Source organism: Lissotriton helveticus, chromosome 8, assembly GCF_964261635.1.
Source record: "Lissotriton helveticus chromosome 8, aLisHel1.1, whole genome shotgun sequence".
Taxonomy (NCBI): Eukaryota; Metazoa; Chordata; class Amphibia; order Caudata; family Salamandridae; genus Lissotriton; species Lissotriton helveticus.
This window is the reverse complement of record NC_136069.1, coordinates 1301105829-1301394186: the sequence shown is the minus strand read 5'-3', so window position 1 is coordinate 1301394186 and position 288358 is coordinate 1301105829. Positions and strand designations below refer to the sequence as shown.

The following is a 288358-nucleotide window of genomic DNA, read 5'->3' as shown; positions in this document are numbered from 1 at the left end:
ACAGACCTCTGTTGAGGACAGACATTCATATTCGGCCTCAGTTACCAAAAGAGGGCTAGCAACTGGTGTGACCATTTTTAAACCAGTTTGAGGAGCACAAGGCATACCCTAAAAGTCACATTACAGAAAGGCATTCCAGTGCAAAAGTCAGAAGGGTCAGCGGACCTCTGCCCCAGCTTGCCCACGTGGAGGCCATTTTGAAGCATTATGGGCTGCACAGGTGTGAAAAACATTCCAACAAAAAACATGGCGCACAACAGGCTCAAAGCAGAAAGGGCGTTTGCTGATATAAGGGGGCTAACAGCATCACACATTAACTGACAGTTCAACAGTATTCGCAAAAACAGTTGCCTGACGACTAAAGCTGCTCTTACGGAGGACGGACTGGATGACAAATATACGTCAAGAGTAGTATGGACGTAAGCCCAACTTTAGTTGTTGTGGCAAATGCGTTTTTTGATTTGCTAATAACTTATGCGCCAGGTGACAAATTTATATATAAATTTAGGGGCAGATTTACAAGCCCCTTGCGCCACTTTTGTGTCAATTTTCCCATGTTAAAATTGACGCAAAAGTGGCGCAAGGGGCTTGTAAATCTGCCCTTTACTCTTTTACCCCAACAATGTAATCAATTTACGATCAATCCCTGAAAGTTTTGATCGATTTGATCATGAAGTTAAACAAGTAAATGACAGAGTTGTTTCACACGAGTTTAAGGAAGCCCACTTTATTAATTTAGAATATAAATGCAATTAGCTGCGCGCAATCTTGTGTTTTTTATTTTTTATTTTTAATGATCTGGTCAGTATTTTGGCCATAGCAAGCATTTTGGTTCTTAATAGCAGTTCACACAGAACCAAAGAACGAGGCTTTGGGTGAATGTAGATCACACTAGGCGCACATTACAGTTTTAGCAGAGATTTGGGGTCCTCTGGCTTCGAACCATGTGAGATCTGAATAGGGCATTCATTTCACAATCTCCTTGGTCATACCACATTTTACCCCACCAGGAGTCAATTGAACTGAAAGAGGCACATTCATTGTCCCCATAAGTTTCTGAATGTCTTCCAACAAGCCCTTACAATTACAACTGGCCCCCATACAACAATCCACGTTTGTGCATCAGATCTCCATATCTGACGACTGCCCCAAAGTTTACCCAAGGCGCTTTTGGCACCGCGAGACCCAGATTTCATAGTAATTTTCAAAACTTTGAGGAAGGGCTGTTACCCAGCAGTCTGGCTATCAAAATTCTACAATCACTTCGGATAGTTTTCGCCATGACAGCCTATAGCGCTTCCCACACCAAAGCCAAGAAGCCTTCATTTCTAGGGACCGGCCAGATGACACTGTACACTGCATCTCCTCCAGCATCCATCATTGTTTGCCTGTTCCCAGCTTTAAAAGTAACAGGTGTGTAATATACCCTGTGGAGGAGTTTAAATTACATTATCCAGAAACCAGAACTAATTGCAACATCCCTGGAATATTTCAGAGTCCACCATTTTATTCCTGTCGCCCTCCCATTTGTAGAGGAATTCTAGGTCTCCCAAGGACTTGCTCAACAGTGTCTATTATAGATACAGCTTTCATCTTCTCCTGGATGGAGAATGGTCTAAGCTCCACGAGGCACTCACTCCTTTAAGATATCATCCATGAGAGTCATACAACTCTGTATGGCAGGTCTGAAACCAAAGGTATCTATATCTCAGTCACAGACAATGCAGAGTCGGGCTGCAGTTGCTCAAAAGGACAGCAAGCAGTGCTTAATTTGAGCCGGTGGTTTACGGTGCTTGGCACGGCACTTAATTGTCATCATCACACTTATGTCAAAATATGCCCGATAGCTTGTATCACTCAGAAGTTATTAATAGTGTTATATTTGTCAGGTGAATAGTGTATAGTTGATTCTGGTAGGTAACTAACTGACAGTGTTTCACGTTCTTGAAAGGGTTTCTGCTTCTTTTGGGGGCTTCAAAAATGTTTTAAATTATACATGGCTTATGCATTTAGAATGAGTTTTCAATAAATGTATGTTTTTTTAAAGCTGCAGACTCCCCCATGTCTAAATATAATTGATAGAAGTCATGACTGTGTTGTTTATGCACTGGGTATTATTTAATTATCGTTCTGTTATTCTTTACTTAAGGCTTGGATTGTGCCCAGTAATGCTTATAACTTTGTTTAAGAAGGCTGTTTACAGCAATGCCTTTGTTTTTCCTCCTATGACCCAGTAGAATAATTTTAGTCCTTGCTTTTTCAATTGAAGCTATTAACCACGTGTTTTCTGTGCAGCATTGTTTTGTATGTCCTTGATCATAGGCTCCAACCCACAGTCCTTTGCAAAGGTAAAAGCTGCAAGGGTTGGGTCTGTCATCTTACCACTCACAAGGGACCAGGACAATTTCAGAGAGCTGCAAATTCACTGCAGTTAACCAGTGTACCGTTGACTGTCTGTGCAAACTCGCTTGTACTGATGACCCCCGGAGTGTGGAACCAATGGATCGGGCACCAGGTGCTGTAAGCATGAGAAGAGACATTCCACAACTCCTTTCAGATGGGCGAGTACCCCCTAGGAGCTCTCAGGCCATTGTCAGATGCACTTTACCCTCTTTATTTACACACACTAGCCACTGTTGGTTTAAAAACAGCCACAGTTTATTCACATATCAAGTATCATCAACAACAAATCCACGAGCAACACAAACTTTATGCACAGCTGATATTGTTAACACTAGGAGCCAGATGTATGACCCTTCCAATTTATGACTTGCAAATTGCTTCGTTTTGCGACTCGCAGTTTCCGACTCGCAAAATGGAACTTACAACAGTGTCTCAGACACTGTTTGCAATTCCGAATGGGGTCGCAAATTGCCTGGCTCATTAATATTCATGAGTCAGGTGCAATTTGCACCCCATTGGGAATGGCTAGCACTCCCAGGGGCGGTGGCCTGTTGGGGTCAGCAGACCATGATGTCTGTGACTGCTTTTTTAAATAAAGCAGTTTTTTCTAATGAAGCCCGTTTTCCTTAGAGGAAAACGGGATGCATTTCAAAAAGAAAAATTGAACATTTCTCCTTCATTTTTTAAGAGTAGGCAATGGTCCGTGGACCACTGCCTTCTCTCCCAAAAATATTTGTTCTACCAGTCACAAAGGGGACGAGGGCCCCTGGGACCCCTTCCCGTTTGGCTTACCACCTACTTGAAGTAGGTGGTAAACTGCAAGTGTTTTGCGATGGCAATTGCGGTCGCAAAACAATCGTACATTGAAGTGAGACTCGCTATTAGGAAGGGATGCCCTTGGCACGCCCCTTCCTAATAGTGGTTGCAAACCCTATTTTGCAAGTCTGTAATAGGTTGCAGACTCTCAAAATAGGGTTTGTACATAGGGCAGACCTATTTTGTGGTCGTAAACGGACTGATTTCCTGTTTGTGAGTGCATAAAACGGTCTACATCTGGCCCCTAGGTTTCATTTAATTCTTTGCCATGACAGCACCTGGAGTGATAGCCCCTTCTTCTTGTGGGCATCTAGCACCTATGCGGCCCCTAGGCTTCACTTTGCTGCTGAGATTTGTGGAGCGGCCCTTGTGCCTGGCCCAGGCTGCAAGGTCCTCATCCGCCCTGTGCTGACCGCCTTAACTGACCATTCACTTGCTACCTAGTGCCCCTGCTGTAAGGCATCCCAAGGACACGCACTTGAGCAGCTGCTCTTTATAGTCTATTATGCTCGTCCTAGTTCTTCTGTGCTGTCTCCACAACCCTGTCTGTGGTTTTCTGACCTCTGGCGGCTCCCATGTTCTTCCTGACTTTCTCTCCTAGCTGAAGCCCAGTTGTCTCCCACTATATCAAGCAGCAACCGGTCCATACCCACCCCAGTCGGGTGGACCCATCTGCCTCGAAGTGTCCTTGGATTTTTGGATTGATGAGCCCTAGTTGTACTAACCCCCATCCATCACCATTGTACGCCTTCGCCTGTGGCAACACTCATGAATGTATTCCTTTCCCTCCTGTTGTCCTTATCAGGAAGTGTTCGACTGCTATCCCATGCCACTTCACCTGCAGGTGGGTGAGGCCCCCACTGGGACGTGACCCTAGAGCCTCCGATTATGCCCGATGCTTTATCGATCCCACCAGTGTAGAGCCACACTCAGAGCAGCGGAGTGTAAGTAAACAAGGGATCTATTGCTTCCCCATCACCCAATCCGTTACATGGTAACAGGAGCCTTATAATGTGCAAACCCGCCCTTACCTTAACAATTGACGCGACTGCCCGAATCCTCTGCTACCACTCACAGTGATGTCGAAAGTACAATTTGCCGCTTTTTTAATATAGCACAAACTTAAAAGAAGGCACTAAGGGCTCCTGGGCACCTCTGCTTGTTGCTAGACCAGACAAAGCTAGCCAGCTTCACTAACGCCAGCCATCCCAGATCAACTTATCCTGCCCCTGGGTGTCGCTGCTCCCCATGAGCACTGCTGTGCTGGCTCCAGGTGCTTTTGGGAGGCCTGTCCTGCTGGTCATGCTGTCCTTGTTACCCCCCAAGCACCCGCCGCCTGCTTCTTGGCACCACTGTCCTGGCTGCAGGTGCCAATATGTCAGGACAGGTTTGCTCCTCCCATGATGAGACACTTTGTTTGTGGCTGCACCTGGGCACTGCCGTCCTGGCTGCAGGTGCCGGTTTGGTGGGGCAGGTGTGCTTCTCCTGTGATTCTTCATTCGTCGAGGTTCTTTGTCTTTTGCCACCCAATGCTCCTGGGACGTCCAAACTTCCAGCCCTGCAGCTGAAGGTCACCTCCTGCTCATCTGGCTCGCTGACCACAGTCAAGTCCTCTGCTGGTAGTTAACTTCCTTTGGGGGGAAACATTGTTCTCCTAGCAAGGCATCCAATCTTCTGGGGGCACACAGAACATTGCAAACTGTGCCGCCGTTTGCCCCATTAACTGTGTCCTGCACCAGGGGCGGCCTTAGGCATGTGCAAGCTGTGCACCTGCACAGGGCCACCAAACCCCAGGGGCCACCACGCCAATATATATCCTTAATATAATAATCCTCTGAGGATGGATACATATTTGCGTGGCGGCCCCTGGCAGGGATTTGGCAGGCTCCAGCTCTGTTCCACTTCCAAACACCCCAAACACCCCCCCCCCTCCCCTTAACTGGCCTCCGCGGACCGCCCCGCCCCGCCCGGACCCCCTCTTCCGGGGCCCCCTACCTACGCTCCCTGCACAGGGCCACCATGAGCCTAGAGCTGCCCCTGCCTGCACAAATTGCCCTCCTTGTGATTGGGCCATTTGAATGTTGGTAGCCAACTGCGGTGCCCGCTTCATGGGCTTGTTCTCCTTCCCGCCTCCTGGTTGCCCGCCCTCAGGAGGCGTTCAAAGCAGACACTTATCTGGTCCGGCTGCACCTCCAAGGCCCACGGCCGGCTCAAACTAGCCTGCTGTCTACAGGTTTTTTTCATTTCCTCAAAAAAGGAATATAAATGTTACGAATTAGTCAATATTGTTACTTTTCGAATATGCTTATCAAGGCATCATTTGGCAGCACATTTCAACCCAACTTTCACTTTCTGTGTCCGCCAGGTGCCTTACATTGCCCCATCCGAAGAGCAGGGCTCGAGTCGGGGTACCACGTGGGTGGACTGCATCCCCCCATTTATTTTACCGGGGGACGCCGTCCCACATGCCAAACAGCTGGACTTCACTCTTTGGCCTCTCTGGGACGAGGTGCGCGGCATCTTTCATGACGCCACGTCCTGTCGTGACGTCACTTCCGGTGACAGCGTCCCCCCACTTCTTTTTTTAGGACTTGTGCCCTGCAGAAGAGAATACTCTCTTCCAAAGGTGCTAATCTGCTTCTTCCACAGTTAAACAGCATTTTCAAGCTATGAAGAATTTATACCATATATATCATTCAAAACATTCATTCATGTGTGACTTGTAGGCATGAATCAATATCAAATCAACATGTTATTTCTCACTTGAAATTAACATAAATATGAGTTGGGCCTAGAGTAGCCAATATGACCAAACCTGCTTGCATAAGCTGAGCTTGCACAGATGCTTGCAAGAGAGAAGGCATAATGATATTTTAAATACTACTGAGAGGCTAAGGAAAAAAACAACGGCCTTATTATTCTCAAAGCAATTTGCCAATGGCCTCATTTACAAGTGCAAATTATTTACAAAAGGTGATCTGAACTCATAGCTACGTAGTAATAATATCCCAAATGGTGTAATATTGTGCTTATGTAACCCCTATCTTGGGTCAAGGGATGGACTTTCCAGGACTGGAATGTCCTGGAAAGTTTGTGAACAGCTGACACACTTACAATCTTTTTTTCTAGCCGTTTTCCACCCTGCAAATATTTGGAGACTTACTCCAGAAAAGTGCAGTTGTAAATTCCTGGCTGAGGTGGGCATAGGCTTGGTACACTCCCAACGGTACTTGCGTTGCAAAGGGTGAGATTTCTCCAGTAAGCAAAATATTTTCCAAGTGGAAATAAAAAAAGGAAAAAGTGCCATTTCACAAATGCAATTGCGTTCCACATGTGCAATTATACACTATGCACATTGCACATGCATAAATGTCTCTGCATAGTTGCAAGTGCGAATCCATGTTTTCAAAGAGCAGGTGCCCTCTGGCAAACCTCTATTAATTTCCAAGTTACTGAAATTTTTAAGCATGCGAGTCTTAAACCTGTAGATTTCCAAATAGCCCTGTGAATCAGGCATAAAGATTGAGGGGCAGATTTACAAGCCCTGTGCACCACTTCTGTGCCACCCTTGCATCACTTCTGTGACGTACCGGCGGCGTAAAGCTAGCGCCATGCTGCAGGGGATTTACAACGTAACGCATCTAGAGAGATGCGTCACGTTGTAAAGCCATGCGCCACATGAACCCTGTGTCAGGTTTCCTGTGGGCGTTCCGGCGCAAGGGGGGTGTTACGGCCCAGGAACGCCTCGGAAAAGTGCCTGAGTGAAATCTACAAGATTTCACTTAGTCACTTTTGCAACCCCTTTGCGTCAAAACCTTGCACCTGCTTGAAGCAGGCGTAAGGTGCGACGACTTTTGCAACCCCGCTGCGTCAAAACCTTGCAGGCGTAAGGTGTGACGAACCATGTGCAAGATAGGCTGGGTTGGCACAGTGCTGGAGTTGCATCCGCGACACAACTTCAGCACTGTGCCAATGTTACAACGGCAGATGCGGAGCATCTTTGGTGGCGCAAGGATTGTGATGCGTGTAGCAAGTTTACTGGCGCATCCCTGCTGATTTGCAGGGATGCGCCAGGAATTGTAAATCTGCCCCTTAGAATTTACACTCCAGCGGTTTCAGAAATATACTGTAGGCCAATGTGGCATTACCTCATACGCTGGGGCTTCTTAAAGGCTATTTAGACTGGAGCAGAGGAATTCACAAGCGTGACTGTGTTGTACACATATGGCCTTTCAGGGCCACCAGCCTTTGAGGAAACGGAAGCAAGTTGCAACTATAACTCCATGAATAGGGAGACCTGGCATCCTGGATTTGCCGGGACTGCGCCTGTTTTTCACAAGCTGCCCCGGCAAATTTCGGGAAATATAGCTCAAGTCCCGGGGGCAGATTTACAATAACTGGCGCATCCCTGCATATCAGCAGGGATGTGCCAGTTATTGTGCGTCACGGCTCCGCCACCATGGATGCGCTGCATTTACAATGTGGCGCACCATGGGGCAAAAACTGACAGATGCGTGACGCATCTGTGCCATAAAGGCGGAGCATTGCCGGAGTTGCGTCGCAAGCGCGAAGCAGCTCCAGCAAGGCTCTGTGGTGCCCTGTCTTTACAAGGCTGCGTCAATCCTTACACCTGCTTCAAGCAGGTGCAAGGTTTTGACTCAGTATGGGCTCAAAAGTGGCCGAGTGAAATCTTGTAGATTTCGCTCAGCCACTTTTAGGAGGCGCTCCTGCGCCGTAATGCCCCCCTTGCGCAGGAGCGCCTACTTCTGGCGCAGGGCTTTACAAAGTGACGCATCTCCCAGATGCGTCACGTTGTAATAACCCCGCAGCATGGCGCTGGGTTTGCGTTACTGCTGCGTCACAAAAGTGACGCAAAGGCGGCGTAAAAGAGGCGCAAGGGGCTTGTAAATCTGCCCCCGGTTTTTAGAAGAAGTCCACTAAAAACGGCGGGAAGTGCCTTTTTATGTTTTCCAAAGTAGGGATAGTTACCAGTGTTATACGAAACGCAATGTAATTAACAGGCATGCTACAGCTTTAAAAATGCATTTTATTTACGTTCTAACTGCTTCTTCTGTAGTTCTCTGCTGAGGAGGAATGTGCTCTCAGTTGAAGTAAAATTATAGTCCTTCTTTTAATTTTGTGAAATGTTCTAGTTTTTGTTTTTGAAATTCTGGTCAACCTATCCATGAATTATGTTTAAGAAACATTCTTTATCAGAATGTCATAGGAAAAATCTAAATAATCAGTGCACTTTCGAGGGAGGAGCTGCAATGATTCATAGGCGCGTTCCTGGCCCAGCCAAAGGCAAACAGAGCATCGCAGATGTACCTCCAAATGTTTTTTTTTATAACTTCTCAGCGTCGTTCAGTGAATGCAAGGCACAAAGGTGCGAACCGGTTTCAAACCAGTTTCAATTACCCGGCATTTTAGTCACGCACGCCTAAATTCATGAAAGAGGTCAACTAACCAAAGCGCGAGAGTATGAATCTATGATGGAAACATGCACTTTAATGAGCAAAAATACCATATATTTAAAAAACAACACAAGACCTCTCATTTGATAGCCTTTGGAAGCAGCACATTTATACAACACTTTGCAACTCATGAAAGGGGGCATAAAAGAGGCATCCTTGCCAACTGCAAGTCACAATGGTATGTATGAATGGTTTAGTAAGGCAATTACTTATTTATTTATTTATAAAGTTTTATATAGCGTGAACTTGATCCCGAAGGATATCAGAGCACTTTACATTTGAGGGAAATGAAGGTAACAGATCAGTACATGAGTCAAATAGGGAATATACATAGCCATTGAATCAAATAGTGCACACATAAAAGACCATTTATAAACCTGGGGTAAGCGAAGAATGGGCTAGTCGATGAAACATAATGACAAAAGGGGAGCAAATACAATAGTAAAATACAAGCTTGACAACCAATACTGTAGTATGTACGATGCGATTAGAGCTGACAGTCGCTCCTCTTGTTAAGGTAAGAACTTATTCATGAGGAATCTTTTTGCTTCCAATTTGAAAGCAACCTTAGAAGAGATTCTACGGATTTCCGGTGGAAGAGAATTCCAAATTTTTGGTGCAGAGCCCGAGAAGGCTTGTTGGCATGTTCTCTTTTTGCGGAAGATCTGGGGTTTCAAGAGGAGGGAATAAGCACATCTCGATGGTCTGCCCCCTCCGGATAGTTCCAGATTTTGCGCAAGATAGTTGGGGGTTTTGAAGTGGAGGGCTTTGTGCGATAAGCAGGCAATCTTTAGCTGAATTCTAGCTTCGTAGGGCAGCCAGTTTAGAGATTTTAGGACCGGGGAGATGTGGGCATTTCGCTTGGTGCCCGTTATCAATCTGGCCGCCCGTTCAATGATGCCTTTAGAGGAGCCAAAATGTATTTGAGGAGGCCACATATCGTAGCACTGCCATAGTCAAGCCTCGGCAAAACAAGCGCTTGGACCACTTGTTTGAAATCTGCTTGAGGTAGGAAAAGTTTGAGATTCCCGAGTGTTCTCAGAAGGTGGTTAGCTCCCTTGCACACATTGCTAATATGAGTCTTCATATTCAGATGTTTGTCCAGGGTGATTCCTAGAGATTTAGCTGAGTCAATAATGTGGGGGGAGCAGTTGAAGGCGGTGAGTTGGTTCATCCAGAGGTTAATTTTAGGAGTGTGTTTCGGGGGAGAAATTAGGGGAAATTCTGTTTTGGAGGCGTTTAGCAGGAGGTGGTTCTCAGTTAGCCAGTTTTGAGTAGTCAGTAGGGTGGAGTTGAGTGAAGTCATGTTATCCGGGGAGGAGATTTTCAGGTAGAGTTGGGTGTCGTCTGCACACATATGGAAACAAATGTCCATGGATATTAGTACATTAGCTAATAGTTCCAGGAACAAATTAAAGAGAATGGGAGATAAGGAGGACCCTTGGGGAATCAGCATTATGACTGGGGATTGCTAGGAGAGTGAGTAGAGCACCTTAACTCTTTGGGACCTGTGCTGGAGGAAGGACGAGAACCATTGCAGCACCTGACCAGAGAAGCCCATCCTTTGCTCCAGAATATCTAGGAGGTTGTCATGATTGACAGTGTCAAATGCGGAGGAAAGGTTGAGTAGGATAAGGAGGCAGGATTCATTCATTTGAATTAAGCATTATTAGGATGTCATCCATCACATGAGTGAGAGCCGATTCAGTGCTGTGCCCACTACGAAAGCCAGATTGGTGTTGGTCCACGAGATGGAAATTTTCGATGTGCGCACATAGTTGTGACTGGACGCATTTTTCCAGGAGTTTGGCTAGTGTAGGGATGCTGGAGATAGGGCTGAAGTTGTTAAGATCTGTACTGTCTGCTGTAGGCTTTTTTAATATAGGTGTTACCTGGGCCTCTTTTAGGCATTCTGGGATCATGCCTTGTGACAGAGATGCATTGATGATCTTTGTCCAGATGGGGGAGATTGTATCCTTAATTGCTTTGAAGATGGTCGGTAGTAACGGGTCACTGTAGTGATTAGGTGGGTAGATACTCCGAAGAACCTTTTTGATATCATTTTCATTTAGGGTGGTAAAGGTGTCCCAGGAAGCGTTATGCTTGATACCCAAGCTACATGGTGCAGCCTTGTCTGGTAAGGCCAGGGGGGGTGCCGGACCATTGGGTATTAATAGAGCCCTCCTGGTTTCTAGATCAATGTTAATAAGTCTAGTTTTCTTACTAAAAAAGACCACCAGGTCATCACATGAGGGAGGACTGACATCCGAAGATGACCAGTTAGGGGCTGCCACAGATTGTTGTTTAACCAGTTCAAACAGTTTCTTGGGTCGATTAGCCGCTTGGTTAAGTTGAGATCTAAAAATATTCTGCCTTGGCTGTCTTGATTTGTTTGTTATAAGAGCTTCTAGCTGATCTAAGGATTTTTAGATGGTCCTCGGATGGAGTGGATCTCCAGGAACGTTCGATGACCCCCAGATTGCGACGTTCTGAGTTTAGGTTGCCATTGAGCCAAAGTTTAGATATTTTTGTAGGTGCATTTGTTTGTTGGAGTGGAGCCATAGCGTCCATGATGCTAGAAATAGAAGAGTTATAGAAGTCTGTGAGTGCATGGACTTCGTGTATGTCCACTTGTGGAGAGGGCATGTTTATAGCGGGTTGCTAGGTCAACTGTATTGATTTCTCTGAGGTCTCTTCTCCAGATCTTTGGTTTAGTTGTTTGAGCCTTACTCTGAGATACCTCCGAGTTGATATGGAAGGAAATGATGTGATGGTCCGACCAATTGCAGGGTATGATGGAGTCCAATGTGATGGTGTGTCCTTTGGAGATGATGAGGTCAAGAGTTTCGCCTTTAATGTGGGTAGGCTGGTCACAATGTTGAACCAATTTGTGTTCCTTCAAGAAGGAATTGAGGCATGCTACTGCTTGATCATTAGGGTTTCACCAGTGAAGGTTAAAGTCCCTCAGGTAGATGTGGGACTGCACTGAATCCACATTGCCAGAGATGATTTCCATTAATTGTTCAATGATTCGGAGGTTGTCGCCTGGGGGCTGATAGAATGTATGTAGTTTGCAAACCAGATGATTGTTACTAGAGATGTTGAGGTAAAGGTATTCGCAGGTTAATGGCGAAGAGGACTCTGAGAGGGAGACCGCGAGCGTGCTTCGATGTATACAGGCTAGGCCACCTCCCAGCTTCTTTACTCTGTCCAGACAAATTATGTCATGGGTGGGGGTCACCAAGAGGTCTAGAATTGGAGTGGACGAGGGGTTGAGCCAAGTTTCTGTGAGGATAATGATATCTATCTCATTATGTTTGTTGGCAGACCTACAGTTGAGTAGTATGCATTTGAGTGAAGCCGGAGTATTGGCGGAGGAGTCTGAATGATGTTCACTCTCATGAGGTTGTCGTTGTTTATGACTCTGAGGTTGTGGTACGGTTCTCTGTTCGAGTTAGAGTGAATGGTTTGAATTATTACCTTTGGACTCATGTTGATGTCCGTTCTGGACGAATAGGACTTGAGGAGGTTGTCAATTTCATTGGGCGCAAGACAGGTCAGCGAACTTCTAGGGCAAGAAGCTGCTTATGAAGGGTAACGGTATTGGAGATAGTAGGGGAAGAGGGATGGTCACGGAGAGCTGTGTCAATGCCACTGGCGGGGGCTCTGAGCCGGTTTGGAAGAGAGAGGAGGGGGCTTAACAAGAGGAGATATTCAAGTGAGAGGGCTTTCAAACCGTGGAATTACGGTTGCAAACCATTGGTCTAAAGAGGTGGTAAGTCATTCGTAAAGAGGAAGGTGTCTCCTTGAGACACCTCCCCATTTGTGCATTGTGTTGGCAGCCTTGGGGAACATAGGCCGATCCCTCCCAGAAACAAACCTTTTTTTTTTTAAACAACCGGTTCCTTTAAGGAACATGTGCCGCTTAAAAATGAAAAATATTTCTGTTTGAGAATGCAAACACAGAGATGGTGGTCAGCTGCTCTTTGAAGGCCACCATCCCTGTGCTTGTAGTCAATCGCAGGGGATCACAAATAGAGACCTGCTTACTTCATATTATTATTAATTAGGCCAGTTGTGCTGCAGTCGTCTGCAACTGGACATTTTGAGATGCGACCTATTAGCACATAAGCCACCTTGCAACATTAAAGACTGGTCATAAAAAGTTGGTGCACAATTTGCAACCAATTTGTTGGACCATTCTTTTGATACATTTGACCATTCCCACCACCACAAGTCCACCATTTGTGTGTCTTTTTCTTTCTTGTCCTAAGTGCACCGGGTATCCCCAGACTTGGGTCCAGGGCTCACTGTGCCACTGAATTCAGTCTAGCTTGGCTGATGAGGGGTGATACCCCAAAACCGGTCCAAGCATGCTTGTTTCTGGTCCGGGGAGGACCTGGCCTGGCTATTCGGGCTAGACTGTTACCATGTGGAGCAGGGTCAAGTCTGATTTGTATATAGCTGGGTCTAAACTGGGGTGGCATGGTGAGCAAAAGAACAATGGCTTTAATCCATATCTCTTGATTGGAGGTGAATGTTTGATTTGCTCTGCATTCTGTCCATCATTTGTGTGTCTATTGCCACTCTTTTTCTTGGCACACAGGGCAACCCAATTGTCTGTGTACCCAATATAACTGCCACTTTCATGGGCTGCTTCCCATCCTATGAGGAGCGCTAAGACAGTCACCAACCTGTACCTTACCCTAAAGCTTCCTTGCAGCGTAGAGCAAATTGTTTTCCAAAAATCATGGGGATTGTCTAAGATTGAGTAACATCTTTCACGTGTGAGGTCAAAATAATAATTTACAACATATTTGCCATAGAAATTAAATGAAGTTTAGGAACATGTCTATATACAATATGGTACGTAACCCTGATAACAAGCAACCTGTTATACAGATACCCTAACCAACAATATGAAGGACCTCAACTAAAAATTATAATTTCCACCTTGGTGGTTTCTATTTCTGCCAGGGTGTAACTTATGGGTTTGAAGGGGCTACAGCAAGTAACCCCTCTCCATTCAGTTGGGTAGAAACAAGTGGTGTGCAGACCATTTCCTGTCTGCCCAGCTCTCCACTAGGACATCTGTTGGAAATGTCTTGCTTGGGCATTCAAAAACCATGAAGTATCAGCCCACAGGGAAAGGGCTTCTAAAAATGAAGAAAGATTGAGATCTATTTGTTCTTAAAGAAATGGTGAATGACCTTAGAGATGAGTGGCCCTCTTCACAGGTTTTATGGGAGTCTTCTCTGTGTTTTTGCAGGGGGACTTCTCCTCTTCAGTCAGGCACTTAGATCAATAATTTCATTTTTGACTGGTACGTTTCGGCTCAGCTAGTCCTTGACTGAGCCATAAGCTGGGGCAACGTACACAGTAGGTGCATAAAGATCATTCCCAGTTCTTCTGGACCCGCTGTTCCTCATAGTTAGTTTCTTTTACCACCCATGTACGGACAATGATTTTGGTTTCTGAGTGGAATGGTTAATAGATTTCTGCTACTGCTGTGGGTGGGACAGCATTTTAGATTTGAGGGGTATGTGTAAATAAACAAATGGCGCAACCAGATCTGAAGTTGCACCGATGAAAAGGCAGTACCAGAGTAGAAGAGAACACTCTAGCTAAGGAGTCAACAACTGCACCCAAGGGACACACTGTGGATGGAAGCTCAGAGCCTGCATGTTTTTTAAGAGGTCCCTCAGTGGTATCCTGTCTGGTCACCCTACCTCGAGGTTGAAACTGCCTATTAACAATCTTTTATTGATTAGGCTCTAGAAGGTGTAGGATCATCTCAAGGAATTCACCCATTAATACTGGGATGTTTTCTTGAGGGCAATAGACAACTGGTACGTTGATTGAGTTGTTAGTGTAAATAGTGAACCAAGGAACTCAGAATTCGAAAGGTACGATCAGTAAGATGTGTCAGGCTTTTGTGTGCAAGTCACTTCAACAATTAAGACCGCGCCTCTTTTAGACTCTCTTTTTTTCTAAAAATGACTTCTAAGAATAGCAAATGAGCTATCTTCAAAGTATGTCTCTATGACCTACTATGCAGCAATTAATTGCACTAAGTAGATAGTGTTGATAGCAGGCAGGGCAGATGATGACGAGACCTTCTTTTCTACGGAAAGGATTTCCCTTGTGAGGTGGACTTGAGCATGGTACTGGGAAGTAGTGGCAGTATTCTGGCAGTTTAGGTAAATGGCCAAAGGTATCTTGATGATGCGAGACCTGTATTTGGAAGAAGTCCAGATCCCCTGGCCTCTAGTGAGAGGCGGCATGGAGACTTTCTTTAAGTCACCATTTGTTTAGACCAAAACAGTTATGGCGAACCATGACTCTACCAAAAGACATTACCTACTTTGGCCTTATTCTTGCCATATGTCACTTGAATCATTTCTTGGGCCAGAGAAATGTGGGTTAAAGGGTCATGGTAGACCTATGAGCTAAAGGTATGTAAATCACTGTGAAACCAATAATACTCTACAAGTGCATGCCCACTCTACAGGAAAATGTGTCAGCATCAAGAAGAAGAATGTCCTCTCCAGGCATCAGTAAGTACTTTTCTAATTGAAAATGTTAAATACATTACAAAGTAAACACAACATTTACAATGCAGGAACGCGTTGCAACAGAAGAAAATTAAAAAGTGTATGGAAAATAATAATGAACGCCAAGGCACAGATGACTAATGGTGCTCTAAAGCGAGCAAATTATTTTAGGCGATTTGTTTGTAGGAAGGGGGGAGGTCATGGTCTAAATCGATACTTAATGAACGAAGTCCATGTTTACTTTAATAAAAGGGCAAATAACATGATCTGAATGAGTTATGTTAACCAATTCCATTTCACAAATAGTAGAAAAGAAAGATGGTAGCAATTTGTAATGCAATAACGTGGGAGGGTGAACTGGCACAATGTACATTTTATATTGTAAAACAGAAGGAAAAGTTTAGGCCAGTCACATGAAATAGTAAATTGTCAGGTACATTATGTGCCATATTTCACTGGCCACACCACATATATTCGCTTTAAGGTGGCCATCAACACAAACTGAACTAGTCCCAAAATACCTAAGAGGGCCCATGAAAATAGGCTTAATTTGTGGTGGCAAGGGGCATTTGTCAGTGGTCCATGAGCAGCAGAGCAGGCTGGCTTCTGCCCCCCCCCCTTTTCTTGGTCCTGATGCCCTTTTGCTACCTCATGGTTATTGTGTCTGTTATCACAGACAATGAAAGTGGGTGGCTTAACAGGCATAGGAAGTTTGGTGTTATAAAGTGTAGTCAATATAACACCAGATGGAGACAAGCACATTTTCTTTACTAGTTACTGTTAAGCTTCAAGAATAGTAGTAAAAACATCTATAGGGATGATCATCCTTCCCATTTTAGGTCTGGATTTAGCCAAAATCTTTTGATTTGACTATACATATATATATATATATATATATATATATATATATATATATATATATATATATATATATATATATATATTTATAGAATGAGAGAAGAATCTAAATACAATAATGCTAAAAACCTGAGTTGGTCCACGCCCGTGATTCCGCGTTCAGGTGGTGTTTTTTGCGAGTTGCAGTAGATATATATATATATATATATATATATATATATATATATATATTCGCATCCACCCTCCAGCGAAGTGAAAGGAAGGAGCTACAAACAGGGAATTTCAGGTGAGGCTGTTTAATGGCAACTGGACAGGCTTGGTATGATGCATTTCGGATTTACTCCTTCAGACACCTCTTGCTGCTGCGCCTCATGTCCGTATTGCCCAAATCAAATGTCCGTGACTTTTAAAGCGGTATGCTGCCAAAACGTCACCCCAACCATGTGATCATCTGCCATGTTGCAGATAATGTAGAACTCCAACACCCAGAATGCTATTTGTCTGGAATGGCGTGATGTGGGAAACCAAAGTAATTTCTTATAGTTTGTTGGCGTTATGGAGCTGGGCAAACTTACTGAGGTCGCTATATGATGTCCTGGCCCCTCGAGTCCCTGCATACCGTTCCAACCCACAGGTCGCCATACAGCTGGGTCAAGGGTCGGCGAGATTGCACCGACACTCCCGTGAAGTCATGGTCTGCACTTTGAGCAGTGTCCCTCGCATGCCGGCGTTCAGCTGGTGGGCTGCCTAATAGCCCATACCTGAGCAAACTCCATTACTCTGCTTGCGCAGAAACCAGAAACGCAAGCAGCCACTTAACAGAACGGGGCTCCTTAACGTGTCTTCTGGCCGACACGAAATATTCGCATCCGCCCTCCAGAGAAGTGAAAGGAAAGAGCTACAAACAGGGAATTTCAGGTGAGGCTGTTTAATGGCAACTGGACAGCGTAGGTATGATGCATTTCGGATTTACTCCTTCTTCAGACACCTCTTGCTGCCGCGCCTCATGTCCGTATTGCCCAAATCAAATGTCCGTGACTTTTAAAGCGGTATGCTGCCAAAACGTCATCCCAACCATGTGATCATCCGCCATGTTGCAGATAATGTACAACTCCAACACCCAGAATGCTGTTTGTCTGGAATGGCGTGATGTGGGAAACCAAAGTAATTTCTTATAGTTTATTGGCGTTATGGAGCTGGGCAAACTTACTGAGGTCGCTATATGATGTCCTGGGCCCTCGAGTCCCTGCATACCGCTCCAACCCGCAGGGCGCCGTACAGCTGGGTCAAGGGTCGGCGATATTGCACCGACACTCCCGTGAAGTCACGGTCTGCACTTTGAGCAGTGTCCCTCGCATGCCGGCGTTCAGCTGGTGGGCTGCCTGATAGCCCATACCTGAGCAAACTCCATTACTCTGCTTGCGCAGAAACCAGAAAGGCAGGCAGCCACTTAACAGAACGGGGCCCCTTAACGTGTCTTCTGGCCGACACGAAATATTCGCATCCGCCCTCCATATATATATATAAAATATATATATATATATATAAGCTCCGTAGTCCCTTTAGGCAATATTTCCAAAGGAGAGGCAATCGCGGGGTGAGTTCTTAGTTTTTTTTTATATTTGAACATGTGCAAAAACAAACGCGGTCTGGCTGTCGCCTTCCTCGGACACCGAGAGTACTTTCGCTTCCACAAAGCAAAGCAGATTGCTTTTGGACAAGGCGAGCTGCATGTCAGCAGCTCGCCTTGTCCAAAAGCAATGCCGGCTGCTGCAGGAGGCGGGGAGCAGGCAGGGACCACAAGGGCATTGGGGCTCCCCCCCACGTTCCTTAACATGAGGACCAGCCCCGGGGATGGGGTACCCGGGGCCAGAAGTGGCCCGGGATGGGGCCCTTGAACCCCTCCGTTTTAATTTATTATTTTGTACTTTTTCTAAACTGAAGGCCGGCCCCAGGGGATGGGGCCCCTAGGGCCATAATTGGCCTCAGGAGGGGGGCCACGTGGCCCCACATAAAATTAAAAACATAACTAAAGGCTGGCCAGGCCCCGGAGGATGGGGTCTCAGGCCAGAATTGGCCCAGGGAAGGGGGACCACGCGGCCGCCCTCCCGTAATTTAAAAAAAATAATTTAAAACGAGGCCAGGCCCAGGGGATGGGGTCCCCAGGGTCAAAAGTAGCCCAGGGAAGGGGGGACACGTGGACCCCCACTGGTATAACTAATAAAAAAATATTTTAGAAACAAGGCCATGCCCCAGGGGATGGGGTCCTGGGGCCGAAAATCAGCCTCTGGAGCGGGGCCGTGCGGCCCCATTCCCATTTAAATGTGTTGTTTTTTTTAGCAAAATGGGTCAGGCTGGGGACCCACAAAATATTAAGAGAAGGAGGCACACAGCCCCCTTCTAACAAAAATAAAAGAAAAGCCAGCATATCGCCAGAGGCCCCACCCCCTCCCTGCACCACACTGCAAACGCACCTCCTGGTGCTTTCAAAGTTGGGGGATTAAATCCCCTTGAATCCCGAGGGTCCCTGGGGGCCAACCAGCCCACCAGGTAACCCCAGTAAGCTCCACACAGTGAGATTGCTGAGAGGTGGTGCGAGGCCACGCCCCTTTTTACACCACTCTGCAAACAAGCCTCTTGGTGCATTGCAGGTGGGGTGAAGAGGTCCTTTTGTGTTGTGAAGACCTCAGGTCTAAAGTGGACTTCATCCTCCGGGCAGCAGTGCAGAAACTTGGAACCTTTGAGGTGCCTACTTTCAGTACTACGACCATTCTGCACAACAATGGATTCTCCTTCAAAGCATTGATATTTGGGACCATTTGGGGTTGTAACTGATCCTGCAGAACAGCGTCCGTTGTCGATGTCATCGTCCTCCAGATAGGCCACTAAGAAACAGAGAAAAAAGGCTGACATATCAAGAATACCTGTATTGCATAGACAAAGAAAACTGCCATATGATAATACAGTTCACAGAATCATACATATCAACAGCTTTTCAGTGCTATTTTATGTTATGAGTATGCGTAAAGCGCCCTCTGTTCTAGGAGGGGTAGCCTGGCGTTCACTCTTCCGAAGGTGTATGTACTAGCGTTCACTCTTCCGAAGGTGTATGTATGTAACATCCACTTTTAATATATATAAGTTTCGGTCCATCTATAAAGTGCTCTGATGCCTCCGGGCCAAGTCAGCGCTATATAAATTCACAAAAATAAATATACAAATGTAAACATTCTAATATTTAAAATATGTTAGAAGCACGTAGACGCTGAGTATACGACTGGAGGACACCAGACCAGCTCCAAGGTTACACAAAAACAATGCTTAAATCACTGCTCTAGAGAAAGACTGCCCTATAAAACCGAGTCACGCATAACAGACAACCCATATAGCCCAAATCACGCCTAGACGTACCAATGGCAGAACTGCACTTTACAAATGCAAACAGCGTAGCAACACAGCCTTTCCCCTCCTACGTACAGACGGGGTTAGTGTCACTTTTTATTTTTTGCTGCTTTATATAGCGCAACCTCGACCCGAAGGTATTGGAGCGCTTTAAATGAGGACCTGTTACATTATACGAGGACACATCAATTTTTTGTAGGCATGGGGAGAGTAAGTAATCCAAATCACAGGATGTTGAGCTGCCTGGTTCCCCAGAGCAGCTCTGGTTGTTTATGTCGCATCCTTTCCACAGTAAGACGATATGACCAGAACGCTTACTGTTAGTCTCACAAAAATGTGTTTTCAAGTTGCGGTGACCAGAGACATTTTAAGGTACGGGCAAAGTGGGATCTGGCCCAGGACCTCAGTCTTTATGAGGGCCCCTGATAGAGCCAGCTCTGTTCTACAGAGTGTCTTGCCCTGATGACCTTGAATCATTTTTAAAGAGATGTTTTTAAATACTGTTTTCCTTAAATCTATTTTTAATGTGTGTGAATTGTGAGAGTACATTACAGACATTTTGCAGAAAAAATTGTTTTGTGTCATGCAACAGCCATCAAAAAAGTTTCTTTACGATAAAACAGGACTTCACATATGAGAAATGGGAGGGTGTTACAGATATTATTTGCAGTAATATTAGCAGGCCCGGACTGGCCATAGCGGGCACCGGGCAATCCCCGGTGCGCCGCAAGGGTGGGGGCCGGTTTTGAGCCCCTGGGGGGCGATTTTGTTACAGGGCCGTTTTTGCAGCATAGCTGCAAAATCGGCCCTGCAACAAAATCGGCCGAAAACCGGCCCTAGCAAAGCGCTCGGCGGCACCTCCAGGCCCCCCGAGTGGGGAGGGGGGGCCGGCCGAGCACTTTGCCAGGGCCGGTTTTGATTCCCAGTACGGCCCTGAATATTAGTGAGCTGCTGCTGTGTTACAATATTGAAAAAATACACTGATGTAAACAGGTTTAGGCCCCTCAAGGCTGCAAACGCCTTTGATCGTAAATGACTACCCAACGTGTAAATGCCGAGCCATATATAAAGTACGGAATTGTAACCCCAACGGCATTATAACCTGACCAGTCTTGCCTACCCAACGTGTTAACGCCTAACCATATATAATGTACGCCAAATGTAACCCCAACGGCGTTATAACATGACCAGTATTGCCTTCTTTCTTTCTGTACTTACTATGCTAAAAAACTTTTCCTAATAAAATCATTTGAAAATAAAAAATAAAATATGTAAAAGAATTTGCACCATTGTGCCTGAGCTCGGTCAGTGACTGGCCAAAGAGGGCATGAAAGGGCTGAAATTGGATCATAAATTCAAAGCTGTTCTGAACAGGGGTCCCCAAAATACGATTGGCCCAGGGCCCCCAAAATCCTTAAGAAGTCCCTGGCGGTGACAGGAACAGTTCTTAAGAAGCTGCTTGCAGAACTGTTCTGTGTTTGAAAGGGGCCCTTGGTACAGGTTTTACCCAAGATATTTTTTTCTCCCCTGAATTTGAGAAACGCGCCTGTGTTTGTTCTGTTGCCTGTTAAACACATGGGGCCTCATTTATGAGAAATGACGCATCGCTGCGTGAAAGCAGCGATGCATCACTTCTCAGCGTGCCCTCCTTGCGACATGATTGATGCGTCATATTTACAGTATGACGCATCATGGCGCAAGGAGTTACAGATACGTCAGTCTTACGCCTGCTGTGAGGCAGGCGCAAGATTTTGACGCAACAGCGTCCTAAAAGTGACGCAGTGAAATCTCATAGATTTCACTGCGTCACTATTACGAGGCTTTTTGCGAGGGAACGCCCCCTCTGCATACATTATACCTGACGCAGGTATAATGTAGCGCAGGGGTTTACAAAGTGACGCATCTGCTTAGATGCGTCACTTTGTAAATAGTGCGCTACAGGAGGCATGTTTTACGCTGCCGATGCATCACAAAAAGTGACGCATCGGAAGCATAAAACTGACGCAAGGCCTCATAAATGAGGCCCATGGGTTGTTGGTAGGCTGGTCGGAAAAAGGCTCCGCAGTGCCGTTCGCATGTCTGTACTATCTCTGCATCTCCCTCGAGGCGGGTCTGCTCTGACCTAGCTGATGGCTCATTTTCGTGGGCAGCAGTACAGTATCAATCACTTTAATTAGATCAGTTATTATCTACGCGCCTCTCCCACGTCCCTCCCTCCACACTTGTGTTCTTCCTAATTACACCCACACTTTCCTGCTTCATTATCTCCCCACCTCGCTGTCCATTGGTTGTTGAAAACATGCCTCTCTGCCTTTGACAGCTAATCGCAGTTGTAATTAAAAGTTCTGATTTTAGAACGCCGAACAGATCTGACTATTGTATATTTTATACTGAAAACTCAGACTGAGCAGGATTCTCATTGGCAACGCTGCTATTTTGGAATGCCGTATACTATAAACTCACATGGTTAGGCCCTTAATCAATAAGGATAGGCCCTATTTTAAACTCGAAAAACCTCACAAGTGCCAATACTGATATCACTCCACACCTTCATTCAAATCCGTGATCATACAACTCAATTAACATGATCACCATTTATTTATTCATTTTTATCAAAAAGACCTTTTTTTAGGTATAACATTCTCATGTTTTGAAAAACACAGACGTTTGAATATGTTTCAATACACAGAGACACTAATAACACAATATGTCCAACAAGCACAAATCACAAAATATATACAAAAAAACCATGCGAAAAAACATGACACCATTAAACACAAGTATTTCTCAAGCCAGGTTCTGTTTTTTGAAAGTTGCCTCAGGAGCTTCCGTTATTGTCTAGTATTTTTTAGTTTCATATTATAAGGGCAATATGAAAACACTGTCCATACTGAGCTTAGGGAGGAATCTAATACACTTGAAGACTGTGTCAGTTCTGAGCTCCAGTAATACCACATTAAAAATGCACTTGTTTGGTAGATGAAAGCAGTCGACGTGTTTCGAACCCTACTTTTTATTTGTAGGGTTCTCCTCAGTACTCAGAACGCTAGAGCGCTCTTTTACCACTGTATCTGAATTTCAATTCAACCTTAATCTAAGTTCTGAAAGGCAACCAAAGATCCACTTCCATTGTGGGAATCCTTGCTCATTTCCAAAACCGAACCAAAAGCCAATCCAGTCTGTTTATGGAAGGACACCAGAGCCTGCGCTGGGCATTTCTTGTTGTAAGGCACTTGGCCAATCGCAAGGACATTTTGGTGTTCAACTTTCCCTTCTCCGGTGCCTCAAACATCCAGTAGTCAATCCCCGACCAGCATCTCCTGGATAGACACCTCATTCATAACGGGTGCATTCGTACCACTAAGTCCAACCCATCGCTACCCCCCTCCCTCCATCATGCACCTCACACTGCTTTTGGAGTAGTCTGGCCGCAGTTATTGCAACAAAGTCTGAACACAGATGTGAAGCATTCTTTGATGGTTATATCGGCACACATTAAAAATTTCCATCTCATTACTGTCCATACTCAATTAAAGATCCATATTTGGCAGTCCTCGCTTGCACTAGTGGTAGTTTTGTAGTGTCCGGGTGTTAATTAGTAGGGGGGTTTGTCTAATTCAGCAGATTCCTGGCTACAACTTGCTACTGACTGCTTTGCTTCAGTTGCCAGTCCTTAGGCCTTTGGGCTTTTGCCGAGTCTGCCCTGTCAGGTACCCCTACCCCTCAGCTCCCTTGCCTCGCTCCTTGGGCCCTGCCTTTTGGCAGCCCAGAGCTCCAGGGAGATCCTTCCCCATTTTGGGCCTCTTGAGGCCTGGGTTCCTCAGGTTAGCTGCCTGGACTGCCCACCTTTTCCCCACTGATACATTTGTTTCCTGCTTGCTTCTCTGGTATGAGTGTGTGGGTAAACTTCCACAGCAAGTTTCTTTTGGAGGGTCAAGCTCCCTGTAACCTTAACCTTTATATGTCCCGTGCCACTAAGTTGTTGGCTAATTCAAATGCCGCAACATACAAAATACAGTGATCTTCGACCTTATTTAGATATAGATCCAATTCATGAATCAATCCTGTCTGGTTTAGACAATTGTATGGGTGAACTTCAAGAGCAATTCAATTTCTAGTGGTTCACAATACTCAATACCCAAGTTGTACAGTCAATGAAAAAAGAGGGGTGCAAAACAAACCAAAGGACCGTGTTCACCATTCAATTTATTTATTTACAAGGTGAAACATATTATTTAATTATGATACTTCAAAAAAAATTCAAAATGTTTTTCAAAAATTTTATAGATGAGAAAGGTTGTCCCAGAGGGGGAGACATGCGTGAAATAGATAGTGCTCAGTGTGATTTGTGGATAGATAGATAAAAATAAGGAATGGTAGGGAAAATAATTATTTCAAATATTTATATACAGTGCGACACGTTGTAAGTCACCTGCCTAGCTAGCCTAGCCACAATCATGTATGGTGGTGTACAAACTAGTCAATGCAAGTACATATCAACGGGTTTGGCACGATATGAAGTACAAGGAGAAAGAAGGTCTAGGCTGTTCAGAGGGGTGGTGTGGGGTTGAAAACAGGGCCTACCCACTATCCTGTGAAGTTAGCCAACTACAGCAAATCTATTGCAACCCTCTCCCCACTCGCATGCACCTCATACTGCTTTTGGAGTAGTCTGCCTGCAGTTTATTTCAACAAAGTTCAGTCACTGCACACCGGCGGGAAGCATCCATTAACGGTTATACTGGCACACATTAAAACATTTCCATCTCATTATTTTCTATACTGAATTAAAGATCCACATTTGGCAGTCCTTGCACTGTCGGTCCTTTTGTAGTCGCAGCTCATGGGAGTCACAGTTCCTCTAAGAGAGAAGTAAATAGCAAGTTAAACCCTGGAGTCGTTCTCAAACTCTAGTGTCTGGGGACAGTCTGTCCTTGTCTTGGTGCCCTCACACACCCCGAAGGATGTCGTGCTTCATCATTGGGCGTCGCTCCTCGTTGGGACGGCGCTGCAATGCCCTACGGGTCCCCCGAAGTGTCACTTTACCTGAGATCTTTTAAGTGACAAAGACGTAAGAGTGTGTGTGGGTCAGAGTGGCAGTAGTGTCCTAGTGTGAGGTTAAAAAATGGCTGGACGGGTGGTTAGTGAATTTAATAGGGAAAAGCCCCATTGTCATCAGTAAAAAACCCAAAGGTTGTGCTGCTTGAGGGTGGTAGTGGCCCTCGGTAGCTAGACAAGTGCCATACCCATTGTGGGCATGTTGAAGGTCAACATGTTTTGCACAGTTGGTGGTCTCAGGAGAAGACCATTGCGCTTCTTCGGGACCAATATGAAAGTGCAGTGAGAACTTGTGTGGTGAAGAGGCCTCTCAAATGAACGTAGTGCCACTCATTATAGTAGAGTAATCTGGAACGACAAAGGAGACAAAGTAGAGAGAGTGAATATATTATAAGACCATTGCAGAAGGGTACAATAAAAGAGGAGCCAAGGTCCCTATTGGTCAACGATCTGCTCATAATATTGACAACTCCTGTAATTATACAGCAAGTTATTCATCTAGTGGGCTATCGATATATAGTGTAGGGCTAATGCTCAAAAGGACGAACAAAATAAGTATACATAAAGAAATCCCATTTAAAACATGGCAGGATGTCACGATATCGACATGGACAGAAAAACACTTTATGTTCAGGGACCAAACGTAGTGAAAATATCAGCCAGGGGTTAAAGGTTGATATTACGGTAGGGTGTGTTTTTCTGTACATGTCGATATCTTGACATCACGTCATTGTTTTAAATTAGATTTCTTTATGTATACTTATTTTGTTCGTCCTTTTGCTGCACCCCTCTATTGGTAACAGGGGATTATTACAGACCCCATTATCCTAGTGTTGCCTAGAGTCCTTAATGCCATGATGAGACCCTCCTTGATTGATGTAAGGCAGTCTCCTGCCCAGTGCTTTCAAGTGGTTTCCCCCAGGTGTATGAGGAGTGTGTCTGGTCTGTATATCCTTTCCCACAACGTGTCTAGGATCCCCTCTATCTGTTCCCATTTCATTCCTAGCATACCCACCCATGTCACCTTCATGTTATTCAGTTCTCACCATACCTGGCCTTTGGCTGCTAATCTCTGTGCCCTCCTCACGAAAAAGTGTCTAAATAAACACACCGTCTTTACACCTTCACGAGCCCGACCTGTTAAGAAAAAGGGTATTATTTGTTTTCCGCTAGCCACTTCCTTTCTATTTCCATTCTTATGTACGATTTGTATGCCCAAGATTTCCATCTACGAGTCTGTTTGATGGTTGCTTCGTCCAGGCCCAGGGCCGCTTCTGTTGTTGCTGGCGCTATTCTGAATGAATGGACCACAGAGTTTGGTGAAGGGACACCTTATTGCTTTTTGTATGACCTCTGTGAGATGGTACCTACTAAGGGATGACCCACCCTGGTACACTATTAGTGGTATGCCACCCGCCGGCCTTCTTTCCACATATTCCGTCATGATGCATACTGGACAACACTCAGGTGCTGTAAGACATTTCAGCTTGACCCCTCTGCCAGCGTGAACCATCTTTGATTCCCAGATTTTAAAGACCAAGTAATGTTGATCTAGGTGTATGTTCCCAAAGGTTAAGCAGTACTCGTCCACCACCGTCTTATTTGGTGGGACCATCCGCGATACCCTACGTGCCTAATAAAAGGCCATCGGAAAAGGCTGTCTGAAAAAATGATGTCTCATACCATCTCCAGTGCTGCCATCCGTGCAGTTAGCCATTTTTTTTATTTAATTTTTTTAATTTCCATAAGTTTTTTATTGGTTTTTTGCACTCATGTAAACATACACGTATAAACATATAACATACAGTTATCGTAGGTAACCCATTCCAGGGTTACAGCCCAGGCTTTTTGCGTTGTGTAGTCCTAGTTTACAGGTATATTCGTGCTAGGCTGATCCCCTTATCCAACTGTCCCCTTATAATGCGGGGAGGAGGTGTGAAGAAGAAAAGAAAGGGGAGGACCATGTTTGGATAATCGTTGAAGCAATACTAAGCAAAAACAGCGAGACAGTGATAAAAATAAGTAGGGAATGGGGCCAGGAGACTTCTATGTAAGTGAGTGATCGTAATCTTATCCAAAGTGTCTTTCAAGGAGAAGGGAGATCACGAGGAGGGCAGTAGGAAGGGAGTTCCAAAATAAAGTAAACAAAGTAGCTTGACCCAGACAGAGAAGGATTGATTCATGTGGTGGCATTCTTGAATGTGGGAGGCTCCAAACTAAGGATTTCTGAGTTTCTTGAGCCGTGTTAAGACTAGAGATCTTCAGTCTTCTAAATGGGAAGGTGGAAGAGGAGACATGGAAGACTCTATTGCCCAGATGCATCAACGTTTCAATTTGCGATTCCTTATTTGCGAAAAATAAGGAATCGCAAATAAGGAATCGCAAATGGCTATGCATCATTTTTTTCGCAAATTTATTGCGAATCGGTAAAAATCGCAATTTTTACCGAATCGCATTAAATTTGCGATTCTTTAATTGCAAAATCGAAATATGCGATATCGCAAATTGCGATTTTACACACATGATGCATCTCATTGACTCAACTGCCAGAAAGCCAGTTCAGCAATCAGGCGCAGCTGCTCCCTAGTTTGAATGTGTGGTCTGGCAGTTTGCTGTGTGAGCCTTGCCTGAAGGTTGCTGCTGCAGTCTGTGCCTTTCTTCAGTCTTTGAAAATGGAAAATGAGAATGCAGTTGAAGAGGGGCCATGTAGAAAGAGAAAAATTAAATTTTCTGATAAAGAATTGGAAATACTCATTGAGGAGGTGACTGCAAGACAGGAGCAGCTTTTTGGTAAGCTGTCTCTTAAGGTCCCTGAGGCTGTGAAAAGGAACCGATGGATTGCCATACAATCAAAAGTCAATGCAGTAGGAGTTGCACATCGCGATATTAATAATCTCCAGAAAAGGTGGTATGACCTGCGCAGCCGTGCAAAAGAGAAGCTTGCAAAGAGAATGAAATCTGCTAAGCTAACTGGAGGTGGAACACCCAGGGATACACCCAGCACTCCCCTGGAAGAAATGGTGGAAAGCACACTTTTGTCTGAGGCTGTAGTTGGAGTTACAAACATTGATACATCTGAGATTCCAACTCCTACTGAAGGTAAGTGAATTGTATGTGGTTCAAAAAGTGTGAATGGAGACCATTAATTCGAAAGTGTTGATGTGTGTTCCACATTTTTGAATAACTTTGATAACAAATGATGTGACAGAGTCACATTCATCCTCCTAGTACTGTTAATGAACTCAAAGCAGTGCATTGTGGTAGTTGTAGTTCTTTATACATAGTACACATAGGATAACATTTGCATTATACCAAAACAAATTGTTTCAAGCAAATAGGAAAAATGAGACTAGATAATTTCAAGTGAAATCATATTTAAACTTTAATACATATTGCAAGGGTAGTGCAAAACCAAAAGTAACAATATTTTTAATGTTTTTTTAAATCATAGAGCAACTCCAAGAGTTAATTGAGCAGGACTTAAGGGATTTGCACACCCAAGATGTATCTCAAAATCAAATGGAAAATGCTCCCAGTACTTCTACTGCCAATTCACAGCCATGTGAAAGACAAAGGGTGCGACAACTGCTCCAGACAGATTCAGAAACAGAGCAGAATGTCAATGTAACTCCAAGCCAGCCTCAAAGTACTCCTACAGTCACTAATTCAACGATGAGTAGGCGAAGAAGACTGCAGCAGTTTACTATGCGTAGAACTACTGTGCGTGAAAGTGGTCAGGATGGAGAGGGTACCTTCACTGGCAATCATGTAGAGGACAAAATTTTGAAGGTGCAGCGTCTGCAAGGGAAAGACATTAGGATTATAAAATGCAAAATGGGGCACATCAGCAAACAAATGGGTACTTTGGCAAGCAGTATGAATACAATGATCAATGTGATGAAAACTGGCCATGATTCAAATGCAATGAAGCTTGACCGTATTGCAAACTCGTTGGAGACAATGTGCACATTGATGCAGAAACATCAAAAGATCAGTGCTAAAAGGCAGGTTAAAGTCCAGAACAACATGCAGGCCCATAACAGGGAGATGACTTCCCTTACAAATTGTATCCGTGCCCTCTGCAAGCAAACCCTGCCAACACAGGTACTACTGATGAAAACTTTTAAACACATTCAAAAAGGTGTGGGGTCTACCTTAGACCCATCTGATAAATCACAGTCCATGGCATCCCCTGAAAAGCTAATGGCAATGGAGGAGCAATTCCATAACAGTGCTGAAAGTGGCACATCTGAGCATTGCTTGACTGGCACACGGAGAAGTATTAGGAAGCAGAATGATGCCACAAATGCCAACATGCACACTGGAAAAAGTCCTGGGAAGGCATTAGGAGTGCGTGGCCATAAAAAATGACATTTCAATGCATCTTGCAGGGTATTCATGATTATAATTTGTTTGTAATTCACTGCTTTTCATTTCTACATGCCTGATTTGAAAGGCCTCAATTAAGTTTTCAGTACTGTGTAATTTCCAAAACAATAGATATTTCTTTTCATATTCAATTAAATTTCACATTGCTTGCAAACAAATTACTTTCTCAGAGTTTTTCTTACCTTATTTAGAAGTAATGCTGTGTGATGTCTGCCCTTCTCCTTCTGCCCTCTGCTGCCTCTGGTCCTTGTGCTCTTGGTTGTGGTTGTGGAGGCTGAATTATATTTGGAGGTAACACATCGTCCTCATCAAGTTCTATTCCTCTTTCAGTTGCTAGATTATGTAGCATTGCACATGCTGCTACAATTTTACAACAAATGTCTGGTTGGTACTGCAATGCTCCTCCAGTTTTATGAAGAATCCTGAAGCGTGATTTCATCACTCCAAAGGTCCGCTCTATGACATTCCTTGTTGATATGTGCGCCTGGTTGTAGTGCTGCTCTTTCCTTGTACTTGGATTAAGGTATGGAGTTAAGATGTAAGACCTCACTGCATAGGCACTATCTCCTGCAATGGAAAGCAATGTAAATGTAATGTAAGCATACATGTGTGCAGTTCAATTATAAGTTTGTTGAGTGGAATGAAACATTTACCTAGTAGGTATCCATCTCCAAATTCACCAGCTAGCAGTCTACCATGAATGCCACTATGTCTAAAAATGTAGGAGTCATGGGCACTTCCAGGGTAACTAGCAACTAGGTCTGTAATTATGGTTTTAGCATTACAAACAGCTTGAATATTAAGAGAATGGAAGCATTTTCTATTGCGATAAATATATTCATTTTCTGAGGGAGGACAGATGGGGACATGGGTACCATCTACACAGCCAATAACATGAGGAAATTGTGCCATGTTGTAGAAATCCTGTTTGGTCTTCATTAAATCCTGTTGTGTGCTTGGAAATTGGATATGAAACCTTATTCTATGTAACATGGCATTTAAAAATGCATTAAAAAATCTGGAAAGGGAACTCTGGGACACACCACCAGCAATGGCCACTACACCCTGAAATGACTCAGATGCAAGGAGGTGCAATGAACACAATACCTGCACATGGGTAGGTATGGCTTGTGTCCTGCGTGTTTGCCTCTGCAGGATTGGGTCCAATTCCTGGATTAAATCTAATATTAAATTGGCATCCAGGCTATATTTCTTATATATCTCAGCCTCAGTCTGCCCCAATAAGGTTATGCGCACTCTGAAGATTCTCTCCTCTATGAGCCTTCTCCTCCAACCTGCAGCTACTCTCAGCCTCTGCCTGCGTGCCAAAAAGTAAAGTGCAGCCATCTTGAAAGACTGGGTCAAGGTCTGAGAGGTCCTTATATACTGTACAGGTGATTGACAGATCCAGTTATACCACTTACTGAAATTAGCACCAGGTTCAAGTTCTTCTTATTTTAGGAATTCCAAATAGCGAATTCTAATAAATTCGCTAATTGCTAATTTTGATGCATTGCATTTTTTCGCAATTTTTTAAGGAATCGCAATTTTTGCGACTTTTTTAGAGAATCGCAAAATAAATAGCGATTCCGAAATATGCGAAAACAGGAAAAAAATGATGCATTCCAAACACATGAATTGCATTCGCAAACGGCCGAATTTACCGATTCGCACCGTTTGCGAATGCAATTTTCTTTGATGCATCTGGGCATATATGTGTTTCAAGTAGGGTTGTTACCTGGCTGCTTTTTACTGGCTGGTTACTTTAAGTCCAGGGCAGTTAAAATAATAGTAAAAATAGACAAATACTGTATTTTTCCGTTCTGGAACAAAAACATAAAACAGGAAACAAATGAAAAAATCAATTTCAAAAGTATTTGAAGGCTGTCTAAATTGTTTTAGAATTATTATTTGAGCATGCAGCAGGATAATTGACATGTTACAAAAGAATTTTCACACTTTTAAACAAAATAATTGTCACCTACCAGCTCTTGACTGTTTCAGAATAGCAAAAGATAAACAAATGGTCAGTATTTCTTTCTAAGAAAGATAGCAACCCTAGCTTAAAGACGTTTAAATTGAGGTCTAGATTCAGTGGGTGCCACTGGAGGGTTAGCAGGTTGTGAGTGGCATTGTCCAAGAACTTGTGGTCTGTAAATAAGAGAGTTGGTCTATGTAGAACTACTCTGAGGGTGGGATAAATGAGCTTATCATAGTCTAGTCGGAGAGGATCAGTGGCTGGGCTACTGATTTGAAGTCTTGTTCTGAGATTAACTATCTGGTGCCCCAAAGAATATATATTTGGAGCCAAGCACACTTGGCCATAGCATAGATTTGCCTCTGAAGGTTAAGATAACTATCGGGAAAAAGCTCAAAGACTTGACATTCTCGACAATGGTTGGTTTGCAATCCAAAGGCAGAGAATGACTCTATAGGGCATTAGTTTTTTTTTAAATTCTTTGCAGAGATGGACATGAGTTCCGTTATAGCATGCTTAAGTTTGAGATAGTGGGTGCACATCCAATTTTAAATTCTTGATGGGTTTTAGAGAGAAGGAGGATATTGTTTGAAGATAAGATCTCCATACAGATCTGGGTGTGATCAGTGTTTGGGCGGTAAAGAATCCGTGAACTACTGAGGAACCCACAGCTTGGTTCTAGGTATAAGTTGAGCAGGGTTGGTGAGAGGATTTGCCCAACCCCTTGTAGACGTCGAGTTTCATGGAGTAAGAGCTCCTGTTTTTCACTACTTGTGATTAGTTGCTCAAATAGGAGGTAAACTAGTCAATGACTATCCTCTCTATAACATTTGTTCTTTTAGTGTGTTATTAGGATGAGGCGGTTGATTATATCAAAGTCAACAGAGAGATCAAGGAGTACAAGTAGACAGGTCTTGCCGGAATCAAGGATGCAGAGAGCGTGATCAACAACTCAGCCCTGAACCTAGGGGGGGCTACTCAACGTGAGTGGAATTTTAAATACCATTTTATGTTTCTGCTTCTCGCACTGCGAGAAAGCAGAAGGGTATGCCTGGTTGGGGGCGGGCGGGCGGGCGGGCGGGTGGGCGGTCCTGCAGGAGTCCAGGGGAGGAGTGGTTTGCCCACTCTGAGTGCGCTGACTGTTTGGGCGGCCCCACTCGGCTCCACTGAGCATGCCAATAGAAATATATAGCGCTTCCCAAATACAGTTTCATGTAAGCTGCAGCAGTTCTCTTTGCAACAAAGGAGAATTCCCTGCCACTTGCCTGTGGGAGGAAATAAATACTCACGAAGGAGCAAAAATGTGTGATAAAGGCATGCAGAGTATTTCACAGCGTTGTTCTGTCATACAACACTCCTTAGAATTGCTGAATTCAGTTTGTACATCCACTTAGAGATTATTTCCCTAGTTATAACAATCGTTCATAGCTTCCCACCCTTGGCAGATGTACCTCTCGGATCCTTGTGGCATTCATATATGACACCTAGCTGCTGGTTCTGGACTGTTTGCTTGTGGATGGGCTCCTTCACACTACCATGGACATACCCTGAGAGGCAACAAAAAGTCTCCTCTTCCCCATTCAGGGTTGGGGGAGAGAAAGCTGGGGGATGAGGCACTTATCTTCCAATTAATTTAATTTACTCTCTCCTCTTTCTAGGGACCATTTAAGGAGTTTGGTACTGGCCTTATCTGAGGTTGTGGAGAAGCCCCAGGGAGTCCACCATGGACACCACCTCTCACTCCGGCATGATCAGATTTACGTAACTTTGCTGTGTCTTCTCCCTCTTCTGTTGCATTATTATGGCTGTCGCATGAGTAATAGGATGAAACTGACGAGTCTCTGAAGGTGGATTCCAGCCCTTGTGGCAAAAATGTTCATAAGGATGATTTGTTGCAAGAGTCTATGGGTTACTTCTCTTCACATTTTTATTTACAATTGGATGAAGGCTGTGCAAGTTGGTTTTCACAGTTCGCCAGGCCTGCTCTTCCTAAGAAATTGCACAAAATTGCCTTGAAACTCTGACATGGTTACCAACCATGTTGATTCCTTTTCTGCCATTTTGTTTGCCCATGTTGTGTATAGCTTGTGCTGCTTTCTCGCATCTGACTTATTTAGCCTGAATCTTCTGCTTGGCGTCAATAAAGGAGGATTCACAAACAACTAGCTCAACATCTGGTTGTTTACATTTCTTGTTTCTTTTGCAACGTCTTTTTTCTGTTCTTCCCATGAGAGAGATGTGCATCTGCTCTCTGACTTTCAGTTTCAATTATAAGTACCTTTGTGTGAAGCCTGTATTAAGAAAATCTGTGTAAAGGCATGGAAATTGAGGAGGGGGTTAACATTTGGTGCTCACTGCTAATGGAGGGGAAATGCTGCCTCTTTGCATAGCGATATAGCACTTTGCTTCTTTTGCAGAATAAACTCATTTAGGTTTCATATAGGCATATGAATAGTTGGTTTTATCTTTGACAATCCTGTTAACCCTGTTGGGCAGCACCTTCTCCGTAGACAGGGGATGGACCTCAAGTGTAAGTCTCTTGCAAGGGTCAAGGGGCATCTCTATTCCTTGGCTAAGAGGAGTCTGGATCTTCTGTATTCCCTGTCTTCATCATCAGTAATTACTGGTCCTTCTCCACAGTCAATGCTGTTAATAAATAGTGAATGACACTGTATAGTTACATATATACTACATGTTTTGAAGTTTTTCCATTGTTACTGCACAGACAGCTGCAGCAACACCATCATTCCACGACTATCAAATAATTATTACAATGATTTGTGTAACTTATTTGTTGGGACTGAAATGGCCCCGCCATGTTAAACTGGCTTGTTCCACTGCCCTGACAGCCTGACTTTGTTTATCTGGTTTCCTGACTTTTGATTTTTGGCGCAGGAGTCATGCTTGCATGCAAGCAGAGCCCTAGGCCTTTCACTTACTCATAGTATGTCCTGGATTTGTCCTGTGACCTGGAGGGGCACTCCAAGCATGCCCTCATCTGATGACAGTGGACACTGCCCCTGTCATGGGTTTAGCTCATACGGGGCTGTTGGCAGCATAGCTTATTTTGAGAATGATTAGTGTTACCAGACCTTTATAATTGAGTCACTGGAGTGGAGGCCTAATGGCCCACTCATGTAAAGTTCCATTTCTATATGCTTACCCTGTCCTTTGTCCTAACATCCTGAGTATGCATTAAGCATATTGATGAGTGTAGCCTGTGTGGTACATGCATTGTATATGTGAGTGAACCAAAGTAAGGGAGGTCAGTAGGATCCATTTTGGGTACTCCTGGCATGGCTTTCACAGATGGAGATGAAGATATTGCTCCCAAACAGTAGAAGTGTATTGTTCACATTTATGTAGCCAAAGGGAGGAGGCCTAGAGACCGATGTGGAAGAAAAGGGAACACATGTTCTTTAGCTATTCTATGAGGGCTTTTATTAGCAAGGAGCAGCTGATTAGTCTGCCTGAACACTGCCATTTGGTGAATGATAAGGGGTGGGACTGCACACTCCGTGGTGAAATGTGGAAAACCTTTAGGTGAAGCTGTCCTTTCATCTTCCCCTGATTATTCCTTCATTTGGGTTGATGGCACATACGTGCAGATCCCATGCAGCTCTTTATGTCTCTGTTGTGGGTGCTCCACTATAGAGATGGCCTTGCTGTGAGGAGCATCACTCTACAAAAAGGCTTTCTGGAGAAAATCCTGGAAAATACTTGAAAGGAGAACCACTCTCAGTAAGTTATACAGTTTCTACTGTGGATCCACACATCCTATCTGACAGTTGTGTATAAAAGTGGGACCCAATACCAAACTTTGTTGTTGCAGTTTTAAGTCCACCTTGGCCAAGGAAGGGAGTGCCCTTCAGAGGACTCAGAGGGCTGTTGTGCAAGTAGGGGTGTTGTCTGCTTGACAGCCAATATCCCAAAGGTGTGGATCCCTTGCTAGATAAGCAGTGCACCTGTCCTGAAGTGCCTAGAAGTGTGCCAGACTGTTCAGAGTGGTAACCTGGCAGGAAGAGAGGCTGTTGAGGAAGGGGTGAGATGCTTAGCTGAGCTTCCCCGGTGGCTGTGGGGCACCCAGAATAGCAGACTGCTGGAGAGCCATCCAAGAGGACCCACTGACTCTCAGGCAGGCTCCATGACTCCCTGACTATGTGGTTTCTGAGGTCTGGTAGGGGATGCAATTGTGTGTGACCATCCTGCCTGTATGAGAACTGCATCTACCTAAACTTGTCCAGCCCATGCAGGGCTGCAACTGCAAAAGTTATAAGGAGGCCTTGCATGGCTGCAACTACCACAGTTGTAAATAGCCCATGAGGGGCTGCAAGTACCAAAGTTGTGACATGCCCCTACGGGGATGCAACTTCCAAAGTTGTGACCAGTCTATGCAGAGCTGCAACTGACAAATGCTGCAATGCCCCATCAGGGACTTCATGTGTGGTCCAGCCATCACTGGTGAGAGCCCCGCCTGCCAACTTTAGAAGCCCAAGGGATGACACTCACCACCTGGTCCAAGCGGAATAGCATTTGCTAACAGCGGCTGTTTTGAAGCAGTCGAAGAATCAGTGTGGAAGAATCAGTTCAGGTGTGGCGCTGAACGCAGCCCAGTGCCCAAGGTGAGAGGTACTTCTTAACTGCCTGCCAGTTCACTGCAACTCCTCTGAGTGAGTGGGTGTACGTCAGAGAACAGGTCAGTCCGGAAAGACTAATTCCCCATAAGGAGGTAAGGAGCTTTGCACACATATTTTTTTGGGGGTGACTGAACTGCTCCTGTCATAAACTGAGGCTTCTCCTAGTTTCCTCTAGAAATACAGCCCCCCTAGAACCAGGGAGAGATCCTGGGGAAGCAGATGTCAGTGAGGGAATGGGTTGAGTGCTGCACCCATCTAAGAAGCACCCATTGATACTAGTTTTTATTACTAGTAGTCTGCAGTATTGAGCACCATTGTGTACATAAAACACCTTCTTTCTTTTATTTGAAAATGATTTATTGAAAACACTATGTAAAAATAACCGGGAATATATTCTCTAGAAAAAAGTATTTATGAAGATAATATTTTAAAACAGTGGCATGTAACTAGACACTTAGTAGTATTTGATAGAATATTGTAACGCTCTGAAGAAGTATAAGAAAGCATATTAAATATGTCTATAGAAAGTAGCATTTTGTGGTTTTGAGAAATTTCAGGTGAAGGGAGAAGAGAAAGAAAAGGAAAAGACAGAAATGGGAAAAAGACAAGGAAAAAGAGATTGAAATACCTTGCCTGAGGAAAAGCAAACATTATATGAACAACGTAATTGCAAAATAGAAATCTCAGTTGATAATGTAATAATTACAGAGACTGATATTCATGGAGTCTGGAAAGGAATGGTTGCATCAGTTATTTGTACATGTGGACGAGACAAATATGATGACCATGGTAACCAAAATACGTCTTTCCTAAATAGTTGGAGAGTAGAAATTGAATTTGCTCTATCAAGTCTATGGTGATGACACAACAGATTTCATCATCTTGAGAAAGTGACCGCAGTGGTGTCCTTCAACCTGGACGCAAGATTGCAGATCAATAGCAATAAGTAAGTTAACAAACTTTCCAACCACATGTCTCCTATCCTATATCTGTGAAGAGCTACCTAAAATCATATGTATTATATCAAAGGGGCAAATGACTGAAACTTTTGCCCAGACTCACAACCAGAAGGTGTTAATAAATGAACAATAAAAAAAACATATGGATAAGATCTCCAGTCTCAGTTTTACAAGTAGAGTTATATTTATGAAGGGAGGAAGGTGTAATAAATAGTCTTTTATAGACGTAGTACAATGTTTGTGTGGTGCTAGCCGAACATGAGGTTAAATGTACATTAGACCAAATCGTGTCTCAGGTTGAAATTAAAAATGCACAATTTAAATCTAATTCCCATTGCAACTCCACTCTAGGCTTGGTTAATTTGTTAGAGTGATGATCAATATGTTTATATACATAAGAAGCTTTGACATCATTAGAAAAATTGAAAACGTCAAGAAGAATGATAAAAGGAGGAGCATCTGCATTTTGAAGGAGAGACAAATATTGAGAAATAATCTCTTGCAAAATATCATATTTGAGTGTAGGAAGGAAGGTAATGCTATAGTTCCACTGAAGCTCAGTAACGGAAAGAAAAACATTATCTGATAACTGTTTAACCTAAAAAATACCATTTGCCGGCCAACCACTCAAAAAGATTGAGCGATTTGACAAATATAGTATTATTATTGCACCATATGGGAGGTTCCAAAAACATCTGTAAGGGTGACTGTGACGAAGTGGGAATAGGATATGCTAGATGAATGGCGTTCCTAATAGTAGGAGAGAAGACATTTTTTGGAGGTTGTGAAAGATAAACCTCACTTTTAAAATCGAAAGGAGATATTATTGAATCATAAAATTTACACCATACATTCATTTGAACACCATCTTCCCTGGACAGTAGATGCCAAATTTGTTTCGACACAAAAGCTGTATAATATTTTTGGAAATCCTGAAAATTTACCCCACCCATATCTTTGGGTTTGCGTAATTCATGTAGTGAAATTTGTGCTTTTTTTCCTCCATAACAATGTACTCATCAAACTGTTTAGTGTTTTAAAAAACATTTGAGGGTGTTGTACAGTAAGGATTGATAAATAAAAATAAACCACTGGCAGCATCATTATTTTGATAGAGTCTAATCTACTTCACCACAATAACGACCATTTCTCTGACATGGTCATGATTGTATGATTTACATCAGTCAGATTGTGATGAATTGTGTGAAAAATAGAATTGGAATATTTAATACCCAAACTTTTGAATTCCATGAAAATCCAGAAGCTACAAAAATTTCCTTTAAGCCGTATTTATTTACGGGCACTACTTCTGACTTCACTGTCTTTAGTTTATATGCCATTATACTGGAGTAATTAAATAGCATATGAAAAAAAATCAGGATTGGAAACAATAAGTAATATATCATCAGCATAACCCGTGAATGTAATTTCTGTATCCCTTTGTTTAAAACCATGAAAGGAAGGAGATAGATGGTGGGTTTCCAAAAAAGGCTCCACGGATAAAATAAACAATAACGGTGACAGCGGGCAGCTCTGCTGTGTGTCCCTGTATAAGCTAAAATATGGAGATGAAGCATGTTAACATAGATAGAGGTTTTAGGTGCAGTATATAATAAGTTTATGTACTGTAAAATCCTAAGGCAAAAACCATGCCATTTTGAAGCTTGCATCATAAAATTCCTGTTGACATGGTCAAAGGCCTTTTCGTCATTTAATTTTATGGCTGCAATAGGAACATTACTTTTCTGATGCAAGTTGTATAATGTCAAAGAATGTCCTGGAGTTATGTGTCAATTATCTTCCTTTCACAAGACACGATTGATCCATTCCAATCAAATTTGGAAGAAAGTCATTCATTTGTGGGGCTAAAATGTTTATAAAAATCTCGCAATCTATATTAATAAGGGATATGGGCCTATGGTTGGCACAATTATCAAATCCTTATCTTTCTTAGGAATTAAACAAAGCATGGTTTCTAAGGGCCCGATTCACAGAACTAACTTAAGACAAAATCCTAAACTTACTACTTTTGGTATTCACAGAATGCACTTACTACTTTTGGTATTCACAGAATGCACTTACTACTTTTAGTATTCACAGAATGGATTTACGACTAAATACAGCTTTCGCCAACTTTCCACATACACTCAATGACACCCAATTCAGCTTAACTGGGACATACTGAAGGTCGTTTGTTTTTTCTGCAAGGAGCCTTTTTCTCAACTATATAATGGCAACTTTGTATATGCCGTTTAAGGTGCTGTATTCCTGAAATTCCGGCCAGGAGTAGGGGGCTTCCGGATTGGAGGTGGGGCTTGTGGCCCGGAGGTGGAGCTTCTGGCCCGGAGGCGGAGCTTCCAGCCCAGAGGTGGAGATTTCAGCCATGACTAAATCCCCACCTCCGAAGCCAGGAGCTCCGCCACCCCAAAAATGGTGGACAAGTGGTTGAAATTCTCTTAGTAAGGCTGGGAAAGCAGGAGCACTAGGTTCTGGTGGCCATCTTAGGGGTGTCCCAGTCATGCCCCCAAAATACTGTGGGGGAGATTCGCAAGAAAATCCTGGAGCAAGGTGTAACACCAAATTTGGCAGTGCTGTGCTCTGACATTTTCAAAACGCAGGGATGTGTATTTACAAACAATACAGCACACCCCAGCCTAGTGCCAGAACAGGCACCCTGTCACCATGTTGCAAGGGGGCCTGCGCTGCAGGGGCGACTGTTTATGGGCAGGAAGGTGTCCCTTTCTGGACATAACCAATCAATAATGTTGATTTGGGAAGAGCAAAAAGGGAGGAACAATGTATAATTTCTCCTCGTATTGCCATCCTAAGACCAGTTATTACCTGGTCTTAGTTTGTAGCACTGCCCCAGCCTTGTAAATTTGAGATAGAGTCTAAAAGCAATGGATGTTGCTGTGGAACGCCCACAGCAGCACCCATCGCCCTCCCCTTTGACGGGCATATTGACAAGGTGGTGTTAAACTGCGTTAGAGGCTTAGCGCCATCATGTTAATATGGGGAATGGTACAACGCCACCGGAGCGTCAGAAAAAGTGACCTTAACGGGTTGCTGGCTTGATTGTGAAACTCTGAGCATGAGAGCCCCCAAACTGCTTCCCTTAGAAGCTTAAAAATGTTTGTCCTTGCTACCCTGCAAATCAAGTGCAGAAATGATTGTACTTGGCCTAGTCTTCAGAGCCATAGTACGATGGGCCCCATGACATCAGAGGCAAACAACCTCAACAGCCCAGCAGCCCAGCAGCCCCTGCTTGCACATGGTCTCCCGGTCGGGGTTTGACAATGATATTATCCCATCAACCAATGCAAAACTTAAAATTTGACATGATATACCATAATATTCAGAATTTTGTAATACTCCTTTAAATACATCTTCCTGTTCAAAAAACATAAAATATATAACATTCTTAGCATGTAACATGTTGCAAAGTGCTGTTGCCATTTACAAATCTCTTAACTTGATGCTTGATTATGGTGTCATCAGTTTCCAACTGTGTTATATCACCAGAATACACAGATTCCTTTTCCACTATACACACAAATGCATGTATATTATAGTGGCACAATAATATATACCCCTGTATCGCGCACGGCTGACTTTCAGCCAGTTTGTTATATACCAGTATCACCAACATACATATGCCATATATTACCTCCAATTTGAGTGGAGGGGGGACAATGGGGCATATTATCAAGGACGGGCGATACATTATCGCCGCTTTTATCGGCAGGAAACTGCCGATAAAGCGGCGATAATGGGCTGGATAATATGCTCTATGAATTCCTATCGAAGCCCATGTGAGATGTGAAGACATCTAACATGGGCTTCGATAGGAATTCATAAAGCATAATATCAAGCCCATTATCGCCGCTTTATCGGCAGTTTCCTGCCGATAAAAGCGGCGATAATGTATCGCCCGTCCTTGATAATATGCCCCAATGTTCCTTACTAAAGTATTACATAACTATCAACAACTACAGAACAATCATTTCCTATATACAATAAAAAAAAAATAAAGAAAACTTAAAAAACAAGAGTACACTTTGTTAAGTACAAATGAGAGGAAAAATACTAATATCATACAAGAAAGATTACAGAAAGTGATTGCGATTAATATACACTCTAATTATAATCATATTTTCTTATTAGACGAAGCAGCCAATACATGTTTGGTGCAGTTGCTACTCTGCTTATAAAGGTACAAAAACAGATAGCAAAGGATGTAAACTTGGGCGCAAATGTTGTCAATTTCCTGGCATGGGTAGGGCCACAGACCATGATTGAAAAAGGATGAGGTTCTCTGGCTGATTTAGCATTGCCCTTGCAGATCTGGAGCATTATGAACCATGCGTTTTCTGTGGTCATATGTCAGAGGTTCTGGTGGAAAACACTGCTTGTCGAAGCTGCAGCAATGCACAGACACATGTATGCAGGTTGAAAAGGGTCACAACTGTGTGCAAGGGAGCAACCTGGGGCTCCTGGTTGCATGGCCTGAACTTTGGATCAGATTGGGAAGGAGCATACATACCTGGTAAGAGGATCACAAGGAGGGTACGATAAAGGTCTCCCTTTGACTAGATCAGTTTTACAGCAATATGGGTGGAAAGCAATTCGTGTGGAGGCTCCATTGCTGATGCTTCTTTTGAGGACGAGATGTATTTAATGTTCTCGTACCCTTGGGTCAATGAGCTGAGAAAGCACTTGCTTAAACCTATGCTTCTGGAATCTGGTTAAAGACGAGTAAGGATGACACTAGGGTGTGCAGTGTGCAATAAAGTTGCCCACTGCTGAGGGCTATACAGTTTGTTAAAAGTCCTGAGCCCGAGTTATAGGCCCAAGCCACAGGCAAAAGGAAACATACTTCAATTCAAATAAAGCTTAGCATTACATGTAAAACTCCATAGGACAGCTCTTTTCCCCAGCAGCTACTAGTTGAGGACCCATAACACCTGAATACCTTTCACAGTCCTTAAACTACCTTTCAAAGACTGCCTCATGCAGATGTATAGTGGAGTGTTAAACTTCAAATGGGTCCCTCTAATAGTCTTACACCACCTTTCTCTCCACACTGAAGAAACCCGGTTGACTAGTTCTAACCCTTTAAAACAGGCAAATATGTCTCCAGCAAAAAGGCATATGGTTCGGGAAAGTCCATACCCTCCCTTTTTGGTCCTCCTCAGCAATGTCTTGAAACCAGCTAGGTGCAGAGCCTACAACTGTGTTATGTGATTCTTTATGAGAGGGTCATGCATGCCAAAACAGGACATATTAAATTATATTAGTGTACCATGGGCCTTGTATCCAGTGGCCCAACAACAATGGCACCAGTGCAAGAATGTTTTTGGTGGTCTCGGGGCCTTCCGGGGGTTACAGGCCTCAATTGTAACAACTGAGGTTGTATACAACAGGCATATTGAGTCTCTGTAGTAGTATAATCCCAACTGAAAACCAAGCATACCTGTTAGACCTGTCAGCCTTAGGGTGGTCTTTCATTAAACCTTGTGCCTTACTCTTCCATTTTTGCTAATCTCATTTTTGTTGGCCTTAGGACTCTGTGCAATATTCCCTAAAACATGGTAACATTGGCCTACACACAATTGGTACATTCAATTTACTTGCAAGTCCCTCTTAAAGTGGTGCTACATGTACCCAGGGCCTGTAAATTAAATGCTGCAACTGTGTCTGCAGCACTGCTTGTGCCACCCATTTTAGTAGCCTTTTAAACATGCCTCAGCTAAACCATTGCAGCCTGTGTGTGCCTGTGTGTGCAGCTTAAAAGTACCATTTCAACCTGACAAAATAAACCTTTTGCCAGGCCTAAACCTTCCTTTTTAATATATATAAGTCATCCCTAGGATAGGCCCTCCACAGCCCATATGGCCGAGTGCAGTGTATTTATAAATATGGACATGTACTTTTAACTTTTACATGGCCTAGTTGTGAATAACTCAAATTCGATGTTCACCACTGTAAGGCCCACCTCTTCCATAGCATAACATTAACAAGTCATAACTTTAAATTGGGAGCAGGTAGAAATGTTGAGTTTGGTGTCTAAAGAATTGTAATTTAAAACACTCTTTAATGGTAAACTTGGATTTTACACCACAATTCTGAAATTGCCACTTTTAGAAAGTTTACATTTTCTTGTCCTAACCATTTAGTGTCTGAAGCCTGAAGCCTGTATAATGGATCATATGCCAGATGTAGTTGGCAGCTGGTCTTTATGTGTTTTGCTCTCAGACAGTGAAACAAAATGGACAAGATGTTGGGAGGATGGTCCATCTCTGACATGATGAGTGGAAGGAGCTGTCACCTGCCACACTTGCACATCACAAAGGCTCTGCTCCAGAACACTCACACAGGGTTTGGCACTAATCTTTTGTGCTCTCGGGCAACCTGGGTCCAGGGCAGGGAGGCAGGAAATTCCAAACACCTCTGGAGGTGGATACCTCCAGAACCTTCTTCTACTTCAAAGCTGGACCAAGGTATAAATATTGGCCCCTCAGATCTAGCTCTTCAGTACACCTCTGGACCTGTGGAAGACTCAGAAGGACTGCTTTGCTGCTCTGCCTTAGGAAGCACTGCTACTTTGTTGCTTTGCTACTCTACTGCACTGCTGCCCTAATGCCTGAATGAAAAGGACTGGATGAAGGACCTTGCATCGCAGCCATGCAACTCCTCGATACTGGGACTGTGTGACGCTTCTCAGAATTGCTGCAGCGCAATGCATCCTCGACCCACAACCTCGCATGCAGCTCACAGCCCGTCAGAACTGCCTCTGCATGAGGCATCCTCCATGCGGGATCTCGTAATGCTCTGCAACCCGGTTTAAAGGGACTTTGTTCAGTGGGCCTAACTTGGTCCTTGTACCAGCCCGCACTCTATTGTGGTTGGTCTGAACTTTTGATTTTGTCACGGTCTGGTGCAACCAGATAACCACTGTTGGGTTTTTGTGTTTTTAGGCACTATTTTCACTTAAATCTTAAAATTGCATGTCTGCAGTTATACTGATTGTTTTTTTATGGTTCACAATTCTTTACTCAAGATTACAAAGGGGAGAGGGAAATACAATCACAGGGTACAACAGGTGATGCAAGGCTCCAGGCTGGCTGCTCATAGCCAACAGAAAATACAATGGCTCACATGGTACAGAAACAGTGCGAGATACAACAGGCAGGTCCAGGCCTATAACAGTCTAGAAAAGGTGGGCATATTGGGGGGTAGGGAAGGAGCAGAGCCGAGGGATGGGGCCTAGGACACAGGGGAAGAGAAGGCAGGAGGCAGCAAGGAGGAAAGTTAGAAGGGAAAAAAAAAGAGAGAGGAAAAGAGAAAGGGAGGGACGAGGAGGCGGACGGGGCAATTGAGTGGGAAATGTAGAAAACTGGGTTTTTGTTGCAGTACCCCCCACTTTTTGCTTTGCTTTTGATGCAACTTTGATTGAAGTGTGCGTTGTCCGAGCTAACCAGGTTTCCAGTGCCAGTGTTCTTTCCCTTCAAGCTGTACAGTTGTTTCTCCAATTGGCAAAACCTTTGGCACCCTATGTAAGTCCCTAGTAAATGGTACCCTGGTACCTAGGGCCTGCGGTACTAAAGAGGGTCCCTGAGGGCTGCAGCATGAATTGTGCTGCCCTATGGGACCCCTTACCAAGCACATGCAAGACTGTCATTGCAGGCTGCATGTTTTGGTGCAGACAAAAGTGAAAACACAACACGGCACACATCCCTGTGTCACACTACCATAGATTGGGGGTCGAGAAGGGATGTTTATAGACCACTAGGTATGTTCCCTAATACGAATACATCAACACAATATATACCTATAGTCTGAGAAATGTGTCAAGAAGCACTATGAAGTGTGTCTCAAACTACCACAAGTGAAAAAATTAGAGGAAAAGGGAGGGACAAGACATCCCTTAAGGATAAGATCCCTCACTCACCCGAAGGTGACATGCTTCATCATTGGGGTCCTCCTTACCAATGTTGAAACCCTAGTCAACATTGGGAGCTACTTCTTCTGAAGGATTTAAGGAAGGAGCTCAGAGATGTTTTCAAAGATAAGGACTAGGATGGTAATCCCAAATGAGAGCTGTGGGGTGTAGTGAGGTGTGCAGCGCTGTGAGAAAAAATGGTAAGTGGTGATATTAAAACTGCCTAGGTCCAATCACAGATCAATACTTTAATAGTGTGTTGTGCCTGACAGGATTAAAAGAAAGGTAACAGCACAGTGGTATGGATTTACAACCACTGTCACTCGGTGGTCAACATGTTTCAGCCTCTAGATCACTGCCCGTGTATCAACGGCTTTCTTCAGGACCAGATTACATACGTGATAATGCTGCTGCACTGTTCAGTGTAAACCAGAATATGTTAATAAAGAAAATGTATACAGAACCGGTATTCCTGCTTGTCTTTTCAGTCAGGTCATACCCAGGTATCTGTAAACAAAAAACACATGATAGAAGAGAGAAGAGACACACTAAAAAGATACTGTGCTTCATGATCACTTTGACAACACTAGTCAGTAAATCACAAGTGTCATACTGTTTAAGAACTATTTACAGTATCAAGGACTTACCCTCATAAGTAGGATATTCCTGCCTCACCTCTACCTGGCGAACTGCTCTGGAGGGAGGCCCCGCTCTGCGTGGAGAATAATATGTGTAAGTGTATAGAAACCATACACTTATCTGTATTAACACATTAATACACTTAGTATCAAATGGGTGTCTCATATAGAGCACTCATGGTAAAGCACACCCACTAAATGAAGAGGCCTAAGACACCCACCCATACTAGTGACAGAGGCACCAACTCACTGGTTCCAAAGAGCTATAAAATAGCTAAAAGTTTCTTGGAGGTTATTAAAGATTTTTTTACTGGCTAGACGTATTATTCAGTCAAAATAAGTCTGAGCACATAAACAAACTAGTTCTAATAGTATGGTACAGTACTTCCACTCACAAAAAAAATATATATATAATAAGACCAAGTATTATGGGGGCCTTACCTATCCGTCGGTACCTCGTCACCTTCGAGAGCAAGTCCCGGGAGGTACCGACTGGTAGGCCGATTCTCTCTTAAATAGTGTGTTTCTAAATTACTTGCAGCCGGGGGAACAGGGAGGTCCTCATGAGCCTTAGCGGGCCAAGGATTGCCTGTGTTAGTCCGCGCAAGCGAGGAAATACCCGCTATTTCCCCGCACAAGCATGGATCCGAACGAGCTATTGCACACTGCTCCTACGCGCATGCGCCGTAGGCTGCCAATTCGGTGCCGTTTTCGCAAGACACAGCGCATGCGTCCAGGAGCGCCGTGTCATCCTTTCCATGCATCCCTGTATATAGTTTTATCGAGGTGTTATACACACCTCCCTAAAAATTCAGATGAAATCAGGGAATGAGGTGTACACCATTACTTTAGTATGTAAGCAATGATGTTAGTGTCATTTGGCTCGAGACCTCATATGTATACTCATACATACACTCAACAAGATGTGGTAGCCTGTGAGTCACTACAAAGCATGGCTGTTTAGTATGTAAGCAATGATGTTAGCGTCATTTGGCTCGGGCCTCATATATATACACATACATACACTCAACAAGATGTGGTAGCCTGTGAGTCACTATAAAGCATGGCTGTTTGATCACAAGAAATGTGTATAACCGAGACACTAAAAAACGGTACGTCTTATGATATGACCATGGGGCAAACATCGTGATCATTCTGCTATCCTCACCAGACCTATTAGTTGGGTCTAGAAACCGAGAATTAGGACATCCCAGGAGTGAACCATTAGTGTCTTATTACATAGACAACCAAGGAATGTCTTCATGTCATAGTTGGGTCTAGAAACCGAGAATTAAGGCACCCCAGGAGTGAACCATTAGTGTCTTATTAAATATACAACCAGGGAATGTCATCATGTCATAGTTGGGTCTAGAAACCGAGAATTGGGACACCCCAGGAGTGAACCATTAGTGTCTTATTAAATAGACAACCAGGGAATGTCATCATTCAGGCCCTGGGTTTCTGTCCCAAGTTTGTACACCCATTGTTGTTCCTTTCTGAACAGAAATTTAGTGGGGTCACTTAGCTGAGGTGGAATCCATGGTTTATCTAGTACCACCCAACGTAAATCTGTGTCTAAGTGTCCTTTGTCTAGAAAGTGATTGGTGAGTTTGGTGGAACGTTTGCCACATCTGATGGTACTTTTATGTTCTTGAATGCGTGTCTTAATTTTTCTTGTCGTCATGCCTACATAACGAAGTGGGCATGGACACCATATCAGGTATATGAGCCGTTCACTATTACAGTTAGTGTGTTTGTTGATTTTCCATGGCCGAGACGTGCCTATGTCGATCTCAAAAGTTCGTTCGGTTTGTGGACACACCGTGCAAGTGCCGCACGGGAAGTGGCCTATCACTTGCGGCATATTCCACAATGTGGTCTGGAGCCCAGAATTCTGCTGGCCATGTGGTCGTGTGTGGACTAACTTATCCCTTAAGTTAGCACTCCGTTTGTAGGCAAATAGGGGTCTTTCTAAGATGTTATTTGCTAAATTCAGGACTCCCCAGTGTTTGTTAATACTCTTCTTAACTGAGTTCGAGAAGCTTGAGAAGGTATTAACAAACGTAATTCTCTGATTGGTAATTTTGGTGGGTCTTTTTTCCAATAGAGCTTCTCTATTATTATTAGCCGCTCTTTTTTTGGAAGTACGAATAAGCTGTGTAGGATAGTTCTTCTCTTTGAGATCTCGTGTCAAGTTCTTGGCGTGTTGTTCATATTTCTCCAGTTCCGTACAGTTCCTCCTAATACGTAAAAACTGGCCGAAGGGCAGGTTTTCACGAAGAGCTCGTGGGTGGTAACTGTGAAACGGTAACAGAGAATTGCATGAAGTTGGTTTTTTATATAATTCTGTAGTAAGTCCTCCGTTTTTCGGTGTAATCAGTACATCCAGAAATGGTAGGTTCTCTCTTGAACATTCCATGGTAAACCGAAGAAATTCGTCCTGCTGGTTGAGCCAGACATGGAATAATTTTAGCGAGTCTTCATCGCCTCTCCAAATTGCAAAGATATCATCTATGTATCTTTTCCAGATACATAGATTGCTGAGGAATGGATTACTCTGGGCGAGTATGATCTCCTGTTCAACTTTATGGACATACAGGTTGGCCAGGCTCGGGGCACAAACGCTGCCCATACACGAACGCTCGGGGCACATCCCTGTGTGCCATGTCCTTAAAGCTGCATGTAATCTTTGTAAGTCACCCCTACAGCAGGACCTAACAGCCCTAACACAGGCTGCTGAATATTACATGTGAGGGTATACCTGCATGAGCAGAAATGCCCCTGTGCTGGTCAATCCTATTACTGCCAGTACAAGATTCCAGGGAAGCCATTTTAGAAGATGTGCTGGATACTGGTGAAAACAAGTTCCCCAACTACATGATAGCTTCACTGAAAATAGGGATGTTCGGTATCAAACATCTCATATTGGTAAACCCACACGGATGTCAGTGGGGTACTTGCTGACTGGTTTTTGCCAGTCTCCCACCCGAGATGCTGTTCTGACCTTCTAGGGTGGTATTGTTTGCTCTCAGGAGCTCAAGAACAAAAGCCTATCCGCGAAGAGGGCGTAACACCCCCTCCCACAGAATGACCTGATGATTAGCCTCCTTGGGCTGGCGAGTGTAGGAGGCTGGCTCAGTATATAGTGTCCACCTATGGTGAGGAACTGTGCACTGAGTCCGGGCAACCATTAGTGATAGTGTTTAGTTCCCTGAAAACCAAAGCTCTCAAGGAGTAGCAGTGGAGCTAAGGCTTATTCGGGAGGGTGTAAAGAAAGTTCATTCACTACTATAGTCAGTCAGTAAGCTTTTCACACAAGAAAGAACCACACCAGGTGAGTATAAAAATGCCTTGTATTTATTATCATACACTAGACACTAACTTGGAATATATCATGCCAGTAGATATCAACTACACACAAGAAATCATTTAGAAAGAGGTATGTAGCATAGAAAAACATACAGGACTCAAACAGGGGCCAAACCATATACTAAAATAGAGGAATGGGAGGTAAGTACCAACATTGGACTAGTACCCAAGGATGGAGAACTCCAGGGGAAACAAAGAACCAGCCAAGATGAGTAGCCAGGGACCCCAAGGAGACTTGGTGCAGAGTGGTTCTACTAGGTCAAACGTCCATAGGATAACACAGGGTAAGTCGCAGTTGGAATTTTACAATTCCAGGACCCTTCCCAAAGGACCCCAAAGGAACCACTTGGTCCAAGGAAGATTGGAGAGCCGCCCCACCCGTGGATACCCCAGGAACCAGGATACCTACACCAGGGAGCCCAGGTGAATAGAGTTGAAGTGGAGTCGAAACGCCCATAGACGCCAGTGGAGGTTTGTGGAAGATCAGCAGCTACAGCATTTCATGGACCAGGCTGGTGGAACGAGGACATGGAATCCATACAAGAAGAACCTGAAAGCAGAGGAGAGAGAGTTCAAGCCACCCGGAAGTGACCAGGGGGCACAGGAGCACAATACCAGCCCTGGTTGAAGGTTTTTGCTGTAGCAGGGTAAGGGTGAAGCAGCAGCTGTGGAGGGATTGTGAAAAACAAGGACCCCCTGGACACTAATATCAGTGAACTCCTAGGGCAGGGACAATAATGTGTGAACAAACACCCTAGGCAGTCAATAGCAGATGCAAAGCAAGTAGTATCAATTGACAGTAAGCACTATAGGTAAGAAAAAAAGGGTTTAAAATGGTCAAGGCTTTAATATAGACAATTAAAAATCATACACATACATAACATAATCATAACTATACAATGTAAACATAAAGCAACTCGACGCGCGTTTCGGCGTAAGGACGCCTTCTTCAGGAGCCACAAAAAGGTGATGATATCTGAAACACACATTGAAAATTATCAAGACAATTTATTATACCTCTTATTTTAAAAAAGTACGTCAAAACATCAGAAACAATTTCACATTGAATCATAAACCTAAGTAGTCATTGTCAAAAATAATGTAATATCATGCTGCCATGACAATTTAATATAATAATAGACAAAATTGTGACGCACTCATGTTATGAAGGGTAAAAGGAGTTTTTTACATTATATCCTTTCAAGCGTAAACAGACCTATTTACAAAACACTTAGAGGCATGTTCCCTCAATTCATGAAAACGAAAAACGGTAATAGAAGCTTTCTTATATGAGAGAGTACAATATACAGTAAACATACAATCATGATGGTAATAAGGACTATTCTCTTTATATTTATACATGTCTTCAATTCATACACTTTTAAAAAACATCCATACTCACTATTCTCTGTAAGATGGCCCAAACTGTATAAACTGGGGAAGCGATCAGTCTCTTGAGAAATCAATGGATACAATGTTCTTCAGACCGAATATGTTCCTAAAGCATACAGATCGTTGAACAATCAATTGGAGTGTAGCTTCTGGGTTGATCGAGCAAGCAATAGTTAAATACCATGTGGGCGTATTACGTGATGACACAGACATGTGGAACATAGAAGTCTAGCTACACTAACCAGATGGTAAATGATGACCATGGTATGTCAGTTTCACATGAAACAAGAGAATGCATTAATAATACCTCCAGTAATACTAGGTCTATGCCCATCTTTAATGTGATGAAGTTACATAAAAGGCAACCAAAGTCAGGTCAATGCCAATTGATAGATGACCGAATTGAGCTACATGAAAGTTTAGCAAATGTTGAAGATTCATAGTGTATGAAGGATACTACAACAACATATTTGTATTTCATATTTGTTAACATAACAGTAAGTTACACCCGATGGTTACTCGTTAGCAATTAACGTAACATGGCACACAACTGTGACCAATACACAAATGTGCCGACCAAAAAATATATAGCAGCTAATGAGATTAATTAACAAACTAAACTCTGTACACACCTTGTGAGTGTATCCTCAGGGCGCTGCAGGATGCTTAAAAGTTGCTAATGCCAAATAATGAGTACGATAAAATCTAAAAGATCGGGTATAGAAACGAGGGGGGAAAAAACACCAAAAGAATACACGTTATACCGGGTTCATTCAACAGGGGATAGGTAAATAATAGTAATAAATCCCTAACATCGCAATAATGCGATTCTTAGTAAGTGGAGTGAGCATAATAACTACCTTATTGTTGCTAGATCTTGCAGGAATATATGATATGCCACAGTAGATTAGGGATATCACTCCAAGGATACTGTATGGTGATCGGCAACTAAAGGTCAAAAAATATATATAATTTAACAAAAGGGGTCTATTCGTATAAAAAATAAATATTACAGCCAAAAATTATCTAAAGGTACAAAGGTATTTCAAGTGTGACGCTTTCCTTCGAGGATCGAATAAAAAGCAGGATAATGCCCATATGACAGTGACGTGGCAGCGTGAACGTCTGTCCCATAGTCGGTATGCCGGAGGAATGATCACCGTCCAACAGCAATGCGCCAGTATAAATACTGCACCGGAGGTGATTAAATGAAAACACCTGATGACATTCACGAAATAGCCGGAGGGCAATAGACTTCTAAATGACACAGGGGACGGCCTTCCCGAAGGGGCTACGGTAAACATAAAAAGTGGACTCATTTAACAGGTTTGACTGACTGGTTTAAATGGTCCACGTAGGGGCAATGATAGATATAGAAAGTGGACTAACCCGAGGGAAAGGTTGGGAATGAATGTCTAAATATAAACAAGCATTTACAATGCAACGGTTTCGCCTTTGCAAAAGTTAGAGCTATTGGCATTGCTCATGACATTATTTTTATTTGTTTTTTTTAAAAAAACATTAATAAATGGCATTGTCATTTACAATGCCAATAGCAGGGCAGGAGAGCAAGCACAAGCAACTTTTTGTGGACCTGTGAGATTGTCAGGTGGACAGGGTCATTGTCTCCCTTGGCCACTTTCATATGTCCCTCTCCCACACAGGCTTGTGTGCTTCGGGGGTGGAGTGTGCACATCTCTTAGTGTGGCACCTGGGCAAGGGGCTGAGCGCCGCAGCGCCGCTGGCAGAAACCCAGAGGCTCCTCTGGGACCCACCTGTGACCTAGTGGGGCTCTGGAACAATCCATTGTAAAAAGTCTTTTTCTCCTCCTTCCCACTTTCCTGCAGGTCTTGAGGCTGCTCTACTCATGTCACACTGCTCTATGGCTCCCGCACTTCAACCTCTCCCTGCACTCAACTCGCGGGGTGCCCGGTTATTTTTCTTGTTTTATTTCCATGTCAGTGATCGGACAGACGAGTAAACCGCACTGCTGGGGTCACATGCAACAAGGCAGGGGAGGAAGCTAACCGACCCCAGACTTCTTCTATCAGCCTCGGAAGAGTGAAAGGCCGCGTTGACCGTACTTCGACGTCACTAGCCGACCACAGCAAAGCATTAGCCCACGGGCCATGCATAAGGCTCAGTTAGTCTATTCTGGGACACGGAGGCGAACATGGGGGAGGTGGGCCCAGTCGTGACCCGACAGTGTGGGCAATGGACAGTAGGGCATTAGGACCCTGTGGGGCCTCAGGCAGAGTGACCAAGTCACCGGACACCAGATCCGGTGACGGGGACAGGAAGGGGAACACACAAGGACTAGGACGTGGACGGAGACGGACGTGCTGACCAGCAGCTGACCAGATGCTAACCCGCTGTAATGAGCGATGCAAATAAAGGAATATGAGACAAAACTGTGTCCCGTGTGTGATTTTAATTTTGAATTTTTAAAAACTTATTAAGCGCACGTATACAATACAGTTTCATGGCGCTAGAGGAGCTACCTGGGCGGAAAAAAGGAGGAGGCCTTATAGGCCAAAAGCCTGTTGGAATAAGAGGGTCTTGAGAGCTCGGCGGAACTCCATATAGGAGGGAGAGGTTCTAATATGGAGAGGGAGGGAGTTCCATAAAGTAGGCGCAAGGACCGAGAATTTCTGGCCTCCAGATCTTGATTTCTTGAAGCGAGGGGTGACTAGTAACGATTTTGTGGAAGAGCGAAGGTCTCTGGACGGGGAGTAGTTGGTGACGGCGGAATTAATAAATGCAGGGGCTGTGCCCATTCGAGCCTGAAAGGTGAGGCAACCAAGTTTGAATAGGGCCCTTTGTTTAATAGGGAGCCAGTGAAGGGAGAAGAGAAGGGGTGATGAGTGATGGAATTTGGGCAGACCATGGACCAGGCGAGCAGCCTGGTTCTGTACTAACTGAAGGCGTTGGAGTGCGTAGGCGGGGGCACAGTTATAAATGATGTTCCCATAATCAATTTTGGACAGAACCATGGCCATGACAATTAATTTAAGTGCAGAAAAAGAGAAAAACCGTGAGACTTTCCTAATAGTGCGGAGGGTAAAAAAACAGGAGGATACTACCGAGCTAATGTGAGAGTGCAAGGTCAACTGATGGTTAAGAATAATACCCAGAGTTTTAACGGATTGGGAGGGGGTGGGAGGAAGACCAAGGGATGGGGGCCAGAAAGAGGGTGACCATGGGTTGCCGCTGCCTCCGGTCAGAATCAGCTCGGTTTTATCCGGGTTGAGTTTCAGGTGGTTCGCATTCATCCAATCCCGGATAAAAAGCATTACCGACTGGAAGGCAGTGACGCCAGAAGAGGGAGAGGAGAAATTAAAAATAAGTTGGAGGTCATCAGCATAATTGTATACTGTGACCTCCATCTGCTGAAGTGCAAAGATGAGAGGAAAAATATAAAGATTAAATAAAAGGGGGGAGAGAGAAGATCCTTGGGGAACTCCACATTGCACCCTACGGGGAGGGGCAGTGAATTCGGCGAGGTGAACGGCCTGGGTGCGGTCAGCCAGGAAGGAGCCTATCCAGGCCAATGCTTGTCCTCCTATGCCCGCCGCCTCGACACGGGACTTAAGAATGGAATGGTCCACCGTGTCGAAAGCGGCGGACAAATCAAGGAGGACAAGGGCCTGGGGGATGTTAGAGTCAAGCCCCTCCCTGAGTTGGTCCATGACCGAAATAACCACCTTCTCGGTGGAATGGCGGGGACGAAAACCCACCTGGCAGGGAGCAAGATAGTTACTGTCCTCAATGAAGGTGCTGAGTGCCTGGGTGGCCTGGGACTCAGCTATCTTGCCCAAGTAGGGGAGAAGGGAGATAGGGCGATAGTTTGCCGGAGAAGAGGGATCGCACCCTGGTTTTTTTAGGATATGGAGGATAATGGCAGTCTTAAATAATTCAGGAACAGAGCTGTTAGCATAGCAATCATTAAGGGGAGTGAGGACAGGGGAAGGACATTTGAGGAATATCTCGCGGAGAATACGGGCCGGGCAGATGTCGGCTGGGGAGCCCGACTTGACGCGACTGAGTAGGGGGGGGCAAGGATTCACTGGTAAGGGCAGGAATAACAGTGAGGGACATTGTGTTGGGGGGAGGCTGGGGGTGGGAGAAAGAGGGCGGGGGAGAAGGAATATTGGCTTTAATGCGGGCTATTTTGTCAATGAAAAAATCGTTGAGTGAATCGTATAAAGCCTGGGAGGGGGGGATTTTGGAATGAGTTCTGTCAGAGGATGCCAGCTCGTGGATGGTAGCGAAGATCTCGCGCGGCTGACTTTCTGCGGCAAGGATGCGTTTCGAGAAATAATCTGTCTTGGCTGCCAATATGGCTTGTTTGTAATCATTAAGAATTGAGGAGTAGTGTTTTTTTTTAATAGGACAGTATGTTCTACGCCAAGCTCTTTCGGCCTGGCGGACCGCAAGTTTCTTGGCTTTAAGGGCTGGGTTGAACCATTTGTTGGCATTGTGAGTGCGGTTGAAGGTAATCCGCCTCAAGGGAGCCACTGGGTCGCAAGCAGTGGCGAGCCAGTGGTCAATGGCGACAGTCTGAGAGTGGGTAGTCTGCCCCGATAAAGCCGGACAAGTGGCAGCTAACGAGTTGCACAGGGATGGAATATCAACTCTGTTCCAATTTCTTGCTCGGGTGGTCTTAGGGCGAAAAGGGGGAGTTTTTTGGCTCCGGGTTAAGGAAAAGGCAAGAATATGATGATCTGACCAGGAGCAAGGTGAAACAATAGGGGGGAGATTGGGATGTTTAAAGTCCAGATCTGGTCCAGAGTGTGGCCTCGGTTGTGAGTGGGTCCTTGGACATGCTGGATGAAATTAAGGCTGCGCAGTAGCTCCGTGAAGTCCTTGGATTTCGTGTCCTCGGAGGGATCAGTGGGCCAGAAGTTAAAATCTCCCAGCACGAGAACAGAAGCACTGTTGACTACAAGAGTCGCAAGGAAGTCCTGAAGGGTGGAAAGAAAGCTTGCAGGTGATTGAGGGGGTCGATAAATCAGTACACAAGTGATGGGGATATTGAAGGAGGTAGAGCGGACTGCAAGACAATCGGCTATAGGTAGCGTTGGCGACGCAAGGGTCTGAAAATGGAGTCCCTTGCGAGCAATCAAGGCGACCCCGCCGCCTGCCCTTGTCTCGGGGCGGTCTACGTGAAATATAGAGTAGAGAGGAGGGAGGGCCGCCAGGATGCTGGGAAGGGAATCAGGTCTGTACCATGTTTCAGTTAGGAATAATAAATCCGGGGATTCTGAGTCTAAGAGGTCAAATATTTCGTATTGATGCTTAACAGCTGACCGCGTGTTCAGGAGAAAGGCGGTGGTGGTGGGCAGAGGGAGCGAAGGGTGAATTGGTGTAGGTAATTTGCCTGAGACTATGCCGAGTTCTTGAGCATAGGAGAGTGTGGCAGAGTCCAATGACCAGGAGTTGTTTAAGGCATGGAGTTGGGCCGAGGAATATGTGAGAGATTGAGCATAGTGGCCTGCCCCTGGCCCCGGTCGGTTGCGGACGGGCGCAGACGGGCTTGCCTTAGGCGCGCCCGCTGCGCCCGTCCGCTGCGCGTCCGGTGAATGCACATTATTAAAGTGTGAGGGGGTGTGGCCTGAGGATGGTGGGCGTGGCCTCAGCGTTCCTCGGCAATGGCGGCAATTTACAAGAGTTACCCACGTCAGCGCTAAAGTCCGCTGCGTGGGGAAAGGCCGGGGGAGTGGCAGGTAAGATAAAATGCACAGTGTCTCAATATCACACAAAGTTTTAAAAAACAAACATCAAACAGTCTCCCGGCTTCCGCCTCAGGAGATAACAATCCTCTGTGCGCGCTCGCAGTCAGCGCGCCTTTAATACTAGAGGCGGGGGGCGTGGCCTGAGGATGGTGGGCGTGGCCTCAGAGTTCCTCGGCAATGGCGGCAATTTACAAGAGTTACCCACGTCAGCGCTAAAGTCCGCTGCGTGGGGAAAGGCCGGGGGAGTGGCAGGTAAGATAAAATGCACAGTGTCTCAATATCACACAAAGTTTTAAAAAACAAACATCAAACAGTCTCCCGGCTTCCGCCTCAGGAGATAACAATGTGATGTACCTCCAGGCGCACGAGCCGAACATGACAACTGGCGACGAGGGTAAAGAAACGGATCGACGCGTGGATCAAAGTGTGTCCAGCAAGTACACCATCGTGAGGAAACAAGAATAAAGGTGCTCACCCTGGATGCGCCGCAAGCAACATGGAAGACGGGAAGAGCGACGCGGGAGCCCACCAGACAGCGACAGTGGAAAGATGCAACAGACAGCGGTAAGCGCTAAGACCAAGCGCGGGCCTTTGAAAACAAGGCGCGAGGTCCCGTGAGAGCTTAGGAGTCTCGGCGGCCATCACTAAGTCAGGCGGCTGAGCCAATTAAAAAAGGGAAAACGAATGAGGAGGCCATTATGAGGTCAGGAAAAGCGAGATTTCGATCGCGAAATCTCGCGAGATAACGGCGGCCATTTTAAATGGGACATTGGAGAAATAGGCCTTAAGAAAAAGCGGGGCTGCCATTTTAAGGCCAGGCGAAGTGAGACAACATTGAAAAAGAGACAATTAAAGAACACGAAGAGAAAGAAAGGCAAAGAGAGGCAGAAAGGGACTAAAGACCCCTACAACAAAAACAACATAGAAGAAAAACAAGGGGCAAAAGAAGACAAAAGAGAAGAAAATAAGTACACCCAGAAGCCAGAAACAGACAAATTAAAGGCAAAAAGCAAGGAGAATAAAGAGGCATAATAAGAAAAGGAAGAACAAAGACGACCAAAGCATTGTGAGAATGACGGCGGACATTTGAAGGGGACATTCAAGGAAAGGTCATAGGGAATAAAGAGGCATAATAAGAAAAGGAAGAACAAAGACGACCAAAGCATTGTGAGAATGACGGCGGACATTTGAAGGGGACATTCAAGGAAAGGTCATAGGAAAAAGGAGAGCAGCCATTTCAAAGCCAGGCAAAGGGCGAAGAAGAAGAAGAAGAAGAACATAAGACAAGGTGAATTAAGGAGAACGCGAGCAAGAAGAAAAGACAGGAAGAAAAAGAAGATAAAGAAGAAAAGGAAGATAAGCATGGAAAAGGTCTGAAAAGGGAGACAAAGGAAATGAATGTCTTGATTGAAGAATAAAGGATAAATAAAAGGCAAAAGAGCAATAAGGCAAAGGAAGATGATGGTGCAATAAGAAAAGAGATTACCAGAGAATAACAAAAGGACAAATAGAGAAAGAGAAAGAAGGAAAGAATATATACATATATAAGAAAGAAGAACAAGAGAGTGGAAGAAGCCAGAGAAGGCTAAATAAAAGACAGAAAAGAGACCCAACAAAGAAAAGAAAGAGAAACAAAAGGACAAAGATTACACAAGGACAAAGAAAGAGCAAAGGAGAAGGTACAAGGCAATAAAGAAAAGAAGAAAGAAGAAAGAGGAGTAAAATAACGAGGAAAGAAGGGACCAAAGAAACAGGAAAAAGAAAAGGACAAGGAGAGCCTAGAAAAGGCTAAAAGGACAAGGAGAGCCTAGAAAAGGCTAAAAGAAAAGGAGAATAACAGAAGAAGAAGAAAAAAAAAAGGACACAAAAGGGACACAAGAGAAAAGGACAAGGAGAGCCTAGAAAAGGCTAAAAGGACAAGGAGAGCCTAGAAAAGGCTAAAAGGACAAGGAGAGCATAGAAAAGGCTAAAAGGACAAGGAGAATAACAGAAGAAGAAGAAGAAAAAAGGACACAAAAGGGACACAAGAGAAAAGGACAAGGAGAGCCTAGAAAAGGCTAAAAGGACAAGGAGAGCCTTTAAAAAAAAAAAAAAAAGGGGTAAAAAGGAGCAACACGAAAAGACATACCGCAGGAGAAAGAGCAGCAAAAAAAAAAAAAAGAAAGGACAAAGACATGCAATGAGCAGAGCGGACAAGCGCCACCAAGGAAATAAAGGCAAGAGGCACCTCAGGGCCTGGACCAAAGGTGTTGAGACAGAAATAATATAAATGATAAGACAACAAGTTCTCCAAAGAGTCACTGGCGGTGACGAAAGTGAAAGGATAGATGATAACGGCTGCCTACGAACAACAACGAATAACAAGAAACAGATAGCATTTCAAGGACAAAGAAGGCGGAGGAAGAAGAAATGGCAGCGACAACGGCAGCCACATGGACGGTGGAAGATAGAGGACAAGGAAGCGATGGAGACACTAGATTCATGAAGAAATGTAGAATAACAAGTACTCTCTCTCTCTCTCTCTCTCTCTCTCTCTCTCTCTCTCTCGTTCGTTCACCCCCATCCATATAATTGTGAATGAGGACTATGGTAAATGTGTCACGAACTTTTGTTTGCAACAAGGGGGGAGGTGTCGTGACCCGACAGTGTGGGCAATGGACAGTAGGGCATTAGGACCCTGTGGGGCCTCAGGCAGAGTGACCAAGTCACCGGACACCAGATCCGGTGACGGGGACAGGAAGGGGAACACACAAGGACTAGGACGTGGACGGAGACGGACGTGCTGACCAGCAGCTGACCAGATGCTAACCCGCTGTAATGAGCGATGCAAATAAAGGAATATGAGACGAAACTGTGTCCTGTGTGTGATGTACCTCCCGGCACACGAGCCGAACATGACAGGCCCCACGGGCCGGCGTCCATCCGGTGCACAGCTGATTGCTCATCTGCCGCCTGTTGCGCTCTAACTGTGATACATCTCACCTGATGGGTAGGTGGAGTGTGGTGAAATCGCATTGTAGGGAGAGAGATTGTTGTGTAGATGAAGTGGGTGTGGCCTAGCTTCCAGTGTTAGTGTCCGTCCGTGGGAGCGATAGGGAGTTATGGGGATGGGAAAGAAACTCGAAAGTTTCAAACCAGCATCCCGGAGCGGCCACGTCCGCTGGTTCAAGACGGCACTGCGGCGCTTCACAAGTAAGCTACTGCCCGACGCCATCTTCGGAGGAATGACCAAAACAAACCCTTCTCTTTTTGAGATTCGGGAGCAGCAACATTGTCGTGGTGTCACCAGGGATTTAAGTGGAAACTTTTTCAATATTTTACACAAGCCATAATTGCTGCTTTATATCTTATGCAACCACAACCATTGACAAAGGCAATAGTCCTGACTTGTAGGTATGATGTTATTTGATGTATCATATATTTTGATGCAATCGCGGAAACGGCAAAATACAAGTCGGGCGGCACACTGCGCTAAGCGCAGATTTTTAGCATACTTGTTTTTAAGACGCCCTTAATTACATTGGCCACGCCCCTTTGAGAGACCCCTCAGTTTTTTCATCCCACTTAAAGCCCTGCATTTAATGCCTCTGGGTCAAGGCCGCGTTGTATAAAATAGCAAACAAATAAATGATGAATAGACGCCTGAGTAAAGCTGCCGCGAGGCCAGTATTCCTGTTGCAATCTATGCTGAGTGCCTCTGCTGGGAGCTGTACAGATGGCAGCACGGGCGGTTATTAGTGCCTCGTAATCCCTCCGCATCCTAGAAGATTAAGGATATCCTGGAGCGGCGAGATCAGCTGACATTTCTGTGTAATGACGGGGCGTGCTTTGTGCTGCTCTGCCGAGGACACGCTGCCCCGGCTGGGGAGCCAATCTGCATTTAGCGGCGGGGCCTCCGTCCTTTATGAAAGCCTGTTTGTCTCCACGGCGGTGCCACGAGACCGCACGGCCTGTCGATGGTTTACAAAAATTAACGCACTGTCTGTGGAGCTTGACTCTATCTGGAGGGGGCACTCGCGGGGAAGTTATTTATTAAGCGGGGGTTCGGAGTCATGGACTTTCGCAGGTCCTGGTAAAGCATGGCGCAGTTTGTGCAGGTGTTGGAGCGCCCCCTGTAGGATGAGGTGGCCAGGCTAGGCGCGCGCAGGGAGAGGCGGGGGCCCGAGCAGAGTGGATGCGGCACCAGGATGCCTTCGCGTTGACTGGGCCATGCATGCGGGGTTTTCCGCAATGGATTCCCGGGAGGTGGACCTGGAGGATTATCACTCGCCCTTTGACTTCGACGGTGGAGTCAATCGGAATTACCTTTTCCTGTCACCTGGTGAAAGCCTGACGCCGCCCGGGTCACCGGCTCTGCAGCGCTCTGGTAAAGGCTGTGTCTGTCTGTCGCTCATGTAAAGTCAGACGCAAGGGAAATAAAGCAGGCACCTGTTAAATGCTTTAAGACTCCATATGTGTATGCATAAAAAATATTTCATGTCAGATTCATTTTTAAAGCCGGTATTAATGGTTTTCTGTGGACTGGGTTGACTTAATTTCTGGGAATTGTGATGTTCAGTCAAGTTTCCCAGTCGCTGCAGAAACCAACATTTTCTGTATCTTGACTCTGTCTTTAACCGTACGTGAGGATTGCTTTATGCACAGTACAATCCTAGTTGCAAGTAGTAAGGATGTGCAATGTTCGATTCATATAGTACGAATTGTTTTTTTTTTCAGCAGTCTTCCTGTATCCAGTTAAAGCTTTAGAACGATCTTAGTTTCCAGTAACTTGTGTTGATTTTCAAGTACATCTTCAAGAACAAGTCAGGTCCCGGGCCGGCCAGCCAATCACAGCGCGGCCCGGGGAATGACGTCACGGGGGTGTCCCGGGCCGGCAGCCAATGACAGCGCGGCCCGGGACAAAGGGGCGGGGCTTAAAAAAGTACCAGAAACGCCCCCGAATCGCGTTTTCACGAGAAAGCGTGATTGACAGCCTCTGTCTCCCAATGGCTAGCCTCTATTTATGGAGCTAGCCAATGGGAGACAGAGGCGGAACCAAAGTCCATATGTAGGATCATGAGGTTTCTCCGTGGTCGGAGCAACTGCTACGCAGTTGCAACGCCCAGGGCGAAACCTAAAAAGGCTCGGGATAAATTCTATAAGGGCGGCCCTCGTGTCAAAAATTTGATACAAGGGGTGGTTCCTACTGCTAAGAACAAAGAAGGACTAGGTGGTAGCCGATCAATTGCAGTGGGCTACCACTCTCTACAACAAGCAAGGAAAGACTCACTCGCAGAATACAAGGAAAGACTTACTCGTGGCATACAGCAAAAGACCACTGATGTAACAAGGTAGTTAAAAAAGAATTCAATATGAAACAAAGATGGATAGTAGCTAGAGATCAAGGACTAAATTAAGAGTAAAAGGTTAATAAGCAAACTTGAATAAAATAATGAAGGGGGAAATAATCAAGGGAATGAAGCTGGATAATCAATATATACTCTGGTGACAATGGAAAGGGGAAACGAGGAAGCAAGCAAGGAATACATGAGACAAAGTACCTTGCAGAAAACGGGGGACATAACAGTGATGCTTAGGCTCATCCTTCTGCAATCAGTTATGGGGACAATACAATAAGGCTGAAGAGCCTCAGGTCAGATGATCGCGTTTTCCCAGGGAATTTCGCTGTTCAGCCCTTTTTTAAATGTTCCCAAACTAAAAATCCAAAAGACCTCTCTTTTCTTACGGACTTTACAACCACCTCTACTGTCAGGGAGTCTGATTTTCTCTATTATGCACCATCTGAAATCCTCTGGGGCATGATGCTCCTCCAAAAAGTGCTTGACTAGAGGGGCTATGGTTTTCTTAGTACGTATCGCCGAGCGATGCTCAGTTAGTCCTGTTTGAATTGGCCTAGATGTTTCGCCAACATAGCCCAGGTTACACGGGCACAAGATAAAGTAAATACAATTAGAAGTTTTGCAGTTCCACATGTCATGTGCCTCCATACGGTATCCATTATGCTCAAAGGTTTCACCTCCCAGAATCACACTGCAAGACTTACAGGATGAACATTTAACAGTGCCCTTGACCGGAAAATTGCCAACCAGGGATCTTTGCACAAATTCAGATTGAGCATTCTTGCAAGTAAAACGGGAGTGCACTATCAAATCTTTTAAATTCTTGTTTCTTTTGTGTGCAAATAATGGTTTGGCTAGCTTTTCATTAGATGTTGGGTTGGAATTCAGGATATGCCAATTGGCATTGATGATCTGTTTCACACTGTTATCGAGGGTAGAATGCTTGGTAATACAAACCAATTGATTACTCTCTTTAGGCATTTTAGCTCTCAAAAGATGGTCATGGTCGTAGAATCTGACTCTTTTGAAAGAGTCTCTTACTAATCTGTGCGGGTAGCCACGGTTTAAAAATGCTTCTCTCATTATCATGGCTTGTTGATCAAAGTCTGCCAGATTAGAACAATTCCTTCTAACTCTTAGGAATTGGGAGAAAGGGATACTCTGGCGCTGGCTCCGAGGATGAAAGCTGTTAAAGTGGAGTAATGTGTTGCGTGCAGAGGGTTTTACAAAGAGGTCAACAATGATTGTATTGTCCTGATGTTTAATTAGTTGATCCAGGAACTCAACACTGTTCTTATCAAAATGTGATGTGAACTTAAGATTGCTATCTGTAAGGTTTATCCATTTCAAGAACTCCTCCAAGGTATCAATCCCACTGGTCCAGATAAAAAAGATGTTGTCAATATATCTAGACCAGTGGGATATGGATTCAAAAAATGGCGCAATTTCATTATAAATGAATTTAGCCTCAAAGGCCGCCATATAGATGTTTGCAATGGGCGGTGCTACAGAAGCCCCCATGCTGACTCCCTTCACTTGTCGGAAGAGGGCATCCCCAAACTCAAAGATATTCTCCTTCAGGACTATATTCAAGAGCTCAAGGATAAAATTCTTAGGACATGGAATCGCATAAGTATCAATTAACCAACTTGTGGCATTTGCAGCTTCTAATTGTGGAATATTGCTGTAAAGCGCTTCAATGTCCATAGTTACTAGAGTATCCTTCCTGGGGTCAAATGGAAGATTCTCTATCTTTTGTATCATGGATCCTGTATCCTTAATGTAGGATGTAATCCTTGATATGTATGGACGTAAATAAAAATCAATGAATTTTGAAAGCGGTTCGGTGTTAGTGCCAATTGTAGATACAATTGGCCTGTAGGGGGGGTCTATCTGATCCTTATGGATTTTAGGCAATCCGTAGATACAGGCTATTTTTCCTTGGTTGGTATTCAGGTAATCGAATTCTTTCTGATTGATATCGCCATTTGAGAGGGCTTGTTCAGTAAGGAGTTTTATCTTTTTATTTACCTGATTACAAGGATTAGAATTAATCCTAGAGTAAGTGTTGTCATCGGTAAGCATGGTCATCATTTTTTGTTCGTATCTCTCTGAATCTATTAAGACAATTCCTCCTCCTTTATCACAGCTTTTGATGATTAAGTTGTCATTAGTTCTTAAGGTTTTTAAGGCTTCAGATTCCTCCTTATTCAGATTGTAAATGGGCTTTGGAATATAGCGTAGAGCTCTTTCTAATTTCTGTAAGACAACGAGCTCAAAAGCAGCCATTTCTGGGCCGAGTTGGTCCAGAGAGGGGCAAAAGGTGGAAGGTAGAGCTAGTTGTCTAGAATTAAATGAGACTTCACTCTGATCCATATTTGAGGAAAAACTTTTTTTAAGTCTAATCCTCCGGAAAAAGGAAATTATATCTTGCTGTAGTTCAAACACATTCGCTTGAGCGTGCGGAACATATGTCAGGCCTTTAGAAAGGAGGGTCTCACACACAGGGTCTAATTCTTTAGAAGAAAGATTAAATATAGGGATTACATCCCTTGTCTCCAGTATTGGCGACTGCGTGTTTCTCGCACTAACTGGGGTTCCTGTGGTTGTTGTTGATGCTGATGGTGCATTTGTGGAAAGTTCCCTCTGTTCTGAGTCTGGAAATGCACTCTCGGACGGCCCCGGCGTGGCCCTCTGTTGGCTAAAAAAGGCTGTTTAGGTCGGGCTCCATTATAGTGATTGTAATTGCCGTCCGGCTCATAATAAGCATTAGTACCTTCATTTTCGGAGTCTGGGGAGTCCGTAAAATTATTGACTCTTTGTGGTGCCCAGGTGCCATCCACAAGCTGTCACACGCCAGTCGACAAGTACAAGAAGGTCAGTGGCCAGCAGGACCACCAACAAGCCTTGGCAAATGCAAACAACGGTTTGAGGGAGAAAATGATGTGTTGCAGACCAGCAAGGTCTGTGGGACTATCTCAGGAAGGGTAAGTCAGGGCCAGCCCTCAGCACGCAGTAGAGCAATCAGGAATCAATGGAGCTCCCTCAAGGACCCTCTGGCAGCAGGCATTTGGAGTTTCAAAGAAGCCTCAACAGCACATAGGAGATGAAGGCTGTGATGCAGGGGATGCAGGCGGGATGTTGTTCTTTGAGCTGTGCAGTGCTGGAGGCTGGGACTTCTTAGAGCTTGAAGAACTTTTCTGAGGACAGCCACCAAGCCTTGGTAACAACAAACACACGTGTTGCACAGGGAGGTGGTTCACATTGGCTGAAGAGGTATTACAGTCGCCCAGGTTGCAGGGAAGACTGGTCAGACCTCTGGAGAACAAACCACCTCCTGTGTTGCAGAGCCAGGTGATGTATGTGGGACAACAGGATAAGCAGACTGTTCATCATCGTAGAGGTGCCTGTGGATGCAGGGAAGTGACTCCTTCACTCGAAGGGAGATTCTTTCTGGTTGGGAAGCAGGTTCAGTCCTTGGTGATTCGGATGATGCAAGGCCACAGATTTGCAAAACTTGGAAAATCACAGGGATGAAGATGCATAAGGAATCTTCCTACTGGTGCAGTCTTGTCAGTAGCCGTGACTTGAAGAACAGCAGAGTTCCACTGTACACCAGCAGACGGGACAGTTTTCAGATGTCAGACAGTCAGATCTAGATGTTTTTGTCTGCACAAATCTAAGGACTCACCCACAGGGGATCCCTTAAGTAACCCTATAAATAGGAAGGACCACTTCTCTGGTGATCCACCTATCTGATTTTCTGAATCGGAGCCTGATCAACCGCAAAATAGCTTAATTCATGAGGGCCATACTGTCTACGCTGGTAGACAATGAGATTGCACTGAAAGAAGATGTCAAAATGCTCTCTCAGGAACTATTGTGACTCCAGGAGCAGCAAGCTGACCTCTACGCCCACGTGGAAGATCTTAAAAACAGATCACCCCCTGGAACAGCATCGGGCTACGGGGTACCGACTGGAGCTGAGGGCACCAACATTGGGCGATACGTGCTGGCCTTGTCCCTGTATATCCTATATCACGAGAAGGGAGCCAACTACAACTTGACAGGGTCCACGGAGTCGGTCCCATAGGGGGCAACAATGCATGCCCATTGGACATTCTAGTGTGCGTGCATGACTTACAGATGAAGGAGGAAATCCTTAGGAAAGCTAGAGACTTACAAACCCTCCAAATCCGCAGGCACAAGATTCGCTTTTCCAAGACATTTTGACAGTCACTCACTCTACAGAGATGCAGGAACTTCAGGCCCATCATGAAATACCTACATACCAAAGAGATCACTTATGGGTGGAGTCCTTCTGTTCTGGATCGTCTTTCGCTGGAAGGGCAAACTGCATCAGCCCAGAACACTCACTAAGGGCAGCTTAATCCTGGGCCTGTGGTCAGAGGATAGTCAGCACTCCCTTGCAGGATCCACGGGGGGCACTGCCCACCAGGGCCTCATACTGGCACCGGCCTTCTAAAGTTTCCAAATGGTCATGCCTAGACCCAGGCCTGATAGCACAAGAACAAAGGCAGTCATGAACACACTTTCGCAGTATACAGGACGTGGTCCAACCCAGACATAAGACCGATTGCTGAGGTGACATAAGCCAAAATGCCATGCTGTGCAAAGCTTCCCTCCCCTCTGACCATCACTGGTCCAGGGTATGTGCAGAATGGACTTCCTCATTCACAGATAGATGATCTTCATGCTCCTGATTAGCACCGCTTAAAGGACTCAACTTGCAGACTTCCATATAACTTGGACTTCATTGTGGCAACTTACTTTTGGTTCTTATTGTGGAATAATTTTGTTTTCTACTCTTGGCACTATGGTCAATCACAGTGTTCAATTCAATTCCACTACGGTTCACATATGACAAGAGCGAGGGAAGGTGCATCTCAAGACCCAACACTGCTATCAATCCACTCCCCCCGGACCACCAGGATGTGGCACGAGCTGGAGAAGGCTCGCACACAGCTCAAACGACTAGACCTGCATAGGGTAAAATATGCCCTGATGCACCTTAAGCACAAATTTTACATGCAGCAGAATGCTAGCACACTGCCTACGCTCTGAATCGCACTAAGACAATATGCATATGTTAAAAATGAGGGGGGAGGAGGTTACGGGGCAGGCAAATAGCACCTGTCTTCTGGGATTTCTGCCTAAACAATGACAATATCCCTACATTCTTAGAAAATACCCAAATCACGAGATTCTCTATAATACAGGCAGAAAAACTAGATAAACTGATGAGAATTGAAGAGGTGATCTCTGCCATAGCGGTACAAAAGGGGGTGGTGATGGACGGAGCACCTGAACCAATCAAACACTCACATCCAGTCAAAAGATCTGGGTTTAATCCATCACCGTTCTTTAGCCCACTCTGCCACCCCAGTTCAGACATGGCTATATGCAAATCAGTCTGACCCTGTGCCTCATGGGAACATTCCAGCCCGAACTGCCAAGCCATGTCTTCCCTGGACCGGAAACAAGCTTCCGAGGACCGGTTTCTGGCATTACAGCCTACTTCAGCCCGGCTTGCTTGAATCCAGTGGCAAAGTGAGCAAGGGACTCACGTCTGAGCATACCCTGTCACACTTATGGCAGCCAAAGCGGTACAAAAGGGGGTGGTGATGGACGGAGCATCTGAACCAATCAAACACTCACACCCAGTCAAAAGATCTGGGTTTAATCCATCACTGTTCTTTAGCCCACTCTGCCACCCCAGTTCAAACATGGCTATATGCAAATAAGTCTGACCCTGTGCCTCATGGGAACAGTCCAGCCTGAACTGCAAAGCCATGTCTTCCCTGGACTGGAAACAAGCTTCCGAGGACCGGTTTCTGGCATTACAGCCTTCTTCAGCCCGGCTTGCTTGAATCCAGTGGCAAAGTGAGCAAGGGACTCATGTCTGAGCATACCCTGCCACACTTATGGCGGGCAAAGCGGTACAAAAGGGGGTGGTGATGGACGGAGCATCTGAACCAATCAAACACTCACACCCAGTCAAAAGATCTGGGTTTAATCCATCATAGTTCTTTAGCCCACTCTGCCACCCCAGTTCAGACATGGCTATATGCAAATCAGTCTGACCCTGTGCCTCCTGGGAACAGTCCAGCCCGAACTGCCAAGCCATGTCTTCCCTGGACCGGAAACAAGCTTCCGAGGACCGGTTTCTGGCATTACAGCCTACTCTGCCATAGCCTGATCTCTGCCATAGCCAGACTGAAGATGTTAAAATCCCCGAGACTGGATCTCTTCTACAAAACCTTTTGCTCTGTTCTGACCCTAGTACTCACAAAAATATTCAATATCTTTGCAGACACAGGGACACTCACTGAGCCTATGCTTGAGGTTTTGTAGCTCTTATAGAGGCATCTCAATCCTCAAAGTCAATGCAAAACTATTCACTAGTATCCTACCAACCAGACTGCTGACCAAGCAGTCTTCATCCCGAACAGACAAGCTGGGGACAACACCAAATATATACTACACATCATCGACAAAGTCCATCTCTCCAACAGGGAGGCCCTTCTACTAGCTATGCCATCAGAAAAAGCATTCAACAGAGTACACTGACCTTATTTAATAGTTACTTTGAAACATTTTAGCTTTGGAGACAAATTCTGCCACAGGATCCAGAGTATGTGTTGTTCTACCCATGCCAGGGGAAGTAAATGGGGTCTCTTCAGAACTATACCTTCCCATACCAAGAATGCAACAGGGGTGCCCTCTCTTCCTGCTTCTGTTTTCTCTTTACATAGAGCCAATAGCACAAAGGGTCCGGGCAGACCTTAATATCGCAGGGGTCCCTTTTGTGGCCACTACGAACACCATCAGCCTCTACAGTGATCTTGGCATTCACTAACATTATGTCCTTTTACCTGCTCTAGTGACACAACTGCACCACTTCGGAGCAATCTCAGATTTCAAAGTCAACTTCCAAAAATCCCAGATCCTCAATTTGCCAGTACCTCAGCCCCACAAAACACAGCTCAGTGCCCAGTATCCTGTAGCGTGGACAGACACACACATCCCCTACCTAAGGGTGCACCTATCTCCCTCTGCATCTCAGACTGCCGATATCAACTACCGCAATCCCTTCTCTTTAGTGCAATCCAAAATCACAAAAATAGCACCACCACTGCCTCTCTTGGCTGTGCAGAATGGCGGCAATTATGATTACTATTTATCCTAAGATCTTGTTCACTTTCCAAACCCTTCCACTGACAGCCAACCCCCACCCCAACTCTCTATGATCCCTACAGCTTGAAATCAACAAATATATTTGGGACTGGGAGAAACCTCTCATGCAGAAACAACTCACTTATAGGCCAGCAGGTGAAGAAGGGCCTGGAGATCTCTCATATTATATGCAACTTAGGTTCAGGGTAGAATGGGGTAGAGCCGCCTCGGAAAACCACTTGTGCTTTATGGCCAATGGAAATATCCAGAACACACGTGTAAAAAAGTCCCATGGCTACCTCAAAAGCACAGACCTTGTGATCTGTATTTCTCCCCCATTACTAAAGCAACTATGACGGTTTGGGACAGGGTTGCTGCAAACAGAGGCTTAATCGCATTTCCCTACTCACTGACCCTTATTCTTGCCAACCCGGACTTCACCCCGGTTCTTTATTTATTTATTCATTTATTTGTAGAGCGCAACATTTATCCCGCGGGATGTCACGGCGCTGAGGACTACGGTAGCAGGTGAGAACTGGGTTGACCAGATGTCAGGAATCATTATTTAGGGAAGAGGTGTGATTTGAGTTTTTTTCTAAAGATGTTATAATTATTGGTTAACCTGGGAGTTCATTCCAATGTCGTGCAGCCAGGTAGGAGAAGGTGCGTCCTCCTGCTTTGGTCTTTTTTATTTTCTTTGGTTTAGCAAGAGCAAGGTGTTGTGATCTTAGTGGTCTGGCGGGGGAGTAGAAGTGTAGTCTATTCCGAAGAATAGTGGGTCCTGTGTTATTGAGTGTCCTGTGGGCATGACCCATGAGCTTAAAGCAGGCTCTTTGGCGCATGGGCAGCCAGTGAAGTTGTTTTAGGCATTCTTTGGCAGAGCTGTATTTGCCTTTGCTGCATACTAGCTTAGCTGCAGCGTTCTGCACTACCTGTAGTCGTTGAAATAGGTAGTCTGGCATGCCTACAAAAAGGGCATTACCGTAGTCCATCCTACTGACCAGTAGGGCCTGTGTGAATGACTTCTTGCTTTCCAGGGGGATCCATGGATCCATCTGTAAGTAGAATGATTTTCCCGATGGCACGAGGGAACAAGGGAGGCTGCAATGGAATAGCTTGTACAATACCAATGAGATCATCCCATTTGAAAGCATGTAGAAAGACTATAACCTTCTGGAACCGGGCCTTATAGAATATTTACTAATCTGACACTGGGTGACACACCCCTCAGTCAAACACCACGCGCTAATGCCACTGCTGCCCTTCGAGAAGTAGATCCTCCTCAAACACAGTGACAGACACCTTATCGCTGAAATCTACTCCCTCCTACCACTACTCCTGCCACAAGAAAAGAACACAGGACAGAAGAGACGGGAGCAGGAATTAGGACGCACACACCCACAAGGACTGGGAGGGCATCTACCATCGAGCAAAACATGCAGTGCACAACTCACCTTGCACCGAGACTACCTTTAAAATTGCCTTTTACTGGTACCAGAAATGGAACCCGAAATGGAACCGTGAAGGCGGGAGAGGCCATGAGAGTATGGGCACTCTATTGCACCTACTATGGGACTGCCTGAAGCTAGTCTGGTTTTATGGGGAAAAAACAATAGACTGTACCCACAAAGCCTTTGACACGCAAATCCTGCTGTTCCCTGCGTACACATTGTTGGGCCTACCCAGGGCTTTAAGTGGGCCAGGTCTCAAGGGGTCTGAGCACCTGCAGTTTTTTTAAGGGGGGCTCGAAATGGGTCTCTATCGGGCTCTGTTTTGAACCCCTTTTGTACCGCTTTTGGCCACCATAAGTGTGGCAGTGTATGCTCAGACTTGAGTCCCTTGCTCACTTTGCCACTGGATTCAAGCAAGCCGGGCTGAAGACGGCTGGAATGCCAGAAACCGGTCCTCGGAAGCTTGTTTCCGGTCCAGGGAAGACATGGCTTGGCAGTTCGGGCTGGACTGTTCCCATGAGGCACAGGGTCAGACTGATTTGCATATAGCCATGTCTGAACTGGGGTGGCGGAGTGGGCTAAAGAACGGTGATGGATTAAACCCAGATCTTTTGACTGGGTGTGAGTGTTTGATTGATTCAGATGCTCCGTCCATCAACACCCCCTTTTGTACCGCTTTTGGCCACCATAAGTGTGGCAGGGTATGCTCAGACGTGAGTCCCTTGCTCACTTTGCCACTGGATTCAAGCAAGCCAGGCTGAAGACGGCTGGAATGCCAGAAACCGGTCCTCGGAAGCTTGTTTCCGGTCCAGGGAAGACATGGCTTGGCAGTTCGGGCTGGACTGTTCCCATGAGGCACAGGGTCAGACTGATTTGCATATAGCCATGTCTGAACTGGGGTGGCGAAGTGGGCTAAAGAACGGTGATGGATTAAACCCAGATCTTTTGAGTGGGTGTGAGTGTTTGATTGATTCAGATGCTCCGTCCATCACCACCCCCTTTTGTACCGCTTTTGGCCACCATAAGTGTGGCAGGGTATGCTCAGACGTGAGTCCCTTGCTCACTTTGCCACTGGATTCAAGCAAGCCGGGCTGAAGACGGCTGGAATGCCAGAAACCGGTCCTCGGAAGCTTGTTTCCGGTCCAGGGAAGACATGGCTTGGCAGTTCGGGCTGGACTGTTCCCATGAGGCACAGGGTCAGACTGATTTGCATATAGCCATGTCTGAACTGGGGTGGCGGAGTGGGCTAAAGAATGGTGATGGATTAAACCCAGATCTTTTGACTGGGTGTGAGTGTTTGATTGATTCAGATGCTCCGTCCATCACCACCCCCTTTTGTACCGCTTTTGGCCACCATAAGTGTGGCAGGGTATGCTCAGACGTGAGTCCCTTGCTCACTTTGCCACTGGATTCAAGCAAGCCGGGCTGAAGACGGCTGGAATGCCAGAAACCGGTCCTCGGAAGCTTGTTTCCGGTCCAGGGAAGACATGGCTTGGCAGTTCAGGCTGGACTGTTCCCATGAGGCACAGGGTCAGATTGATTTTCATATAGCCATGTCTGAACTGGGGTGGCGGAGTGGGCTAAAAAACGGTGATGGATTAAACCCAGATCTTTTGACTGGGTTTGAGTGTTTGATTGATTCAGATGCTCCGTCCATCACCACCCCCTTTTGTACCGCTTTTGGCCACCATAAGTGTGGCAGGGTATGCTCAGATGTGAGTCCCTTGCTCACTTTGCCACTGGATTCAAGCAAGCCGGGCTGAAGACGGCTGGAATGCCAGAAACCGGTCCTCGGAAGCTTGTTTCCGGTCCAGGGAAGACATGGCTTGGCAGTTCGGGCTGGACTGTTCCCATGAGGCACAGGGTCAGACTGATTTGCATATAGCCATGTCTGAACTGGGGTGGCGGAGTGGGCTACAGAACGGTGATGGATTAAACCCAGATCTTTTGACTGGGTGTGAGTGTTTGATTGATTCAGATGCTCCGTCCATCACCACCCCCTTTTGTACCGCTTTTGGCCACCATAAGTGTGGCAGGGTATGCTCAGACGTGAGTCCCTTGCTCACTTTGCCACTGGATTCAAGCAAGCCGGGCTGAAGACGGCTGGAATGCCAGAAACCGGTCCTCGGAAGCTTGTTTCCGGTCCAGGGAAGACATGGCTTGGCAGTTCGGGCTGGACTGTTCCCATGAGGCACAGGGTCAGACTGATTTTCATATAGCCATGTCTGAACTGGGGTGGCGGAGTGGGCTACCGAACGGTGATGGATTAAACCCAGATCTTTTGACTGGGTGTGAGTGTTTGATTGATTCAGATGCTGCGTCCATCACCACCCCCTTTTGTACCGCTTTTGGCCACCATAAGTGTGGCAGGGTTTGCTCAGACGTGAGTCCCTTGCTCACTTTGCCACTAGATTCAAGCAAGCCTGGCTGAAGACGGCTGGAATGCCAGAAACCGGTCCTCAGAAGCTTGTTTCCGGTCCAGGGAAGACATGGCTTGGCAGTTCGGGCTGGACTGTTCCCATGAGGCACAGGGTCAGACTGATTTGCATATAGCCATGTCTGAACTGGGGTGGCGGAGTGGGCTACCGAACGGTGATGGATTAAACCCAGATCTTTTGACTGGGTGTGAGTGTTTGATTGATTCAGATGCTCCGTCCATCACCACCCCCTTTTGTACCGCTTTTGGCCACCATAAGTGTGGCAGGGTATGCTCAGACGTGAGTCCCTTGCTCACTTTGCCACTGGATTCAAGCAAGCTGGGCTGAAGACGGCTGGAATGCCAGAAACCGGTCCTCGGAAGCTTGTTTCCGGTCCAGGGAAGACATGGCTTGGCAGTTCGGGCTGGACTGTTCCCATGAGGCACAGGGTCAGACTGATTTGCATATAGCCATGTCTGAACTGGGGTGGCGGAGTGGGCTACAGAACGGTGATGGATTAAACCCAGATCTTTTGACTGGGTGTGAGTGTTTGATTGATTCAGATGCTCCGTCCATCACCACCCCCTTTTGTACCGCTGTTTTGAGCCCTGGCACAGGCGGTCTGTGTTTTTAAACGGACTGCAGTGACAGCAGTTTTCTGTCACTGCAATCCGGAAAGAAGTGCCAGGGTGCAAAACAGCCTGATAGAGACCCGTTTCGAGACAGCAGGCACATCGATGTGCGCTGCCCACACTGCTCACTTCTCACTATTGGAGAAATTAGGGCATGACGTCATGCCAGGTGAGCGTTGTGGGGGAAGGGAAATCCTTTAAAGAGTCATTTTCTTTCTGGATTTCCCTTCTCTTTCTAAAACGCAAGAGCAGCAGCATTGTGGTAGGATCACCGGGGCTTTAATTGGAAACATTTTAAATATTATATACAAGCCATATTTGCAGCTTATTTATCTTATGCAACTAACAACCATTGACAAAGCCAATAGTCCTTACTTGTTGCAGGTATGTTGTTACTTGTTGTATCACATATCTGGATGCAATGACAACAAGCATTGGAAATGCAATAGGTCTCGCAATAGAATAGTTAGACATTTTTCTTTTTGCAAATGGAAGAGTGGCGTTGCGTGGATGAGTAGCGTTGCGTGGATGAGTGGCGTTGCGTGGATGAGTGGCGTGTGTGAGTGGCGTTGCGTGTGTGAGTGGCGTTGCGTGTGTGAGTGGCGTTGCGTATGTGAGTGGCGTAGCGTGTGTGAGTGGCGTTGCGTGTGTGAGTGGCGTTGCGTGTGTGAGTGGCGTTGCATGGATGAGTGGCGTGTGTGAGTGGCGTTGCGTGTGTGAGTGGCGTTGCGTGTGTGAGTGGCGTTGCGTATGTGAGTGGCGTTGCGTATGTGAGTGGCGTAGCGTGTGTGAGTGGCGTTGCGTGTGTGAGTGGCGTTGCGTGTGTGAGTGGCGTTGCGTGTGTGAGTGGCGTTGCGTGTGTGAGTGGTGTTGGAATGCAATAAGTATCGCATTAGAAAAGTTGTAGTTATTGGTCTTGTAAATGACAATTTTTTTTTGCAATGTTAAAATTGCTATATTGATGGCTTTGTCATTTACAATGCCAATAGTTATAACTTTTGCAAATGTGACACCTATAGCATTTGGAATGCAACATGTTTAGTATTTACGTGACTTATATGGCAGCTCTGGTCGTTATGCTACATCTCTAGATAGTTTTATCTTCCGCAAATGTGACACCTATTGTAACACAATATGTGTTGTGAGGGTGAGTGAGGGTGAGGGGATGAGGGTGAGGTGTTGAGGGTGAGGGGTTGAGGGTGAGTGAGGGTGAGTGAGGGTGAGGTGTTGAGGGTGAGGCGTTGAGGGTGAGTGAGGGTGAGGCTGAGGTGTTGAGGGTGAGTGAGGGTGAGGAGTTGAGGGTGAGTGAGGGTGAGGGTGAGTGAGTGTGAGGGGTTGTGGGTGAGTGAGGGTGAGGATGAGTGAGGGTGAGAGGTTGAGGGTGAGTGAGGGTGAGGGTGAGTGAGGGTGAGGCTGAGGGGTTGAGGGTAAGTGAGGGTGAGTGAAGGTGAGGCTGAGGGGTTGAGGGTAAGTGAGGGTGAGTGAGAGTGAGGGTGAGTGAGGGGTTGAGGGTGAACGGTTGAGGGTGAGTGAGGGTGAGGGTGAGGTGTTGAGGGTGAGTGAGGGTGAGGGGTTGAGAGTGAGTGAGGGTGAGGCGTTGAGGGTGAGTGAGGGTGAGGGTGAGTGTGGGTGAGGGTGAGTGAGGGTGAGTGAGGGTGAGTGAGGGTGAGGGTGAGTGAGGGTGAGTGAGGGTGAGGCTGAGTGAGGGTGAGTGAGGGTGAGGGGTTGAGGGTGAGTGAGGGTGAGGGGTTGAGGGTGAGTGAGGATGAGGGGTTGAGGGTGAGTGAGGGTGAGGGGTTGAGGGTGAGTGAGGGTGAGGGTGATTGAGGGTAAGGGGTTGAGGCTGATTGAGGGTGAGGGTGAGGGTGAGGGGTTGAGGGTGAGTGAGGGTGAGGTGTTGAGGGTGAGTGAGGGTGAGGGTGAGTGTGGGTGAGGGTGAGTGAGGGTGAGGGTGAGTGAGGGTGAGGGTGAGTGAGGGTGAGGGTGAGTGAGTGTGAGTGAGGGTGGGGGTGAGTGAGGGTGAGTGAGTGTGAGTGAGGGTGAGTGAGGGTGAGGGTGAGTGAGGGTGAGTGAGGGCGAGGGTGAGTGAGGGTGAGGCTGAGGGGATGAGGGTGAGTGAGGGTGAGGGGTTGAGGGAGGGTGAGGGTGAGTGAGGGTGAGGGTGAGGTGTTGAGGGTGAGTGAGGGTGAGGAGTTGAGGGTGAGTGAGGGTGAGGGTGAGTGAGTGTGAGGGGTTGAGGGTGAGTGAGGGTGAGGGTGAGTGAGGGTGAGGGGTTGAGGGTGAGTGAGGGTGAGGGTGAGTGAGGGTGAGGCTGAGGGGTTGAGGGTAAGTGAGGGTGAGTGAGGGTGAGGCAGAGGGGTTGAGGGTAAGTGAGGGTGAGTGAGAGTGAGGGTGAGTGAGGGGTTGAGGGTGAACGGTTGAGGGTGAGTGAGGGTGAGGGTGAGGTGTTGAGGGTGAGTGAGGGTGAGGGGTTGAGAGTGAGTGAGGTTGAGGCGTTGAGGGTGAGTGAGGGTGAGGGTGAGTGTGGGTGAGGGTGAGTGAGGGTGAGTGAGGGTGAGTGAGGGTGAGGGTGAGTGAGGGTGAGTGATTGCGAGTAGCAAAAAAATCGTATGGAGCCAGGGGCGTAGCGCAGGCTCCTGCAGGGGGAGGCTGGGACAGGCTGGGGTACCCCTTGAACTCAATTTCTACGACTATCCCTGAGTTGTGAGAAACTGGTGAGGGGGGGGATTCGGAAGGACGGGGTGACATCATGTAGATTTACACCATGGCATCGTGCTCCACAGCAAGCGAACGTCTCCCACAAACGGCAACATAGCGCGGCACAAAAACTCGGACTCTTTCCCCTGAGGGAAACGCGCACAGGCCTGCAGAACGGCTTATTTCCACCCTGTCAGAAATGGCACCTCAGCATGTGCCTTCCCTCGTCACTGAACAGGGCATATTGAACAGGGTCGGGGGCTGGAGGGCTGGCAGCTCGTCCTGTTCTCTTCCGTGAATGTCTAGCTGATTTGTCTTGCCAATAAAATATTATTTAACCGGGAGATGGAAACGTGCAGAGAAATGGATAGAGAGTGAGCGGAGACAAATGGAGGCGGGGGCTGGGGAGAGCGAGGGTAGGGAAACAGACAATAGGAAAAAGTAGAAAGAGGAAACATGCAGCAATGGAGAGAACACATCAGAAGAGCAGCTGTAAAATGGGATTGCGAGAGGGAAAATGAAAGGACATGTGGGACAGAGGAGAAGAGCACGAGGTGACCCAACAGGAGTAGATGGGTACTAGGGAGACATGACAGAAGTTAGAGATTAAATAGGTGCGACGGGGGTAAGAGGGCTGAGATATAGGGGTGCTTAGAGCGACGGAGATGCAGGGAAGGAGAGTGACGGTCACAGAAGGGGAGAGGTGTATAGAGATAGCGGGAGGCGGACGAGGAAAATGGTTAGAGAAGGAAAGATGAAGGAAGCACGAGGGAGAAAAGGAAGACGTAAGAGGGTGAAAATGCGTAGAAAACAGAAAAGATTAATAGGTGGGGGAGAGGGCTAGCGAGGGGAGAGCAACAGAATAGACGATCGTGATTAGAGGGTGAAAGGAAGAGAGATGAGAGATCGTGGGACGGAGGTGAAGAGAGAGATATTCGTATAACGTGTAAGAGGAGATAGCTGGAGTGATAGATGAGTTGAGATGAGGATGAGGGACATCGAGAGGTAGGCGATTAAATGGAAACGTATTGAAAGGAGATGGGCAGTTGGAGGAAATTAACAAACAAGACAGAGGGCATTGCTGTGGGGAGGGGGTGGAGGAGAAATGCACACGGCGGGCAGGGGAGGGGGCGGAGCGGGGAGAGCGGCATGTGGGTGTGAAGAAGCCGGGGCCTTTGAAGTGAAGCTAAGCTTCACTTCAAAAGGTGTCGGGAGGAATGCGGCTGAGGGAACAGACGGCGATTGCGGCTGAGGGAACTGATGTGCACGCGCTTTTAAGCTCAATGCACATGCGCATTGAGCTTAAAAGTCACGGGCACTGCAAGGAATCGCCACGATTCCTTGCTTCTTAGTTAAAGGTTGTTTAAGCCGCAATAGGCTCGCAAGCTCGATGCGCATGCGCATCGACAGGCGAGACCTAAAAACAGCAAAATACAAGTCGGGCAGCACACTGTGTTATGCACAGATTTTTAGCGTAAGCGTTTTAAAGCCACGCCCCTAATTACACTGGCCACACCCTTTCGAGAGACCCCGCCAGTTTTTTCATCCCACTTAAAGCCCTGGGCCTACCTAACCCTTTGAAATATCCCCTAAAATCCGTGCGACGTCGACAGATGGCCTTGCTCTCATGGCCTGACTGGGAAGGCAAACCTACCCGGGCAACTAAGTCAGACAGGCTCTGGGAAGGGGATGCTGGTGGGAAACATTGCAGCTGTTTTTGATTCAAAGGGCCGAAATACCAGTGCACAGTAACATGAGCGTGACCTTTTGTTTACTAAAAACCAGTAAAAAGAATCGGTCCATAAAATGCCCCCTCTCCCCATGTCTTGACGTCTTGAGTGGTGCAGCCGTGTGGAGCTCGGGTGTCTGGGCCTGTGGGTCACATGGCGAGATACTATAGTATGCACGACTGAGCAGTACAGTGTCTCGCCTTTGTTCTTGTGCACCTCTTTCACTTATTCTGGAATGTTCCAGTTTTTCTACTCGAGCCCGCAGTGTTTTTTTACCGAGCCAAAGTGATGCAGGTAAACGGCATACCGGCCGCGTTTTCTCACTGGTTCTCCTGTGACGCCTGAAATCTCATTGGCTGTTTGTTAGCTGGCTCCTTGTCATGAACGTGACTTTCAGAGCTGCACTGTCAGTTCATAAGTACAGTGCTTGGGGCCACTCGCTTGGACCCCCATGCGCCCTAAAAGCATGCATGAATGCTCCCAACATAATAATGATGTGTTTTTGTATAGTGCTTCGCTTCTCCTGTTTCTAAGCGCAGTAAACAATAGATGTCATTTCTCAGAGTATTAGTGCTCAATTGAGCCTCGGACGGATTGAAAGCTAGTTTAACTTGTAGCGATTTAAACTGTTGTTCCGAAGAAAATATGTGAGTGGGGAGCATTAAATCTAGAGCGATCTACCCAGCGCTGTAAGTATGGGCCTGTAGATCCCGGTATGCATAGCTCTGTGTGACCCTTATGACGTGATGTAGGTCACATCTCTCTCAGCTGCCAGCAGCGCTGCATTCTGGGACTTAGAGTTTCACTTGTACCTTGTTGCGTATGGACCTACAAGCCCCAGGGTGCAGTTGGATAAACGTCTAGTGCAGTGGTTCCCAAACTTTTGACTCCCGAGGACCCCCATTGAGTCACCACTGGAAGCCGGGGACCCCCAAGCAATTTGTATGAGTTAAATTTCAAACATTAAAACAGTAATTCGAAAAAAATACACACGTGTGCACACAAAACAAATACTCAAAGTACTAGGGATTTTGGGGCCAGATGTACGATCATTTAATTTAGCGCTTCACAATTGGCGACACATTGAGAGTGGCAAATTGCAAATCGCTAAATGAAATGTACAACAGTGTGTTTAACACTGTTTGGGATTCCCAATGGGGTCGCAAATTGCGACGTTCATCAATATTAATGAGCCTCTTGCAATTTGCGAGCCCATTGGGAATGCCAGCCCCCCCCAGCGATGGAGGCCTGCTGGGCTCTGCAGGCCACCATGTCTCGGACTGCTTTTAAATATAGCAGTTTAAAAAAAAAATGCAGTCTGTTTACCATGCATTTAAAAAACAAATAGAAAATGAAACGTTTTCGTTTCATTTTCCAAGGGCAGGCAGAGGTCCCTGGGACCACTGCCTGACCTAAAAAATAATTTTGCATGCATTTGCACCCTTCCCAATTGTGAATGCATTACCATCTACTTGAAGTAGGTGGTAATTGTGACTGTTTTGCGAACGGAAAACATTTGTACATGGTTTTGAGACTCACTATTTGGAAGGGAATGCACCTTCCAAATAGCAAGTTGCAAAACCTATTTAGAGAGTCGCAAACAAATTGCGACTCGCAAAATAGGCTATGTACATGGCCCAATAGGTTTTTGCATGCGCAAACGGGTTCGCGAACCCGTTCGCGCATATAAAAACAGATCGTACATCTGGCCCGTAGTATTTTATATTGAAGTAATAGCCCCTCTGTCACATGTATTTCATTTGTTTTATAGCATCTCTCATACCATTGTAGGATGTCAGAGTACTTTACATCACACACATATAGATTAGATATAGATAGACATTGAATCATACAAGTAAATCAGTGTATATAAAATGTTTAAAGAGTGCTTGGTCTGGAAAAGCACAAACTCAGGATTCAGAACATAACACAGTGGCTAGCATTGACTAACATTAAAAATGTATTTCCACCCAAATATATCATTTTATCAGCATCAGGATAATGAATAACTGGTACAAAATATAAGTTACTAACTGGTACCATGCAGTTTGCAAGCAGCTCTTTGATGACAGTTTATAGGTCCCTCTGCTAGATTACGATTGTCACTTATGAAGTGCACGGTAACAAAAGAAACTCTGTGACAAAAGCAGTAACCACGAACCTAGGCACATAAAATGCTGCTTTTTAAGATGTATGTTACACGTTCTTTGCAGTAGGCACATTAACCCTCTGTGCTACATTAGTTAAATCAAAGCTGCCACTGAACAAAACTCTCCTTGCTTTCCAGCAGGTACATTAATCACTGGCATTCTCTTGACATTTTTATTGTTGCTGGAAAGCTGCTAATTATACAAGAAACGTTTCTGTGCTTTTAAAACTGTTTCCTACGGACCCCCTGGGAATGTGTCACGGACCCCTGGGGGTCCGCGGACCACAGTTTGGGAAACACTGGTCTAGTGCACAGTGAGTGGCCTCGCGTGGTGTGTAACAGCAATCAAGGGTCTGCGGACGTCTCATTGACTGTGACTGTTCTATGATCTAGTTTTCACCATTAACCATAATCCAGTGCTGCCAGCGAAAAAACCGTCTGACACTGGTGTGCAAAAGTACAAACCTATTTATTCACCCATAAAGTGAAAAAAAGTAAAAGAGCACGTTGTGGTAGGTGCCAATGTTTTACATCCAGACATAGGTGCCACCCGGCAGTGTTTTCGTGTTGTACAGTAGCAGTTTGTAATCTGGAACAAGTAGTTTGACTTCTCCCAGTGTCATTTTAAGAATTATGGGGGCCCCAGGCAAGACACTTTTTTGGGGCTCCTGTTCAGGACCACTGTTAATTTTATTACCCATTTCCCAGTATTTCAAGATCACGTAATGCCAAAAATACTGAGTAGAATAGATGTTAACATTTCCAAAAGAGTATCACACAAAAATAGTAGAAATCAGTCTTGTCCAGAGCCCCCAACAATTCCTAAGATGACACTGGGTAGAGAGAGCAAGAGACAGATGTAAAGGCAGGCCGAGAGAGAGAGAGAGAGACAGTGGTAAAGGCAGGCCTGAGAGAGAGACAGACAGACAGACAGACTGACAGATGTAGAGGCAGGCAGAGGGAGAAAGGGCCAGGTGCAATGGCAGGCCTGAGAAGGAGAGAGAGATGTAAAGGCAGGACGGGAGATAGAGGCAGACAGATGTAAAGACCAACCATGAGACATGGTAAAGTCAGGCCTGAGAGAGAGAGAGAGACATATATAAAGGCAGGCGGAGAGAGAGATGTAAAGGCAGGCGGAGAGAGAGACAGATGTAAATGGAGGCCAAGAGAGAGAGAGAGAGATGTAAAGACAAACCGTGAGACAGGGTAAAGGCAGGCCGAGAGAGTGAGAGAGAGAAAGAGAGTTTCAGATGTATAGACAGACCGTGAGACAGGGTAAAGGAAGCCGAGAGAGTGGGAGAGAGAGAGAGTGTCAGATGTAAAGACAAACCGTGAGACAGGGTAAAGGCACGCCGAGAGAGTGAGAGAGAAAGAGAGAGAGAGAGAGAGTGCCAAATGTAAAAAGAGACCGTGAGAGAAAGAGCCAGATGTAAAGACAGACCGTGAAATAGGGTAAAGGCAGGCCGAGAGAGAGATAGAGAGAGAGAGAGAGAGAGAGAGAGAAAAAGAGAGTGTCAGATGTATAGACAGACAGTGAGACAGGGTAAAGGCAGGCCGAGAGAGAGAGAGAGAGACAGAGAGTGTCAGATGTAAAGACAGACCGTGAGACAGGGTAAAGGCAGGTCAAGTGAGAGAGAGCCAGATATAAAGGCAGGCCGAGAGAGCGAGAGAGAGACGGGTTGTGATAGAGAACTAGAAGAGACCGAAAACAAATAGAGAGACCGTTCACCATTTCAAGGGCCCCCGGAAGGTGGGAGTCCAGGGCAATTGCCCAGACTAGGCACGTCTTAAGACTGATTTGCATATGGTCATGTCTGAACTGGGGTGGCTTGGTGAGCAAAATAACGATGGATTAAACCCAGATCTGTGACTGGGGGTGAATGTTTTGCCATTGTGCAACATTCCGTCCATCATCGTGTTTGTTTTGCTGTTCACCCTATGTGGGAAGGGTATGCCCAGACGTGGGTCCCTTGCTCACTACGCCACTGGAGTCTAGCTATCCTGGCTGAAGACGGCTGATAGCCAGAAACCGGTCCTAGGATGCTTGATTCCGGTCCAGGAAAGACATGGCTTGGCAGTTCGGGCTGGCCTGTTCCCATGAGGCACAGGGCCAAGACTGATTTGCATATGGTCATGTCTGAACTGGGGTGGCTTGGGGAGCAAAATAACGATGGATTAAACCCAGATCTGTGACAGGGGGTGAATGTTTTGCCATTGTGCAACATTCCGTCCATCATCTTGTTTGTTTTGACGTCTTAAGACATCTCTGACTTTTTCAATTGTGAGTTTACTCCTCAAAGCACGACGCGTCACAGATCGATGGTGAAAGCCAGGGCTGGCAGGATGAAGGCTTCTAAGCACTCATGTGGCCGCTGGGTGTCTTTGTGCATCTCCACGTTATTAAACAACTCTGCATTTGGTCTTGCTCAGCTTTGGGTCTCACCGATACCCGTTACAGAATTCTTTTTGTTTGTTATATAGTAATACATTTAACATCACTTTAAGACTCTTCACATGTCCATCATAGGCCCGGGAGTTCTTTTCCATGCTAGATATTTTGGCATATTCACATACCTTTATGGCCGTTTGTAAATAACAGATTCAACCCAAGGGGCATTGTAGCAATGGGTGAGTAATAGATATTTGTTACCCAACAGATACATTCTCAGGCATTTAATCTGAATGGAACTTATTTTCAAAATTAAAGGTTTTTCAAGAAATTTAAAGGAATGGAGCCATCCTGGACCTACTTTGGCACTCTGTGTTAGAAAGAGTTCAAGTTTGGTTGCTCAGATAAAGAGTAAGGGCCTGATTTAGATCTTGGCAGAGGGGAATACTCCATCAGAAACGTGGAGGAAGTCCCATTCACCGTATTACAATCCCATTCTATCCCATGGAGATCGTAATATGGCAGACGTTTGTGACAAAGTATTCCATCCACTGAGATCTAAATCCGGCCCTAAGTGTTTAAAAGGCACACCTCTCCAACAAGTAGCTCATGAGCTACTGGCAGCTTCCCAGCTACTCCTAAGTATCTTTCTTGTGTGAAGCTCAGCCTGCTAAATCTAAGGCCTTTTCATGGTTGAATATATGCCTGCATAACACAATAGAAACAGGGATACATTAAATAAAAATGTGAGCATTTACCAAACTCATTAACTGATGTTTGAAGAACAATGGCAGACTCTCCAACTTCTGTTTTAAGCTGCCCATCACTCGTCCTCAGTGTTGTTGCTTACCTCCGCTCATCCTCCTGTCCCAGCAGAAAAAAAGCATTGGCACAGCTAATAGATCTCACCGACGCGAGAGCTTTTGGATTTGTCAATGTTTTGTTTAGCCATGATCTACGCAGCAAGGCTGCTGTGCAGCATGGTTGAAAGTGAAAAACAAAAGCGCTATTACGTGGCCAGCGATGACCATGTCATAGCACTTTTAAAAAAACTTTCAACACAGCAGCCACCCGCACAGCAGCCACCCGCAGTACAACATGGCTGAAGAAACATTGAAAAAGCCAATACAACTGGAATAGGTGATAGCTATTGGCTTTGCTAATGCTTGTTTTATGGGGGAAGTGTTTTTTATTGCAGCAAACATCAATTTTTTCTGTTCTGTTATTTAGGCAGTTTTCCATCATGCATACAAGATGGAAACATACATTTTTGCTTACTGCCGCACTAAAAATTGAGCCAATAGGCACATTACCTACAAATATGTAATATGATGTTAGAATTGGGATTGCAGCATTTCTCCACCTTATGATGATAAACAGAGTTCCTTTAATTTGGGTTACAGCAATACCTGCTATTTAGAGAACTTATGAATGGCATATTTGTGTATTAACTGTTCTTTGCAAAACTAAAGGGCTTATTAAAAGCTCCTTGCGCAGCCAGTGCGTCACTTTTAATATGGGGAAAAGTGACACATCGGCTGTCCAGTGGGTTGTAAATAAACCCCTAAATGTGTAACTTGGTTTGAATGTTCACAGAACAAATCAAATAGCACTACGTAGGCCTTGGATTACAATGTAAAGCAGGATAAAGCTGGATACCATACAAGATATGTGATTATTAGCTGACTAGATGGGCTGGCATCCTATGTATGCTGTCAAAATCTGAGGGGTATATTCACAAGAACGTGTGAAAACTACTGCAAGAGTAGCATAACACAACTTTCAACATCGCAGCCCATCGTGGGAAAACAACTCTGTGACAACGTGTAATTCACAACACAGCGGTAGCATGCAATAGTCTGCCGACACCTCAGCCAATGCCCCGCGACACAACCACCTCGACGGAGATACAAACACAAACCCCAACGCGAAAAGGCCTGCGATGGGCAAAAGCACGATAAGAAAACAGTGACAACCAGCGTGAGGGCAGCAATACACATGCGCAATGTGGGAAAAAGCACAAGAACAGCATACTGAAAATGCCACAGAACAAAATCCAACAACAGCGGAGTACCACTGATGCACCCTGGCCAACTGCAGAGGACTATATGTACACCACAACTACCTAGCACCGTGGAAGAACAGAACCGAAAGGCACACTGCATGAAAGAGACCAGTGGCAGACAAATTAGAGCCGCACACACCCACCGTGCAGCATACGCACATAGGCAGGAGTGCACCTCGACATTGAAAACATCCCGGTACAAACAGCACCCCCACCACATTTGAACACAGGACACAAATGATTCCGCAAATGTGCAGGACCTGGCAAATCACATCAGAAATCGCAGGCAAAAGTAACATTAAAATGTAAAAGTACATGCTGAAGCCTGCAAATATGTTTTATTCAGACATGCAGTGCATTTGGACATTTACTACTGTCGCTTGATTGCCATGGACGTCCACAATGTGAAGTGCTCATAAGAAGTAAGTGTCATTGATGGTATTTCTTTGGGCCATTCCTGCCGCTGCCGAAGTGGGATGTGGCCCACCTGCCCCATCACCACCATCATCGTCTGGTACCTCTGGGACTGGAATGCATGGGGCCCTGGTGCGAACATAGATGTTGTACAACACACAACATGCAACAATCAGCTTTCACACGATGTCTGGGCTGTACAAGAGCTTCCCACCTGTGCCGTCCAAGCACCTGAAACGTGACTTCAACAAGCCAAATGTGCGTTTCACAATGCCCCTGGTGCGTATGTGGGCCGCATTGTACTGCCTCAGGGTAGGTGTGTTCTGATCTCGGATGGGCATCGTCATCCAAGGGCAGAGTGCATATCCTTGATCTCCTGTGACAGTGCAGGGAGAAAAGAGTCAATACTTGGTTCGGCCGAATGTGATGGCAGGTCCACCAATCCAGTGATGCCTGTGCTGGCTGTGTGTGGGGTGAGTGTAAGCCAGCCAGCAGGGAATAACTGATGCTGGCAACTACACCAACGGTCATCAGGTACCCAGAAATGCAATGTCAGAACTACAAGGGGGGATGACACGATTCGCACAGGGCGAGTGGCCCCGGATGCACAGCAGGGGAAATGGCCCACCACCATGGGACGCTGACCTGCGGAGACTGGGGTAGGGTCATGTGGGCAGAGCAGTGCTTCAAATGTGTTATGACTGCATTTCGCAACTCCACACGTTTAACTGTTGTGTGGCTGTGGTGCCATGAAATGTCTGTTTTGGGTGCAGGGCTGGGACAGGATGACCATGGAGTGGTGTGGCCTTGCCTGATAGGTGGTTGTGTAGTTTGACATGTTGATTGTGGTTTGGTCTCATGTGCATCCCCACAGTTGTGCATTGTGCTTTGGAGGCATTGGGATATGTGGTGTGTTGACTTGGTACTTACGAAGGAGCAGTCCCGTTCCAGATGTGCCATCCTGGAAGCACTGGTTGATGATGGACTTTCGGAAGATGAAGGAATCATGCACACGGCCTGGGTAGTTGGCGACGACATTGGTGAAGAGTCCCCGGTGGTCCACTATTGCCTGCACACTGATGGAATGCGTGTGCTTTCTGTTGGGGTAGTGGTGTGCAGTATCCACAGGGGGCACAAGTGGGACATGTGTGCAGTCGATTGCCCCAACACAGCCAGGAATACGGCTATGGAGTAGAAGCCTTGCTTTGTCTCCAGCTTTTCCTGCGCAGTGCTGGGGAAGTGAAGGTACTGGGGTATGAAGCTGAGGATGGCATCCAGGACAGGTGTGATAAACTTTGATAGGGCTGGCTGTGCGACCCCTCCGACTCTGGTAGTTGTTGGTTGGAAGGTACCAGAGGCCAACAGGTGCAGCACAGCCAGCAGCTTTGTCTGCAGAGGGATGTTGGTTCTCCGCTGTGTTGGGTCCGTCAGCCTGTGGGTGATGTGGTTGATGATGTGGTGAATGGTTGTCCTTTTGAGCCTGTAGTGGGCAATTACTTCCTCGGGCTTCAGGTCTATGAGAGTAGTGCATTTTCGGTAGGTCCGCTGCCTTACTCTGCGCTGCCTCGGTGGTGGTCCGGGTGGGGTTGGGGGTGCGGGTCCGGGTTCTGGGGGTGGTAGCGGTCCCAGGGGGCGCTGACGGTGGGTGTTGTGGCCCTGTTGGGGCTCCGAGCTGCATGATGAGTAGCTCCATGGTGTTGTTTGTTCTTCAGGTGTGGCTGGGTGCGGGGCTCCATTGCCTACTGCAGGTAGTCGTCCATCTTTACACCTGCTTGAGGCAGGTGTTAAATACCTGCGGCTACCGCGGCTTATCGCCTGTTTTCGGTTAGTTTCGCGGATCTGTCAGGTTGTTGTGAAAGTGGTGTTGTTGTTTTATCATGTGTTTCTGCACGGGAACGCCTACTATGCATCTCATTAGCGTTAGTTGGTGGTGTCCGCGTGGTTTTGGGACTGTTATCGCTGGAATTCTGACGATGTCTGCAGTTAGCACCAGCTTGTAAATGGTGGGGTAAATTTATCATGACTTTGGCTGCACTAAAGTGCCATTAATTCGGCGATAGCTCCTTGTGAAAATGCCCCTAAGTTAATACGAATGGCTAAGGTACATTGGCCTTTGACGAACTTCTGTGATTGAAAAGAAAGGTGTGGTTCATGTCCCTAATAAAAATATTGCAAAGCTCATACGTTTGATGTTGATTGGTGTGCAGATCAGGTGCATGCACACTGTGCAAATGTCAAAACAATTATGATAAAAGGCAGACAAAGAAATCGGTAAAATAGATCCTACAGTGAAAAAAGAGTTGCTTTATTTTTTGCAGTATCCTTTTTCAGATCCTTTTGTCAGAGCTTGCCAAGGGCTGCAAAACACTTCCTGTTCATTTCGATTGATGTGGCACACACCCAAATCCCCAAGAGATAAACAACAATACAGCTGCAACTGATCTAAGATGTGACTGACAATGTCTCAAGCCAATGGCAGAAGGTTCAGGAGCACTAGAAACCAATGGGTGAAGGAGGCTGATCCAAAACCTCTTAAAGTAAATATAGAATACAATAGGTTTGAAATGAATGGCACAAGTGCTGTAAACGCCCAGGGGTGGCTCCTCCATGTGGGTGGAGGAGCGTCACCCCACTGCTCATGGTATTATAAATACCATTTTATGGTTCTGCTTCTCGCACTGTGAGAAAGCAGAAGGGTTTGGTTGGGGGAGGGTGGGTGGGTTGGTGGGCAGTCCTGCTCTAGGGCAGGGGTGGAGTGGCTTGCCCACTCTGAGGGTGCTGACTGTTGGGTCAGCCCCAGAGCAGACCAAACCAGTAATACACACTCTGCATTTTCTCCATGTAGGCTGCATGCAGCCTACATAGAGAAAATGGCCTACCTATAGATGTCTGTGTGGTAGGCGTCCCAACCAATCACAACGCTGCCATTGCAGCAGCGTTGTGATTGGCTTATGGGAGGGGAGGGAGGATGCCTGGGCTGCTTGCTGTGAGGAGCAGAGAAAATGCGGGACCAGACCAGGCCGGTGAAGGTAATGTAACGTTTTGTTAAATTAACCCCTCCCGTGTGTGATCCCCCTGCCCCCTCACCCACGAGTCTTGCCGGCCGTGACTGTAAAGGCCTAACCTATAAAAATACACCTGTTCAATCTGCTGTACTTTGTGTATTTTCTCTTGAATTCCTGATGGATGTTACCCACTCCACTGGAAAAAGGATGCTGGGGCAGCTACTCCACAAACAAAGAGCCAAACCAGCCGTGATCATCGAACATTAGAACACATTTGTAGCATGAAGATTAGGGAAAGTGTTTTTTAGGAATACTGGAGCTACAGTCTAATAGTTGATTCCATAAAACAAGCATCTGGCACAACCAATTAATGAGAACGAGGGAGATTTTCAATTATCCCAAATTATAAAATCTGGGATATGAGGGTGGCTCAGTTTTAAGAGTGAAGACCGAATACGCTCAAATAGAGCAAAAATGGTTAATATATGCGCAAGTATAAAAAACAGAGACTCTACCACAAGAGACACTGCTGCGGCAATGACTTACTTTACATCATTACTTTAGTGGGACTAAAACGTTAGTTTCGAACAGCACTTAAGGCCCGATGTAGGTAGCCAAATACCGGTTGGTAACGGCCGAAATTCGGTAATTTCGGCCTTTACCGACCGGTATAAGAGCATCGAGATGTATGTGAACAAAAAGTTACCGAATCAGTAAATACCAGTCGTTAAAATACCGATTCGGTATTACACAAATCGGAATATACCGAATTCATATTTACCGAATCGGTAATTAAGAAATGGTAATTTTCCGAATCGGAAAATACCGAATTCATATTTACCGAGTCTGTAAATAAGAAATGGTAAAAATGGCTTGTCGAGATGTAGCAAATCCCAAAAATACAGAATACCATGAAATTCGGTATTTAAGAGTCGGTATTTACCATGGAATGGAAGCAGGTGGAAACCAGGAACAGGATATGAAAGAAGGCCCCAAAATGCAACAGTGCAACCACAATGGCGGCTTTCTACATTATGGCAAGGCGGCTACGGATACAGGCAGCAGGAGAGAGGGTCTGGCTAAGGGAGGAGCAGGTGTATCGGCAGAGGATCACCCTCTTCCAACTGACTGAAGCTGAGATTCTGCAAAGGTACCGACTCCACCCCAGAACCATCCTGGACTTGATCAGGGACCTCCACCCATATCTGGAACACCCAACACCAAGAGCACACGCCATCCCACCCCACGTGCAGGTTTTGTCCTGTCTACACCTTCTTGCTTCTGGGAGCTACCAGCATGTGATAGCTACAGTAGGTGGGGTGTCCCAGAGCTGCCTGTCACGGTTTTTCAGAAAATTTCTTGACGCCATGATGCAGAGGATGGAACACTACATTGAGTTCCCTGACACACCTGCTGAACTAGCAAAGACTAAAACCGATTTCTATCAACTTGCACAGTTCCCGCACATCATAGGCTGTATCGATGGGACTCACATCCCACTATGCCCACCTGCAGCAACGGAACACATATATAGAAACCGGAAGTCCACGCATTCAATCAATGTACAGGTGATCTGCAACGCTGGCAACATTATTACGGACATTGTAGCCAAATTTCCTGGGAGTACCCACGACTCCTACATATTCCAGAACAGTGGGATATACAGACGCCTTGTGGCTGGTGATTTCGGTGATGGATACCTGCTAGGTAAGTATGTGTGAGACACCCTGATAGTCTATGCAGAAGGAGCAATCATGAGTATGTGACTAATCAAAATTTCATTTTCCACCTAGGTGACAGTGCATATGCCCTGCGTTCATTTGTGCTCACCCCCTACCTGAATCCATCCACCAGGAGCGAAAGGCGTTACAACGTGGCACACAGAACAACACGTTGTGTGGTGGAATGCACTTTTGGACTGCTAAAAAGTAGATTTAGGTGCCTCCATAAGAGTGGAGGTGCACGGCAATACACGCCAATTATCTGTTGCAAGATTATTGCGACCTGCGCCATGCTGCACAATCTTGCCACCAAGGAGGGCACAGAGATAGAACTCACATATCATGAGGACATAGATGATGGGACAGGACAAGCCAATCACAATGCAGCAGGAGCAACACCAGCAACAGATGGTAGACTGCGACGCGCAGAAATCACTAACAGATACTTTTAATAGAGTGATGAAACACAGGCATATTCAGTTCTTGAAGCACTCACTTTAATATGCACTACTGCACTATTCAAGACCACATCAACTAAATAAAATTCACTTTTCACACTGGGTGGCCACAGTTCACTTCACTGTGACCTGTCCTGTGTTCTTGATGATTTTTTAATGTTTGCGCTTACGCATAATGTTGTGGGAGCCACGGGGCAGGGGGTCAACCTGCGCAGTGGTGCCAGTGTCATCTGCATGGAGTCTGCTGCTCCGACGAACGTCCTGTACAGGCGTGCTGGATACACTCCTGCTTGTGGACTCCTCTGTGTCCCCAACACACGTGTTACCAGCAGTGGCTGTCTGCTGTGTCAGCAGTACCTCCATAGCAGAGGTCACCCTCCCCATCCCCCTGGACAAGTCACTGCAGCAGTGCACAATGTCAGTCTGCATGTTCACAGACTTACGGAATAGCAGTGTGGTTGCAGTTGCCAGACGGTTGATTGACTGATTCAGCTGCTTGACTTCGCGCCTGTTCCTGCGCCTTTCTGTCTGGTCACTCTCCAGCCTGTCACAGAGGGAACCCATGCGCACACCCATGTCCCTCACCCCCTCTGCCATGGACTCCATTCCTTTGGCCATGGACTCCATTCCTTTTGCCATGGCGCATATCCCCCGATCAATGTTTGACATCCTCCTGTTCAGGATGCGCACCTGTCTGTGCACTGCCATGATCCCTTTGGCCTGCATGTGCTGGATCTTAACCATAGTGGTTTCCAAACCAGGAAAGACCCCCTGCCTATTCTGCCCCTCGTCTTGCTCACGTGCCCTACGGCCACGGTCACTTGCACGGCCAGATCCTAATGACCCCTGTTGCCCTGCATTGCCAGCCAGTGGTGGAGTGCTAGGTCTGTGAGCCTCCACCTCTTCCTCATCAGAGCTTTCCAGGATCCTGAATGGTGGTACGTCCTGCCTCCTTGGCCGCACATGCACAGAGGACCCTGTGCTTGGTGGTGTGGCACCTGCAGGTGCTGCCGGAGTCTGTGTCTCAAACAGCAGGGTTGACAGTGGCTGTGCAGTGGTGTCTTGCTCCATTGCTGTGGGTGCGTGCATTGTGGAAGTGTCCTCAGGGACAGTGCTAGGTCCTGCTGTGTCTGTGGGCTTCTCCCTCGCAGTCGTTGTTGGTGTACTTGACTCCCCTGCCTGCGCTGCACTGCGCGATGACTCTCCTGTGGGCAGACATGGACAATGATCAGCTGTGTGTTTTCGTCACACAAATTCCTAACACACAATTTCATATGCCTCAACTGCTTGTGTATGGGGAGTGTGGCATGGCATGCAGTGTTCAGTGTTGGCTGCTTTGATGAATGTTCCTATGACTACGACTACCATGATGCATTGCTGGTGACTACTGTCATGTGTACTGGATTGTGAGTGAGTCACCCACATAGGGGAAGGGGCCAGGGAATGGGTGGGGTACATGTCCCTGCATCTTACCTTTTTTTCTTGCAGCTCTGGATGAGCTGTCAGCATCCCCAATCCCGTGTATGCTCTCAGGCTCCATGGTGGATTCCACAAGCTGCTCCAGTTCAGTGAGGCTTGGTGCACGGTTCTTCCCCCCACCTGTGGCTGCAGATTCCTTCCTCTGGGTGGCGATCTTTTTTTTGGTGGTGATCCTCAGATCATACCACCTTTTCTTGATGTCCTCAATTTCACGATGTGTGACTCCTAGGGCATTTACTTTGCTCTGGATTGCCAGCCAGGTGTTTCTCTTTACAGACTCTGCTACTTGCAGGGACTGTCTCCCAAAAAGCTGGCTGTAATGCTGCACTACCTCCTCCACCAGCACCTGCAGCTCTGTTGTGCTGAATTTCAGCTTCCTTTTTCTGTCCACACTATCCTTCTGGCCTTCCTGGGACTCCATGGTGATGCTCCTCTGGGCTCAGTGCAGCCTGCTACTCTGTCTCCCCTCCAGCTCTCCACACAGATCTGTAGCTCTGCACCTGCATGGGTGTGGCCAACTCCAGGTACTGGGTGTGGTACTTGCATCTGATTGGTTGATTTCCCAATTGCTTGGTTGTGGGGTGTGATTGGTGTCCCTGATTGGTTGACTGGCTCACATGTCTTCCATTCGAATTTTCGAGATCGGTATTTACCGATTCGGTATTTACAGATTCGGTATTTACCGAATCGGTATTCTCCGAATCGGTATCTCCCATTCATTCCTATGGGCCAGGAGGCCCATAGGGTTGAATGGGTGATACCAATTCGGTGATTACCGATTCGGAGATTACCAAATCGGTATTTACCGAGTGAGGATTCCGAATGTTACCGATTCAGTATTTTTTACCGAGTTTTTACCTACATACAGTTTTCCAGTTCATAAATACTGATTCGGTATGATTCGGTATTTATGAACCGGTAAATGAGATTACCTACATCGGCCCTTAGTCTTGATTGTTTGCTAAAAAATGTTATGCCTGCAACAATAAAATGAAGGTACTACCGTTTTCTTGCCCCAAATGTATTAAAAGTAATTCTTGAATCTCTTATGAACTCCAAGTTGAATTACCCTAATGCTACACTTGGAGAACTCCCTAAAAACACATAGGATACCTGCAGTCTGTATAAGACTCAGTTTGTTCTTTGGTTTAAGAAAATAGAGAGCATTAGACAGCAGCGGCTCCTCCGCTATGGTGGAGGAACATCGACCCCCTTGACACCAGTCAAAAAAATTAAAAATAGAACGATAATAAACACTTGTTTATTATCATATTATTTTGGCTGTTGGAGCCAAGACTTGGGGGCTGGACCAGAGATGACAGGCTGGTGGAGGAGTGTTTTGCACTGTAATCAATGTGCATGACGGTTCCCATTTGGAACTCCCCGAATGTCTTGTAGGGGTTTCGCACGTCCAAGTGAGCGGGCCGGCATCTCCCGTGCCCCCTGGAGAGAAGCGGGGGCTGAGATTCTTTCATTAGTGCTGCTTTCCCGGCCTACCCGGGGGACTGTCAAAGTGAGAGGATGCTGCACGTCCTCACGGGACACGGGTCGTCCTTGAGTGGGGCCAAAGAGCGGAGACCTCCGATGGGGACAATCACCTGAATAATATGGCACATGACCCATCCTGCCTCTGAAACACTGCACATTCGATTGGTCCTGGGGCGGCCTCTTGTTATCGCAGTGTTCCATCAGCCTGGTGAAGACAGGGCTCTCCGCATGATCTGCTGGACCTCGGGTCTACCAATTGGATTGTTTCTCCAGATACCTGCGCCCCCCCACCGGGAACTTGCATCCGAGGTCCCCATGGAACTTACTAACTAACACATAGACGGCCGTGCAGAGAGACTATTACCACTAATTTGTCCTCACACATCAACAAGTATTGAGCACTAGGAGCCAACTCATTTATACATCACCTGCTACCAATGCTACTGGGCCCATCCTTCACGCTTTTGGGCCTAATCCCGAACAAGCTGGTCACGAAAGTGCAGAGGAAACTAGGCTGGCGGCACTGCCTGTAGTAGGGACAATAGAAAGTGTGACCATAACCATCACTTTCTACCACTGGGCCCGACATTAACTCCACAGTGATCCCCCGAAGGCAGGGACACACCTACCATCCAACTACCAGTGACAGCGCACCAGTGGTCTCCACCTAACACACCTTGGCCTGCCTCTAACCATGTGGTGCATAAGACCTAAAGCTGGGACACGAGGGCAAGGGCCCGTTCTCAATCTTTACCTTTAGACATGATTCTGCAGGAAATCCAGGAGTCCAGGTCAGCTATTGCACAACAACTGGGAGCGATCTCCACTGAACTCAGCCTATTAAAAGATGATCACAGGAAATTATCAGACCGAGTCAAGACTGCTGAGGTGAAGCTGGACACGGTGGCAACTAAATTAAAAGATCAATCCACTTCTGCTACTGCACCAGCAGGTGGAGTCTCTCCAGGCCCAAGCAGATGATGTGGAGGGGAGGTCCCACCGGAATAACCTGTGCATAGTGGGCCTCCCTGAAGGGTCGGAGGGCCAGAAACCAACGGTCTTCATCGAAGACTGCCTTCAAACTAAAGTTTCTCCCTTGGGACTATCAGCTCTTTTTACAGTGGAGCATGCCAGCTAAAAATCCAATACCTGGTCCAAATCCACGTCCAACAATACAAAAATTCCCCCATGGCCTCAACCTTACTAATCAACCGACATTGTTCAGAAGTTTTCAAAAGATCATTTCTAATTAACACGGGTACACTATTTTATAAAAAAAAAATTGATTTTTATTCAGTTTTTTCACCACATATCAAAATTACTTTTCATATTTTTTTAATATATATTTCATTTTTTAATTTTCATTGAACTATTCTTTTCAGTTACATTTTCTAAAAATACATATATAACAAATTTAATATACACAAAACATTTATCTTAGGTTGTTCCTCTCATAAAAGAAACAAAGATAACCTTATAACCACACACCTATCAGCAAACATACATCACACATTCATTCCTATCCACACACTTCACTACACACTTCAATAGTCAAGACAGTCTCTTTCCTCTGTATCTGAGGTTGTATAGGAAAACGCTGGTTACTCTTCAGGCCAGGTCGACGCGCGTTTCGGTGGGCTTGTACCACCTTCCTCAGGACCAACAGACAAAAGTATGCCTCTTTAAAGTGTAGATATAGGGTATCCTTTGGGCATTCTCAAGACATATAGAATAAAGTATCAGTAGTTTAACTTCCGCAATCTCGTGGCAGGTTGCCTTAACAGCGGGCGCCACAGATTTCTGACATATGTCACTTGAATGATGTGATCAGGTAATAAATAGCGTGGGTTCCATTGACACTTTACTTTTAGTTTGCCAAATGTATCTTCATCGGTATTGTCCTGTAGATAGTTGTTTCTGAGTTCTCAGTCACTTAGATCTCGACATATACCGTATATTTGCTCGAAGTTTTCTCATGCGGCTGCCATGCTGGTTCAACCACGAGGACGCCGTGATAATCCACGTCCAACCATAGCAAAAATTCTGACCTTCAAAGATCGTGATTTGCTCCTGCAAGCCACCTGTGCTAATGGCTCTCCACTGATCAACAATAATAAAGTCTCTATATTCCCTGATTATACTGGACTGGATGGAACAGCACTTTTCCTGATGCTGCTAGAGGCAATCATCACGAGCAGTCACAGCCAAAATCACAAAGACCTCCGTGTAGGGGCAGAAGGGGACTAACCACTCAAACTTAAAACTGCAAACTTAAAACTGCACTATTTGCCCAGTAAGGTACGCCGCTTCTATAGGTTCCAGTAAGAGTTGCTCCTCAGCGCGGGGACACGCCGTTGTGCGTCACCAAGCGCTTTACAAAACCCCCTAAATAGAAATAGAAATAGAAATAGGACAGTCTAGCTGGGGCTCCATCCCCCTAAGCTGGCCTTGGAGGGCAGATAGGAGGCTCTTTGCTTGGCATCAACCCTGAGGTACGTCCGCCCGCCCATCAGCTCCAGTCCCTCACGGGATGCAACATAATTTTCAGATTCTGGGGGGAGCATCACTCTGTTTCCCCCTATGTCCACATAGTTGAGCAAAGATCCGCTGATCTGAGAGTCTGTGAGATGTTCCCTGCTGGTTTCTCTTTTTTTTTCTTCTACAGTTGTCCCCACTGAGTCCCCTTTCCAGGGAAGGGGGATAGATGAGAGATGACGACACTCATGGATCTTCCACAATGGTACTGCACTGTAAATAATTGAGTTAACTTGCTCAGGTTGATGCTACCTAAAAACTACAAATGTTTTTTTCTTTGTCTACAGCGGCCCTTCTCCACTATACATGATGTTATTAGATCTTACACAAAAGGATATTATAAAATGCTTTTAGCTCATCACCCCGAGGTCCAGTCAGAGACATACACAGTCTTTTCCCGGAACATGCACCAGTCCATATTGCGCTTCCTCATCGTGACAGTAGGAGGTGCCGATCCTCCCCATAGTTGAGCAATGTCCCTCTTGGCCACAGTGGCCCCAAGTGTGACCAATAGCTTCTCAGCTGCTACCAAGTCCGTGGGCTCCCAGACATTAAGTAAACATCTTTTGATCTCAAGGCTAGCAGTGAGAGCGGAAGTGCCTTCTAAACTGCGATATCCCGTCGCAGACGCTGCAGGGGCGGGAGCAGGTTTCTCTCATACCGGAGCAGGGCATCGGCTGTGACATAAATCCCCAGATAACGAAATCCATCAGATACTACTTGTAATGGACAGTCCCTAGGAAGAGACTGAGTTCGACCAGACAGGACATAGAGGAGGGACTTCCCCCAGTTGAGATAGTATCCCGATAATTTACCGAAGGATGTAAAAATGTCCAAGACGCACCAGAGCAATTTAGTGGGAGAGGCCAAATAAAGCAGAATGTTGTCTGTGTAAAGGGAGATGCGGTCCTCCCAATCTGCCGACCAACGCACACCTCTGACAGACAAATCACGCTGGATCCAGGCAGCCAAGGGCTCCAGGGATAAAGCGAAGAGCAGGTGTGACAACGGGCATCCCTGCCTGGTGCCCCGACCAAGAATTAAGGACTCAGATCGTTTGTTATTTACAACCACTTGTGCAAGGGGGTGGAGTAGAGGAGTTTGACCCAAGAGATGAACTGCAGGCCAAATCCGAATTTGGAAAGAACTGCAAACAAGTAGGGCCATTCGATGGTGTCAAAAGCCGTTGACACATCTAGACATAAAATTACTGCATCTTCCTGTATTGTGCCAGCCCGCTCCACCGTCCCGTGAACATGCCTCAGATTTAGAGCAGTGTTGCGGTGGGTCATAAAACCTGACTGATCAGGGTGTACTAAGGAATCAAGCACTCGCGATAGGCGGGTAGCTAGAAGCTTAGCAAGTATTTTGGGTTCAGCATTAATCAAGGAGATGGGTCACTAAGATGTGCACCTATCCTTCGGTTTTCCGTCCTTCGGGATGACTACTATTGACACCAGCCATTGGTCAGGCGGCAGCTCTTCCACCTCTCTGCTATCTTCGAACATTGAGCGCAGATGTGGGGCAACTTGTCTGGACACATTTAGTAAAGCTCAATGGGGAGCCCATTGGGCACCATTGCCTTACTCGGTTTAAGGGCCCTGATTGCTTTCGCTATCTCGTCATTAGTCATATCACTATCTAAGTAGCTCCGGTCATCCTCCGAAAGGGATGGAAGACCAATGTCTTTGATGAGATCAGCCGAATCTGCCTCTTTGAGGGATGATTGGGATGTATATACCACTGTATAATGTGCCGCAAATTTGTTGGTTATTAGAACCGGGTCTTTAACCCTCACACCGAGCTAGTCGTGAGTTCAGGCACCAGTCGACTAGATTGCTCCCTCTTATCCAACCAGGCAAGAAGTTTCCCAGCCTTATCCCCCCATTCATACACTCTACCGTCTCTCTCTCTCTACCCCAGGACTTGGCTTGCTCAGTGGCAAGAGCCTTGTATTTATCCGGTTTTAATCGCAAAAGATGTTCAGTGTCTGAGGTACCCTCCCTCTCCACTTCTGCCTCTCAGCGTATTACATCCCTCTCAATCGCCTCAAGCTCCTTGGAATTCTCCTTGCAGATCGAACGACGGACTTAAACGCCTCCCAAAGCGTCTGAGGGGAATCTACCGAACCCAGGTTCTCACAAAAATAATGGTCAATCACCTTCTGCAGGTCCCTACGAACAGACGGGTCATGGAGAAACCATGGATTAACAGGTGCCTCCCAACATCAGTCTGATCCACATCGTTGAGTGGTGAGATATGCCTCTCACCAAATGGTGGACCTCTTGCAAGCAGAGCAGCTGAGAGGCAGGCAAGAGTAAATAGTCAACGCGGGAGAAGCTATGGTGGGCTCCGGAGAAGAAAGTGTATTGTAAGTCCCCAAGAGTGGAGGGCTCTCCAGGCATCAGATAGTCCAAATGCCTCGATGAAGTCAGGAAGCCAACTATGGGAGAGCCCCATGGCACATGGGGGCCGACGATCCAAGGTCCCACGTGCCATGGGGCACGTGGGACTTTGGATCCAACTCACCGGATGACACTGCGTTGAAGTCACCTCCCACTATGAGAAGGCCCTCTGGCAAAGAAAGGAGTGAAGTGCCTAGGTCAGTGAATGATTGAGCCTATAGGCCTGGAGGTATATATACTGACACCAGGGTAACTGTTCTCTGCTACGACTGACCAGTGAGTGCAACATAACTTCCACGATCATCAGCATGCATGGATTGGGGTGAGAAAGGAAAAGAAGTTTTGGTCATAATACCTACTGCCCGAGACCCACTAGTAAAATCCCGAGTGGGCAATGAGCCTGTACCCCCATCTGTTCAGGCCCTTACACATGTTACCCACCAGATGTGTTTCCTGAAGGAGGACTACGTCCGGTGAGTGTCATTTGATGTATTGTAGGACTATCGTGCGTTTTACCTTGTCTCCCAGGCCATTGACATTCCAACTAATTAAAGTGAAACTTTTGTCCCAGTGTGGTGCCATGGTGTAGTACTAGTGTGGGTTCACATCCCATGACCCCAAATAAGGACGACACCATATCCAAAGCCATGTGCATCATTGAAGCCGATAAAACAACAAAGAACCACCCCCAGCCCCCAACCCCAGTTCCAACTCCCCCCTCCCTGCCTCCCTGCATCTCGGGCATGAAACCAGCCCAACAACAACCTACGCAGAGGGCCTGTTGCCCCAAGAACACCAACACAAGATAAATGCGGAGATGAAGGATCCCGCCCGCCCGACCTTCCCCCCAAGGAAGAAAACACACAATACAGTGGTCCTGATCGAGGAGACTACTCCCGGGCAACAGTAACGGATATATTGTCAGTAACACCAGCACACCAAGGTCCACGGTGGAGTACCCCCAACATGTCCCACAGTCAGTCCACTAGAGCACTTGTGAGCCCCTCCATATAGTTAGGTTACTTTCAAATCCACCTACCATAAGTGTCAATAATCACCAGGTTCAACGTGGGGAATGTTCCTTGGCGTCTCTCCAGCCCTCCATCCAGTCCACTGCTGCCTCCGGATGGTCAAAAAACCAGGCCTTCCCATTGGCCTCTATTCTAAGCTTGGCGGAAAAGAGCATGGAATATTTCAGTCCTTTATCTCTCAAAGATTTTTCAACAGTCAGAAATGATCGTCTCTGTCTCTGGACAGCCTGAGTAAAATCCGGATTTTTTTTTACAGTTGAATTCTTGTACTTGAGAGGCGGTGAGTTCCTGGCATGCTGCAATATCACGTCCCAGTCTCTGAAGTTCAGAAGTCTCGCCAAGATGGGTCGGGCGGAGCCCCCGGTTTTGGGCGACCTCCCGGGTCATGATGCGCCCGTTCCACCGCAAAGAACTTTGAGAGGCCTCTCGGCTGGAGATGGTGGAGCACAAGGTCTTCAACAAACAGGTCCGGCGCCTGCCCGTCCGACTTTTCCGGAAGACCCACGATGCGGACGCGTTGTTTCGTCGCGAGCGCCCCTCGTATTCATCCAGCTTATCCATTGCAAACTTTTTGAAGGTGTGTAAATCCTGGACCTCAGTCTGCTGCTGCGATACGTCATCCACCAGACTCTGAGCAGTTATTTCCAACTGCTTGACCTTCTCATGGGTTTTTGCAAGGTCAGGTCTGATCAAAGTCACTTCCACCGCTATGGCGTCAGTTCGCTGCTCCATAGAGGTGCGCACCCCTGCTATGGTATCCATGACATCTTTAGGGGACAATTCAGGAAGCACGCTCTCAGACCTTCCAGCGGATACCTGCTGGGCCGGGCGGTCGGGGGCTGGGCTCTTTGGGCAAGTGTACCTGTCCAGCTTGTTCTGCTGCATCACCTTCGTGCCCCTTCCATTTGACATGTTGTACTCTACCAAGGGTCCCAGCCGCTGCTATGTGCACTCAATATCAGGGCCCCCCACAGAGGCAGTCACTGGGGATATAGCCACAGACAGGGGGAGGTTTAAGTTCCTCACCAGTTGCACGATAGTAGTGTCTCGTGGGTGCCTAAGGGAGTCACCAGCCACAGTACAAGAGGCCCCCGCAGGTCATTAGGCTCAAACTCTCCTCTGTTGGTCGCTTGTAATCCGCCCACTCAGCCTCCGGTTCTCACTTGCAGTATTGGGCCTCCCTAAGTCAAGCTCTACCAGGCAGGCTGCGCTCAGCAGGTCGTAGGGGGCAAGCAATCTACTGTTGCCCCAATGCGGCACCTCATTGTGCAGTCTGAGGCAGGCCATCTCCAAAAGCGCCGACAGAAATGGCAAACAGCGAGCTCAAGTCGTGGACCAGGCCGTGAGCCACGACCTCGAGTAGGCGCGTGCCCACCTCTCAATGCAAGCCCGGCGGCAATAGCAATCACGTGGGTCGCGGCCTCACCTTTTTCCAAGGCCGCTACTTGTTGCCGGCCATGTTCCGCTCCCTCACCACTGCCGGAGACAGGAGGCAGAATGGGGGGGGGTCACGGCACCCAGGGCAATCAGATCCCGCAGCAGGACACGGATTATTGAGGCGGATGGAGGGGTCTTTTGGGTCAGGCGGTGCGGAGCTCCTCTACAACGCGTAACCACGCCCCCCCCCACCCATGCACTCCTTGTTACCTGATTGGTCTCTTTGCCTACCCCTCAAGCGAAGGCACTTGTTACCTTACAGTTTACCATGTTTTTGTTTATTATGGAGTTTGGTTGAACAAAGTTGATTTGATTGACTGAGTATTGGGTACCTGTTCAATCGTTAACTTTGATAGTGGTCATGTTTGCTGCTTATGTAGTCGGCATACACATGGTTGGGGGCGGAGCGCTTTGTTCACACACTAAACATTAATGGCAACAGTAGTTAAGTCATATACCTTTCTTACCTAGAATGTCTGTGGTTTAGGCCCAATCCAAAAGCGTCATAGAATATTAGCTCAGCTGCACAGACACTGCACACAGATAGTATATCTCCAGGAAACACACCTAATGCCAAACTAAAGAACATCAAAGGATGTCCCCAACTATAATTAGAATTAGTGCAATAGCTTCAAGATATAGAAAGATTCACCCACAGAACAGCTAGACTGATATTTTATTTATTTGTCATTATTAAATATTTTATCATTTTCTTTAAAAGTAGAAAAACAAAAAATACATAAAAATGTATTCATAGAAATACATCAAATATATCACAAAAGGCAATACAGACTTAGCACAAATATTCATAAAAAACACAAGACCAACCCACAGTGAACAATATCTAGAAAATATTTAACTGTACGCACTATATCGACTGGTTTGTTTGATGGCGACGTGGCAGGTCCTACTTTACTGAAAACGCAGACACTACCACTACACGACTGGTAGAATGGGGGGCTTTCAAGGTAACGGTGCGTGGAGTCTCAATGAGTACAGTAGTGGGAGCTAGACAGGAGGTCTCCAGAGACATTACCGAGTTAGAATCAGAGTTGCAATCCTTGGAGGTGGCTGCCCAATCTAATGCACTAGGGAAGCTCCAAGATGGCAGGGTGAAATATGCAGAGCTACCAGAGCACCTGCGTCTAATTGACCTGAACGCATACATCAGGCAGCCGCATGCAGACGCTGACAGGTCTGGCACATTACTGGCTCACATAATACAACCACAACCATCCCCCACACCCATACTATCTGTCATCACCACTAATCATGGTTGGGTATCTACACAACTTGGGGTCAATACAGCATTTTATGATTATTACACGCAATTATATGCTGCCTCACCCAAGGCCCCTTCGGAGTCGACAAACTACTTTCTGACGGCAGTACCCCTTACTGTACTCACTGACACAGATGTTGAAGGCCTAGCAGCCCCCATTATGCAAGCAGAGATCCATAAAGCCATCAAGGTACTAGCTTGCAACAAAATGCTGGACTCGGAAGGGCTTCCCATATAATTTTACTCCACATTTGCATCACAACTGGTTCCAAAGTTGTAACAACTGTATGAAATGTCCCTGGAAGAAGGAACCCTACCCTCCACAACTAGGGAAGCAATAGTGAACTCGTTATTAAAACCTGATAAACCGACCATGGAACACTCCTCCTATAGGCCCTTATCCATCCTTAATACGGAATACAAGATCCTTAGTAAAATACTGGCCTCTCGTCTCCTTCCTTTGCTCCCCAAGCTGATACACACCGACCAAAGTGACTTTATACCTCGTCGAAACACTTCCCTAAATAAAAAACACCTCCTAAGCTTAATCGACAAAGCCCAAGACCAGTTCCCATTGCAGGCTAGCTATCATTAGATATTCGGCAAGCCTTCGATACGCCGGGCTGGGTCTATGTGCTTGCAGAATTGAGAAAATATGGCATTCCTCCTGAATATTGCCGATGGGTAAAGTTACTCTATACAATGCCCACAGCTAGAGCGAAAACTGGTCACAACATCTCCCCGCATTCCAAATATTCCAAGGGATGCACCAAGGCTGCCCCCTATCGCCCCTGCCTGTTTGTACTGGCAATGGAGCCCCTTGCCCAACACTTACGCCAAGCGATGGGCATCATTGGCATACCAGTAGGTCAGATTACGCACTCGGTGTCCTTGTAGGCTGATTATATGCTATTGTATCTCAGAAATATATGACTGGACTTGCATTCACTGGCCACACTTTTGACCAAATTCAGCTCCATCTCAGAGTTACGATTAAATGCCTCCAAATCAAGTGAATACTCCTTTTACAATTCTTACAAGTTGCCTGCTTTGCAATTCGGGTATTGAGGGTAGAACACACACCTATGGCTCAGGGTTAATCATCTCAAACTCAATGCTGCCAAAACCAAATTTCTTCTCATCTCCCACCGAACTACAGCCTCAAAATTGATCTTTGGTTGAAACATCTTACAACCCTCAAATGCTCTTCTCACATCATTGACTCAGCTAGATCATTAGGTATCACATTAGACAAACACATAAATATGCAGGATCACATCAGCGCAGCCACCAAAGGAACGAATTACCAACTACGTTTTCTGCTCAAACTTAAACCCTAACAACCACAGGAAGACATAAAACAAACGGTCCAAGCCCTAATAGTACCCAGACTGGATTATGGTAGTGCCACACTATGTGGCTTACCTCGATACAAACTGGCCCCTCTAAGAGCATCCCTCAACGCGGCAGCCAGACTTGTCCTTGGAACAAAAAGAAACACACACATCTCACCGGATCTAAAATCATGAAACTGAATACTGTACGAGGCAGGAATCCAGCTGAAAATTGCCTGTATGACGCATAAGGCATTACACTTTAATACCCCCAGTTACCTGGCTCAAAAGGTAACTGGGGGCAGCAGATCCTCATGAAGCGTGCTCACCTTGCTTCTGAAACCCCAATGAACTCACAAAAAGAAAATGGGTGCCAGATCATTCTCTGCTATTTCACCCAAGATATGGAACTCTCTACCACCTGATGTTCGCCTAATCTCCTCGGGCTTCAAAAAAGAAGCAAAATCTTTTCTACTGACAAAGTTTTTGCCTTAAGACAATATAACGGGTACATTGAAAATGTATAGTCAGCAAACTCCTATGGGGATTGTTTCCTCCTATTACTGTCTTTATTCAAGACCAATCCATGTTATACTATTATACTTTATGATTTGTTTGTTTATCATGCATGTATATCCTTTTTTTTTCTCCAGGCCAAATGTTGCACTATTCTCTGTCATGTAAAGCACTCCGATACCCACTAGGGTCAAGTTCGCGCAATTCAAAACATTATAAATAAATAATATCAGCCATTACAGTACTCTACAGGGTGTGACCACCATATAATTCACTTCAAGCACAACCTCCTAACGGAAATCCAAATATTAACGTATTCTATCACAACCATATCTATGACATCCAAGAAGAAATTCAGTATAAACCCCTATTCAGAATGTTGTGCTCAGTAATGTACATGGACTGTAATGTAACAGGGACTTTTCACATGGTGCTTCCTCTCAGACAATACAGCTTTTGTCGCACGGTTAGAAAGATGGCTAATTAAATTTGGATATAAAAGGTAAAAAAAACTGAAACCACATACCTTAAACGTCAATGAAGGAAAACATACAATTGATTGATATAAACAATAAAAGGCAATACAGAATCTACTGAGCTTTCTTCAAGAAAGCCAAGAGAGCCTTATAGTCTTAATGCAACTTGGATGCTACATGCTCAACCAAAGAACTCTTCAAAATAGTTGCAGAAATCCATACCTCAGCATGTACTTTAACAAGTGCAACACACTCCCAGGAAGTATGTGAGACCTTAGCTAAATAATTAATTGATAAGTCTGATAATCTTGAATCTCACTTCCTCTCAAACACAGGCATCCACAGTTTCTCACTACCAACCTCGCCAGCATGGAGACTCACCACAGAACCTAAACTAACTCATTTAACCTGCAAACAAAAAAATATACCAATCATCTAATCAAAGGAATAAACTTGCAAGTCTCAGCCATGCCCTTACCCCTAATCATTTTCAAAGCCATCCACCCAGTATCCTGATTTGCCATACTGTCAAGGGATCCTCAACTCTTGTCTATTAACTGGAAAGTTTGTAAGTGACATGGAAACATGCCACATTAAACTAATCCTAAGCACATAGAGGCTAGACCAGGTTAACCAGGCAAACTACTGATGGAGTGAGAGATAATGATGGTATGTTCACCATACAAACTTGGCACAAACTTCATCACCACTATTTCCACTGGGATGGACCTTTATTTCGAACTGGAACTAAAATCATAAATTCAGCAATATATCAATGACAACAGGATTTGCCCCACAGGAACGACAGAGACGGTAGATTTGCAAACCATGAAGGCTTATTAACAAAGTAGTAAAGTACAGTCTCAAGTTGAATCAGTTAAGCATAAATCATAGTCTACTAAATACAGCATATGAATAAAATCCAAGCATTTCAATGGGGAAATGCAAGTACACCTTATTAAAGATAGCATATGCAAAGTAAGATATACTTCTGTTCCCATAAAGGGAAACTTCCTAACGCAAAGCTAAGGTTGTGGGTAAGTCAGACCATTCAAAAGCAGCTGATGTCAGCAAATATAGCATCGAAAGTAGGGCCAAATGAAGCTTCCACTTAAGATAAGGAGAAATGTACTAGCTCTAGAAAATCAGTTTATGAGCAGAAATATAAGGCGGATTGAGTATTTAGAGAAAGGGAGAGAACGTCCACCTGTAACGGTAAACAGGGGCAAGACTGACTAACTATAATGAGCTTCACACTGTAAAAACCTGAAATTCAATCCAAGTGATTCATTGCATGAATTCCCAGTCAAAACTCAGTGTTCCCTCTGTACTTGGTGTCCACCTCCTCTGCCCCCCATCCCGTGTAGGTGCAGAGAATCGTTATCCAACTAATATATTGCAACAAAACATGACCTTCATGTAGTAAACCAACAGAAAATAATTTTTATGAGAACAAGGTGACTCTGCTGCCTGTAACAAAAAGAGAGTTATGAGCAGCAAACAGAATTGCAACGTTTATCTTTCAAGAGTTGGGTACCTAGGTCCTATGTTGACTCATGTCAATGCTGAGATACACATTTTCTATGTATAGTTAATAAAACATGTATAAATACCTTGTTTCACTAAATCTAAGTGCAAAATAATGTGTGCACACATATAGGTGATGATTATAAATAAATCAGGTTAAGATTTCATTAGGTGCAAATACATGATGGTGACACGGTGACACCAATACAGAATGGATATCCAGTGGACCAGTTCTACGTAAACTTGTCAAAAAGACCGCTTTCTCCCGAATCTCAAGACTCCCCAAGCAAATCAAACTATTATCAGACAGTATTATCATTCAGTCCTGAAAGAAGCACTGAATCAGTACTAATTTCCATATGGAATGACTTCAAGAGGTCAAGACGTTTGGACTCTGCAAATGCATACTGCAAATGTTACATTGAATGCTAAAGAACCATTTTAAACTTACCTCTTCCAAACTGAAAACTCACCTGTGGATCCTGCCAAAATATTGACCTAATATCCACCTGGCTGCTCAAATTTGGAACGACACCAACCACATTGATTGAGATAGGAAACCCCACTTGTACAGAGCATTAACACCCGGTAGGGTATATTGGCTCTGAGCAGATGTAACTCTTGCCAAACCAGGGGCCTAGTAGGACTCTGAAAAGCCAGGTCTCCAGCTTCTTGTAGAATTCAAGGAGTGAGTAAGCCTGGGTGGAGTTTGAGGAGTTCAGCTACGGGGAACTCCGCGAAGTGCAAAAAAAACTCTGCTTCGCTACGCGGAGCTCTGCAAGTGGCATAGTGTGTTGAATAAATCCTGTTCGCAGTGATTTTCAGTGCCAGGTACTTGTCTGCACTGTGCAATCATTGCGAAAGGCACCATGCACAGCGCAAGCAGGCACTGCTTCCTTTCTGCAGCTTGAGTAGATTTTAACTCGAGCTGTAGCTTTCTCAACGCAAGCGGACAGTTTCTCAACATGAGTGTTTGCGAGCATACGCGACCACTACCAATGAGAAATCTGACCGCCTGTGTTGAGAAATCTCGCAGGAGGTTGATTTTCCAGGCTTGCGCTCGCCAACTTGATGTTGCCGATCGCGAATGAGGAAAAATCTTGTCGGGAGGTGGATATCCCTTGCTTTCGCGCGCCAACTTGACGGTGATGAACTCGAGTGAGGGGAAAAACTCTGCTTTGCGGAGGTTTTAGGTACTCCGCGAGATCCGCTGAACGCCGAGTGTGGAAGTCTCCGCAAACTCCACAAGCGGAGCAGAGTTCACCGCCCAGACTTATACGTGAGAAGGGGGCTCTTATGTGTAGCAGGTCATTGTTCAATGCTTTAGGAGTACTGTAGGAGAAGGCTTGACCACTGGTTCTTGTTTTCCATATACATGGGATGTGTGCAAGTAGGAGTCCGAATGAACAGAGGTGTTTGGAAGGTGTGTGAAAGTAGAGGCGATTGTTGAGGTATGCTGGGCCAGTGTTATGTAGTGCTTTAAGAGAATGGGTGAGGAGTTTGAATTGTCATCGTTTGTGTATGGGGAGACACTGGAGCTCCTTCAGGTGTGATGTGATGTGAGTGTGGCGTGGCAGGTTGAGGTTGATTCTGGCCACTAAGCGGCCACTTCAAACACAAATCAATGTGACAAGATTCTTCTTATGTTGTGAAAACTCTGTGATGTTCCATCCCTCACAGGATACAGGCATCACTAGCCTTAGTAAAGTTATGTTTAGATCACACTACAGGATTCTACATCTGACTCTAGACCGTCATCAAACCACAACAAATCCAGAATGCTGCCTCCAGATAAGTTGCAACCCTGAGCAGATGGGATGACATTACTCCTCCAGTCATAACACTACACCCGTGGTTCCAAAACTGTGCGCTGCGGCTCCCCAGTGCGCCGTTAATAGCAGCCAGGGGCGCCGTGCACGTCTTTGGAATGTGCAAATCATGTTGTGAGCAGTTTAAAAATTATGCGTCTTTTGATGCCCTACCTGTTAGCAGGCGTCAGGAATCGTGATATGGCCAGTGTTCTATTATTATCAGACTCATGTATAGGTCTCCCCTTTTTATCAGTTTCTGCTGAGCTCAGCATTGAATCGAAGATAATTGCATTTTATTGTTATTTATACCGGCAACCTTGGCTTTCTCATCAGCCTTTCAGCAAGTGAGCCTTATTTAAATACACCCAGCTGCAGCAGCGCAACATACTGGGGCGTTACAAGCGCCACCTGTAAAATCCGGAGTCATGTTGTGGCCCAAGAGTTCACAGCCGCCTTCTTCACGTACGTGTTCACATAGCCTCCGCATGCACAGGATGACTGTTAAGCGTTATTGCTGCCCGTGCTGGTGACGGAGCGGTTCCGTCACCAGCATGGGAGGGGTTAATAAGACTCTTATATTTCTCTACATTTGTTGTTAAGAGGTACTTGTTATTTGGGCAAAAAGGCAGCGCACAGTCTTGTCTTGTTCACCTGGTAAAAGTAAACATAACACAACCAGTCTTACCAGGTCCTGGTATGTTAACTTCCAGTAAAAGCTGAGCTCAAAGGTGATATATGCCTATTTTGTTTGAAGGTTTAACATACAAGTGATATATAAAACGCGGAGGGCAAGGATGTTGATTCGGTATTTCTGCTCCCAAATAAAATTATTATAGTTGTTTGTAAATAATTATGTGAAATTTTTGAAAATACTGTTATTTTGACATTGACCTTGAAAAATGGGGATTTACTTCAGGAATTGCTATTATTGCGGCACACACATTTGTATGGCAATCCTCCATTTTCATCCGATTTCTCACCCAGACACTTCACCATTTTTAGTGCGTAAAAATGCTGAGGGATGGGTAAACACCAACAGGAGATTATTCTGTGTAAATTGTAATCCCCATTCAGCCGGTAACATGTGATTGCCGAATCTTGATTACCACAGCAGAGAAAAACAGGAGCGTCTTTTACCCCTCCATGCTCTGACATGAAGACATGAAGAAGGGTGGGGTAACACATGTCACCCCAAAACCAGTCGCAGCTGCCATCATTGCGCCTTTTGGCAACATTCTATCCACGTTTTTCCATTTGCTAATATTCCATAGTTTCAACCATATTATTCCACGTTTTGTCACATTTTCTGTGTAACTCTGTCGTTTCGCTTCTCATTCAGGTTATGTTCTGCCATTTTCCAGATTTCTAATGCTTGAACCGTGCCCTCCGGACCTCATTTTCAAACATGATCAACGCAGTGGTTCGTCCAAAGCAATATTTATTTAAAAATCCAATGCATTTCGGGCACATCATTGCCCTTCGTCAGGGAACACTATAAACAACAATAATAGCAAAAGGTAAACATCGTGTATTCACTTACATCAATTCAAAATTAATCTTACACATCATCTAATCTTAAATGATTAAATGCTTGTACATCATGATCATTGTGCGAATTTTCTTATGTAACCTGCCGCCTCAACGCTAGCAAACTCATCTCTGTAAACAGTGCCTATCCAACCACATTTTATCGCTCGTATCCAGTGCTATTGTGCATAGAGACTGTGGGCTCTTATTCCCCTCCCCGTTGATATAACATTTTCTGTTCAACCTTTACTATCAGAAACTACGTTTTAGACCCCTGTGTCTTTTAACATGATTATCTCGGTATCTCTTTTAGTGCGATTTTAATGTTAAACAATGTATTCATGTCTTCATTCACAAGTTTATTTGTCCATTAGTCACATTCCATCTTCCTGCTTCATTTTCACTCCTTACACGTACCTGCAATGAACGCTAAAACCCATCCTGTCTTGTTTCCGATCCGGTGAAGTTACCCTCCTGTTGTGACCCCTTCATTTAAAACTCATTCTCTATGCTACCTTCTTCCTAATTGGCCCGTGCCGCTCGCTGTCTTTCGCTCTCGTGTTCACGTGGTGGTGCACGTCATTTTGCTTGAGACTACGTTACCCATAATACCATGCTAACCTACGCGCAGTATTAAAACATTCTTAAATCTTTGCATTTTGTTACACAATTGCATTTATAACCGAAATTTTTAATCGTCTTTGCATGAACAACATGTGTCATAATTAGTGTCGTTAAATTCAACCTGAAAAACATTGCTTTTATAAAAAACGAACCAGATCTTATTCCGTGAATGTCAAGTCTTTTAAGATAATGAGACAAGAATCAAAGAGACTACTACTTTTGTGGGTGCAATCCCAACGTTGCGGGGCATGAAGACAGGCACAGCAGCCCCAGCTCTGTAGCACTCCAAGCCCTCACCCACTCAGCACCTCTCTGGCGTGGCAGCACTTCATGCCCTCACCCGCCCAGGTTCTGTCTGGGCCTCTGGTGCTGCAGCACTCCTAGCCCTCGTCCCGGGGCAGCCCTGGTCTGACTGACGCTATGGCACCCCTAGCTTTCACCCCAGCCGTCATCTCTCTACCACTGGAGCAACCTAACCAGACCTAAAACCGGACCCTCAACATCTCTAGCGCTGCAGCACCCCTGATAAACACCCACGCAGGCTGGCACCTCTCGCACTGCTACAGCCTCACTTAAACTCTCAACCGGGCCAGCACTTCTCTAGCGCTGCACTCCCCTAGAAATCATCTTGTGCTGCACCTCCCTGACACTGAAGCACCCTGAACTTTCACCCAAGTCAGCACCTCCCTATATCACTTTAGCAACCCTAATCATCACCTTATACGGGTCCTCCCTTGCACTGCAGAACCCCAAACCCTCACCCAGGTCAGCACTTCTCAGGCACTGCAGCACCCAAAACCCTCACCTAAGCCTGCACTGCTCTACACAGACTCAGCACTCTGAGGTTCCAAATAATCCAGCACAGTAGAATCTCTCTTCTCTAGTATTTCGGCAGCCATGGCCACCATCAAGGGTGGCACCTCTCTGGCTTGGCAGTATCCTGAGCTCTCGATATCTAGCACCCCTCTAGTGCCCCAGCACCTCTGGGTACTGATGCCCTTCAGGCAGAACACTGGAAGTACTCCTGAGGTCAAGAAAAAGTGTCATGATGGGGAGCCACAGTCAACTGGCAATTTTTTCAAGGAAGCCACAGGTCAAAAAAGTTTGGGAACCACTGCACTACACTGATAATCAGTCGCAAAAAGATTCCCCCTCAAAGCAATCTGCATTACACTGTGGAAAGTCGATTCACCCAGACCAACCTTTCTTTAGTTAAAATCAGATTGTACAGCCAAAGGAGAAACATCATATCCAGAATGGCTTCACTACGGATAATTACATCTTTTAAAAAATCTGCACCAGTGAAAACTCTTTCTCAATAGAGGCATAGGCAGTGGAACATAAGATGATAAGAACCATAAAAAATTCTGAAAAGCAAAAAGTGACTCTCAGACAATAACTCTGACGGATTGTATACCCAGCATCTAAAAGACAAGATAGACCCCTGAGAAAAAAGTTAGCACTTCTTTCTCTGTAACAAGTCCTGCACGACAGGAGGAGCCCTCTCCTTCACTTCCGGATGCTGTGGTCACGTGTGCAATCTAAAATCCATCCTCTTGAAGCTCTCCATCATGCCACCTAGGAAAGAAGATACCATTTTTGTATGGTCCACCATGCTGACATGTGTAGCATGCCATTAAGCTGCTGCCACAATGTAGTGCAGGGATGATTGGATTTATTTATAAGTTGGCAACTCTAGGGTTAGGACAGAAGCAACGAAGAGAGCTAGTTTGACAGAACAATGGCTGATGGGAATAAGATCTTATTGTTAAAAACAATCGATCTATCAGAGGCCCACATTTTAATGGTGAGCCAAGTATCTATTTTTAACAGTATCACATATCCTTTTGGCAACCTACACAGATTGTTAAAATGGAAATCAATGAATTCATCGATGAAAATGAAAGATTGTCTTTATTAACAGAGTGGCCCGTTGTGAACTCCACATCAACATGGACTCGCAAATATGTAGACAAGCAAGCTCTGTGAACAAGGCCCGGGATTGCTGACCGATATGTCACAGGTGGGAGGGTGCGTAGCTGGCAGGCAAAAGCTCCGGCTGGAAACTCGATCAATCCCATGGATAGGAGCAGCAACATTATAAAGGTCAAGGATGATTGCCCCAATAAAGCACACATGGCTGGAGGGGGTATGTCCACTCCTAAAATACCATAAAAAGTCAAATGCCATATCAGTTATGAGCACATAGCCAATCAGTACCTAGCACACAAAGTGATCACATGCTCCCCATGAGGGACATCTGGACATGTTACCACTGGCCACATTGTGTCCACGTGAGGTCGAGTCCCACCTGTGGTAACCATTAGACAATTAATTTACGACTCCAAAGGCAGCAACCAACATTCCTCACCAGTACACGAAAACTTTTATTACCCTTCATGATATGTATAAAAGAAGGACACATACTGATTGTAAATTGAATCAGTCAGCAGAACTTGTGCCTGTAACTGTTCTCCTGGCTGTAATGTTTAATTAAACAAACCAATCAATGAATCAATCAGGACACTTATAAAGCACACTACATACCTGTGAGGGTCTCAAGGCGCTTTGGGGGTGGGGTTGCTGCTACTGATCGAAGAGCCAGGTCTTGAGGAGCCTTCTGAAGGCCAGTAGGTCTTGAGTCTGCCATAGGTTGGTGGGGAGGGAGTTCAAGGTCTTGGCGGCGAGGTGGGAGAAGGATCTGCCACCGGCGGTCGTTCTTCGGATGCGGGGAATTGTGGCAAGGGCGAGGCCGGCGGAGCGGAGATGGCCAGTGGGGGTGTAGAAGCTGAGTCGTCTGTTGAGGTATGCTGGGCCGGCGTTGTGGAGAGCTTTGTGTGCGTGGATGAGGAGCTTGAAGGTTATCCTGTTGTTGATGGGGAGCCAGTGCAGATTTCTCAGGTGGGTTGTTTATGTGGCTGCGGCGGGGAATGTCTAGGATCAGATGTGCCAAGGCATTCTGGATGAGTTGCAGTCGTCTCAGGAGTTTGGCCGACATTCCTGCTTAGAGGGCATTTCCATTGTCCAATCTGCTGGTGACGAGGGCCTGGGTGACTGTTCCTGTTTGCCAAACGCCTCTAGTCTTCTGTTATTTAAGGGATATCGAACTCAAGTAACACATATAAGCAATATGTTGCTGCTTCACAATGAGTATTTCAAAGCAAATCCAAGCGCATGTACATTACAGGGGTGGTGGAAGTATTGCTAGCCTCTCAGGTAACCTAACTAATTGCCCTAGTATAGGCTTCATGCAAAATATTTGAACAGATATTGTTAGAGTATCTACAGGCATTGGTGCAAGACAAGATACTCGACTGACTGAAGAGGGCAAATTCTAGCTGTTTGGTTTAATGGTTGACTTCATCACAGCTGCCTGAGGCGATGGTAAGCAAAGAGAATGGGCATCATTAATGTTGTCTTCTTGACATTCGGTTCTTCTCTACATGGGTTACACAGCAAATTGGGAAACATTTTGTGTGGTCCCCAGATTGCATTAGCTATCAACAGTCTTTGATTCAAATATTTGGTTGCAGGCAAAGTTGGCAGTGGATGGCAGCATATGCGGAAGATTTAAACAAAAATAGCAGATTTTCTCAATGTCTGATTTGTGCAATTTCCTACCATTTCTAGAAGTAACACTGTTTTTCTCTGGATCTGCAAATCAATGATCACAGACCAATGGGTCTGTATTGAAAACTGGGTGCAGCAGAGGAACAATGGGTCAGTTGTACTAAAATGTAGTGAGTCAAAACCCAGTTGCAAATTGGTTTGCGACCACTAAATTTGTTCATTGGTATTTACTATGGACTTCCAAAAGTCCATTTCTTACTGTTCAATAGTGGCTGGAAAACTTTAGGAATCACTATTTTTACGACTTGTAATAGCAATTTCCTATCTGGTATTCGCAAATAGGTATTTGTAAACCTTATGTATAAACAATTCATAAACTATGAAAGATAAAGACCAACTTTGTTTTATTCAAAATGGAGGCACAATGTGTCATGGTGAGAAGGATAAGCCCCTTGGCAATGCAGCAGAGACGACAGAGACACAAAAAAGTTTTTTGAACATATATCTCATTTATGAGACCCATTCAATAATAGACCCTGGTACGCCAAGGACTTGATAGAGCATGGCTATTTCCACACAAGTGCAGGTATTATGTTCACTGTACCTCCTATCCGCTGGCAGCTATTGGGGCATTCTGCTAATAGCAGGATAAGTATCGTAAGAGCGCTCTTAAGATTTTTCCAAAATTTTCTGGATGCAATTTTGTCCAAAATATGTATTCACATCTCCTTCCCAAACACGGCCCCAAGAAATGCAGGATATGAAGGTGCCATTTTGTGGAATAGCAGAGTTTCCTTGTGTGATTGAATGCATAAATGGGACTCATGTTATATATGCCCTGCAACAGCAGCACAACACCTGTATGGTATGGAATGTTAATAATTTATTCACAGATCATGTAGCAGAATACCCTGAGAGTACACATGATTACTGCATTTCTTGCACTGGCGGCTTAGATAGCCATCTGTTCAGAAGTGATTTTGAAGACAGCTATCTATTGGGTCGGTTGTAATCTATCAGTTTCTTTTCATCATAAGCATATCTTATTTTAAATTTATATCATGTAAGATTTAACCCTGTTATGTAAAAGTACACATGCTTTAATACTGCGGACACTCACATCCTTGATTCATCCACATACTGCTGGTGAATAAATGTCTAGCTTAGACAGCAAGCGCAAATATTCAATTATTGAATATAAATTTGACCTTCTGAAAAGCCAAATCAAATGTCTGCACCTAAGTGGAGGACCTCTACGATATGCCTTGCACAATGCATACATATTAGTTGCATGTTGTGAAAGTTTGCACAACATAGCAACCAGGAAAGAGCTTCCTCTACTGCCAGATGAGGACAGCTCGGAAAAGAAGAAGTGCCACACCTACCACCCCAACCACAACACAGCATACAACAATGTCTGCAGGGGGAAGACACAACAGGACAGAAATCCCATATAATGATGTCTAAGATAAGAAGCATATATTTTATTTTGTTAAATATTATATGTTTTTACGATAATATCTCAAACAGAAAAGATACAATGTAATCCTTTATTTTACAGGTGTAACATCTAAAATATGAAAAAAGTCAGAACATTATGCTGCAAAAAAAACATAATTTCAAGTAAGTTTTGAAAACAACTACAATGAAATACAATATTAAACTAATAAAACAATGTGCAGTTAAAGTTTCTTGTGTCCTTTTGCACCTATTTAGACATCTGAGACTAAACCTTCTTCTACTTGTTCCCCACTGGAATATCTTGTTTGCCTTATGCTTTGTATCTACGGCACCTTTAATATCAATGGGGTATCCCTGTATCATGCAGAACTTGGGGAATTGTGACAGTTTACAGACAGAGGTTCTGCCATGGAAGAGACAATTGCTTTTCAACTAAATGTGTCCACAGTAATTTAGGGATATCAATCAATGATTCACAGAAAATAATTACTGAACATAAATGACAAAACAGATAAAATCGACACTTTTAAATGCAAAAGTGTTTACTGAGTTCGCACATGCTGGAGAGAAGCCCAGGAACCACCCGCTGCTCCTGGTAATTGATGCCACCGCTGATGATATAGCCCATGGAGTGGTAGTGTTTTATTTAATATAAAGCAAGTTTGCCACACACAAAGCCCTTTTTGGCTCCGTAGTGGAATTGGTATCTATTGACTTGAGATGAAAGTGCGTGAGCCCAACTTTCCCAGTATTTCGACAGGCTGTTCACTATCATGTTTATAGTCCTGAGGAAGACCCCGTGGTGATGTTTGTCAACCACACTCCTTATTTGGGGATCGAAACATCGACGTAAACTGAACAGGCATTCTATGCCCGATTAGACATATCCAATGCTGGAATGAATAACACATGTCTCATTATGGATGATTAGTTTATATGGACACCCAATCAAGTTTTTATATATATGTCATTTTTGTCAAGTGTCTTCCTTGTCTGCTGTGTTAGTTTTTATGTAATGTATCAGGCACATATGTATGTAATTTTTTTATGTTGTGAAGCAGTCCTGTGTTTTTTAATATTGATATGTGTATCATCGTATACGATATATGATTTTTATAATCTATCGGTCACACTTGTGCATTCAACATAGTCTGTGTTATCTGTTTTGTCATTTAAGGTCAGTATTTATTTTCTGTGAATCATTGATCGATAGTCCTAAATCACTGTGGACAAATTTAGTTGAAAAACAATTGTCTCTTCCCTTGCAGAACCCCTGTCTGTATATTGTATCTACGACACAGCAGCACTACATATTGTTGATGCCTCTTCACTTTTTAAGTGCAGGAGTGCTTATAGTGGGGGCGTGGGTTGACACCTGAGGCGAATGGTGGCGTCCGTGTGAGGCTCCGTAGGATGGGACGGAACATCCGCATCCTGAGGCTTCTTCCATGCACCTGGGGAGGGGTTTTAGGCAGAGGAAGATATATTGACCCCTTGCGCTTCTTTTCAGGACATTTGTAGTTACACGTGACTGGAAATCCTCTATGTCGCACTCCTAATTTCTGCCACGCTGACTGCGACCGCCATCTTAAATGCAGAGCTCCCCTCTCAGCTGGAGTCCCGGTGAGAAGAATTTTACACCTATCTGTTCATGATGAAATTATCTTTTCAGTAACCAGATTAAATCATAAATGGGGGCCCTAGTGACACATGAAGCCTCTTGAATGATCATTTCTCTATGAATCAGCTATATACCCTATATTTTGTTATTCCGCTTTGCTCCTGTCAGGAAAATGCACAAGAGCCTGTTTGTGCAATTTTTGAAATTTTTTCTGAGGGTGCACTTTTGTTCCTGCTGTTGAACTATTGTGCTAGATTACATCGTATTTGAAGTTCATTTGACTTAATTCTTCACTCTGCGTGGTTTATAATTAAGGGAGCATAGCTAAAAAATGTATTTTCTTGTGTATTCTCAACTGAGCTTCATTGCATCATCTCCTTTACCTTCTTATGGGAAGACTCAGAAAGCTGGGGCCCCCTGTGTCACATACCACACATACTTTTATTAAGAATTCCAGAATCTTCATTGAGTTTTCTAAAATGGAGGAGTCAATATCCTCTATTTCAAAAGCCTCCTCTCTTTCAAACACTGGCACATCTGCTGCTGGAAAAATTACTACCAAAAGATTGAAGAAAGATCCACCTTCTCCACCAAAGTCCTCTTCTCCCGTGTCTCTAGATATGCTTTGGAGGACATACGCATGCTTCGTCCCTTCATGATACATCTACCAAACCGCAATTCTTAACAGAAAATTGGTCTCAGGTGAACAAACGCCTTAACACCGTGGAGCACAGTGTTTCCTCCTTTACTCACACGAATGAGAGAGCTAATACTCTACAGTCTCAGATTTCATTACTTCAGCACCAGGTTGGGGAGTTAGAAAACAGAGATAGAAGAAATAATCTTTGTATTTATGGCTTACCGGAAAGCGCAGAGGGCCCAGACCCTCTATCTTTCTTCAAATCCTTACTCCCTAAACTATTGCACCTACCTGAAGGAACTTAGCTCATCATTCAATACACTCACAGGCATGGTCATCAACGTGCAGACATACCCTCTTCTCGAAGACCAAGAGCGGTCATCATGTATTTCCTCGAGTATACAGATCTTCTGAAAGTGCTCTCAGTGGTTAAATCCATTCAACTTGTTTCCTGGTCCGGCTCTATATTATTGTTTGCTGAGGACTACGCCAAATCCACTGCAAATAGGCGCAAATAATTTCTGATTATGAGACCTGATCTGTGTGCTATGGGGGACCGATACGGCCTCTTTCACCCCTGCCTCTCCAAGGTTACCTATAAAAACAAAAAAACAACATATGAGGATCCCGTTAAATTGCAGAGCTTCGTCAATTCTTGCAAGGCTAACTCCATGGATTTCTCTGGAGCTTCATCTTCTCAAACTGTTTTATTGGTTATTCCATTTAATATAGCAATTTCTCTTTTTGACTCTGTTGTTTCAAGGTCCTAACATTTAATATATCAATTTATAGTATTTTGTTATTTGTTATTGTGTTTTTAGTCGGTTTATCTTGTTTGTCACTGTATTTTGTATTCCCTGTTTCATTGTTATGATGACTGTTTCTCTCTTCTTCTTCACAGGTTTGTTGATGTCTTACCCTATTATTTACCCTTACCTTATGCAAAGTGCTGTGGTTCGTTCTCTTCTTCGTTCCGTTGAGTACGCACCATTCGTGTCACATGATCTCACACCCCCACCTCCTTATGATGTCTTTAGATTTAGGTATGTTGTATCTTTTATATTGCTGTTCTTATTTTCTCTTCCCTCATTTTCTTTCGTTGTCTCACCTCTCTTTCTTTTATTTTCTTTATATCTTTCTTTCCCTCTTCTGCTTTATTGCTGTTCTTACTCTGGTACTTATTCTTCCTAGTTCCCCTTTCTTGCCTTACTTCTCGCTCTCATGGTTAGCTTGTCATATATTCTGTTCTATACTTGTTCATGGTTTGCTTAGTCCCACATGAGTTTGTTCTCTCAACATTATTTCTATGACTTTGAAAATCGATTCATGCAATGTCAGAGGTCTGAATTCCCCCATCAAAAGACAACGTGTCCTAACACATCAGTCTAAATTGGGGCCGACATTGCTCTTATACAAGAATCACATATAAAGGCCACTGAATCTATGAAATTGAAGAGAGATTGGGTTGGGGATGTTTTCTTCCCACCCAGAGATGGGAAACGTAATTGTGAAATAACACTTTGTCACAAATCACTTACTGTGAAATTGCTTTCCCAACTCTCCGGTGAGGATGGAAGATGGCTATATACTAAATTGCTGATTGGAAATGCTACATTTTTTTATTTCATATTTACGCTCCTACTATTGGTGATCCTTCGTTTTGGTTATCCCTTTCCCAACAATTCTCATTGTGTATTGATGATAAATTTATCCTTGCTGGGTATTGCAATCGAATTGTGGATTTATTTATAGACCGTCACTCTGTAGTTTCTTTTAAACTACACAAAACGCATAAAATGTTCCTCCAGACCCTCCAGCAATATAAACTCATAGATGCTTGAAGACTTTGTAATCCTACTACAAGAGAATTGGATATAGCGCCTAAACCCAACGTTACCAGTAGATGGCATTTTAACAACTCACTCCTTTTAGACCCCAAATGTACCTCCTCCTTTACTTCTTTCTTCCATTAATATTTCTCCTTATACCAATCTGATACTCTTCCCTTCTATGTAATTTGGGATGCTTTCAATTCAGCTGCAAGAGATTTTATTATTGGCTTTGTTTCTAGGAAACACAAAAATTCACGCAAAGCCACTGGTGATCTGTTAGCTGAGATAAAGAGACTGGAGCCTTCTTATTACACTTCAAAATCCAAGCATTGTCTGTCTCAACTTGTTAAGACAAAGTTCCAATTTAATAAGGAATCGACTGAAAATGCAGCACTTTATTTGCTAAAATTGAGTGCTACGTTTTATGGAGAAGAAGGCATTTAAGCTTTTAGCAAACTACTTAAAAGTTAAACATAAGTTTGATATTGACTATTATGGATGACCAAAATACACTGCGATAAAATGATTCAGATATATTAAATTAATTCCAACTCTTCTACAAGTCACTTTAGACACCTGAAACTGTTCACTCGCATTCTCATATCGCACAGTTCCTTGGCAAAACTCATCGTAACCATGACACTCAAATAGATTTTACTCCTTTAGAAATAGACATTTCTTTACAGGAACTTCATACTGCTTTGCACTGCCTAAAAGAAGATAAAGCTCCAGGACCTGATGGTTTTACAGTGGAATTATTTGCACACTTTTGGTTCATTACTCCTGCCCAAATTACTCACTCTCCTTTATTCATTTTCACATGTGGGTGAATCTTCTTGATCCTTTTTTGAGGCTCTAATATGTCTAATTCCTAAGGATGGCAAAGATTTAAAATATTGTAAAAATGATAGGCCTATCTCCCTTGTCAACGTAGGTTAAAACATTTTCTCTAAGGCATTGGCTTTACGTTTGGAGACTTTCCGTCCCCAAATACTAGGTGCGGAACAATCTGGATTTGTAAAAGGTTGCCTTATTTCGGATATTCTCGCTTATTTTTTTACATCCTTTCTATATCCTCCCATTTATCCCTTCATTAGCTGCTGTAGCTTTAGATGCAGAGAAAGCTTTTGAAAGGGTCCATTGGTCATACCTCTTTCAAACGCTTAAATGGTTTGGTTTGAGCCCAAAGATCATCTCTTTGATTTCAATTCTTTACTCCAACCCCCATGCAGCTGTCTTTGTAAATGGCAATACATCTCCGTATTTCAATCAAAAAGGAGGTGTGAGTCAGGGCTGCCCTTTATCTCCATTCCTTTAAAACTTCGCTTTGGAACCTTTTTGTCCAGATTGCGTCAAAATAATGAAATAAAGGGATTTGAAGGAAACGGCACCCAAGTTAAGCTGACTGCCTATGCTGATGATATTTTATTATTCATTTCAAACCCACATTCCTCTATCCCAACTTTTTACAGGAAGTGGAGCTTTTTGCATTTTTCTCCGGTTACAAGCTCAACAAAGACAAGTGTGAAATATTAGCCTTAACTAAATATACTTTCAAAGATGATTTCAGTGCCTCAAATTTTTCCTGGAATTCTCAGCATATTAAATATTTGGGACTCTTTTTCAACCTTTACTGTTTGGAGAAGTGCATACAAAAAATCTCCACGCTAACAACTAGGTGGCATCCTTTATATCTCTACTGGTGGGGCCGCCTGGATACCATTAAAATGATGCCCTCCCCTATTATTCTATATACTCTCTCTCTAATATTCCAGTTCCTATTTCTTTAAAACCAAAAATAAAATAAAAATCTATACTATCATCATTCTTGTGGAATAACAAAAAATCTTGCATGTCACTGTTTAAACTAATAACACCTAAATCAGAAGGTGGAGTGAACTATCCTGATTTTCTTAATTATAACAAATCCTTCTTACTTCCTCAAGCTTCCAGATGGCTTGATGACTCTCTGTTAGTTTGCCCTCTTTGGGTAGACCTCGAATGCACATTCCTTTCTTCTTTTTCGGATGTATGACATTACAACGCATGCTTTTACATCGCATGCCTTTACAACGCAAGTATTACAACGCAGTCCATTACAACGCATAGTGCTTTGGGGTGCTGGATAGTGAATAGTTTAATTTACTATTCCAACTCCAGTCCCCGTGGACACTAGGGAAGGTTATTGGATAGTAAATTAACCTATTCCCTATCCTAGAGCGCCCCCCAGAGCAATGCGTTGTAATAGTTTGTGTTGTAATGGTTGCGTTGTAAAGGCTCTGCGATGTAAAAGTTGCGTTGTAAAGGTTGTTTACCTTCTTTTTCATTTAAAGAATATCTTTCTTTCACCCGTAGACCACAATCTTTATCTACCCCTATTATCAAACACACTTGTAAACTTCTAGACTCTAGTCCACCGTCACCTCTTACTCATCCAATCTCCTTTCCTAATTCCTCTCTATGGCATAGCAAAGCCATACTAATTCATAGAAAGCCTATTTACTGGAAATCTTGGAGACAAAAAGGTCTAATTTGGGTACGTCAATTTTTTTTCAGAGTAATGTTATATCTTTCCCCAGTGCTAGCCAATTCTTTGATTTACTGTCTTCTTTTCATTCTAAATATAACCTTCAAAGGCAGGCTGTATCGACTGCTTATACTCAAGTTTCTTCTCACTCTCCTCCCATTTCCTCTCCTATTAACAAATTACATAATCTCCTATATTCCTGTCCCAAAGCCTCCATTATTTATGCTCATCTGCGCTTATCACCTTCGGTTAGACAAAAAACTAAAGTGGAACTCGCTTGAGAAGAAGACCTCAGAGCAGATTGGTCAATTCTTATGTGGAATAAAATCTGGACCAAGATCAGGAAATCCTCTAGAGCCGCGAACACTACTCAAACACTGTTTTTTTTTATACATAATCATAATAGGCTTTTATTTCACCTGGACATGTTACATAAGAGACACACTGACATGCCTGGTTTTGTTCTTCCCCATCTGCTGATTTGAAATACCTCCTCTTCACATGCCCACCTGTACACACTTTTTGCAAACTTGTTTGGTCCCAGATTAACTCATTCTTTGGTTCTAATTTCCCTTTTTCCGTTGTTTATTTGTTTTTATGAAGGGTATCATCGATTTGGGAGGATTATTATACTCACAACGTAAAGATTATTGATTTATTGTTAGCTGTTCCACTTCAACAGATCACAAAAAATTGGAAGGATTTAAATCAATTATCATTTCAGGCATGGTGGTATGGCATGTGTTACAATCATAGACTTGACACAGCTTTTGTTCATCGTATTCAGTTTGCTATAAAACGTTTGAATCTATGGTCACCTGTTACATTGTTCATTGATGCTAGTGCTAAACGCTCTTTTTCCCAAACCCCTATTCAGCAAGACGATGTCGAACCTCCGTGACATTCCTCCTTTTGATGTCATATTCTCATATTTCAGTTTATTTCATTTTATTGCTCATAATGCTATCTTGTTGTATTGCCATCCCGTTACAGCCATGATTGTATGATATTTTATTTTCATTGTATTTACTTCCCTTTTTCTTTCTCTGTTGTATATATATTTTGTTATTCATATTTTGTATTTTTTATTCCTTGTTCTTCAATAAACTTACTTTTAAACTTAAAAGGAGTGCTAATAGCGCTGGAGACAATCTGAATATTATGTACAGCCTCCAAAGCACTGATCATCTGCGCCGTTCCTTTTTGCTACATTCATGCTTCAATGTGCTATTTCATTTTGAATTTTATTGTGCATCGAGATAAGATGGTGATAGTAGATGCAAACCTTTCAAGAGCTCTCACATGAGTGTTGACACCATATGTTGTTGTTGTTGTTGTTTCTGCAACATATTACTTTCATTGGCCATAGATGTAAATTGACCAAAATGAATCCTACCTCTGCATATTTTGAGCTCATATATTCTGCATTTGTGAAACGCTTTCTGTTAATTTCGCCTTCACCCGAAGATTTGAAACAATGTCTGTTGAACACTAGGTGTTGCAAGATTTGTCTCAAAGAGTTGCTGTGCTATCCACATAGAGAAGGACCAGAGGTCACCAAGCAACGGAAATTATGTCTATTCTATGTCCTGACCATCATCCAAGTCAGCGGCGACAAGGGGAAAGATAGTACCAAACAGTTAAAATTTGCCATCTTCAGTCAGCAGAGTATTTTTTCTTCCATCTATGTCAGTACATATGCTAACAATGTTCTTGCAAATATTAGGGCGGTTATCAGTTATGTCCCCTACAAGGTTAGAACTAGTTCCACCTCCCTTGAAATTCACTGTAACTTGTTCAGAGTTGCTTTGAAATGTTAGCTGTGTAGGAGCAAGATATTAGCCAAAGGAGAGGGCGCAGCACAGACTACAAAAACTCTCAGGTAGTTGTGAAAAAGGCAGCTTTATTGAAAACAGGTGCACCTCACAAAAACATTACCCTTGGTCTTTGACTTACAAAACCAATCCATGCTATACATTGTTTACCTATCTTGCCTCCTCCCCCCACCCCTAAGGTTACCCCCTCTCAAATTCCTTGCAACTGTTTATAACCCCTATACACCCTTTACAATCATTAACTGTTGAACTTTAACCCTGTAACCTCTTACCTATTTCTAAAACATTTTCCTTCATAAGCATCTCCTAATTAACTTCCCGTTATTGCCTGCTCCTGAACTAACTTGTGGCCAACTGTAACTTTAACCTGTAAAATCAGTAAAAACACTCGCAAACACACACCACTCAAAAAAAGTCATCCCCCTGCGCCTAGCATGACTTTTCTGACCCCCCAACCTAGGGTGCTTAGAATATCATCTAATATTGAAGGATCTATCTATGATCTCTTTCATCTGTATCAGATACAACTCTTTCCCGAAGCTTGACAAATGTACACCATTGTCCCTGAAAAAATACCCTGCTACGTACTTCAATTCTGGGTGTTCTACTCTCCTGATGCCTTCCTTTTCACAAAAGTTTATCATGTCCCTGTTAGTCTTCCTCCTTGCCTTACCAATTGCAGTGTGTCTTTCAGACCCTCTCCAATGCCTCCTGGGAATGAACTCCGACCAAGTGATAAAACCCCCCGACCATTGATGCTTGATTTCTAACAAATCCCTCTTCATCTGTTTCAGAAGCGCTAAACCTTTGCACACTACCAGGTCATTCTCACCAAGGTGCACAATCAACACATTGGGAGAAATGTTATTTTTAATGAAGTTGTACAGGCAAGGTATGAGCATTGGGTCAGTGCATGGCCCCCTTTCCATGCCAAGAAACATTGAATAATGAGGAATCAATCCAAGGTTCAAACCTTTTCCTTTTTGGATTTCATGTTGTTCTGCCCATTTAACAAAAGAATGACCCACTATCCATATAGACAGCTCTGCTGAAGCTGGCCCATCTACTGCACCTGAAAAGACACTAGCGTAAGTACGTGTACACTAAGCATCACCATACCCTGGTTTCCCCATTTTAATGTATGTTTTAAAACAATCAGACTTCCACCTCCCCAAGGGCATGATCCTGTCCTCCCCCCAACCCTGCTTCGCCGCATCTGTCGCAAACCAGATTCCCCCAGAGCTTCCCCCAACAGCCACCTTGCTCTTCGCATCACCCAAAGCAGCTGAGCTGCAGTGACCCCTTTTTCAGACACTCTTCTGAACACACCCCCAGTGGCTGTACCCGAAATCCCCCCACAATGAGCACCCCATCTCACTGGACATACTGCTGTGTCATTTGAGGCTCTCAATATTACCCCTTTCCCCATTTCTCTTTGGTTGTCTTTGATTGTTTTAACTTCACCTCTACCCCCCCTTCTGTCATGTTGACCATCCCCCATTGAAGACCTGCAACACTTTTCCTGCCCACCAACCCTGAAACTCAAAAGGCCCTGAAATACATCCAAGATATTCATTTAGCTACTAATGCTGTCTGCTCCTTGTTCCTTACGAATCCTCTGTATCAACTGTAACATGGCGGCCAGTAATGTTCTAGACACTGGCCTCCTAACTCAGGCCTGGCCTCTTCTCTCTTGCTCATCTTTCCACAATCCGCCTACCTAGCTCGCCCGCTGAAGGTGCATACCCCCACCACAGCTTACCCATGAAAGCAATCCCTGCCAACTTGCCTGTAATCGTAATTCTGGACAAGCCTCTGTCAATCATAGCCAAAATAAACTGTACTACGTCTTCTTCTCTTGCCCACCTGTCCTCCCTTCTCTGAGCCCCCCTTCAATAAACTCCAGCCAAGCCTGCCTATGCGCATTCCTAGTGGAGAGAGCCAATGACCCTACCACCAATTGCAGCATCCTTTGTCTCCGATGGACCACATCCCCACAGGCACTGGTGTCTTGCAGGTGTCCGCCTCCGTGGCCAGACCATGGAATCTCTCCCACTTTGAACGAGACAAAGCATCTGCAATGTCATTGTCCACCCCTGGCACATGTCTGGCTTGAAACGTGATATCATGTTTCCAACAACTGAGTACAAACACTCTCATCAACTTGACTACCTATGCATCCCTAGCAGATTGCATGTTAACTACCTGCACCACTGCCATATTGTCTATCCTGAAAATTACCCTCTTGTTTGCCAGGTCCTGTGTCCATAATGTTGTCACTACCACTAGTGGAAATAATTCCAAAAAGGCAATGCTTGTGCCCCCGTCCTTCCAATGTCATGGCCACTCTTCCACACACCATCCACCCTGAGAGTACAGTCCAAAACCATTAGCTCCTGCTGTGACTGAGTATATGTGCACATCCCATTTTCATTCCTTGGGTGTCACCATTGGAATGCCATTAAAGTCCTTTAGGAATTTTCACCACATGCGCAAATCTTCCTTCGTCCCTGTGGACAATCGCATGTGATGATGTGGAAGCATGGCGCCCGCTAGTGACCTGCTCAGTCTCCTGAAAAAAAGTCCTTCCTGCCCTTACTACTCTACATGCAAAATTAAGATGTCCCAGCAGCACTTGCACTTCCTTTACTGTCACCTTTCATCTGGCCAGCATGTCATCAATCAGCATAATCATTTTCAACTTTTTGTCTGTCGGCAGGCATGCCTCCATCGCTACCAAATCCAGTTCAATGCCCAGAAATCACAACACCGTACTTGGACCTTGTGTCTTCTCTGGTGCCAGGGGCACTCCCAGTAAACCCATGAGCGTTTGAAAACTGTTCAACTGTTGTTGACAGTCCGTTGAACCGGGTCGACCCAACAGGAAGAAGACGTCAAGGTAGTGTGTCACCATCTCTTTGCCTGTCTGTCATGAAAAAAAAACATTGCAAGAACGAGCTAAAATGCTCGAACAAGGCGCATTTAAACAAAAAAACAAATTTCCCTTTTCCTCTTAATATGGGGGGAGAGAATCGATATCTTCAAACCCAATTATCTATCCAGCTGGAGATGGACAAACAAGGCGCATGACGTCCCTTAGGCAATGCCTTGTCCACAAAGATTTGTCCTTCAAACTGTATCCCCAACAATTGTAAATCATCCGGGTGTACCCCTGTAAACAAAAGGCCGACTTAATGTCACATTTCGCCATCCCTGCACCTTTTTCTATTGTCTCCACTAATGGCCTGGCTACATATACTGATGAGCACGACACTGATGTCAAGTCGTCTGATATGTAATAATTTACTGAGGACCCTTCTGGCCAAGATAAGAGCTGTATCAATCTAAATTGACACGGTTCCTTTTTGGGCACCACCCCAATCAGTGATATGATCAAACCTTTGAGAGGTAAGTGTCCGAATGGTCCTTCCATAAGCCCTTCTTTCACTTCATTAAACAATTTTTCCTGCACCGTTGCTTTGCGTGCTTTAACTGATCTCAAGTTCTCCACCCACCTGGCTGACCTTGGCCCCTCATACCCAAACTTAAACCCCTCCTAAAAACTGAAGCTCAGTAATGTGGCATCCTCCTGACATGGATAGTGTGCCAGCCAGCGGTCTAAGCATTCCAGCATAATGGACGTATGAGCCTTTTCCCATGGAGCCTTGTGCTCCCCCCTCCCCTCCTCCGAACATCAGCTGTCCCTGTTGCTCTTGAAAGGAGCTGATGTGCTGAAAACTTGGTTATGCTGTTACCTTTCCAAGTTGTATCCTGTCCCAAAACATTGTACCAAGAGGTGTCGCCCTGCACACTTGGAGCACTCTTGTCTAAAACTACAGTACTCTTGTGTATAGGATCCTTTATTGTAAGCCCTGCAGGCACACTGCACTCCCCCTGAGTTCTTTGCTAAGTAACCCACCCCCTCTTGGGTGGGGCGGCTCTGAAAGGGGTGGTAAGTCAGTGGAAACCCGCTGGCCATGTACGTGGTTTTCCAAAACTTAACCGCCCCCATAGTTTGCTGGTACAAATCTGAACCAATCTCCCGACATTTTGCCTCCGGGTCCCATGCCAGACTGGACCTAAACTCCTCATCGTAGTGCGATCAAGCATAGCCCCCATATGTCACCTGAGCCCTTCTGATCATGTATATTTAAAAAGCGAGACAGGCCTCTCTGGGTATTTTTCGCAATAAACGCTCACAAATATCAGGAAGGCTGCTGTCCAATTCTCAATAGTCATAGGCACTTTAGGCCTCTTGGATAACTCTAGTTCCTCCTCCTTTGAACCCTCTTTTGCCCTAAGTTCCCTGTGTAGTAACTTCAGCATGTCAACATACTCCCCTTTCCAAATCTTTTCTTTCGTCACCAGCATAAGATGTGCCCCAGTGGATTTATCACCCCATGTATAGCAGGTTCTTACTTTTTATCTCATGGCTCTCTTTAGTGGCTCCTTGCTGGGCCCCCTCGCTGTCCTGCCCGTCTCCTGGCATCTTGTCCCTGCCTCTACCATCTCCCGTCCCTCATTCCGTCGACCTTCCACTAATTCCCCTTTTGCCTTCACTTCCTCCGATGTTTAGCCTTCGGTGCCTACCCCTGTATCCTTAACATACAGACCTTTGTGCAAATGCACTGCCCATTCGGCCTCACCTCTGCTTTCATCAGTGCCCACTGAGACCCTGCCTTTGGGCATTAAAGGTGGACCAAACCCTTTTGCGGCCTTACCTGGCATCAAGGTCGGCGTCTGCTCCGGATCCAGCCACCTAAGCAGTCGTGCAGGGGGTTGAACCACGCCTTCCCAGGCCGGGAGATCTCCTTGTTTTTGGACCTGCAACATATTAGGCACATTGTTACTTTGTCCCCCCCATCCTTGCTGTGTTCCCCTTTCATCCTCCTCCACAAGCTCCCCTTTCTCAATGCTATCCTCATCATAATCCAACTGTAAATCCCCCTCTATGGCCTCGTTGCTTGCCATCTTGTGCAACTGAGTCTCTGCCTGTCCAGTTTATTGAGAATTAGCTTCTCTAAATCCACCACTGGGTACCGTGGTGGTGTGAAAGACCCTTCTGCCCCAGCCATACGTGATTGCCCTCTCACCGCCACCCCTGAGGCCGCATCGACCCAGCGGGTTTGTTGCACCGCCTCGGTCACCTCTGACCATCGTTTGGCAGTGTTGTTACCGTCCCGCGACGTATTCTGGCTGGGCGCCTTTCTCTGTGCCATCACTTCTCCTCAGGAGTGCGGAGCCGCATGTGACTCACCCAAGTATTCTATTTCTTGATCCCACCACTCCAGCAAAGGAAAAGCAAGGTTCGGCAAGCCGGGGTTAGTGGCTACCAAGTCCATGCACCCTGCATCAGATAGCAGGTGCATGGCTTCTGCTACGCCGGAGTCAGCCATCCTAGCAGGTAAGCTACTCTACCTACACTGCCTAAAAAAACTGATTCCACCCAAGCCCGGACCGGCTGCCATATCACCTTACTAAAATGGTGACACTACGGACAAAATGTCCGGTAATGTACCTCCCACACCCCCCAGCCTACACAACGCACAAACAAGCCCAATTGGGCTCTGGGCCGCACCACTGGCCAAAAATACCTGGGCGTGCAAGCCTCACATCAGTCAGCTGCCCCCCCCCCCCAAAAGACCCCTTGATAATACGTGTGGGATACAACAAGGATATGTGAATCCGTTAAATATGTGGTACTCGACTCAGCATTAAGATTTTTGGCTGACAGTGGACCATTTGTTTTTCACAGTTGACTCAGGTGATCAATGCTTTTACTCTTAACACTTATTTCCTTCTTCACATCTGATCGAATGCCAACAAGATTCTATTCCTACCATTACTGCCAAGTGGTTATGCTGCACGTTAGGTATTGTTAGGTATTGTTTTTTCTACAGTGATAAACTCTCTTCTAGTTGGAATCCCACTGGCAGCTTCATGGCTCACATGGGGAAATTGAAGGAGTACTGTTGCAGCTTGTAAACTAGGACATAGCTGATATAGATGTCTTTTGTGATAATGGGCGTCTATGCTATTGTCTCTCGCCGTCAGATGCTGTAGGTGGTGTGCCAGCGATGGGAGTTTATGCGTCACACTCTCTGCCTCATAATGCACTTCCTCATGGACATCTTGGTCTTCCCATTCTTCAACACCTGGATCAAGACTGACGTCTGTGGAAGAGGGAATGTGTAAGCTTTCACTACAGTCTTAGGCAATATATTACAAACGTGTTATAATTCACAAAGTAAAAAAGGTATAATTAAACTCAATTATAACCAAACAACATTTGCTTTAATGCAGTGTAATGGTAATATGGATCTTAGAAAACAGATTTTGTTTTAAAAAAATCTAAGTCATTGTGCACATAATTATGAACCATACATATATTTATTTATTTATAAATATGATTTTAATACCATCGTACGGTGTAATACAGTACTAGAGAAAAACATATGTGCTGGTGACTCTATGGAGGTTTCAACACTACTGACTACAGCAACTGCCTCTGGTGCTAGCATGAACTCTCTGGCCACTCCCAGCCTGGCTGGGTTAATGGTTCAACAGTCTCCTGCCTCCTGCTTGAAAGTCACTTCTTAGAGTGTGAGCACATGTCCTACCACTTTAGTCTTATTTCAGTTATGTTGCAACCACCAACTCCAATGGTGTTAATTATTTGTCAGAGTGGATTTACCAAAGAGTGTGGCATTATTAGGCACAGATACTCCTTAACCAAAATCTAAACTGCAGCATCACGGAAATTTAGTTTTCTTTTCTTCGTCTTTCTCCTTCCTAAATGGCCATTTCAAAGCTTCAAACATCCCTGGGCAACTCTACAGCAAATCTGCACACATGTCCTCTTTCCTAAACTGTTGTAGAATGTGGCACTTTTTGAGGTTATGCCACCATCATCATCATGAGACTCTTTCTCTGTTTTAATTTCCAACTTGAGCTTTTCGATTTGTGACTAATACCAATTTTCATTTTGCGAATCTGTGGTTGAAAATAGTGAAGGATATGAAATCTTTAAATAGCAATTTCTAAAGAAATACAAAGTTTGTACATGACATTTTACGATAACTAGATTGTGAATTGCTATTATTTTCAATTGGGAAATCCCCAAAAAGTAGTACATTTTCCCCAATGTAAAATAAACTTCCGAACAGTAAATACATTTAAAACTAGAAGTCTGGAAACAGAAAAAAAAGGTTCCTTCTGCAAAGTAGGCCCATTATCTTGGAAAAAGTCAAGAAATACAAAAGTCTAAATGTAAACTTTATCTTAAGTTGAGTAAATGCTACTTAATAAGATCATCTCTTGAATTTCACTAGGAACCCGTATGGCACTTTATTGAGGAGCTAGTAAATGTTTACAGGTGCAAAATAGTGTCCAAAGTGTCATATGAGGTAGAATTCTGAGCATCTGGTGAGAGGTGTCGCAGACGCAATGCCATGATCCTTGTAAAAGCGCTATCAATAAAACTGGTTCTTATAAACCTTTACCTAAAGCTCTGTCAATTGTATAGAAAATACATTGCCTCACAGATAGAATCTTGTGGGAAAAATTTGATGTTCCTAAAGTAGCCTATAATTATCTAAAAGGTAAGTGAAATAATACTTATCAAATATGCCCAAAATGGATCAATTTAGACAGTTACTGACTGACACACATTTTAGAAGAAATACGTCTGCATACACTTGAAATCCTCCCTTCACAGTTCATGTCTCAGAGACCCTCCCGATGCAGCATTTAGTGTGTCCTGGCTGAACGAGAAGGATGGTGGTGAGTAGGATTAAGAACAGAATTTTGTAAACTGAGAGTTTGACTGCTTCTATGCAATCATCAAATAGGTGCCTGGAACCAAATTCCCAGGTAAACCACAGATACCACGCTTAAACTGGTAGAACAAGTGATTTGATTTCTGATATGTTGTTCTTGTGCACTCAATTGCACCAGATAAGAGTAAGAACACTGAAACCACTGTTTAAATTCCATGGGATAGGAACAAGGTTGAGAACATTTAACCAATTTATTATATGAACTTAAAGTACTGCACTGGTGAAGTTGGTCATAAACATGAAAAACATATCGTTGGTAGATTTTACCATGTAAAGTAATACCCTCCCAGCTCCATCCCATATTTACTACTTAGGGGCCGATTCCGATCTGGGTCGGAAAGCACTCCGACCGAGCCGGATCTGTTTTTTTTCCGACCGATCTGGACTCATGCAGTCTGACCGAGCGAGTACGATGCAGCCGTATGCTGTCGGACTCGGTTCGATCGGACTCCCATAGAAGTTAATGGGAGCCGGTCGTACGACGCGTACATGGGCTCCCTTTGACTGAATGGGTATGTCGCGGACAAGTGCGCCCCCTACAGTGGGTATGTGTCGGTGCCATCCACACCGTACATGCCTGTGTTGGGGAGACCCATGGGTCCCCCCCTGTGTCTGAGTCGTAAGGCTGCGGGTAACAGGGGGTCCAACGCGGACCCCCAAAGTCCAACTCCGGGAGCTATTGCGAGCCGGACGCTCCGACTTGATCCGGCTGTCTGAATCGAGAATCGCACTAGCTCGGTCATGATACGTCTCCATTGCGCGCCACGGTTTGCTTGTGACTGAGTCGTACGGAGTGGTCCGGACCCGGAAACGATTCGGGCAGAGATTTTTCGTTTATTCGCATAGTACTTCGACATCCGGACCCGTGTACGACTCAGACGGAAATTCAGCCTCCGAATCGGATCCGGTAATGCCAAACCCGATTCGGTGCCCTTCTGACCGAAATCGGAATCGGCCCCTAAGTAATAAACTTACATGTGTGAGGATCCCCTTAAGGAGAAAAAGAAGAAGAGGAGGTGAAGATTTTCAATTGTGAATTACATTTTATAGTAAGTAGTACTACGTTATGTACTGCAAAATGCAGTTTGTAAATTGGGCCTTATATCTGACTTCTACTCTTCCATAAGATGATGCTTTATGTGTCATTACAGGGGGTAGTCTTATCTGAGGCTTAGTTATAAAACATGCAGAAAATTATCAGTAGCACCTCAGTGCTTCTCCCTCAGAGTTATTTTGTGTTGCTTTTTGACACTGTTTTGAGAAAGTAGTCATTAAAGCATTTGCATCTGTCTAAAGAATGGATGGCTCATCCTAAAAGTCACCTTCCCCTGACCATGATCACTGCAGGAGTTCTCATAGGCAGCAAACTGGACTGTATATTGTGAAAAGAAATCCTAAAATGTCATAGGTTTTATTGAGACAAGAGTATTGGAGCAGCGTAATTTGGCTCCACCCTACATACATCATCACTATGCATTTATACACATATAAACAACATTTATATTGAAGGTGTGGTCTAACCTCATTAACATGTGGGGTAGTTAATCGAATTAATAGATTGACATCATTATCGTCACTAAGAGTTCACACATAGGTGTATTAGGTTGATTAATACACTTATGTAACCATATTCATTTCTTATTCATCTTTGACTATGATTGTTTGCATTCCACTGATTTATAATACTGTAATGTGCATCCATTTTTATTGTTCAGTAAACTTAGCTTGAAATTAGGTCTTAGGTAAAATTGTTTACTTAATTCTGCCAGTATGCTGTTTCCTTTTCTCTGCAAGTGTGCTATTGTGCTTCTTGTTAGCTAGACAAAGGCTTATTGTTTAATTTAAGACTGCTGATGGTGAGACCTGAAAAAAGAATGTTGGCAACATTGGTGGAGCAATGATGGCGAACAGAGGCCTTTTTATCACGGTGTAACAGTAGAATGAAACACTTAACAACAACAGATGCTTACCTAATTGTGTGGAAATGGGAATTTAGGGGGTGGGTTTCATCCTGGACTCCTCCCACTCGATGACCAAACAAGTAAACGCCATCTCATCCTCGTGCTTCAACACCCTGCGAATGCTCCGAAAGATCTTCCGATGGATCCCCACCGAAACCAGAAGAACAGTCACCCAGGCCCTTGTCACAAGCCGACTGGACTACGGGAATGCCCTATACACTGGAACCACCGCCAAACTTCAGACTCGGCTCCAGCGCATACAAAACACCTCCGCACGTCTCATCCTCAACATCCCTCGTCACAGCCACATATCCTCCCACCTAAGAAACCTCCACTGGCTCCCCGTCAACAAAAGGATCACGTTCAGACTGCTCACCCACGCACACAAAGCGCTCCACAACATGGGCCCCGATTACCTCAACAGCCGACTCTCGTTCTACACCCCCACCCGCCAGCTTCGCTCCACCAGCCTCGCCCTCGCCATCGTCCCACGAATTCGCAGAACCTCCTCCGGAGGAAGATCATTCTCCTACCTGGCAGCGAAGACCTGGAACCCCCTCCCGGCTCACCTACGACTAACCCAGGACAATCTCGGCTTCAGGAAGCACCTCAAGACCTGGCTATTCGAGCAGTAGCAGCGCCCCCTCCCCCCCCCCGAGCGCCTTGAGACCCTCACGGGTGAATAGCACGCTTTATAAATGCTTTGATTGATTGATTGATTGACTCCCTTCAAATATGGTTATGAGATTGGCTCTCAGTGGTGGGAACAAGATATGGATGTTCTGGAAATGGTTGGTTGTACTTTTAATTGGTGTTTCATAGTGAGTTAAACAGACCGTATCTTGACTTTGAGGGGGAGCGGATCTTTCTGCTGTGATTTCTCAAGTGTGAGGCTTAATGCTGAACACTCTTTCTTTCCTTTGAACTTCTATTCAAAATTAAAACATGCTAACACCTTCTATGCTTCCCTTTTAGAAATCCTTTATGGTCCATAGTCCTAACTTTGGTTCAGATTAGAAAGAGAAAGTTTCTATTAAGGAGCATTTAATGGTGTCAATCTGCTTCCTCTGTAATGTGGCTGCTACAATTTTGCGTAAGTATGTAATTAATCAACTGGGAGGGATGAGGAATTAACAGTGTCCGTTTCTTTCCCCGATAATATTCAGTTGCAATCAACAAAATTGGACACTTGTTACACTGTTTGACTTTTGGTTCAGTGCAAATAAGGAAACCCTCAGAGAAGTCAATGTATGTTTGAGGTTAGCGGTATATTGGCTTCATCCGCCCCACACTGACATTCATGCAGTTATCATCGGGTTTTTCCTCTTGGTGTGTACTGCTAGCCTCATCCAGAGGCACCTCCAGTCTCGAGTGCAGTGTCCAGAGACAAAAAGGACTTTCCCAAAAGGATAGGATAAAAATGAAGGAGAGTGCCCAGAAATTTTTTTTAATATTGGGCAATCTTTCATTAGTTAAAAAATTTCGAATACTCATTAGTAGGCCAAGTTACGGGACTGTATGGTATTACTCAGGTAATATTGTCGACATGTTTCAGCTCTATTGGGCCAGGCGGTCTGTAGAGCTTTCGTCAGGACTTACAAAGGGTTGGTAGAAACAAACATATAAAGCTACTCACACGAATTGTGCGGTAATCCCACAACTCAATACATTGATATGAGTATTGTATTCTTCTTGATCTATGAAAGAATATACATATAAAGCTATGTTTAGCTATGTACAGTAGATCCTGAAGGGGGTAAGTGCAGTAACAATATATAGTGATAATAATTACACTAGTGCAAGCCATGAAAGTTTTTTTTCATGGAGGAGAGCGTTTAAAAATTTCACTGAAAATCGCTCGTGAACAATAATAAAGGGAAAGTGGCTGTCGCTATAGATGCATTTTCGTTTATGGGTGCAGGCGCTGATCAATTATGTGGCTCAACTGGAATATCACAAATAGTCAAAGTGCTATCTCAGCCTCGCAATGTTTATCATTTTTAACATTTTTAAGTGCCGATCATTCACACTCAACCAAGTTCAATTTTCATTCAAAGTAATTATCATTCATTTGTATCTTTCCAGTGAAAACCAATAGATGTTGTTATGGTTCTCGCTAGAGTTAGACTGGCGCTATGTCTGGTATTTTCATTATTTAGTCAGAGGAAGCGCTCCGGGAAGGTTGAAAAACACAAGCCGGCTATTGCGGGATTCTGTGCATTCTTACCTGTCGTAGTTACGACTTCTACTTCCTACAGGGGTGCCTTCAATCGCCACAGAGCTGAAGCGGAGACAGGAACCACTGTCAGGACAGATTAGATTGAAATGCTTACCCAGGAGGAGAAGACGGAGAAATATCACATCGCCATTACCCGCATGGAGTCCTTCCTCCTGCCTTGTGCTGACTCTGCCCCCGGAGTGCTGGGAGCCGGATTGTAGTTTCTATTTAAAGGAAATCGGCACCTCAGAGTGAAGGCATTCCAACAGCGTCATAGCTACTGGCGTGCTGACGGAGAGATTATAGTTTCTGTTATTTAAAGCGATTGCGCCTCTGGTTATAGGAAGTACAATGAATGCGTGGTGCAATTCAGGTCCCCATTAATTACAGACCGGTCAGAGTCTATTGTATTCATGTGTACACTGGGTAGTGGACTATTCATATCCTAGTTTTAATCATAGTTGCCGGAACTTTTTTGGAGGCAGGGATGGATGTTTTGAAATATTCATAATTTCACTTGGCAAAGTGATGCCAGGCCACATTATCATTCAGCCCAGAGTCATAGGTACTGATGGAGCGAGATAGAAAACAAAATTTTGTTTAAACTCGCGAAGTCATATTTCCATAACATGAATAATAATATTAATGATTTGTGATATGTCGTGCTAATACAACTTAGATTAAACTTTACACATGGGGGGACTAACATGTGTGCTCATAAACGTGCATAATTGTTACATCTTTTTGTTCGTGCAAAATAATAAAATAATTTATTGTTTTCGTTTTTGTCATTACTAACTGCTGCAAACTTAAGAGAAGCATGTGCTTGTTTTGCTTTTCCTTGTCTGTGTGATGTCATTTCTACTATTCTAGGTGCATATGAGTCTCATGGAATAACGGAGACTGGTAGATATAAACGCTGCTTTATTTGTTTGCAATGGCTAGGTAACATTTTGATTAATCGGGTGGGTTAATTAATTAGTAAATCTTGGGGTGGATACAGAATCTACATTATTTCTTACATTAATACTTTTCTTGTGTTTGTTTTATATTAGAAATCATAAGTTGCCTGCTTTTGGGCCTAGTCACTTGAGTCGCAGAAAAGAGCTGACTTGTAATTCTGCAAAAGTCACGAGACGCCCATTCTGAAATAAATTATTCGTCTAAAGCTGCGTTCACAAAGCAAAAACTAATGTGCTGTCATCATTCTGTCGGACATGGCCAAGGTCGAAAAAGAACATTTTGTCAGTCCTTAACTTGGCATCCGCGGAAGTCAATTGAAAGTCAATGGACGCTGCGAGAATGACTTTATACATTTGTTGCAAACTCAGGAAGCTCCTGGTTGCACTCGGAAGGGACAATGGTCTCTAAGAAATATGATTTAATGGAAGTTTTGAAAAGTGGGTGACATGTCACTTGTCACTCTCAGCCAATGGGACGTCGAAGATTTCTGAAAACGTTCCTTTGCGTAGTTTAGTTAGCATAGAAAGGTATAAAAAGTCATGCCCCTAGGGATGGGCTGACTGCTGCTTTCTGACTTTCCGATGAGGGTGATGTGCTGTCGGACTTTGCGTGGAGCACGTAAGAATCCTCAAAGAACTTTTCTTTAATTTCTATCTATTTAGCTCAGTTAGGGAATTAGGTTTTAGAAATGCTAAACTTTATATATTCACTTTAATTTTGATTTACTTGCTTAAATTGTATTTTCTCATATTTCTTTATATTCATGCTTGCTTCAATGCTAATAAAATTCATTTATAAAACTATCAACTTATATACCATAATTTAGTAAATAAAATCTTACTTTTGACAAACAAGCTGGTCTTGGTTATTCAGAAGTGTAGGTTACTATTAGCTAGATCACGTCGCCAATGGTAGTCGGTTAAATGGTCAAGTTTTATTCTAATGACAATATTCTTTCCGCAGATGTATAAAAATGTATATAGTTTGTAGATAATGTGTATATAGATTTAATCTGACCACCTGATTCAGTAGGCCCAAAATATGTCAGGTTTATAAATGGGTCCATATTTAGTATAGAATTTTGTTTATAGGTTATGAAGTTGGGTAGCGTTGTTTATGATATATTTTCTATAGGCCGCTGGATCAATTCTCTGGTAGCAGAAATTGATGGTTGCTAAGGGTAACCAAGGTAATATGTTGGTTGCTAAGAGTTACTAAAGTGTTATGGTATGGAAATAGGATCGATGTTTTAACACATGTTAAGTTCGTTTTTCGTGCTATCTGTAAGCTATACCGGTATAGATTGTGTGGCGAGAAATTAGTCACGCAAGCCATCTGTTCTGTTTGTAGTGATATCGCCGAGTATCACAAGAGGTATCGCCGTGTACCATAGTGTTGTCGCCGAGCAGCACAGTTTTAGGGCTAGATCTGAATCTTGTAAAGTGAGGGTTTTCTAAGAAATTAGAGCAGCATGAGAATAGGGACAAAGCGCCTTCCATAAAACTCACTGTGATAAAAGTATTAGTTATATCCGAGCTTGAGTGAAGGGTAAATTAGCGTCGGTGAATGATTATCTATAAACAGGTTAGAGTCCTGTACGGGTACATGTTTCATATCTATAAACAGGTGAGAGCCCTGTACGGATAACGTCGTTATTTTGCTAACGGTGCATGATTTCTATAAAAAGGTGAGAGTCCTGTACGGATTTCATGTGTGTTTGAAATTAGGGAAATTTCAGTGTGAAAGTGCGAGTTTGAATTGTATTTTATGTTCAAGTGGAACTCTTAGAACTTTCACTTCGCGGTGGGTTCAGAGCAAAGCGAGTTCATAATTATACGTGTTAGAAGGGTGGGGTAAGGGTTACTCTACTGACAATTGAATATTATCCTTAGTGTGAATAGCGCCGTCTATTCCGAAGTGTGGATACTTGAATGTATGTAAACTATCCTAAATAGTGAAACGAACAGATGTTGTCTTTATAGTCATTGTTAAGAATTAATTTACACTGAAAAGTGTTCTTAAAATGGCGCTGTGAAAAGATTTTGTGAAGGAGGGGTAAGCGCCAGGAGTGAGAAACGAGAAACCGCAGCTGCTGTGTACGTCACAGAGCCGCGCTGGGATTGGGTGACCTACGTCACAAGCTATATTCTGATTGGCTCTTGAGTCTCTGACGGCCTGTGAGCTGATTGGTCCTTCGGAAAAACTCTAAATTTATTGGTTGAGCAGAAAAGTGACGTAGCTCAACTGTCATTGGCTTGTTGGTGTGTTTCGCGCACGGATTGGTTGTTTTACGGAACATCCCGGAAATATTTTACGAACGATTTTGTGAATTAGATTTAACTCTTAAAAATGAGTTATCATTTTAAACATGTTGAGAAAAAGCCAACATTATTTCAGAAATTTAAGAATTTATTTTCACCTGACAAGAAAATCGAAACGCGAGGTGGTAAACTACTTCATAAGTATAAAACACCTGCAGCGTATATGGAGGGTGAATATGGATATCATACTGTCTTATGGTTCGACAGTTGGAAACGCTATACTAAGAACGACGGTGTTTTAACTTGGCCTGATGATGGTTCATTTAATGTAAAAGTTTTAAGAAATTTACGAGAGAAAATGAATGCTCTTGTTCCGAAACCGAGACCAACTCAATTTGAAGCTTTAGTTGAGTGGGAAGACGAGATGTATCAATTACAAAGAGAAGCTAGTGGAATTAAAAGACCTTCTAAAAATCCACCTTGGAGAAGAGAAACTCATGAAGATAGATTGCGAATGTGGAGACAGGGAAACATGAGTGAAGGATTGTATTTAATTCATGAAATGGTAATGGGTTCTCCTACAGGGAAATCTATGGAAAGTGAATCTGAGGATGCAGTTATGGAAGAAATATATACAACTGCTAGAAAGAATCAACCTTTGAGACCTCCTAGATCATGGTCTACTCCGGTGGTTTCTACTGAAACTTCACCGAGTGCACCTCCAATTAATGAAGCTCCTAAACTTTATCCAAATAATTGTGAAATCATTGAAACTCCTAGAAGACCAGAATTCGAGAATGCTCGAAATGAAGGTAGACATTTTACAATGGCTCCAAGAGCAAGAGAACCTCCAAAAGATTATACAAGAGAGGCAAGAAATGTTGAAGATGTTGATTATAATGAATATATAAGATCAAAAGAAGAATTAATAAAAAGAATGACAAAAGGCATGGAAGCTGTGACAGTTCCAGTAACAATTGGTCCTGTTCAGCCCGTATTTGACCAGAAGGAAACAAACAAAACTGGATTAACTATTCCTTTAAATACAGAAATTCAAAAGGCTGCTGAAAAATTTTATTCAGATTTATCTGAAATAAACTCTTCTAAATCGAGAATGCCTGATTTAACATTTAATGAGGATTTATCTCCAAAAACACCAATGGGTGCTATATCAGATATAGGGAGTCCTGAAGTCAGGGTAACCACACCAAAACTTGATGTGGCCAAATTAAAAGCGAATATCGAAGAATTAATAATTGGAACAATTGGTCCAGATAGTTTAAATTACTATCGAGATGATGAACTACTGTTCATTTGCAAAAGCATTCAGTGGAAAACGAAAAACAAATATGATCAACTAGAGGATCTAGCAGCAGAACTTGAAATCGATGTGAGTAAACAAAAGAATTTTGCAAAGCATTACAGATTAGACTTTTCAGAAAGTGACATCGAGAGTTTAAACTCAATGGGAAGAATAGTTCATATTAAAGATTTGATTGTCTATATCAAAAAGTTAGGAGAACTGAACAAATGGAGAGTAAAATGGACGAAAAAGAAGGAAGATGAAAGATTGGAAAAATTGTCAAAACAATTTCCAATGAGAGAAATTGCAGGTGGAGGATATGTTCATGTCCCTTGGTCGAGACAGGACATTCTGTTATTTACAAATGACTTTCCAAAATTAAGGGAAAAACCAGTTGAGTGGTACAGGCAAGTCGATAGATTTATCAAAGTGTCAAAAGTTCTGTGGATTGATTTAGATGGATTTTTTGACATTGTCGTTCCATCTGATCTTTGGACAGAATGCAAAATATCGATTAGTTGGCCAAAAACAGAACCTGAGCGAATCAAAGAAACAGGTGCTCCAAATCCACTTGTAATGGATTTTTATGAAAAAGTAATTGTTTGGATGAAAAACAAAATTCCACCCAAAGAAGTCGATTGGGTTAAAATAGAAAGGACAGAACAGGAAACAAAAGAATCAGTTCATTCTTTTTATGAAAGACTACTGTTAATCTTTAAACAATACAGTGGTTATGAAAAATTAGATGAAAAAGACATGAGCCATTTTGTCTATAGATTTGTTTATGGACTAAAACCTGAAATTGGAGAAATGATCAGAAATAGTATTGTCGGATGGCAATCACTATCTGTAGATGATATTCTAAGAAAAGCAAAGTATTGTAGCGATGAAATAGAAGTAAAACAGAAAAAGCTGAAGGAGAAAGCCATGTGGGCTCAGGTAAAGGTGGCTGAGCAACAGATTGCCAGCATGGGTAATAAGAACACTAATTTTGTTCAAACTGGGAATACAAACCAGATACAAGGAAAGTTTAAAGGTAATAATTTCCCAAAGAAATTTAGCCCAAAGATTGAGGAGTTGAAGCAAAGATTACCTTGTTTTAATTGTGGCGAAATTGGACATTGGAGAGACGAGTGTCCTCATCCTCCTAAAAACTTAAAGAATCCCTTATTGAATCCACAGATGCAGAATGGTGTTGACCTGCAGCGACAGCTACAGATACAACAGGGGTTAAACGAATTTAATATACAGCGACAGTTACAGCAACAGCAACAACAACAGGTGAATAATCGTCAAGACCAATTGCCACAACCACCTTTTCCGAATTGTGGGGGAGTTCAAAAATATAATCCAAACGTGGGATTTCAGGGAAGTGAACAGGTAATAAAACCACAAAAACAGCAAAAGCAGCAAAGGGTTCAAATGCAAAATGCTTCACAACAATTTTTATTAGCAGAAAGTCAAGACAGCGATTCTGATGATTATTGTTGACGGTGCCCGAGAGAGGAGGAAGAGTGTGTTGTTGGAGCCACTCTTGAGGTTGACCAGTCTGGTCCTTTTGTAAACGGGAAAGTTAATGATGTAGACATCACTTTTCTAGTGGACACTGGTGCTACCCGTTCTACTGTTAGATCAGTGGAAATTGAAAACCTACCTCTCTCTGGGGATACCATCCAAGTTGTCGGAGTAAGTAATCAACAAATTAAAACTGACTTAACTGATCCAGTACCAGTCGAAATTGGAAATTACAGAGACAAACACAGATTTGTGGTTTGTAATAGTAGTCCAGTAAATCTATTGGGCAGAGACATCCTATGTAAAATGAATTGTAGAATATATTGTTCACCTGATGGAGTTGAGTTACAAACAATGGAGGAAGATGGTTTATATAGAATGACAATGATGATGATAGAAGCAGAAGAAACAAAATTGTTTCCTGCCTTTGAAGAAAAAGATTTACCTGAAGAACTCAAAGAAACAGTGAAATCTGAAATATGGGATTTTACTGGAAATGAGATGGGTCTAATGAAAAACGTAGATCCAGTAAAAATTACATTGAAACAGGGAATAGAATTTCCAAACACTCCACAATATAAAATGAAAACAGAAACAATTGAAGGTATTACACCTATAATTGAAAAATTAATCAAGCAAGGTGTATTAAAAGAAATGGAGAGTAGCTCTTGTAATTCACCAATTATGGGAGTTAAAAAGTCTAACGGAACATTTAGAATCGTACAAGATTTGAGAAAGGTTAATCAAATTGTCGTTCCATGTTGTCCTGTGGTTCCAAATCCAGCGGTAATTCTATTTCAGATTCCACATGATGCTGAATGGTATACAGTCATTGACCTTTGCAATGCATTCTTTACTGTTCCCTTACATCCAGACAGTTATGAAATGTTTGCTTTCAGATTCCAAGGTAAGACCCTCGGATGGTCAAGAATCCCTCAGGGCTATACAGAAAGTCCTTCAATCTTTAACGAATTGTTAAAAAGATCATTAGAAGACCTAGACTTACCTGGTAGGTCTACGCTAGTGCAGTATATTGATGATTTGTTAATAGCTGCAAAGACAAGAGAAAATTGTGTAACAGACACAATAATCCTATTAAATCGCCTTGCAGAAGAAGGACATAAAGTGTCCCCAGCAAAATTACAGTTTTGCAAACAAGAAGTAAAATATCTTGGTCACAGAATTGCAAAGGGAAAAAGACAAGTAACAATAGAGAGAATAAAAATGATTCAAGCAATGTTACCACCAAGAACACAAAGACAGGTAAGAATGTTCTTGGGAATGGTTGGTTACTGTCGACAATGGATAAGTGGATTTTCAGTAATTGCAAAACCACTACAAAGACTGACAAAGTCAGATATAAAAGATCCAATTATTCTCAATGATGCTGAGATGGACTCTTTTGAGAACCTGAAAAAGAGCTTATGCCAAGCTCCTGCTTTAGGTATGCCAAATTATGAGAAAGATTTTGAACTGTATTGCAGTGAGAGAGAAGGATGTGCATTATCTGTGTTAATTCAGAGACACGGAAATTTAAAGAAACCTATTGCATACTTCTCTGCAGTTCTTGATCCAATTGCAAAAGCATTACCAGGTTGTTTGAAAGCAGTTGCAGCTACAAGTATCAGCCTCGAACAAAGTGAGGGGATCATTATGGGATTTCCTGTGAAAGTTTTTGTGCCTCATTCAGTTGAAATATTACTGACAAGAGGTAAGACTCAACATTTAACAAGTAGCAGATTGACAAAGTATGAGAAAATCATACTGGGAGCAGATAATGTTTCGATTTCAAGATGTTTAAATCTGAATCCTTCTACATTACTGCCTGATTCTGAAATTGTTGATGACATTGAAACAGAACATGAATGTTTAGATGTCATGGAATTCTGCACTAAACCAAGAAAAGACATCAAAGACAGACCTTTGTCTGAATCGGATTTTGTATACTTTGTAGATGGGTCATGCTTAAGATCCGAAGGAGGTGTCTTAAAAGCTTCATATTCAGTTTGTACAGTCGTAGATGTTGAAGAAGCATCATGTCTTGAAGGAGTTCGTTCAGCACAAGTGGCTGAATTGATTGCTTTAATTCGTGCATGTGAAATATCAAAGGATATAAGAGTTACCATCATTACTGATAGTCAGTATGGGTACGGAGTTGTGCATGATTATGGACAACTCTGGTCACAGAGAGGATACATGACATCAGCAGGATCACCAATTAAAAATGCAGTTTTCATTAGGAGATTAATTGAAGCAATACAATTGCCAAAAGAAATCGCCATTGTTAAGTGTGCAGCGCACACTAGAGGAACTGATTATATTTCCAAGGGAAATGCCTTCGCAGATGAAACAGCTAAATACTGCGCAAGGAAAAATTATTCATACAATCGGGAGAGGAGTAAAGAAACTGATTCAAATTCATTGATGCTAACAACTGTTGTAGAAACATGGCATGAGATTAGAGATTTACAAAATGAAGCAGAAGATGAAGAAAAAGACTTATGGTTAAGATCAGATTGTAGACCACGTGAAGAAGATGGAGTGTGGGTTTACAAAGATGGCAGAGTAGTCTTACCAAATTGTTTGATTGCTGACATGGCCAGATTATATCATGGTCCAGCACATCTAGGAAGAGATTCTATGGTTAGACTTTTCAGAGAAACATGGTTCAATACCAAGTTTAGAACTATTGCTGAATCTTTTTGTCAAAGGTGTTTGTCATGCCAACAAATGAATCCAAACAGAAAATCAGTGGTGGGGACAGGAGTAATTGGTCGGGAAGGAGGTCCCTTTACCAGGTTACAAATGGATTTCATCGAAATGCCATTACACAATTGTTTGAAATATGTGCTTGTAATTGTATGCTTATTTTCAAGATGGGTAGAGGCTTTCCCTACACGACATTGTGATTCAATTACAGTGGCAAAACTAATGCTCAGAGAAATCATCCCAAGGTACGGTTTTCCAGTCACTATTGAGAGTGATGGAGGAAGCCATTTTGATAACAAACTGATGAAGTTAATTTGCGAAGCTTTGAGCATTGAGCAGAAAATACACTGTGCATACAGACCAGAGGCATCAGGAGTAGTTGAACAAATAAATGGAACAATTAAAAACAGAATTGGAAAAATGTGTCTTGAAACAGGTATAAAATGGACTGATGCTCTTCCACTTGTTTTGATGTCATTAAGAAGTACACCAGATAAAAAGACAGGTTTGAGTCCTCATGAAATTTTAATGGGAAGAGTTATGAGGCAAGCTTTTGTACCTGTAGGTAAACTGTTGAGCATAAATGACAGTGCAATTTTGGATTACTGTAAAAGGTTATCTGATATGGTAACTTCTGTGTCTAATCAGGTGGGAACTGAAGCTCAATCAGATGAAAAGGTTTTGACACATGATCTGAGACCTGGCGATTGGGTCAGAACGAAAGTACATCGGAGAAGGAATTGTCTAGCTCCTAGATGGCAGAAACCTAGGCAGATAATTTTGATCACTACTAATGCTGTAAAGTGCAGAGGATTGAAACGTTGGATTCATCCTAGTCATACTATTCCAGTACCAACTCCTGAAAGTTCTGATGTTGAAAGTGATACCACAGATGATTCTGATTCTGAAGCAGAAGGCAAAACAGAAGGTGAAATAATTCCAGATTCTGAAGATCGACAAGAAAGTCGACATCTGGAAACTGTGCCAGTGAATGGAAATTTGACAAGAAAAGACTTGGAAATAATTGAAATAGATTCTGAAGGTGAAGAGAATCTGTTAAAAGGAAAGATAACTGAGGATTCGGTTGTCTCCATTGAAGACAAAGAAGCAGAACAAAAAGAAGTTTCAGACCAGGAGAGTATCGAAAGGCAGAGAACAAACTCTGAAGTAAGGAACAGAAATCCGAAATCTGGGAAGTTGGAGGTAATTGAGGAAGAGGAGGAAGACGAATTACCGAGTACCAGTGATGGAAGACAAAGTGAAGTTCCTGAAGGAGTGAAATTGCCGAATAGAGAAGTTCCTGAGTCAATTGAGATTTCAGACTACGAAACTGAAGAAAGTGACGTGGAAGGTGAAAGTGAAAACAGAAAGAAAAGGACTTGGAAGTCAGAATCAAATAATTCTGAACCAAAGAAGAAGTACGTGAGAAAAGCAGACTACTGGCCAGGTGGAAGATTGAGAGTCAGATTGATCAAAAAGCCAAAAGAACAAGTTGAAGAAATCAGTAGTCAAAAGAGTCCTGGAAAAGAAATTGGAGTTGGAAGAAAAATTGAAGTGATATCGAGAAAAGGGAAGAGAATAATAAGACCAAACCAAAAATACAAGTCTCCTGAGTGGACTTACTTAGTAATTCCACCTGTTATTGACATATATGATAGTAGTGAAGAAGAAAATGAAATCCAAGAAATTAGTGACAATGATTGAAGTACAGAAATATTAAATTGGCAAAAGGCTGAAGAAAATTTGTTAGTTGACACAAGGTCGAAGAAAAACTGTTTAGTTGAAGAAAACTTATGTATGACATAAGGTCGAAGAAATCTTGTTTAGGGTTTAAAAAAAAAAAAAAAAAAAAATTTTTTAAAGGGGGGTGTAAATATAAATTTAGAATTTTAAAATTTCTTTTTATTTTTGAGGCTAAAAATTAATCAAGAATGCCTTATGTTAAGGAGAGCACTTCAAAGTGTTCTGTTTTTAAAAGATGCTGTAAGATGACTCTGGTGTGTCTGCTCATTTTAGTTCTGCTCTGGTTGGTTTTAGCTGTGATTATCCCTTTAGAAATGAATAGAGAATTACACAAAGTTAACATAACAAGCAAAGCTCTGGTTAGCCAAACTAAACATAGTGCGTCTGCAAAAGTTATTGATCATCAGCCTAACATTCATCAAGATAAATCAATTGGTGATTTTTCAAGTAATACATTCACAAAACTATTGAGTGAATATGTTAAGGTAATGGATGCAAAAGACTGCTACGTCTGCGTTAAGTTACCTGCTTCTGTTTCTGAGGGAGTAACATACAATATGCTTCCTCTCACTTATGCTGTAACATGTAGTGTATTAACTAGTTTATTTTATCAAACTGGACGTTTAGAATATTACTATTCAAATTATGATGAAATTTTTGCAAATATTAAGATTGATAATGCTTTAAATAAGCATAAGAAAGCAAAACAAATGAGAGAATTTTTCCTTGTTACTAATGAACTCACTTACGAGTATGCTTACAAGAATAATCTAACATGTAAATTAAGTGCTGAAGGAAAGAAATTTTTGAATATGGTTGAGGAGAGAAGAGCAATTTATAAGAGGAATGAATTAGTCAAGCAGACTAAGTCAGCTTTCTGGCAAAAAGAGGATGAGAAATTAAATGGCAAAATGCTTGAAAATATTGCAATTCACATAGACAAACCAGTTAGTGGAAAACTTTGCATTAGAAGAGATAATACACTTTTTGATAATTACTTTGTAGGTGCAAGTAACTGTGAAGATACTTATCAGATTTTGGGAGGTTGGGGATTTAAAGGTGGAAAAGATCCTATCTTTCCTGGGATTTATTTTGTTTGTGGTGACAAAGCCTACTACAACCTTCCAGACCACTGGTATGGAACTTGTTATGTGGGAATTGTTTTTCCTAAAGTGTTTCATGTTGACAGAGATTCAGAAGGACTGTTTAAAATTCATAATTATGTAAATAGAGTTAAAAGAGAAACTTTTACTGAAGTTCTGGGAGATATTTTTCAAGCTGTAATACCTTTTGTTGGTATAACCCTAAATGCAGGGAGAATCAGAAAATTGTCCACTATAGTTGATAGATTATCAACTGACACAGCTGATGGATTTCAATTAGTGAATGTTGAAGTTATTGCAATTAGATCTATGGTAATACAAGACCGCCTTGCTTTAGACATACTCCTAGCAAAAGAGGGAGGAGTCTGTGGCATTTTACATGTACAACATTGTTGTACATATATACCTGATGAAAGTAAGAATATTGAAATGTATATTAAGAATATTACACAAATGCATTCAGAGATAATTCCTTTAGAAGAAGATGATTTTACAGGGAAACTTTCAAAAAGGTTTCAAGCAATTAAAAACTGGTTTCATAATATCGGAAGTTCAATTCTTGGCAAGATTCTGGCACCTTTGATTATAATAGTATTCATTTTTATTTTGACCAAAATAGGTTGTTTGTTACATAAAAGAAAGAAACAGTTGAAAGAAAAGAAAAGAATCTATAAACTCAGAAAAGAAGAAGAAAGGGAGATCGAATTACAGGAGTTACATAGAGAGCGTTATGCTAATTCCAAAGATTATGCAGAAACAGATTTTTAGGTTTACTGATACAAATGAATTTGAATCGATTTCTTAGAGATTTAAATTATCAAAATTTTGAGTGCTGGTGTGGTGATTTGTTAATCACCAGATGAGGGAGTTGATGGAGCGAGATAGAAAACAAAATTTTGTTTAAACTCGCGAAGTCATATTTCCATAACATGAATAATAATATTAATGATTTGTGATATGTCGTGCTAATACAACTTAGATTAAACTTTACACATGGGGGGACTAACATGTGTGCTCATAAACGTGCATAATTGTTACATCTTTTTGTTCGTGCAAAATAATAAAATAATTTATTGTTTTCGTTTTTGTCATTACTAACTGCTGCAAACTTAAGAGAAGCATGTGCTTGTTTTGCTTTTCCTTGTCTGTGTGATGTCATTTCTACTATTCTAGGTGCATATGAGTCTCATGGAATAACGGAGACTGGTAGATATAAACGCTGCTTTATTTGTTTGCAATGGCTAGGTAACATTTTGATTAATCGGGTGGGTTAATTAATTAGTAAATCTTGGGGTGGATACAGAATCTACATTATTTCTTACATTAATACTTTTCTTGTGTTTGTTTTATATTAGAAATCATAAGTTGCCTGCTTTTGGGCCTAGTCACTTGAGTCGCAGAAAAGAGCTGACTTGTAATTCTGCAAAAGTCACGAGACGCCCATTCTGAAATAAATTATTCGTCTAAAGCTGCGTTCACAAAGCAAAAACTAATGTGCTGTCATCATTCTGTCGGACATGGCCAAGGTCGAAAAAGAACATTTTGTCAGTCCTTAACTTGGCATCCGCGGAAGTCAATTGAAAGTCAATGGACGCTGCGAGAATGACTTTATACATTTGTTGCAAACTCAGGAAGCTCCTGGTTGCACTCGGAAGGGACAATGGTCTCTAAGAAATATGATTTAATGGAAGTTTTGAAAAGTGGGTGACATGTCACTTGTCACTCTCAGCCAATGGGACGTCGAAGATTTCTGAAAACTTTCCTTTGCGTAGTTTAGTTAGCATAGAAAGGTATAAAAAGTCATGCCCCTAGGGATGGGCTGACTGCTGCTTTCTGACTTTCCGATGAGGGTGATGTGCTGTCGGACTTTGCGTGGAGCACGTAAGAATCCTCAAAGAACTTTTCTTTAATTTCTATCTATTTAGCTCAGTTAGGGAATTAGGTTTTAGAAATGCTAAACTTTATATATTCACTTTAATTTTGATTTACTTGCTTAAATTGTATTTTCTCATATTTCTTTATATTCATGCTTGCTTCAATGCTAATAAAATTCATTTATAAAACTATCAACTTATATACCATAATTTAGTAAATAAAATCTTACTTTTGACAAACAAGCTGGTCTTGGTTATTCAGAAGTGTAGGTTACTATTAGCTAGATCACGTCGCCAATGGTGGTCGTTTAAATGGTCAAGTTTTATTCTAATGACAATATTCTTTCCGCAGATGTATAAAAATGTATATAGTTTGTAGATAATGTGTATATAGATTTAATCTGACCACCTGATTCAGTAGGCCCAAAATATGTCAGGTTTATAAATGGGTCCATATTTAGTATAGAATTTTGTTTATAGGTTATGAAGTTGGGTAGCGTTGTTTATGATATATTTTCTATAGGCCGCTGGATCAGTACGTAGACGGTCGACCCATCTTTGCTCCTTCTCATACAGGATCTTTTCTGCATTACCAGCTCTGTTGGTCAGCATTTCTATTACTGTCCATTGCATTTCTTCATGTGTGTGGTTACTTGCAGTGAAATGGGCACATAGCTTGGTGGTATTCTTTTTCAGCTTGATGTTGCTCCTGTGTTCTCCTATCCTGAGTTTAACCTTGCGGCAGGTCATCCCGATATATCTCTTTAGACACGGGCACTGGATCATGTAAATGACATGGGATGAATTACAGTTAGTAAACTGTTTTTGCGTCCATACAAAATCCTCTCCCAATTGCAGACTTTTTGTTGCTGTTGTTGTTTTGCAGGCTATGCAAGTTCCACATGGGAAGTGTCCTGAGAGCGGTGTCATATTCACGCTATTGGTTACAGGGGCTACAACTCGCAGCCTGGGGCGTGTATGTACAAGGGTGTCTTTAAGGTTTTTGGTCCTTTTATTGGCGAATCTCGGTCTTGGCCAGTCGAACTTTCCCGTGTTAACTATGTGCCAGTTCTTTTTGATTAGTTTTTGAACAGCATATGTTGCTGGGTTGTAAGTAGTCACACACGTGGTTAAATCTTTCACTGGTTCTTTTGGGTAAGTTTGCAGAAGACACTCACGGGGTTGGTTATCAGCCCTCTTCTTGCATTTTTTGATAATTTTCTCAGTGTAATCTCTCATTTGCAATTTTTTACTCAATTCCGCTGCTTGAGTTTGATAGTCGCAATTTTTGCTGCAATTCCTTTTTAGTCGGAGGAATTGACTGAAAGGCAAATTGTCTCTTAGAGGTTTTGGATGGTGGCTCTTGTGGGACAGCAAGCTATTTTTCGCAGTTGGCTTCGTGAAAGTTTTAGTTTGTAGGATGCTATTGTCATTGAAGATTGTTAAATCCAAAAAATCAAGGTGACTATTGCTGGAGGTGTATGTGAATTTCAACCAAGGGTCCAAAGAGTTAAGCCATGTCATAAATTCTGGCAGATCTTGATTGGTGTTCCATATTAGGAAAATGTCGTCAATGTATCTCTTCCAGTATATAATACTGGAAGAGAAAGTGTTGGTTACATTGAAGACCAGCTCAGTTTCGAAGTGGCTGATGTATAGTCCTGCCACCGACGGCGCGAAGGCGCTGCCCATGGAGGTACCATGGCATTGGAGGTACAGTTGGTCGTTGTACCTAAAAAAATTCTCTTTTAGTGGCAGTTTACAACACTCCAGAATGAAGTGCCTAGGTGTGTTGTACTGCCACGTTGTTGAGTATAGGACATCCTCTAGCATCTGTAGGGTGGTGTCTTGGGGCAAGCTGGTAAAAAGGGATTCCACATCCAGGCCTACTAGAAGCATTGTGTCCGAATTGAAAGGCATGTTTTCGATTTGTACCAATAGGTCCTTGGTGTCTTTTAGGTATGAGCTTGTTTTCTGAACTAGAGGTTTTAAAAATTCGTCTGCGAATTTGGACAGGGGCTCTAACACAGACCCGATTCCAGACACTATCGGGCGTCCCGGAGGTGGTGTTCTGTTCTTGTGGGTTTTGGGGAGCGAATAAAAGTAGGGAGTGACTGGTTCCCTAACCATTAGAAATTCCGCCTCTTTTTTAGAGACCCATCCTTTAGTTTCAGCCTCATACACCATGATTGATATCGTGTTCTGCAGTCTCTCAGTGGGGTCCATTAGAATTCGCTGGTAGAATCTGGTGTCGGAGAGAAGGGCGAGGCATTGTTGGTGGTATCCTGCTTGTGAAAGGATCACTGTGCCTCCCCCCTTATCCGCAGGTTTTATCACCAGGTCTTCATTTTTGCTGAGATTTTCCATTGCCAGGCGTTCTGTCTTAGTTAGATTTTGGAAGGCTTTGATGCCTGTTGTATCCAATTTGTCTATGCCCTTGAGAAGTGCTTGCTCAAAAGCTTGTAATCCCGGCGGTACGCAGGAAACAGGGGGGTTGAAAGTTGATTTCTTTCGGAGAGTAGTATCTCCCTCAGGTTGTTTTGTGGTGGAGTTAGAGAAAAAAGCCTTAAGCTTCAAAGTTCTGCAAAATTCAGCCAGTTCACTTTTGATTTTAAAAGTGTCTATTTTCGGAGTAGGAACAAATCCCAGTCCCTTGTTTAAGACTGATATCTGGTCACTTGTAAGTTCTACCTCCGATAGGTTCACAATTAGTGAGTGTTCTTGCTGGTTGATGGTTGCGCTGCTGCCATGCTCCGGGTTTGTACGTTCCTTTGCTGGTCTTGCCAGGTCAGGGACTTTCTTTTTCCGCGGGGCTGTGGGCGGCCTCTGGATAAAAAAGCCTGTTGTTCCTGTGGTGGTTGATTGTGCTGGCCCGACATCTGTTGGTCCAATAATTGGGGCATTTGTTGCATCCCTTGCATTCCTTGATGGAAAGGATCTACCCACCCTCCATAGTGTGGAACAAAAGGTTGGTAATACGGCATATTGTAGGTCGGGTGGTAAGGACGTTGCCACCTGTTGCCTCTTCTCGGCCGTTGGTGGCGGAAGTTGTTTCGACCCCTGTTCGGGTTTGGGTCATCAGAACTGCTGAAGGAATTGTTCGGTGAATTTTTCCCAGTCGATTCGTTATCCGAATTTGTTTCAGTAAAGACAAAGTCCTCTTTTGTATAGGGGTGCATCTTTTCTTGACTGAATTTCTTGATGTCCTTTGCGAGTTTTTGTAGCTTGTTCTGCATCAGGAACTCCTGGGTTTCCTCCATCTCTTTTGTTATTTCATCAAGTCTTTTTTTGTAGACTTGTGGGTTGATACCCTTTTTCAGGTCACTTTCACAGGCTTCTATTTCTAGTAATAATGCTTCCGAGAGGCGCCTTGCAGTCTTGATGATTAGGACTAAGTAGTCCAGGGTACACTTCCATGAAATGGAAGACCAGTCCTTTCTGAACTGCTACAATTTTGCTTCTTATTCTCTTACGACTCAACTTACTGGAACATTTTGGTCTCTGGACTGTATTGATATATCTTTTAAATCTGTTCCTGCTTTCCACCCCAAATCCCCCTTCTCCAGAAATTCCCTCACTACCACTCTCCATAATCTCTCTCTAAAGTAGATTTCATTTTTTTATAGTGCTATTCATAGTTCACTCACACTCCGTTCTGTAATCTGAATGGCATGCGTTCTTTGCAGCAGGCACATTAACCCTCTGTGCTACTTTACGATGAGTCAAACTGCAACTAGACAACATTCTGAACTCTCACTAGTAGGAACATTAATCAAAAGAGTTATCTTTATATTGTTATTGTTGCCTGAAAACTTCCTGATGCACAGGGAAGTTTAAGTGCTTTTAAACCAAAAATATATTTTTAACACAGCCCCCCCACCAAAGTCAATGCCAGGTGTGACTGCACCATGCGCGGATGTTGCCCTAAAGCCAGTCCTGCCTCCAGCAATGGGGCAGGAAAAGCATTTCCAGAAATAGGGTGAGAACTAACCTTACACCCATTATATGAGGGAAAAGAACTATGCAAGTGGTGGGGAGTGATACTTCCCCCAAATACCAGCAAGCAAAACAAGTTAACAGATTTTTTGTAGATGATGTAAGGGTGAGTAGACTTCTTCCCTCAGAATGTTTTGCAACTTCAGGGATCAAATTTGCTAAACCGTCGCAGGTCCTTATGGGCATTCATGAACTATACTATTACTTTCATGGTGCACCAGGGATGCCTGGGCTTTTCTAGTAGTAGATCTAGTTTTTTTTTTTAAATGTCTTAACTCAGAAATTACTTCCACTATACCATGGTCATTATTTTTTCATGGGTAAGACCCATACGCCAAGGAGTACATTCAATAGGACAGTGCCAGACATTTTCCACGGATAATTCAGCCACAGCCGTGGCTACCTCTAAAAATTCCCTCAGGTATACAAGGGTCAGCATTTAGCCATTGACATCCCCTATAAAATGAGTGCAGGAAATCCTATGACAAAAGTTACCTCAAATATCCATTCCATTCCAATAACTTTATTTCAGCCACTAGGGCCATCAAAGTACAAATAACATTAAAACAAATATAGTGCATTTATGATTAAAAAAGAAATTTACGTTTCACAAATTGATATGTTAAAACAATGGTCATCCGCTGGACAGACAAAGATTAGAAATCTCACATAAAGGGAAAAAAACTTCATGATACAGTCTTCAAACCGTTAACAAGAGATAAAAGCAGCTAAGAGATGGCTGCGCTCTAAAATAAATACAAATCTAAAAATGAGGGGCTAAAACACTCAACCCAAAACATGGAAACAATTAATAAACCTGTCTATATCCGGTACATATCTACTTCCCCGTAGGTTCTACTTCAGAATAGCTCGTCGGGTGTGCCACATGCTATTCAGATATCGGGATACAGCAAAGACTATTGGTAGAAGGGTGTCATACTTTAAAACTCTGTAGGCCTCTACGCAGCGTGTAAAGCCCAGGTTCTTGCAGAGTTGGATTAACCAACGTTTGCGCGACAGCTGATAGGCCGGGCAGAGAAACAGGACGTGCATGTCAGACTCAACCTTATCTTTGACCCATTTGCTGGTAATCGCTAGTAATGGGAGGGTCCCTAATCTAAATTGCACGTACACTTTCCTGGCCAGCGGGGGTTGAATAAAATCCAGAAAATGTTCCTTGCTGTATATATTTTTAATTAACAGAAACTCTACTGTCAAACAACCTTATGTGGCACTTTCTTCTAGGAGTGTTAAGTTGAATTGTCTGAAACATGTCACTAACTCTAGCCTACATATCATGGCACATGATAATTCGGAAGTTCTCCAGAAGCCCGGCTTGCCTAGCTTGTAGACTATATCCCTTATATGGAGAAGCCAAGGGATTCTTTTGGTGGAGCAGATGGTCAGGAGTTCCTTTAACTCAGCCCTATAGATGGACAACTCTGGAGTCACCCATAGTCTCCTCCAGAATGTTAAAGATCTCAGGGCAATTTCCTCATCAAGGGGCCTGATGCCCATGTCCATGCGGAGGGGAATAAGGAGAGTACTATGAGGTAGGCCAACAACCTGCCGCATAAAGTTATTCTCGACCTTCGTTAGGTTGGTGGTTGAGCAGTGCCCCCACAACTCCACCCCGTAAAGGGTGGCACCTCTTGCTTGAGCTTTATAGATTTCCACCACAGGGGCGGCTGGTTTAAAAGCTGAACTTCTAAACATCTTCATTATGCCGCCCACTGTCTAGCTTAGCCTGAGTCTTGCTTTGGCCAACTGGGGCCCCCATTTGAAATGCTCTGACAGGGTAACTCCCAGATAGTCAAATACCTTTACTCTCTCTAGAGGAGTACCAGTTAGAGAAGGGTTTGGCCTAGTCATGCCAGGGGTGTTGGAGATCATATATTTAGTTTTAGTTAGGTTGATCTCCAGCCCTCGCAGTTTGCAAAAATTGTCAAAGCCATCAAGAATGCACTGGATACCCATCGATGTTTTTGAAAGTAACAAGTTATCATCAACAAACATCAGTGTAGGCACCCTCCCCGATGTTAACTTAGGAGCGTCGTTGTCCTTAATGCTAGTGAGGTGGCTGACAAGACTGTTAATAAAAATACAGAATAAGGTTGGGGCTAGGACACATCCCTGCCGGACCCCCTTTTGAACAGGGAAGCGAGAAGTTAGTTCCCCATGTTTTCCACAAGGTACTTGGGCAAGGTTTCCCTGGTGGAGCCTCTCTATAACCTTGAGAAGGTAGGGGAGATCCCAAGATCACTCAGCACCTTCCAAAGTTTCTACCGCAGGACCAGATCAAAAGCAGACTTCAGATCCACAAATAAAAATTAGAGGCTGCCACCCTCTATAGTCACCGTTATCCAGAAAAGTAGTTGTAGTCTAAATATCTGGTCTACAGTTGACATGTTTTGATCTGAAGCCGGCCTGGTAGGAACTTAGGGGCCGATTAGGATGGCGGACGGACTTGCGTCCGTCCGCCACCCTTGAGGAGGAGGGAACGTCCGCAGGGGCTGCGGCGTTCCCTCCGTGCTGATTAGGATGTGACCGCCAGGGTGGCGGTCACATCCTCTATATTTAACATTGCGGCGGGTGCAGCTACAAGCTGCACCCGCCGCAATGTTAAAAAAGCATGTGTTACATTTACATGCACAAAGCGGCAGGCACCGCACGGTGCCTGCTGCTTTGTGCACGCAAATGCAGGGGGGTACCATAGGTACCCCCCATGTGCACCCCCCACCCCCCCTTCACCTAGGGGGCCCGCAACGGGCCCCTGCAGTGAAGTTCCGTATGCTTTTCCACGGCGGAAAACCCGCCGCGGAAAAGCATACTTTACAGGCCATCCTAATATGGTGGACGGTGTCTGACAGACACCATCACCATATTAGAGCTTTTCCGCCGCGGTTGTAAGCCAGCCGCGGCGGAAAAGCTGCGGACGGAAACCAGGACCCACCAGCCATCCTAATGTGGCGGTGGGTCTTTGGTCAGTCCGCTGCGGTTTTTCCGCATCCTCTGGGCCGGCGGTGCCTTCCGCCGGCCCCGAGGATGCGGAAAAACCGCGATCCTAATGACCCCCTTAGTGTTTGTTCATCTTCAAACCAGCCCTGGAGACGGTCCAGATGCACCCAGCCGAGGAGTTTTTGGGTGATATCAATTAAACTAATCAGCCTATAGTTGGATGGTGAGAGAGGACAGCCTTTTTTAAATATGGGCACTATCTCCGCCCCGCGCCAGGTATCAGGGGGATCCATACCCTTCAGAACCGCATTAAATAGGGCACACAGATATGGTACCCATATGTTAGGTTCTTCCCGGAAAAGGTCCCCTGGTAATTTATCTACACCTGGCGCTTTATTGCAGTGTAACTTATTGATGGCATTACCCACTTCAGTCATGGTGATCTCCACAAACCCTGCCAAATGGACCTCCACTGTCGTAGTGTGGGGAGTGGGATTAAGAGAGTCACAATCTCCAGTAGCATACAATGAGCCAAAGTGTATCTCCCCCGGCTTTGGGCGCTATATTGAGCTCAATGTCCAATCTACCTTCCCTATCGCCCTCGCTTACAATTGCCCAGAATGTTTTCAGATCTTTATCTTTAAGAGTGATCCTGAGGTTTTTTTTTTAACTTTCATGGTGCACCAGGGAAGCCTGGACTTTTCTAGTAGTACATCTAGTTTTTTTTTTCAAATGTCTTAACTCAGAAATTACTTCCACTGTACCAAGGTCATTATTTTTTCATGTGTAAGACCCATACGCCAAGGAGTACATTCAATAGGACAGTGCCAGAAATTAACCACGGACACTTCAGCCACTGCCATGGCTACCTCTAAAAACTCCCTCAGGTATACAAGGGTCAGCATTTTGCCATTGACATCCCCTATAAAATGAGTGCAGAAAATCCTATGACAAAAGTTACCTCAAATATCAGTTCCAACGTTTTGCTTATGGATTCACCCAATATGCTAAGAAGTAGGTGCATCATGTCAGGGCCTTCTGCCAGGTGTGGTGGTGTTTGTTCTGTGTCTCTGCCTCTGGTTATAAGTGCGTTGACGGGTTTTTCAGTTACATGGTTCGAATTCCCACAGCTAGTCTTAATAGAAGCATGTCAGGGCCTGCAGTTTGATATAGGAAACACCTCCCATACATATTCTATTAGTGCCATTTCCATAAAGCAAGAATAACCTCCAGTATGCCAGACCAGCAGAACACTTGCACGCACAGCACACATACACTGAGACACACACATTCTCTCTCCCACACATTTTTACTATATCTCTTGAAGTCATTTGTACATTTGTATTTTGTCACACTCACACACAGACACACTGCCACTCACACTTCCATTAGTCAATCTGCTTTTATTGTGTTATAAAAGCTTGCCCTGCTGCTTCTGTTATACCTGCCTTGCCTTTTAGTGAAACTTAATAAAAACATATTCTCTATATGCTATTCAAAAATAATATATTGCCTTGCCAATGTTTGTTACAAGTATGATGTGAATTAAAAGTACACTTCCTTAAAATAGATGTAGGAGGCTTATATTTGGTTTCACGTGTGTATCAAGCAGTTACAGTATTGGATATGAAGTAATCCACGTTCTAACATCTATTATCACAGCATCCTACTGTTCTTATGAAATGTTTGACTTCTTCAGCAACCATGGTTTTTATCCAGTAACACTGGATTTTTAGGTTTTGGTGACCCAACTTACAATGAAAAAAAAAGACAAGTCCTGAAATGAAGCACTGTGATAAATCGAAAGCCAGGAATGGCTGAAGGTGTCGCGCGATCATCAATCCGCCACTATACCCCAAAGTCTCAGCCGTAGTCTTCATCCTCGCACCATCCCACATTCTCAGTCCACTCTTCCCTCTTGCACCAGCCCCGTTGTTGCAAATGGAATTAGGTAGGCTTCTAGTACTATGGAAAGAGCAGGTATTCTGTGGCTGCCTTTGTAGAAATATGTGTATATTCATGAGAGTTGTGTACTTTTTATATGTGCAGAGTAAGAGGTGTGATCATGTAAGTGTTGGGTGATGGTGAATAGAGTGAGTGAGTGCAGCGAGAGTGGTGCGAGTGTAGGGTGAAACGTTTGCAGATGTGAGTGTCATTTGAGCTGCATAAATGCAGTGTGAGATGAGTACTCATGTGAGTGTCGAGTGAGAGGAGTGCGTGCAGAGAGAGAGGAGTAGGAGCAGGGTGGGGTGAGCGGTGTAAATGCAGGGTGAGTAGTGTACCTGTGTGTGGTTCAGGGTGAGCGTGAAGGGTGATCTGTGAGAGTGATTGGTGATTGCATGGTGAGAGGACTTTGTGCAGAGTGAGTGGTGTGTCACTATAAGTTCTGGCAGACTACTGTGCCTGTGTGCAGTCAGGATGAACAGAGTGCCTGACTGAATGCAGGCTCAGAAGTTTGTTTCTGCGACTGCAGGATGAGAGGAGGAAGTGCAGGGTGAGTGCTGTTTTTGTTTGCATGGTGTAAGTGCAGGGTGAGTGCTGTGCCCATGTGAGTGAAGGGTGAGCTGTGTGAGTGACAGAAGTGCCAATGTGAGTGCACAGTGAGCGATGTGATAGTATAAGAGTAGGGTGAGAGGAGAGAATGCAGGGTGATTGATGTGTCATGAGTTTCGGTGCGGGTGAAAGTGCAGCGTGTCAGGGATGAATGCATGGTGAGTGATGGGCTTGTTTGAGTGAGTGAAGTGTCACATGAGTGCAGGGTGAGTAGCATGCTCGTGTAAGTGCAGGGTGAAAAGCGTGACTGCATAATGAGTGGTGTGTATGCAGCCTGATCACTGTGAGTGCAGGGTGAGCAGTGTGCTCATGTAACCGCAGGGTATATGGAGGGAGGATGGCACAATGTCATGGCAAGGGGCATAGGGCCAATGTGGTCGCTGTGAGTGTAGGGTGAGTTGTGTGCTCGTGTGAGCGCAGGGTAAGAAGAGGATGAACTATGTGAGTGCCGAGTAACAGTGTGGGTGCAATGTGATCGGGTGAGCAGTGAAAGTGACAAATGAGTGGAGTGTCATGTGCGTGCAGGGTGAGCAGGTGCTCTGTGATTGCAGGGTAGGAGGAGAGTGAATGGCATGAGTGCAGTGTGATCGTTGTGAGTGCAGGGTGAACATGACAGTGAAGGGTGAGCAGTGAGAATGAGGAGGGAGTTGTCTGAATGCAGTATTCCCAGACACCCACCTGGAGTAACTCAGCATTGTATTGACGGCTGGCATAGGGCTTCAGATCAGCGGCAGTCATGCAGATAAGCGCGGTGCGGCGGGCAGGGAGGGGGGGGGGGGGGTGGACCGATGGCAGAATAGGGAAAATTAAGGAAATTCTATTCTGTCGTCTGTTGACATCTCCCCACCCCGCTTACCTGCACGACTGCCGCCACTTCAGATATAAGTTAAACTATTGCATTATGGCTGCGGTTCCCAAAGTGTGCGCCGCGGCACCCCGGTGCGCCGTGATGAGCAGCCAGGGGCGCCGCGCCGTCACTCAGGATGTGGGTGATATAAACCCGCCCTGCCCCGCCTCGCCTCTCCTCTCCTCTCCGGACCCTGTTCAACTAAAATCGGTAAGCAAGCACATCTCAAATGAGGAAATGTGACACACAAACTCGTCAGCGTCAAAATATGCCCTCATTCAAATACCTCATCACTGCACTCTCCCTATGCAGACACGTTATGCTGCCTGACTCCCCAGCACTGGCTTCCTTATTTTCTCTCCCCCTCGCCAGACCGTATTATTTCTCACCTGAATCATAATTCTCAGATAGGAACATGGGGATGGTATGTGTCATTTAAAGCAATACCGCCACCCCGAGTGTTGAAAATAAACCTGTATGGAGGCACCAGTTGTTGCTATTATAACTGAGTCTGGAGCATAAAATTGTATTTGCCCAAATAAATTATGTATGTATCTTTGTTGCTTAACGTCCCTTATGGGTAATACATAACGGATGCATGTGCCTCGATGACGAGGTTGCACACAGGAGCACTGTTACCTCCTTATGAAAGATTTTGGTAAAAAAAAAAATGACTAAAATGAAATCATGTAAAATCAGATATCCTGTCTTTACCACCTACCGTAGAGAAACACTTAAATTGCAATATAATTTCGAAGCCCGCTGGTTTACCTCACCAATAAATGTATGAGATCAATTAGTATTAACACGCATCTCACAGGCCCATACAACTTCTTGGGAATTACTTGTGATCCAGAAGGAAACAAGTCAATGAAAGCCTTTTTGCAATAAATAAGAGCCTCCAGAGATGCGGATCTGCGGAAAAGACACACGAGGAACGCTACCATCAGCTCATTTGCCTCATACACCAACATGCAAATCCGACTCTGAATAGGAAGGAATTGCTTGTTCCTTTTACCCAGGACAAGCAGGCAGGAGGATGCATTTTATTGACGAATGACATCTTATCAGGTACATTACAGGAGGAAAAAGTGACATGTGTGCAGGTTACAAAAGCGTACAAAGTACAAATAGAGGTATAATACTGCAATAAATGGCAGACACTCAAGCACAAGAACAAACAGTATGTAGGCAATGGTGGCACTTGTGCAAGTATCGAAAGCAAACAAAATGTAAGAGGTAGCAAAGATAAAAGTGACGTGCGCATGTTACAAAAGAGTACCAAACACAGGTAGAAGGATAATACTGCAATAAATGGCAGACACTCAAACCACAAGAACACACTGGGAAGGCACTTCCATAGTCATGGAGAATAGAATTTTCTGTACTGGAAGGTCTTCCTTCAGATAATAGAGAGGGCGTGAGTTAAATTTGGAAGTGTCTTTGAAGGAGGAGAACTTTGAGGTCAGTTTTGAAGGCCTGGGAGGAGGTCGTGGCTCCCGAACACATGCAGACAAAATGGGTTTTCTCTGAGAAAAAGGCCCCAAGCAGGGCGAGTTTGTCACTCCCTGGTGAAACTAGTGACTGGTAAACGGAGTGTGGCTGATCCAGGGGCCGCCATGTCCCGGGGCGCCTCCGTGCAGCAATACTTTGATGAACATGCTCTCTGTTCATGACTCCAGTCTATCTGCGGCTCAAAGCTGTTCTGCTGCGCGCCCATTGTTGCTTTATGACAGGTGCCACGCACACTTATTTATTTATTTATTTATTTATTTAGAGTTTTGTATAGCGCGAACAAGACCCTTGGGTATCAGAGCGCTTCAAATTACATGAGGTAGTTATAGTCTGTATAGTTGTAGTAACTTTCACAGCATTAAGAGGTAGGTACATATATGGCACATAGAATGAAAATATCAGAACAAATTTCTACAAATAATATCAACATAAAGTAAGAACCACGGTTTAGTACATAGCAAAATATAATGTGTGACTGAATCCAACGATCCTGATTGTTTATTTTCTGAGTCTGATTCAGTTCCAGTCATTGAACATGCATTCTGACTTCCCATGTTTTGACTATGGAAGGAATTTACTCATTAGGAAGATCTTAGTTTTCCTCTTAAAGGATATAGTGTTTTCAATCTTTCTAATGTTTGAAGGAAGTGAATTCCAGATTCTAGGTGCTGCTCCTGAGAAAGCTCTGTCGTAGGTTTTCTTCTTCCGGAAGATGGCTGGTCTCAACATTAGCTCCTTTGTGCTCCTGGCTGGTCTGTTCCCTCCAGATAGTTTAATTTTCTGAGCAAGGTAGCTGGGTGTATTGTGGTGGAGCGCCTTGTGTGTTATGCATGCCATTTTTAGCTGGATTCTGGCTTCGTACGGTAGCCAATTTAATGCCTTCAAGTGTGGCGAAATGCGGTCAAATTTCCTTGATCCAGTGATCAGTCTTGCCGCTGCATTGAAACATGCCTTCAGAGGTGCTGTTGAAATTTTTGGTAGCCCCGCTAGCGTCGTACATCCATATTCAATCCTCGCGATAACTAGAGACTGAACTGCCAGTTTGAGGTCTGCTTTGGATATGAATGGTTTCACTTTTCTGATGTAGTTCAGATGGTAGCAGGCGCTTTTTGCCATTGAGTTGATATGGGATTTCATGTTTAATTTCTCATCTAGTGTGATTCCTAGTGATTTCGCTGAGCCCACTAGGGTAGGGGTGCAATTTAATGCTGTGATCATATTGGTCCATTCCTTCACTTCTGTGTGTTTCTTTGGTGGGGATATTAGTAAGAATTCCGGTTTTTGTGTGTTTAGTTTTAGATGGTTGTCAGCTAGCCATCGTAATGCCAATTTTAATGTCTCATTCATTCTTATGATGTCTTCCCTGGATGTGATCTTGATATATATCTGGGTATCATCCGCGTACATGTGGTACGAGATTTTTGACTTTCGGAGGATTTCCGTGAGAGGTTCGATGTAAAGGTTGAACAGTGATGGCGATAATGTAGGGCCTTGCGGGACTCCAATTGAATTAGGGCATGCAGGTGAGAGTGATTGGTTGACCAGGAATCTTTGCGTTCTATTCTGCAGGAATGATTCAAACCATTTTAGCACATTTCCAGCCATTCCCATCCTGTCATGAAGCCGTTTCAGTAGTTTTTCATGATTTACCGTGTCGAATGCTGATGATAGGTCCAGAAGGATAAGTAGACATGTTTGATTACGGTCCAGTGCCTGTAGTGCATCGTCGACAATATGCAGGATCGCTGTTTCTGTGCTATGTCCTGTCCTGAATCCTGATTGGCAGTCGTCTAGTAGCGAGAAATTAGCTATGTGTTGGCTTAGTTGCTTTTGTACGCATTTCTCTATGAGTTTGGCAAGTATAGGGATGTTGGTCACTGGGCGAAAGTTATTTGGATCTGCTGGGTCCGCTGTCGGTTTCTTGATGATGGGGACGACTTTACCTGTTTTTAGGCAGTCTGGAAAGATCCCTTGTGATAGAGAGGCGTTTATTGCCTGAAGGCTCTTTATTAAGGATGCTATTTAGTTTTTGCACTAATGCAAGCATTCTGTACTTGGCCCTTGATGCCCTGTTTTGGTGCTGACTGCTGTGTGGTAAGCACATAGTTTTACTAAATGCCGTTCCTTTGCAGTCTATCTATCCCACACATCTCTTCACTCAATTTCAGTGGGGGAGGCATGGGCCCTCTCGACCAGTAGTAAGGCCCACCAGGATGTTGCAGATGACTCAAGCCCCCTCCAGGAGTGAGAGGCAGGGTGGGAATGGAACCATAAATGTGGTGGGGGTATTCAGACTGGGGGGTATATTTTATTATACAGAAGTTTTAAAACTATTGTTTTGTGGTTAAAATAAATTGCATGTAAACATATTTGGCTATTAATCTTGTATTGTTTTTCACTTAACTAGTTTTTATTAAACAACTGTTATCATCTTGTTTTGTTACAAATATGATTATAATACCTTAATTGCGTCCCATTTACTTTAAGGAAGATAACAGGAAGTACTCCCGAGGTCGGTTTACATCCCGCTCACCGTTAAAAAATGGTGGGAAGCCACAGCCAACTGCCGATTAGGTCAAGGGAGCCACAGGTCAAAAAAGTTTGGGAACCACTGCATTATGGTATCAATCAGGGATGGAGGATGGAGAAAATAAATAATGTGCTGATTCTGCAACAAACTTTCAGTCTGCTGATCAGATTTATACTGGCACTACTGGTATTTTAATGTCTCAGCCAGTACAAAAATAAGAGAAATTACCTACAGTCAGTATGTTTAGCATTATTCTTGCATCCTTCAAACAGCAAATATAAACAGCACTTTTAAAAGTGTCCTGGGGCTGCATTAATGACCCATGACTGATAATTAAAGGAAACAAAATCATGTTACAAATGAATACATAGCATTTTATTTACGGCCCTATTTAGTGTCAAGGCAAGGCCATTGCAGACTCTTTAAACAACAACATATGGCCTGTATTTTTCTCTTCCGAAGGTGGCATCCCTCCTGGTGAGATGCCTTTTCACAAAATACATTCTCCCACTGTGGCAGTAAAAATAAAATACAAATGTAAGGGATTGGCAGAGAGGGGACCCAGGGGGTACTGGAACCAGTTAAAAACACGCAAAGCCCGGTTTAACGAGTCCACAAAGGAATGTAAATATGTAAATGGTCTTTTAAAAACCTGAGTAAAACTCGGGTGCTGGCTGAGGAGATAAGACTCCAGACACAGCGGAGTGGGGGGGGGGGGGGGGAGGGGAGAGGCTAGAACCCTTTTGGCTCTACGGGCGTTGGCGCCTGCAGAAGCTGTGGAATAACAGCTGCCGGCTGCCTTAAAGCTGGGAGCCTCAGCACACAGCACCCCCCTTTTCTTACCTCCAAACCTCACCCTTCGACCCTCGTGTGACCCGGCTCATCATTCTGCTTAGGACCTATCCTTCAGTCGCCCATGCGCATGTAATTTATGTCATGTAGTGCGTTGCGCTATATGCAGGAACCACACCGGAGACTGATTGCATGTACAGGTATTGCTTTATTCCGTTTCCTCGTCCGTCCTCGTCTGGGCACGTCCGTCCTCGTCTCCGTCCTGCTATGTACTGCCCCTTCTTCCTGTCCGTCCACAGGAAGTAGTCTGGTGACCTGGTCACCACCCTGTGACCCACAGGGTCCTAGTGTCCGGCGTCAGTCGTGGTCATCACATCTACCCCCCTGTCACAACAAAGTCTTTTTACATGCACAAGTTCTTTACACTGTGAAATAGCTTATGAGAAAGAACAAGGGAGAGAGAGAGAGAGAGAGAGAGAGAGAGAGAGAGAGAGAGAGAGAGAGAGAGAGAGAGAGAGATATATTCTCTACATTTCTTCTATCAGTCTCTTTGTCTTTTTGCACTCTCGTCTTTGTCTTTGTTCTCCGCTCTGTTCTTGTTCTCCGCCTTCTTCTTTGTGTGTTGTCATCTCTCCGCTTGTTCCTTGCTCTCTTTCTTCCACTTCCGGTGTTGTTATTTCGCTTTCCTCTTTTTCCATCTTGAACTCCTTGAAGTGTGAGCTGTTTCTTGTTATTTTCTTCTGATCTGAGACCGCAGTCACCATTGACCCTTTTACTCCAGTCACTACCAGAGGATCTTTTGAAAAGGGGCTGTCAGATTTCCTTTGCTGAGTTTGTTTCACTATTACTAAATCTCCTTGCTTTAGCTTGTGCTCAGCTGCATGTCTCTTTTTGTCAGCGTATTCTTTCATTTTCTTTTTCTCTTCGCTGTCTCTTTCAGCAATCTCTCTTCTGTTGGTGTCTGCTATGGCCTCCGTTTGGGGTAGCCTTGTCTTGCTTGCTCTTCCTAGCACCAGTTCCGCTGGACATCTGCCCGTGGTGCTGTGGGGGGTGTTCCTGTAATCTCGTAGCACTTGGCACAGCGCTTGTCCACTCGAGATCTGTGTCAATTTAGCTCGCTGTATTGCTCTTTTAATTGTCCCCATAAATCGTTCAGCCATTCCGTTCGCTTGTGGCCACAGAGGCGTTATTTTCCTGTGTTTTATTCCCAGGTAGTCCATGAACCTGCGGAATTCTTCTCCTGAGAATGGAGGTCCATTGTCTGTTTTCAGTGTCTGTGGTGAGCCCCAGGCAGCAAATATATCGTCTAACACAGGTAGGGTGGCACTTGCCGATGTCGATGACACTTCCCTCACTAATGGAAATCTTGAGAATTCGTCAATCACTACTAGCAAGTACTTTCCAGTCTCTAGTGGCCCATAGAAGTCTGCTGCTAGTTCCGTCCATACTGCCAAGGGCAGCTCCGACATCTTCAACGGTGTGGGCTTACTAGACGACCCTGTGACTTGACAGGTGTGGCATTGTGCCACTTCTTCCTCCACCATGCTGTCCAATCCCGGGAACCACACTCTTTCTCTCAACATCTTTTTGGTCGCCACAATTCCTCTGTGTGACTCATGAGCTATCTTAACTGTCCGTTTTCTCAGCCGATGTGGTATTACAATCCTTGGACCTCTCATCATGACTCCGTTCTCTGTCTCAGACAGCTCTTCGCCAATCTTTTTGAACGCCAGCAGTTCTTCTTTGTCGACCCCTTCTTCTGTGACAGTGTTGCTATTGATATGTCTCCATCTTTGTAGCCTCACTATCATCCCTATCGCCTTCATTGTCGGGTCTCTTTTTGTCTCTCGCTCCAGTTCTTCACTTGTTATTGACGCTGGAGTGTTTTGTTTCACAATAAAGTTCAAATATTCTTCTGCCATTGTGGTACCACCTTTCCGATGTGGGAGCGGGTGCCTCGACATGTAGTCTGCTGAGTTTTGGTCCTTGCCTGGTTTGTGTACTATTTTGAAGTCATAGTCCATCAGCCTTATTCCCCACCTTTCTATTCTTGGTGGTATTTTCGCGTTTGGGTTGCCATATATGGTCACTAGTGCTTGGTGGTCCGTCACTATTGTGAACCGTTTTCCATATATGAACATGTGGTAGTGCTCGCATGCCCATACTACTGCCAGACTCTCCTTCTCAGGTTGAGAGTATGCTCTCTCGACATCTGACAGACTCTTGCTTCCGTATGCCACTATCTGCCGAGGTGAATCTTTTCCAGGTTTGTGTTGTGCTAGTATTGCGCCGAGGCCTACCGGGCAGTGCATAAGTTCGGGTCGAAGTATGCTAGGTGATCTACTGCCGTCACTGACGCTCTTATTTCTTCAAACGCCTTTTGACACTCTGTGGTCCATTCAAATGTGTGTCCTTGTTTTGTTAGTTCTCTCAATGGTGTGCTCACCGTCGCGAAATCTTTTATGTATCTCGCGCAGTAGCTGGCAAGGCCAAGAAATGATCGCACGTCAGCGACGTCCTTTGGTTCACTCGTTTTTTCAAGCGTGTCTATCTTGCTCCGGTCTGGCCTCATTCCTTTCCGTGAGAATATGTGTCCGAAGAATACTAATTCTTCCCTTCTCAGTTCACATTTCTTCTCGTTTACTGTCAGGCCCACCTCTACTAGACGTGAGCACACTTCCCTTAGTGCCGTGTCGTGTTCTCCATCTGACTTCCCAAAAACCAGAATGTCATCGCTGTAGTTTAGACTGTTCTTTATCGGTCTTATTATCTGTCTGATCGTTTCCTGAAATATTTCTGCTGCTGAAGATATTCCAAAACTCAGCCTTTTGTAGCGAAACAAACCTAGGTGTGTTGAGAATGTCGTTATGTATCTGGACTGTTCGTCCAGCTCCAATTGATGGTATCCCTTGCACAGATCTAGTTTGGAAAATTTTCTCATTCCTGTCAGGCAACTTATGTCGTCCAGATGTGGCCCTGGATGCCGTTCTCTTTCAATGGCTGTGTTTGGTATTCTCATGTCCACACATATTCTTATCTGTGTGGTGTCCTTTTTTGGTACAGCCACTATTGGGGACACCCATGGCGTTGGCCCTTCTGCTGGCTCAATGATGTCCTGTGCTAGTAGGGCCTTGATTTCTTCTTCCACTTGAGGTTGTAGATGTATTGGTACCCTTCGGTGGTGTTGTGCGACTGGCCTGACAGCTTCATTTATGTGCAGCGTTATTTGTCTTCCTTTCAGCTTTCCCAGTCCTTCCGTTATTTTTGGGAATTCCTGTAATATGCTCTCCTTTTCCGACATGTGGTATGTCATTTTCAGTAGGCCCATTACTTTTGCTGTTACATTGCTCAGTAGACACGGTGCGGGAATGTCTCCTCGTAACACGTGTATTTCTTCTGTGACAGTCTTGCCTTTGTGCATCATGGTGTCCGTGAATTTTCCCATGTTTGTTACGGGACTTTGTGCACCCCACGTAAATACTCTTACGTGTGATGGTTGTAGCGGTGGCTTCCTCTTCATCTTATCGTATTCCGTGGCACACATGATGTTGCACGTGGCTCCGCTGTCCAGCACAAATTCTGTTTGGTGGGGCCCTACTTCAATGGTCACCCAATCCGTCTTCTTTATTGACTTCCTGTCTAGTAGCCTGATGTGTTCCTCCTCATGCCCTTCATCTGTCGTCATGAGGTATAGGCGTTCTACTTTTCTTGTTATTTCTTCCTCTTCCTCTTCTCCTGACTCTCCAGACGAGCTCCTCTCCGTCGCATCCATGTGCCGCACATGTCTTGTTGTTGCTGTTTTTGGCCTTCCGGGCCTTCCCCGTTCATTTTTTAATTTCCCACTTTGGCACATGGTAGCGAAATGGTTGCTTCTGTAGCATTTCTTGCATGTTTGACCGAATGCTGGGCATGGTCCTTTGTGGGGGAATTCCAGACCACATCTGTAGCATTGGGAACTTTCTTTCTTCGCCGCTTGTTCCTTGTGTCCTCCCTTCCAGTTCCCTTTCTTGCTTGCGTCTGACATTCTATGTATTTGCTCTCCCTTTCTGTCCATCTGTCTCGCTTGCATCATTGCTCTTGCTTCGGCCCTTGCTAGATCTAAAATCTTTTCTAGAGTTATCGGTTCTTTTAGTAGTCTTGTGCGAAATTCTGTGTCTCTGCAGCCTTCTATCAGTTTGAGGCGGAGTGCCTGTTCATTGTCGTATTTTCCGAAGTCGCAATGTGCTACTAGCTTTCTCAGCCTTGTTGCGAAGTCATCCATAGACTCGTCTGGTTGCTGATATGCCATGTGAAAGGAATATCTCTCAAAGTCGACATTTCTTTGGGGGTCGAACTTGGCCGTTAGACATATTTTTAACTGCTCGTATGTCTCTAGTTCACTCTGTGGCAGTGTTATGAGGAGGTCATCCACCTCATCTCCCACGTAGTTTAGGAATAGATCCAGTTTCTTTTCATCCACTACGTCAGTTGCCTTCATGTATCGCTCAAATTTGAAGATCCATTTTTCCCACCGGATGCCCACTTGTGGTTCTGATACAGTGAAAGGCACTGGTTTGCGGAATTGTGCATTTTGCTTTGTTTCTGGCATTCCTCTTTTTTTTCTTCTTTTTTTTTTTTTTTTGTTTCTTTTCACTTATTTATTTATCTGTATGTGCCCCTTTTTCTGTCTTTGCAGTGCTTTCCAATATCTGCCCTTATGCAATGGCACCTTCTTTGCCTTATCTGTCTACAGCGAAATCTCGCTTTCGCCTGACCTCAAAATGGCCGACTTGTTGTGTCCGCGTTTCTATTGGCCCCCTCTGCCTCTTTCTAAGATGGCCGCCGATCTTTTGCTGCTCTCGCGATGCTACACGCTTCAATTGCGAGCGCGCGAACTCCCCGCGCGGTCTCCCTGCAGTCTTCGGCTCTGCCTCTCTCTACGGCGGGGCTTCTCTTACCGCTCGTTGGCTGTTTCAGTTGGACGCTTATCGGGGTGGGCTCCCGTGTAGCTCCTTGCGTCAGCGCTCTGCACCTGGATTTCGTTGCGCGTCGTTTTGACGCGCGTCGCAGTGGCGTTGCAGTATCACCCACTCTCGTCGCCAGATGTCATGTAGTGCGTTGCGCTATATGCAGGAACCACACCGGAGACTGATTGCATGTACAGGTATTGCTTTATTCCGTTTCCTCGTCCGTCCTCGTCTGGGCACGTCCGTCCTCGTCTCCGTCCTGCTATGTACTGCCCCTTCTTCCTGTCCGTCCACAGGAAGTAGTCTGGTGACCTGGTCACCACCCTGTGACCCACAGGGTCCTAGTGTCCGGCGTCAGTCGTGGTCATCACAATTTATTTAATCACGGCATAGATTAAACCGCTTCTGCTTCATAATTTTCATCTCATGGCAGTTCAGTAGCGCGTGTGTTGTGAGAAAGGGAACGGAGATTTTCTCCTTAAAGCTGTGGCTTCGCGTAGCACAAGCAGCAGGCACGCTTCCTCGAAGCACTACCGGGCCTCCATGCTTGGAGGAGTGTGTGTGTGGGGGGGGGTCAATGACCTGGCAACGCACGTAGGGGCAGATTAACAAGCCCCTTGCGCCACTTTTGCGTCACTTTTAACATGGGGGAAATGATACAAAAATGGCGCAAAGGGCTTGTTAATCTGCCCCTACGTGCGTGGCCAGGTCATTGACCCCCCCTATTCCCCCCCCCCACACACACACACACACTCCTCCAAGCATGGAAGCGCCGCTTCCACAGGCTGGTCCCTCAAGTCTGGGCCCAGCTGTGCGGACACTGGCCGTGAGCTGGCACGAAGTACCCCTGTGCCCTGCACCTCTGATGTTGCCCCATGCCCTTTGGAGCGGTGCCCCCTAGAGCTCAGACTCCTCGACCTCCGTGGTACCTTGTAGTGTTTATCTTGTTTGAAAAAAAAATGTAATTATAATTGTGAATAAAAACATGAGATTTCTATTAAAGCACGAAATGTTAATGCCGGTGAAACATACAATTGAAGGTAACGTCTTTAACCGCAGCAGGCTCGACGAGCCCTTTAGGGGCAAATAAAAAAAATAAAAAAAATCTGTTTAATTGGCATTGCCGCCTGAACGCCCAGCCCTCGCGTTCAGATGCGCTTTAGGTTAAAGCAGGTTTTAGTGTCCAATAACGGTCTGCTTGGTACAGTAAACATCGTAAGAGTTGAAACAAGCTGTAACATTCACGGTGTTAAGCAAAGAGCAGCCGTTTTACTTAGGCAAAGGGGAGGACAACTCCCATTAATGGAAAAGGCTAGATTTTTAAAGCTTGGCGAGATGAACGCCCTGCCGTTAAAAAATAAATGACCGCAGTCCTGAAGAAACTTTACTAAGCCCTTGTGTTATCGGTTGGAAGGATTTGCAGAGGCGAAACCTATTGGCTTTGCCAATGCTTGTTAAATTTAAGGGGGGGGTAAAAAGATTGTAAAGAGAAGGACATTTCGTAGAAACGATGACTAAGCTCTTCGGAAATGTATTTACTAGAAAGTTTCATTGAAAAACGACTTAATGTGAATGTGAAGGCAGTTTACGGGAAACTGCGAGACTTGCGTGGCAGAGAGAAAACCATCTGGGTCTAAGTTAACACTGAGAGGGCACGGCACTGTTAATAAGAGTGACAGGATAGGACTGACCCATTCATGCTAACAGACCCGACACAGGCGGGAATCCCCCGATTTACTGAAGCAAACAATGGCTTTATTTTGGGCTTTCTCTCGTCTGAAACAGCCTATGATTGTAAAAAGGCTTTATTGTTATGTGGTTAAAAACCCTTCCAATATAAAAACAATCGCAGCATATTATTTAAAAGAAAAAACAGTATATCAAATTACACAGAAATCCAAAATTTGCATTGTACATTGGAATTCGGGAGAGGTAATGTTCCACTCAAGGGCCAGCTTAGGGTCATCTGGTTAGGTCTCGCGACCTATCGATGCGCGCATGCGCATCGAGCGGAGCGAGAATTCAAGTGGCGAAAACATCATGAAACCACCAGCTTTTTGCTGGCGTTTTCATGAAGTTCATGTGAAAAACGTGTTCAAACATGAACGCGCATCAGCCTCCCTCCATTTGCCGCACAGCACATCAAAGGGCTTCGCCCAGCGTGCGCTCTGCGGCTTCTCGGCTTCTCCTCCCCTAATTACGCCCACAGCCTTCCTTGCATTTCTCCTCCCCCTCCCCAGCCAGCTTCCCCCAGGCCGTGCTTGTTATTACAGCCTCCAAGCACCATTTTCTTAAACTGCTTTCTCCTGCAAGCTGTTGCAGGCAGGACACTTCTCCCCCAAACTTTTTTTTTTTTTCATGCACGGCACACTCAGCTGAAATAATGGCGGCAGCGCCTTCGTTTATTTTATTTGTGGCTCGCTGAAATCAGCCACACGTCTTTATTTTTTCATACGTCTTTACTTTCAGCAGTAACAATGGTGGCTGCGCAGCTTGCCAAACTCTTTGCCGCTCCCTCAAGTGAAGCCTGCTTTATGGATGTCACGATACAACTTTTTAATATGCTCCGTTCCTTCCCATAACCCCTCCCCCATCGTCCGCGCTTCATAGTTCGTGAAGCACAGCCAAGCAGCCCGGCACTGATGAGATGATGGCAGGAGATAGCAATGAGAGGGATTTCATGTGTAACTTTAATGTCAATTTCAGAAGCTCGTACCAGCCCTGCGTCGATGAATTTTAGTTATTGAATCATGGGAGTGAAAAAAATTAAAAAGGTTCACAGAAACTTTCTTTTTTAAACACAACCAAAAATATTTTACCCACATATGCACTGATGCAGATACTCCATTTTAATTTCGTATTATTCATGTCATATTTATTTTTTCAGTTACTGCACTTCACCCATTTTGATCGCTGATTATATTTTTATTATTACAATATGGACACATGCATTTAATGTTGTTACTGTCATTATGCTAACGCATGGGTGGAAAGGAAATTTAATGCAATCTTTCATTGGTGTGAATAACACGTGTGCAGTATTTTCAGGCACTTATGATGGCGCTGCAAGTCACCGAGGGACTGAAACGACTTAAGGTGGATTTTCCTGCTTAAATAACAAGCATTGGCATTGCCAATAGGTCTCGCTTGTGGGACCTTATAAGTATTTAGTTTTGCAGCACAATATCCGATTATGCAACAAGGATATTGTGCTGCAAAACTAAATACTTATAAGGTCCCACAAGCGAGACCTATTGGCAATGCCAATGCTTGTTTTTAGTAGTCGGAGAACAGTTACTGAAACCAGAGATGGGGTGCCACGTTGCCGTAATGGGGAGTGGTTGGGAACATTGATGGTTTACAACTGTTTTAGCGCCTTGGTAACAAGTTTTGTTAATCCAATGTTCAGCTTGTTCACAACGAGAACTGTCTGCGCCTAAATGGTGACAAGACTGAACTGTTGGTAATAGGAAAAACCCCATCCATTTGGTCGCCTGCGTGGGGGCCATCTGAACTAGGTCCGACACCCTCTCCTTCGGAGACTGTGAAGAACTTAGGTGTCCTATTGGACTCTAGTCTATCCTTTAAACAACATGTTGGCAAGGTGACAGGAAGATGTTATGGTATCCTTAAAACATTATGCAAAGTGTTAGATCTCCTGCCTATCAGTGCCAGGAAAACTCTAATTCACGCTTTAGTCACGCCCCATCTTGACTATGGCAATTCCCTGTTCATAGGCCTAAGTAAGAAAGGGCTTCATCATCTGCAGTGCGTTCAAAATGCTGCTGCACGCCTGGTGCTGAACCTGCCTCGCAGAGCATCAGGGAAACAGGCCCTGTCAATGCTCCATTGGCTCCCCATCAAGGAACGCATTAGGTTCAAAGTGTTGTGCATCACGCATCGCATTGCCCAAGGGAAAGGCCCAGCGTATTTGCAAAAGCTTTTGACCATTGATTGTCCCAGACGTAATTTGAGATCATTGGGAACTATGCTGTTCAGGGTACCTCGCATCCGTAAGGCTAGAATGGGAGGCCGCTCATTCAGGTACTTGGCGGGTAAATACTGGAATGAGCTTCCCATTGAACTCCATATGGAAACATCAGAAGAGAGATTCCGCCTTAAACTTAAAACCTACCTTTTTCCACAAACTTAATCATCTTCAGCTAGAATTTGCAATATCTCTTAGCCTTGTGTTAACAGCTACTTAGGGGTTGACAGCAATTATAGCACGAGCACACACTGTGCTGAGTGTAAGCAGGCGCTTTAGAAATGGTTTTATTATTATTATTATTATTAGCTTCGTGTTGCTCGGGTTTAAAGTTGCTATTATGGCTTGGCGGCATGATCAAATTCCGAGTCTATTCCATTCTTCACGCAGTAAAAAACGTCTGATGGTGAGCATTGCGGGGCATAGGCAAACTTTGTGTTCCAATCCTTTGGTATGCTATCCACACAGCCTACAATGAGTATGATTATCTGGTCGGCGCCTTTCTGGCAAATTCATTAAAAAAGGCCATTCACCCATCCTTAGAGCCAAAAACTTTCTTTTCAAAAAGAGTACAAATGTACTTGATAAATAGGGGGATACAACCCCGGGTTTAAAATTTGTGATCACTGCCCAGGTGTGTTTCCTTTATGACAGTATTGCCCTGTTTGAGTGAAATTACCACAGCCTGACACTCTTCTTAATGACTGCTTTTAATGCAGACTGGGGGGGATTTGTTCCCCAGAATTCCTCAACATCGAGTTGTTGTAAACTATGGTTCAGGTGGAGCCGATATTTATTACTGGCTTGACTTTTCTGGATTTCTTGCCAGATTCTGGCCTCCAAAGAGCCCTCCCGGGCAAGACGCAGTCTATTACAAAACTTTATAAATGCACCAGCCTCTATGCTGTGATGGTCAAGTAGACCTAGTTCGAGGCGAACTTGTGCAGGCGATGCTGACTTTGGCAGATGAAATGCACGTTTAAAATGTTTAATTATTAATTTATATAAGAGGGTATTTGTGGTGCCCATCATGATCTCATGGCCGTACGTTAATCTTGGCATTCATCACCTTCAGCAGTGGGGTTAAGCTGGGGCCAAGTAGCTTTTTGGAGAGTTTCGTGGCGACGACCTCTAAAGCCAGAGCTTTGGTGGTCAGTGCTTCTTTCTGCTTGACAAAAGAACTTCTGGAGTCAAGAAAAATTCCCATATATTTATAGTGAGTTGTTGAGTCAATTTTCACCTTGTTGAAATACCACCCACCACACAGTTTATTTTGCTTCCCAAAGGAGATTGTTTTTGTTTTTGACAGATTAAACTCTAGGAAGTTGCTTTTAGTGTAGGGGAGCAGTTCATCAAGTTGCCTTTGTAGGCCCACTTTCGTGTGGCTAAGCAGCACCAGATCGTCAGCGAATAAAAGTTTAGTAATACGTACTCCATCTAGTTGGGGCGGGTGGCTGTTAACGCTGTCAAGAATTTGTGAGAGATCCGATATAAACAGGTTAAAAAGGAGTGGTGCCAACACACAGCCTTGTTTTACCCCGCTTCTTGTCTCAATCTTCCTAGAGACATGAGAGCCTTCACCCATCTTGATTTTAATCCATGTTTCAGAATGGAGTTGAGCTATCGCAAGTAGCAGAGACCAGGGTGCGCCCCAAGACTTTAATTTTTGCCACAGTAGGTCCCGGGGCACTCGGTCAAAGGTCGTTTTAAAATTTACGAAGCAGCAGTACAGTTGGGTTTGTTGAACTGATGCTTTCTCTATCAAAATGGATAGGGTTAGTAGGTTAGTTGTTGTACCAGAATTGGCCACAAACCCTGTTTGATTGAAGGGGCGGCGCTTAGTTTCCTTGATCCAGGTCAGTAGCTCGTCCAACAGAATGCTGGCGTAGTATTTAGACTTAACGTCTAAAAGTGCTATCATTCTGTAGTTACTAGGGTTGTTTCTTTTCCCACCCTTATATATGGGATGAATGATGGCACCTCTCCAGAACTTGGGGACAGTGTTGTTTAACCTGCAATAAGAAAACAGGGGGGTCAGATTAACTGACCAGAATTCAGCTTCCGATTTAAACAGGGCCTGGAGGAGACAGTTTGATCCGGGAGCACCATCCACTCTAGCTTTCTTAATTAAACATAGAATCTTATGATTTAATTCTTCCGGGTCGCTGTCGTCTCTGAGAGAGGATTGATGTTATTCACACGAGCCGCATTTATGGGTACTAGTGATGTACTTATGAATGAAGAGCTGAGGCCCAGCCATGTTGGTTTCATAGCCTCCAAGGCTAGTACCTTTGCGTTAGGTGTACTAGAAAGGTCTGAACAGTCGACTTCCTTATCATTACTCTTAAAATGAGATGATAAATAGCGGGTCCATTCATACGCACTGATGTTTGCACTGCCATGGCCGCTTCCACCTAGCTGGCCCCTATTTACAATATAGAATAGAAACTAGACTGATGTCAATGGACTGTATGAGATCAAGATATGCGTGTAAAAAAATCAGGGCGATATATATAAAATGGAAGAAAGACTTTCTGTGTTTATATGTTTTTTTCTGTATAGATAACTAAAATTTACAATATTACTTGGAGGAGGAATAAATCCCTGATTATAAGTCCTGAAGAAGGTGGCCTTTAAAACCGGTACAGCAACCACCGAAACGTGTCAACGCCAGTGTGTTTTGAATCCACTCATAAGAATATCTGGAAGGAATAGTGTTATTCTACCAGTTTATCTATTTTATTGATGTTGGATCAATTTATGCAACAGCCCATGTAGGATTGTGCAAAAAGGGTCTCCTAATGTTTTCTTCTGTATTGTATCGTGTATATTTTTGATTTTCTATTTTCATGAGTTTTTATATTATTGTGCATTACAGTGATGTCCCGTTATATGCAATGAATGAATTTTATTGAGTTTTGTATAAAGTCTGTATTTTATTTTAATTCCTTGTTTTTTTAGAATTTTTACTAAATAATAAATCATTTATTAACGTTACATCTCGATTTGGGGTATAGATTTGCCTTCTATATTAGATGGTACTGAGAGTGTAAAGGTAGAGAGTACAAGTGTGAATGGTATGCAAGTTATTTTAATTTAGGTATTTTTTGGGTCAATCCAAGGGAAGCTTTACCCTATTACTGATTTCAGTGCCCTGTTCGTTTGGACAGTGGGGCCACCTCTCTAGTTTTATAAACCTTATCAAGGAAGCAAATGAGGTGGTGATTTCTCCAGGGGAGAGAGTGGACTCCATTCATATTGACTGATTGTGGATTGCTCAGAACACTGTTTAGTACATGTGTTGCTGTGAGCGTAGGTTCGAAGATCGAAGATGAACCAATTAAGATCATGATCTTCCAAGCTAGTAATGGTGGTGTTTGGTTGTGGCATTTTTGGTTTGTCAAATCAACTATTTAAGGCGCTGATAATGCACAAGTTTGGATGATTGAGGGACCGATATGATGTGGCGTCAAGTGGGAATCCGTGCAAACTCATAGAGTTGTTGTCTGTACAGTAGAAGGAATATATAGTAGAAAGTAGAAGTATTAATGCATCTTGTTATTAGGAATTCACAGTCCAGCATTCGTAAATCTTCAATTTTTATGGTAGCATTACTATTCTTGATAAGACTCCTCCACCTTTGCTTTGGCGGTACTCTATGTGGCTTCCATATCCTAGGGAAATTGCCTCACGGAGTACTGATGACGTCATCTCCTGTTATGTTTCATTAATAAAATGTAGTTCAGGTCCTGAGTCAGTTAATAGGTCTTGTATATTTTGCTTGTTTATGCACATGGAGGATGCATTGACTAGTAGAGACTTATGTGAGGATGTTGAAGTAGGCAACCATGAGGCATGATTGAGTTTAATTTTGGGATTGATGCAGCATAGTGTGGTGAGATAGGTGAGAGTTTTTCTTGTGAGGTATGTTGGGGAGGCCAAAATATGTAAAAATTGATGATGTGAAGGATAATGTTGTGATCAATTTTGTGTAGTTTATGGTGTCAGTTTCCTCGTCCAACAGACATAGTGGAGATTTAATAAGGTTAGTTTGATTAGCAGACCAACTACCTATGGTATGCACATGGGCAGAGGGAACGCTCATTATTTCGGCTTAGGGCAGTCAGACACAGTTAGATTTCTGTTGTGCTTCCCCATAGGTTATGCACACAATTTAGATGGCATTGCATGTCCCTATGATGTCAAGTCTGGACAATCCATGATGCATTTTGCATTTTTTTGAACTACTATGAAAGATCTAAAAAACATTATTTAATTTTGGTTTAAAAAAAGAACTATTGGGATAACAGGCAGGTGAGACCAGATTGTATTTGTTTACTGCAATTATCTGACCTACAAATTATGTTGCAGGTGGGCTCGTTTTTAAAATCAGCTGTGAAGGCACATATCACTATTCTCTCCTGACCCTGCTACTTATATTTGCTTTTGTTTTTCCAACTTGAGGAAGGATTTGTGTTAGTGGTGATGGAGGAGGGATTGGATCAAGCCAAAACCTCAAAAAGCTGCTATTGACGTTAGCCATCAATTTGATTCTAAGACTGTTAGGAAGGGCAAAGGTACACGCAGTTAGGTGAAGGTTATAGTTGAGAAGGTATTAAGAGATAATAAGGTACTAAGTGATTGTTTTTAGGCAATGTGTCGGTTGTACTAGGTTAAACAGCCAAGTGGTGAGTAGGGTGTTTGGGTGATGAGAATGGAAAGGAAGTGGGGATGTTAATTGGTGGTGAGGGTTATAGTGTGGTTAATCTAAGTGTTAAGGTAGTGGTTTGAATCAATTATGAATGAGGGTATTAGAAGAGATTCATTAACAATGCGGAATAGTGGGTTGGAGGTATTTATGGAGAAAGAGGAGGTGGTTAGTTGTTTGAGATGGCCACAGTGGGAAAGGTGATAAATGCGTTAGAAGGAAAGGAATGTTCTGGTGGGTGGCAGTGTTGTGTGTTGGGAGAGAGATCGTGGACTGGTGTTTGCAAGGTCTTAATGCTCGTGGACAGCATGAAAGGTGGAGGAATGGTGGTGGAAGAGAGATGCATTGAGAGAGATGGGATGGGCTGAGATGATCTGAGCCCAGTTCGGAGAAATCTTGCTCTTATCCATGAGGGTTGTGGTAGTAAAAGTAGGTCTGCCACGGTTCAGTTCCAGATGGGAGTGAAGGCGGGCGCTCCAGAAAGCATAGAGTTGCGGTAGTCTCAAAGTGTGATCTTGGTAGCTATGTACACTCCTGAACACACACGTGAACCACTAGTTGTTCAAAGCTTTGGCTAAGCACACTTCTGGCACACACATGCCAGTGGCGGACACCCACAAATTAAGAATAAAGAATCAGGCCTGTCACTGTCATTTAAGTACAGTGGGGTGCTAGAGATTTCATATTCAAAGAGGATTTTAGGAATGTTGTTAAATACTTTTGGAAATGTAAGCAACATTCCACAATTTCAACACAAAAACAATAATACTGGTGTGCAACCCACTTCTCTGAGTCCTGATACATTGGAGCTCTTAATCGGAGAAATTACAGGTCTGCAGCGGTTCACACCATTTGTGGTGTCAATAACAGAGCCATTTTGACTGCAGGCACTTCTATCCTTTGGTCTGTCTCTGAAAATGAGTGTCTTGTTCTATTCCTGATAAACTTGTATTTCTGGATGTCCTTCTACTCCTCCCTGTGAAAAAGTCAGCTGTCAATGCATGGGATGTACGCCGCCCACCCCCATCACCCCTGACCACAGTCATGGTTACAGCATTCCTACCTGTGATAATTGATGGTTGATGGTGAAAATAAGCACTGCCACGAGCATTCAAAAGGAATGGGGCGTAAGCTTACCAAAGTGCCACCCCTGGCAACATAGCAGTTGAAATATGTAAAGGTAAAGTTTACCCATCAAGGAGATTATACAGCATTTATACATTTACAGCCCCTTTAGACATCTCGACTGACACGTTCCAAGAATTAAAAGCAATATTCTTCCACTGCCACTAGAGAGGCACCTACTGGGCCTCAGTTTTTCAAGGGTTTCCTATCACTGTTGCTCAGTCTTACTGTGCTTAACGCATCTTACCCCCAGATGCATCAAGAACCCATTTTGCTATTCCTTAATAGCGAAAAATAACGATTCGCTATTAAGGAATAGCAAAATGCAATGCATGAAGAAATCACTAAAAAAATAGTGATTTCTTAAAATTCCTTAATTGCGAGTCGCAAATTGCGAGTCGCAATTAAGGAATACCTACCAATTCATTCCTATGGGCCTAGAGGCCCATAGAAATGAATGGGAAGACATTCTCAATTTGCCAATCGCAATTAGCGAATCGCAAATTGAGAATGCGATTTCAAGGGTGCAGGGGTGTCCAAAGGACACCCTGTTGCGCCCCTGAAATTGATCTGTGCACATATGTTGCACACACATGCCCTTAGGGCATGTGTGTGCGCAACATGAAACTTTGAAAAATGCACTTTAGTGCATTTTTCAAAGTTTTTGCAAATTACCATGAAGTTCAACTTCATGGTAATTTGCGATCCCTATTAGCGAAATCGCTATTTTTTAAACTTTAATGCATTGCATTTTGGGAATCTCAATTTGAGATGCCTTAAATGCAAGTAATCGCAATTTTGCGATTTCTTTATTTGCGATTTTTGCATTTGGGATGATGCATCCCAAATGCAAAAATACCGGTCGCAAAGGGGCAGATTCTGAGAATCTGCCCCTTTGCGAGCGGATTTTACCTTGAAGCATCTATGCCTTAGTATTGTAAACTGAATATATATCACATAATGAGCACTAAAGCATTGCATGCTCTGATTTTTTTGTTCTTAAAATGTATGTGTTTAATCTACTTTTCTCATTAGATTGTGCAAAAAAAGACACGCAACCTTGTCTCTCCCTATGAGTTACAAAAATTTGTATTTGTGTGGGAGCATATGTTTTGGGCTGTTTCGCTAGCAACTATTGCTTACTGCATCAGTAATTAGCATACCATTAAATGTTTGGTAATGGTGCACTAGATAATGTTGCCTAAATGAAAATAGGCGAATCGTTGTCTTTGTAATAACTATTTTAATATTCTATGAAGGGAAGCTCTCTTTTCCTCTACACACTTATCAGCTGACGTCATGCATAACTATGGAAACATCATCTAAACCGAGCTTGCTAAGAAATGTTTACATAAACTACAAAGGTTATAAATCCAGGCAGCTAGACTGCAGAATCTCTTAAAGTGTGGCCCCTTGAGGCAGCTCTGAAAGTGCTTCACTTCCTGTCAGACTGCAGGTGGGTGGAAACCTAATATGAGCCAACCATACATCTACATTCTACAATGAACACGTTTTCAAGCAGATAAAACGGATGCAGATACCTGGGGGGTGACTGTTCCTGGCTGTAGAACATAAGCCTGAAGGCAGAACCTAAAAACATGCTTTTCAAGAGTGGATCGAACAACTGCCCCCCGCCCCCTGCATTCCCTTTAAATGAAATCTACAATTCTGGGCAGCAATAAAGAACATTGTGATGGGGATTCACCCTTACCCCACCCAACTCTTCACCTATGTCTTACGAGTCCTTGCACAATCCTTGTTTAACTATGCAAAGAAATAAAGTCCCCGAAAAGGTTGTACACAGGTTTGCACAAATAATCCGAATAAATGAATTATACAAGTATTGAATAATTTGTCCTCACCTAGAGCCCTCACAGCACAACTCTCTATCACGAGCACGACCACGTACTGTTTTCCCAACACCGACACATTAAAAGATAACTTAAAATGCATCACTAACTTGGCTTACACCAGCACTGGTATCCCAGTACTATGGCACTGACAGAGCACCCACAATGTGACTCTGTCCAGGCCTGAAACATTTCCCTTATCCAAGCAGTGAAGTAACCACTGAGTTGTCACAGGCCACGACAGTGACAGAGCTTTCACTAGTGATCTCAGAGTATTGTAATACTGAAAATCAACCCCACAATATTGTTGTACAAGAATATCGAGGGACAAATTATGGAAATATAAGTGCATATGAGCAAGTATAGGTTTACTATCCCTAACATCACATCTTCTTATCTTGAAGATACATATACCGTTTAGGTACATATATGTGGAGTCAGGTATAGAAAATCTAGATTTACCTACCTCCGATATTCTGGGGTTGATATTCATAGTGCACACCTCTCAGAAATGGCTTGGAGTATGAACTGGTAGCTCAGCAGTGTTTTATCATACATGCACCACCTCACAGTGCACTTCTCTTATATGTCCACATAACCAGTGGCGGCCGAAACGGAAAAAGAGTGATGGGGAAGGTGGAGTGGCGCAGGGGGGTGTCTTGGAGGACTGTTGAGCAACCGAGAGGGGTTTGGCTGACAAAGGCCTGGCAGTATTGAGGGTGTCTGATAAGTTGCAGCTCATTGCTTGTCTTGCAGAATGGATCTAAGGTGACCTGGGTAGAAAATGAGGAAGGATGTGGTTGGGTTGCACTTTTGCATTTCACACAGAGATGTTAACAGAAACGCTCCCTAGCTGGATCCAAATATTTGGGGAACTGAACTGAGTTCTTCAAATTTTCATGTAGAGAGAGCCCCTACCCCCCACCTGAGCAGCCTGTAAGGCTGCAGCTGGGTTCTTTATTTGCTGTTCCTCTCAATAAGTGCAACTGTTTGCATGCAGGGTGACAAGAGGAGCCAGTCTTCATGCTTCATTCATTTAGCCTGGCTGCGGATATGCCTGGGCAAGGACATGATTCACTACAGGCCCCAGTGGTTGTCTGTTGTTTGCCTCTGACTAATAAAGGAACACAATGTTTGGCATTGAGCATGCAATCTGCATCCTTGATGTGGCATTGACATGTCTAAGTAGAAGATGCAGGAACACAAGGTAGGGTCGCCAGACCACCTTCTACTCATAATCACCATATGGCCGATTGAAATGCTACCCAGAGTGATTGCCAGTGGTTTAGACTGCTTGCAAGCATCCATCTAATTACCTTTTATGTGTTTGATTTAATGGCCTATGTGGCTAGCTGTATGCCTTGAAGTGCGCCCCTTGCCTGATGTGTCATAGGATCCAAGCTATACCTCTTTAAAAAGGCAGAACAAGGCCAAAACTGGTTTGGGATTGCTTGCATTCCATTCTGGAGGGGGCCTTGTTGGACAGTTCAGGGCGGATTGATCCCAAGAGGAGGGTCAGTACTGATTTGCATAATGCGGGCCTTTGTCAGAAGTGGCACAGTGGGTGAAAAACTAGGGTTGGAATGATACCCAGAGTGATTGCCAGTGGTTTAGACTTTCTGCAAGTTTCCCTCCCATCAGCTTTTGTGTTTTGTTTAATGCATGTTACAGCACAACACAGTAGAAGATGGAGGGCCACAAAGTGGGGTCGCCAGATCCCCCCCACACCCATTCATGATTACCACATAGTCATGCCTCTGCAGCGCCTACCACCTTTGACAGATTATTTAGCCCAGAAACCATTGGTCTGAGGTGGTTGCTATGGTTAGAATGGTGGGGAAAGTATTTACTGTTATCAATTAACTATATACTAATAGGTCAATGTTTCTTTGTTTTACCTATAAGAACGTAGATGCAATCTTCAAATCGCTCCCACTTTCTGGTGACTAATGAGTGAGATTGAACAGCAGCAGCCATGGTGCTAACTGCATTCTTTACTCTGCAATTCATCATGAACTCACTGAGGACCAGTGCAGACACAGGCTGAAGCCATAGGAATCACATGACACACATACCAAGCCCGTGTGGCTACATGACATAATTGGTTAAATAAGGGACCTCATAATCCAAAAAGGCGCTCCTCAAAGATCCTCGCTGAGACTTGGACATCAAAAAGATACAAATCCTAGTTGTTCCTAGATCAGGCAAACTTGCTAATCCCAGGGAGACCCCCCTATGAAGATAACCAATTAGAAATCTGCACAAAACATCAGTTAACAAATGGTCAAATGCAAATAGCCACTTCTGTCAACTGTGCTCTAACATCCAATAGACAGCGGTATACATAAAGAGAGCAGGAAGCCTTGGAAATTCTCTGGGGCTGTACCACTTTCAATTACACTTGTAGGCATCAATCTTCTACAATTAAAAAAAGATCACAATCCACTTATTCCAACTCTCAACACTCCACTGTTCTGTTACTATGCTTCAACTTGAGGTAATACCACTCTAAGGACACAGATGGCTTACTCTTCAAACAGCGAAGGACTATTGCACCCGCTGAGAGACAAGAACCTGACAAGACGGAGCTAGAAGCATGCTTTATAACCCAACAAGGATTGCTCAACTGTGAGACGAGATCAGAGAGCACGCTGTCTAAAGATTGTCTTCAGTTGGAATGTGAAGTACATCCACGAGGAAGCTTGGACACCCTGTTGGCACAATATGAAGACTGTGCAATGGAAAGATCCATATGCAACAGAATTCTCTCCAAAATCAGTTTGCACTCATCAGTCACTGAAAAAGGCCTGATTCTGTGCAACATCCATGAACTTCTTAGCGAGAGACCACTGGCTACTGAAGGACATCTAGGCACAGTGAAGACAAAGGCAAGACTGAGGATGTAGGTGTGTTCTCCAGGCATTATTTACTGATTGCATTGCATTGACAGCTGATAGTTCTGCCATGAACTAAGACTTCAGCATTCCAGAACAACTAGTGCTATCTGTTCCACAAGACGAGGATCAGAATGACGGCAGAAAAGCTGCAGATGTAGTAGGAACTACATTTTTCTGATGATGGACAAGTATTCCTAATACCCAGACCTCGAGTTTAGACACCCAACAGATGCTTAGTGCACCACCCCCAAACTAGAGGTGCGCACTTCACAATAAAAAATTTTACTATTTATTAGGCCTGGTCGAAGCAGTCTAATTGTACTCAATCTGACATATTCAGCAGTTTGGGAGGCTGAGTTGCCGTCACTGGGCCACCTTTCTAAGCTTGACCACATCGTGTAAACTGTGGTTCTGAGTAACTAAAAGCAATTTAGACTTTAGCTACTTGTAAACACTTGATGTGTGTTCTGCTTTCATTTCCTGTTTTAGGTGGGCTGCTGCCTAACCACAACTAAGCCTCATGATCCTCTTCTTGGGCCATTTAAACATGCATTTTGAACCCAACAGAGTTTCGCTTCACCTAACATTTTTGTTTTTCTATTATCACCCTGTGAGTATGGCTTGAGAATCCAACAATAGTTACTCGCAAGACATAACAGACAAACAAATGAAAATTAACCAATTTTACTGTGGGTAGTGTGAAATAATAGTCTGAGTTTTTCAATGCCCTCTTCATCATCATCATCATCATCATAATACTTTATTCGGAAAAACATATCAAAACCATAAAAGCTAATTGCAAATAAAATTCAAACCAGACATTGTAAAGTATTGCATCAGCAATCATGAATCATACAATTCCTTAATCTGATGGCACAGTTTAAAAAACAGGCAACGGACTAACAAATAAAAGGATCACTGAGTAACTCCAAAAAGAATAAAGCAGGGCTAGGCTGAGTCAAATTTCTTCCATTTAAAAGTGGCCTTAAGAATAGGATTCTGAGATGCCTGTTGATTGGACAAATTACAGTAAAATGCATAGTCATGTCTTGTTTCGATATTGAATTATAAGTGCAAGGTGGATGTTCTACATCCCAAAAGCATTCCCCAGTGATATTCAATAAAGAGTGAACCATATTAGCCTAACGTGTAAATAATGATGAGAGCTGGCCATGTCGTAAAGAACATATGTCTCTATAAGCAAGGTAGTCTGCACAAGTATTTATGACGTAACTGAGGTCACGGATAAGGCAAAGAGCTCCCTCTCCTCACATGACTGACTAACAAAGGCATCCTTTACCCAGGTGAAGTCCGCTTTCACAATGCTCTCAGGATTGCTAAAAAGGCTAGGTCGACCGAAGTTTTAAAAAAAACTCTTCCTGACATACAAGAAATCCACAGTAGACATAAAGCATTATCCAGTCCTAGACAACCCTTTACAAACTCCTACTCAGGTTTGAGTAAGACGGACAACCATAAAATAAGAGGTCACCATCGAATCATGTCACACAAAAAGCCCTGCCCCAGCTCTTCATGGAAGATAAAAGTTGTTGAGGTGATGCTAAGTGCGAGAAACCTTCTCAAAAATATGTTCTTGGCATATTGTAATATGGTTATGTTTGCATACTCCCAAATATCGCAGCCATAAGCTGCTATTGGCACATATTTTGCTCAATAAATCTCGATCATGACCCCACCAACATACGCCCTAGCCTAGTGGCAAAAGGAAAGATCGCGGCAATAAGCCATGCTGCCATTCCCTATTCAATAGTGGCCAGGTCCTGGAAGAGTTGAACAGAATGTCAAGGGGGGGGAAAGGTTTTGACTTTAGTGAGTATATTACCCTTGCATAAGTGGGTTTTCCATTTGATGTTCCTGGGACCTTTATCCTGGTATGAGATTTAATGGAGTTGATACTTAGATCAAGTGTGTCCATGTAATTTCTAAACAGGGTCAGTAAAATTTGGAGACCTTGGTTCGTCCTGGAAACTAAAACAGTATCATCTGTGTATAGGCATAAATATGCAGAATCACATTAGTGCTGCAACCATAGGAGCAAACTACCAACTGAGCTTTCTGCGGAAACTGATACCATACTTACCTCAAGCCCTAGTATTACCCAGATTGAACTACGGTAGTGCCACACTGTGTGGCCTACCTAAATACAAACTAGACCACTAAGAGCCTCACTCAGTGCAGCAGCAAGACTTGTCCTCGGAACAAAAAGAAATGCACACATATCACCAGCCCTAAAAAACATTAAATTGGCTACCATAAGAAGCAAGAGTCCATCTAAAAATTGCTTGCATGACGCACAAAGTGCTACACTTCAACACCACCAGTTACCTGGCACAAAAGCTAGAAAAATTAGGGGGCAGCAGATCCTCACGAAGTGTGCTTACCTTGTTGATGAAACCCGAACTAACCCACAAAAAGAAAACGGGGGATAGACCATTCACAGCTGTCACTCCCAAAATATGTAACTCTTTACCGCTGGACCTTCGCCTAATCTCCTCCTCCTACGCCTTCAAAAGAGAATCCAAATTATATCTACTGACGAAGTTCTTACCCTAATTCAACATTTCAATGGCACTGAATAGATTCAGATAGCAAACGTTTATGTAGTCTATCCTGCCTTGGTTGTGCTTTATTCTACTCCAACCACTGTTAACTTATTCTTAATCATTGATTTATTTGTCTCACGCATATGTTTGCTTGTTGATCAGACCAAGTGCTAATCGTGTTATCCCCATGTAAAGCGCTCTGATACTCTTGAGGGTCACGTTCTCGCTACACAAAACATTCTAAATAAATAGGCACACTTAATCATCTCAACTTCATCAACTAGCAGATCATTTTCGAAAAGTCAATCTCAGATGATTCTGAATGCACTGTATGCATCCACCATGTTTATTCTCTCAGATTGAGCATGCCCCTATTGTTATTCATTCCCATCGACTATATTTCCTGGTTGCTCAGCAAATAGTGCAGAAATGACACCCATTCATTTTTTGACTCAATATAACATATATGTGCTCTGATATGATTACTCGAGCTTTTCAAGGATCCCTGCACAAGAGGCACCCCCCACACAAGTCTCATTTGAAGTCTGAGTTAAGCTCTCACTCAAAGCACTCTAAATATCACACCTGGGGAACCTGAAGTCTAAATATACGTCTTTTGAGAGCTCTGCCATAGGCAGGGCAGGACCTAGGAGATGTAGAGGCTTTGAGAAGCAAAACTAGCCCAGGTCCTAAAGACCCCTTCATTTGGTGGAGAAGCTGCTTTGAAAATATCAGAGTGCTGCTCCACTACTTTTGCTAACAATTCGTCTACATTAGCGAGGGTTTGGGGCTTCTCTAGTCTTTATATATTTATTTTGATTTTTAATAATTTCATGGCTGTCACTTCCTGTGTTGCCATTGATACCAAAGTTTGTGTAACATCACATCCTTTGATATCACCAAATATGCTAATTAGTTCTCAGTTATAATAATTTCCTTACCTTGAATGATCCAGGACAGCATGAAGGTTATTGTCATTATTATTATTATTATTATTATTATTATTATTATTATTATTATTTTGTCTTCAACAAAGGATTCTCTTCTTATTAACACACTCATTAGCATTTCACATTGGGCCGACAACCACTGAAATGTCAAATACTTCATGAAGTGGTGGAGTTGCCTTTAACTGGCACTTGTACTGGGCAGGTGGTGCTCATGCAAAGGTGAATAGGAGAACTTTAATGCTGAGCACCTACTGATGGGGACTAGTATTCAGTTCGGTTCCGGCGGCAGGATAGATCGCAGGCTCAGCGTGTCATCACGCGGGTGAGTAGTGATTCTTTGTTCCTGCACGAGCGGCGGATCATGTCGCACCACAACAAAGGTAAGCCTTCCGAACAAGGCACATTTGGCTGTAGACCTTGAACTCTGCTGCACTGTAGGGTCTACGGCCTCCGGAGTCTTAGGTTGCACACCGGCACAACTACTAGTGTGGGTCACAGGTCTGGGTATTGACTTCCACTTACCGGAGACCATGGCTGACCTCACGAGGTGTGTTTGATTTCCTTGTCGCATCCTCATGCTTTTCATCTTCGAGTGGGTACATTTACTTCCCTCCTACATGTAGCTAATTGCATTAATCAGGGCTGGACTGTCCATAGCGGGCACCGGACAATCCCCCGGTGCGCCGCATGGGTGGGGGCCGGTTTTGGGCACCTGGGGGCCGTTTTTGTTACAGGGCCGATTTTGCAGCATAGCTACCAAATCGGCCCTGTACCAAAATCGGCCGAAAACTGGCCCCGGCAAAGAGCTCGGCAGCATGTCCAACCCCCCCAGTGGGGAGGGGGTGGGGGGAGCACTTTGCCATTAATCAGTAACCCTGAACGTCCTTACCACTTTTGACTTTTATTTACAGGGGCCACATCGGTGTCCATTTTTAACCGCCGTAACTGTTGCAAGCAGTGCTTAACAACAGTATAGGTGAGTCCTTGAAACTGTCTCTTCTGCTGTTGTGGTTCCCAGGCCCTTACCCCCATGAGTTTTTTAAAATGTACTTGAAAATGAGTTTCCAACACTACGTGTATGACCACAATTTGGCGTAAGGAATGTATGATTACTATTACAGCATTCATATGTGATTACTTTTACAGCATTGATTTTGCCCCTCGTGGTGAACCCAACGTATGTCTACCGGGGCAGCTTAAATAATGTCTTTTTAAAGGTTTTTCTAGGTTGATGAGATACGACATGATTGGAGACACCTCTGGTTAATTTATTTTCACCTTTTGTTTGTATTTCAGGTCATTGTTTTCAAACAAAAGAGAGGGGCTCTATATAAACCAAAAGGAAATAGAGCACCAGATTACCGTTAAGTAAAAAAAAGGTTTTCCTTTTGGGAGTAGTTATATAACACTCAGCTCATTTTACTCATCACTCTTAGTCACCAACCCTTTATAGGGTTCAAACTCTCATCATTCACTCGTGAAACACTTACAAGAACAAGCTTCTTGAAAGAACAGGTTATTTATTAGCGCAATAAATTAAAAAACACCCAAGGTATTTACATAATATACTCAATACACAGACTTCATTACAATTTAATATATACGGTTAAAAAAACAGCAATATCTACAGTTAAAACAGTGTTTAGTACAAAAGCGAGAACAGTGGGGAAAGACAGTAAACTTTGTCTTATAATTGTTAATTTGAGTCCAATGTAGGCAACACACAGTAGGGCTTATCTTCCCTATAACCACACATTGGTTGACCACTCCAAATTTAACAAGAAATAAAGTGCGTCGACGCGTTTCGGAAGCTTTCGCTGATTTTTAGCCTCCTTCAGGACCAATTTTTTAGTTTCTCCACTTCCAGTAAGCCACCTAATGCAGAGATAAAACATTTCTTTTACTATAAAGTAAAAAAATCTCTGCTATCTAATCCTACATGTTGTTACTCAATGTCTTAAAATATAATTATTTGATGTACTATGTAAAGAGGCCACCTGTCATTCTGGCAACAATACTAAAAAACATTTACATTCTATAAACAAAAAGTCTGTTTTACATTATTTTAAAAGTGCCAACGGGTACCTATTATGTAGATCATAAAGGGGACTCACCTGTGCAAGCGCACTAGGGTGAACTGTTTGGACACTTTAAATAGGTCAAATGGGAGTGTCTATGTGGCTCCCTGTTTCATCAGCTGTCGAGAATGATATAATGCAACACATTAATAGTGGGGAAACACTCGAAATGGATATAGGCTTGCATGAGTAAATCATTGCGTTTTTGTCTAACTTATTTTATTTTTTACCTTTTTCTTAAACCTTTTTCTTAAATCTTTGTTCCGGCAATGATTGGCTTAATCTTGCCCGTAGTGCGTCATTCTTTCGCACGTGAGTTAAAAGATATATATCAATGTCAGATGCGAAGGGCCCCTGTTGGTGAAATTAGGGAATTTAGCCACTACACTCATTTTAGATCAGGTTCTATTTACGAAAGTTACACTGTTTAAAACAAAGAAAATTGTTTTAAACAGTGTAACTTTCGACAGCTGATGAAACAGGGAGCCACATAGACACTCCCATTTGACCTATTTAAAGTGTCCAAACAGTTCACCCTAGTGCGCTTGCACAGGTGAGTCCCCTTTATGATCTACATAATAGGTACCCGTTGGCACGGTTGTGTCTAACGCAAATGTATGGTCTGAATGAGTAACCTTATTTAGGAGAGGTTGGAAGCGTGATTGACAGTGAAACACTTACAATGTTCAAAAAAAACTTTTAAAATAATGTAAAACAGACTTTTTGTTTATAGAATGTAAATGTTTTTTAGTATTGTTGCCAGAATGACAGGTGGCCTCTTTACATAGTACATCAAATAATTATATTTTAAGACATTGAGTAACAACATGTAGCATTAGATAGCAGAGATTTTTTTACTTTATAGTAAAAGAAATGTTTTATCTCTGCATTAGGTGGCTTACTGGAAGTGGAGAAACTAAAAAATTGGTCCTGAAGAAGGAGGCTAAAAATCAGCGAAAGCTTCCGAAACGCGTCGACGCACTTTATTTCTTGTTAAATTTGGAGTGGTCAACCAATGTGTGGTTATAGGGAAGATAAGCCCTACTGTGTGTTGCCTACATTGGATTCAAATTAACAATTATAAGACAAAGTTTACTGTCTTTCCCCACTGTTCTCGCTTTTGTACTAAACACTGTTTTAACTGTAGATATTGCTGTTTTTTTAACCGTATATATTAAATTGTAATGAAGACTGTGTATTGAGTATATTATGTAAATACCTTGGGTGTTTTTTAATTTATTGTGCTAATAAATAACCTGTTTTTTCAAGAAGCTTGTTCTTGTAAGTGTTTCACGAGTGAATGATGAGAATTTGAACCCTATAAAAGGTTTCAGGTCATTGACCTGGGAACGTGGTACGTAGATTTCACTTGACCACGTAGTGTAGATAGTGTTCACTTTTAATCCTGAAGAAGTGCCCAGATCCCCCCGACATTAGAGGCACAAAACATGTCGATCAATTTAGAGTAGGGCACACACAGCTAGACACATTGCACCTAGCTTAGTGCCACTCTCTATACTCTATATCATTTTAATCAGGCGGTTTACCTTATGCATAAAATAAAGGTTAGGACTAACTGACCTGTTTTAAATTCACTTTCACTAACATCTACACACACTAGGCCCCTCACCCCCACTGCACCAACCGGCAGGAACAGAAGATCCCCACTAAAGAGCCCCGGTTTGGGAGCCTCGTCAGGTATTGCAGCGCTGACCTGACGAGGGCCAAACTCAAATGATGAAGCATGACACCTAGCTTGCTGGGTGTGTGTGAGCCCTAGATTCAACAAAGGGAATCCCCCCTTTGCTTACACTTGATCAGGTGTGTGGTTACCCTTGACCACTCACACCCACTAGTGTCTCCTCTCCCTGTCTTCCACTTCAGAGGAACCTCGTACTTTTGTTGCATTCAGTACCTCTGGGGCTTGTACGTTGGACCTCGGTAAACTTGCCCCTCAAGTCCCCCCTATGGGAATCAACCTTAAAGGCCTCCCACATGATCTCCACTGAGTCTACCGAATCCCTATTCCTCTAAAAGAAGTCCCTGATTTCCTCGCCTAGCTCAGCCTGAAACACCTCATCCAATAATGCTGTGGGTTGTAGTCTCCAACTGCACCTGGGCATATTGTAACCTGGTGGTTGAATCTGTAACTTCACTGGCGAGTGGTCGGAGAATGTTCTTGCCAAGTGGGTGACATCTATTACAGTTGGACCCAATCCCCTCGAATGTAAGCAGTAATCTTTTCTGGCCCATGTTGCAGCTTAGGTATTAAGGTGCGTTCCTTCCTGAGTAGTGGGGTGGTGCTGGCACCTTGCATCTATTAAATTCCCCTCACCCAGAATCTCCTGCAGTGTGGTCAGTGCTCTGGTATAGTGATGGGGTGCAGTATTTGACCTGTCCACGTCTGGATTTAATGCTACATTAAAATCACCCCCCCAAATAATATGGGTAGAGCTAATTTCTAAGATTTTTCCCCATAAGGTAGCAAAGAAGTCAGGTGCATCCACGTTAGGGTCGTAGCAACACGCTAGTGTGACAGAGTCTGTGCCTAGGCGACCCCATAGAAGGACATATCTACCTTGGGGATCTGAATATGATCCCATGGGTGTGAATTGTGTGTGCTTGTTTATAAGAATCGCTGTGCACCTCACATACGTAGAATATGGGAATAACCTATGGTCAGCCCATTTACTCGCAAAAGTGGTGGGTTGCAGAGGGTTAATGTGAGTTTCTTGCAGCATAGCCACATGTATGTGATGACGATCGAGGTATGCTAAGATCTGTCTGCGTTTTCTCGGATTACCTAATCCTCTGACATTCCATGAGAGGATCCCCACCCATTGTTTATGTGCTGAATCACCCGTGGCCCCTATGGGAAATGTGGAAATCAAGCCTTATGTAGATCACAATTGCTCCTACTTGTCTGCCCAAGTTGCTGAGTACTATACTGAGTAACAATCATAACTTCCCATTTCTTCCCCACCTCCTCCCACTGTGGCATCCCAAACATGCCAGAGAATTCTACCCCTCCCCCAACCCTGACCCCAACATGTAACCCTCCATTTAGGAGTGAGTTTACTTCAACACAGAATATAACAGTTCATAAGTCCACTAGGGGATCACCGGTATGGGAGACCTACTTAGGTGACACAGGGGTATACCTCCTACCCCGAGGCAACTAGATGGGTCCATTAGCCTCTTCTAGGGCTGAAGGGTGTCTGGTTATAGTTGTCTAGTGGTACTGATCAGGTGATTGTAAATATTTATCATCCATATTGTCTGTCAATAGCAAGTGCAAGTCACGGATACTCAGTTATGTTGCGTTTTGCCTGTGGTGCAGCTCACCATGCCGCAAAAGGGTATGTTGGTTATGTTCTTTTAGCCCCGAATCCAGGCCCAGCGAATTATCCGATGCCTGCAGTGATCCCATTGCTTCTTAAGATGCTTCAGGAATTCTTCGGCTTGTTGGGGTTTGGCAAATATCGATTGTTTGCCTTGGAATGTTATCCGAAGACTGGACGGGTAGAGCAATGCATATTCTATTTACGCTTGTCTCAGCTTTTGTTTCACCGGTAGGAAGCGGCGTCTGTCTTCTTGCACACTAGCAGTAAAGTCGGGATAGATGGTAAAGGGCAGACCCTCATAATTCAGCTGCTTCTTCTCGCGAGCTACCCGAAGGGCTGTATCACAGTCCCTGTAGTTTAGGAGCTGAGCTATTATGGGTCGCTGTGTAGTTCCAGGAGGGAGCCTCGGGCCCATGGCATGGTGGGCACGTTCCATCATGAAGTGAGGGGACAGTGCCTCCGCCCCTATGACTGCAAACAACAACTTCTCTATGTAGGTTTCCATTTTGCCCGTGTTGGCAGTCTCCGGAATCCCCAGGACCCTGATGTTATTCCTTCGGCTGCTAGCTTCAATGTCCTCGTTCTTTGCAGCTATGATTTTCAGGAGCTTGTCCATTTGAGTGACCGTGCTCTGTAAACGTGCTGTTTTATCCTCCATACGGAAATGCGGCATTCCGCATCTTTTATGCATTCATCATGCTTTTCAATTTTGTGCATAATATTGTCCATCCGAGCATTCATAGCATCCATTTTGTCCACTAATGTGGCCAGGCCCTGTCGTACCTCGAGCATAAGTGCTTTAATATCATCGCCCGATGGAGTAGTGGTTTCAGACAACATCGGCTCAGCCCCGTCCATATCTGGCTGTTGTGAGCGTGTAGATTTCTTCATCTCAAATTGAAGGCGCAGCTGTTTTGCATCTGGTTTCCCCATCTTGTAAGGAAAGTCCTATGTTTGGGTTTACTCTGCAATGGGTCTGTGTGAGCAAACAACCGGCTAGGCACTACGGTGAGGCAGCCCCCTCACTTTGCCCTGACACAGCTCCGCAATACAGCGGAAGCAGTACACCAGTTCGTGCAGTAGGGCCTAACAACCTAGCTGCAATGGGACTGTCTTCAGATGTAGGAGTAATAGCTTCTTCTGCTGAACCAGGGCGCCCCCCACCACTCGTCTTATCTTGCTCTTACGAGACGTACCAATGCACCACCGTTCTTGTGCAGTGGTAAGTGCAAAGGACTGTAGCATTCTAAAACCCAGGTTTATCACCAGTGCCTCTTCTTCTAAGAGGTGTTGCGCTCTCCACTATAGCCATTCTGGGAGCTGCCCAGCCCACTCGTGCACAAAGGCCCTGTATTGGATCTCTGTTACATGCACCTTGCTGTGTTGATCCAATCCCCAACATGATATACAGCTCAATCGAGCTGCCGAATTTAAACGTGGCCTCAGACTTTTGCGTGTTTTCCCACTCCACTTACTGGGGGACAGGGCAAATATCGTGCTGTGCCTTTAGCCAGAGCGGTAATGTTTCAGGCGTCGAGTAAGGACGAATGTAGGCGCCGGTTCTTCACAAAACTCACACTGCTGGAACCGGGGAATATTCTCAGTAAATGGCTTACAGCTGTGGGCAATTTTTACCATATATACAGGATCTTTTACAGGATAAAAGCACCGGACAGTGGGAGCCTTACACAAGTCCGGCCATTCCGCTTGTGCGCCACCTAGCGCCCCCATATTTTTGTACTTACCTGTTTGTAGATAGGAATTCGATATTCTGGTAGTCGATATTTTGTCACCGATATTTTTGCAGGTCAATATTTTGCTCTTCGATATTCTGTCAGTGATTCGTATCAAACATGGCCATCTCAGTTATCATTTGAGTAGCAGCGTAGGAATCTGTTAGACCACTAATTTTTATGTCAGTTTGTTTGCAATTATGTTATTTTGGCTTAAACAATAATGCACTACCCACTGGGTACATACTGAAACTTGATATATAAAAAAGAAGCAATTTATATAATCAACACTAATTCTCAAACAATGTCTGATAATATAATCCACCAAGTTGCATCCTTTATGTCCCTGTGTTTGAAATGTATGTTGTTTTATCTCAACAACAAATGCAACACCCATGAGGCACATGATGAAACCTGATCTATGAGAAAACGAGCAACCCACAAAATAATTGTTAATGTTGGGTCTATGTCTGCTATTCTAAGACTGCCTTCAGACTGTGTTCAGTCATCACGTCAGGTCTTGTTGAACAAATATGACCGTTCAGCCTGTAAAGTCTGTTAAAATCAGCTGATTCAGCCAATATATTTATCTCTCAAGTCATGACCACAAGTATGTGATTACAAGCCGGAACGCCGTCATCATGTCCTAGACATTAAATAACCCAATGTTGGAGTAACTGAGAATAATGGATGAGCGTGAACACAAGTGCAGGAGCACACGTTTGCTATATTGAGTGATAGAGCTATTACTATGCATTTGAATTACTTATATATTCTTTACGTGTGGTTTGGGAGAGTCCACTAAACTTGGGGAGCTATCTTCAATTTAAGGAAGTCATTTTATTTAACATTTAGTTTAATGCCTTTGCAGGCACCAAACTGAACCAAGTAGGTGTGACAATGATGTGCATTCCTTAATAAGATGCATGGAATGAATGTAACATAGACAGGGACACTGAACTAAATAAAGTCTTGATAAAGGCCAATGACCTGGGGGGCATGGATAAAGGCAGAAACATGTTGGCTAGACAAAAATGGACAGATGATTCATTTAAATTCTTCTGACATCCACAATTCATGTTTTCAATCATGTCTAGGGTCCCTTACTAATAAATAGGAAAAAACTTAGGGGTAAACCACCCCAAGATATTTTTACAAAAACTATAGATCCTTGTGATTACTTAATTAAATGTATTTGAACTCCCTCCTAGCAGTCAAGTCACCAAGATGGTAGTCACCTATCTTTGCGGGATAGATCACCAGAGATGAAGTATGCTACAGCAAGTGGGTGAGTTGGCCTATACATATCTTGGATACTTGCACGCGGTCCTGAAGTGACAAAATTGTTCACTCCTTCTCGGCCCCAGCACTGTTGGAGTTGTATAGTTTAATAGCTTAGCTCTGCTGATTTTCTCACTGTCGATTAGTGGGCATCTGAAAATAAACCTTCCTAGTGAATTAATGGGTTGTGGAAGGTTTTGCAATCATAAAATGTAGAAGAGATGCATTCTAGTTTTCTCATAGGGGAATTTTTAGGCAGCAGAGAATGTGTTAGCTCCCACCTCGCTAACACCCAACACCACAAAAGAAACTGATTAATGGCTGCTGCAGACTCTCCATTTGCAGGGTTTGCCTAAAATACCCAATTCAATTCTACATTACAGGATAAGCTGCATATGCCCATGGCCGCCTCTGGTGTGCAGGTATGGCCTAAAATTCACAGTGCATCCTCACACAAATGTATACATTTGAATCTTCAGAACAGCATTTCTGTGCACATGTAGGGCCTCAAACGCCTACAGCAGTATCACAATGCAATGGTGTGGACTCAAATGCTTAGTGCCGCCTCGCTTTGGATAGGTTTAACCTCCAGCGTTCATGACAGCTCTTCATGTGCAGGTGCAGCCACATATACCCAGTGCAGCCTTCCCATATTCGGGGATAGCCTCAAATGGCAGTGCAGCCTCCTCCAAGCACTTCTAGCCTCAAGGCCCAGGCGCATTCGACGTGTGCAGGTATTGCCTCAAGTGCCCAAGGCCCAAGCCAGCCTCGGAATGAACAAGAATTGCCTGTAATTCCCGATGGAAGACCTTGAGGTGCAGATGCAGCATCACGTGGCCAATGCAACCAATGCCTAGTTCAGTCTCATTATGTCCCAATAGCCTGCAAAGGCCCCTGGAGCATCACAATCCTTTTGTGGCTACAGCAGAAGCCTGTGCGGGTAAGAGTGGTGTGGCCGGGTTTGGAGGGATTCGACAGACAACCACGAGGGGAAAATTAAATAAATAAATAGTTTACCATTGTCATCGTCTGTCGAAACCCCCCCCCCCCCCCCCTCCCCTCTCCACCCCGCCGCCCCACCTAGCCCCACTGCTCTTACCTGCACAGGCCGCTGCTGTGTGGCTACAAATTCTTGGTCTGGTCTCCTTACCTCAAGGTGCCTGTGCCCAAAGGGAACTATTTTCAGGATAAAGTGTAAACTATTAGCAATTGACTGTGTTTTAAAGAGGCCCCTGGGTGCAAGCAGCACCTGTCTTCCTGACTCCATCACTGTGATTGTCCAGTCAGTAATTGTGCAGCAAATTGCACTGACACAGTGTGTGATTGCGACAATAAGTGTGAGCTATGCCTCCATCCTTCTCGTGTGACAGCTTGCGGTGGTGCTTCACCTCTTAGGGTTCCAACCCTCTGAAGTTACAGGGGGAAGAACAACTGCCCTTGGTCCGTACTCTACTAAGAGCCTATGAGCAAGGGCGTAACACAGGCCCCTGCAGCCCACGCAGTGCGGGGGGGCCCCAAGCTCCAAGGGGCCCCCTCGGCACTGCACTCTGGCCAGAGAGCTCATGATTGAGCCCGGAGGGGGCCCTCTACGTACTGTGCAGGGAGGCCCCCTCAGTTTTCGTTACGCCAGTGCCTATGAGGGAAATAGTTCAGGGATCTCACAAAATGTGTGAGTTCCTACATCTTATCCCACTGTTAGTCTGCGAACGGGCTTATATAAGCCGAGGAGTTAAGAAATTAGGCGACATAGGCCCAGATGCATGAAAGGAAAATCTGGTTGCAAAGGGGCAGATTCTCAGAATCTGCCCCTGTGCGTCCGGTATTTTTGCATTTGGGATGCATCATCCCAAATGCAAAAATCACAATTTTAGGAATCTCTAAATTGAGATTCCTTAAATTGCGATTGCATTTAAGGAATCCCAAATTGAGATTCCTTAAATGCAATGCAACAAAGATAAAAATTAGCGATTTCGCTATGAACTTCATGGTAATTTGCAAAAACTTTGAACAAGCATTTACAATGCAACGGTTTCGCCTTTGCAAAAGTTAGAGCTATTGGCATTGTAAATGACAACATTTTTATTTTTGTGTTGGTTTTGAAAACAGATAAATAAATGGCATTGTCATTTACAATGCCAATAGCTTAATCTCTCGCAAATGCCAAACACACACACCGAGAGCCCCCACACAAAGTAAAGTAAAGTCCACATTTGTAGAGCGCACAATCACCCGTAAGGGTCTCTAGGCGCTGGGGGCCGTCGGGAAGATTAAGCGAGCTATTGCCCAGAGTCACATGGTGCTGGGCTAACCTGCCGCCGGAGCCGGGGATCGAACCGTGGTCCTCAGATTCCAGCGTCAGTCGCCCTGGCCGCGGCGCCACACCTCTACACACAGAGCCCCCCCCACACACACAGAGCCCCCCCACACACACACCCACACAGAGCCCCCCCACACACACCCACACAGAGCCCCCCCCACAGAGCCCCCTCCACACACCGACACAGAGCCCCCCCACACACCCGCACAGAGCCCCCCCACACACCCGCACAGAGCCCCCCACACACCCACACAGAGCCCCCCACACAGAGCCCCCCCAAACACTGAGAGCCCCCCCACACACCCACACAGAGCCCCCCACACACTGCGAGCCCCCCGCACACTGCGAGCCCCCCGCACACTGCGAGCCCCACACGCACTGCGAGCCCCCCCCCCACACGCACTGCGCCAGGCGAAACCTAAAAAGAAGTGCCAGGGCCCCTGCAACATGACATCGAACCATGCATACATCTACCTATTTCAGGTTTCCAATGGACACGCCCTCTGCTGGCATCGTCGCCTTCGACCTCACTGCCACATTCAAAAGTCTGCCTAGGATGACCGGATGACTCCATGTCACGAGGACATAGCTTGCCTGATAACAATGATATCTACAGACAACGTCCAGAAGGGGTACCTCAGTGACTGCTCTGATGCCTCCCTGAAGCTCCTCTCCCCGCTCTTCCAACCTTGCTCCCTCTGCCAGTCTGATCACACAACTAGATTCTGTTATGCTATGCCAAGAAGAAGCTTATGCCGAGAGCCCTGGCGTGTCCCAGATCCGAGTGTGAGGATCTCGCCAGTCTGAATTCGGCACTTTTGTGATGCATTTTGGGGCTTGTAGAAATTAAGTTCACTTGTTCACTCAATTGTAAGTGAAGGACGGCATGTAAAAGTAAACGCTGCAAATAAACTGGATGGCAAAGACAGAAGGAGAAAGGAATATAGGAAGGGTTAAAGGATTGAAGTATGAAAGAGCGGAGCAGTGAAAGGAAAGTGTTAGGGAGGGAGTGGGGGTGAAAAAAGTACCGACGGACAGGACGGGGTTGCGGATGCTGAGATGGGGCTCGGGAGCATAGGGTGTGGCGTAACAGGACAGTGGGGATGGCAGGGTTTCCGGGGCGGGGGGAGGCGAAGGCTCGGAGCTGCCGTCTTTGGAGGGGGTGCGGTTGGGTTGGGGTCTCTGCGTTGTTTATCGTCCTGGGGATCCTGGGCAGTGTGATTGGTCTCCTTGGGGGGCTCATGTGGAAGGGTGGACACCATGTTTAGGCAGCCTGGGGAAGAGGCAGCGAGGAGTTTCATTGCTGAGTTAGGGGGAGCGCTGGGCCGCATTTCTGCTGTTTTGGCCGCGGGAGGTTCGTGGTCAGGATGGAGGAGACGGATTGGGGGTCGGGACGGAGGCAGCAACGTGATGCCTAAAAGAGTGAACATAACGGGAGCGATTGAGAAGACTACCTCTTCCACCGGCCTTAATAATGTTTAATTGTCTCACAGTTTCAAAATGTAAATATCTGAATATCAATTATTTGTAACAGAATCATTACTGTTACTCAATCACCCTCAACAGTTAACAACCTTTGACAAAGCTTCTGATTTTGTATGTGTTAGATGTGTTCTATATCTGTTTAGAATAACAGAACGCTCAGTGAAGAATCAAAATACTGGCTGGATGGCAAACTATGGGAATTGCAGACATTTCGTTTACAAGTTTAAGCCTCGCACCTAATCACGTGGGACACGCCATGCTAGGCAATCCCCCCTTTAGGGAATCTCCCCCCACCCATACATTTTAAGGGTTACAATAAGAAAAAAGACATTCCGGAGCATTTCACGTCCTCTGTAATTACCATCATTTCGGGGTTGTATTAAAACACTTCCGGACAACCTACATTCACATACAGTATACACCAAACTTTTGTAGCGTTATTTACCGTGATGACAGATTTGATGTGGACCATGTTGCAATATGATCCGGCCCTCGAGTTCCAAATCAAACAAGCTGTAAACTGGTACTCAACACCGGTGAAGTGGAGCTCTGGCTACCGGATGAACTAGAATAATATTTAACTCAATGGTTCTAGTACCAATGTTGTTTACTACACTACGCAACCCGTGCCAGCGTGCTAATAAACTCGTTTTCTAAGATCAGCCAGCTGTAGTTACAGCGCACTGCATGGTTTATGCGTGTCCACGGAAACAACCAGGTAACAGGTGAAGCTAGAAATGGGTCGTCCCCTTCCAAGCGCTATTTCATAACCATAAACCAGGAAAAATGTAATAAACCTTATGGATTTGCCATCCCAGAGAGAAACATAAGACACATTGATTTTGTTTTGCAACCCATGAAGACATGGCAACCAACCCTAATCAGGCGGGAGGTTCCCGAAAAAGGGGCTTACAGTTACTCTTACCTCCCTCCTCCCTGCAGATTACTTCCAACATCCGATTACCTTCGCCTTGCTTTCGACTCTGAACAGCTTCAACAAGCATTTACAAATGTGAACGGGCACACGGATGGGGGGGAGGGGAGGGCACAGACAGCGGGAGGGGGGGCGGGCGAAGATAGGACAGCAAGCACGAACAAGGGGGGGGGTGGGCAGGACAGCAGCAAGAAGTCAGTGATATACACTTTATCGACCTTAGAAGAATGAAGGTTGGTGTTTTCCCACAGCTATTAAAACTCTTAGGGTATATACGAGTCTTTGCAAAGTTCCCCTTACTCACTTGCTCCCCTTGATCATCTTACTCACTCACCCTTTGATCACTTAGTTATATTATCTGGAATCGATACCTGTTAGCTGAAAGTTGCATTCGTCCGTCTGCCGTGAGCGTATTTTATCGTGTTTCCCACGAAGATTTCAATCTGTAATTTGCAGATGATTACACCGATTTATGTTTAAAGTACTATAACCAACTGATTTGTTTTACCAGCAGATATATCTATTCACTAAATATAATCGGTAAATTGGCCTGGTGGCTTATGCTTTCTCTGCATAGTGTCATTAAGAGTAATGTAGCGTTACAACGTGTTACATAACTTAACAAGGGGCAGGGCAGCCATGCCCTTCTACAGTGCCCTGCTGATGCCTTTGCAATGGCAGTGAAGTAGGAGCCGCCTAAGAGCGTGCATGCAAGCAAAAAACACGCTGATCGAGAAGAAATAAAATTAACCAATACCAATTGGTGAAGACAGAAGTATCAGATCACATGCAGTGCACGGCCCTCTTCCGTTATACTTACTGCAAACCAAGAAGACCTGCGCTGAACAAAAGAAGGCAGCCGCCATTGTTAAAGATAAAGTGCCCGCACGTAACACCAAAAAGAAGAAAATTAATCGAGGCGAGCAGCTCTGATCCCATTGCAATGGTGCCTGAGAGCGTCTATGCTCCTGCATGCAAGGCACACAAAAACATGGTGGCACTTGTGAAGTATGCCGCGACTTCTGGTGTTCTGGCCAAGATTAAAATTTTAAAAAGAGTGCCCACACTAAGAAACAAGTCAGGTCCCGGGCCGTGCTGTGATTGGCTGACGTCACGGGGGTGTCCCGGGCCGGCAGCCAATCACAGCGCGGCCCGGGAAATGACATCACTGGGGTGTCCCGGGCCTGCAGCCAATCACAGCGCGGCCCGGGACACACGGCAACAAGGGGCGGGGCTTAAAAAAAAGACCCAGAAACGCCCCCGAATCGCCTTTTCTCTGGAAAACGTGATTGACGGCCAATCTCTTCCAATGGCTAGCCTCCATTTATGGAGCTAGCCAATGGAAGAAGGGGCGGTTTCAAGTCGCCACTATAGAGCTAACATTAGATTTCGCCCTTGGGCGGAGCAACTGCTACGCAGTTGCAACGCCAGGGCGAAACCTAAAAATTCACTTTTGTGCATTTTTCAAAGTTTCATGTTGCGCACACACATGCCCTTAGGGCATGTGTGTGCGCAACATATGTGCACAGATTAATTTCAGGGGTGCAACAGGGTGTCCTTTGGACACCCCTGCCCCCTTGAAATTGCATTCTCAATTTGCGATTCGCTAATTGCTAATCGCAAATTGAGAATGTCTTCCCATTCATTCCTATGGGCCTTTAGGCCCATAGGAATGAATGGGGAGGTATTCCTTATTGCGACTCGCAATTTGCGAGTTGCAATTAAGGAATATTAAGAAATCGCTATTTTGTTTGCGATTTCTTCATGCATAGCATTTTGCTATTCCTTATTAGCAAATCCTTATTTTTCGCTAATAAGGAATCGCAAAATGGGTGCTTGATGCATCTGGGGGATAGCAATTAAAAAAAAGAAACCTAGATCTTTCAGGCCATATTTCATTTCTAGCCCTTCCTTGAACCTTTGAGTAACAGGTCACATATACAGGGTCGGACTGGGGCAAAAAATAGGCCCGACCAGCAAAATAAAAGTTGCCTCCATTAGCGATTATGATAGCTAAAAAAGTGCCCCCCCCCCATTTGCAGTAAAGACAAGCTCTACGGGTATTTTGCAATGTATGGGAGACAGCATGCAATTGTATATGCTGCAGGCAATGCTTGTGGTAATATAAGGTAAACCAACAGTAACAACTGGCCCATCTCTTAATAAAACAGGCCCACATACTGCTAACAAAAACAGCCCACACAGTGACATGTCAGACCAGCCCATCAGGCACCGCCTGATTGCCCTAAATGCCAGTGTGACCATACATATATATGGCCTCTGATCAAACAATACGTTGTCGAGGTTCTCCTGGAGACTCTTACATTGTGTTAATTTTAATATAATCCTATTTTACTATGCTAGGAAATCTCAATGTTCACATTGATAATAAATAAATACAATGATACCCTATCACTCATTACAGCACTAGCAGTATTAGGCTTATAAAGTGGGTAATTGACCCACTCATAGGGCAGGTCACATTGGTGATTGAGTTTGTTTCACCCTTAGCCTTGGTATTGATCCCTCTTCTCTTCCTCTTTCATGGACTGATCTTTTGTGGGTTCTGTTCACCATTTGGATTTCTTCTGGTTCAAATGCCTTGTATTCTAAAGGGAGTAAGACAAGACTAATGTTACACCTGCCCTTCTGTCCACCCAACAGCAGTGGTCTACATCTTTGTCTGAAAATATTCAAGAGCTAAATAATTGGTCTTCCTGCTTGCTAGATCAAATTGCCCTCTTTCAGTCTGTAATTTTTTTACGTCTAAACCATCGGCACCATGGTACATTGAGAAGCTCAGAACCTCCAAACTACACTGTAAATGCCTTGAACGTCTATGGAGAAAGGATTATATCGCGGAAGTAAAGGACATTTATCGTAAAGCTATCAAGACATACTACCACACCATTTGCTCAGCTGACTCTAAGTACTAATCAACTAAGATAGTAGCAGCTAAAAAATCGTTTCCATTCTTATAACCTTCCTTTCTCCAGAGGATCCTTCTAACACAGTCACTGACAACTGATAGCTGTGTGGCAACCTTGCAATCTTCTACAGGGAAAAAGTCTTGAAAACATGGTCCTCTATCGACCTTAATTGCATTCCCTGCAGCCCGATAGCACGGCTAGCTTGATGGAATTTTTACCTCTAGAACTAACTGGGCTAAACTCTGTGATGACATCAATAAAATCAGGCTCACCGTCAGATCCTTGTCCTCCTTGTATTTTGTTTATGTCCGAGAAACTAGTGGTGCCCCGGATAATGGACATATGCAATACATTTTTATCCCCTGCATTTGTCCCAACCTAAAACACACATGTATAGCACTTCTGCCTAAAAATTAATCTCTCGAAACAGCAATCTTGACTAACTAGAGGCCAATATCTCTGCTTCCTTCCATCTCTAAGATCCTGGAAAGCCATATTAACCCCTTCGACGCTGATGACGAGCTGGGCTCGTCATGAGGTAGCCTCCTCGCACGCTCATGACGAGCCCAGCTCGTCACGTAACATGCGTTTTTTAAAAACTCAGCGTACGGGCGGAATTCCGCCCGCACGCATGCGGTTAATCATCAACTTACTTCACATTTAGAGCTGCATAAGCTATTAGATGAGAGTCAGTCTGGCTTTCATCCATTTCATAGTACAGAGACAGCCCTTCTGGCTGTAAAAGAGGACATAAGAAGCATTTTTGACCAATGTGGTTGAACTCTCTTGATCTTATTGGACTTATTAGCAGCCTTTGATGAGGTGGCTCACTCCATACTTCTACAGAGGTTGATACACATTTGAGTATCAGGCAAAGGGCTGTAAAGGATCAAATCTTTATTGACTGATAGTACAAACTGTCAGTTTTTCACCTCATTTTTCTAAAAAAATTTCCTTGTGGGGTTTATCGCTATGATCCACACATTTTTTTCCACCTGCATGTTGGACATCTGGAAAAGAATGAACTCCAGTTTTTTAAACTCAATGCAGAAAAGACAGAAATTCTGTTTTATGGCACTGATAATTCTAAATGGGGCTCCAATTGGTGTCCAGAGGTATTTGGGACTGTACCGCCTCTGGTTACTTGTGCCAGAAACTTGGGAGTACTCTTTGATACTGACCAGTTTTTTGCCACCTGCATTACCACTCTATTCTCAAATTATTTCATGATGCTGCCAACCATCTGAAACATTCTCCTTAGATGCCCATTTCGGCCAGGAAAACTACTCTCTTGACACTTATCACCTCACGCCTTGACTGTGCTAATATTCGGTGCTTGGGATTGCTTTCTTCTCTCCAGGATAGACTTCAGATCATTCAAAATTCTACTGTCCATGTCATTTTGACTCTACCCCACGGGACATGTGTGAAATCTCTTTTTCCTGACGTTCACTGGCTACCAATCAGGAAAAGAGGTGCATTCAAGGGTCTTTGCCTGGCGTTTAAAGCCATGAAGGGCATCGGTCCCATGTAGCATTAGAGGAAGACTTGTGTGTCTTGTCTGACATGCTATCTTCGCTCCGCTGGGGCCAGACTTTTACAAGTTCCAAAATACAGACACTGCTATGAGGATGGGTCCATTTCTTTTCCTTCACATAGCCAATTTAGGGAACAATTTGCCCTTAATGTTGCCATTGATCACAGCCTTCACTGCAATTAAAAAGTCTCTCAAATCCTGCTTGATTAAACAGGTGTGAATTGTTTCCATATGTAGCCTCAGTGCCATGTCACCCCTTGTTGCAGTAACAGAGTGTGCTACAGATATGATTCATTCATTTGTTCATTCATTTAGGGGAGGTAGATCTGTGAGACAGTACCACGAGGCCATAGAAGAGACTCAGAATCCAAAATAAATAGCCTGTGTGTGGGTTAAATCACGTTCATAGAACTGACCTATGATGTGCTCTCTGTAACAATGAGCATCTGCGCAGTAGGACCCACGCATGCCACAGACTACACAGTAAATCATCAGATTTTGTCCTTACTTTTTCCCAGGACCAAACATACTGCTAAAGGGTAGAACGAGGTGATTAAAGCTATCAGGTTAAGGAAATGTTTTTTTTTTAACAGGTTTATCTACCTGGTTCAATCTCGTAATAGGTGTATGCACAAATATTCTTCGTAAAGTAGTTATAAAGAATGTTTTTTTATTGTAACAGAATGGATCACCCTCGTGAACGTAATGCTACTGTAGCAGGGCTCGAGTCGGGGTACCACTCGGGTGGACGGTGTCCACCCACTTATTTTAACTTATTTTACCGGGTGGACGCTGTCCCCCCTGCAAAGATGCCCTTGCTGAGGAATAAAGTGTATTCTTGCCATTAACTGCATGCAAAAACATACCCAATATGAAGACACTAACCTCCCACAAGCCTTTTTAAAAGCAGACTACTCACGGCAGACAGTGCACAGAAGATGAGTGCACGGTACTGCTACCTCTGCAGCAGAGGGCAGACTTTGGGCCAGTACGGTAGACTCTTAAAAAGCATGCGTCGCAGCTGCCTTGGACAGGAACTACCAGCCCCAATGCACCTCCATTAATAGAAGTATATGTTTTTTACATTTCGTGACGTCACTTCCGATCGTGACGTCACTCCATGTCTTGGAGCGTCCCCCCACTTCTATGTTTTACCTTTCGTAACGTCACTTCCTGTTGTGACGTCACTTCCAGTCTTTGAGCTTCCCCCCACTTTTTAATTTAGGACTTGCGCCCTGTACTGTAGCCACCTGGTACATATTTTACTTATGTCAACACCCAAAATGGCGTCCTTCAACTGATAGGCCAGATACAGTCACCTCCAGGGGCCCCGATTAGAGTAATCATGGGGTAACTAGTAGGCAGTTCTGTCCACGGACAGTTAAGAGCTCCCTTGGCTCCCCCAACTCGACTGAGCCTTTTCAGTAATTAGACTGATTGAGCTAAGGCAGGAATACTCTTTGTGGCTCCTTGGTGAAATGCAGCCCTGGGTTAATGGGTGCCTACCAGAATGGAGCACCAACAAGAGGAAGTATTTAAACAAAGGAGCGAGCATTTATTTATACCTTTAATGAATTAAAAGAAAAGAGGCATAGAAGGTTCATGCACCACTTTAGGAACACCTCCATGTTTAAAGACATTGTGAAACAAATATAAAAAATATGATAAATCCTTTTCGAAGTTCAAAAAATTGTATTTCTGTAGCATGTGAATTGTTTCACTTTAGCAAATCCGATTATATCACTGCAATGAAAGGCATTTATTAGAGGTGATAGTTTCCTAATGTGAATTTAGAAGCATTCATCGCCTCACCCCATCTCTGACCACAATGCCATCATTGCACTATGAGGCAAGTTATTCGTAATGTGCACCCCTTATATGGCCTAGGTTGTTATTATAAATGGAACAACACTTTAATGCAGCGGTTCTTAACCTTTTGTCTTATGTGGACCCCCACTGAATTATTAAGGAATCCAGCCCCGTCCCTCTGAATGTTTACTGTATTCTGGGAATCTCCTCTGAAGCATTGCTGGAATATGGGGACCCAGACCTAAGCAATTTATACGATTTAAACCTCAAACTGTAATTTTAATGAGAAGGTTAGAGCTTTTCTAAATTTGTTTTTTAATACTAAAATGCGAGTCAATACGCTAAACTGTAGTATATCACTATCTCTTTTTTGCTCCTAATATATGTGCACTTATTGTTGGCTCTACAATTGAGTCTACCCATTGTAAGTATTGCACTCTCATTGCTGTTTGCTGCTCTACATAATCGAGCAAAGGATATCAATTTATTTTTTTGTTTCCAATTTCAAATTACTTCACATTTACAGAACAGTTTAAACATTTAAGTTTTATAGTTTACATCTTTATTTATGTAGCTTTATCATTCTGCTAATATTATTTAATGTTCCAGACAATCACAGATCCCCTGAGTCGGTGTCACATACCTCCTAGGGTCCACGGCCTACAGGTTAAGAGCCACTTTTCTAGTCTATTAAATAATCTCAAGAGAAGTTTTTGTACAAAAAAATAAAAAACAAGTCATGTTTGTAGTAAGTCTAGTCTATGTTTCCTTCTAAATGTGTTTTCCTTAGTGCTACTTTAAATTTTAATTATGCTGAATTTCTAGAAGGGGTGACAACTATTTTAAGGCAAACACATGGTTTTCACCTAAATACTTATAGCCGATTTAAGAATCTCAAAAAGTACAAGCGCCCACTGATGCCTAATCCGCCCCCACTTTTCCTCTTTTTAGTTACAACCATAATAATAATAATAATAATAATCCACATTTGTAAAGCGCACAATCACCCGTAAGGGTCTCTAGGCGCTGGGGGCCGTCAGGAAGATTAAGCGAGCTATTGCCCAGAGTCACATGGTGCTGGGCTAACCTGCCGCCGGAGCCGGGGATTGAACCCTGATCCCCAGATTCCAGCGTCAGTCGCCCTGGCCGCGGCGCCACACCTCTCCCTTGCCCCAAAAGGAAAAGGGCCTATAAATATGGTCTGTATGGTTAAGTTGCTGTTTTTTACTATTTAATTGCTCAGATAATTAGCAGTTGCAAAAAGCAGAGTAAACACGAGGTCCTGAGGAAAGCCTACTGACCCTTCACGGGCTATATAAAGGCTGAAACATGTCGAACTATTGGATGCCTGGGAACATTAATTCCTAAAAGCATCACACAGATCTATTTTAACCTAGCTCTAGATCCTAGAATAATACATTTGCTACAAAGGATTTAAAGACTATTTTAACTCACTCAACCCTGCCCTCACTCAGTACTACCACTCAAAGAGCTCCACTTACAAAAGGGTTGAGCCTATAGTTTCATTTTTCACACCATCGCAGAGAAAGTTTACTGTCTGAGAAATTGTGAAGCAAGCACCGATTTACCTGGGTGCATTACGCTCACTCGACTCAGACACAGGCAAGACAGACACTGTCACAAATAACTGGGTCTCCCCTCTCCTTGTGTTTATTGCACGTTTTTGAACAGCACACATCCTGAACTCATGTATTACAAGGCGCTGTGATTTAAAAAAAAAAAAAATTTAAAGATCTGTTTTATTGCCATTTGGAAAAGATTAGCATTAACACATTCAATACAGTTTCATATCCACAGCAAGGGTATTATTTCGAACACAGTTTCCAATAGTTCTCTTACTGTCGCATTATTTATGTACCTCTGAGTCAAGATATTATTTCTCTACATCATTGAGTTCATGGTTATTGTCTCCAACGTGACTTTCGTCTCTGGCTTTATGTTAACAATAAATTAAACCCTTGCTATGGCAGCGTGTCTGAGAGTGAGTGGTTGGGTTTGCTATCAACATTAAACATCACAAAGATATATGTTTTTGAGTGCATACATGACTGCCACGCAACATTCAGAAAATGAGTAGGAGAAAGGAAAAAATGTAACGGAAAAAAATAAAATTAAAGGAAAACTAACTCAGTGCATCCATAAACTTGATGCACAACTAACAACTGCGTGACTGCCAGAGGTCTTCAGTCATTTCCATTAACAAAGACAATGTGATTAGCGCTACTATTGGGTTGGGGGGGCTCCAGAGGGAGGGGAAAGAAGAGGGGAATGCCAAGAGAGCCCCATATAAGTGAGGGTAGGGACCAGCAACAGATACAGTCAGGGAGGTATCTAAGTAGCAGCCTGATATAGGGGGGCTAACCCAACCAGTTTCCCCGGCGCTCAACCTCACCCAAGCACTACACTAGTCAGCTAGTGGTTAGGGGTTGTGTGCCTCCCCAGGTCCCTCAAGAGTCAGTCGTGCTCGTTTGTGACTCTTGATCCAGTGTTCTGCGTGTTTCCCATGCTCGCAGTATTTCCGCCCACGGCTCTGCCAAAGGCTTAAGCCTCTTCATAATCTTTTCTTCCCTGATCAAGGCCTTCTCCTCTGCTCTAGCCCAACAGGATACATCAGTTTCCCAAGGGGCTCAGCTGTGCCTTCCACCTGGGGTAACTCATCTCTTAGCCAAGAGAAAAGCCAGGTCTACAAACCTGTTACCCATTTTTTTGGATTTGGGTCTCGGGAATAGGCCCAGAAGGCAAACCTCCGGGGGTATTCCAAATTACGCCCCAAGACCCTGTTGACAATGTCTACTACCCTGGTCCAATAATCTTTTAGCCCAGGACAAGACCACACCTTATGCTGAAAGTTGAGTAATGATCATCTGGTGCAGGCCTGATCACCCCAATCATACACTACGTTCAACCTGTGTGGGGTAAGATATGTTTATGGAGAATATTGAATTGTAGGAGCTTAAAAGCTGCATTTCTAGACACTTTTTTGGGCTTCCCAGGACCTTTTTCCACTCCTACTTGGTCAGCTGTCTGTTTAGGGTGCTCTCCCATCTCTCCTTTACTCGAGGCAAAGGCCGGTTAGTCATTTCCATTATTGCCAGGTAGAGCCATTTTACCAGGTGTCCCGCCGTACCCAAAGTTACCATTGCCTGAAGGGCCGCATGAGTGGCAGGTTCTATAGTGTCTCCTTCCCACAGCTCAGCCAGTGCTCCCCGTATCTTATGGTAATTCAGAAACTGTTCCTGTGGTAAGTCATGATATTCCAGGAAGTCCTCCAACTGGAGCAGTGTACCATCTCGATAGCAATCCCCAACCGTCAGCACGGCTTCCTCCTCCCAGCCCTGCAACTGTCTCTGAGTAAGAGGGGGACCCCTCCCTACCTGTGGGAGTCCCGTAAGAGGAATATTTGGTGTATAAAGCAGCCTGGCTTTGGATCTTGCCGTGCATCCATCCCAGAATGCCATTGCCACTGAGAGTAATTTCCCCATGTGTTTGATCTTCTGGCAACGGTTAAGCATTCTAGGGAGCAAGGCCACTTGTGCAGTACTAGTCGGCACCGATAATGTCTCAAGCCCTCTCCCAACAAGCCACCTGGCCAGCCACTGGAGCTGTGCTGCCATGTAGTAGGCTTCAAAATCAGGAGCACCCAATCCTCCCCCATAAGTGGAAGTTGTAGTGTTTGAAGGGATACTCGATTACATACACCAAATCCCTCAATAAAGTGTCCAAGGTTTTAAACCAACTCCTAGGGATCACTACAGACCAATTGATGAAAAAGTATAACAGTTGTGGTAGCACCACATCTTGGACAGTGCTACCCTGGCCATTACCGGCAATTTGAGGGAACGGCAAAAGAAGACATTTGCCCGCAATGCTCTCAGGGAACCTCCAAGGTTCCCCTCGAGTATGTCCACCTGATGATGGTAAATCTGTATTCCTAGGTACCTGAATGAGGTTGATGCCCACTCCAGGTATAGCGGGAAATCTGGCGGTCTGTCAAGGGCAGGGCTCAATGGGAACACATAGGTTTTCGTTTTATTTATTCGTAGTCCCGAGAGCTTAGCAAAATCCTCAAAAATCCGCAACACAATCGGGATCCTGCGTGATCCATTCCACAGATAGATCAGTACGTCATCGGCGTCTAAAGATATTATATGTTGAGTCCCATCAAGAGCAACCCCTAGTCTCTCACTTTCCTGCCTAAATCACTCAGCTAATTGCTCCATAGCCAGAGCGAAGAGCAAAGGTGACAGAGGACACCCCTGATGAGTTTCTCTATATATAGAATACAGAGTAGAGACCGCAGCGTCCGTGTGCACAGAGCTCTAGGATCCGCACACAGGAGGTGGACCCATTGAGACCAGCCATCTCCCATCTGCATTTTCCCCATGACCGCTAGTAAAAAGTTCCATCTTAGAGAATCAAAGGCCTTTTCTAGGTCTACCGCTACCACCACAGCTTCGGGATAGTCTCCCAGGTCTTTATGGAACATAACATGATATAACCTTCTCAAGTTATTGTATGTGGAACGTGAGGGGATAAACCCGCTCTGGTCTGTATGGACCAGCCTCTGCATCAGTGGTAAAAGCCTAGTTGCAAACGCCTTACTTAGGATTTTAAAATCAACGTTTAACATACACAGGGGCCGAAATGTCATCACCTCTGCTACATCCTTCTCTGTCTTCGGCAAGGGAATCACCATTGCTTCCCTAATTGATGCTGGTGGTCGCTTCTCCTTTAGTGCAGTCGCATAGACCTGTTCTAGCCTCGGGGCCAATATATCCATGAAGGAGGAGTAAAATTAGTCCGGGAGGCCATCAGGCCCAGGCGTTTTCCCCTGCACCATCTCATTAATGGCCGCCCAAATTTCCACAGGCCTTTACCAGCAGTGCCAGTGAGTCTCGAGAGTCTCAGTCTAACCCCCGCAATCCTACCTCTTCTAAATATTCCAGTATTTTATCTCCCCGCAAGTCTCCCGGTGGCCCATAGAGTTTCTCGTAGGACTCCCGAAACTAATCATTGATGGTCCGTGGGGAGCATAGTATAAGCCCATCCCTATCACGGATACTGGGAATTGGAGCTCCCCTGCTTTCCGGTCTGATCAACCAGGCCAACAACATCCCTGCTCTGCTCCCTTCCACATGCTGCCGCTCTTGGTACGTTCGGTAGTCCAGTATCCGCAGCCTGTCACATGTGGAGTTACAGAGGCTCCTCACTTCTGCCAGTCGACCTTGCACTTCAGCCCCACCCCCATCCCTCTATCCAATGCCAGAATCTGAGCTTCCAGGGATTCAAGTTCCCGGACAATGTCCCGTCTAGCCCCCAGTACCTGCCCCAAGCATTGTCCTCAGATTACCACTTTAAAGGCATCCAATTCTATCAAATGGGAGCTAGCGGTACCATGGTTTCCCACAAAATAGGAGGCCTTGGCTTCAGAGAGGCGTTGTTTAAAGCTTTCATCTTCCAACAGGGTGGGATCTAGGCACCATAATGGGATTCGGGCCCTCTCAGGGGTAGGGGCGAATTGTATTAGCAAGGGACTGTGATCCGAAAGGGATATGCTGAGGTATTCAGCCTTGGAGAACATCGGAGCCAGCCTGCCGGAACAGAAGAACATATCTAGTCCCGTATGTAAATCATACAAGGAAGAGTAATAAGCATATTCTCTTTTTTGTGTGTTATGCAGTCTCCAAGCATCTATCAATTCCCACCCCCTAATCCAGTGCTTGAGTCCCTTAGTCATCGTGGCTGCTACTATACCTCGTAACGGGGAAGTAGATCTGTCCCATCCAAAGTCACATACAAGGGTTAAAATCGACCCCCAGAATCAAGTAATCTTGTGCCACTCCAGCCAACGTTCCAGAGAGTCGCTCTAAGAAGGAAATCTTATCACGATTTGGTACATAGACGCTTCCCAACATTATTTCCCTGCCTTTCAACTTGCCTCCAACCACAACAAATCTCCCATCTGGGTCTATGATTTTCCGAGATAACTGGAAGGGAACCCCAGTCCTGACCCATCCCAGCATCCCCCTTGCAAAAGCAGAATACGTAGTTGCAAATAGCTGTCCTCGCCATCTACATCGCAGCCTAGCCACTTCCACCTCTGTGAGATAGGTCTCCTGCAGCAGTACCACGTGGGCTTCCCGCCGTCATATGTAATTCAGGATACTGTAGCATTTGGCGGGAGAGCCCATACCCCTAATGTTCCAGGTCAGGAGTTTGAACTCCTCAGCCAAGCTGATATTACTGGCCATCTCTCAGTACAATCCCCCCTCCCAGTACCCACCCCCTCCCCCAGAGCACCAATCTGTAAAATTGTTGTGAACCTCCTGGTGCATAACAACAAACCCAACAAAACAACTCCAAAACCCACGAGCGGACTGACAACGATCAGTTGCCCAAAACTGCAAAAGAACTGCATTATACTGAACTGCAGTAGTAAGTGAAGCTCAAAGCCACTAGCCCAAGGACCTAAAATACAAGCCCAAAGCTGCAGACCTAGGACCTAAGGTGAGCTTGGCCGTCTCCACAGGCATCCAACAAACGCACCAGTAAACATCCAGGGTGCGCCAGCCATTATAGGCTGGTCCAGCCAATTGCCAGGAGCGCATCTAACCATTTTCACCCCCTCTCCAAGACCCCAAACAATGAAAGCAGGCATCAAATCCCAAACCTTTGAGGAGGGGGCAGGGGGGAGCGGTAACACATGGGAGGAGAATGGTGTGGAAGAAGACAAAAGAAAACCTGAAATAACCGCCCACAGGTTAGATAATATCGTCAGCTGTGTTCGGGGTCACAATCGGTAGCTGAACACTGTCACTGCAGGATGCATCCGATTCCGATTCATCTGTCCCCTTCTTTGAACCCGTGTCGCCATCCGACGACAACCTCTGGCCCTGCATCATGACTGCCACCGCCTGTAGCACCTCAGCTCTTTCCCTTGCAGTCCGTGATGGGCTGAGTTTCTTCGAGCTTCCCTGCCACTGACATCTCCTAAACCGTTTTCTGGGCTCTCTGGTTGCAGGCTGCGCCACCTTCGAGAACACCTCGGGCCGGCCCTCCATTTTATAGGCTTCCAACCATTCCCAAGCTGCCACAGGGTCCTCACAAAAGTGCGTCTTCCCATCTAGCACTATCCGCAGTCGGGCCGGGAACATCAAGGAGTACTGGATCCCTTAGTCACGCAGGGCCCTTTTGACCTCAAAAAAGGAGATGCGGCGCTTCTGAACCTCCAGTGTGTAGTTGGGGAACAAGGACACTTTGCTATCGACCACGTATGGGCCCTCCGTGTGCACTTTCTGCAGTAGTGCAACTCTGTCCTTGAAGGGGAGTAGTCTGGCCACCACTTGGCGCAGATGTCTCCCCGGGGCCGGCGGCCTGGCCAGGACGTGATGAACCATTTCCAGGGTGTAGAACCGTGACAGCCCTCTGGTGCAACCACCTCACAGAGCCACCTTCATTTAGTGTGGCCGCAGCAGCAGATCATATTGTTACCCTACACTCCTTCCGGCAAACCTAGGACTCTCACATTGTTCATTCGGTTCCGTCCCTCTGCGTCCTCAGCCCTCCTTTCCAGAACAGCCACTCGGCTAGACAATTCCCCCATCTGATTAGACAAGGATTGGTGTGCATGGGTAATGACTGCCAAGGAGGATTCTGTCTATTTAACCCTGTCGGCCAGCTTTGCACGCTCAGTCCTCAGCAGACCCAGACCTACTGCCACAGTGCTGATGTTTTGGTGCAGCGTTACCTTGGAATCAGCAATGGCCGCTAGAATTTTGGCCAGCTGCTGTTGTACCGGGACATCTGAGGGCTCACCTTCCAACTCCTTGTGCGCCGGGTCAGTTGTCACATCTTCGTGGTCTGGAGGAGGCCCCTAGGTTTCCCCATCATTAGCGGGGCAAACTGCCCAATGGAGGCTCTAGTGCGCCCTTCTCGAGCAGCCGCCAGGGTGTCAGTCAACCATCACTCCATCGCAGAGACTCAAAGTTCCTGTGACGAGTGAGACTCGTCTTTGCACACTACATCTCACTGCAGCACCCAGCACCTGTGAGAGCTCCTCCCGGAATTCCTGGCCAACTGCTCTCATTGTGTATTCCCTTATCCTGCCCACGTGGCACTTAGGACAAGGCCTCAGTTCCAAGCCTCCCAATAAGTCATCACAATCAGGTGGCAAGGACGATAGGAGCTGCCCTGCGCTGCAGCACCCCCACAGGGACACGCAACTAGTCCATGAACCGGGGAAACAGCCAGGCACTGCACCCCGGCCCAAAGGTTGATCAGTGCTGCACTCTAAGCCCCGTTGCGAACCTGCAGTGGGTGGAACGTGCTTCTCCTGCAGCTCCAACGGTGTGTGCGCTAGCCAACACTGAGGTGCGTGCCTCTCTGGCTCCCGGGCACGCAAAACGGTACTCAGCTCACACCAAATGTCCAACCGGGCCCAATCTGCCAGCCTCACCAGTCCATGGGGTGCCAACTGCTGCCGCCCGGTACTCACAGCTCCAATCTATAGGCCTACTTGAAGTGCGGCACACAGCAACCCGGCCCTTACAGTGCCGCCACGTCTCACGGCCACATCCCAGGTACCAGGCCGCCGCTGCTGTTCCCCAGGTGGCACTTCAGTGCCAGCAGGGTGCACTCACGGCTGCAATCCGACGGGGCCTGCCACCTCCCACTTCGGATATCGAAAACAACAGTGCACCTCTCATGTCAAGTGGGCCGCTCTCGGCCCCTGCGTTTCATTATGGGGCCCCCGCTCCTCACCCCCCACTGCTCAATACCTGGGGGAAAAAGGGAGATCCAGCCTCTGTGTCTCTCTGCTAGTGAGCGGGCGTCTCAGCTGTTGATACCGCTCACCTTCGTTTGGTGTGGCCGCAGCAGCAGTTCAATGCATCCCAGCCCCTGCAGGGCCTCGCTGCTCCACCGATGGTCTCTCCGAGGTGCAGCACGCCAGGCACGCCACTGAGCAGACAGCCCCCAGCAGAGACACGAACTGTCGGGGCTGCTCCGTTGTTCGGGAATCACTGCTCAGGAGTACACCCGCCTCCCGGCTCTGATGGCAGTTCTGCACTCCCGTCTCCTCCTCGGGAGCTTCCCAGACTGCCATTTTGTTACGGCTGCTGAATCTGCACCCGCAGCCCTGTGTCCATCTTTTCTCCATTCCCGGACCTCCCGGCAGTTCTTACAGGGTCCCCGCTACCTCCAGCCGATAGGACACACAGCAGCACCCTGTACCCCGGTGGACACCTCAGTAGTCAGGATAAGCAGCACGGCTGGCGCGGAGCTCTCTGCTCACGCGTCTGCCATTGTTGGCTTCCAAGCCACGCCCCCCTCAAGGCGCTGTGATAACAAAGAAAAAGGAGGCAGGGTGGAATAAAACAATTGCCCAGAACCACACAATTTGGTCAAGTGGCAAAGCCGGAATTGATCCCAGGGTTTCTTGTTTCACATTGGGCAATTTATCCACAGTTGTGTATCCATTTCTCTCTCTTGTTTTACATTAAAACAGAATGATTTGTCCTTAGTTCTTCATGCCTGAGAATAGATTGTGGGTGGCACATGAAGGCATAGCTCATTTTGGGTTTCAGGATCCAAGAGGACGTCAAGTGGAGCCAGAGCTAGGCATATGGATTGAGCGTGGCTCAAGCCTTCAGCCGCTCTCCAACCTTTAACAAATAATGGTAGTAATGGAACAAAGGCACAGTACGGACGTGATCTAACCTTGAGCTGACAAATTGGTGAAGCAGAAGTACCAACACCACAATGCAGGGCTCCTTGTTTCAAGGTTAATACTGTTCATGCTACACCACAGTTCAGTAGAAGGTCTTAGAGACTGAGGGGAATATGTACAAGGGGGTTGCGCCACCGAAACATCACTTTTACTGACGTTCTGGGGGCCCAGTGCCCTGCACCATATTTACAAGGTGGTGTTAAGCCACTTTTTGAGGCTTACCACCACCTTGTAAATATGGGACCCTTTCACGCAGGTATCTGCATGAAAGGGGCGTGCAATGGATGTCACTGTGGCTATTCTACTGCAACACCCATTGCTTTTTAACGCTGCCCCAGATTTATATGGGTGTGTAAATCTGAGGCAGTGTGAAAAACTGATGCCATGCAATAGCAGGTATAGAATGGTGCAACAAGGAGAAATACTTTTATTTCTCCTCGTTTTTGCTTTTTCTATGTGTGCTGCATTCTGCAGCACACATAGAAAACCCAATATGCCATTACTGATTGTTTGTGGAGGGAGGGGTCCCTTCCTTCACATAAACAATCATTAAATATTGATGATTTGCTACTTCTATGTGGGCAGCAGAATGCAGCCCACATAGAAGTAGCAAATCACCATTATTGATTATGTGAAGACCACATTAACAATCATTACCTGTAATGCAGGCACGCTCGCACTATGGCGCAAGGGTGTCTGTGTTGGCGCTAGGCAGCTATTTTTAGCACCACCACTAGGGAAAACACAAGGGTGTGCCATATTGCTGTAAATATGGCGCATCTCTACATTTAGTAAATGGTGGAGTGCGATGTTGCACAATTTGCCGCAGCTCAGCGATCCGCCATTTCCTTGTAAATACGCCCGTCGGTTTTCTCCACCCCATGTAAAATCAAAAGATTATTGGCTTACAGTCCTGCTTCTTATCACATACATCAGTGTTTAGTTTGATTTAAGCTCTTCCTATCGCTTAGAAAGGAGCAGATAAATATATTCAAAACGTGATTCCAAAGAGAATAAAAATCATGTCTTCTGGTTCCATAGTTTCCATCTTGTTCATTGCAAAACAACTGTGGTGTGAAAAGTCTCTATTGTGATAAAAGGGAACTACTTTCACAGAAGACATGCCATTGTGTTGTGAAACCTACACAGACTTTTAGTGCAGTTTTCATAACCAGCATATTATGGCAAAGTGATAAAGTCAGGATTAAACGTCATGTCTCCTAGCGGCGTGGCTTATCCTTTCCCTCTGTACCACGCCTAGCAGTGGAGGCTGGGTGTTTGTGTCTGCCCACCTCAATTAATTGCACACCTTGTCTGAGGATATTTATAGCACTTGCTACCTCACTGAGCCTGTTTCTAACCCCCCCAACTGTTTACTGATCACAGCAAAACCAAAGGGGATGATGGACAGAGTGTTGAACATTGCAAGCACTCACCCCCAGTCGACAGGTCTGGTTTAATCCATCATCATTCTTTAGCTCACTCCGATACCCCAGTTCAGACATGGCCATATGCAAATCACTCTGACCCTGTGCCTCGTGGGAACAGTCCAGCCCGAACTGCCAAGCCATATCTTCCCTGGACTGGAAATAAGCATCCTGGGACTGGTTTCGGGTTCATAATCCTCATCAGCCAGGCTATCTTGAATCCAGTGGGAAAGTGAACAAGTGACCCACATCTGGGCATACCCTGCCAACTTAGGGCGAACAAAGCAAAACCAAAGGGGATGATGGAGGGAGTGTTGAACATTGCAAGCACGCACCCCCAGTCAACTGATCTGGGTTTAATACATTATCATTCTTTAGCTCACTATGCCACCCCAGTTCAGACATGGCCATATGCAAATCAGTCTGACCCTGTGCCTCATGGGAACAGTCCAGCCCGAACTGCCAAGCCATGTCTTTGATGGACCGGAAACAAGCATCCTGGGACCGGTTTCGGATTCATAACCCTCATCAGCCAGGCTATCTTGAATCCAGTGGCAAAGTAAGCAAGGGACCCACGTCTGGGCATACCCTGTCAACTTAGGGCAAACAGAGCAAAACCAAAGGGGATGATGGATGGAGTGTTGAACATTGCAAGCACGCACCCCCAGTCAACAGATCTGGGTTTAATCCATCATGATTCTTTAGCTCACTCCGCCACCCCAGTTCAGACATGGCCATATGCAAATCAGTCTGACCCGGTAATCCACCTTTACAACAAAACTTTTTCCCCGCATACCATCACTCCGCATACAAATATAACGCAAGTACCATTACTCCGCAATGCCATTATAACGCATGGCATTACATTTTATATGCTTTTACCACGCATGCTTTTACAACTAAATTAGTTGTAAATGCACGAATGGTAAAATAATATGTTTTTTAAATTTAAGTTTAAGGTAAGTATATGGTTTTGGTTTTGGGGTGTAGGGGTATATGTTTTGGGGTTCAGGGGTATTTTAAGGGTTCAGGGTGGGTTTGGGTAGTGGGGTGCACAGGGTCATTTTAGGGTATAGGGTGGGTTTTGGTTCAGGGCTAAGTTTGGGTTTTGGGGTACAGGGGTATTTTTAGGGTTCAGGGCTAGGTTTGGGTTTTGGGGTACAGGGGTATTTTTAGGGTTCAGGGCTAGGTATGGGTTTTGGGGTACAGGGGTATTTTTAGGGTTCAGGGTTAGGTTTGGGTTTTGGGGTACAGGGGTATAAGGTTTCAGGGCTAGGTTTGGGTTTTGGGGTACAGACGTATTTTTATGGTTCAGGGCTAGGTTTGGGTTTTGGGGTACAGGGGTATTTTTAGGGTTCCGGGCTAGGTTGGGTGTTGGGGTACAGGGATATTTTTAGTGTTCAAGGATATGTATGGGTTTTGGGGTACAGGGGTATTTTTAGGGTTCAGGACTAGGTTTGGGTTTTGGGGTACAGGGGCATTTTTAGGGTTCAGGGCTAGGTATGGGTTTTGGGGTATAGGGGTATTTTTAGGGTTCCGGGCTAGGTTGGGTTTTGGGGTACAGGGATATTTTTAGTGTTCAAGGATATGTATGGGTTTTGGGGTACAGGGGTATTTTTAGGGTTCAGGACTAGGTTTGGGTTTTGGGGTACAGGGGCATTTTTAGGGTTCAGGGCTAGGTATGGGTTTTGGGGTATAGGGGTATTTTCAGGGTTCAGGGATAGGTTTGGGTTTTGGGGTACAGGAGGATTTTTAGGGTTCAGGACTAGGTTTGGGTTTTGGGGTACAGGGGGAGTTTTAGGGTTCAGGGCTAGGTATAGGTTTTGGGGTGCAGGGGTATTTTTAGGGTTCAGGGTTAGGTTTGGGTTTTGGGGTACAGGGGTGTTTTTAGGGTTCAGGGCTAGGTATGGGTTTTGGGGTACAGGGGTATTTTTAGGGTTCAGGGTTAGGTTTGGGTTTTGGGGTACAGGGGTATAAGGTTTCAGGGCTAGGTTTGGGTTTTGGGGTACAGGGGTATTTTTATGGTTCAGGGCTAGGTTTGGGTTTTGGGGTACAGGGGTATTTTTAGGGTTCCAGGCTAGGTTGGGTTTTGGGGTACAGGGATATTTTTAGTGTTCAGGGCTATGTATGGGTTTTGGGGTACAGGGGTATTTTTAGGGTTCAGGACTAGGTTTGGGTTTTGGGGTACAGGGGCATTTTTAGGGTTCAGGGCTAGGTGTGGGTTTTGGGGTATAGGGGTATTTTTAGGGTTCAGGGATAGGTTTGGGTTTTGGGGTACAGGTGGATTTTTAGGGTTCAGGACTAGGTTTTGGTTTTGGGGTACAGGGGGATTTTTAGGGTTCAGGGCTAGGTATAGGTTTTGGGGTGCAGGGGTATTTTTAGGGTTCAGGGTTAGGTTTGGGTTTGGGGTACAGGGGTAGTTTTAGGGTTCAGGGATAGGTTTGGGTTTTGGGGTACAGGGGCATTTTTAGGGTTCAGGGATAGGTTTGTGTTTCGGGGTGATAAGGTTTATTTAGGGTATTAAAGTTTTGGGCTACATGGGCATTTTTAGAGTTCAGTGATAGTTTGGGGTTTTGGGGTGCAGGGTGTATTTTTAGGGTTACGATGGGTTAGTGTTTAAGGGTGCTGGGGTAATTTAAGGAGTAATGGTGGGTTATTATTATGGGGTGCAGGGGTATTTAAAGGGACCAGGGTGGGATTATTTTTTAGGGTGTACAGGGTAATTTAAATATATATATATATATATATATATATATATATATATATATATATATATATATATATATATATATATATATATATATATATATATATATATATATATATATGTAAATCTATATATTTAATATATATATAAATAATTCAATTTAAAAGATTTTTTTTAATAAAAAAAATGTATATGTGTTTGTATATATATTCACGAAGGTTCTCCTGGTATTGTTCACCAAGATGACAGAAGACTCGCACTCCAGGGTCCGTGTTTCAAAGTAAATTCTTTATTGGCGACGCGTTTCGACCAGACGGTCTTTTTCACTAGCCAAATGCATACATTCGAAACCACCATTTTAAAGTGCACAGTGATAGAAATTAAGGAAGGACCAATGTTCGAGAGCAGCAAAGAAGCTAGAAAACAGACTATCGTTTTGCCCAGATACAAAATTGCAGGTTAAATACAACATGCAGAGTCTGTCTTTCCCTTCAAACAAATCATTTAAAAAGTGACAAACTAAATCATGGTGTTATTTCATATAATGTCATACGAAATCATGTGCTCACAAAATAATATAACTCCTGCTTTAACATATATAAGATGCAGGTGAAATCCTGGTCAGGAATCGAACACTCTGGGGAAAGAGAGTTTAGGCCAAGGGACCTCGTGCGTGCTTGCTCAGAAAGAAATACAGCGAACAGGACATAGGACAATTTGGGCCAAGTGGCCGTGAGTAGAGTAATGCTCATAAAATATAATAGATTATCACATCACTTGATATACTCCTATATGAGCAAATACAAGTATTTACAAAAGAAAATGCAAAAATGTGAATTATATACATTTCATGTCCTATCCGGTTTGAACAGGGCGGTCCATATCCAAGGTAAATATAAAACAGGTGTTGCTCAAGGATGTTGTGCCACTGGAAAAGCCCTCATAACCAATGCATGGATTGTGCAAAAAGCAGCCCCTATGAAACTATTTACAACCATGTATATAGTTCTGCTAAGAGGGACATAGCGGTGAGTGGGGGTGTGAAGTGCAAAAAAATAAAATACATTCGCGCAACAAAGTAACCAAGGACTATGTACAGGGTATAGGAGCCCCTGGGTTGGGTTTCACTAGACTGTTAAAACGGAGACATAAGTATGAGATTCCAGTAAGTATACATGCGGAACTGTGTCCGCGGCCCAGGGGGATCCCATGGAGAGGTAAACTATGCCATCATGTGACGTTTCAATGTGCTATCTGTTACGCCGGGGTAGAGAGCCCTCTTCCGTGTTACAGTATGGCCAACGAAATCAGCGATCACAGCAGCAGGAAGTCCAGAAACAAAACAGAGCAGAACATGAACAAACATTCAGACCTCATCCGATATGGACGTATAACTCCTCATCTTCAATTAGACCAATGGGGTTCTTAGAGTCAAGGCGGATGATATACTGTGATTCTAGAGTGCGCAGCTGTTTCACTCTATCACCCCCTCTCGGGCTAGCCGGTACCCTGTCAATGCCAAAAAAATGAAAAATCGTTAACATCTTTGTTGTGGTAGCGCAGCCAGTGTCGCGCTGTTGCATAATTAACATCGGCATTCTTGATTGCCCTCATGTGTTCGAGGATGCGTTTCTTTATGGGGAAAGTTGTGCTCCCTATATAGAACTTGCCACATGGGCATACAATAGCATAGACACAAAAGTCAGTGTTACAGTTCATGAATTTCCTGATGGGCTCACTTTTCCCTGTGGGTAAGGAATATGATTTTACATTCTTGCTGGTCCCGCATGCCTTGCATTGCCCACACTTAAAAAAGCCCCTTTGTTTCTGTAGCCATGTTAATTTCTTGGGAGCCCCCAAGTAACTTCTAACCAGCATATCTTTAAGTGAGCGTGCCGTTCTGTAGGTTATTTGTGGCTGTGTGCTAACTTTGCTCCCTATGATAGGGTCATTCTTCACAATGTGCCAGTGACGCTTGAGTGTCTCGCGTATCCTGCCTGCTTCCACATTAAATGTGGTGATCATTCTGACATTCTTACACTCATCAATACCAGTAGACCCCCCTGTTTGTTTCTTTTTCACCAGGAGTGCCCCCCTGTCTCTAGTTTTAGCTTTCTCTTTGGCGACCAGCAGTACCTTGTCCGGATAGCCCCTTGCCCTGAATCTTTCAGTCATAGTTATCTGCTCTTTTTCAAACGCCGCCTGAGTGTTACAGTTACGCTTAGCTCTCAGAAATTCCCTAAACAGGATACTGGTTTTGAGGCTTGTGGGATGGTGACTCTTGGCGTGTAAAATACTGTTCCAAGCAGTGGGTTTTCTGTGCAAGCTAGTGTGTACTGTCCCACTCTCAATGCTGTCACTCACATCCAAGAAGTCCATCACACCCTGATCTTGTTTGTTTGTAAATCTGAGGTTGACATCATTAGTATTCAGTGATTTAAGGAACCTATCTAGATCTGACTTAGATCCTCCCCAGATCATAAATATATCATCTATGTAACGGGTGTAGAAGGCAATGTGCCGTGTCAAGTGTTCATTGGCATCTGTCCATAAAACTTGCTCCTCCCACCACCCCAACAACATACATGTGTAACTGGGCGCAAAACAACTTCCCATCGCTGTCCCCACCTCCTGTTTAAACCACCTGTCATCAAAAAGAAAATAGTTATTAAGCAAACAGTATTCCAACATTTCCAGTAACATGTCAGTTTGTTTGTAAAGGAAAATAGGTCTATCCCTCAGGAAATGTTTACAAGCATTGATGCCATCAGAATGTTTAATGCACGTATAGAGGGAAACTACATCTATAGTCACAAGCCAGAAATTGTCTTCCCAAACGATACCCTCGATCATGTTGATGAAGTCAGTGCTGTCTCTGCAGTAAGAGGGAAGGTTAAGGACATAGGGAAAGAGAAAAGTGTCCAGAAAGATAGTGTTTGTGTATATATATATATATATATATATATATATATATATATGTATATATATATATATATATATATATATATATATATATATCAATAGTGGGTCAGAGTACGAGGCAAGCAGAACACGGTCTGGGTTGGGGTTTACCCGGTTTAACCTGGCACAGGAATTGCAATGTGTGAGCCAGGACAGACGAGACACACTACGGCCCAGGACGGATCGCCAAGCTGCCAAAAAAGCCCAAACACAAAACGTAGAGAGCGCCGCAAATCCAATGCCAGGCGCCGTGCCAAAACGCAAGACCTACAAAAAACAGTGGAACAGAAAGAAAGTACAATAGGGGCTCAGGCTGATGAAAATTTCTCTGTGATTAATCTCACTTCTATGTCTTTAACGCCTACGGAATTAAAAACCCTTTCATTGGGGCTATCTTTCTGCCCTCCTAGGAATTTTAATTATGTTGATACACGTATTGACTTGTATAAATTCATGCGCAAGCTCAAACTGAAAAAACATTTTATCAACAACAAATCCCGCAAGGCAGAAGTGAGATCTGATAAAGATAAAAATAAAAATAATCCAAGCAAGGTAGCCCTCACAGCTAATGACATGCCATTGTTACAAGATTTGGAGGGTCTACGATTAGAGCAATCTTTATCACAGAGTGCAAGCACCAACCCCAGTGATCCCGTTGCTGGTCTTACCAACTTTAGACCAAAATCGACATACACACCACAAATGGTGCATGATAATATTGACATTTTTCAAGAGGCGGTGGTCAAGGACATTAAGGCCCTTTTCGAAAGAACATTAAAGGGCAATAAGCACAAACACAGACGAAACCACAAGTACAGTGATTTGGTGATGAAAATACAGGGTTGCGGCAACATCATCGTACGTCAATCCGATAAGGGGGCAACATTGTGTTATGGGGAAGAGACCTTTACATGGAGGAAGCATTATTACAGCTGAACGACGCCTCCTGCTATAGACATTGTGATGTAGCGTCAGTAAAAAAGTCTCAAATAACTTTTTATTCTATGTTGATGGGATGGAGGTCATCGGGCCTCATCAGCATGGACGAATTGAAATATCTTAAGAACGATCACCCCATTACGCCCGTCTTATACCTGATCCCAAAAGTCCATAAAAACCCAGATAAACCCCCTGGCAGGCCTATCATCTCTGCGTGTGGGGGGTTGCTGGAGAAAACTACTATTTATGTAGACGCATTTCTACCGGACTTTGTATATAGACTACCCTCGTATATCCAGGATTCCAGTGACTTTTTAAGGAAAATTAACGAACTACAATGGGATCCAGAATATTTGTTAATCACACTCGACGTTACGGCGTTATATACAAGTAATAAATAATAATAATAATCCACATTTGTAAAGCGCACAATCACCCGTAAGGGTCTCTAGGCGCTGGGGGCCGTCGGGAAGATTAAGCGAGCTATTGCCCAGAGTCACATGGTGCTGGGCTAACCTGCCGCCGGAGCCGGGGATCGAACCCTGATCCCCAGATTCCAGCGTCAGTCGCCCTGGCCGCGGCGCCACACCTCTCCCCAAGTATTCTGCATGTAGATGGTTTGAGGGCTGTCTCTTACTACTTGGGTCAACGTGCGATTGAATTGGTAGAACATAATAAGATGTTACTGTCTATGATTAGTTTCTGTCTTAATAATAACTTTTTTATGTTCAACCAACAACACTTTCAACAGATCAGGGTAGTAGCCATGGGGGCCTGTTTCTCTCCCAGCTATGCCTGTATTCATATGGGTTACTGGGAGAAACAGGTCCTCCATGGTGAGTACTCAGCCATTTGTCAAGATCACATCGTGCGGTGGTATAGATACATCGACGATGTTTTCATGATCTGGAAAGGCACACGCACTGAGGCAGAACATTTTGTTACTCAGCTGAATACGAACAACTACAATCTGGCTTTCACCTCCAATATCAGTGAACAACATGCAACTTTTTTAGATGTATCTATTGAAGTTAACAATGGTTATTTGGAGACAGCGTTGTTTAGAAAGCCCACTGCGGGGAATACAGTACTGCATGCCCACAGCCATCATCCTCCACATTTAATCAGGAGCATCCCCTATGGGGAGATGCTCAGGATTAGAAGGGTTTGCAGTACTGAGACTCAATGCATTGCAGCACAACAGGCCAGTAAACTTAGGTTTCTGGCACGAGGATACAATGTTAAAACTGTTGAGGCTGCTATCCGCAAAGCTAATGCTTTTCCTCGTGAGGTTGCCTTGCTACATAAAAAATCACAAGCTCCAACTGTTTCATCCATGCAGCAACCTGTCAGATTAATTTGGTAATTCAACAATCAGCACGGGGCATTAAGAAAGATTGTCAATAAATACTGGGATTTAGTGAAGTGCGACCCAGTTATTGGCGAAGTCATGCCTAGAAAACCCGCTATCACTTACAGAAAGGCCTACTCCTTACAAGATGCCCTGGTTAAATCCAGTCCAGAATTACCAACAAATAAAGACTGGCTGAGTGGTAGCAAAGGATTTAGGAAATGTTCTGTCTGTAAGGCATGTACTCATGGGGTCAACAGAACAGAATACATTACCCCTTTCTCTGAAGTCCCGTACAAGATCAGTAAAAAGCTTACCTGCAAAAGTGAGTTTGCAGTGTACGTGTTGGAGTGCCCGTGTGGTTTGAGATACGTGGGCAGCTCGAAGCTGCAAGTCCACAAACGGGTTCTCCAACATCTGAGGGCTATTAACACCAATGACCCTGCCTACCCAGTGGCTAGACACTTCAAGGAGTACCATAACAGCAACAGTACCCTGTTGAGGTATTATGCCATTGATTCAATAGACCCTATGAGAAGGGGAGGCGACAGGAATGCTGCATTTAGAAAGTTGGAAACTAGGTATATATTGATGTTAGATAGTAAGGCCCCCCATGGGCTTAATGCCTCAGAAGATTTTTACACCTGTCTCTGAGGCAGCCAGATGGTTTACAAACTGTGCCAAATTGTATTAACATCATCAGCACATAATAATACATAAGTGCATATACAATGTCATTAACCTACTGTGATACCAACGGGCCGTTGTGTATGTTATATGTACTTTTTGGCGGAATTGAAAACTCTGGTTTTTGCTTATTTTGAATCTGCTACTAGATGTGTCCGGTTGTCAGACTGGGACCAGTCTGTCCAATATTTTATCCACTTGACACATAGTATCGATAATCACACACACTAAAATATCGAGCACTTTTTGTACAATTTTTATTTGCATTTTTTTGAGTTGTCCAGTAGAGTTTCTTATCACAAAGGATAAACATGTGTGAATCTTACGTGATTTGTATTATACACGCATTTTTGAATTAACTGAGTGGGTGATATTTGGTGTTGATTTGTCTGCTCTTGTACATACAAAGTTGAACTATAGGTTACATGCAGATACATGCCAAAGCATCTTTACAGGATGTTTGTACGTATTATACGTATTGTATATCTTGTAGTTTTGTATATAGTTTTGTATATATGTGTATTAATGGTGATATGACAACAATGATTTTATAGCATACAGTGGTCAGGTATCAATTTAAACAATTTGCAGACCTATGATGCGTATGTTGTTTAAAACTCATCAGCACCTTTGTGAGCCATCTCAATAAGATAACGTAGGATTACCCTGCGCAAACATCATGTCTAAAGGGATTAACCCTAATATTGTGATATTATGCTTCAAATGTACACAGTAACGTAAACGGGAAATTTGTAGCATTTTTACTACGTTTATTGTGTCATTAGCGTATATCGACTGTGATGGGACAATGTTTATGCACTAGCACTTTAAATTTCTGCCATCGCCCTCAGTGGCGCCATGTGACCAAGGCCTTTGGAAGGCCGAAACGTTATGCTGTCCGTTTGCAGAGAATAAATAATCACTCACGGAATCTTTGGGTCTCCTGTTTCTTGGCGGTGCCGCGGCGGAATCGACTCTGCTGCACTCGGTATTTGAAACTGTTGTGCATATATATATATATATGAGGTACGTGGCGCTCCCGAAGCTGTAACCAGCAAAGCAATAACAGCCGAACAGCAAATCAGGAACAGCGAGACCCAAGGATGGTGCAAATGTTCTTTTATTTAAATATTAGCCCAGCACCAGTCCGCCATGACACGTTTCGGCTAGAGATAGCCTTGATCACATGACAAACGTCACGAGGGCTGATCACCCATTTTAAAGTGCAAAATGCCATCACATGGAATGGAAACAAAAGAAATACTATCAGTGTTTCCATGTTTTTACAATTATTACTATTATTATATTATTATATATTATTATTATATTATTATAATATTATTATATATATATATTTAAATAAAGTACTTTTACAAAGTATATGCCTTCACCACGCATGCCTTTGCATTCTATTGGCATGCGTGGTAAAGGCATATGCGGAGTAAATATTTGCGGGGTCATGGTATGTCGGAGTAAACGCACTTGCGTTATAAAAATGCGGAGTAATGGTATGCGGGATATTCACCGCCGGAATAACATCATATATTCGTCTGACCCTGTGCCTCATGGGAACAGTCCAGCCCGAACTGCCAAGCCATGTCTTCCCTGGACCGGAAACAAGCATCCTGGGACCGGTTTCTGGTTCATAACCCTCATCAGCCAGGCTATTTTGAATCCAGTGGCAAAGTGAGCAAGGGACCCACGTCTGGGCATACCCTGCTAACTTAGGGCGAACAAAGCAAAACCAAAGGGGATGATGGACGAAGTGTTGAACATTGCAAGCACTCACTCCCAGTCAACTGATCTGGGTTCAATCCATCATCAGACTAAAGGCATAAGGAGATTTTGACGGCAAGGATTCTATGTCATTCAGTTCAATAAACAAGTCACTTGATTTGTACACTTGACTCACCAAGAATAGTAATATCAAGCAAAGAAGGCTTATTTCAGGGTGCGGCAGAGGGATAGCGACTCAGATACAGCATAACACAGTATTGCCAAATCGATTACTCTTCTAGAGTCTGGAGAGCTTAATTTAGAGGGCAATATGGAACAAAACTCTAAAAATAACTCCATGACTCACAGTCCACACCACATACATGCATTGCTCCCCCTTCACTGCCTTACACGACTCCCATCCCCTGATCCACAACCTGCTGGCATAAATACAATCCTCAGTCACACGGCGGTCCGTACTTTTTGGTCCATAGAAAATTGTTTGCGAGTACCAGTGAGATAAGGAGTGTTCATTTCCCCCTGTGAGATGTACACCTATAGTGTGTTTGATAGGATAGAATGATTTCACGTGCTTACAGCTGCTGTGATGGAGCACAAGATGGGACCATTTCTCAGGTCACAATGCTGGATGCAGTGTTCATTCCTCTCCCCTGAACAAAGGTGTTATGTTGGAAGAATCCACAGAAGCGTTGGTTGTAGATAAGTAGTTTATTCCAAGATATGAAGAAACAACTCCACCCGATGCGCGATGCCTCCGTTCACACTCAGATCCCAACGGAGAGTCCTTGCCCGTTAAGATGATCTGGTTGAACGGCTGCATCGCACGAGGGTGCTACATCAAATGTAAACATGACACGCGACCACAACACTCGTGGCTACACATTTAAAACATAACACATTTCGCGTGGACTATTCGCGCGACACACTGCGCGAATAGCACGCGCCACTTAAGCCACTTAAAGTGACCACTACATCACCTTCCCCCTTACAATAATCAAAAACAACAAAACAAAGAAAATAAAATTAGTCAATGACAATTCAATATCTTACAAAATCATTGAACTTCTTAGGTTCTTTGATAACTCTTCCACGTGAGGTTGCCTGTGAAGAAAAAACATTCCCTGAGTTGGAAACAGTAGGTAAAACATGGCTGGCTGATGGTTGTACATGGTCATTAATACAATTGCTGACACCAACTGGGTCATCCAACCAATGATACCACTCTAGATTTTCAACAGATTCCTTCTTAAATTTCTTAATTATGTCTGCTTGGTGTGGTGAAACTTTCACCAATTGACGTTTGTTCCACCAACTTTTATTATCCACAAAGGCTGCGCCTCTACTAACCTTGAGCACCCTTAAAGGGCGAAGAAATTTCGACTCTCCTTTCTTACCCTTTACAGGATTCTTGATTAAAACCCAGTCACCAGTGGAAATATCCACCGGTGGAACGTTAGACTTAGGCCCAAATTTCTCTTTCATAAGCTTTTGGTTATCAATCACTTTTCTGTGAATGGCATCTACGTCAATACTCTTCCCACCAGATAACTTTTCCAGCCATGATGGAAACAATTTGGAATGTGAACCTCTGTTTCTTAACAAAACAAAAGGAGACACTCCTGTAGTGCAATGTGGGGAGGTATTGTAATGCCAAACTTTGTTTTTAACGAACTGAATAGTATTTGCCCCACAAGCCAACGCAGTTTGTACCCCCTCTTTAATCACCTTATTTCCCCTCTCCACCAAACCATTAGAAGATGGAGAATACAAGGCGACTTTAAGTTGCTTAATATCCAGCCCACTAAGAAACTTTTTCATTTTATCAGATACAAAATGTGTCCCGTTGTCGTTAACTAGAACTTTAGGTGCCCCTTCCATGTCAAAAATCCTTTTTAAAAATGAGATAGTCGAATCAGTATCAGGTGACTCAACGAAATCGTGGTACATCCACTTCGAATAATAATCTACCAATAAAATGACGTACTTGCATTTTTGATCCAGAATTGAATAAGGTCCTGAAAAATCAATACCGACTTTTTCCCAAGCAGTACGTGGAAATTCGGTAGGAGACAATGGAACTTTTGTAGTATGCCAATGTTTATCAGACACTAAGCATTCAGGGCACGAATCAATTAAACCCTTGACCTGTGCATCCAAAGAGGGCCACCAATAAAATTCTTTAATTCTCATAATAGTCTTAGTGATTCCTAAATGGCCTCTATGTGCTTCATCAATGATTAAAGGTCTAAGTTTAAAAGGGGGTACAAATTTGTCACCTCTACGAACAATGTTGTTCTCCACCGAAAGTTCGCTAGCTACCTGCGAAAACCTACGTAACTCCCCTTCTAGGTTCCTAGGTTCAGGCCAATTGTGTGTTGAGTAATGTATAACTTTTAAAAGTACTGGATCTCTATCGCATGCTTCTTTCCATCCAACATCGGACAAAAACTGGAGTCAAACTCCTGACAGCATCCACCAGAGTGACACATTCAATATCTTCGTGAGAAATATCTTCATCATCATCATTGACCATAGATAGTCTGGAAAGGCAGTCCGCTCTAAAATTTCTCCCTCCACTAATGTGTTTGACCTCAAAGTGAAATTCCTGTAACTTACTGACTAATCTCATGAGCCTAGCGGACATACTAGAAGAATCAACTTTCTCAAAAATTTAAACGAGAGGCTTATGATCGGTAATAAGCTCAAACTTCCTACCCCAGATGTATGTTCTAAACTTATGTACAGCCCATACACAAGCTAATGTCTCTCTCTCGATCGTGCTATACCTGGTCTCGAATGGTTTCAATGAGCGTGATGCAAAAGCTACTGTCTGTTCATTTCCACCTACTCTCTGAGTCAAAACTGCACCTAAACCAGTCATACTTTCGTCCACTGTTATGGATGAAAAACAATCATCTCTAAATGCGTGGAGGGCTTTAGCTGACACAATCAATTTCTTCACATCTATAAAAACTTTGTCCAGCTCATTGGTCCATACAAAACTACTACCCTTTTTCAACAATTTACGCAAGGGTTCCACCAATTCTGAATAAGCTGGGACGAATCTAGCATAATATTCGGCTAAACCGAGAAAAGACCTGAGAGAATCCTTGTCTGATGGAGGTTTGGCATCTTCAATAGCTCTCACTACAGAAAACTTTGGCTTGATCCCTTCTTTGGATATTGTATGCCCCAAATAATCCAGTTCATTGACTGCGAACTTACATTTGTCTCCGTGGACAGTCATTTTTCTAGACATTAAAATGGTGAGTACACGTTTTAAAATGACATCATGTTCTTCTAATGATTTGGCATGTATCAAAATGTCGTCTAGATAAGCCTGTACTCCAGTTATCCCATGAAAAAGAGTGTCCATGAGCTTCTGAAAGACGCTTCCAGCCGAAGCTAGACCAAAGGGAAGGCGCAAAAACTTGAATGCGCCGAACGGGGTGATGAACGTGGTCAATTCCTGTGACTCCTTTGATAAAGAGACCTGATGATAGGCGGATTTCAAATCTATCAAGGAAAACCACTTTGCACCACCCAGATTGGCGAGAAGCTCATGGATCTTTGGCAGAGGGTGGCAATCCACAATAATATTTTTATTTAATCCGCGTAAATCCGCACAGAGCCTAATCTCGCCAGTCTTTTTACGAGCTACTACAATAGGGGCGACCCATTGAGAGGAATTAACTGGTTGAATTATCCCTTGTTCACACAGATCTTTCAAAGACTAATCCAATTCAGCACGAATACTTAGAGGTACTGATCTGACTTTATGAGCTACAGGTTGTGCTCCTGGAATCAATCTTATTTTATGCTCAAATCCTTCTACACTCCCTACCTTGTTGCTAAACACAGGCTTAAACTCCTCCATTATTTGCTTTGTGTCTAAAGGTTGCTCAATTGACATGCATTCCATTTTGTTTTTCGGTAAGTCACCCACTTTAACTGGATTCTCATCACCCGGGACTAAATATAACCCCATGCGGGCAAGATCCATCTAGCCCACTATATTTTTGCCCTACTCGGCCACATACATTTTGGTAATCGTTTCTCTCCCTAAACATTGTATTGGCCTTCAAAATACCCAATCATGTTAATATTCTTCTCCCCAAATGCTTTGGGGTTTACATCCGAATCCAATAATTCAACTTTCCTTTTCCACAAATCATAGAAAGTTGAATCCCTTAGGATGGTATAGGGGGAACCGGAGTCTGCCATGACCTGTAAGGGGACACTGTCAATTATGGCAGAGCACAAAGGGCCTTTTATATCATTTACCTTCCCATCATCATCTAAAGTAACAACGATATTACTAAATTAATTTGTACATTCATCCAACATCTCAGGTTCAACAAAGTTCACAGAAACAGATTTTTTTGCATTCCTACAAACCCCTTGAAAATGCCCCATTTTTTTGCAATTGACGCAACGTCTATTCAGTGCAGGGCATCCTTGAAAGTTACCTAAATGATTTTTCGATCCACATCTATAACAAGTAGGAGATTGTCTCTTCTGTCCAAATTTTACGTTTTTGTTTTTAAAATTCACAGCACAAACAGCATTGTCAAAACTAGATTCAGAAGGATTTACTAAATTAACACCAAATTTAGGCGATTCAGCCATGACCTTGCTTGTGATTGCTGATCGTTCAATGCTTAAAGAAAGTTCGATAACTTCACTCAAAGTTGGATTCTTGCAACCTAGAATTCTTTCTTTAATCTTTCTGGTGGAACAACTAAATACAAACTGGTCTCTGATATAATTATCGCACAGGGGACCAAATTCGCATGTAGTTGCTAAAACTCTTAGTGCAGATATGTATTCCTCTACTTTTTCACCTTCTCTATGTTTCCTGGCATAAAAGTTATGTCTTTCTAACATTATATTTGGTTCTTCTGCGAACTGTTTTTTTAAACGGGCTATTGCCTCCAAATAAACATTCCAGTTGCGGTCACCACTCTGACCAGCAGGGGGAGGAATTGGGGGAATACTCTTAAATATGCGTTGAGCTGCTTGGCCTAGGCAACCAAAAAGAATAGCAAATTTTCGTTCAGCGGAAAATCCCACAGCGTCTATAGCGATGAGGTGGTTTTCAAATAAGGAAAACCATTCTTTCCAAATTATTTCTGATTTGCTCAAAAAATGTGGTGGTTGGGTAATGTGTTGTAGTTGTAAATTCGCCATTCTTAAAATCAATTTGTAATTAACCTACAAGTGAATACAACTCAAAATGAATTAAACATGTATATCAAATATCTCTGAAATTATTATAAACTACTATTCATTAAATTAAAATAACCAAGTCTTTATAGCGAGCGTATCGCTGAATTGACACGCAGGAATAATGTGAACTCTTTAGTGTGCGTATCACTGATGTAACAGCAGCGTTTAAAATCCAAGGTTGTTCATGGCTGGAGTAAAATTATCACAAGTATCACTCCCAACACGTTAAAGTAAATAAATAAGTATTAAATATGAGGTGTCAGAGGCAAAGTGTAATCACTTCGTATCTATAATTACCAAGCGTGCGCGTCGCTGAGGCAATGCGTTGTCAAATACAGATGATTACCAAGCGTGCGCGTCGCTGAAGCAATGCGCTGTCAAATGCAATTGATTACCAAGCGTGCGCGTCGCTGAAGCAATGTGCTGTCAAATACAGATGATTACCAAGCGTGCGCGTCGCTGAAGCAATGCGCTGTCAAGCTGACAGTTAAGTAAAAAGTTAAATTATACGCTTTTGGCAAAGTCGGTAATAGATATTTCAAAGCGTGCGTATCGCTGTGGTAAATGCGCTTAGGTAATCATTTACCGTATAATCTCCTTCCAAGTAGCCCAAATATCGGTGTGATGTAAGCCTTTGATTAAGCGGAGCAACGTTAAGTTCACCGCTGGAGGACGAAGGCTGGTCACGATGAAGCGTCTCTGTGATTGGGAGACGCGGTGGCAAATAGGAAGTAGTTTCAATCACGTGGTCCTCATAAACCAATCCTGGAGATTAAGAGGAAGCGCAGGATACCATAACCAATTGAAAGGAGTTTTAAATTTGGTTCAACCAGGCGCTTATCTCCGATTGTATGCGCATAAATCAGATCAACGTACCTTGTGAGGGTTTCAAAGCTCGGTGAGATTTTCAGACGATGACGAGGTACGTCTGTTCAAACGTTTTATCGTTTTATCTCTGTTTAAACAAAAATTCTTGCGTGGGTGTTGAGTGGAGTTAATCCCAAATCGTCGCCAAATGTTTTGTTGGAAGAATCCACAGAAGCGTTGGTTGTAGATAAGTAGTTTATTCCAAGATATGAAGAAACAACTCCACCCGATGCGCGATGCCTCCGTTCACACTCAGATCCCAACGGAGAGTCCTTGCCCGTTAAGATGATCTGGTTGAACAGCTGCATCGCACGAGGGTGCTACATCAAATGTAAACATGACACGCGACCACAACACTCGTGGCTACACATTTAAAACATAACACATTTCGCGTGGACTATTCGCGCGACACACTGCGCGAATAGCACGCGCCACTTAAGCCACTTAAAGTGACCACTACAAAAGGTGATGGGTTAATGTTCCCTCTACAAACAGAATGGGCACTCTGTCCACCCTCCACTTGTGTCCTGAAGCCAAACAGTTCAACTGTCAAGTTCGCTGACTGCAAATTAGAAAGAACATCTAGGAAGCACTGTCTGTGCCCAATAAGGCACCCTGAGATTAAACTGTGATTATCTACAGATTAGAGCCAGTCCCTCGTCGCCATGCCAACAGGAAAAGAAACAAACTCCATCTGAAGAAAGTGTTAGATAGCAAAAAGAATCCTGCCCACTGGCAAACAAAGGAAATATTGTTAGTAATGAAGCAAGAAGCTTTTAAAAGGAACATTGAGTAACAGAGCGCGGAACAGGTGTAAAACAGGCAATGGGGAACGTAATTAGCAAACCAGACAATCCTGATATCCCAGAAATCAAAGGGAATTAAAACGAAAAAAATTCTGCGGCCATTGAATCTGTTAAGCAATTTCTAAATGAACATGAAAATTGCATAGAATGTGATCGAAATTTACTGGAAATTCAGTGTATTGGCTGGGTGTATAGCAAGTGGCGGCTCCTCCGCTATAGTGGAGGAGCATCGCCTCACTGCTTTGAGCAGGGTAAAATAAAGGAAATATAAAATGACAATAACTTTTGGTTACTATCATTTTATGTTTCCTTCCTTTGTGGACGGATTGGGCTGCTCAGCTCACTGAGCAGGGAAGGAATTGATTTCCCACTCCTATGTGTGCAATGACTGTTTGGTCGGCCCACTCGGCCCGCCCAAACCAGTAATGCGCACGTTTCCTGTTCTCTATGCAGGCTGCATTATAGCCTCCATGGAGAACATGCTCAGGCCCCTATTACCTGGTGGCGCGTCGAACCAGGGCGCTCAAAAACTATCTCAATGCTGCATTGCAGCTTTGTGATTGGTCAGGGCAGCCTGGGTGCTTACCAATCACAATGCTGCATTGTGATTGATCAAGGGAGCCTGGCTTCCTTTCCCACGAGGAGAGCAAGAACAAGGCGCTGAGAAGCGGCAGTTGGACCGGTGGCAAGGTAAGTGCGTAACTGTTTTTTTCTATTGTTTTTGTATTTCATTGTGCTTCCTCACCAACCCCGCGCACCTGCACCTGCCCCGCCCCACCACCCGCAAGTTATGCTGTGTATACCTGTAACTCACTCGTCTGTTATTGTCCTCCTGCAGCAGCGTGGTTTTACGTGTCAATCACCAAGTTGCCCCAATGTATTTGCATGGACTTGAGCTCGCTTTAGGAAGCGATTTGAAGACGTTGCTTGGGCTTATGGCTTGAAAGCCTTATATATGGAATCCCTATATTTTCAATTGCCGAACATCTGAAAACCAAAGTGAGAGAGAAGTGTAATCATCCAACAGTACTCACATCAAAGCCATAGACAGGCCTCTATTATGCCATGTGCCATATTCAGGGCCACTGGAATTATGCAACAAGAGAGGGCCAAATTATACGGCAGGGTTGAGTAAATTATGGGTCACAATGCAGCATATTTTGTTATAGTATTACTTCATTACTTCACCATGTTTAAACTTGGTATCAACAATAAGCAACAGAAAGGTGACCAGTTCAGCTTAACAAAGGGTCATGCTCAGCAACACGTTTGAACCATTTGAGTTAGAAACAACATTTGTATTGTATTGTTAAACTCTGCAGATTATGTGCTTGATGATGGATTATGTGGCAAATGCAGAAAATCTATAACTATGCAAAAATCACCACGACAGCACAATCGCATAATTCCAATAGCCCTGGCCATTTTACATTCACAGTGCATGTCCCACTCTGAGCCGTGCCGCTTCCTTTAACAGGGTGAATGGCGGGGACTGTGAGCCCTGTTATGATGTGTGCCATGTTTAGATAGTGGTCAGACAGGAACTCATGCCTGTATTCGAAACAGCAGAGCAGTAAATGGTTTTCAGGCTGTTAGAAACTGGTGGTCTCCCCTTCACTTGCAGCTGGAGTCCAGGCCTCAGTTTAAAAAGGTGCATGGATCTCCCACAAGTGGGTGAAGTATGCTACTGAACTCGCCTGCAGATGAATGACCCCCATAACTCCACCATTGGGGTGTCCTTTGGGGATGCACAGGCTTCGTGCCTCCTCTATTTAGTGCAGTCAATGTCCTTCACATCAGCTCCTTTGCCACTGAATTGGCATCTGTAATATGGTGCAGGTATAAAGGCAAACATGTTCTCTGATTTGTAGGGGGCCTCGCACAAGCATCTACTGCCCCTTCTATAATGCCAGAGTGCCTCTGAGGTGCAAGAAGTGGGTGTAACTGCATGTTGGAATTCTCTGGCACTTTTTGTAATACAGCGCCGGAAAGCTTACTTCCTGCTACACACTAGTTGCTAATGTGAAGGTCCACAAAGAGCAGAGGGGTATTTTGGACAGATTGACCCATGTGGAATTTGATAAGAATGTAGGTCTATGGATCAGTGTTCCAGATGAGTTGCTGTAGAAAAGGGATTGCCCATAAGTAGATTGCCCAGTGCATTGTGGGAAACATAGTTCTGATCTCCACGAAGTTTAATGCAGCTACCATGTTCCCCCACACCTCTGGACATTGAAATAATTTCTGCTGTGCTTATTGCTGCCACGGCTTGTTGGTCACCAGTCCGGCAACCACCCCCTTTACTCAGTGCTGCACCTCGAGGGAACTCCACAAAGCCTTCATCCGATGTCAGCAGTGGCTTTGTTATCGACAATTTGCACCCTCTTCTCCACTAGCACAGTGTAAGCAGTAAAATCAGTTCCTTTGCAGCGCCCGCTTCAGCACCATAGACACCCAGGAGAACCCTGCACCCGGGTTTCTCGAGTCCAGTAATACCGTACTGACTGTCATAACTTGTTCCTAGGACCCACATCACCTTTACCCTCTTGGGTTCCACGCAACTCAACCTACAAGTGACCAATTGTCACTAGTGCGTTTTACCATTGACCGCAATTATAACGTTTTTCAGTACTGTTTTGCTTCTAAAATCCATAACTCTGATTATACTTATCTGTTTTATTTCATTTTGGTGTCTAAATTTACATAAAAATCTGCTGTCTTTTTTATAAATTGGTGTCGAGTTTCTTTCGAGTTTTCTCAATTACTTATCATCCATGTTGGTACTCTGAAATGCTTACCTGTGTTTTTCTAGTAAAGCCTGACTGCTTTTTGCCACTCTACCAAGACTGAGCTAAGGATTTATTATTGTGAATCCAAGAACCATCTTTGGGTTATTGTGAGAGCATTGCATGGTGAAGTCTAACCACCATCACCACATAATACATCACATACCTACATTGGTGTTACAGCGGTGGGATTCTGACGTTATTGGTATTCCTTTCTGTCTGCAAGTTTAGGAATTTTCTGAAGTCCTATATTCCATGTTCTTAAGTGATAATGGATACTAGAGTCTGTAAGATGCATTGGGGATAAGACCAAAAATGACGTTCCCCAAAGCCCTTCTCAACTTTGTAAAAAGTAATGCATATTTTAGCTGGTGGGTTTCTTTGCAGTCCTCAAGTTGTCTTCAGTTGCCCCGGCTGTCCTGTGCCACAAAATACTAGTCCTCCTCTTATTAGTGGGTTCCTGGTGTGTTCCAGGGGCGTAACACAGGCCCCCGCAGCCCACGCGGTGCGAGGGGGGCCCTAGCTCCAAGGGTCCCCCTCGGCACTGCACTCTGGGTGGAGAGTTCCTGATTGAGCCCAGAGGGGGCCCCCCTAAGTACCGTGCAGGGAGGCCCCCTCACTTTTCGTTACGCCAGTGGTGTGTTCCCAAGCCTTCTGCATGAAGGACATGTGAACAGAACCTCAACATAAAATGCTGCTGTTCTGGGTGACCATGCGTCCCGGATTTACCCAGACAGTCCCTGTTTTTCGCCAGCTGTCCTGGCAGATTTCAAGAAATTAAGCTCATGCCCCAGTTTTTAGAGAGAGTCGTCTGAAAACGGTGGGAGGTATATTTTTATGTTTTGCAAAGCAGGGATAGGTAGCAGCTGTTATAAGAAAGTAATTTAAATAACAGGACTGCTACTGGCTTTAAAAAAGGGATTTTATTAATGTTTTTACCGCCTCTTCTGTAATTTTCTGCTGAGGAGCACTGTCACTTTGTGCGCTGGGTTGCAGTAAAATGGCAGTCCTTCTTCTATTTTTGGGAAATGTCCCAGTTTTTGGCTTTAATATTCTTGTCCCCATACGTTGTACCCACAGTTGTATTTGGTATTAGGTTGTTGCCTCTCCAGGACCATTACCAGTGCAGACCAATGAACACTGCTGGGCCTGCAGCATGGTGAGAACCAGCTCGATCAGAAGTGAGCAGGATATGTATAGGTAACCTCCAACCATTTACATTCAGCATGAATTATTTTCTTCCGGGTCAGGGGATCTGACCCAATGAAAGGGCAACTGGTCATCATCAGTACATTCACACTATGTCACTGGGGGAAAGAAAGCAAGTATTGTAACTGTTTAAGGGAGGATAAAACGGAGCTGCAGTCTACAAATAATAGCATTTATTCGAGTTGCGCTGGTCCTCTCCTCCTCTCTCCCCCATACTCTCCTTCCCCGGGAATTGCAGAATTGCAGATATAGGAGGCATGTTTAACTCCACATCAGTAGAGAGAGAAGAAATACTTCAGACTAAGAGATTTGAGTAAATAAAATGCAGAAATTGGTGCTTTTGCAATCCCCACATGTTTTTCCTGGTATTTCACCCAAAGATCTCATTTGCAAAGAGCAGTCGAAGTCTCTAGGTGAATTATGCAGAGGCACAGCTGGCTCACAGGTATAAATATGGACAGACCACTAACAAGCATTTGCAATGCAATAGGTCTCGCATTAGGAAAGTTTGAGCTAAATGACAATTTTTTTATTTATGTGTTGGTTTTGAAAATAGCGAAATTAATAGCTTTGTCATTTACAATGCCAATAGTTATGTAACTTTCACAAATGTGACACCTATAGCATTTGTAATGCAACATGTTTTGTATTTACGTGACTTAGATGTATTGATATTACAAATAATGGCTTTTAATTTTTTTAAATAATTAATACTTAAATAAAAGTTATTGTAATTTATAATGGCAATAGCTTAAACTTTTGTAAATAACTTTTGTGAATATTATGTTCAGTGTATTTTATTGTGACGAAAATCCAAGAACAGAAGTGAAATATTAACATCTTTGTGTGACATTTGTAATAAAAATTATTATTGAACCAGTTATTGTTGAATGCTTGCACAGATTGATACTGTGGTGGCGCTGAGTGATGTTGTGGTGGCGACGAGTGATGCTGTTGCGTTCAGTGATGCTGTGGTAGCGCATAGTGATGTTGTGGTGCCCCTGAGTGATGCTGTGGTGCCCCTGAGTGATGCTGTGGTGGTGCGATAGATAGAGTGAGGGCGATAGATAGATAGAGTGAGGGCGAAAGATAGATAGAGTGAGGGCGAAAGATAGATAGCGTGAGGGCGATAGATAGATAGATAGAGTGAGTGAAGGGCGATAGATAGAGTGAGTGAAGGGCGATAGATAGAGTGAGTAAAGGGCGATTGAGTGAGTGAAGGGCGATAGAGTGAGTGGAGGGCGGTAAAGTGGTAGAGTGAGGGCAGTAGAGTGGTAGAGTAAGGGCAGTAGAGTGGTAGATGTAGGGCAGTAGAGTGGTAGAGTGAGGGCAGTAGAGTGGTAGAGTGAGGGCGGTAGAGTGAGGGTGGTAGAGTGAGGGCGGTAGAGAGGGCGGTAGAGTTGTGAGGGTGTGTGAGAGGGTGAGGGTGTGTGAGGGTGTGTGAGAGTGAGGGTGTGTGTGAGGGTGTGCGGGCGTGCGGGCGTGTAAGGGTGAGGGGGTGTGAGTGGGTGATGGTGAGGGGGTGTGAGGGAGGGTGAGGGTGTGTGTGGGCCTGGTGAAAGCGTGCACTGACTGCTAGTGGTGTGTGTGTGCCTGGTGGAAGCGTGCACTGACGGTGGTGGTGTTTGTGGCTGGTGAAAGTGTGCACTAACTGTGGGGTTGTGTGTGTGGTTGGGTGTGGTTGTGTGTGGTTGTGTTTGTGGCCGGTGAAAGTGTGCACTAACTGTGGGGTTGTGTGTGTGGTTGTGCGTGGTTGTGTGAGGTTGTGTGTGTGGTTGTGTGTGAGTGTTTAGATGTGGTTGTGTGTATGTAGTTGTGTGTGTGTAGATGTGGTTGTGTGTATGTAGTTGTGTGTATGTAGTTGTGTGTGTGTGTGTGTGTAGATGTGGTTGTGTGTGTGTGTGTGTAGATGTGGTTGTGTGTATGTAGTTGTGTGTGTGGTTGTGTGTGTGGTTGTGTGTGTGTGTGTGTGTGTGTGTGTGGTTGCTCATATGACAGCTGAGTTACGTAATATAGCCACCTATGAAAAATGTAATATATGCGCAGGCCCATTTGGCCCCTATTGCAGTACTTGCTTGGACCTGGCCCACTTAAAGCAGTAAGTAGAGTGTAATGCTAACAACAATTAAGCATATAGAAAGCATACACAAATAATAGTAACTGTTTCCACATAAATAATTAACAACAAAATAAAGCGTTACTAAAATTAATAATAATAAAGGGCTACTGATTAGGGGCCCATTTGTAGCATAGGGCAAACGTTTCCGACTTTAAAGTTTACAGAAAGCTAGTTCTAGTCACAGCGCTACACGTAAGCTCGAAATCAGTCTTTAGCACTTTGCACCGTTCAGAGCCACCGTGATCAAAAGAAAGCAATAATTACGCAGTAAAAAGTCCTCTGCGACAGTGTTGTAATCCCCCAAAAATGCCGGGACACACATTACATTTCAGAGCCATCATGCTCAAAACACCAATGCCAAGGTAATTTAAAAATACAGAAAGCCTTTCAGTGGCTTTGCATCGCTGCAGTTCATATGACAGCCGAATCACGTAATATGGCTACCAATGACAAAGGTAATAAATGCGCAGGCCCATTGGCCCCTGTTGCGGTACCTGCTTGCACCCGGCCCACTTAAAGCTGTAGAAAAGTGTAATGTTAACAACAATTAAGCATATAGAAAGCATACGTACACTGCAAAATAAAGCGTTACTGTGTTACTATTGAAAAAGGGCTAGTCATTATGGGCAAATTTGTAGCATTAGGCAAAAGTTTCCAGATTTAAAGTTTGCAGAAGCTCGTTTTAGTCACAGCGCTACACGTAAACTCAAAATCAAACGTGGTTTTGGGTGGCCAAAAGCAGACCGAAAGTCTGCGATAGTGTGATGTTTTGGAGGGTAAATCTACACTTTAGAAAGGAAACAAGGGCAGGCTAATGAAGCGCTAACAAGCAGCGGAAGACAGATTGAAATCTATTCGTAGGCAGCATCTGTGGGATGCAAATCAAGCACAGCAAGCTGCTGAAGTTGTGTTCACACCGAGGCACGCCAAACAACTATTTAAAACAAGATACTGCAATTCCTCATATCATAGTGAAGGTGTTACATAATTCCATTTAGAATTTGCACTCTAAGACTATAACAACAAATAAAAGAATATCAGAATAACAGAAAGGAGCCAATAAACCAGAGATGTGCTAATAACACACTTGGTGCATTGAGAGTGCATACCTGTGTATGTCAAATTTAAGTAAAAGGTGATCATAGCCTCACGTGTTCATCAAAGAATACCCCTATTCAGCCATGTAAAATGCTAGCGCACTAGAGGTGAAAATCTTACCCGTCAGTATGTTAGAATCGTGTTATTGCGGTATGGCGTATAAATCTGTGTTCACCAAGGCGCACCAGTTGTATGCAATGTCCATCAGACAGTAAGCAAGTAGCTTGATGTTAAACCTCACAGGGTTTTAAAGAATAAAGGACTAGCTGAAATGTTTCATAATAGGTTAAAGACGCTATGTGCTAAACCACATTTAATGGAAAGGCTTACCACTGAACTATCAGTGCGTTGAATGGCGACCATCTGCTGTTGTTGTTAAAGTCTTAGAGTTCAGTGGTAAGCCTTTCCATTAAATGTGGTTTAGCACATAGCGTTTTTGACCTATTATGAAACATTTCAGCTAGTCAGTTATTCTTTACAGCCCATTAAAACCCTGTGAGGTTTAACATCAAGCTACTTGCCATCAGGCTGGAATGAAATAAGAGACAGAGCAAGAAAAACAAGTTAAAAAAAAATAAAAGTACACTGGGAGGGGGGAGGAGAAACGCGAGAGACGGCCTAGCGGCCGTCAAAGTGAAAGTACAGCCGGCCGGCCGTGGGCAGTGAATAGATTAGGGGAGGAGAAATGCCTGAGGCAGAGCACACGCTGGGGGATGCCTGTGGGAGGATGGCTGGTGGCTTTGATGTGCACGCGCTTTTTAGGTTAATGCGCTTGCGCATTGAGCCTTGCTTTTCACGGGCACAGCATCAAATCGCCCGATGGTTAAGCTCTGGTTAAGCCCCAATATCTCTCGCAAGCTCAATGCGCACGCGCATTGACAGGCTCGACCTAAAAAGCACTAGTACACGGAGAAAAGGACGGCCTGCCACTAACAAGGAATGTGGACTACAATGTACCCAGAAAGGGAATGGGGGTCAGGCTAACAATAAGAAACCTCCCCCGAGGACTCGCAGAAATGACTTAGTGTCAGGCAAACATTTCTCCCTAACAATTTCTTTTAAACTTTAATTTTTAGTACTGTTTAATCAACGTTTTTAACTGCTTTTATCGCTGCTGGGTTTTGTAATGGTTTTTACTAACTGTACAATAAAGTATTACTATTACTCTAGGTGAAATACTACATCCTGTGACCCCGATGAGCCAAGAAGCTCCTTTAATAGAGCCACTGAGCTGAACGAGGGCCACTGTGAAAAGGCCATGTTGTGCATCTCACAAGCTTAGCTCCGGCAGTAAGCAGCGCCCCCTCATCCCTTCTCCCCCTGTGTGAAACTCTGTTTGTTTAAAGGTGGCATTATCGTAGTATCGTAATCTCGTGTGTTTACCTGCATGCAAACCAGGGATCACAAGTTGTTCTAGGTCAGGTTTTAGTAGCTCATACAGTCCTCATTACGTTCTGCATTTACAATTAAAAAGGACTCAGGCACCAGAACACAGAGATCAAAATAAACAACCGAAACATCTGATCTGGAAAAAAAGATACAGCTTAAGCACGGGGCTAATGGAGTTCTTGGGGGGGGGGGGGCGTGGGGAGGGGGGGCAAATATTAAAAAGATTATTTTTCTTTCAGATTGAATTGCTCATTCCACAATTTTAGACAGCCTTGTTGGGGAGTGTTTATATTGACAGCATGATTGAGAAATTTAAAGCAGTGTTGTTTTCAAATAAATACTAATAAACGTTATCGCAGACAGTACTAGGTAGTGTTTAATCTGCTGTTATAGGGGGGTCTACCTCTTGCCAGTCACTAGCGTACACCCCCACTAATGTTTTTCTTTCTTGTGCTCATGCAACATTTTCTGTTGTGGCTACTCAATTTGTTATATTTGTATACTTCTAGCATCCCTCCATTATTTTTAAATTGGCTCCACGCCTTTCTATTCCCTTCAACCCCTCAATTTGACTTTAACATATATTCAAATGATACGTGATACCATATTGCTGACTGCTACTTTGATCATTTCTCACATGGTATTGTTCACGGATACCCTGTTTCCCTTCGGTATGGCCTAGAGGTAGCTGGAACTATCTTGCCAGCCTCATGTTTTCCCAAAAATTCATAATGAAAATCAAACAAATATACATACACTGGCTTTGAGAATACCTTTTGCATCGGATAATCAAAAAAACTCCCTGTGTTATATCTCTGCCCCATTGCGCCACCCACCTTCCAACTGCTTTTACTTAGCCTGCATTCATGAGTATTGAATGTTGGGGCATTTGTTGTCCTCTCCCTATTTTGGCTAGTCACCAACCCCTCTGGACCCAAAATCATGTGAGGCGGAGCACCTTGGCTGAGCGGGCAGCCTCTTTGAGCGTTGTCAAGGCAATGCTTGAGTTGTTGAGGCTTCCAGCTCTCCTGGCTTGCGTCCAATTTTGTGCTTTTCAAGGGGCACCTAAAATTGGAGCCTTTCTCTCCTCCAACTCTCCACTATAAGAAGGCACTACTTGGGAATTCTAGGGGTAAAGGGTGTGAGAGGCCCAGTAAGAAGAGGAAGAAAGTGGATAAAGTACCAAAAGACTTCATACCAAGTACCCCTGCAACTACTGTAAGGAACAATAGGGCTACTCTTTCACCCCTCGCCACTTCAATGTGGAAATTTGTCACAAAACATTTTAACTTTAGTTCCAACCTTTCATTGGACCAGTGCACAGGGGCTCCAGGAACCCAATGTGTACAAGAAGTGGCTTCAGAACAAAAAGGGTGTCTAGCTAAGAGACCATTTGGAGGACTCGCTTTCCACTGAAGACGAGCCCAGACTGTTGTCTCAGTCTGCTGGCAAGCACATCGGTAATAGAGGGCTCAGGTGCCATAGGCCCAATCCACCTTGGACATTCCTCATATTATAGATTGATTATCCTCCTGGATATTTCTGAGAAGGAAATATTATTGTCACACTTGGACAAAATGGCACAGGGGGTCATTCTACCGCAGATCATTGCTTTGCTCTTTGGGCTATTATTCGGAAATCTTTGAAACTTAATCAGAGGCTATACTGTTGCTTTATGGATTTCCGTATGGTTTTCAATACAGTAGACAGGGGTCGGCTCTGGGAAAAGCTCTGCTTATGGTAGATACCATCTGAACTACTTAGTATGATCAAGGCATTACATACTGATAATTGGGCACAGGTAGAACTTGACAAGTCTGGGAGATTATCATAAAAGGTTCTAATTCAAAATGGCCTGCGATAGGGGTGTCTCTTGGCTCTCTTCCTTTACAGTCTATTTTTGGCAGATTTACCAGCAGCCTTAAAATTAACAAAATCATTCTCGCCAAAATGTGGGGAATGGCATATCCCATTGCAAAAACAACAGTTGATGGACAGAATGCAGAACAATGTCATACATTCCCTCAGTACAGAGATCTGGGCCTAAATCCATTGTTTTTTTGCACTCCACACCACCCCAGTTCAGACATGGCCATATGCAAATCAGACTTGACCCTGTGCCTCATGGGAACAGTCCAGCCCGAACTGCCAAGCCATGTCTTTCCTGGACCGGAATCAAGCATCCTAGGACCGGTTTCTGGCTATCAGCCGTCTTCAGCCAGGATAGCTTGACTCCAGTGGTGTGGAGAGCATGGGACTCACGTCTGAGCATACCCATCCCACTCGGGGTGACAATTGCAAAAACAACAGTTGATGGACAGAATGCATAACAATGTCATACATTCCGTCCAGAGATCTGGGCCTAAATCCATCGTTTTTTTGCACTCCACACCACCCCAGTTCAGACATGGCCATATGCAAATCAGCCTTGACCCTGTGCCTCATGGGAACAGTCCAGCCCGAACTGCCAAGCCATGTCTTTCCATATCCCATGCCTGCTGTATGCGGATGATTTGATTTTGTTAGACTAAATCAAATCAAATCAAAAGATCTTTATTTGGTTACTGTAAAGAATAACCATAAAAGCACAATACATTAGTCAAATAATTAAAACTCCATTATAAAAACGTAATCAAATCATGGCTACTTTTAACACAAGTTAGATACATAAGTAAAATTACATTATAATGGATTTACGATAATTAAAAAAAATGTTTTAAAGCTATGGCAGAGGCAATAACAATTTCTTTTTCTAGTAATTGCAGTGCTCAGAAAGCGGGGCGACGTTGTCTCAATCCAAGTTTTTTTACTACAGGAATAATCCATCGCCTTCTCTGTATAACATAAAATTTACAGAAGAAAAATATATGTATAATTGACTGTACAGAAACATCATCGCACTGGCATTTACATAGGACTCTTGACCAGTCTTTTAATTCGGGGAAACTTAAGGATCTATATAAAATATTCACTCTGAAGTGTGTCAACAAGTATCGGTCATAATAGCCAGTAATTATAGAAATATATGTTTCTATAGTTGGGGTCAACAAAGTAAGATGATGGGCTTGAACCGCTGATTTTTTCATTTCGGTTATAGCTCTGGTTTCACCCAGAAGGCACATGCAGCTAGCTTTAAAATCTTTCCTGGTCACATTGCACATAGTAGGAGGCTCATTAAAATATTCTAAGTGTCCTAATTTTAATAGAAACATTTTGACATATTCTAGACATCTTATTTGTTTGACCCCATCAATCCCCAAATAAAATCCCTAAATAGTAAAATGTTTTAGTACACTCTATTGGCCTTGAGTCTATAAAAAGGGTGTTAATCTTCTTGTTAGACCCTGACCCGCAATTCATTGCAAACATTTTAGAACAAGTAATCGTAAGCCCCAAATTTGACAGAAAATTAGAAAAAGAGTTAACGACCCTTTGGAGACTGAGCGGCGTACGGGCCATTAATAAATAAATAAATAAATATCCACATTTGTAAAGCGCACAATCACCCGTTAGGGTCTCTAGGCGCTGGGGGCCGTCGGGAAGATTAAGCAAGCTATTGCCCAGAGTCACATGGTGCTGGGCTAATCTGCCGCCGGTGCCGAGGATCGAACCGTGATCCCCAGATTCCGGAGTCAGTCGCCCTGGCCGCGGCGCCACACCTCTTCCTACTGCGTCATCCGCATACAGGAGTGCAGGGACAGGGCGCATCGCTACTGTCGGCAGATCCCTGCACTCCTTAACTAGAATAGTTTCTAAATTATTTATATATAATATAAAGAGTAATGTGGCAAGGACACAGCCTTGCCTCACACCTCTTAACACTCTAAAGTGCCTAGTGCATTTGCTGCCCAACCCATAGCGAACCCTCGCCTTTGCCCCAGAATAGAGCTGCCTTAGAAATGCGATTATTAAAACATCCACACCCATGCCCTGTAAAATCAACCACAGCATATCATGGATGACACAGTCAAAAGCCCCCGTTAAATCAACAAAAGTCAGAAATAATATTTCCCATTTGGCCCTAGTATATTTATCCAATATGTAAATTAAGGCCCTGTTCGACCTGTGCCCAGGCCCTTACGGAAGCTATATTGTAGATCACTTATGATGGCCTGTTCCTCCGCCCATGGCTGCATTTTATCTAATGACACCTGCCCAATAACCTTAACTGTTGAATCCAGCAATGAAATTGGCCGGTAACAGGTTGGGTTCATCCTATCCCCTTTTTTAAAGATTGCCACAATTACAGATTCATACCAGGTTGATAAGAAACCCCGTGAACTACATGCATTAAAAACCTGTGTTAAAAGTAGTCCCCATAGTGCTAAATTGGATTTAAAGAGGTCCAAACTGATTCGGTAATAGCAATCTCTATAGTTGCTATATTCTTATCTGCCAGAAAGGATGCATTAACAGCCTTCCAAAAGGTGGAAGAGTCACAGTATACTGAGGCATCGTGCAAGGCGCGCCAAGCTTCCTCTTTTAATGCCATCTTTCTCTCTTTTAAAGCCCTCTTATAACCCCTTCTTGCCTCCCTGATGTACTACTGATTTTTCACTGTAGCGTGTAGGGAATGTTTACGTTTAGAATAAGCCTTTGTACAGTAAGTGTCAAACCAATCTTGTTTATGGGTGACTTTCTTTTTTGCTTTAACAAGGAATGTTTATTTTATATATTTTGAGATAACAGAGAAGTTTTCTATAATATCCTGATCGGATGACCTTTCATCCAAACAGGATAGAAATATATTTCTACAATTCAACACAACTTTTCTGATAAATTCATCAGAATCCAAGTTAGCCCATCTAAGAGCATATCCCTTTTGCCTACTCAAAGTAATATTGTCTACAGAATAAGAGGGATTAACTCTAGTGTTAATACCCTGAATATACACCACCACATCTACACTTAAGGGAAAGTGGGGCTTAAAGCAATCTCATGAGTATTAAAATCCTGAACATGTGAGGAATATCTACTCGATGTTAATATAAAGTCTATGGTGGAGGAAGTATCTCGGCCTTTAACGGTAGGACAGAAAGGAACCATAGGTGAACACAGATTATTAGCAAAGCCTATATCAAATGTGAACATAATATCGTTCAATAGGTCGCTGTACAGTGTATGCGGAAAATGTGAGATACTAAAACCTTTCTCATAAGATATACCACAAACCTCTTTGTCAGTATGTTGGCAAAGGGAAGAATTAATGTTCCCACCCCAAATAACAAATACATCGTTAGTTGAATGAGTCTGTAACTGATGTAGGTGACGACTCATAGATCTAAATATTCCCTCAATCAACTCCGGTGTAGCGTTATTATAAAAATTCAGTAAGACCATGGAGAATGCATGATCTATATGGAGACTGATAATTTGATAATACCGCTCAGTAACGTTTAGTACAATTTTCCTTGTATTGAGATACTTTGAAATATACGTGCAGAGACCTCTTTTTGCTCCGCCATGAAGTGATGTAATTGCTGGAGTGTGGAAGGTTTTATAGCCACTTATATGGATAGGATCCACCACCCAGGTTTCTTGCAGACTAAGATTATCAAATTTGCTCACAAACTCAGTCCAAAAAGTGTCAGTCACCTTGGATTTTAATCCAGCAACATTCCAGAACAAGAACTAGCACTTATCCTTCCGTTCTTTACCACAATCGTCCCCCCTCCCACTAACCGGGTCAGTTGGTGTGGGGTCAGCTTGTATAAAAGGGGGTAGAATAGAAACAGCCGAAGTATTAAACACTAAATCATTTACTGTCTCTGCATGTACTACCATAGCATTACCATGTGGAAGGATTTTTACATTACTGGGTTATGATACTGGAGGTCCCTCACTAAGAGAAGTGCCCGTTCTACTGGATGCTACAGTCTGAGGTGGTTCCACCATTCATGGTCAGTCAACTGATTCGAGATTAGCAAGTGTCTCAAAGCAGTTAAAAGTTCGAACATTAAACCGACGCATATGGCTCGGGGTTTGAAGTTCGCTGTATTTAATAACATCATTATTATGCATAGGTTGATAGAAGTAACCTAATGGAACTAAATTAACACCCAGCGACGAAATGGTATGGTTTCCAGCTCTACTCAGAATCAGTTGTACTAATTGTGGGGTTTTGAAAGTCAGCACCACATAATCCCTAGTCAAGTTCTTTTGTCCTCTACCTACCCAATTCACACTCCTGACCCTCTTAAATTCATTGAATAGCCTCTCAGTTAGGCCTGTACTGGCACCAAATGTAGTGATTTATTCCTTAAAATCTCCCATGATTCAGCCATCCCAGTTTGTAATCTCGGAATGTTAGCTAACACCACTACATAGTGTGTGGCAGCTGGTGGTAAATCTAGATTTTTTTATGACAAAATGTAGAGGGAGATACCCTTTTACTTGGAAAAGGAATGGGTAACAAGCATTCAAAACAACAAATTTCCTTTTCCAAACTTTTTAGGCCGGAATCCTTAGGAGTCACTATATAATGTAGGGGCAAGTGGACTAGTGTGTAATGAGTATTTGCGCAGGTTACCAAATTTACAAAACTACTTGGATGAATTCTTATATACAACGGTTAAGTTACACACAACCGAATGTCAAAACTCAAAATATATTATTTATTATTCACTGTTGAATTGCTGATACATTTCTAGAGTCAATTAATGTGGTTAAAAACACATGGTCACATTATTTATAAAAACATTTTTGCAAAAAATTCAAGAATCACAAAACTTATGTGCACAAATTATTACACTTAAAACACAAAATTGATTAATGAACAAATTGTCGACGCGGCGTTTCGGTGATCTACAATATCTGCACCTTCTTCAGGACATTGATGTTCAATTTAAAAACACATCTATTGGGTCCTGAAAAGACCTCCAATAATCTGTGTGAATAAAAATCTTAGAGGCTTGCTGGTAAGTCAAGCCCTAGGGAGTATTTACTTCCACATGGAGTTATAATGTTCTTGTGGCATATTGTTATCTTTTCTTTTGTTCTATTGCTTTCATTCAACTCTTTATGTATCTTCTTGGTTCTTTTACCCAAAAAAGCTGTATTTTTCGCTGATGGCCTTCAAGGGAATGTGGGGAGGACGTGTTTTTCTTGTAGAAACCATAGACTTCCTCTTTTAAGCCTTTAATTTATTCCACAATTTTATTAATTCTTCTCTGTGGTTCCCTTCATTTAATTGGGGAATTCCATTAGTTTGGAGTTTTATTTATTCCAAGTTGGTGGAAGAAGAATCCTGAACCGTGTCCTCCCTTCTGCCTTCTCGCTCTGCAAGAGGGAGGACACGGTTCAGGATTCTTCCACCAACTTGGAATAAATACCACAGAGAAGAATTAATAAAATTGTGGAATAAATTAAAGAGGAAGGGAGGGAGTCTAACCTACTGCTTTCTGCCGGAGAGGAATGAGCGGATCCAGTCGAGGGCCATGTCCCAGGTCCCTAGGTCTTGAAGTCTGCGTGTTAGGGTGCGGTGAGAGACTGTGTCGAAGGCCACTGAAAGGTCTAGGAGGATGAGGACTACTGTCTCTCCTCTGTCCAGGAGGGTTGCGGATGTCGTCTAGCAGCAAGGAGAGTGGTTTCTGTGCTGTGGTTCTTTCTGAAGCCGGATTGGGAGGAGTCAAGGATGCTGTGCTCTTCGATGAAGGTGGCGAGTTGGTTGTTGATAGCTTTCTCAATAACTTTCGGTGGGAACGGGAGATGGGTCTGTAGTTCTTGAGGTTGGTGGGGTGTGCTGAGGGTTTCTTCAGGACGGGGTTGATGTCAGCGTGCTTCCAGTCGTAGGGGAAGGAGGCGTTCGCGAGGGAGCGGTGATGGTGTGGCAAAGCATGGGAGTGATGGGGTCGGCGGCTCTGTTGAAGATGTGGCGGGGCAGGGATCCGTGGTGGCCCCGGAGTGGATGGACTTCATCGTCTTCAGTGTGTCTTCAGTGGTGAGGGCGGTCCAGCTGTCAACCATTGGCTTCAAGGTATCGGGGTGGTTGATGAGGGTTCTGAGTGTTGGCTGTCTTCGTCAAAATTGTCGTAAATGTTCTTGATCTTGTGATGGAAGGTGCCGAGTTTGTCGCAGAGGTCCTGCAAGGGAGGGATGTCTGTAGACTCGCTGATGGTTTGGACGAACTCCTTGATGATGCTGAAGAGTTCTTTGCTGGTGTGGGTGTGTGTGGAGATTCTGTCTTGGATCGCTTTCTTCTTGTATTTCTGATGAGTTGGTGGCGGCTCTGAAGTTGTTGTGGGCTTCTGTAGATTTGGAGATCCTCCAGGCCTTTTCGAGGCGGCAGAATGTGCGTCTGCACTCTCGGAGTTCGGTGGTGAACCAGTTGGCTTTCCTGGGGTGTGTGTTGTAGTTCTTCTTGAGGGGGGCTATGGTGTTGGCGCAGTCGGAGATCCATCTGTGCAACGTTCAGGCTGAGGTGTTGGGGTCATAAGCATGCAGTTAGAATGTCAGATGTGTTGGTCTGTCCCAGTATTTACACAAAATAAATTGCATTTATATAGAGCTTACTACCCCTGGGAAGGCATTGAAATAATTTAAGTACCACTATTTTTTCTTGTATATCACTACTCATCCCAATGCAGGGTGTCAGAGCACTTTATATCAGACGTGCAAATTACATTTGCTATATACGTTTGTAAATGAATGTACAGGATGTGTTACAAGGTGTAGAAGTAACATATCATCTTCCATAGCTCACTGTGCCGCTATTACGCTCACAATTGCTCCAACATACACATGATAGACCTGCTGAGTATATATGTGAGGGCTTAGGAGCTGATGCCACTTCTTGTGATGCCAGTTCCTGTAAAGTATTTGCTTGCAATGTCACTTCTGGTGATGTCAATTCTTGGGATGCCACGTGTGATGTAATGCCTAACTAGGTTAGTCCCCCCCACCTCTTTTTTTAAGGCTTGTGCCTGGCTCCACTCCTTTCTGTTCCCTTCAACCCCTCAATTTGACTAACATATATTCAAATGATACCATATTGTTGACAGCTACTTTTATCATTTCTCACAGTGTATTGTTCAGCGAATACCCTGTTAACCCTCACCCATTTTAGGTACGGCCTAGAGGCAGCTGGAGCAGTCTTGCCAGCCTCATGTTTTCCCAAAAATTCATAATGAAAATAGAAACAAATATACATACTCTGGCTTTGGGTAGGTCCTTTACATCCATTGGCCTGTTTAACTAACATTCACAAGTTACTTTTACCCATCACAGCATGGACCACTAAGTGAGTTCACCAATCATTAACACACTTGTGCTCAGAGAGTGGCTGTATTTTTCCCAGATCACAGCTGCCTGAAAAGAAGGCACTACAATGCCAGGTCTACTGGGCTGCACTTTAATTTTTATATGGTTGTCTCTTTTTTTAGGTCGAGGACTCCGTCGCACTGCTGTAAGCAGTGGGGGCGGAGCTCGGAAGAATTTTTTAGTAAGGGGGCTTGAACCCGCCCCTCTTCTCCATTGGCTGGCTTCCTAAATGGAGGCCAGCCATTGGAGGAGAGGGGCTTCACTCGGTTCAAGCCCTGCCTTTTTCGGATTCGGGGGCGTGTTTTTTAAGTCTTTCTATCTGTGACGTCATCCGTCACTCAAACCTAAAAAAAACACGCCCCCGAATCGAAAAATGACCGTGTGTTTCTCCGAGGCATTTCTGCCTCGCCTCTGAGAAACGTGGTTGTGTGGAGCGCTCCGCTCGTCTTCAAATTAAGCCCTGCTTGTTTGTAATATGCTGAGCTCTGCATTCTGGAACTTGTATTTGTCGTGAGTTTCCAGCCCTCTGCTCCCCCTCGGATTATCTTTCACCCTGTGTGCCCCCCCCCGCTCATCCCCGCTCTTTTTCAGTCCCTCCTCCCCTCTGCCCAGCCTCTCTTGTTCTCCCCTCACCTACACCCCTGCACCCCTCGACGGCGCCCACCCACCCGCTCCATCTGCACCACCCTCTTCGCCCCTTCTCACTTCCTCCTCGGTTCTTCCTCATCTCAGCTCCTCGTCCTCCCCCCTCTGCCCCCGCCTCCCAGCGCTGCGATGGTTAAATTACTTTCCAGCTCAGCTGGCAAAGCGATCCCAGGCAGAGCAGTCAGATGAGCGGGGAGGGGGGCAGAGAGCTTTTCTCATGGGCATGTAGGTGGAGGAGGGGAGGGGGGCACAGAAACTTCATTATTTGCCTCCTTCAGAAGCAGCAGAGGGCACGAGAGCAGCGTGGCAACATACACCCAGGGCGGGGGCACTTGGGGTGGGGGGTTGAGGGGAGGGTGCCTAGGGCGTGTCTCCTTCAAAGGACAGTGGATTCACACAGCTCTGATGATGCACCTCAGGCACAGGCTCACAGCTGTTATTATTCACACAGCTCTGGTGATGCACCTCAGGCACGGGGCTGACGCAGTTATTATTCACACAGCTCTGATGATGCACCTCAGGCACAGGCTCACAGCTGTTATTATTCACACAGCTCTGGTGATGCACCTCAGGCACGGGGCTGACGCAGTTATTATTCACACAGCTCTGATGATGCACCTCAGGCACGGGCTGCCTGTAGTTATTATTCACACAGCTCTGATGATGCACCTCAGGCACGGGGCTGACACTGTTATTATTCACACAGCCCTGATGATGCACCTCAGGCACGGGCTCACAGCTGTTATTATTCACACAGCTCTGATGATGCACCTCAGGCACAGGGCTGACGCAGTTATTATTCACACAGCTCTGATGATGCACCTCAGGCACGGGGCTCACAGCTGTTATTATTCACACAGCTCTGATGATGTACCTCAGGCACGGGGCTGGCGCAGTTATTATTCACACAGCTCCGATGATGCACCTCAGGCACGGGGCTCACAGCTGTCATTCACACAGCTCTGATGATGCACCTCAGGCTCACAGCTGTTATTATTCACACAGCTCTGATGATGCACCTCAGGCACGGGCTCACAGCTGTTATTATTCACACAGCTCTGATGATGCACCTCAGGCACGGGGATGACGCAGTTATTATTCACACAGCTCCGATGATGCACCTCAGGCATGAGGCTCACAGCTGTCATTCACACAGCTCTGATGATGCACCTAAGGCACGGGCTCACAGCTGTTATTATTCACACAGCTCTGATGATGCACCTCAGGGACGGGCTGCCTGCAGTTATTATTCACACAGCTCTGATGATACACCTTAGGCACGGGGCTGACGCTGTTATTATTCACACAGCTCTGATGATGTGGTGTGGGCAGAGTGTTGAGGGCAGTAAGTGCGTCGGTTTGTGAACAAATATAGTTTTAATATTTTACAGTATCCGGTTTCCACCAAATTTGTCAGGGCCAAAGTGCAGGATTAAACATATCTGTACATTTCCATTCAGGTGATCGTTTGCTAATGCCTGGTACTCATTTAGGTTTCACCTGTATAACACTTGCACCGTGCTTGAGAAAACGATTGTGTTTAATATAAACCTACAAGGGACTTATATCCTGCCTCACTCTCTCACTATAGAATACTCACTCTTTCACTTTTTAATAATTGCTCCCTAATACTCTTTACTAATAACTCTCTCCTACTCACTATAAACTACTCACTCTACTACTTACTCTGTGTGTGGGCGCTAATGCAATTGGTCTAGCATATGCAAACGATTAAGCTATTGGCAATGTAAATGACAATGCCATTTATTTATGATTTTAAAAAAAATAAGGGGCAATGCCAATAGCTCTACCTTTAATAATGCCGAGACCATTGCATTGTAAATGCTGGTTTCTTTTTGCACATTGCACGATTCAAAAAAGTTAAGTAAGAAATGCATGCATACAAATGTCGGACCTATTGGCTTCGCCTGTGCTTGTTACTTTTGCTTTTATGCAGCTACAACTATTTCATACTTATACATAATTATTTCCTTTTCCCAACCATGACTGCCATCCTCTCACACTGCAGAATGCAGTCGGACTTAACGTTTTACCTTTTAAACGTGGGGGTCAGCCAAAGGCCGACACCTGCACTACCTCCCCAGTGCATCTGTGGGCCAATGGCTGACACTGTGAAGGTATATAAATGCCTAAATATAAATATGCGCCAGAGAGACTACTTTATTTAATTTTTAACTCAGGCTGCTTGGGAATCCACTTGCAGCCAGAGTCGTTTTTTTTCCTTTACTGTAATGATGATCAGCGCACAGGGCGCACTGACATCATTGTAGTAAAGTAAAAGTGAAATGACCCAAAGGGCTTGTTTTACTTTCACTGAATCAGTGCTTGGGCAGATCTCAGCCCCCGAGCACCAAATCTTTTGGGTGAGGTATTTTTGGAAAGGGGAGAATCTCTGATTTCCAATGGTACCTCTTCCCAATGGATCCATGCTTGGAAATTACCACAGAAGAGCGATCTCCAAGCAGGGACCACCCACTATGCACAAGGGACAGGGGGGGCGGTCCTTTAAGCAAGGGCCGGTGCTCCCCCGACTCTCCATAGAAATTTCTGTCTTTCCACGCCGGGGGAAGATGGAGGTAGTTACCCCAAATCCATCCCTTCAGGGGCTGAAAGAACAAGACACCATAGTCTACTGGCAAAATAAATATAGAGGTGGGGGCTGCCCATGATGGGAATGGCCATGCCCAAACACCTTTATGCCTCACTGGGGGGCAGATGAGGGTAGTTAACTTTGATCTGCAAGCCCAATCAGACATCAGGGTCTATAATCGAAATAAATTTAAGGTGGAGACTGCCACTATGGGCATGGCCATGCCCCACCCCCCACAAAACAATGGGAGTGTCCTTCTGCCCCCTGGAGGGCAGATGGGGGTGATACTCCCAATCTGCCCAAGGGGGGGGGGGGGGGCAGAAAGCCCACTATTTACCAAAAATGTCAATATAATGCCCAGATGACCTCCATGGGCATATCCATAATGAGTTAAGACTGGATTTGAGCTTAATTAAGACCAAAATAAATTATATGGATACAGCCTGAGCAGTGGGAGAAGTATTTTAAATCTACAAAACGTGTTTTAATTTGAACAAACTGTCAGATTATATTTTTAAGTAAACTTTTCCATACACCCCACCTAGATCCAGCAAATGTTAGAAGTAATTCATCATGGGATAATCACTCTGACGCCTCCAGATCAACCCACAAACAGGACAGGCACTACCCTTCCTCTTGCTACTGCTGCATCCATAGGCCATCTTCAAAATTAACTTTTCGGAAGAAAAAAACATGTATTTGTTTAAAAGAACACGGAAAATACAGAAAATCCAAATTTAAAAGCAGAAATCAAAGCTAAAAGGTACTACTCAACAAAAACCTCAAATGGTTTGAGCCTTGGAATGGATTCTGTATATAGTTATGGCATTTTTAGTTTGAAACAAGCCAAAAGGCAGCAGAGCTCTTTACGGAGAAGTGTGGCTCAATGGTTAGAGCAGGCAGACCTTGATGCAGAGCTCTGGCCAGGGACCAGGGTTCAATTCCCGCCTTGGTGGGTCTCCGGCTCATTAATTCCCGACTGGATATTCTCACCTCAGTGCCTGTTCTGATCATGGGTCCCACGCTGCAACTCTGGGCAATAGCTTGCTTAGTCTCCACAACGGCCCCAAAAGCGCTGGGATGCCTGGCTGCACCTGGGGGGTGCCCAGCAGTGGACATTTCCCAGGAAAGCCAGGAAGGGTTCCTAAGCGGTATACGGACAGCGCCGGGACACCTCCGGTGGAGATAGCTGTGCGCTTTACAAATTCCGACATTTACATTTACATGACCAAAGACAAGCTTATAGTCAGCAAGTAATAGGTGAGAGCGCTGTGGACTGTGACTGCATTGTGATGCAATGTTTATTTAAGATGCAAGTTTTCAGCTCTTGCCTTAACTCGAGAAGCACTGGGATAGTGCTAATGGGTACAGGGTGTTGTTAAGGTCCTCCGTGTATAGGATGGCAAAGGCCTCCGGTCTTTTTTTTTCTTCTGGTTTACACTTATTAGTCAGCAGCCACCAGAAACTCTGAGCTGGTCTGTAAGATACGTAAGGGGGTTGGTCATGATTACTTTTATATGTCGAGGCTGGGCAGCTCATGCTCTGCAATGCATGCTGTATTAGAGAATGGACTTAAGCCCCGCCCATATTTGTCATTGGCTTGTGTCATTGTCCTTCGTAAATACTGACTTCTGATTCATTAATAGGCATGTTAGTCGCTCCTTAGTACCTCCCATGAGGACTGGCCCTTTAACTTCTGTTTTTAGATGGTAATTCTCATTTAGTCGGTAAGCACTATTTTCTTTAATGAGTTCCCCTACTGCAGGCACAACATGCTTTCCTGCAACATTCAACGGCACACATTCACTTTCCAAGCAGCCCAGGACAATGGAGGATGCTTTTTTTTATTTTTATGAAATAGGTCTTGCATTTGCAAGAGTTTTAGCTACTGCCATTGTAAATGACAATGCCTTTTATTTGTGTGTTAATTATCAAGACAGATAAAAGGCATTGTCATGCCAATAGCTAAAACTCTCTCAAATGCGAGACCTATTGCATTGCAAATGCTTGTTAAATGATGCAGCTGGTTTTGAAGACCATGCTTGACACCGAGGAGGGCGCAATGGAGTTCCATAAGGGTACGGGTGGTGTGTTCATGTTGCTTCAAGCCCTGGACGAGATATGCCATATGGATACCCCTAACGGGTGCCAGGGTTGAGCCTGTGAGGCCATGGAGCTAGGCATAAGCACCATTCAGATGTGAGACTTGAGCAGCAGTTCAATTTGTTTAGGGGTCAAGCCTAGCCCTTTGGTGTGCACTCCTTTAACGAGACTAGCTTGTAAATTACCCTTTGGGCTCACCTTGCTGAAGTTCAGTTTAAAAGTATAATACTGGTCAGATTTAGGACTGTAGAATAAAAGAAGAAAGACATCCTTTAAATTACAGAATTGCATACAGCAAGCTCTTGGGACTTAAGCGAGAGCTGGCGATATTACCGACTCAGTGGAAGTCGTTTTAAACAATTTCCAGAAGGATGAAAAGCTGAGTTATCCTACTCTGGTTAAAATCCGTGGCATGAAGGATACACGCCGATCTCGGAGGATACATTTTTGTTTGAGTGGTGGAATATGATTTTTTTTTAAGAAACTTAAATATGTGTGCTGGGAAACGATAAGCAGACCTGTACTCATATTACATACACTGGCGACGAGGCAGTAAAATGGAAAGTTGCCTGAAAAATCCCTATAGGTTAAATAAATAAATAAATAAAAGAAACGGAGTGACAGACCGAAGCTGGGAGCGGTTACTAGGCAAGTTTGGTAGCCCTTTGATGCACAGCTCAGCAATGCTGCCGCTCAAGTTCCGCCCGTCCCACGCGGCATGTAAAGCATTCTCCACTCTAGGCGCTAGCTGAATGAGCCCTTTTGTACATTGGCTCCAAGATCGCCTCAACTATAATGGGAAGCGCTCTGAGGGCATCCAGCTGAGCTGCCTGCCAATTACCCTGCCCCATCACCCGGCCACCTTCCCCACAGGCTGGGACAAAAGCTAATCTAGGAGAGCGGAGAGCGTGTCCTGTGTGACAAAAGGTTCATGACCTAAAGTCGGCGGGAGGGCGTGGTGGGTGCAGCCGTGCGGGGCTTATGGGAGAGGAGTCTTAAAACAAGACGTTCTCCCTGCTCGGAGCCCGAGGCATGTGGTTATTCCTGCCTGGGCACATTTATTTCTGCATTATTTCGAGTCCCGCGGAAAGAGATGGTGAGGCGAAGAATAGAAACGTGTTTTACTGCCCGAACAGGGGACCCCTTCCTCTAAGAAAACCCATTTGACTTCAGCGCCATTGCACACAACATTCATTAAACGCGTTTTTTTTTTTTAACTGCGAAGTATTTAAATACTACGAGTTACAACCAGGGTAGGACTGGCCTATAGAGCAAACAGGCATGGCCCGATTGGCTGGTCGGACAGATTAGTGTAGGGGGCGTTTTTTTTTTTTAAAGCAGTTGTGGGTCGGTTTTGTGGCCAGGTCGGCCCGTTTTTATCGATTTCACTGATATTAACACATTTTAAGCTATCTCCTTCGCCAATGGTGACCACTTTTCTGTCAGTGCCCGGGCCTATTTATTAAGGCAGCCTGTCACTGGTTATAAGTAACGCAGGCCAACATTAGCATGTTATCGACGTTGGAAAGATGACATTCTGAACAGCCCCACCGGGATTCAAACATCAGACTACGGTGGAAGGAGAGCAAGGCTGGTTGAGCACCTGCTAGATAGGTGTGTTTATAAGGCTGCGGGATACAGGTATGTACTCCAGCAGTACATCTACTAACTAAAACTGATAAATGTGTGCTTTCTACAATTCTTCTTCACTCGATTTCTAAAAGAACAGTTTTACCAATGAGGCCGAATCCATGACACTAAATGAATTGTTTGATAAGAGACAATCCAGTTTGCAGCATTGCATGTAAAAGGTTAATTATTGCTTTACCCATTACTGATATATGTCTAGCCAAGTAAGCAACTTTATAGTTGCTCTGTTAACCACGGTCACTTTTACCCAACTGATAAAACGTTCATTCTATTGCCCATAAAATGATAAAAGTGATCGAGTCCCTGATATACAAACTGAGTGAAAACTGTCACAGCAGACACCCTCTGCTCCACTATTTTCTGGCACTGGCTTTTGTGACCCACCGATAAAAATATAATCTCTGCAACAGGAGCATTGATCCACAGAGCTGATTTGCAAGGACGTAAACCACCACATTACAGGGATCTTAGCAGCACGCATTTTTTTGATTTGGGAAACCAGAGAATAGCGGGAGATGTCGATATGTGCACAACAGGTGCATTAGCCACATGAACGTCCTTTCTAGGATTGGAATCTTCACCAGCCTTGCTACTCGCATACTTTGCAGCCCAAAGAACCCCGCTTCCCTACCCTACACGGATTCCGAGCCTGTACTTCAGACAGCACACACATTAACCCACTGAGCTGCATCATACACTTTGATGAGTCACGCTAAGGCCACTTGACTCACTAAACATCTTACGGTAAGCTCCTTCTCGGCCATAATGCATTCATGCCACCGCTTAGGGCGTGCACTTGCAGAGTTGCAGTCCTCCGTTTTAAATTAACACATTCGGCTCTGCTTTTCTTAAGAATACGTGTATTCATTGTAATCTTGCACAAACGCGGTTAAGATTGAGCTACTCTGTTATCATTGTATACTAGAGGGAAAATTTACCCAACGGGCAACACGCATGCCAAAATTCATTTAATACAACCCATTTTCACAAAATATGCATTAGAATTATATTAAGAAAAAGTTTATTTATTCAAAAGAAAAAAAACATTTTCAAATGTGCGTTTACAGACAGGGCCATCGTCATTTTTCCAGAGCAAATCCAGTAGAACTCTCGGATGGTCCCTGAAAGGGGAATACATTCAAAAATTTACTGAAAGACACATCAGTATGGTCACTGGCTTCAATACAGCCTCCCACGCCTGAGTCCACGCCGCATTTACATTCTCGATGAGAGAAAACGTATCAGCACATATTATATACAAACGTTTGTCTTTACCATTTTACAAAAAAAGCTGGTACCGATTAAAAATACATCTCTGTGCGCCCTTCAGCCACAAAATAAATCGCGGCTTCGGCATGCAAGGGGGTGAGTGGCCAGAGTTCTGTGCCCATAGGATTTGTTACAAAACTAGTGCAAAAAAGGAAAAGTGATGCAATATTCACTCGCAGCGCTGCTGCCGCCACGCCCAACCCTGCCCTGGCTGCATGTAACACACTGTACCTCCCAGAGCTCACAACTGGCGGCTCTGCGGAAGGCACGCCCCGCCCCCATGAAACTTACAATTTAGAATGCCATTTTTGGTACATGTTCTAAAGACCTCCCAATCCACACGCATTGAGAAGAGAACCTTATTGCAGCAGAAACAGGCTGGGTTGTCTGTCCATCAAACTACACAGGTTAGAATAAGATCTATCGAGACCAATTGGCTTCAAATTAAGGCAGTAGAATCACGTGGACCACCAAGTAATTATCTTTTTATGTAGCCAATTATGATCACGGGTGTGTGACTTCATTAAATTCACAGGGGTCACTGAGAAAGGTTACCTCGAGGAAGATGCGAGAGCCTTGAGCGTGCAGCCCTTTAAATGGATACATACGTCCAAATTGCCAACAATTACCAAAAGACCAGTCTGACCGCCTTAAGGAGGGACACTATTTGTACGTTTTTCAGGACTCCTTCATGTAGTTAATATATCCTCACAGGTGGGGGGGGGGGGGTCAAAAAGGTTAATGGATACCCGCTTAAATGTAGTTAAATCAGTGCCTCAAACAAAGCCAGTGCTGGTCATTTTTATGCCTAAAACAGTCGACAGGAATACATTTCTGCAAGCCAGCACAGCGAGTTACTAAATGCCACCTTTCTTAAGAACAGCGTCCCTTCTCCAATCCCCATTCACTCTGCCATCCACCCCAACGGAAATACAAAAAAAGAAAAAAAAATCAGTACAAAAGAGCATCGTCCCCAAAATATATATTTATAACAAAAAATAAAGTAAACAGTATGGGGGGCAGGTTTCCAAGTCTTTGTTGGGGGTGGTGGATGGGACCTCAGTGTGCCCAGCTGGCGAAGCCCCCGATCTCCTCCTTGTAGCGGTTGGTGAGGAGGTGCGCCTTGCGCGTCAGCTTGCCCAGCACGGAGTGCAGGCCGCAGAGGTGGTAGTGGAACTGCTGCTGGAGGTCCTCCTCCTGCTCGGCCTCCGGCTGCTCCTCGGGCCGCCCGCCCTCCACCGCCGCCGGCGGCAGCTTGTCCTTCTTGAGGCGGTCCTCGCCCTGCAGCACGCCCCACTCGATGTCGTTGCGGATGGACTTGAGCAGCGAGTAGTAGCTGTGCATGTCCCGGCGCGGGGCGGTGAAGAAGTCGGCGGGCGGGTGGTGATGCTGCAGGGTGCCCTTGTCGTCGTCGTCCTCCTCCTCCTCCTCGCTGTCCAGGGGCACGTCCCGCAGCAGGCTGGGCACCATCACCGTCTGGTCCATGTTATTCACAGCGCCGATGAAGCGGTTCATGGCGTTGAACAGGGAGTGCTTCTGGTTGTACGAGTCCGAAATTTGCATCATGTTTGCGGTGGGCTTCGGTGCAACCCGGTGTCAGGCCCTGCAGCGTGCCGGCGCTGCTCCTTCAAGCCTTTGTGTGTCTGGGGGGTCGCAGGCAGGGATTTGCTGCTTCCGTGATGGCCAGCCGGCTCTTTTACGTGCTTCTGTGCGTGAAGACTGCACGCCGGTCCTGCGGCCAATGCAGCGCCTCGACGCCCGGAAACGACCAGTCGCCTCCCAGGATGCCAGGTAGGGTTGCTCCGTTGCCTGCCGGATGCTCTCGCGGGAATGGACAGCTAGCTTCCCAGGGCGCTCTCTGCGCGTGGCCGGGGTGCTGCACCTCCCCAGCAGCAGCAAGCCACAGTCATCCGGCGACTACGGCTCGTTCTCTGCGAGCAATGCAGTTTCACCGGCCCGGAAGAGGCAGCGTGCACCGGCGGGATGGACGAGGGCGGTGTCCCCGGATATTGCAACCAGGCCCTTTCAGAAGCAGCTCTTTTAGTGCAAGACCGGCCGGCTCAACCGCTTGCAGTCAGGTGGAGTATATATATGCAGCATTCAGGAGACGGTGTGCCGGTCCCCTCCCTCTCGGCGCCAGCCCCTTGCTGCATAGAAGCAGGCAGCAATGACCGCGAGTAACACCGGCTGCCCCCGCTCGGCTCCGCCCCTCGCCTCAGCGCGGCGGTCCAGTGAGCAGCGGCGGCGGGGGAGGGGCCTGCGCGCCCGCCGCTCCTTACATCACGCCCCTCCCCCACGCAGGCCCATCTCCAGGCAGGAAACAGCTTGCTGTGGAAATCCTGAGTGCGAGGGAGGTTGCTTATGCTGTCACCGCTGCTAAAAATGTGCCCGCGCGGCCCCATTATCTGCTATATAGGGCAGCTGAGCTACCGAGGATAGTGTGAGCGACCATATATATCTCGCTGTCCTGTAATGCAGTGCGAGAATGCATCACTCACTCTCATGATGCACCACTACACTGCTATTGAATGCATGGCATTGTGACACTACAATATGACAGTGTGCAATATTACAATTCAGAGAGTGTGGACTCTAACACTAAGCACTATGCACTATTATTTAACTTCAGGTGCTTCTATAACACGCTGTCAATCAAAATGCACTGCTTAACACATTGTGAAAATGTGCACTGAAATATCTATTGTGTGACTGTTTCACTATGGTATAACAGCATGTGGTACTGCACTAGAGTATGATATGGACCAATGTCACAGTTTGACAGCATACACAGCTATACTACAGCGTGAGAGTGTGCATTTTTGAGTAAATGAATGCACTACTACATGGTGTGATAACATGCACTGGAATAGAATCATGCTACTGATTGTTATCAATCCATATTAAGGATTGCTGTATTGCAGTGAGATACTATGCATTACTAGGTTACGTTACTGCAGTGATAATGTATAAACACACTATTTTTAGCACATTTTCTGATGAATAACAACCTAGTCCATGGTTGGGGGACTGATTTTGTATATGCACAGCGTTGCAGTAGCACTCACTGTAAATGCTTGGTCAACAGGTAAGAAAAATGTTCACTGTTATAGTCCATATTGGTGGACTTGCCCGTCTGGTTGACCGGTTGGTCAAACTCTGACCTTCATAGCTTGCAACTGCAGTCCATGCTCAGTGAATGGGTCAACACAACTTTCTTAGTAAAACAACAGATGTTTACTGAACCCCCCTACCAAAAACAACTTAAAGTAAGTTTGAAGAAGTTATGGATTCTTTACAAACTTATTCCTGTGTTCCTGTCTTGCAAGGATTACAATATCCATGACATCACGCGTGACAAGAAAGGCATAGTTCATGGCATCACTGTCTCTAGAGGACCGGTTTAGAAAACACGTCACTATCGCTTGGGGCTAATGTCTGTGACCGGAAGGCAGGTTTGTATGCCAACATAGAATCTTCTTGGAATGATCCATGAAACGGTGACATCACTTCACATGGTTTTAAAACCGAATATATTTATACATAGGTGTATAAACTATTATAGAGTAGGATATACAGCGCTATATAGATTTTTGTCTGTTGAAAGTGTTCCCCTTATATTGAGTGTTATTAATCTTTTTACACAAAAACACAGTTGCAAGGCTAGCTTGTGTAACATGCAAATGGAACACACATGCCCAGAATAAAATACCCTTACTGTTTAAAACTGAAATTTAAAGCTCTCCAAATAAGATGTTGCCGCACCTTACATATCTTTAAAAATGATTCACTGTGTCGTGCAACTGTTTCAATACAATTGAATTTCCAGAAAAGATAAGAAATGGCCTGTACTCTCAGTGGCAACATCCAAGTATTTATTTTGTACGCTAAAAAAAGACAGCTGCATCCTGCTATAATTTACGAAACTGTAGTTCTTTGCACAACGAGCGGAAGGAAAGCACTTCCCGTTCAACTCTCTGGTACAAAGTTGCAGCATTTGATTTCAACAATGCTCAACATAGGCTGCCAGGACAAAAAACTCAAAACAACAAGGCCAAGCCTGAAGAGGGGGCACATTGGATGGAGGGAATTTCAGCAAACCACTGCAAAACAACAGTTAATGCAAAAAAAGCTCTTGAAACCACTGTATATAACGCCCAGTAAGAACGTTACAGTCAAGGCAACCTGGTTAGAATGAGCTTGTCCATTCTGTCTGTGACCTCTGATGACCCGGAGGCAAGTTAATACAATGGAAAGCATATACTAAAAGGAGCTGGATAAATAGAATAAGTTGTACAATCGAGGTATTTTCAGAACTAGAACCTTGTGGGCTATCCAGGCAGATGAAGTAAGTTCTTTTGTATGGTTCTAAATGTTCTGAGACACTCGAATATCTCCGGCTGTTGACCAGGGATAGTAGGAAATTGATGAGCCGTCTTCTTGAACATGGCTGAATCAGTATTTTAATGCTTTTCAATTGCCTGTCTCCAGCCCTGCTGGACCTAGAACCCTCGGGCCTTCCTTCATGTCACCTGTGCAAAGCTGGAGAGGAGAGGATGTAGCCTTACGGCTAGAGCTGCCGACTTTGGAGCCGGGGAACCGGGTTCAAGCCTCGACTCCGCAAACTTGTGATTCTGGGCAAATCACTTACTCTCCCAGCGCCTACCAAATAATGAATGTGTCCTTGTGTAACGTAACTGGTGCTCATGTAAGGCGCTCCAATACCTTTGGGTTGAGTTCGCGCTACATAATATCTGCACACAAAAAAAAGCTAGGTCAGAATAACGGGGAACCTGGCAACTCTTGAAAAAGAGGGTGCTGGGAATGTGTTTCAACACCCCAGAGAGGACTTGACTTAATGTGATTTGCTAAAAACTCCCTCACTTCTCTATTATTCACAAGTGCATGCTGTCCACATATTCCAATGAGCCTATTGTTTATATATACAGAGAGAGTGGAGATGAACTTCAGGTGAGGAAGAATGAGGTAAAGATGGGGAGCAGGGTAGCGCCTGCACCCTCTGTTCCTGGCCCATCTCTACCTTTTAAGAAGGGAGACTCCTTCTTTCAAAGACAATGTTTTTTCTTAATATTTGTTCTCAGTATATTCTTAGCAGGTATCCCAGGTTCACCCCCTAACTCTCTCACCTCTTCCCTCTCTTTGATTCTCTCCTTCAGCTCTCAAAGTTCCTTCCATCCTCTCCTACCCCACCTCCACCTCTGTCTCCACTAACAGCCTTGAAACACCAGTCGGTGCCTACAAAAGTAACCAACATGTTACAATAACATTTAAACAAAATGACACATTCCACGAGAGAGGAAGGGCACTGGCCATGCCCAGATACGCGTCAGTTCGTTAGAAAGCCTGGCACTGTTCTGCAGAGTTGTTTTCAGGTCACTCACCCAGGTTACAACAGAGATACTACAAACAATGACACATATTTAAACAACGCACTCCCCTGGACACAGTGCAAAGCGAACCAAGGAAACATCTAACAAACTAAAGGCACATGCTTCAGCAGCAACTTACTGTACAGTGTAGAACTCAGTCAATGAATGTTATCAGAGAAGCGTCACTGAAACTCATAAAAACTGCACCAAAACTATTCTCCCTCAAAAGAATGTCAAACACATTCACCCTGAAACCTTTTCAGATGTAGCAAACCCCCTTTATAAGTTTATATTTTCAGTTTGTATGGTGCTTCAACCACAAATCCTTCACTGCGTAGGCAAATAAGTGACAAGCAAACTGTATGACCACCAAAAGCCTGTCCCTGCAAAAAAACATATCCCAGCATCGTTCAAAGTAGGGAGCAGTAAATATTAGGACAGAAACATAAGGCTGGCGGCTTCTACTGGACTCCTTTGTCGCACATCAGATGTGTGGGTCTAGTCTCGCTCTGGCCAGTGGCCGCATGAAACTACCTATGTTCTCATTGAAGTTCCTCTATATGTTGTGAGGTGAGGATTATTGTGGAAAGGACTAGTTTCTCATTTTGGCACAGGTACACTTTGCATTGATCCACCAATTACTGGGAAAAGGAGGGCAAGTCTGTTATTGGTGCAAGATTATGGGGTGTCCACAATTTTCCCTCAAAAGGAGGTTGAGCAAACTATTGGTGGTTCGCCGGCACAACACAAGCTGACAATGTTCTCATCAGCAAGTATGTTGATTAGCTAAGTGACAAATAGGCAGCTGAAGAGTGATTAAAAAAATGCTGCCTTTAATTTCTTCAAACGACTTGTCTCCTTGAATGTGCATTGACAACTTCTTTTTATTTCTTCTTTTTGAGTTTTATATAGCGCGAAACTAGACCCGAAGATATCAGGTATCAGAGTGCTATACGTGAGCACCAGTTGCTTTACGGACGGACACATTCATTTTTGTTAGTGTTGTATCAGCGCCAATGGCACCATGACCAGCGCAAGAGGACACTGCTTCTTTCTGTCTGCTTGAGCTGCAGCTTCCTCAACGCGAAGGGAAGGTCTCTCAACGCAGGCAGAAGCAGCCATGCACGACTTCCCACATTGAATAATCTCATCTTGAGGTGGTCTGGAGTAATATTTTCCTCGCTTGTGCCTGCCAACTTAATGTTGCCAAGCACGAGCGAGGAAAAAACTCTGAGTGAGGAGTTCCGAAAAACTCTGCAATATCCACAAGTGGAATTTCACACCCAGGCCTACTTATGAGATTCTGCTATTAAATTTCATTGATTTGCTGTCAGGGGGCTATCATCATATGCCAGTTGTGCTACCATCGAGTAACAGGTGTGGTTCCCTCATATAGTGGGGGGTGTGCCATCATATATCAGGGGTGCACAGCCATCATCTATCAGGGGTGCACAGATATCATGTTGTAGGGTTCCAGGCTGCCATCAGTACACCTTTGGCATATAGGTCATGGGTGCTGGCATTGCATGCTACAGCAGTATTGTTTTTCTACAACAGGGTAGCTGCATCCACCAACATGCCCATCTTATGTAAGAGCTCTAGCCCTGTTGTCCTCATGTGTGGCTGGGGAAGTTAGGACCTGGGTAGAGCAGTGTGGTTTGTAGCTACTCCTGCTTGCACCACAGCTCACCTTCTTTCTCCCTTGTGTGGAGTAACCATTGTGGTTGGGGTCTGTGCTCACAGAGAGAGTAATCAATGCTGCGCACTGGCATGTGAGCATGCCATCAACTAGAGAGAAGAGTTACTCTTGTCGTTGCCTCCTCTCATCTGCTTTCCACTCTCTCTGGGAGGCATGAATGATCCTGGGGACAGAAGAGGAAAAGTAAAGAGTGATTGCATCTAGTGACCATTTTTGTTAGGAAGTAACTGCTTTGGAGCTTTTATAGTCAGTAAGCTGCTTGCTGCATGGCTGGAATGTGCATTGCTAGTGGTAATTTGAGGGTATGGGATGGGCTTTCTGGCCATTAGTTAATTTATCAATGAAAGCAATCTGGTTTTGTGCTGAGTAGATGATGTGAGGGGGATTTGTGTTCGCTGGTATAGCATTCTTGTTTCAGGTTGTTGGTGAAGGAGTGGAATATTCCACAACCACTTTAGAAAATGTTTTTAAGTGGGCAACGATAGGGTACTGCTTTGAATTGTTGTGCATAGCCTTTTTTACCCCTGAATGTTTATGTCTACCCAAATTGTTTTTAGATGCACTGCTGTTTTCCAGTGACCATGTGCATACTCAAACCATGTCTATGTTGTACTTGATCCGCTGCCCTTTACGTTGAACAGCTTTACCTGTATCTTGTTAATCACCATATCATTGAAGTTGCTTGGCAGATGTTTTGCAATCTTCCCAAGGGGAGTTGTTGGGTCTGTAATGACTTAAAAGAGTATTGATGTAGCTTAGGCCATTTCTAGACAATCACAACTAAAATAAGTACAGTTGCAGTGCTGGCCGCTTCTCCGCTATGGCCGATGAGCGTCACCTACCCTGCCAGCACCCTCAAGAATGTGAAAATAAAATGGATTTAAAACCTGTTTTTATTATTGTTTGATTTTTCTTGTGCTGAGTCTTGGGGGAGCAGGGCCAGGGTGATGACAGTTTTGAGGGGGAATTTTGTGCACTGCCTTCACTGCACATGTGGGTTGGCCGGCCGGCCAAACCCACATATGCAGTGAAGCTCTCTCCAACCCCAGCTGCATTGCCGGGTTGGCGGGCACAGGATCTCAGTCTGTGAGGGAGCGCAAATCATCAGCGCTCAGACCAATCCTAAATCTGCTCTCATGCATGAGAGCAACTTCAGGATTGGCCGCAGTCTGGGAGCCAGTGCCTGCCTGCAGTGGAGAAGAGTAGAAGAGAGCGACGCGATGCTGGAGGGCGGCAGGTACGTTCTTTTTTTATTTTTTACATTTGTCCCCCTCGTCCCCATCCACCCGCCTCGCCTTTTGTCCCTGATACTGGCGACTCCTGCACAGATGTCAGTTGATCTGATGTGATGCTTGATGTAATCTGCTAGTACCGTTTCTTTAGTCAACATTGCTTTGCACGCTGAGACTTGTAGTCCTAGACTGAAAAAAACAAAACTACACACTCCAAAATACTGAGTATTGTTGACTAACAAACCATGACAACTTGTTAGTCTCACATATGTCATGGGGTCACTTTACACACCAAATATGTATAGTGTCAGAGAGACGTTTCCAAGTTTAAGGAGAAACTGTCTGAGTTTTATAGTCGGTTTTAAAGGCAGTGTTTTGGAATGTTGCAAAAGAAACAGGAAACATTAAACTGATATGGGTGTTATGTACTTTGGTGTCATGGAAGCTATGTTCAGGTACCAATAAGGAAACAGTTATTTAGGCCTGCTGAGTGTTTTATGTGTGTGACTATAGATTTTGAGGCCAGCGATATGTTTGAACAGGCACGTTTTTTATGAGCTGGGCTAGTGAGTGATGTGAGATCTTTGCTCAGGGATAATCTTTGACACATATCTCCAACATTTTAACATAGTAGACGTTGTAGGGAAAAAAATTCCAGGCCCCGAAATAGGGATGGAAAAACATGGAAGACATAGCATGGAAAAAAATAATTCTAGGCCCCACAATAGGGATGAAAAATTATGTTAGTCTTTAAAGTGACAAAAATGAACATCTCCTGGTGTCTCAATTAAGTGCATATGATTATATCACTAAACTGAGTGACATTTTTTGAAAGTAATATTTTTGAAACTCGAAGCATACAAAAATTCCCCCATGCCCTTACGACATGGCCATGAGTTATCCAAAAAGTGTTGTTTTGTCATGTTATCTATTTATATAACTATGTTGTCATTAAATGTAAAGAAAAATACATTTATATTAGCTATATATGTGAGGGTTTGAAAAGTGCAGATGCTGTACTAAATTGTTCCAAAACTTTAAAAAAAACCTGGATGTTTAAGGAAAATGATACATAGCAAAGTAAAACAATGAGCCTTAGATTACACAATTTGGTCAAGTGGGAAAGCCCTTGACCAAACATGACTTGCACCGGGATTTGAATGCAGGGATGCATATTGTGCAGTTTAGAGATTGTAGAGTTGCAGTCGCATCCTTCTTTCTTCCTGACAGACAATGAGATGGGTAAAATTAAATAATAAATTAAACCACTTACCTTGGGCTCGATGTGGCAAGCCCAAGATAAGTGCTTTTATTTATTTATTTAATTAATTTGTCATATCCCATGGTCTGTCTACTTCCCCCCCCCCTCCCCCCCATCTACCCCACGGTCTTACCTGTGCCGGCCGCCACTACAGATAGCATCAGTCGCTCACACCATTATTATAGTTTGGGTGGCCTCTGATAGTTTTGAAGTGTCACACTTCTAGCAGTGCGATGGTTCGGTTTGTACTTGCATTGGTTCTGTCATCGGCAGCGCTGACATGGACAATGGGTGGAGCAGGCTGCTGTGGCCTTCTGAGAAGAGCCCTGAGCCTTACTTTTTTCTTTTTTCTTTTTAACAAATTAAACAACTGCACCTAAGCCTACTGCTCCAAAATATGGGGCGGATAAATCCACCCTGCCCCCTCACGATTCCTACGCCACACGCTGAAACGTCACCTCACTAATCGGCGCATGCAATATTTCTAAGCACAGCTGTGCAGTATAAAAACCCCTTGTGTGCAAAACTGAATCTACATTTTCCTCCGTGTTGAACGCCCCACTGGGCGCGCGCGTACTCCCCTCCTCGCGCTCCCCAGGCAGCACCATCTGCGTTCACACGCAACGTCTGCAGTTATTAATAAAGCACTCGGAATCACCCCACAGCCTTACCCCCGTACCAGCCAATGAGAGGAGCCGCCGTCACCCAAGCCAGTGACAGAGTATGCAAATGAATCATTATTCTATCCAGCCAATAAAAGCACTCCGGTGTTCTCCTTGGCTCGGGCGTCCCTGGTAACAGGTCGGTTGCCAGCGTAGCTCCTCCCCTCTGTAAGAGAGTCACGTGGAGCGGAAGCTACGGCGCTGTCAGATCAGAGCCGCGAGTGCTGCGCGCGGCCGCGAGAGAGCGATTGATCCTTGCGCTGTCTCCGTGGTTCACGCAGGTTTAGCAACTCTCTCATTACCGTGCACGCTTCGAAGAGTGTCATCGCTGCAGTATCAATGTAGACGATTTCTTTCAGCCGTATCTCCAGCTGAACCTCCACCCTAGCCACGTTAAGAGTGGCGAATGTGTGAGTGAACAGACGTTTATAGCGCTGCATTGCAAACTGGCCCCTAGTACAGGTAGTCGAATCATACAGGTGTATATTTGGATCAGTACTGATGTTTAGTCCATTTCTAAGCGTGTTTCGGTTTAGGGTGTGGCGTAACTGCCAGAGCTGCCTATTTTGGAACTGGGGAATGATGTTCGAATCTTGGCGTCGGTTTAACATCCTGTGATAATGGGCAAATGATCTCTCGGTGCCTAAACATGGACGTGTCCTTGTATAATATAGCTGGTGTTCACGTAAAGCGCTCCAATACTTCCCAGTCGAGTTCGCGCTATATACAACTACAAAACAAAAGGCAGGTATGCAGTTTGTAGCCAATGTCACACCATCTCGGAAGGTAAGTTATAGGTCAGGTTTCTGTGGCAAAGTCTGCACTAGCCTCGGAGCACTTGAGATTTCCAGAATCTTTCGTTCTCATCCTGTTCAGGATTTTCTTTGGTTTCTGACACTTGAAGCCCCGTTTTTCCCATGACTGAATCGGGATTACAAGTAGTGCAATTTAAGTACATTCAAAGCCCAAATCCATGTATGAGCGGCCGATTGTGCCTCTCGTTCACAGAGCAGGGAAACTTTCTGTATTTTCTTCCCTAATCTGGATGATTATTGTGCCATGCACAGCCTTGCTCTGCCATTCTCACGAAAAAGTGTGTGGTGTGCAGTGCACCAGAAAAAAAACACGACCTTCACCCACACATGCTGCAGGGGTCGAAAGGGGCCATAAATATATGTAACTGAAGCTGACCAGAGCCGTCAGCAGGGTCGTTTACAAGAAGCAGTGCCAACAGTGTCTCTAGCAGCAAAACTAGAGCAATGTGTGGTGAATTTTGAGAAAACGTTGACAGCTGTGCTAAGTTTAAACGATTTGCCAGTTTCCAAGGCAACTGTGGCATTCCCCGTGCCTCCCATCTTGCATACACTTTATTGGCTTCTCTCTTCTTGTTTGATCCACTTAGGGCTAGAAAGAGCAAGTGTGCTACTCTCATATCTGGCACAGTACTTTCTTGTTTCTTATACCGTTCCAGTGGATGGTCTCACATTGCCGCTAAATCCTCAAACGACCTCCTGCAACAAACAGGGATGTTCCCAACACTCTTCGGCTCTTAGAGGAATCTCAAGACCTGCATCCATTTCTAACAATAATGGCATTTCTCCTAGTCCTACTCCCTCGCCTTCCTTCAGCACAAATGAGGCCCCGCCTCCCACCCAGACCCACCCCCAGCATAAAAACTCTGCCCGCCCCCACCTCCACCTGTACACAAACAAGCCGAGCTAGCACTCAGTTGTACCGCACCGGGAGGGAGGGAGGGTCCTTGAAGGAAGGCGAGGGAGTAAGACTAGGAGTAATGCCATTATCGTTAGAAATGGATGCATTACCTCCCGTCCCTCCCTCGCCTTCCTTCAGCACAAATGAGGACATAGCAAGCAGAAGAAAACAGAGACGGACAACTGAGTGACAAAGAACACAAAACAGTGCCCCAAACACAGCAGATCAACATCCCTGGCCTCGCAAAGAGGACAAGACCCCGAAGCCCGAACCCCCACCAGAGGAAAAAGACAGGGGACCGAAACCAACAACCCCACGGAGCGGGGGAAGGCAAACACCGAGCCGGACCAAAGCGAACAAACAGAGTCCTCCACCCGGAAGGACACCACAACCAGCAGGCACCACAGAAAAAGAGGCCGGACAGTCAAACCAACCAAAGGAGCCACAGCCAAGGAAGGAGCAGGACCGAACACAGGCAAAACCAACCCGAGACAGAGCCAAAACGTCGAGTCACCGGAGGGACAAAGGACGGAACCAGACCCAAAACCAACAGACCCGAACAGCCCAGACAGAAGGGAAACGGCCCAGACAGGGCCCACAAGACCCCCAAGCGCCCCACAGGGGCGACGACAGCCCAAAGCAGAGCCGCCGACCATGCCGACTCCCCAAGGACGAAAGGCCAAGAGGACACCAGAGGGCACGAACACGGGACCAAGAACCGGAACACAGGCAGCCACAGTGCGCGCAGCAGGTCAGGCAGCCACCCGACCAGGCCCACGCGGGGGGCAAACCCAAAAAGGCAAGAGCCGAAACCCAAGACCCGCAAGGGGCCCAGAGGGAGGACCGGATAGGACAACCAACCCCAGGAGCAAAGACCCCAAAGGGAAGGACCGGACAAGGTGGGGAAACAAACACAGCAGACCCGGAAAAACAACCAGGCAACAGACCCCAGGCAACAAGCAAGGAAGTCAGGAGCACCAAGAAGCCGGAAAGACGCCCACCGCACTCGCAGAGGGGCCACCGACAAACCCAGAAGAGCCCCAGCAGGAGGGAACCGCCCCACCAAAAGGAGGCCAGCACAACGGGAACAACACCCAGAGCAGAACACCAGGCCCAAAAGGCCCACAAACACCAAGCACAGGTCAGCCAAGAGGAGGACCGACGGGAAGCCCGCAAGCCACCGCCAACCAGACCGGAACCACCAACACAGACGAATCCAGGCGCACAACCACCAGGCAGCAGGCACAAACCCCTCACAGAACCCAGGGGAAGGGCCCGAAACCCCAACGGGCACGAAGCCACCGGAAGGAACCTCCACCGAGCGCAACACAGCCCGGACAGGAGAGGAAAACAAAGAGCCCAAGGCCAACGGGGAGCAGCAGCAACCCCCGAGCACAGACCCAGGGAGCCCGCACAGGAAAGGCCAGAGCAGCGGAAAAGCCGTGAAGGGGAAGTCGTGAGAAAACCCAGGATGAAGTAAGAAACCAGCAAAGCAGAACAGCCAGCACACAGGTCACCCACCAAGGCAGAGAGCTGACAGACCCAGCACCCAGACCCCAGCCCACAGAAACAGGACCCAGGCAACCAAGGACAAGGACCAGAAACAGGACCCATCCAATCGAGGCAGAGGACCAAGCCACTGGAACGACCACGGAGCCAACACCCTCAGAACCGCAGAGACACCCGAAAGGGCACCAGGGCAAGCCCCAACGACACAACAGCTGCCAGCAAGAGGACCCCCAGGAGAGCAGCAGGAACCAGAACCGGAACCCGAACCGACCCCAGCCAAGCCCAGAACAGGCCGGCGACCGAAGCCACCACAAGCGGAGCCGGAAGAGCCAGCGAACACCCATCCAGAAGGCAACAGAGGCCGAGCCACCAGGAGAGCACCCCCGGGGACGGACCGACAAGGCAGCAGGGACAACAGACCCCGGAAACCAACCCAACAGGAGCCAGACGGACAGGCAGAGAAGAAGAAAAACGAGCCCAGGCAACCAGAAACACCATAGAAGCCAGGTGCCCCAGCACCCGCAGCCACAGGACCGCCCGAGGAGCCCAGGGACAAAAAGGCCCAAACCCACGAAGGAAGAGAGACCAGGCCCCCGGACAAGGGAACGGGGCAGAGCACAGTCCGAAGACGGCACCCCGACAAACCCCAGGCCCAGAGAGAGGATCAGCGAAGACACACCCCGGGCCACCAAAAACCCGAACACCAGAAGAACCACAAAGGAACTCCCGAACAGACCGAGCAAAAAGACACCCCAGCCGTAAGTCGCAAGTGGCCGACTAGAGAAGGAAGAGGGAACACCCCTGCCGTATGAAGGAGAGCCACGAGAGCAACCGGACATGCCGGAAGACCCAGGTCGAAGGCCCGAGGCCGAAGGGCAAGGACGCAACCCAGAAAACGTGCGTACCACACAGAGAACCACAGGAAACGCAGAAAAGAAGCAGCGTCAGTGGAGAGAAGCGCCACCCCCCCCCCAAAAAAACCCAGGGGACGCCAAAAACCACCAGGCAGAGCCTGCGGAAAAGCCGCCCGAAAGGCCAATACACGAAGGGAACCGGCCGAAGCCAGGAGCAGACCCCCAGGAGAACCGGAACAGGCATAAAGCCACCGGACACCCCAGCCCCAGCAAAAAAAAACGGTGCGGACCCCAAACCCGAGCCCCACCGACAGGAACCCAGCAGAGGGAACAAAAGGCAAGCAAACAGGACACCCAGTCCAGGAGAGCCACCCAGCAGGAACCGGAGACGGGCACCGGCAGAGGAACCCGCAACGAACCGGAGGAACCGGCAACAAGCCGACCCAGCACCCATGAACCACCGCACACAGGACCCCGTCAACAGAAACGTCCCGCAGCCACAGAGGAGGAAATGCCAAAGACGACCACCCACTGACAGGGAATCGACCAGACAGCAGTGACAGGAACCCAACAGGGCACGGTATTCCCCAGAAAAGGAGGCAGCAACGCAGGGCGAACAAATGGCCAAAACCACGAACACCCGAAAGCCAGAGGAGACACCCACAGCGGGGAGAACAGAGAGGCCACAGTGCAAGGCACGCGGGAAAGGCAGGACGCCCCATCAATGAAACCCCACAACAGGGAGGGCACAGAAGAAGCAGAGAACAGGCCAACCAGCGCAACAGCAGCCGCCAAGCAGAACATCAGACCCACCAAGCAGCACGGCCAGGACAGAGGTCGGCAGCACAACGGGAGGAAAGGGGCGACCCCCACCAAGAAGCAAAGCCACTGGAGGAAGAGAGGGAAGAGCAGCACAGAAGCGAAACCCCAGACACCAACCGAGCGTGTAAAGAAACCTGAAAACCCTCCAGGACCAACACAGCGCAGAAGGAACACGGAGGGCAGAGGAGAGACCGCCACGGCACGTCACACAGGCAACCGACAAGCAACCGCCAGCTGGGCAGGCCACCGTGGACAGAGCAGCAAGGACAAGGCACACAACAGAGGGAACAGCATGGAAAAACACCACGCACGGGCAACGCATGCCACACCCACAGCACCACACACCACACCGGGCACGAAGGTCAAGCCCAACCATAAGGGCCGGGAACAGTAAAGAAAGAACCCCACAGTTCCAGCCCGGCAGGAAAAGAGCAAAGCCCCCCCATTCCCCGACCAGCGCAGGAGCACAGCGAAAAATCCATGACAAGAACCCAGAGCCCTACGCAACGCCAAAGGCGGCAGAAGGACCCCCCAAATCCCAGGAACCAGCCCCGAACAGGAGCCGCAGGACGAAGAAGGGAGGGCACAGAAGCCACCCGCCGAACCCCAGAACACTGGACAGAGCAGCCACACCCAAGTCAAGCAACATAAGCAGACATGAGAGGCAGAACACCCCCCACGGAGCCCATTCGGTCAGGGCACCCCAGGGGGACCGGAGAACCAGCAGCAGGGAAGAGGCAGCAGGCCCCAACAACCCCCAGCGACCCAGTGGCAGACAAGCGCCAAGGGCACCACCCAAGGAAACCAGGAGCAGTGGCCGGAGCCGCACCCCAGGCAGCGAGAGCCCGTGCCACCAAAGGCACGAGAACAGCCGTCAAGCCACAGCACCAAGGGCCGCACCGCAGGGCAAGAGAACCGCCCAAGCAGGAAGAAAATAGGAAAAACGGGCCGAAACCCGCCCTACCTGGCCTCCGGGAAGACAGCATACCGGGAGGAGGCAGCCACACAGCCCGACCCGGAAACGCAGCCCCAGCCACAGGAGGACCGCCGGACACCGCCGAGGATTCCTGATCCACCGCTCCGCCCCCACACCACGAGGGAGACGAGGAGAGGAGGCACAGCCAGGAGAACGCTGCAGAGGGCACCGCCGTAGCAGAGAACCAGACCGAAGACTCCCCGGCACCGCCACAGAGAGGAGCTGAAAAGGTAAGTCTCACAAGGGAGACAGAAAGAAACAGGTGGAGGTGGGGGCAGGCAGAGTTTTTATGCTGGGGGTGGGTCTGGGTTGGAGGCGGGGCCTCATTTGTGCTGAAGGAAGGCGAGGGAGGGACGGGAGGTAATGGCTGTTGTACTAGGAGTATCATAAGGCCTATACTCCTGCTTAACACCTGGATACCCTCATGGGTAATCCGCCATGCTCTACAAATCAATATATAAACTGCGGCGGCTCCTCCATTATGGCGAAGGAGCATCGTCCCACTGCCGGAGCCAGCAGGTGAAAACATCATGTAAAACAAAATGATAAAGCAATTATATTATTATTTTATTTTTCATGCTGGAGCCAAGTCTTGGGCGCAGGACCATCCTCTGAGAGCAATAAGCACAGAGGAGGAGTGGTGGGCACTGCAAGTGCGCATGTCAGTTTAGCCGGCTGTCTTTGGACAGCCAAACCAACATGCACACTTAGATATCTCCAGGCTGTTGCATGGAGAAGAGCAGGCACAGGCTCCCAGCTCCTGTGGGAGCATAAAACCAGCCTGCTCCGCACAATCCCGGCTCTCATGCTGGGCACAATCCCGGCTCTCATGCTGGGTAATACTATTACCAGCATGAGAGCAGCATCTGGATTGTCACGGGGGAATCTGGGAGCCTGTGAATCAGGAGTTGAAGAGCACCGAGGCGGCGGGTGGAAGGTAAGTTTTCTTTTCTTGCTTGTTTTTGTTTTTTATTATTGTCCCCCGCGCTGCTCACCATTTTTCCATGTTTGCAGCCGCCACTGAATATAACATAACAACATAACGTGCTCCAACACATTTTCCCCACCATGACACACAAAAGCATTCCACCCATATGCAGTATACATGCACCTCCAACACCCATAGTTGCATTTCTATCTCTCTCGTCACCGTCTGTTTCCTACCTGTGGTGAGCAGAAAAGTACCCACTTGCTGACTTTGATGTACTTCACACCACAGACATGACATACTACATAACAACTCACAAGCTGAGGTCACCTATATCACGTAAAACCGCACACCCTCACTCATCCTAAATATGCTCTTCTTTCAAAGCTACAGGACATCGACTACACGCACAAGTGGAAGAAGTCTCATATTATTCCACTAGGCCACTTGTGCTTGCACCATCCATGAACCCATAAACTGTAATTCCACCGTCCACATCACATTTCACCTCACTGATTACTTCCCCTAGTACCTCTTTGAAGTGTCAAATTCAATGCTATCAACCATGGTGTCACCAAAAACGGAGAAGAAAATTCACTACATAAGCAATACCATGCATGTCACTATCATGCCTGCATGTCACTATCATGCCTGCATGTCACTGAGCAACACATTCAGCTGGAGCTCCTTCTAAACACTCAAGCACAGACCATGGCAACATCCTTACCAACCTCAAAACCATACCATATGTAGAAGTAATCCTTTTGTATATGATAAAATTCCTCATTGATAAGCACTGTCTGCTTTCCCCCAGAGCCTCCCTCACTCAAGACATTATGCCCAACAGACTCAAAACAGAACAGATCCTCACTACTGGGAAAGGAAAACAGGACTCCTTTTGGCCTTGCCAACTATCTGCCCATCACAGTTCTATAAATATTGAGTCAAAAAAATTGTGTGTACAAAATATAGTGTACCATGGACACTGGTTAGCATTCATCTAATAGGCATCAAAACACTGTTAGCCGGAAAACAATATCTTTTTAGATCCAGCCTCACCCCCTATATATTTATGGTTAGGTGTGTGCTATCTAGTGCCTGACCGTCCAAATCAAACCGCTGTTTGTAACTGCAAATGGGAGATACCGGGCAGAATTCAACTCGACAACTCCATTGATGTCTGCTCCACTCAGACAGTCCATCCACCCACACTTGAAAAATAAACACAATAAAAATGTGTGGTGAATATTATACAGCAGGAGTAGCACCGGCCAGCTTGTTGGTTAGAATTGAGCCACGAATATTCCTGGATGACAGTAAATTTCGTCTTGATTGGAGTTTCATCGCCAACAAGTGTACCAGGGATTGGCTGATTTTATTAATTAGCACCGCTCAACGACTGAGTGAGGATCTCTTGAAAGAGATCCTTGATTTGGAAGAAAGTATAGCCAAGGATACCACTCTGGTGGACACTAAGGAGCACCTCCAGAGAATCCAGGAAGATCTTGCAGATTATAAAAATTATATGGTCAACCAAAAAATCAAGGGGTTGACTCGTAATTTGGAAAAATACTCACATGAGTGGGCTTTCCCTTATGTGAAAGAGGAGTATTATCAACAAGGACCAGAGCAACTAAGTGCAGGGTCACGTCAGAGAGGCAGGGGAGGCAGATCAAAACCTAGGTGCACACCCAACAATTGGACGTTTGAAAATACATCAAGCGAGGAAGAAGAAGAACCCCAGCAAAGCAATAGGGTGAGGTTTAATCAACAGGACCGCCAGAACGAAGATCTAGGGGCCTTGTTACGTTCTTTTTTAGGGCAGGGTCAGAGAACCAATCACAACAGGTGAAGAGGGGCTCCAGGAAGAGGCAGAGGGAGAGGCAACCCATCACCCCCATGGCAGACCTACTCGCCCAGGGTGACCCGCAGCCGGGGCTGCACATTGAACTAAGAGAGAGCATTGTAGTGAACTTGTCTGATCACGTTTTAACACCTAGTGAGGAAGGAGTTCTTAACAAAGGTTTGGGGTTTGTCCCGACGCCCACGCATGACGCATTCAAGTGCCGCATTGAATTCCATGAAACAGTGCGAAAGATTAAATTAAAAAAAATCTTTTTTAATAAAGAAAAAGATATTGATGTGTTTCGAGGCACTAATATGAAAAGACCATCAACTTTTTGTCCCTCTGCTGCATCAGTGGGCCCAGAGGTGGCTGTGTTTGAGGAGAAGGTTCTTCAGGATATTGAAGTTTTTGAAAAATCCCAGAAACATTGTAAATATACCAATATGACAAAAAATGACTGGGATGCAATCAAGGGACTGGAGAAGAATGCATTGCTGACGATCAAGTCAGCCGATAAAGGGGGCGCGGTGGTGGTCCTTAATACACGGGATTATGATGCAGAGATGCAACGCTTGCTCAGTGTACGCACGAATTACAGACCCCTTAATAGGGACCCTGTTGAGGACTTGTTGAAAACCATCCGTGAGATGGTGAGCAAAGCTAAGACTAACAAATGGATTTCTGTCAAGGAAGCGGAGTTCCTTGTGAACGACACCCCTAGGACTCCTGCGTTTTATATCTTACCGAAGATACATAAACCCACCCGTCCACCACCTGGCAGGCCCATAGTGTCGGGGATCCAGTCGGTCCTTGAACCCCTTTCCCAGTTTGCGGACTTTTTTCTCCGCGAATCGGTGGTTAACCAGCAGTCCTTTGTTAAGGACACCACTGAGGTTTTTAACATCTTGGAGAATGTCTCGTATGACCCATGTGAACAGTTTCTGGTGACAATTGACATCGAGTCTCTGTATACGAGTATTCCCCAGGACGCGACGCTGGTGGCAGCAGCGCGCGCTCTGGGGGATCTCGAATGGTTCTATGACACCCCGCAATCATTTGTCATGGAATGTGTGGTGTTGGCTCTTACCAGAAACTACTTCATTTACAAAGACCAACTTTACTTGCAGACCTCTGGCACGTCCATGGGGGCCACTATGGCCCCCAGTTTGTCATGTATATACGTGGGCCAATTTGAAGAGCACATCGTCTACCCAGGTACCAACCCCTTTCAGAGGCATATTTGCCTCTGGAAGAGATATATTGACGATGTGCTCTGCATATGGTCAGGGTCTGAGGATTCCTTATTGGAATTCCTGATGTGGCTAAATTCACAGGACCATAGCCTGAATTTTACTTGGATTTATAGCCATACCAACGCTATCTATTTGGACCTTGAAATTGAGGCAGGGAAAGAGGGAGGGCTGAGTAACCGTGTACATCAAAAACTCACTGACAGGAACTCACTCCTTCTATATAACTCATACCATCCCAGGGCCCTTCTTGACAACCTTCCGGTTGGCCAGTTTCTTAGGTACAGAAGGAATTGTTCAGCAACGGACGTGTTCCTTGAACAGTCCCTCGATCTCACTAAGAAACTTGAACAGCGTAATTATCCCCGCAAGGTGGTTAGGAATGCTAGAAAAAGGGCTCTCAATACCCCGCGTAGTGCCCTACTTGAACAGACGAGTAAAGAAAGACAGGATTGCTTGCCAGTAGTGATGACTTTTGACCCTATGGCCACCAACATCAGGCAATCCATAAGAAAGCATTGGAATCTGTTATCTAATAAGGATTTCTCTATGCCACCACCGAGATTCGCCTTTAAACGGTCGGGCAATCTAAAGGAAAGGCTTGTCCATACCCATGAACGGGTGCCCCCCAAAAATGAATCTACAACCATCCCCAATGGGCATTATCCTTGCGGGACGTGCTCTGTGTGCCCACTTACCAAGAAATTCAGCAGTGTGACGTTGGCATCGGGCAAGGAATGGTTTTTAAACCATTTTAGTAACTGCAACACCACGAATGTGGTTTACAGATTACTGTGTAGTTGCGGACTTCAATACATTGGACTCACCTCTAGAAAAATAAAAGTCCGTATACAGGAGCATTTAAGCACGATAAAGGCAGGCAAACTAACTACCAAACTGGTCCAGCATTGCTATCAGGAGAAACATAGCTTCGCGTGGACTGTGCTTGAGACAGTCAAGGGCAATCCGTACAACATTGAGGCTGTGTTATTAGCTAAAGAAGCCAGATAAGTGACACACAGGGCCTGAATGAAATTATTGAATGGAACAGAGTGAAGTAAATTAACCCATATCAGGCGACTCTTGTCTGTTTTGTTGACATTTTGAAGCTCAGGGGAGTATAGTGGCTATCCTGGATCTGTGCCCTTAGTGTTCATCAAGAGTGATAAGCTGTGCATTTGCAACCAAGCCGTTCACTGGAGCCTGGTGCCGTATACTCTGTAATTGTTGAGGCAATAAAACATCACTATGGCAGGGGAGGAAGTATGTTTACTAAATGCCATATAATACACTGGCACCTTTTGCGCCGCCGTATTGCAATTCTGGTAATACCTGTATATAGTACCCCATTTATCCTAGAGATACGGGATGCCTAGACACTATTGTGTAATTTGTGCGTCTAGAGTTGCTGCCAATAAAGTTTTCACGAATATTTTTCGATGAAAGATTTTTCGATGAAGTTAAGAAAATATTTTGGGGAGCCATTATAATGCCCTGATTTTGAAGGTAATGTCCTTTGATTACAGATCTAAGCTTATGGATGATGACAATACATCATTTGCAAATGACATTGATAGGAGTTCCGTTGTTCACATGATTAAAAAACAACTGATATGATGGGTGTATACATGAATCTCCTGTTGTCTATGTCGATGTTTTTGTGGACAGTCGCTAGGCTGACAAATGATACAGAGGGTTGTTGTGATTTGAAATGCATATTTTTAAACCTGTTAAAAGATGACGCTACATTATTTGTAATAACATTGAGGGTTGTTTCCGCTGATGACATGACTAAAAACAATGGAAACAATGGAATTATTCATGAACCCCTCGTTTGCTGTGCCAACTTTTCAATTTTTGAATTGGGGACACTTTCGCTATGCTGAAAAACGATACATAGTGTTGTTACTATTGGAAAGGCACAGTTTTACTCCGTTCAAAGATGGCGCCCGCAATAACATTCTATGTGGCTTACAGTTTTTACCACGTGACCGCGGTGAATCTGGGTTCGTGAAACCGGGTTGGTTTTAAAAGGCGGCGGTAAAGAAACCTCGGCGTTCCTGGGATGATTTATGGTCCTGGTTCAATACTCGTACGGTGAGGAGTTGGGGGCAGTATGAAGGATAATTTTAGCCAAAAATTGCTTATGGTGGGCTTAGTTTCTCACGAGTCCGACTACCCATTAATATTTACAATCTTGGCCAGATATCGGACCTTTGTTTAGTCTGTTATACTGGTACATAGGTAAACACAGGCTGTAATAGGATTGGAATGTGGGGTTGAACCACAGCGCAGTACTCGTATGGTCCCTCTATGAGTGGGATGTGGACATGCAGTTAGTACGAGTGGTTATGTTTAAGTAATCAACGCGGTGCTTGAACTGTACTGCATAACATGGTTGTTGTTCACCAAGGTGTCTGCAGTACTCCTACATCTAACTTGTGCGACAATGTTTTGATTACTTTCAGATTGATACAACAATCAACGGTAGGGCTGATATTTCCCTGACCAGCTGGTATGAGAGGACGTGGCTGGTTGAGGGTAATTGGCTTTTCTCCATAAGCAATAATATGCATATGATGAATGCTACAAGTCCGGTCCGGAAGTGTTTTTAACTTTTAATTTTGGGCTTTGTTTTTCAACTCGACAGTTTCCATAATCAAGATGTCCAACACTGGTGCAGTGACAGATTGGTGAACCCTGATGAATCTGCCATAAAGTGTATAAGGCAGTGAAACATGTCGGTTACAGGTAATGGTACGCGATAGTAAGCTACCAGCCTTTTTACTTCACCAGTACACCCCGATCTAGTAATAAAGTTGTACCATTGGTGTGTCTGCTGATTTTAATCACTTTTTTCTGTCACATCAGGGAGCGATTCCTTGAGCTTCTTTTCTTGCACCTGCTCTTCTGCAAACCTGAAAGGGTTTTTGTTTTGGACACTCATTTTATTTAGAAAAGGAATGGCGACCGATGATGAGAAAGGGGCAGGGAATTGGTAACCTCTGCCAAGCACCCCGAGGGTTGTTCGCCCGTGAGGCGCCTTCCTTTTCACCACACATTTTTATTGTGTTTATTTTTCAAGTGTGGGTGGATGGACTGTCTCAGTGGAGCAGACATCAATGGAGTTGTCGAGTTGAATTCTGCCCGGTATCTCCCGTTTGCAGTTACAAACAGTGGTTTGATTTGGACGGTCAGGCACTAGATAGCACACACCTAACCATAAATATATAGGGGGGAGGCTGGATCTAAAAAGATATTGTTTTCCGGTTAACAGTGTTTTGATGCCTATTAGATGAATGCTAACCACTGTCCATGGTACAGGGATTTTTTGCATTAAGTTCTGTTGAGTGGAGGGCTATCCCGTAGGTACCTTTATTTCCCTCTAGGCTCCTTTGTGTATTACATGTACAAAATATAGTGTCAAGAATATTGAGGACAAAAATACCATGAAGGTAAATTTCTATAGGTAGGCAACATTTTATTACACTAAACTTCACATATATGTACCTTGAAGATATAAATATATATATATTCACGGAAAAAAACAAAGGTTACAGGGACGTTATAGTTAGGCTTAGATTTTACTCTTACAAACCCGTAGAAATTCTGCAGTTATAGTTACATGAGCTAACTATAACTTACGCCCGCAAGGCACTGCATATGGCCTTTCATACTGCATCACTCATGACATGGTCCCTGAACAAAAAATATGTTCAATGCCGTGGGCTGTCATCACCATCCAGAAGTGTATGATATATTCGAAATCGTCTTATTTAAATAAAAGAATGCCCAACAAAAACATAATTTGACATTTGAAATGTAAAGCATAAATCATATTCACATATTGCATAGTGGTTTCCACAGAATCACGCCTTGTATGGGCAGCCAGTGTAATGTATAATATATATTTTTTAACTTCTCACATTTGTGGATCAAGGAACAGCACATCATTCATCCCATTATGATGCCATTGATGGGCCGATGTGACCGGGAGTCGGCTATACTGGATGACCAGCCTCAATGACTATGTCCTCACCTCAATTTACGATAGTCGTTGGCCTTAGGTTCCTATTTTAGACAATAGGGAAACTAGTCATGGCAATATAGGTACAATGAATCATAAAGAATGCAAACACATGTGGGAAGTCCTATACCACGTTCAACGCGTGAGGATATAAACTTTATATGAATTGTAGAGAATTGAAAAAAAAGTTGCTGAAACGCATCTGTTTGCAAACCTATTTCATTAAAAGAGATGAACCTCCTCTCCCGTGAGTGCTGACCATTCTGTGTTGTGAGGAGCAGGAGCCATTGTCATCGATGACAGTAAAAGCCCACCGCCTCCTTGGCTTTGCTGAATGTCATTCTTAGACTGAGATCATAGACACAAAAACCCATCAAGCGCTGATGCATTCAATAACCGCATACTTCTTATCTAAACTACACAAACTCACTCAAATGGACACGTACAGATCCCTGGAGTGAACAGTAACCTACAGAGTACTTTAAAGAAGTAGATGCTTTGTGTGATCTTCAACTGGAGGACAACCTGCTCATAGCAACATTCTGACTAGGAAAATACTGGGATCTGTCCACATTAAACATTCTATAACTTCTGAAATGCCACAGCATAAACTGGTCTCTCATGTAAACCAGATATTAGCTTACTTCGTACCGGCAGGTATGTGTGTGAATCAGACAACTCATTTGGATTCGTTGCTTTAAGAGGCTGTTCATGAAGCACGGATAGCTTGGAGGTGTAAATTGGCTCGTTACCTGGTGAGAAGTATTCCTTATTGTCTTGTAAAACACAGTAATATACTTACCAGCCGCTACATCACACCACTTCTACTTCACAAAATGAATCCGGGCACATTCTTCAATTATTCTGTGTGCTGCTGTCAGAATGTAATGCTGCTGTGCTTGCCATAGAGCTCCCCAGACACTGTTGAATTCTGGGACAGGGTGGTTGGTGAAATTAATGACATGTTTGACTTTGCAACTGTAATTGATCCTATGCAAACAATGTTGGCTCAGACAAGGAAGCACCGAACAGTTGAAATTCACAAATCGTGCCTCACGCCCTATAAGAAGGGGATTTTGCTTTGATGGGTGAGAAAATGTCAAACAGACTTCGGTCCAGGGATGAGGGATCTCTCCTAGTTTAAAAAGAGGGCAAAAGTCTTAAGAGCGCTGGTCCATCCCAAGCAAAACCTTAAAGAGACCTGGGCTGAATTTAGGAGTTGCATATCTGTGAAGGAGGCAAAGTCACGGGGTCTCTTAAATGTCCAACTATAGATTGATGGCCATATTGCATAAATGATATGTTATCATAGTTATAACATCTCTTGACTGATACACTTAGTATGTAAATGTGTTTGTCAAGGATCTGTCAGGGTGATCAGTCGGGAGGCTAGTTGGGTGAGACCGGGACAAGACTGGATACTGGGTTTGTGTGTGGCCTCTAAAGAGAATGCAAACAAGAGAGTACCAAAAGGCTGGAAGTAAAGCAGGGCAGAAGCAGAGGACTGAAGCAGGGTGGAATAGGCTGTGAAAAGGGCACTTAAAAACTGCATGGAAACAGAAGTGCACACAGTCGATGATGTAATTGAGCATTACTAACTGTGTTTAGTTCCATTAAAAAGTGATGAATTGGTTCAGTTACACAAATAAAGTTCTGTGAAGCAGAGTCAGCATTATTTTTTTCTCAATTGACTTGTGCAGGTCATTTGCTTCGTGGTTGGGAATATATGACAATATTGGTGATTTGTCTGCAAGGGTTTGCTTCTGTGCTGATGGAGGGATTGTCTGGCAAGCATCCTGTTTGTAATGCACTGGTTGTTTGATGTCTGTCCACTCTCAGCGGCTGCCAAATGGCTTCATGTCTTAATGGTCCTGTTCAGCCTGCGTTTGGTTTATGGACAACAGCACTTTTCGTTCTTCGATTTGGTAGTTTTGCTATTGACAGTGCACGGATGGCCCTACATGTACCAGCATGCATTGCAAAAAAGCTTGGGTGCCTGACGATGACCCTCATGGTAAATGGCAAAGTGTCAGTGGTAACCCACAAGAGAAACAATACGTACATGAGGTTACTCTGAAAAGGGGTCATTAGCCACCATTTTGGAACCTGGCTTGAGACCTAATTTTGAATGACTGCTGTTGCACAGCTCCCAAGTTTCCCAGGTACACAAGTGAGTAGCTCAGTCACCCGGTCCCGTTTTTTCTTTGCATTCCAGTACTGATAGTCTTGTTTATCCCATTAGAACACCAGGACTACAAGTACCAGAATGCAGTTCAATACTCTGTTGTGGATAAGCCACTCTTGAATGCACCTGCGAAACTTAAGTGTTATATATCCAGCGACTGATGATTTCATATTTACTGGAACCTGTCACAAAGAAGTTTGTTAAAGGCAGTCCTGTTTGTTTCCAGAGAACACGTAGCTTAGCTAATATTTACTGAGAAAGCTTTTTACAGCGCACAAACCGGGCAACGTGGTTCAAGTTGTGTAGTATCTCCACAGAGGTAATCATTTTTTTAAATCAGATTTCCTCCTTAAGGTGACATTTAGCATGAGAAAGAGAACATTTTAAAACCCTTCACTCGGAAGGTGACCATGCAGCTAAAGAAAAAACGTCACAAGAGCAGTGGTGATGTACTGCTCCCTGCCAGACATGTATGCCTTGTTTTTCCAGTTCATAAAATTACAGCAAAAAGGTAAAGGACAGTTTAGGATAAATACCCTTTCATTAATTTGTCCCCTCTGCTTACACTAACTTAAAACCCACTTATCACAGAGTTGGTCTGATTGTGGCCTTGATGATAAATGACCCCTATTTGGTAGGAAGTTGGAAAAGAGCTCCCCTTTTATATGCTCTTTCTACGTTTTACTGCACTTCATCATCGAGGTGCATGGGTTAGATAGGGGAATATTTAGGGGTTCATTTACAAGCCCCTTGTGCCACCGGTACTCACTTTTTCCCATATTAAAAATGACGTGGCAAAGTCCCTTTGATCTTTTTGGTTAGCACCCGCGGGAGTAGGTGCACGAGAGAAGGCGTGGCTACAGAGTCAGAGCCGAGTCAAGTGGGCTGGAGCGGGTCTGAAGGCTGGAGTTACGCTAATTCTGGGAAGGCTAGAGCCTGGAGAGGCATATCCGTTTGCATATTAAAAATGACGCAACGGTGGCGCAAGGAGCTTGTAAATAAGTTCCTTCATCTCTTATTGATGCAATACGATCTCTTTAGGAGTGGGGGTGGGTGGGACAGAAGCTCTAGTTTCTTTGGCATCATCTGTCTCTCTCCTCCCGCACGAGTCCCCCCAATTACTCGCACAGGCATTGTGGTGGCCAGGACTCAAGAAAACGCCATCTCCACCTCCTATGCCTCAAGGACAGGGTGAGTAAAGCCAGGTGTGCCCCGTCTACTTCCTCCTCAAGCTTCCTTGGTACAACAAGAGCTTTGAGTAGGCCAACATGGCTTGTGTTGCCACTATGGAGCCTTATGTGCTCTCTCAACTTTGGACTGCTTTTACAGCTGGTGAGAGCTGCAGAGGTTCCAGCAGGGTTTGATGACCACTGTCTGCCTTCCACAGGCTTCTCAGAGGGGCACTGTATTCACATCCCCAACTATTATGCATGTCGGAGGAGCCACAAAAAGTACCTACAAAACCCAGCAATGCTAGAACCCGGTCACTAAGGGCACAACCACAAATGAGATATGCATTGAGGCATGCCGGTGGTTCAACCTGGCAAGCCCTGATCAGGTAAAGAATGGAATAGTGACACTGATTCTGGCTTGGCCTGCCCTGGCATATGCTCAAACTGCAAAATAGAGATCTGTAGTCGCCAAGGAAATGAGAGTATAGGTTCTGGTTGGACATTGCTATTCGATGAGATGTTGGTGTCAATAGCAAGATGAGTTGTTGCTCTGAGTAGAGCGTGATGTCTAATGCTTAGATTCACTTTCCTTTTATTGTTTATGTGACTGCCTTGTTAGTCATTGTGAGATTTCTGGGGAGCCTGTTGGCATTCTGACCATGATAGGGGCTTTGATGGAAGCTACTGTGTCTCTGTGCTCAAATGTTGATCCTGCCGTTGACTCTGAGGTCAACTGGACAGTACAGAAAATAACCCAGCTGTCTCTTGAATCAGTCACTAGTTCCAGTGCATTGATCTGCCTGATCCTATTTTATTGAAGTCCCCAAAACCAAGTGTGTAGCGGCCTTACAATCCTAT

General features: G+C 44.6%; 1 protein-coding gene and 1 long non-coding RNA gene across 2 annotated transcripts; both read right to left on the bottom strand.

The window, feature by feature from the left end:
- Positions 1 to 48443: 48443 nt before the first annotated feature.
- Positions 48444 to 51022, bottom strand: LOC144771955 (uncharacterized). The gene is made up of 4 exons (XR_013599562.1): positions 50730 to 51022; positions 50502 to 50574; positions 49880 to 49975; positions 48444 to 49453 (listed from the first exon to the last, which is right to left on the bottom strand). It is a non-coding gene; the product is annotated as an uncharacterized LOC144771955 (long non-coding RNA).
- Positions 51023 to 259712: 208690 nt separating this feature from the next.
- Positions 259713 to 262194, bottom strand: MID1IP1 (MID1 interacting protein 1). Its single transcript, XM_078658271.1, has one exon. It carries the CDS (start codon positions 261541 to 261543, stop codon positions 261037 to 261039), a length of 507 nt encoding a protein of 168 aa, XP_078514397.1. The 5' UTR covers positions 261544 to 262194; the 3' UTR covers positions 259713 to 261036.
- Positions 262195 to 288358: the final 26164 nt, after the last annotated feature.

Coding starts and splice junctions, on each gene's coding strand:
- MID1IP1 (XM_078658271.1), bottom strand. CDS start 261,543: ATGATGCAAATTTCGGACTCGTACAACCAGAAGCACTCCCTGTTCAAC.